Source organism: Pteronotus mesoamericanus, unplaced genomic scaffold (assembly GCF_021234165.1).
Source record: "Pteronotus mesoamericanus isolate MK-2021 breed Mesoamerican mustached bat unplaced genomic scaffold, CSHL_Meso_final contig_269, whole genome shotgun sequence".
Taxonomy (NCBI): Eukaryota; Metazoa; Chordata; class Mammalia; order Chiroptera; family Mormoopidae; genus Pteronotus; species Pteronotus mesoamericanus.
The window spans coordinates 93406-338463 of NW_026555114.1; the positions used below are offsets into that span (position 1 = coordinate 93406).

The 245058-nt window shown below is 41.3% G+C and overlaps 4 protein-coding genes, 2 non-coding genes and 2 pseudogenes across 12 annotated transcripts; 5 read left to right on the forward strand and 3 right to left on the reverse strand.

Annotated features, from left to right (window-relative positions):
- Nucleotides 1-22712: 22712 nt before the first annotated feature.
- On the forward strand, nucleotides 22713-74190 carry HNF1B (HNF1 homeobox B). 5 transcript variants are annotated; one of them, XM_054574801.1, is made up of 9 exons: nucleotides 22713-23097; nucleotides 27670-27869; nucleotides 32594-32858; nucleotides 34250-34485; nucleotides 53154-53314; nucleotides 58103-58238; nucleotides 62088-62282; nucleotides 64714-64832; nucleotides 73247-74190. In XM_054574801.1, exons 1-9 carry the CDS (start codon nucleotides 22754-22756, stop codon nucleotides 73265-73267), a joined length of 1677 nt encoding a protein of 558 aa, XP_054430776.1. In that variant the 5' UTR covers nucleotides 22713-22753; the 3' UTR covers nucleotides 73268-74190. The 5 variants fall into 5 exon arrangements, with proteins under 5 accessions (XP_054430776.1, XP_054430777.1, XP_054430778.1 ...); XM_054574802.1 differs by having other exon boundaries at nucleotides 58106-58238; XM_054574803.1 differs by having other exon boundaries at nucleotides 32672-32858.
- Nucleotides 74191-93405: 19215 nt separating this feature from the next.
- LOC129071592 (40S ribosomal protein S3a-like) lies at nucleotides 93406-94215 on the forward strand (annotated as a pseudogene).
- Nucleotides 94216-106710: 12495 nt separating this feature from the next.
- Nucleotides 106711-106874, reverse strand: LOC129071604 (U1 spliceosomal RNA). The gene has a single exon (XR_008529284.1). It is a non-coding gene; the product is annotated as a U1 spliceosomal RNA (small nuclear RNA).
- A 2695-nt stretch (nucleotides 106875-109569) lies between these two features.
- Nucleotides 109570-130072, forward strand: DDX52 (DExD-box helicase 52). 2 transcript variants are annotated; one of them, XM_054574829.1, is made up of 16 exons: nucleotides 109570-109678; nucleotides 110690-110888; nucleotides 115271-115401; nucleotides 116651-116836; nucleotides 118246-118389; nucleotides 119074-119185; nucleotides 120012-120084; nucleotides 120588-120791; nucleotides 122191-122281; nucleotides 124294-124416; nucleotides 124539-124689; nucleotides 124852-124927; nucleotides 126231-126302; nucleotides 126868-126960; nucleotides 128152-128253; nucleotides 129599-130072. In XM_054574829.1, the coding sequence occupies exons 1-16, from the start codon at nucleotides 109592-109594 to the stop codon at nucleotides 129654-129656; spliced, it is 1902 nt and encodes a 633-aa protein (XP_054430804.1). In that variant the 5' UTR covers nucleotides 109570-109591; the 3' UTR covers nucleotides 129657-130072. The 2 variants fall into 2 exon arrangements, with proteins under 2 accessions (XP_054430804.1, XP_054430805.1); XM_054574830.1 differs by lacking the exon at nucleotides 128152-128253.
- A 3925-nt stretch (nucleotides 130073-133997) lies between these two features.
- On the forward strand, nucleotides 133998-208292 carry SYNRG (synergin gamma). The gene is made up of 23 exons (XM_054574831.1): nucleotides 133998-134112; nucleotides 139825-139865; nucleotides 145302-145423; nucleotides 152718-152848; nucleotides 153713-153818; nucleotides 154610-154721; nucleotides 157568-157774; nucleotides 158740-158973; nucleotides 159896-159973; nucleotides 161832-162028; nucleotides 162883-163131; nucleotides 164552-164685; nucleotides 169427-169545; nucleotides 169737-169799; nucleotides 173579-174526; nucleotides 184002-184595; nucleotides 185694-185857; nucleotides 186646-186699; nucleotides 187208-187304; nucleotides 189353-189501; nucleotides 205319-205429; nucleotides 205742-205777; nucleotides 206796-208292. The coding sequence occupies exons 1-23, from the start codon at nucleotides 134021-134023 to the stop codon at nucleotides 206925-206927; spliced, it is 4170 nt and encodes a 1389-aa protein (XP_054430806.1). The 5' UTR covers nucleotides 133998-134020; the 3' UTR covers nucleotides 206928-208292.
- LOC129071600 (U6 spliceosomal RNA) lies at nucleotides 200567-200673 on the reverse strand. Its single transcript, XR_008529280.1, has one exon. It is a non-coding gene; the product is annotated as a U6 spliceosomal RNA (small nuclear RNA).
- A 2577-nt stretch (nucleotides 208293-210869) lies between the features above and the next one.
- On the reverse strand, nucleotides 210870-237227 carry DUSP14 (dual specificity phosphatase 14). Of its 2 annotated transcripts, XM_054574833.1 has the most exons (5): nucleotides 237107-237227; nucleotides 218144-218276; nucleotides 216266-216427; nucleotides 213949-214025; nucleotides 210870-212173 (listed from the first exon to the last, which is right to left on the reverse strand). In XM_054574833.1, exon 5 carries the CDS (start codon nucleotides 212079-212081, stop codon nucleotides 211485-211487), a length of 597 nt encoding a protein of 198 aa, XP_054430808.1. In that variant the 5' UTR covers nucleotides 212082-212173; nucleotides 213949-214025; nucleotides 216266-216427; nucleotides 218144-218276; nucleotides 237107-237227; the 3' UTR covers nucleotides 210870-211484. The 2 variants fall into 2 exon arrangements, with proteins under 2 accessions (XP_054430808.1, XP_054430807.1); XM_054574832.1 differs by lacking the exons at nucleotides 216266-216427; nucleotides 218144-218276.
- On the forward strand, nucleotides 233105-233583 carry LOC129071539 (transcription and mRNA export factor ENY2-like; annotated as a pseudogene).
- Nucleotides 237228-245058: the final 7831 nt, after the last annotated feature.

The window sequence follows — 245058 nt, forward strand, 5'->3', positions numbered from 1 at the left end:
TCCTTTAGTTTATAGGACCCGCTACGTCAGAGCTCCACCCCTGCGTGAGCAGATCTAAGTAAAAGTTCATTGGGCTTCCAGCTTTTTCAGTAAAAGAAAGAGGCAACGTGGCCTGTGGTGGAAAAGAATGTGGCCTTTGGAATGAAATGGATCCAGGTTGCATCCTGACATCCGCATTCAGTAACTTGAGGGAGTCACCGAACATCTCTGAGGCTCAATGTTCTCATCTGTGAAATGGGGCCCCTGTGCCGGTGGTGAGGACAGGAGTCTGCACAGCGCCCGGCATCACCTGGGAGTATTTTCACTTGGTTAACAATCTGTCCGTTACTGATTCTAGGGGGACCTCCACTATCCAGGTCTCCTCCTCCTCAGTGAAGCTGCTGTGAAAGAATGGTTTGTTGGTGCCCTCAATGCTAAGACACCGATTACCTGGGATGCACCTCTAGGCTGCTCCCTTTGACCACTACCTTTGCCTTCACATTGATGCTACCGAGCTTTGCCCGATTCATCCACCAATGGGATTTCTCTGTCCGGTGATGGGCTCTCCCTCTCTTTTGGCTACCCATTTCCCCAACCTCTTAAAATATTTATCTGAATCTTCATTGTGTCTGGTCACTTACCTCCTTGATCTACCTCTCCTTCCAAGCTTATTAGATGCTACATGCTTCGCCTGTCTACACTGTGCTATGCATACACTGTCGGCACCCGGAGAATTCCAGCAGCGACCGTATCTGCTTTCTCACCTTTTTTATCCCCTGTGGCCTGAGCACTGTACCTGGCATACAGCGGGTGCTCAATAATTGTGTGATAAATGGGTGAGCAAACGGAAAAACAAACAAATGATTAACCAGGAGCTCGCAAGGCCTGAGCGGGAGTGAGTCATCCTTCAAGCGTTTGCAGAGGGCCTATTGTTAGCTGCAGGAGGAGAGACCCAGACAGGTCTGTTAGGCTGTGGGGGTCAGTAGATTACGTGCAGCTTCTCTGTTACGTGCTTTATATACATCTTCTCGTGGAATCTTCAAAAGAACCATACACATGCAAGTGGGAGCCCCATTTTACAGATAAGACTAACTTGCCTTGTTACCCAGCTTGGTGAGGAGCCTAACCTACAGCTCCCTGACTCCAAAGCCAATGGCACCTCCTTACACTGGGAGACCACTTAACCCAATGGTTAAGTGCATGGGCTCTGATGTTCGTAGTCTGACTCATCTGTTACTAGATGTGAGAATTCTGACAGGTCATGGAACTGTCCAAGGCTCAGTTATCTGATCTGTAAAACAGGGATGTTTCCTACTTCAGAGGTTGATGTGAGAATTAGATGAGACACTGTAAGTAAAATACCATGAGCCAAACACACAGCAAGCCTTGATAGCAGCAGTAGAATCAACAGCAATAGTAGCTGTAATTATAGCAACAGTGGTGGTATCAACAGCGGTAGAAGTAGCAGTTGTAGCAATAGTGGTAGTGGTGTTGCCAGTGGCAGTAGCTGCCGCGGTGATAGCGGTAGTGGCAGTAGCAGTAGAGGTGGTGACACTGGCAATAGAGGTAGTAACAGTAGCAGTAGCAGCAAGGCGATTTGAAGTGTAATGTACCCAGAAGCCAAGGTAGTAATTTGAGGTCAAATTTGAGGTAGTAATTTGAGGGCTTGTCAGCTTGATGTTAAACTGAGAGGCTGTCTGAATGAGTATAGGAGTGGAAGAAGGGTGTCATTGAAACACAGCGCTGACGCGCTGGGGGCCCAGTTGCCCTTCGGCCCCATCACAGACCAGGAGCACTGCAATTCTAAGACATAACCACAAGGTGGAGCAGTGATTCAGCACCTATCGTGTCTTCCCCTGAGCCAGGGAAAAATAACTGGGCCAGGAATGGGGAGTACCCTGAGGAATCCTGGAGCCTCCTAGTAAATCAAGGAGAGCTGGCTCCTCGAGCTTTAGAGATGATTTTCGTCCTAGCATTTAAGACAGGCTTCAGGAGAGCAAGGTTAAACACAGGAGAGCAGGAAGGACCCCGCCAAAGTGGGAACAGAACAACAGGGGGTGACCGGGAACAGTGGTTCTCAACCTGTTCCACTTGACTGGTAATCTTGGGACAAGGTTCACTCACGCCCCTACTCCCTGCTGGGGTGAAAGTAAATGTGCCTCAGGTTATAAGCAGTTCCCCTTTCTTTCTCACTCACTTAGACCCTATTATGTGAGTTTGAGAACCGCTGGTCTAGACCAGACATGGGGGCCAGAGGATGCTGAGAGGGTTTGAATGAGGAGAGGGTTTAAAGAGTATTGAAGTTGTATCTAAAGAAACCACATACACATAGAGGCCTAGAGTGGGGCAGAAAGCTGGGTATGGACTGTAGTTCTCCACACTAAGAACTTGGCTTTGGAGATGAACCTGGGTTCAAATTCTGGCTCTATACTAAAGCTATGTGACCTTGGGTGAGGGGATAATATTAGTACCAAACTGGTAGGATTGTTTTCCAGATTAAGTGAAACAGTATCTGTAAAGTGCTTAGCACGTACCTAGTGGTAACTACAGTAACTGCTCAAAGATGTGTAACTATTTTTACTACTTTCATTACCGTTAGTTGGCATAATGATTAAATACACTCCCACAGTCTTATCAATGTCATATTGTCTTACATAGGAACTCTCTTGTATTTTGCTCAGGTGGTGTCATGTGTGGTAGAACTGACTTCCCAGTGGGATTTTACAGTCCCCAAAGGTAAGACTAGAAACACCCATATGTCTCTTGACTATTGCACAAGTCCAAGTACAAATCTGGACATAGGGTAGTTGGGTGATCAGTAAACTCATCCATTGGTCAATTGTGAAATTGATAACTTACAAGTTTTGCAGTGTGGCAGCTAATCTGTTATTCCAATGATCGTTTGTTAAACACCTGCTCTCTGCCAAGAACACCTGGATAATCTACTTTGGGGAGACTGTCCCAGGTGTCCCTCCTTTCTCATTGCTAAGCTATGGCTCTGGGTGAGTCCAGGGTACCTCTTCCCCCAACCTTGACCACATTGACCCCAGTGCTGGACAGAAACACTGGCATGGAACAGAATGGACAGTACAAGAAACTAACTTGGTTCAGTGAATTTAGGCATTTGTTTTTCAAGTTCACAAGGTCATTTCCTTGGGGACTAGGTAAATTGATGTATAAGGTACTGTGACACTGAAGGAAAGGGAGACAGAAAGAACAGAAAGTTCTGCTTAAGTTCTGCAGAACCTGAAGGAATGAAGGTCCTTTTTAAATACCTCCTCTGGCCTCCTAGGGTCTCCTCCGTCTCAGTGCACTTTTGGCCTTACTGGTCTCTGTGTCCTCATCTGGAAAACGAGAGTGTGAGGCGAGCGGGTCCCAGAGGACCCTGCACGTAGCTCCATGGAGACTACATCAGGGTAGAGACATTCCCCTGGCCAGGCACAGAGTCACATGTCCTTTCTGCACCTCAGCTTCCCTGTGTACCATTGACCTCTCAGTTTACACTGGGGGCCTCTAAGGACCAGCTCTGCCTGCTCTTCTCTCAGCCCTGATCCAACACTGGTGGGGGCTTGAGTAAGTAGATGATTTTCACTTCTTTTTCTTCCTCTCTGTGGTGGGTCACTTTCATGATGACATACCCCATCCAGAGACAGTGTGGGGCTGCTTCAGGTAGATAAAGGCAGACATGACTGTCCCTTGATATGAGGGTAGAATTGACTGGGTTGCTGTTGTCCTTGGCAAACGGTGACCCCTCTCCATGTGGCTATTTCCTCTGTTGCAAAATGAGAACGCACGTTTTGTTTTTAATCAGCAACATTACCCCTAAAGAAATTTCAAATGACAATTCTATCACTAACTACCTCAAACAGTAACTTTGATAAATGACTCCTTTTTTTTTTTTTTTTTTTTTTTTTTTTTTTTTTGGCAAATTACAAAATGAATAGCCTTGCCTCTCCTCTGGTACCCCTTCCCTCTCATCACCCCAGAAACACAGGGGCTTATTCGAGAGCATCCACCCCGTTAGAGAAGAGAGAAAAAGAAGGGCACTCATGCGGGCTCCTTCCCTTGCCCGGATTCACCCTTATTTCATTGCTGGCTGAGCATTTCCCTTATGACCAGACACATTTGAATAATTAATATTCAATAAGCTGAAAGGTTGACCTTCAGTGGCTAGATGACTCTTAAAGATCACAGTGTTGTACATGAAAGCAGTGTCTTATAGAGCAGTCTAGGATGGTCCCAAAGTAAATGTCCCTCGTTAACTTCACGAAATGTGGGATTAGCAACCATCACAACAGCAGCGCATCACCCAAGCCTCCGTGGAGAGCTTCTTCGGTGTGGGAGCGTGGCTCAGGTGAAGAGGCAGTGATAATTGGACCGTACCTCGGAAGAATGGCCAGGTGACCGAGATAAAAATGATCTGCTCTGCAGATTAGGAAAAGATGAGGCCTAGCAGAACTGAAATTCAAATACCTCTTAGGGGCCAGGGAAGTTTCATTCATTTACTCATTCAAAAAACATGTATTGAGACCTGCTAAGCACCAGGCATTGTTCTAGACACTGGTATTATAGCTGTGAATGAACCAGACCTTCCCCCCACAAAAAAAGAATCCCTGCCTTCTCAGGGCTTACATCTAGTTTAGGAGGCAAACAATAAACAGGATTAATTCAGTGCCTCACCTGTTAGGTGATAATAAATGCTTTGAAGAAGAAGCAAGCCAAGGTGTGGGGCCAGAGAATATTGAGTAGGAGATGAGTTATAATTTTACATAAAGGTAGGCAGGAAAAGTCCCACAGAAGAGCGAGCAGTGCAGATACCCGGATAAGGTCTCCCATCGCAGGTAAACAGCAAGTGCAAAGGCCCTGAGGCAAGAGTGCATCAGAAACAACAAAGAGGACCTGTGGCTGAACACAAGTACCTCACGAAGGGCTTTTGCTCTGAGTGAGATGGGGTGCTGTTGGGGTATTATCAGCAGAGAAGAATATGATCTGACTTTGACTTAACAAAATCCCCTTGGCTGCTGTGTAGAGAATAAACCGTAGAGCAAGGGCAGAAGCAGAGGGGCCGGGTCAGACAATGGGGAAGGTGACTGGTGTGTCCTAGAGGTACCAACAAATGGTCAGCTTGTGGGTTGGTCTTGAAGGGAGATACCGCAGGAGTTGCTGAAGGATTCGATAAGGTATACGAGAAAAGGATGAGTTCTTGTTCGGGGCTATGAGCAGGTAGAGACATGGATTGCCATTTTATGGAATTGTTAGATTGCAGGAAGAGCCGCTCTAAGGACAGAAATAGGAAGCTGTGTATAAACAATAGGAAAGGAGGGCTACACGTGGAGTGCTTGCCTCACCCGGTATCAGGGCTGGGGTTTCAAAAAAATCTTACAAAACCAAGCCAGCCAGGCATGCTGCACAGGCACTGTTGCAAGGTGGGGAAAGCCCTGGTTTTTTGAGTCAGAACATCTGGTTTCGAGTCCCACATTTGATACTCTCTAGCCAAGGGATTTTGTGTGCTTCAATCTACTCATCTTTAAAATTGGGAGGGATACATGTGCTTTGTAAAGTGCAAAACTTTATACCCAGAGGCAGAGTTATAGTGCAAGAAGACCAGACTCTGGAACCAAAAAAGCTGGATTTGGAGCCTCTTACTATAACTAGGGTGTTGGGCAAGTTTCTTAACCTCTTAGAGTCTTTGTTTTCCTGTGTGTAAAATAGAGATAACGCTGCCTACCTTATAAGATCATCATGAAGATTCCCGAGATAAAATTTTTAAAGCTTCTATCAGAGAGCTTGGTACATAGTAGGTGTTCGATATATTATGGTTATTATTACACATAAAAGGAACAGTTACTGTAGGCATATTTATTTGTATGTTGGTCTTTTGAGTGTGCGGTCACCAGTACAAAAATTCAAGGTGGCCACAAAGTCTGGAAACATAGACCATATTATTTCATCATGCATTATTCTATAACAGCAATAAATGATTTACTATGTGCTTGTGGCCACCCTGTGTATACTTTAAGATTATGTGCCTCCTAGAGACTGCTAGAAGCTGAGGAATAATAAAAGAGGTTAAATATCCATTCAAATTTTCTGGAGCTGAGAGATCTTACCTTATTTTTCTTTCTATCTTCTACTGCTAGCCTTGTCCGATGACTACACTCAAGAGGTACTTAATAGGTGGGATCAGAGAAAAGGGTATTAAAGATCATCTTCTCCTTTTAAAACCAAGGAAACCAGAGCCCAGAGAGGGCCAGTGACTTGCCAAAGTCATCCAGCAGGTGGCTAGCAGCAGGTCTAAGGCAGGTATTTGTTGTTTTTGACAGTTAGGTCCCTGACTTTCCACAGTCCCCCTCCTGCCCGTGGAAGGAATAAAACTGGCTTGTGTCAGAATCTGGATCCTTTCACTGACTTAGACCCACAGAAGTCTCTTCAGTGGGGTCATCCAGCCTGGCAGAGGTTCAGAGGGTTTCCTCGTAGTGACGATAGGACAGAGGAGGGGATCTTGAGTGGCCCTTTGAGCCTCTTGGATTTCTCTGGGGCCTGCAGTGTTTGCACTGGTCTAGACATTTTCCACCAAACCTCCCGACAAATATTTGAAAGCCTTGACACAACGCCACACCAATAAACGTATCTAAAGCCCTCCCGTGTCAACAGCCCGAAGTCCTCAGTCAGCCAGCAGTGATCAGAGAACAAAAACAAAACCAAAACTTGGCTCTTCAAAACAGTTTTTAGAAAGTAAACCTCAAACACCATCTAAAAGTTGACACATTTTTGTTGTGGTTAAAGTCACAATTGTTATTGATGCCATTCCTTGAAAGCTGGGAGGGGGGCTGTGTGTGTGCGTACGGTTTTTAACAGCTTTTCCATGATACAGAAGAAATTCCCTGTGGTAGCAAATGTTGCTTTAAAAAGCAACTTTTAAACTTCAAAAAACTATACGCCTCTTGCTTTGTTTCAAGAGTTGCATGTTCCACATTAGAATTACCCCTTTATGTGATAGGTGTAGGGGAAAGACTTTAGAATTAGATTAAACGGGGAAAAAATTGTTCTGGAATTATGAGATGGTTCATATATCCAGCTTCCCATCACTGGCAAAGGGGGAAAAACAGTACTATTTCCTCTCACATTAGCAAATCTGGCAGAGGCACTAAAGATTTGGATGGGGAGATGGAGAGAAAGTCACATGAAGCATCAGTAATAGTAGTTGCAATTTAGACCAAAGGAGCCAGAGTAAGTAGCCACTGATTAGAAATCCCAGGACTGTCACATGGCCCGACTGCCTACCCATCATCTTCCCTCAGCCCCAGGCGTCAGGGCCCTTGTATAATCACCCTTACTTCTGCTCTACCTTCTGGCCTCGCACACTGGGCATCCTAGTTCCTAAACCGTCTACTCTATTTACCTCCGGTAGGCGTAGGCTAATCAAGTCAACTACCCACTGGTTATCAGTCAATGAGTCCTCTGACCAAAGCAGGGAACAAAATAACTTTAATGTATTATCATTATCATTACAAAAATAGCAACTAACATTTATTGAAGGCTCACTCTGTGACATCACTGTACATTATTTAATTTAATCTTCACTAAAACTTTGAATGTATACTATATTATCTCCATTTTTACCCATGCAGAACCCAAGTCCTAACTAGTACACTATTCTAGTTTAAATACAAGAAGGCCCTTTAAAAATAATTGATAGAATTTCAGGATTATAAAAGCCATAAAAGATTATATGATCTGAATGTATTATCTGGTATGTTCATTCTCACTAATATTTGATTGGCAGTAATTCATATGTGATAAGTAGGAACACACTATAAAAATGTTTGAAATCTTTTTCCACTTAATATATTGATATACCTCTAAATAAATAAATAACGGTTAAAAAGTGTCAACCGCAGTTGAGATGAAGAAAACTTGCTTTCTCATTTTGCTTTAATTTTCTACAATGATTACATGGTACCAAGAACAACAAAAAGAAAGTAATTTCCATTCTTAAAAGATTAAAAAGATTCCAGTACTGCATAGGCCTGTGTAACATGACACTGTGTGAATCCATCACACCGGTAGTAGTAATCAGGCACACCTGCCTAGAACTTTGCGGTTGGCAAAGCACTTTTGCATACCACTTCAGTTTAATCCTCACAGTAGTCCTATGTAATATGTAATATAATGCCCACTTTCTGGGCAAGGAAACTGCAAAGAATGTACAGCATGCATGACTCAAGGTTACATATATATCTATAAGGTAGAACTGGAACTCTGGTCTCTAATCTCCAAGTGCTGCCCATATTCCACTAACTGAGGATCTTTCTATAATTACTTACCCATGTGCCCTGAGTCCTAAATATTTTCGGGATTCTGCTCTGCCACCTCGTCCTGTAAGTTTATATTGAAGTTTTCACTCTTGGAACTTGTTGTTTTGAAAAGGATATCTGCATTGTAACAGTTGTTCTTGATTGCTGAAAAGATAAAGATAACGCCTGCTTAATGCCTTGTTCTTAGCCAGCCCCTCTGTGTGAAGGTGACACTGCACATTGCAAGCCTGAATATAGCACCTCCTACAAGGTTCTCCCTCCCCTGTCTCTGGCTGCAGACTTCCTTGCGCCCTCACAGCTTGTGGACCCAGGTCCTGGGAGAAACTTCCAGAGGAGAACCACCACAGCCTTACCGTAGGTTTTCTATGTGAGAGGCATCTGCCACTCTTTTTTTTTTTTTTTTTTTTAATTAAGTCCCAACAATAATAGTGTACCCATTTTCAGGGGAGGAAACTGAGGTTTAGAGAGGTTAAGTCACTAGCCCATGGTCACAGTCATTAAGGGTTGGGATGGAGATTCATCCCCAGCAATCAGTCCTCATTGCCTGCATGCTTAAGTGCTCCTCTAGGCTGCCCTTGAGGAGTAGAAAAAGATTAAGAAGGAATCATGGGTCAGGGGTCCTGATTTGGTTTTTAAAAGGCTAGACAGCCCCCCTCCCCATGTAAGCATACAGGGAGGAAACGGACAAACTGAATAGCAATTGCTTGGAGAAAGAGAGGAAGCTAGGGACTGGGAATCAGGTAGTAAATAGATGAGAAAAGAGACTGGTTTTACTTCAAACTTCATATAATTGTTTGAACTTTTAATGTCTATGAAATTTGTAAAATTGTGGTAAAACAAATATAAAATTTAGCACCTTAACCATTTTTAAGTGTGCCCTTCAGCAGTATTAAATATGTCCACACAGTTGTGTGACCACCGCCATCTTTCTTCAGAACTTTTTCATCTTGCAAAACTGAAACTCTGCATCTATTAAACAATAACTCCCACTTCCCCTCTCCACCTCTCCCCTGGCCACCATCATTCTAATATTTTCAGTCTCTGTGAAGCTGACTGTTCTCAGTAAACTCATATGAACGGAATCACATAGTATTTGTCTTTGGATGACTGGCTTATTTCACTTACTTAGCATAATGTCCTCAAGTTTCGCCCATATTATAACACGTGTCAGAACTTCCTTCCTTTTTAAGGCTGAATAATATTCCATTGTACGTATGTATCATAATTGTGCTTATCCATCCTTTCATCGATCGACACTTGGGTTGGGTCCCCCTTTCGGCTGTGGTGGATAACGCTGCTGTGAACATGGGTATACAAATGTCACTTTGAGACTCTGCTTTCGATTCTTTTGGGCGTATACCCAGAAGTGGAGCTGATGGATCATTTGGTGATATTTATTAGTTTTCTAATTTAAAAAATAAAAGTCTTTTGTAAGTAAATGTTCAGATAGATTAGAAAAGCATTTAGTAATGAGGCATAGAAGACAATAGTGAATACAATGGGCTGAAGGGTCGGCGTGGGTGTCATAGGCTCCAGGAGCGCTTGTCAGGCTCTGTGACTTCTGAGGGGAGGGGAAGGCTCTGTGGCCTTACACTCTACCCCACCCTGTGCCCCTCATCATGCCTGTCTTCTTGTAGGGATTTAATACACATGAATTGAAGGAATGGCTTCACCAGAGTGTGTAGGTAAGGGACAAGTTTTCCTGAAGGTAATAAAAGGGCCCCATGGAAGCAGTACCCCAGTGACAGTGGAGCTCAGGACTTTGCCACCTGCTTACTGCATGACCTTGGACACCTAACTTCTTAAGCCTTAGTCTCCTCAGTTACATGAAGACACTACCCACCTGTGAAAAACTGTGAAAATTCACCATTCAATTATTCATTCATTCAACAAACATTGCACACCTCTTGGCCCAGGGCTAGATCAAATTTGAAATACGAACATTTCACTTAATAAACATTGCTTGAATTTTCATGTTGTGTCGTTTTCTAGAGTATTTTTGTATTCTTTGATTAGTTCTGCATTGAGCACCTTGTTTCATTCCTTTATTTTTAAAACAAGTCTTTAAAAAGGAAAAAAAGTGTTCAGGGTTCTCCGAGAGCTTCCAACACGACTTTCTTCTTTGGGCTGTATAAACCAGAAGGTTGTCTCCCATGTCCTGCAGGAGAAAACTCCTGGGCCAGAAACTTCTGGGAAACTGTGTATTCCTCGGCTCTCTGAAGAGCTTGGCCGCTTTTCTAATCCATAATGGTCATCTCCAGCTGCAAGGGGAAGTTAATGAGGTGTGCGGGACAGTGCTGGGAAAATGTCAGCCTTTACATCCCTCCTGACACCACTGCTGAGCGAGCGCCACAGAGGGGAACTAGCCACAGGGTGAGAGACATGGACCAGAAAACAATATCCACTTCATTAGCCACTGATTCTGAGTGTGTGCAAAGAGGCCAAGGTCCAGCCTACAGACTGTGACAGACATTCTTACAACACTGCGAGGTCTGGGCAAAGGGGACAGAGAGAATCCTCACTGCCTCTATCCAGTGGCATCTTGGGGACATTTTTCTTTTATTCTTTTTTTTCTCTCTCTCTCCCTTTCCTTCCTTCCTTTCTTCCTCCCTCCCTCCCTCCCTCTCTTTCTTTCTTTCTTTCTTTCTTTCTTTCTTTCTTTCTTTCTTTCTTTCTATTTTCCTTTCTTTTTCTTGACTTCTTTCCCTCACTTAATTTTTTTCCTTCAAAAATTATATTAATCTTATCTTTTTTTCTCATTATCCCCTTTTTCTTTTCTTCCTTTTTTCTTCTCTCTCATTCTATATTTCAATCACTTTCCCCTTTATTCTAAATTTTTAAAAATTCCTGAGAGGCAGATATCTAGTGACCTCTAGCCAGGTCTTTGCTTGTCATAAAATGAAACACAGTAGTGCTTTTATGCCTTCAAACAGGGGTCCCAGGTTGAAGTGCACAGGGTGACACGTTCTAGGTACAGGCTGAAAATATTAGCTCTTATTTTTATATTTCTATTAACTTCATGGTCTTTTGTTTTATGTTTGCTTTATAACAAGCATAAAATATTAGTACCGTAGCATATATAGTAAGTTAAGTAATTAATACAAATAATGGGATCAAGTGGCCCAAACTTTTTTTTTAACTGAGAGGAGCCATCAGGAAACACATTTACTAATTTCTGCTTTAAAGAAAAGCCCCTTAAACACAGAATAACACTTTGTTAAACTCATTGCTATTTACAGCTAGTGTCTTTGACTGCACTCCCCAGGGGGCCTTGGGGTGCACCATAGGCCCTAAACAGTGAGGGGGGCCGAAGCTGGACACCCCAAGAAGTGCTGTCCCTATAGAGAAACTACACCAAGTGTGACTTTTGGCTCTCTCTCACTCATTCGAGAAGTCTTCCCTGGGAAGACCCCTCACTCACAATAGTGTCTCCCACACTCCCTTTCTGTGTCCCCTGCCCTTGATTTTTCTCCGTAGCGTGTGTCACCTGACCTACCACCTATGTGCTCATGCCTTGGTTTTGTTGTCATCGCCGCCCCCTCACTGGAGTGATAGCTCTGTGAGGACAGGGCTTTCTGCTTTATTCCTGCTCTTTCTTCAGTATCGAGAACAGTGCCTGACACAGAAAGGTACTTGATAAGCAAACAAACTAAGTGTTGCCAATGACTAAGTGACACCAAACATGGTTTAAGGGGAGTTTGTTAGAAATGGGTTCACGGGATCATTTCTCCTCTTTTTTATTCTTAATCTCCTGAAGGCTAATTTCACAGCAACTGTGGTGCTTGATTATGCTGCACTCAAACAGGTGGAACTCCTTCAGGAGTTCAGGGTAAACGTTTTACTCCTTCAGGGTAAAAACTGTCTTTAAATCCCTGTCGTTTCACATTTAATAAATGCTTAAATAGATGTTTGTTGAATGAATATGCATGTATTCTGTGCCTTGGACACCCAGGAAGCTGAATCAGCACGGAGCCAAAGTTAGCAGGCAGGTAGGCAGGTGCTTACCAAGTGCCTGCTGCAGGCGTTGCGCCGCTCCAAACACCGCTGGTGACACACAGGACCTGGGAAGTTCATTCCTGCGCCTTTTTTTTTTTTTTTGAAGTCTCCAGTATATTTATTTGTATAAAGAGTAAACAAAGTGCATATAGAATGGCCACAGGTTTGACACAGGCAGACACATTAGTGATGTAGGGTTATTGAACAAATTTAAATGGCAAGCTTATTGTTGCCATTGAATCAATCCAGATCCCCTTTTCAGGCTCAAAAGGTGAAAAATAATGATGTCAAACAAATGCTAGACAGCATTAACTGGTTTTCAGACTCTTGGTCATAAAGATCGTATGGTTCACATTGAATCACAGAGTAGACATCTTCGATCACCCAGCATTTCAAGCAAAACTCTAGTGGATCCAGAACTCCATAGTGCTTCTAGCGGGATCTTTCAAGTTTTATACCATGGGGCAGCAATTTCCAACCAGTGTGTTGCAAGAATTTTTAAAGCATGCAAGCCCTGACCGTTCAGTCAGGGGCACTGACCTCTTTTCCCTTAGATTGTCAAATACAAAAATGACAAGAGCCAACACAACAATAGTTGTTCAGTGTGAATGAATCAAAATTATAATTTTTTTAGTCAGATACGCAAAAAATGTATTTTTTTTATATGCCATAGAATTTCAGAAATAAGCTTGTGTGCCATGAGATGAAACAGGTTGAAAATCACTGCCATAGGGTGATGGCCAAAATAGTGATCGACTCTTACAGATGGTCTCTAAGTACTGAATCTCTATGAAACAGTGCAAGGTATACGGTATGTATTCTGACTGGTTCACAGTCCTCTTAAAGAAGATAAAACATAGAGTCATGCCGTGTCTTAGAATAGCTGAGTGGCATCATGCATCCAACACGTAGTACAAAACAACAGGTTAATGTTTGATAAGGTAAGTTCATAGGCTCTGCTGGTCAGTCCAGTCAAGGAATATTGAGGACCTAGCATGTGCCTTAGGTCCCAGAGATGCAAAGATTAATAAAAATGCACACTTGCCATTGAGGAGCTTCCAGAATAGATAGGTGGGGAGGCCATTTAGACAACATGGACAAAGAACTAGAAGAGAGAGAAGCACAGAGGATACTGGAAGCAAAAAGAAGGAGCCAATAACCCCTGGTTTTTCAATACTGGCACTGTGGACATTTTCGACCAGATTCCTCATTGTTTTGAAGCCTGTCCTGTGCATTATAGGCTACTAAGCAGCATCTCTGGCCTCAGCCTACTGGGTGCCGCAGCAACCCCTTAGCCGTGACAGTAGGAAGACTCTTAGACATTAAGACTAACTCTGTAAATGTGGATCCCACCACAAGATGAAAATGTGTGACCTCTCGTTCAAAAAGCAGGGGGAAAGTGTCATGAAAGAAACTAAAATATAAAGACTTCATTTTCTCGGTGTTCTATTTTCTCCTTCTTTCCCCTACCCTCCGCTTTGCCTTGCTCTTGTTCTTGCTCTCACTGTCCCTGTTTTTTTGTGTTTTGGTTTTTTTTTTTTTTTTGGTTTACTAGTTAATGTCATATTCCCTGGGAAATGGGGACACTAGCAGTACAGACCCTCGCGGGTGTCTGAGGACGCCGCCCTGTGACTTGGTGTGCACGCGTGCGCTCAGCCTGTGAGCTGCCAGTTCCCCGCTCTGACGAGCCATTGGACCTGCGCGTTGTGCCGCAGCTGAGGACAAGGAAGTCAGGCCAGGCATCGACCCTTCCCTCGGCTGCTGCTCCAACCCATAGCAGATAGGCAACCCCCAAGGGTATTGCAAAGATGCGGATGGGTGAAAGGCTTGTGTAGAGGCTTGTCTAATGCCCCATGGCGCTGCCAGCCTGGGTCAGATGACCAATGTCATGCCCCACCCTGAGATACAAGAGAGCAAAACACCTGACCCCAGTCTCCCCATGCCCACAGCCAGGCCTCTGAAGGCACAGAGGGCAGCAATGGTTGTCAGGTGGGAATGGGCGGGGGAGAGGCCTGGCAGGGCCAGGGACACCAAGCTGCGAAGGCTCTAAAGCCAAAACTCCATCCCAGAAAGTCAGGGAGGTAGCGAGCTGAGGTTCCAAGCCCCTGGGCTGTGCTCCATGGTCCCATCAGACTTCACTTACACAGCAGAAGTTCAAAGGTAAATGTATTAAGAATTTCAGGACGGACTAAGAGCATTAAATCCCAAGAACTCCCATGAAGCTAGCCCTGCCACATATGGCCGAGTCTCCCCTAGGGGCCAAAATTACCCTCCGTTGAGAACCACTGAACACAACCTGGGGTTAGGTGGGGACTTCCTGAAGGAGTGAGCCCTCAGCTGATTCCAGAAGGTTACAGGGATGGGGGTGGGGTGGGGTGAAGATTATTAGAAGGGACAGAACTCATCAGTAAAGCTTCCTGCGGCTTGTGAATGTTAAATCAAGTTTTCAGGGAAGTTGTGGAAACTGGTTTAACCTTTAAGCTTTGCTCAGCTCATCTTTCTGCCTGAAATACTCTCTGGCGTTTTGTTGTCAAAATCCTACTTGTCCTTCAAGGGCTCTGAGCCCCCACAGAACTTTGTTGTTGCTTGCATTATTATTATTAACATTTGTTTCTATTTATTAATTGTGCCAGTTGTTTACATATACTGTCTTTCCTTCCAAATTCTACACTGTTTTTCTTTTTACAGTTGAAGGAACTGAGGCTCCAAGTGGCACCCTGCCCAAGGTCACACCTAGCAGACAGATTTCAAACCCACATGAGTCTGATTCCGAGCCACACACTGATCCCTGTATTGCAACTGCCTCCTTGGCTGGTACAGAAATGGGGCAGCCATTACTGTTTGGAGCCAGACAGAGCTGCTTTTGAATCTCAACTCAGTATGAGCGACAATAGGCTTTCTGCCACTCAAGCTCTCTGAGCATCAGTTGAGAACACAAAAAGTAGAAAGAATGATCTTGTCTCATGGGGCTGTTATGAAGAGTAAATGAGTTGCTTACTGTAGAGCAATCAGCACAGTGCTTCTTATAAAGCTTGTTCCAGTCTATCTAGCAGTAGAAGTTACATGTAAACATATCTATCTCCCCCACCCTATAACCAACTCCTTTAGAGCAGAAATTGAAGCTGTATACCTCCTACAATGCCCAGCGCATAGTGGGTGCTCAGTAAGTGTTTGCTGCGCTGACTCAGCACCTCTGATGGCTTTCCACCCCCAGGCCTGGAAGCAGGGTCTTTGTCTAGCTGCCAGAGCATAAAAGGGTCCTATCCCTTAGCATGAACCCAGTGGTCACCTTCATGACTAAGGTACATGTCACGGACAGCATTTCTGAGAAGACACAGACAGGCAGAGCTGGGGCAGGGTCCACGCTGGTCCTGCTCCACAACCAAGAAGTAGGATGGGAGGAGAGGAGACTTATTACACGGGGTAATACCAAGTAGGTAGCATTCCCTGACTCATAGATTGGACCTAGTGCCTTTGCTGACACCCTTTCAGCTTTTCCATCACAGAAACATGGCATTGGGAGTAGAAACCGGGGCCTCTTAGCTTGCCTTATTCCTAGGTCTTGTATCTGCTCCTGGGCTACACCTTGTGCTACTCTTGTCATTATACAAACACAGCATTGTAGAGAAAACAGTGGGGTCCAAATTCAGATGACTTGGGTAAACAGATGATGTTCTGGCACCTTCAGGGAGGGCATTTTTCTTCTCTGAGCCTCAGTTTCTTCATCCATGAAATGTAAGAAACGCCTGCCTTGCCTTCTTTGTGGGACTATTTTGAGGATCAAACAAAAGGAGAAAGATCTTTGCACACCATAAAACTTTGAGCAAACATTATAGGTCTTTGTGTGGCAGGTATCTCTTTAGACAGGAAAGACTTTGGTCTCCCTCTCACGCACACAAAATCACAAGACTTCTGTCTGCGCTGAGACTGTTCGGGGTGTTTCTATGTGCTCCCCTTTGTTTAAGTGGGTTGGGGGCTCAGAAGATGGGGAAGAGCCGGAAGGGAGACACTTAGCATAGGATTATGTAATCCATAGTTCAAGTCCAAGGTTCCACTTCTTAACTGTTTTGGCCTCCCTGGGCCAATTCTTATCTCCTTGGAGCCTCCAGTTCCTCATCATTAAAGTGGGGATGATATTGTCTATCTCATAGATTTGCGAGGAGAAAAAAAAAAAAAGACAGTGTAACAAGGGCATCTCCTTAACACTTACTTGAATATTAACCCGAAAACAGATTCCAAGAAATGTTAGTAAAAGGCATTCCTTTTATTTTTTTTTCTAAACACCGTAGCCTAGCTCATATTATTTATTCGATAAACATTTATGATGCACCTGCTGTGTGCTGGGCCCACTGCCAACCTCATTTTTTATGGGAGTAGTAGAAGAAAGAGGAATAGATTATTGCTCTGGAGTGAAGGCTCTCTCTGCTAGGTGTAGTAGTTATTAGTTTAATATCATACTGGGTCACTAGTTTTTAATTTAATCTGTTACAAACTACTGGGAACACCATATTTCTAAAAATGGCCCAGCAGAAGGATGTAAATTGTTCAATCAAAATCAGGGAAATTTCCTTTACCCTTAAGAGTTTCTCTGGCAAGTACAAAAATGTTATATCCAGAGCTAGAACTTTAGGCTCCTAATGTTATAGACTAGAATGTTCTCTGACAGGGAAATAAAAGCACAGAGCTGGAAGGGATTCCCAGAAAGGAAGCTGAATGATGGGGCTGATGGGATTTGAGATCTTCCCATATCTTTTGTCACTGCCTCGCAGCTTCTCCGCAAAAGGCTTCACACACAGTCGATCCTTGGTAGTGTGTGTTCGTGAACTTACTCCAGAAGCTGTGCATCTAGAAGGAAGGGGAGGAGGGAGGGAGGCAGAGAGCTCCTGAACCGCATGCTATGTTTGAAAAAGCAGTTGTGCCACCAAGTCCTGCTTGTGCCGGCCTCCCTACAAGGTGCTTTTCTGTGTTATCTAATTTAATTCTTCCATAGCCCCATGTGCTGTAAATTCCATTATGATCACCATTTACATATGGTGATCATATAAAGACTCAAAGAAATTAAGTAACTTGCCCAAAGCCACGCCCTCCTTTGGCCCCCTACCTCTCCCCCTCCCCCCAGCACCACACACACACACCCCCCTTCCAGAAAATAGCTGGTCTATCTGACTCCAAAGCCAGGATTTTCTGAGCGCACTTGGCTATATCTCTTAGGAAAGTCATTTCTCCTCCCTGAATCTGCTTCCTCATCCCAAAGATGAAGGACTGAAGTGAGATGCCCCTCAGATCTCTTTCAGATTTATTTCAACTGACATCGGTGCTTTAGCCAACCTTTATTCAACAGTTGACCAACTGGGGCCTGTGGGCCAAATCCGACCAGACAATCGTTTTTATGGCGTTTTATTGAAATAGAGCCACACGTTTTCATTTATGTATTGTCTATAACAGCAGAGTTAAGTACTTGTGAAAAAGACTGTATGGCACATAAAGCCTAAAATATATTACTACCTGGCACTTTATAGAAAAAGTTTGCCAACCCCTGGAATATGTCAGCCTATAGGTTTTCATGGTGATAAACTATACATGCTAAATGGAAAAGATCTGGTGGGTCACATATCAACAGTAAACGGTTGGGAGGGAGTAAAAACGTGACTCCCATTCATTCTTTACGTTTTACACTTTGGAATTACTTATTCAGCTTACTCTTTACTAAGTTATAACTTAGTAAACATGCACAAATCCTAAATGTGCAGCCCGATGACATATCCAGCATCCCAATCAAGGTATAGGGCTTTCCCGGCACACCACAAGGCTCCCTCATGACCCAGCCCTATGACTACCCAAAAGGAATGTTGATTTTAACTTCTGTCACAATGGATTAATTTTTCCTGCTTGTAACTTCATATAAATGAAATCACATAACATATACCCTTTTGTGTCTGGGGAAGATATTTTATAATTTCATTGCTGACAACTTGGAAAATTGAGAAGTACAAATAAGGAAGCAAAAGCCATCCAGAAGTAATCACTTATGCATTTATTCAGGTATTTTATTGAGCAACTGCTACGTATCCGTCTTCTCTCCAGGCATTGCAGAGGAAGATATGAAACGGTCCCGCTTTTGTGGAGCTTACTGTCCCTGGTGTATTTTTTTCATGTCAAAGTCCCTTGTGCAGCACTACACAGAGATCTGGACTGAGCTTCTTGGACCAAAGGCCTAGAAATGGACATGCTGGTAATTTAGGACCATTTAGGGATTTCGAGTCATAGAAAAGTTAGGGAAGTGAGGTTTATCAGGATGATCACTTAGTAAATTATATGTCTAATCACTGGGATGTACACCTGAAACTAATATGATAATGTATGTCAATTATAATTTTTAAAAAAACATAAATTTCTAAAGAAAAAGAAAAGCTAGGGAACTTAGGTAGTCATCCAGACCAACTGGCCATTTTTCAAAAGCAGGATTATAGACCCAGGGAAAAGTGCTCACAAAAACCTTTGGGAAAGTGAAGAGTCACGCCCCCAAAATGTTATATCCAGAGCTAGAACTTTAGGCTACTAATGTTCCAGTCTAGAATGTTCTCCAGGCCGTGACACTGCTCTCTAACAATAAGGCCCCCAATCTCCTTCAGGCTAGGATAGGACAGCACTTATGTTTTACTCTAGAGATGATTTATTTTGGGGCCTTCTAGGGACTGTAGTCAATGAGAAATTCTCGGCAACCGGAGCCGCAGTGTGTGGAGATGGCCAGGCTCTCCCTGCTGTAAGAAAAGCAGGGTTACCACGGAAAGTAGGAGAAAGGCTGTGGGTACAAGAGCAAAAAAGGAATAACCCTTATCCTGCAAAGTTATAGGAGAGGTGAGTCCCCAGGAACCACATTTGCCATTCTGTGAAAATTCCAAGATGGTGCTTGGAAAACCTTCATAGAGTGATAAGCCAGCTAATTTTAAATTATCCTACACCAGGGACTGCATCTCCCATAGAAAACCTTGAGACTTGAACTGCAGATTCACTATTTGAGCAGAAGAAACTAATATGATCTCTTTAAATTCAGTAACAAACAAACAAAAAAAAGCTGGGAATCAAAGAGCCCAAATATATCAGCTGCGTCACTTCCATGTGGGTTTTCATGATGTGCTGCTTCTTTCTAAACATGTGAGCCTGTCATAACTCCAGGAACCTGCAGTTACTAATTCACTTAATCTTCACAAAAAACACAGATGAATATTATCATTTCCCACATAAGGAAACTGAGGGTCAGAAAGATTGTGCAACATGCCAAAGTCACAAAGCTGTTTAAGCATCTAGATGTGAGGTCCAGATTTAGGTCTGTTTCATTCAACATCTACCCTCTCTTCTCTGCTGTGACTCCTCCACTTGTCCCTCATAGACTCCTCCCTCTCAACTTCCCGTCTCCCAAAGCAGTAAAAGCTGGAGACCTTTCTCTTTCATCCTAAAGCCCTGGTCAAAAATCCTGAGCCCCAATCTCTGCCTTTCTATTTCCTTGCTCCAAGCCACCTCCTTAAAATGTTGTATGCCTTATTTCCCCATCTTTAAAATGGGGCTACTATTTCAGTCCATCGCTGCCTTATCCTATGTGAAGCATAAATAAAAAGTATTTTCACTGTACTCTTCTCTGTTTTAGGGAAGTTTAACCAAAGGGTCTTATGAGATAATTCATTTAGTTAGCATTTTTGACTCACATCCCGAAGGACTATCTGCTGGGGTGCTTACACTTTTCTTTTTAAATTTCCATACGAAGGTGTGGGTATTGGATCTGTTCACAGATCTATAGTTGCAGTTACTTGGTGAGCACTTGGTGAGCACTTGGTGAGCACATATACTAGGCAAATCTGGGCAGGGGGGTTACAAGAAGTTGCCAGATACAAATAGACCCCCTGCAAGACTATCTGGACATTCATAGGAAGTTTCCCTAAACTTTGTTAAACTTCCTGTATGTTCACATAGTTTGCTTGGGATAGGGGGAAAAATGGGGTAGCTGCCAACTGAATTTTGAGAGAGAAGGAAGCCTGAGAGTCAGACTAGGCACACAGCAATTTAGAACTACAATCAAAGCTCTGTTGTTAAAAGGAAAGTGATTGCTGGTTTTTTAATGGGGTTTCCCAGCTAAACAGAAACTGATCTTCATTATACTTAACTGCTTCTACCATGATAGCAAGTGAGAGACAGAAGAAAAGAGATTGCTGTCCAGGGACATTTACTCCCCACACTTTATTTTCCTGGTTGAGGGGAGCTGGGTAGGCAGAGAATGTTCTGCCAGCAGGTTGAACTGTGAGGCACAAGGACCTGCCATATGTCACAACAAACTAGAAGACAATAAGGTGAAATGAAGGAACCTCATCTCCATGAAATCATTACCCTTTTTTTAGAGAGAGACTGAGATAGTGCAACCGCCCCCCCCCCCTCCCGCCCCAGGCTCCATGCACACAACCACCCGCCTTGTTTTTGGCTCCCAGCTCCTGTGGACCAGGCATCCGTAGCAGGTTCTGTATTTAAGAGGCAGCCTCCCTCCTGGGCAGCCTGAGCTGGGTCAGGCACACCTGGAGGATCAGCCCTCATACACCTGGATTTGACTCTGAACCAAGCAGATTGAAAGCTGTCGACCCTTCCTTCTGCACGTTGCAAATCCTCTTCCTGAAACTAACCCCAACTTCCTCCCAATTATCTGTTAAAGGTTGGGAAAGGTAGGAGAATTTGCTTAGAAGCACCTTTGCAAGTTTCCTGCGGTTTCTGAATTTTTGTTCCTAATCTCCCAGTCCCTCTAACCCCAGCGCTGGACCTGCCTGATTCTGAGAATCTAAACCACCAGAGGGGTTAGATTTTACTACTGGAAACTGGCTTTCTGCCTCCCCGGACTGTGAAGCGTGAACGGCATTATTAAACTAAGGGGTTTCACAGATGGTCTCATTCAAGGCATACAATCCCCCTCCTTCTGCACTGTAGTATCAATATTTTACAGGTGAAACTGAGGCTTAGAGAGGGGAAAGGGGTGTCCTCCGCCCCCGGAGCTATGGGCTCTGTGACCGGTGGATTTAAAAAAAAAAAAGAAAAGAAAAGCCCGTGTCCCTTTCTTCTGCAGGCCAGGATGGCGTGCCCTCGGGCCTCCCTCCTGCCCTTTCCACCCCTCAGGGAAATGCAGGTGAAACTCCAAAAGGGCCGAAAGGTTCCCGGCCTCCTTCCCGGCCCGGGCCGGGCTGGAAAAAAACGCTTCTCCCTCAGCGGCTTCGCGGATGCCTTCTCAGCTTGCGCCTTCCCCCGCCGCTGCCGCCGTGACCTCGCGTCTGCCGAGCGCGGCCCCCGACTCCGGGGGCAGCTTGCGTCCTGGAGCTGCGAACGAACCAGAAGTCAGGGGGTCAGGGTGGGACACGCGGCTGCAACCGTCCATCCAGCTGTATGCAGGCCAAGCCTCGCTTTCACTCCTAGAAAGGAGGTACCGAAATCCTTGTTTTGCCCCGAAAGCGGAGGCGCTTTGATATTCCCGGTTTAAACTGGAGAGCACGGCTCAGGAGTCCGGCTCGGCCAGGCCCGGTGCTGGGGCGGCCGGGGAGCCGGGGGAGCTCAACTTTGGCAACTCCCCCGGCCATATATTAGCCTGCGCCTCCTCGCTCGCCTACGCTCAGACGCGACATTTCTGCCACTCCAAACCTCCAGAGCCGGCTGGCAGGGCCTGGGGTCTGCAGAGCGGTAACAACCCAAAGGGGAACTAAACGGGGCCTCTGCAATCCGCGCCCACCTGGCCTAACCCCCTGGTTCCCCAGGTTTCGGCGTCCCTTCCCAAGCGGCCAGGATCTCCGCCCGCCACCGGCGTCGGGCCCGCCACCTGCGTCGTTGGGAAGCCGCTTGGAGGGCCTCTCTCCCCTCCTCCTCCATCTCCGAGTTCCAAGAACACCCCGACTTCCTCCGACTCTCACCTGAACCCCGAAGCGCAGTTTCGCCTTTTCTCCAGACTACGGCCGAGCCTGTGGCCGGTGGAAAAGCCCCGGGGCCTTCCACACTAGGCTGTAAGCTACTTGCTTAGTAAGTCCAAAGGTCAGCTAAAGTTTGGCTGATAAACAGAACCAGTACAAGAAGGCCTTCAGCCCCCAGCGTGAGTACAATGGACCCTGGCAAGCCCCGCTCTGGCCCAGGTCTCCAGCTCGCCACCTCTGTCCCTCAAACGCTCCCTCTCTCGATTTTCCCCCCTCCCCATGATCATTTGCATCTTGCCGAAAGCCGGGCCCTTCCCACTGATTTGCATATCTTATATGGCCTAATGGTGGCGATCATGGCCAGTTAGAAGTTTTCTGACTTCTCGGAGGAGACTCCGGGACCCCAGGGAGTAACAGGTGTCTGGAGGCTGAAGGGTGGGGGGCTTCCCGGACTTGGGGTCCGCTTGTGAAACTCCCCACCACCCTCTTCTCTGGCACCCACACACCCTCTTATTTTTCTGTCCTTGGAAAATGGTGTCCAAGCTAACGTCGCTCCAGCAAGAACTTCTGAGCGCCCTGCTGAGCTCCGGAGTCACCAAGGAGGTGTTGGTCCAGGCCTTGGAAGAGTTGCTGCCGTCCCCGAGTTTCGGGGTGAAGCTAGAGACACTGCCCTTGTCCCCCGGGAGCGGGGCCGAACCCGACACCAAGCCGGTCTTCCACACTCTCACGAACGGTCACGCCAAGGGCCGCTTGTCCGGGGACGAGGGCTCCGAAGACGGGGACGACTATGACACCCCTCCCATCCTCAAGGAGCTGCAATCGCTCAACACCGAGGAGGCGGTGGAGCAGCGGGCGGAGGTGGACCGGATGCTCAGGTAGGTGCGGACCGAGGTGGGGAGTACGCGCCCGACCCCTGGAGCCCCGGGCCTTGAGCCTGAGCGACTCTGCGCCCGACCACTCTCGCCGTGCCTGGTTCCCACCAGAGCAGTCCCCCGGGGGGCGCTCGCTTCTTTCCCCGACACCTGGACCCCTCCCAATCTCTCCGCGGCGCGGCTCAGAGTCCTGAGGCTTCATCTTCCGCTGCCCAGAATAGTGTTTCGGGGGCCCGAGGGGCCCTCCCGGCGGAGCTGGAGCCCGGCCTGGAAGAACCCGAGCTGGGGAGCCCTTTGCCTGGAGGTTTGCCCACGCGACCGAAGTTGCGAGTGGGTGCAGTGACACAGCGGCGGTTTTTCTGCTCGCTTGGGTCGCCCAAGTCTCAGGCCAGGCATTCCTCCAGCCCGGGAAAACGCAGGCGGTCCTGCGGCACAGCGTCCTGCTGTTCCTTGCAGAGGGATAGGCGGCACCTGGGCCGGGATCTGGGGCGCGAGCTCTCAGGTGGGCACTCCCATCTGCAGCGCCCGTGCAAGGCCCTAGGATTATCCAGAATCTCCCAAACCGGTTTAGATTTGCAAAGGAAAGTGTTTGATTATTGTAGAGTCAGGGTGGACCCGCACGGGGCAAAAGAAACCACATCTCTAAGCCAGCGAGGGGCAAATGCAGCTCAAACCCCAGTGTGCCGCGATCTGGCCGCCACCTGAGAAAGGAGGGCGTTTCCGGATTTCGCCGCTGACACCCCGGCGTAACCGGGGTGGCCTGCGGTCTAGCTCCCGGTTCGGGATCGTTGGCTGGGCCTAGCAGACCGGCTTAGGGCTTTGACAGCTGATTACTAATTATTAAAGGAGCCGAGAGGTTCCCTTAGGCTGCGCGTCGCTCCCGATAACTTTGCTTTAGGACCGAGCCCTTCGCGCGGCCTCGGATACTTCAGTGCCGCGGTTTCAAGGCAGGGCCTGGACCAAAGTGGCGTCCCGAACCCGGGCAGCCTCAGTTGCAAGCTCGCAGCGGCGGTTTGGAATGGTGTATGACCTTGCATTTGAATCTGCTGTCTGGGGACCCGGCGGCTTACTCTCTAGCAAAGGCAATCAGGGGACTTAAAGATTTTTCTCCCAAAAGTACGTCGCTACAATTCGTTGGTATAAGGTTCTTCCCTCGTTGCTCCCCAGCGTCGTTGGCGGTCTTTCCAGCTCCGGGGTTCGTGTGCAGGAAGGTGAGAGGGGTGGGAAGGAGCGGAAGGAGCCGCCGGGGCGCCAGGGTGGCCCGCAGGTTGACCAGGGCCTGGCGAACTAACCGAGCTCCCGCCACCTGCCATCGGGGTCCACGGGGCCTAGGCCTATCCGCTCAGCCCCAGGCGCCCACTTTCTAGCCCATCTCTTGGGGGATCTGGGAAACCCGGGGTGACCGACGGTGCCCCTCCGCATCCAGCCCCGCGCCGGGCTGGACGCAGCACAGATGTAACACAAACTGCAGCACGTGGAGTTAGGGTGTTATTAATTTATTCCTATAAATCATCAACAGAAAGATACACAAAGAGTCGTGATTAGGTTGAAAAGAGAGGCGGGTTATTCATTGGTGAAGTTGTAAACGCGGCTTAGAGGGGACAGGAAATCAACACGCAGACGCGGGGTTGTTCGCCGCTTCCAGCGCGCACGCAGGTGCTTCGGGGCGCCCTGGCCAAGACCCCCGGCTCAGCGCCCAGGCGGCTCGCACTTGCAGGCCCGGCGGGTGGACAGCCCGGCCCAGATCCCGGAGCTCAGCCTTCGGCCCTCAGCAAAGCCCCAGCTCCAGCCGGGCGGAGAGCAAGGAGAGGGGCTCGAGACCCTCGCCGGGGTGAAGAAACAGGACAGACCCCAAGGTTTTTGTCCCCTTTCCAAGCTGGTGCTGCCTTCCCTCCCCCACCCTTGGGAGTGATTGGACTTTATTAAAGTAATTTTTCAAGAAATTGCTAACGGTTCCCAGGTCGCTGCACAGTCGGCTCCTGAGCGCCAGGCACAAGCACTGCACTTTTGCCCACTCAGTTCCCCTAAGGCAGAAAGAAAAGAACAGGAAAAGTCACTTTTTGGAGCGCTTGAACGCACCTTCTAGAAGAGAAAGGAAGGTCGAGGACTGCGTGCTGCCGGCCCCCGGCTCCGGGCAAAGCTGGCCTCCCTCGCCCGCCTCCAGGCGGGCGCACCGGTGGTGTTGGAGAGTTGGCTCTTTTCTAAGAAGCCGGAATGGAGGCTGTGCCGGGGCTCAGGGCGTCTCTGCTCGTGGGCTGCGAAGGTATTGTTTGAAAAAGAGTGCGCCGGGCCGACGGTGCCTGCCGCGCCGACGGTGCCTGCCGCGCCCAGGTCGAGCATTTGACACCTGCGCTCGGAGCACAATGGCCGCGCGTGCGCTTCTCCTGGTCCGTGTACGTCCCGGGGTTGGGAAGACTAAACGTGAGGTAGATTTTCGAATTTTAAACAGTAACCAGTTCTTCGGGCTCTTCCTGGTGAATATATGTAAACTCTGGGGTCAGAGAGCTGTAAAGGTATAACTACGCCATCTTATCCCCAACCCCAGTCCTTGAATGCGGATTGAAAAGTTTGCTGTAGTGAATGAGGGTTTCCTGCCTGCCCCCCCTTTTTAAACCTTCTCAGTTGTTGAGCTCACTCACTCTTTCCACAGAACCCTTAGCTCTTAGAATTTTATAATATTTTGCTAGGTTTATTAGAACACAGGTAAAAAAAAATTAAGCAAAACAAATATAGCCGAAGAATCTGTTAATGCAGTATTAACTTTTAAAATGCAAATACTTTTTCTAACTTTAGACGTTTCTATCTGTTGAAAGTGTTTTTCTACCCTAAAAATATCTGTGGAAATATTCTCCATAAATAAGCTTTCAAATGATCTCTGGTGTTTACACAGATATGTCCAAAATGTTACATTATTTTTCTCTTACTAGAGGTGACTTCTCTGTGTTTGAAACTGTACCACATTCTCTCGCTCCCCTTTTTTGTTGGTCTTGTGACTTGATTTTCTTGCATTACTTGGAAGTACCTTTTTAAATTCTTGAGAAATTCGTTAACTTATAAGTTAATCTTAAAAACTTGCATTTCTCAAAATATCTCTTCTCACAAATTTAATATCAAAGAACTGCTGAAATTATCAGATATTCAAATACTTACAAAATATCTGTTTAATTACAGATATCAGTTAATCTGTAATTAACTAATTACAGAGTTTTCATTCACTAAACAAAATTTATTCTATTTGACATGTTATAGGCACAGTTTAGAAATAAACTGGTTGTTTAATCTGCAACACTCTGTTTTCACCTCTGTTTTACACCGTTTTTTATTGTTTTATCTGAAACTAATTTTTCCCTTCATTTTTTTTTCATGTTCTCTTGGGCTATTTACTGTATGTATCAATGTACAGTAAAGAGATGCTGAGGGTTTTTTTAAAGTTAAATATGTAGCTACATTAAACAAATAGTATAGGTGGGTGTATTGCTTCTTAACGCTTTTTTCTATATGGTATATTATTTAATTTTTTCTTCTAAATGGTACCCCTGATATTAAGTCACCTATTCAACAAGCAAGAAAAGATATCAACAAAGTTGGAAACATTTTAAATAAATACAATTCAAAGGCATCAACATGTTCTAAAGGATCTGTTTTTTTTTTTTTTTTTTTTGCACAGCCGTGTTTATGAGAAATGAAAAATATAAGCAAATTCTTATCTCAAGCTTAAAACTTAGGAGAAAACTTGCCTTTCAGATACTCTTACCCTATCAGAGCAGAAATGGAGTAACACAGGAAAACAAGGCATTGGGGATCATTAGTACCTATTTAGAAATTGAAAGTATTTGTCCCCATTAGGTTTTATTTTGGAGCTGTGGCTGTCGTGAATTCTTTCTTTCTTTTCTTTTTTCTTTTTTTAAATTTACCTGCTTGCCTCAATGGAATGATTTTTCAGGCTCAGGAAAGAATGTTATTGTACTTCTTAAAACTTTCCTAAAATTCTGAAAAACATTTAACATTTGTCTAAGAATCCTCTTTGCATCTCAGGAGGTAGACATGTGTGTTTTACTCCTATTTAATAAGACAAGAAACTGAGACACCAATTCAGAAGGAAAATAATGTGGGTGAGATCATCATAAATTTAGAAACTGATGCTGCCCCCATTCGTGTAGGATCAGCCAACCCAGCCCCAAGCTAATGGTGTCTCCACGTTCCAATGGGACTCCTGCCTTTTCAATCTCTCACATCTTAGGAAAATGAAGGAAAACAAATAAAATGGACTGTTTTCTTTCTGCTTAACAAGAGAGTGCTGTTAGTGTTTTCCTAAACCCAAAGGCAGGAAGTCATCTTCATTTTTCCTCTTCTAATTTCAGAAGAAAGGGAGGGAGTATAGTATATAGAAACTTTCATATAGCACTATCTAGGTTCTATTTTGGCTTCCCATCTCTCCCAAGGTTTTAGTTTAGACAGGTGAAGAAATAGGTGAAAATCAGAGCTTTGCACAGAGTTTATGTAAAACCCATAGAAAGAGACTATTTCTCCCCATGCATCTTCTACCAGAACCCTAACATCTGTTTATCTGTCTAGCGAGGACCCTTGGAGAGCCGCCAAAATGATCAAGGGCTACATGCAGCAACACAACATCCCCCAGAGGGAGGTGGTCGATGTCACGGGTCTGAACCAGTCACACCTCTCACAGCATCTCAACAAGGGCACTCCTATGAAGACCCAGAAGCGTGCTGCCCTGTACACCTGGTACGTCCGAAAGCAACGGGAGATCCTCCGACGTAAGTGTTTTAATCCCGCCTCTGCCTCAACCTGGAGTGACCTTTGCCCTAACTCTGACCCCTGTGGGATACCTCAGTTTTCCCTTCATCAGGAAAGCCTGAGCAGCACTTGGTAAATATAGGGAAGCTGGCAGGTGGATCTGGCCCTAATAGTTGCTGTATGATGGATTAGTTTATATCATTTTCTTCTTCTATGGTCCCTTACTACCCAGCCAGTTGTTTTGACAAGTCCATCAGGATGTGCAATGTACCTTGAATTTTTTGGTTCCTGCTTCCAACATCTTTCTCTTTGAAACTAAGTGTGTAACAGTGGAATATCATCCTTAAAGTAAGCAAAGCAGCTCCCCCGACACATGATCACGGATTAGAGGTCCCAAAGAAGACATTTCATAGTGATCAATAATATTGATCATTATTACTCTTACTTTTCTCGCCTCTGGAAAAAAATTATTTAAAACATAGAGAAAATTTATATATATACATATATTCACAACCTGACCCTGTTATTTGTGGAGGTGGGGGGATGTGTGTGTGTGGGGCGGGGGTGACTGAATTCTGAAACAATTTAAGGTGCTATTCACATTTAACAAAATTTGTAGAGTTCGGGGGCCTCAGCTGGTGACCCTGTCTAATGAAGAAGGTGCTTCTGGCTAAGGCAGGACACAGTGAAAGTGTCTGCCTTTGGAACTCTGACCAAGCAATTCTTGTCATTCTCATTCTCACCCCCCAATCTCCTTTCTGTCCCAGGATTTCTTTCACTCAGGAATACCAAAAGATTTTTCTTTGAACTCTAGGAAAGTTTGGACTTCATTTGAATGAACAGAGTATGAATGACATACTGTTTTTAATTCTGGGAAAGTAGACTTTTAACATTATACTTTAATTATTTTGATCCCACCCTTTTCTTAGGAAAATTTTGTGGGTTTCTTTGTCGTTGTCAAGATAAGAGTTTTCATCCCTTTCTGGGTTGGGTTTTTTTTCCCCTGTCACTGGTTAGCCACTTTTTAAAATCACTCTTAATTTCTGTCATACAATTTCTGTCTCCAAAGTGATTGTTTCAGTATTTATTGTCTCAATGTCTGGGGGCTGGAAAGGCCTTCATAATGGAAGGAAAGGTTTTTTTAGGCATTCGTTTCGTATCGTGCTTGTTTAGTCTTTTGTTAGAAGCATTAAATGGATAGATTAGAAGCAGCAAAGTAAGAACTCTTTGCTGTGTTGGGGAAGGGGCTCTGGGTTGATCCACCGTCTGTGGTGAGTAGGTCTGTAAGAATTTGGGTTTCTGACACGAAGCAACTCTCTGTAATTCCTGAAAAGTCCATTATCGGCATCCAATTTCCATGTGACATTTTTAGTTTGAGCTCTGTGTTCAATGGGAGTTCCTTCAGAAAGTAGAAGGCGGCAAGAAAGGCCAGCTTGAAAGCTTCTAAGAAGACAAGATGTCCCAGAAAATTTCTCAAGATTGTTGAGAAGGCACATTTCACAAAAACTTATGATAACCTCTGCAAGGGATTTTTAAAAAAATTATTATGATTCAAAATCAAATGATACATAAAGCTTAAGAGCTTAAGAAACATTGGTTCATTCTGTAAATATTATATGAGCTCTTGTTAGGTGCCAAGCACTGTGCTGGGCTATGGGATACACAGGTCCTTTTCTCTAGAGACTTACAACCTAATGAAGGGATGAAATATTTGAATAAATAATGACAACTGATTTCTAAAGGCCATTATAAAGGTATGTACAAGGGACATCAGAGGAATTGCTAAGTTGCCCGGAGACATCATGGAGGGCTTCCTAGAGGAGGTGACATTTGAGCCAAAGTCTGATGGATGAATATAACACACAATCATGGGATAAAAATCAGGACATGAGATAAATAAGAGAGAGACACAGTTAATGGGATAGGAGGAAGGAGAAAGAGAGGGGAGAATTTTAAAAAGGTATTACTTGATAACAAATTTTCTTGAAGTAATATTCACGGGCCCTTCTATGCACATAGAATCTCCTTGTCCAAGCCAGCTTCTGAGCCTGTAAAGAGGCTACTGAACCCAACTTCTCCAAGTTAATCTTTATCAGCAGTGAATATCTTCTTTCTCTTCTTAACCCCTCCCTCACCCGCCACCACCCAATTAATCTAGAAGGATGTAATCTAGAAGGTGGTGGCTAGAGCACATGGGGAAGCCTAATTCCTCAAAAATGGAGAGGCTAGGGCCAAGTTCCTGAGGTAGACAGAGCCTAGATGTTTCTGGGCACCTACAGGCAAGTCATCCTGGCTGGTCCCGGCACACCCTGGGTTCTGAACAGCACGCAGACTCCTGCGTCCTCAAGGGCAGCTGACAGACAGGCAGCCCCCACACAGTGGGTGCTTATGAGTGTGTTTCTTACCCACCACAGATGAAACTTCAGCATTCAGTTTTGTTACCTTCACATAAGTCAGATTTGAAGGTTTTGTAGGTGTATCATTTGTGTTTTGTTTTCAGCGAGAAGTCCAAGGCTGCTGGTTAGGAGCCATACAGTCTACAGGCTGAGTTTGCATCCTGGCTTCTTGCCCCATGTCCAGGTGACTTTGAGAAGGTCACTTAACCAGCCTGAACCTCAGTTTGTGGTGTGTGTTTTTTTTATCTGTAAGATGGAGATAGCAATACTTGTTGAATGAAGAGGTTGTGAGAATTACATGATGGAACACGTTTAGGTAACTTTGCTCCATACCTCACCATAGAAATGGTTCAATACATGTTAACTTTTATTACATCCTTTCACATCAAGTGAAGAACCTCAGATTGATCCTGGGTCCTTGGACTTACCCATATTGGCTTTGGCTATTATTCATGGTGATTCCAGAGAGCCACAGGGAGGAGAGAAGACACTCCTCTGAGACAGACCCCCTCTGAGCAGGGAACTTCTCTCTGCCCCTCTGATTAATTGTCCCTAAAGTAGCTGCACTTAGATTGCTCCTGTGAGACCAAATGGTATAGGAGGAGTGAAAGCCTTTGAAAAGTATAACTTCCATAGGAATTTGGATCATCATCATCATCCTGACTAGAGGTACATGTTCTAAAGATATTTAGGGCTCCTTCGGTTTTTACCCAGTCCCATTGCTCAGATGGGGAAGCTGAGAGACCAGGGATTTTACTTTGCTGGGGATCTACATTATCCCATTGAGTCACTGACCTTCTACCAATAAATTTGGCAGAAACTCTCCTAAGGTATCTAAAGGAATTGTTGGGAGCCAGTGGAAACAGAGCCCTAAGTGGCCTGAGAATCATCCAAAGTGGATGGGACCCAAATAAAAAGCCCCAGTGACATGTTCAGTTCATCAGCCAGGGAGATTGCTTATTGACTTGGCCAGTCAACAACTGGCTAAACAGAGCCAAATATCACCTGAAGCTGGGGTCCTACGTCCAGGAGCATCAGGGGCCCACTGCTCCTTGTGATGGACCAAAATGGAAATTAATCCCTAGATTGGTAGTACGTTTCCCGCTGTTGGGTGTGTATAGAATGGAGGACTAGGTGGTAGGGTGTGGTTGAGGGGATTCAAGCATTAAATAGTGGCCTGACTTTGAACCTTGAAGATTTTGGATCCAGTTGTCTCTGAGACCTGTGGGAGTGACTTCAGGAACCAAGACAGAAAAACATCAAGATCCAGAACATGGGGACCAGGAGTTAGGAAATGAATTTGTTACGTGTCCTTGCTGAGCAGGGTGTTTGGCCTCTGCTTATTCATTTGTGAAATGGAATCAATCACCCCAACAAATCCTGCGTCATGTAGATGTAAGGAAGAGAACAAGAAAGCTCTCTTCTTCCATAAGTAAATATCAAATCTGACTTAAACCTTGTAGGCTAGAGTATCACCACAGAGCAAGATGTCACCTTTTCTTTTCTTTTCTTTTCTTTTTTTTTTCATTCTTTCAACCACAATGTATTAAGAATCATGATATGCTTGGATCCTGGGAATTGGACAGACAGGAAGCATAATTCCATCTGCATTTATTTTTTCTCTAACCTATTATATGTCGTTCCTCGAAGAGTCCCACGTTTGCCATGTTCTGCATTTGCCATCTTTCAAATGCGTAGATGGGTCTGTAAGACCTTTTCCTCATAAATGGACCCCTGGCCACACACCCACCATTGCCTTTGAAATTATGCCTGATATTTAAAGAACTTTTTCTCTTTCCAATACAAAGCTCAGGTTGTATTTATTTCAAAGCTCTGGTCAAAGCCTTGGATTTCGGGTTTTTCTAAGAGCATAACATTATAATGTAGATACATAGGATATGTGAGGAGAGAGAAGGGGTGGGGAGAGCTATGTTCAGCCTTTGAATATTTTGTCTAGCTGCAAATTGTACCTCTGAGCGGTTTCTCCCGAGGCCTGAGACTTGGTTGAGTTCATTCCCTTAACATCAAAATATAAGGTTTCAAGATACAGAGTGTTGCTTCATGTCTGAGGCCAGTGAGCCAATGGAAAAAAGTAATAATAAATTGCTCTTAAAACAATGCTTGGCCACCTTTGGGCTCCTTCAGAGAAAGGAACGGGGTGGTTTTGGTGGCGTAAACTGAAGTGGGCAGCGAGGGGCCTGTCGTGAGCCTCCCCTCTGTGTCCTCTCGTACAGTATCAGTAGGTCACAAGGCTCAGGGGAGAGGAATACAAATGTTTTTGTTTGTCTGTCTGTCTGCCAAGTGAAGGCTATAGACCCTATCAAATCTACTCCTTTCTCTTTTTTCAGAATTCAACCAGACAGTCCAGAGTTCTGGAAATATGACAGACAAAAGCAGTCAGGATCAGCTGCTGTTTCTCTTTCCAGAGTTCAGCCAACAGAGCCAGGGGCCTGGGCAGTCCGATGATGCCTGCTCTGAGCCCCCCAACAAGAAGATGCGTCGCAACCGGTTCAAATGGGGGCCCGCATCCCAGCAAATCTTGTACCAGGCCTACGACCGGCAAAAGAACCCCAGCAAGGAAGAGAGGGAGGCCTTAGTGGAGGAGTGCAACAGGTAACACCACCAGAAGCCCACTCGAGCAGGCGGGCAAGCTCGTGGACCCAAGATCCACTCCTCAGTCCTGGGACACTGAGACACTCCGTACCCAGATAAGCGTGGCTCAGTTAGGGTTTCCCAAAGTATGTTCCACAGAACTATAATTTCAAGTCATTAATAAATAAATTTGAGGAACATCATGTACATGCTTCTCCTTAGGGAGTCATAAAGGCTCTGAGAAGTCTTGCAGTTAAGCAACCCACTTAGCTTTGTTGAATTGCTTGTTAACCATGGAATCTTTTATCCTGGGACTACCCCTGTGAACTCTTAATCCAGGTAAGATACTCTGGAGAGTCCTGGTCTGATATATGATGCTAGTGAGGTGGGAATCATGTGTTTTACCTTCATATAGACCAGGGAAAAACTGTCCATCAGCCACGGACTGGCTCTGTCCTCAACCAATTGTACATGCATGCACTGATCCAAAAGGAAACTTGGCAGGAGAGCTAGAATTCACTGGATCTATTCAGTCCACTCTACCCATACATGTAATTTTAAAGAAAACTATTATAAATCCTTGAAATATCTTTTTGCTTCATTTCTGCCCCATCTTCCCTGACTCCAACAGTGGCTTTCTTAGAATTCTGCTCTTGGCACTGGCCAAGGCCTATGGCTCTCTCGCTCTCTCTGTGGCTGGACTGGCTCTGGCAAGGGAAGGATGGGGTGAGGGAGGTCAAGCCAGAAAGTAGGAACGCAAAGCAATCAGCTATGCGTGTCATAGAGTCCTCAGGCTGTGCTCTGTCCCCCTGACAGCATCCCGTGGCATCTAAGAATCTCTCTCATACCTGGAATTGGGGGTTCATCAGCAAAGATAAGACTAGAGCCCAGCCCTCTCTGCATGCACTCCTGTATATAACCCAGCCTGCCCTTTGGTGGGACTCCTGCGGTGAAAATAAGGGATCTGGCTTCCCTGGTACCCTTTGGGTACAAACCCCAAAAGACCAGCATTTCTTAAGAGTGCTAGGAAGGGACTCAACCAGCCAACCAAGGACTTTGCTTTTTGTAGGGTAGGAAGAATCGCAATGTCAGGAAGCCCAGCCTGGACCTTCCCCCTGCATTGCCATTCCCCAGCTTGCCCTTCTCTCCCTGGAGCCACATCAGAGGCTAAGCCCCTGGCTTCCAGGCAACAGACCTTGCTTGGTACCTGTGCTCAGCCCCATTCCAGCCTTCCTATCAGAGAGCTACACAAGCGACTTTTTCTCTGGACAGGCTTTTTCCCAGGCTCCCACTCTCTCCTAGGTCCCTTCACACTCCTAACCAAAACCACTGTGATTATGTGTTTGGGGCCAAGCACAGCCAGCCGCCCCCTAGCTACCCTCGCTCACCATCTCCCCTTTATCCATTCTCAGGGCAGAATGTTTGCAGCGAGGCGTCTCTCCCTCCAAAGCCCATGGCCTGGGCTCCAACCTGGTCACTGAGGTCCGTGTCTACAACTGGTTTGCAAACCGCAGGAAAGAGGAGGCCTTCCGGCAGAAGCTGGCCATGGACGCCTACAGCTCCAACCAGACGCACAGCCTGAACCCCCTGCTCTCTCACGGCTCCCCCCACCACCAGCCCAGCGCCTCTCCTCCCAACAAGCTGTCAGGTAAGCAGGCCCTGGACCCCGCTCCTTGACCACGTGACCAGCCTGCTTCTCCCAGGGGTCTCAGCTGGCTCAAAATTTTTCAGAGGACAGACTGCTTTGGGGTAACCCAAGGCCTGGCCCCCTCCTGTTACTAGAATGTTCTCATGAAAACAATGTGTGCCTGTGGTCAGGTTTCCTCCAGGTCCTTGCTCAGCCCCCAGGGAGCCCTTCGCCCTGTTCTTCTTTGGGCCCCTTCCTTCTCCCACCATGGCTGCTGACTCAGCAGGTCAGTGCTGCCATCTGATTGGACTGAGAAGGCTACCTGGTTGGTGTGCCAGGTCCAAATGACAGATGGAGCGGTCGCCTGTCCGTATCTCACATCAAGGCTCTGTTCAGCTCCAGCAGGAGGAGCCCAGGGACTTCTGGGGAAGGGCCACACTGTGGGTGGCCTCTGCTCGTTGGCATCTGTGCTCTGCCAGAGTTAGGGTGGAGTCAGTCACTTTGCAGTGATGAGTTGGCCAAAACCGACTGAGTACTGTGTGTGACTCTGTTTCTGTGTGCCAGGCCCCAGCCTGGATTAGGATGCCTACGCTGTGGGGCGTGAGCTTGTCAGGATGGAATCCCACGTCTTCATTGTGGAAAAGCACCCCTAAATGCTGGGAGCTGTGTCAGGCATATGCTGGGGTGAGCACTTCTCCCCTGGGGTTCAGTTCTTCCAGGAAAGCTGCCTTCCCAGAAAGAGTGTGCTAACTAAGGCCCTTTTGGTGGCTGTATAGACAAAGTGTGTTGTGGTCCCCTGCCTGCTCTGGGATAGGTCTTGTGAAAGGAGAGCCCAGCACTGTTTCTAACCTGGAGGTGGTTCTGAAACCTATTTCTCCCCTTGCCTGCTGGTTGCCCTTCTGCTGGGAGACGCCCAAGATCTGGGGCTGACCAAAGTGTTGTGTGGCGTGGGAGATGCAGGCTCAGAGCTACCAGCTGGGTGGTATCCAAGCATTTGTTCCACACTGCATCCTCACATAGCATGACCTCTTCAAGGGTCTCTGGGAGCCTGCAACTGTCCGGGCCAGGCTTGGAGCTTCTCTGGACCCAGCTCCCACTGAAGGGAAGAGCTCAGCCGCATGGGGAGAAAGTTTGGGTTATTCTTGAGAGGCAGCGAAGCCCCCAGACAAGCACTGGCTTGATTGGAATAACATAGCCCCTTCATGGAAATTCAAAGCAGGTTCAGAGGACAGCGGCAAATGGCTGGTGGCCGGCACCGAGCAGCGCTGGAGCACTTGCTGCCCGCAGTGATCCTTGGAGCTGGATCTGGGAGCTGCAGGGGGCGTGGCTGGGGCAAGGGGCATTATTGAGAAGACAATGGCTATTGTGCAGGGACTTGTGATCTCCACACCAAAGTCAGGGAGCCTGCAAGCCAAACAAAGGCCCAGCAGCTTTCTGACAAGCTGGGGTTGCGGTGAGGTCACCACGGAGCCGCCGTTCGCTTAGGCATTCCGTGCACTGACAGGAGGCGCAGAGAGCTGGGGCTGCAGGGGCGGCAGCGGGGCCCGGAGACCCCCGGATCCGTCTGAGAAGGCACGTCCCCCTGGAAGTAGGTTCTGTGCGGTCCGCAGGAGTCTTGGCCCTCTTAGAAATCATAGGATGTTAGATTGGGAGGGATTTTGAGGAAGGAAACTGAGGCCTGCTGATTCGCACGCCGTATATACCGAGTCCCGACACCATGCTAGTGATGAGAAGACACATGTCCCCGCCCTTGTGAACTTATTTTCTAGTTGGAAGACATCATGCCACCGTGGAGTCCCCCCAACCAGCTGGGGATTGAGGTCATCTTTGGGGGCTTCATGCATCTTTCTAGGGGCAGACTGTTATTTATAGAGCCATAATTTTTGGACACTGGGCTTTTTGTTTGTTTGTTTGTTTGTTTTGTTTTTTCTATTGGCTGCCTTTCTATCTGCGTCAGTTTTCACTCAGGGTTGATCAAGTTAGTCCCTGTCCGCACCCAGGAACTGGATTCTCTGGACTTAGTTTTGAATCCTGGTTCTAAACAACCAGGTTAATTCCTCTAACTATAATGAGGCCAATTCACATAACTTCTCTGAGTCTGACGTTCCTGTCTGTAAAATGGAGAAATAGTACCTACCTCTTAGGGTCCATGTGAAGGTTAAATGAGAAAATGTGTAAACACCATCTTTCCCAATAATCCATAACTACTGTCATTATCATTATTCTTATTATTACAGAGGACTATACAAGTGGCAGTGGAAAAAATGACAGGCAACAGAGCTATTGCCTTTTAAATTTCACACACCGGGGTCGTATTCCTAAGAGGCAGTGAGATGTGTCCTGGCCCTGGGCCTGGAGGCGTAGGCGGCCGTTGGGCTGTGCCTGGGGCGCAGGATGTGAGGCTCGATCCCTGCTCGGGCTGCCAGGGCCCGCAGCCCAGGCGCTGTGACGAGGCTCCTAGGGAAAGCACCTGGGGCTTCACAGGCAGCAGGCTGGAGCCCAGGGATCCTCATGGTGCACTTCCCATCATGGTTTCCATGACAAAGGTAGGGTCCCTTGGTCTCTAACCAGGCCCAAAATGTGACTGGATGCTGAACACAAAAACAGCTCCGTGGCGGCAGAGGAGAAACCAACATCCGGAGTCAGCACTGACGACCTGTGTGGCTGAGCCAGGGAGATAGGGCCCCAATCCGCCCCCCCACGCTCCCTTCTCTCCCTCCCTTCCAAACACCAGCGGCTGAGCCAGGAGGACGGAAGGCACCTAAGCAACAAATCTTCCTCTTAAAGCCTCTTCCTGGAGAGGAGAGCATCCCTTTGCTAGCTGAGTCCCTTCCCTCCCAGCCACGCTTAGCACGTTGTGGCCCACTTGCCCACGATGACCACAGTGTGACCCTGGTCCTGGAATGTCCCGCACAATAGGAGTGGCAGGAGGAGCACTTTGCCTCTGTCAGCGGCTGATTGGTTACAAGGTGCCCTACAAACACACTGTCAGCAGAATCAGCTGTTTTCAGCGTTGCCCCTCCCGGCTTTACAATCACACATCAGCATGCAGCCCAGGGTTGTCATGGCTTTGTGTCCCTTATGCATGCTTAATTGACAATTAAGTTGGGGCTTTGAACCAGCCTGGCTGCCGCTGATGGGCCTTCATCTTTCCAGGGAGTGTCACAGGGGCACCCTTTGTTTGCTCTTCGGGGCTTGGAGTTACTGTAGCAGGCTGTAGGCAGCCATTTATCTTCAGCCGGGAAAGCCTTTATCTGCATCCCCCCTCATTCCAACTCTTGCCAGCAGGAGCTGTCCCTGGTTATATGCCCCATGACAGCCCATTCTGAAGCCATTGAGCAGGCCCGGAGTGATAGCCCCTACCTCCATTCTCGAGCGGAATCAAGAGAAAGGCCCCCAAAAGGTCAGAGAGCAGGGCTGTGGCAAGGAAAAGGACTGGTTGGAGACTGGTGCTTGTATTGATCGGCTCCAGGAGGAGGAGGAAGTTGGCATGGGATGGAAGCTGGGCTAGTCTTGGCCCACGCCGTGGGACCTGGCTGCATGATCTGTGGTGGCCTTGCTCACTGCACCCTTTGCTCGAGTCTGCAGCAAACTCTCCCAGCCACCTCCAGCAAATCGCCCAGCCTCCTTGCGACAGCAAGGGGGGAGCAGAAGGTCTTCATCAGCCTTCATTCCCCCCACACATCAGCTCCTCACTTTTGTATCGTCTTGCCAGATAGAGATCAGGGCTCGTTTCCCTGGAAAGAAAGGGAAGCACAGAGGTGAGCAAAAGCCCTTCCAGGGTGACTTTCAGCTGCCCTGAACCATGCTGCTTTACCTAAGAGGAGTTGTTCATTTCTGTGGCTGCTTACTCCTCCCTCCCTCTGAAATCTAGTCCCCTCTCCAAGCCCAGGGGACTTGGTTGCCCTGATGGTCAGCTCAGAGCTTGAAAACCAGGACATCCTGCCCCCTCCCCATCCCCTTTCACATCTCCCAAGTCACCCACAGGAATCTAACCCTGGGTCTCAGACAAACCAAACCCTGGGCTGGGATATCTGTGTGGTTGTATTGTGTTTCTTGATGCTGAAATCCACAGGACCCAAGGAAATCTCAAAAGTGGCAGGGGTTGTAATGAAGGGGGGTCATCGTAACAGCTAGTGTTGGTTGAGCACTTTCTGGGTACCAGGCCCTGGGCTGAACACCTATATGCATCATCTTTAATCCTGACAACAACCTTGACAGGTAGAAGCCATCTGTATCCTTATCCCCATTTTACAATCAAGGAAGGTAAAATGTTTAGAATCTAAGTAACTTGACCAAGCTCATATAGTTAGTAAGTGGCAGAGACAGGTTTTAAGCCATTTTACACTGTCCATCTCTCTTTGCTTTATATAGATGGTAAGATTTTTTCAGTCATGGAAACCAACTCTCTCTCTCTCTCTCTCTCTCCCCCCCTCTCTCCCCCTCCCTCCTAGTGCCTCTTCTCCCACATTTTTACTGCTCCCCTCTGAATGACAAAGAGGCTTTGGGAGAGCCTGGCCAAGGAGGTGGGGTACAGGTGGGGGTCTCTCAGTCTGGTTATTTTACTGCTTCCCCCTGCCCAACTGTTGCCCCTGACCGAGGTGGATTCCGTGCCCTGTCCAGGAAAGAAATCAAAGCCCCCTCTTTCATGACCCCATCCCCATATGGATGGGGATTTGAACTGCCCTTGCAGTCAGCACTGTCTGGGGCACTAAATGTCTTAACAGCTTAATGAGGCTTCTTAGACAGTGCAGGCACCTCGGCTCACCTCTGGAGCTCCACCCCCTCCCTGTGCAGCAGACAGGGGAGGGGGTTTATGAGGGCTATTGTAAAAATATTCATCTCAGGCAGCAAATGTCACCATAGTAAATAAGCCCCATCGTCCCTAAGTAGCAGATTATTTCAGTTCAGAAGAGAAACAAATCCTGCCTTGAAACTCCTTCTGTTTGAGGAAACACCCCTTTATACTGACTTGGAATTCAGTGGTGGACGTGGCCCCAATGTTCTCCTTCGTAGGGACTTTATCTGACTGCCATTTGATCTGTTAAATTTGAAGGTCATTTTATCTTGCGGTATCACCCCCATGGGCTGCCACGAGATTGGGGAAGACAATCAGGATATTAATGAGATTAAGAGGCCTGGCCTTCAGAGCGTTCTACTGGCAACCTCCCCCTGATAGGGAACCAACCCTGCCCTGCATACAAAGAAACTGGCTGCTGGGCTGGCGGGCTCCCAGTCTCTGCACAAAGCGGGCAGGAGATACTGGAGTCCTATCACTGGAAGCAGCCTGTCGGCTATGCTTAATCCCCCTGAAGGACCCTTGGATGATTCAAGGACTCCTTGTTGCCTCCAGTTAGCTCTGAGGAGGAAGGAAGCTGCTTGCAAGCACAGAGCCCTGGCCTGCAGGTAATGGGAGAAGTGCCCTTGGAATCTATTTGTTGAAGGTTTGATGGGAACTGACAGGAACTTGGAGAGAATTAAACACTGAAGGTGCAGAGAGAGGCAGAAATTGGTGCAAGGGTCTTTGAAGCTAATTGCTTGATGAGAAGGCACAAGATCTGGCCTTATGCCTCTGCCCACTTGTCAAAGAAGTACAAGCACAAATGGGAAAAAGGGAAATACATATATATTAAATATAGCTCCCCAGTAAAATCAAATGAAGCATTCAGTTGTGGCTATCACTCTAGCTGTTCACAAGAGCTCTACTATAGAGGTTTACAAAGTTTTTCTGGTAGTAAATATTTTAGGTGTTTCAGGCCATACTGTCTCTTCTCAACTCTGGCTTTATAAAAAAGTAAAAGTAGCCAGGGGCTATTTGTAAATGAATGCACATGGCTATTTGCCAGAAAAAAACACATTATTTCTGGGGACTGAAAGGTGAATTTTTTATAATTTTCACAGAAAACAAAATATTCTTCTCTTGATTTTTCCCAAACATTCTGAGTTCATGGATCATATAAAAACAGGCTGCTGTGGCCTGTGGACCCCAGTTTGCTGACCCACGCTCCAGGACAATGGTTCCCAAACCTTCTTGCACTTGAAAATCTACTGGGGATCTTCTAAAAATCCCAGTGTGCAGGCTGTGTCATAGATGCCCAAACACCAGCATCCCCGATGCTTAACATACACTGAAAATACTTTCTGGAAATCCTTTTATAAATCTAGTAGGCATAGCAACAAAATCATGGGCAAGAGAAGCAGGTCTGAATTCCAACCTCCACTTGACTGCTGATTAGCTGGTGAACCTGGGCAAGTGTCTGGAGTCTCTGAGCCTCAGTTCCTCCATGCGTAAAGTGGGGACACCCACTCATGCAGGTACTGGAAAGGTTCAATGAGGATATAGGTAAAATACCCTGGAGGTAACAGACTCCCATAAATGGTAGCTCTTACCATTCCTTGCAGAGCCTTGTTTGCTTTTAGTTTCTCCCTCTTTTCCTCTTGGAGGTTTCTTTTAATCCTGCTTTTTAGAGAATTTGAGCATTGTTTAACCAGATTCTCACCCTGATGTTTGCAGCAGACTCAGACTGGCTTCATTCTTCCAGTAAGGACTGCTCTGTGCCATCCATAGGCATTTCCAGTGTCATGGGAATTTAGTACAAATACACCAAACAGTGAGAGGAAGCTGGGAAGCACCAAGGTTTGTGTTGGGGGCAGGGGCGGGGGCGGGAGGGCAGTGTGCAGCAGGCTCATGAACATGTAGCAGGAGGTCACGTTCATAAGACGACACTGAATTTTCTATACCTAATAGGGCATTTTTGTCCTGTAATTAAAGGAGGTGTGAATACTCTGCTTGTTAGTAATTGGCCCTGGTAACCTGCAAAGTGGGGGTGGAGTGGGGTTTGGTACTTTCCTGGGGGAGGCCAAATCTGAAAAACTTAATGTTCTTTGTTCTTAGGGAAGCTCCCTCAAACTTCAGGCAATGAGCGGTAAGAAGGGGAGGGCGGGCGCAATCCCTGCAGTGAGCGCGGGTGGCCTCATTCCTGAGGGCTGATTTTCTGGAAGCTGCTTCCCTCAACCTGTGAACATGCATCTGCTTAAGATGCCTTTCCATTGCCTCTGCTCTGGCTTCAGCAGCCCCCACAAAAGTGTACCCACGTGAGTTCGGCCCTGAGGAGTCCGCAGTGAGGCTCGTCTCTCTAACGCTTTCAGGAGGTCCAGAGCCAAGTTTCTCAGGACAAGTACTGGGCAGGTCCTTCCCAAGTTGGAGGAACACCATGCAGACAATCTTTAGTAATTAATGACTTTCCCAAAGGGTGTCTTCATCCCCCAAGTCAAGGTGATATCTGGCAGTCCCACGTCAGGACCACATTCAGACTCAGAGTATGTCTGGGTAGCAAGGGGTAGCACACAAAACAAACTTGGGCTTGAATTGTGTTTCTGTCGCTATCCGGTGATGTGGTCTCCGACAAGTGACTCAGCCTTTTTGAGCCTCAGTTTCTTTATCTGTAAAACAGGGATCATGATACCTATCTCCTTAGGGCTGTTGTTAGGCTTAAATATGATAAAACGTGCCCGGTGCCAAACGCAGTGCCTGGCAAGGAAGGTGCTATTGGGCTGACTCAGGACCCCTCAGGGCACTGAGAGGAGAGAGAGCTTTGGATTTCCCTGGGTTCTTGACCAGCGGGTGGTTTGCAGTTTCTCCCTGGAAGTGGCCTCCTTTTCATGAACCTGCTTGTCATTTGAGATATCATAATGAAACCCAAGTATTGGCAAGATCTTGGGTTCTCAAATCTCCTTCCTAGGCTACATAAAAGGTATAGGGGGAGCTCATTGAAAATACCCATGGTGTCCCCACTCACACCTTTTAGAATCACGGGTAGAGTCAGGCATGTGAAGTTTCAAGAGATCTAGATGTATAGTCACAGCTGGCCATCACCAGGCTGGATGGAGCAAGGGGCCTTTGAAGGGCTGACGATCATCCCGATGGCCCTTTACTGCACTGGGCAGCTGGGATGAGGGACCCTGGACTAGGATTCAGGAGACATGAGCCACCAAGAAGCAGGGGGTGACCTTGAGCAAATCATTTAACTTCTCAGAGATTCTGGCAAATGCGGGTGTTAGACCTTTCAGCTCCGACAGGTTCTTATTTGTGTGGAGCATGAAGTCTTGGGGCCCAGGACTCTGCTGCTTGAATGAACAGAGGGAGGTTTGCCGTTGTGATTTTTATAGTTAGCTCCTCATCTGTCTCTCTCCCTCCTGCTCTCCCTCGCTCCTTCCCCATTTCAGGAATTGTGTGCTGTGAGAGGCCTTCCACCTTTATTAGGGACCATTAGAGCTTTACAGCACCAGCAGATTGGGTGGGGCCAGTCACAATAAACAGATTTACAATGGGTATAAACGAGACACCTATAACTGGTGGATGTTAACACTTTCGGGGCCTTTGAGTGGCAGCTTGCCTGCCCTTGCCTTCTGGCCCTGCCCGCTGCAGGGTGCCTCTTCCTGTCAGACAGAGTGGGCCGTGGAGTCCAGTGAGTTCTTGCTCAATGAGGATGGAAAAGGTCTGAACATCTCCTATTGGTGTAACAGCAGTTTGCACAATGGGCATAAAATAGGTGCTTAATTTGTCTCAAGATGTTTTACAAATGGAGCCTTCTTCCCCTCCTTCTTGAGAATCCTACTGCAAGGTGAGGTATAGGGTTTGCATCCCTATCCATCAAAGAAAAAGAAACAAACCAATTAAGTCTTATTCTTACTGTGAACAAGGTAGTCCCTGAAGTCTCTGAAAACCCAGCTCACTACGTAAGTATTCCAAGGGGTCAAGTTGCATGCTGTACCAACATGTAAGTCTGAGTCGGCTTTCTTGACCACTGTGTCTCCAGTCTACAACCCTGTGCCTGGAACGTGGTAGACATTCCATATATTCGTGGAGTGGAGATATATATTAGAGAGGAATTTCTGTCCAGAAGCTTAATGCGTAAATCCCAGTTTATTATCTGTTATTCAGTTTTAGAGTTAAGCTGAGCATGAAATTAGTTTTATTTTACATAACATGCATATATTATTATTTCAAGCATATTTTTCCCTTTTTTAGGAACAATGTCATCAGCTCTACCACCCTTAATGCTGCTTAACCAAAAGATACAGTTCTCAAAAAAACAAAAACAAAAACAAAAAAAAACTCTCAACATTAAATGCTACCAAGAAGTTTTTGAAGAAAACTTATTATCCTTTCTCCCTAATGTTCTAAATACTAGTTTAGGTTCTTCTAGTTTAGTTTACAAGTTTAGTTGGTCTACTAGTTTAGTGTAGTTCTTCTAGTTAGTTTTATGTTCCTTGTATAATCTTTTGGGCAAGAAAAGAGCTAGAGCAACTCTTCCTGAGTGTCTAATGACTGATCGGAGGTTTAGAAAAGGGACAGAACTTTTTGCAAACCAGAGTCATTTAGAGAGACGGAAAGGAAACTACCCAGCTCAAGGCAGCCGCCAGTTCTCAGGGGATGCTCCCTGAGCACGTCCTTGGTGCTCCGGTTCAAGGGAGGTCAGTAATCATCCACCTTCCAAAGTCTTAGTGCCCAACACCTGGGCCCGGCATCCCTGAGCTGGTGATCAGTGGCTCCTTGTCATGATGATGGTGATGATGATGGTGATAATGATGCTGATGGCTCTGCTCTCACCGACGGTGATGAAGAGGCTGGGTCTGGCCAGGCAAACCCCTCCTAACAAAGCAGCTCTGACACTTGCCAGGCCTCAAAGGATCTTCTCCCTTGCTGTCACTTCTCAGTAGGGTCCTGCTTATGAATAGGTCGCAGTGGAAAACCTCTCTTTTCTAGGGCAATTTTATTAGCCCTTTAGTCACAATACAGATGTCTGTTTATAGGACCTAACTTTTGTGTGGACACCCAGTGGCTCAGTCTGCTGATGGCTTTATAGCCTTCCCCCAGTTGCCGAGACCCACAAGAAGAATCATCATTCTCCTCATCAGCCAGGACTAGGGGCCTTTGTCACAGCCACATTGTCCCTGCCTGCAAAGGCAGGGCTCTGTCTGTCCCGACAGCCTTTAGGCCTAATGATGTCCACTGTTAACCCTTCCTAGTTTTAGTCTGGGTTCCTTGGAGAAAAAGGCATTTAAGTCACTCTTGTTGCCTCCTTAATTGGTCCTCCTTACCCCAGAATCAAACCAATAGGACTAAAACTGGATTCTAAAATGGTGACTCTAAATTTGGGGTCCCCACCTGCAGCCCACAGCCTTTAGAAAAGGTAAGCCTCTGCTAAAGGAAACACCCACTCCCATGCCCCTTACAGCATCCTAGGTAATGGGTGCTCTGCTTAGGCCTCAAGAAGTAGAGAATAGGTGGAGGTGGGGTCCTCACAGGCTCCCATTGGCCCTTTCTAAAAAAAAAAAGTTTTTTTTTTAATCCTCACTCAAGGACATGTTTATTATCTTTAGAGGGAGAGGAAGGGAGAGAGAGAGAGAGAAACATCAATCAGTTGCCTCTCATACACACACTGATGGGGATCAAACCCACAACCTAGCTATGTGCCCTGACCAGGAAACGAACCTGCAACCTTTTGGTGTATTGGATGATGCTCCATCCAACTGAATCACCTGGCCAGGGCACCACAGGCCCTTTTTTGCACTAGATAAAGTACTGTCCAAAACCTCAGGTGTAAAAACTAAGTCCTGTTGTATCACACTTGCTTCCCTACACACCCACCTGGCATTTTCAAACATGAAATTGCCAAATACGTCCATACTATTTCTTCATTGTGATTATAGTTTAATCTCTGTCTCCTCTCTCTTCCTTTCCTCCCTTCCTCCTTAAAAACATATGCCTCTCGCTAGCCTCAGAAAAACCAGGAGATTTAGAGGATAAATGTATACCACCATCAGTTCTCCACTGCTCAACTCAAAAGACTGAAGGTGAAGCCCTCCATCAGAGCTGCAGTGTAGGTCATTCATCCGTCAGTTACTCATCCAGCAAATTCGAGAGCCTATCATGGGCTGGGCTCTGTACAAGGTGCTGAGGGACAGTGAAGAAGACAGACCAGGCTCTGCCCTCATCAGGCTTATATTCCAATGAGAGATACACAGCCAGGAAACAAGTAAACAAAGTCATTTCAAACTATTGGTGGGTCATGATGGAAGTCTCAGCATATCTGGAGTAAGTTTGGGGCTTAAGAGGAAGAGGGAGAAGGGTCAGCTTCAGAATACCACCGGTTTGCTGGGAGACCCTAGCAAGAGGTAGTGCAAATGCCTCCTCCTCTTTGAATCTCAGCTCTCCACACTGTTGAATGGGCTTCTGCAACACCAGGAGATGCAAACTGTGTAAGACTTTCACATGTGTGAGGGCCTCTCATGTTCTCGAATATCAGCCAGGCTTCTCTCCCCTGCAGCCTCGGTCTCTAGGTCAAAGTGTTCATTGCAAACCATGTGACGTTTGCCTGCAGAAACCGGCTCTCTGGTAAGAACCAGGCGTGGCAGCTGGCGGGCCTGGTGGGGAGGACAGGCAGACTTGGTGTCCCTTCTAACCCCCCACACATGCAGTTTTAAATTCTCAAGTGCGCCAGGCACATTAGCTTCTGTTCTCAGCCGAGATGCTTTAATGAAAGACTTTTTCTTTCTTTTCTTGGTTACATTTGCTTTGGTTTTCATAAGAAAACCAGTTTGTGGGCTTCCCTTAAGGATCACTCAACTTCTCCTTGAGTTCAAGAATGTTTACCATCCCCGCAATTCTGTCTGTGTTTCTCCTCTTATGACTGGGCTCCTAACTAAGCCACCTCAGGGAGAAAGGGACCTGGAATTGAAGCCAGCCCAGTGTTTAAATTGCTTTCATCTTGCACCAGCTTTTTCCTCCCTGGCTTTCAGATTTTTCATCTCCTAAACTGTTTGCAAATGTTCATCTTTATCCCGGCGGAGGTGGTAATATTGGGAAGAACTGGCCATAGTCCTAGGTTACCAAAGAGGAAACTGAGGCAGCAATGCTAACTCATTTGAGAGCCTTCATTTCTGGAGTTCCCAAATTCAAGCTGTGGAATGGTTCCCATTCTTCTTATCCCAAATGTGTGTCTCAGAAGTTCACCAGACTGAATCATTTGTGTCTCTGCCTCTCTCCTCCAGAAAAGATTCCTCTTCGGGAAAAGAGGGAGTAGGTTTCTAAGGAACCCAACATGTCTCTCCATCAAGAGCGGCCCAATTCCTCCAGGTCCCCTCCCTAGACCTTTTAAAAAAGACAGCTCTGTGCCCTTGTAACCGATGGACACTGTGGTCTCCTTTTGGAGGAGCTTTCTCCTTTGCGTGGTCCCTCCTGCTTGAGTTTGAATTCCCAGTTTCTAGACCCAGCAGGGTTGGGCTGCGCTCTGCATGAGGTTAGGAACACAGGGGAAGAATGTGTGTGACAGAGCCCTGGCCAGTTGAGTAATGTTTACTTTGTTGGTGGCTGGGACGCTCACTCTTGCTGGCAGAGGTCCACCAACCAGAGGAACATTCCTGCATTATCAGGGATGGGAGACTGGCTTTGAGATGTCAAGGGTGAAAGGCATCCCACCAGATTCGGGGTGCAGCTCACCCCCATGAAAGGGATGCCAGGCTTCAGTGCCAAAGACCACGTGGGGGCAAGCTGAGCCTGTCATGGCCCAGGAGGCCCCACCTCCCTCTTGTCTTCTTACTAAAAGAGCAGTTCTGGCCATGCTTTCCAGGCTGACCGTTACTCTTCTGTTTGCCTAGCATTTTTTTCTCCCAGGAAAACACAGTGCTTTTCTAACCTTATGTTATTCATTCATTATGGCTTCTGAGGAAGGGAGATCTGTATGCCCACTTTATAGACAAGAGTGCCAAGGCCCAAAAGCAGACAGGCCCAGAATCCTCAGAGTCGAGGCAAAGAGATAGAAAGAGTATTAGTTTAAAGTGTCTAGATGCAGGTGCCCTGCTGATGTCTGGAGTCATGAAATTGGGGTCTCAGTTGTTTTCTGGAGCGCTTAGAGAGCTTGATTAGATACCCAGGGCTCTAGGAGCTGTGGGTCTAAGCCCCGAAGGGCAGATTTCTGAAAAAACCCTATGGTTAATTACACACTGAGCAGCTCCTCTCTGGGATCCTCCTGTAAGGCAGTTAGTTGGTGTGTGTCTTTGAACACAGATGCACAGTCAGTTCTGTAGAACCCAACATATGCATCATGCAAACCACCATGCTCTGCAAAGTCACACCATAAAAACCACAGGGCCTATGGGGAAAAAATGGGATTAAGGTCACAATATTCAAAAACTCCACCGGTGGCACCTTTTAAAAAGATAAGAATCTAATAAAAACAGCAGAATTTTACACCTGTTAAGTGATTAATACATAAATCCTGTAAAACAATGTATATGGCACTTTGCTTTGAAAAAACCCTGAATCTTGCCTATGGATGAGGGTTGCAACTTGTGAGTTATTGTGAAGTGGTAGACAGAGGGTGATCGGAAGTCATAAGGGAAGTTGTAACTCCAGATGTGGACAAATGCAGCTTATAGCACATGCAGGGCATGGACAGTCGACAGCAGATGTTCGATGGTGTGTCTGTGCATGCCTCTGCTCATGGGGTGTTCGGTGTAATCCTGTGTGGCTCCATTCAGATTTATGAATTCTCTTTTTTATTGTCGTTGGGTGCAGATTTATGGTGCAGATTTATGAATTCTTTTCTTTTATTGGTGTTCAGGTACAGTTGTCCTGCCTTTTTCCCCATTGCTCTCCCCACCCCGCCCCCAATCCCAGTCAATCCCCCCATTTTCCACGCCCATGAGTCCTCTACTCGTGTTCCTCTGCTGGCCCCTTCCCCTCCTTTCCCCCGTTATCCACCTCCCCACACCCCTCTGGTCACTGTCAGTTTGTTCTTTATTTCCAAGTCTCTGGTTCTATTTTGTGCATTTGTTTGTTTTGTTGATTAGGTTCTACTTATAAGTGAGATCATATGGTATTTGTCTGTCACCCTCTGGCTTATTTCACTTAGCAAATTCTTCAAATGCATAATTCATATTGCATTCAAATTATTCCCTAATATATCAGCAGACTTGGAAGAAATCCACACTTCCAGTACAAACATCACTGTATAACTAACTGTATTTTCTCCTTCGGCCAGAAGGGTGCTTCCTTGTTGTGGGGCATGGATGCTCAAATCATCTGAGGGCTCATTTTTTCACTTGATAAATATTCATAATTTCAGGCCTTCTACTAGGCTCTGAAGATGCAACAATGAGTAAAAAGCCAACTCTTCCTTGAAGTAGGGGAGAGAGGTAAAGATATCATCAGAGCTTTATGGTGCAGTGTAACATGCTCCGGCTGTAAGAATCTCTACTGCATGTAAATGACAAAGGACAGAACAGATAACTACCAGGATGAATCAAGGAAAGCTTCACAGAGGAGGTGACATTTAGCCCTCTTAAAGGACATGACTTGGAGAAGAAGGGAACAGCTTTCCAGGCAGAGGGAACAGCATAAGCAAAGGCCCAGAGGCAGGAAATGGCAGGTACTCTGACATGGTGTATGGGATGTGGTGAGAGATGCTGCAGATGAGACAGACTGCAGCCACAAAGGCCAAATCCTGCCTGTCTTAGGTGTTAGGGTTTTTCCAGAAGGTAGTGAGGAGCCATCAGAGGTTTCCAAATAGGGCAGTGACATGGTGCCATTTTGAGAGAGAAATCCCAAGCTGTAGCAGCGTGAAGAGTGCCCTGCAGATGGGTGCTGGTGCGGGAAGGCAGGGCCTGGAGAGGCTGGCTTCTTAGTACCATAAGCTTCTTTCATGTCTGACACTTCTGACCAGTCACATTGGATAGAAGCCAAATGATTAGTCTCTGCCCCTCATGCTGTCAGGAATTCAGGAATAACATCATCACCCATGATGCTGAGGACTAGGAACATATGAAATTGCATAATCTCACTGGGACCTCTGGGATGTCTCCAGATTCCAGCTGAGATGACTTTTGCTGCTGGACACACTTGCTGTGGCTCATAGGGCCAATGATGGAGATGTGGCCAATTAGCGACTTGAGCCAGGAAGTGAATGGAGGGTATATGGCCACCTTCTGGCATTGTCATTTCTCCTATGGGGCCTCTGTAGCTATTAACCTGGCATCTTTGGCCAGTGAATGTTAAACCAGAGCCCTCATTGGATATTTGTTTTCAGAGCTTACAACAGTGAAGGAAGAGGGAAGATGCCATTTCACTTCTTAACACAGGCTCCCTAGCATGGTACCTGGCATGTGATGGGTGTTCAGTAAGGTTTTGGGGACCCAGCCTTCTAAAAATATCTTTCAGAGAAAAATAGTTCCAAAGTTGGAGGAACCAATGTGTCTTGAGCAACTGTTATGTGCCAAGCACAGTCTGGATACTTTGATACCCATTAATTCATCCGACTTCTTCCCAATAAGCTAAGGGGTGGATATTGTTAACAACAAAGAAACCCAAAGTTCAGGGAGGTTAAGTAACTTCCCCAGAGTCACACAGCTATTACATGAGAGCCAAGATTTAAAACCAGGTTGCCTGGCTCCAGAGACTGCTCTTTCATTCTCGCCTCAAGCCCTCTTCTGAGTTTGTGAAATACACAAGGACCTGGCCTCTCCTTCCTCTAATGAGAGCTCCAGCAGATACCTTGTGATACACCCTCCACCTCCACGCCCCCCTTTAAGTCACTTGGCTGATTACAGTCACCCTCTCAGGGTCCAGAGTGATTACCAAATTCCTGGTGAGAAAAGCATCAGTGGGAAAGGTTCCAGGTGACTGTGGAGCTGATGAGCGGCCTCAGGCCTGGTTCCCACCACACTCCGCAGTGATACTAGCCCCCTCCCCGCAGCGGGCAGTCCTCTGGCTTAGAGATGAGGAAGCTGGAGTTCACCCAATACACTGATAGCAGAATGGAGATCAAAACAGGGATCCCTAATTCCCAGGCAGACATTATGCCTTAGGCAGAGGTCTTCAAAGGACTATACCGAGGTCTAGGCCCATCTGTGTTTAAACAGAGGAGGTCCACCGTTTTATTTCTCATAGAATGAAGTTTGCTATGGGAGAAAACAAAGTTTGAAAACCAGAGCAACCTTGGGCTACGCTGCCTGGATTCTAACATATGGTTCTTGACTCTTTCCTGCCAGACTCCCTTGTAAAGAAGGCTTTTGTTTCCTGTGCATATTTTTGGTTAATTATTTTTAAATAAATAATTATGTAGCCTGTGGTAGGGGAAAAGCCTCCCAGTGACCCATATTTGATCATCCGAGGGCTGGCCCTCTTCCTTCAGCCAAACTAAATAGGCTAAAACCAGAGTCTGTTTGACTTGAGACTGAATCGATGATGGGGACAGGCTAGGGGTGAAAACACACCTGACTCCCAGCGTTATCACCACTCTCTCAGGAGCAGAGCATCTTGGGGAGGTAAATAGCTAGTCGGGGAGTCAGAGAAAGCAGGGGCAAAGCAGGGTGAAGTCCAGGGCCTCCTAAAGGAGGTGGCAAGAGGGCCGGGCCAGGCCCCCTTCCCAAATTGCTTCCAGGGCAAAGCATCTGTGGTCCACTAGGTTTGGGTGTTTTTGAAACTACTCTGCATGGAAAGATCATTCCTTTCAGTACTAAGAAGCTGCCTTAAGTTGGCTAGAGTTCTAGAGTCTGAGGGCATATATCTTGAGGTATATTCCTATATCCTCAGCATCCCCCCTCATAGTTGCCATTTAATTAGCATTGTGCTGGGAGCTCTATGTTATCTCTAATATAAAAATAAGGAAGCATTCTCTCCATTTTATGAGAAGAAACTAAGGCAGAGAGAGGAAATTTCCCCCAAAGCACACATCTGTTAGAGCAAAGTCAAGATTGGAACCTGAGTTTGTCTAGCTTCATGGCCCACAGCCTTCCCCCCTGTCCCTCCTTGTTAGAAAATTCTTTTTTACTGATTTGAAATATGCTTCCCTCTTTCCCACTGAACCTGGCTCTGCTTTCTGAGCTCAAGTTTCAGGTCTTTCTTCTTCCATATTACAATACTGTGAGCTAATGTGAGTGGAGAAAAAGGATCGAATTTAATCCAATGGGATGGAGTAGACGGTGATGAACAGGAAAGTAGGGAGTTGCAGATGGGTGCAAGGAAGACAGACAGGACTGGCCAGGGGGTGGTGGTTTGGATACCTGGAAGCTTTCCTTCTTTTTAACTTCATGGCTCCTATTTACCCCAAAATATAATGCCCCACATCAATAGCCATGGAATTGTAGTGCTGCCCCACTACCAGCGCGTCCCCCACTAGCAGCCCCTTGAATCAAAGGATGGGGAAAACAACCAATAGAAGATGCCTGTAGGGCAAGCATTAAGCCACTTCATAGTCAAACAAGTTGCTCTTGAAGATTAGAACCCTGCTTTAGCACTTAATTTGTCTTCTCCCCAGCCCTCATAAACTCTAGGTCATATCAGCTTCGGATACTGTCTTTCAGAGGATCCAAGGAAAACTGGCTGGGGTTTCCCCTTGGCAAGCTTCACCTTAGTGAATTGGAGGCTGCAGGTCATTACAGCTTGCTTGGGGGTACTTCACAGCCTCCTTGGGAAGGAGCAGGGGGGAAGCAGACCAGTCGAAGCAATCTACTCTATAAAGTGATGGTTCATCTTGGGAAACTGGGCAACAGGAGAAGTACAGCCAAATAGCTGGCCCACCTCTCCCAATGATTTCGTGCCTAGAACGTTTGGTCTCCCTCCCTTGCAGAACAGGGCCTCCAATCCTTTTTTGTCAAATCCAAAGTGGAAAATAAAACACTCTCTTTCTAAACTTGAGCTTAGTATGAAACACCCAGCTATGCCAACTTCGTCTTTGGCTGTTTTGTGGGCACATCAAACAGGACTTTGACTCTGGAAACTTACCCAGGTTCTTTGTCCACCTCTTGCTTCCTTTGGTTGCCTGGTTCCTATCCAGCCTCTTCCCTTTCCTGAGCACAGACCTTTGTTTTGGTTCCTGAGCAAGAGGGCAGGTCAGAGCAGTGAGGTTAGGAACAGGCTTGGTTCTCCCCTCTCTTGCAGACCAAACTACAGTGCTTTACTAAACATTTACATCCTGCCTGTATGTGCTGCCTGTCCCACCTCCCGGCAGACACATCTTCCCTTGTGCCGTTGGGAGTCAGCCAAATGAGACCCCATCAAAGGAACATGAATCCCAGAGACAGACTCCTAGCTGCAGCCCCATTCCTGTCCTGCTCTGCCTGTGTGCCCCAGGCCTTTTGGGCTCAGCCAAAACAGTGGTGCACAGAGACTGGTGCATTTTGCTATGGTTCTTACAAGGGTCACTGCGCAAGTGCCTCTTTGTAAAATGCGTCAGCTTATACTTTGCAGCCACACATAGCCAAGAGATGCCAGGGAAATATTTCTAGAAGGCATTTTAAAGAGTCAAAGAAATACTCCCGCCAGGAAAAGACCCTAAATCCTTAATGAACTGTGCTGAAGCAGCAACAAGCAGAATCCATTCATTCATTCATTGGACAAGTATTTATTGAGTGGCTACCAAGGGCCAAGGCACTGGGGATACAGCAATGAACAATAGAGAACAGATAAAAATGCACTGCCCTCATGGAGCTTACATTCCAGAACTCAATAGAGGCCTATCCCCTAGAAAAAAGAAGGGTTGATATTTCTTGAGGGTAGACAGGGGAGGAGATGGCAACTTTCTGTTCTTGTCGTCCACCCTTAGAAATGCGGGGTGGGGGCAGAGTCAGTGTTCCAGAGCCCTGGCGGCACTAAAGTTCACTGTTGGGTCTGCCTTGTTTTGCAGGAGTGCGCTACAGCCAGCAGGGAAACAATGAGGTCACTTCCTCCTCAACAATCAGTCACCACGGCAACAGCGCCATGGTGACCAGCCAGTCTGTTTTACAGCAAGTCTCTCCAGCCAGCTTGGACCCAGGCCACAATCTCCTCTCACCTGATGGTAAAATGGTGAGTACACCTGGGCCATTGTAGCTCTGGAGCTGATAAGATAAGAGGCAAAACAAACACAACTTCTCACAAGGCCTGCCTCACACAATGAACCATTGTAGCCCTACCGCGGAAGATGGGGGCTGTCCAGAGTTGGAATGGAAGGGTAGAACGGGTGACCCAGCCTGTGGCGGGTGGAAGAGGTGTTCGGTTTGAACCCAGCCAATAAATCTGACAGAGCTCTGCTCTCATTTTATTGATTGAATGCCTCATAAAGGAGCAAGCCGGGTGGGACACTGTTTGTTTAGGGGCTGCCAATGACATTTGTGTTGATAAAATGTTCATTCACCACCACCCCCAGCCAAGGCCTCCAAAGCCAGTTTTTTTAACCCAGAGAGGGCCTCACTTTGAAACAAGTTCCCCTTTTCTCTTCACCACCCCCTGGTGCTGGCAAGGAGAGTAATTAAGTGAGGATTTAGTGGGTGGCAGGTGGGGAGAGGCATCCTGAACTGGGATTTTTGAAGGACATCAGATGGCATGCTAGTGAAGATCAGAGCACAGCATGGCAGGTGGGGTGGGGTGGTGCTTACGGGGTGAGTGAGAAGCACCGACTTTGAAGTTTCAATGACCCAGGTTCAAATCCCAGTTCCAGTACTTAATAGCTGTGTAGCCTTGGGCAGGTTACTGAGCTCCTCCAGGTCGTTTCTTCTCCTCTATAAAAAATGGAGGTAATAACAATAGGGTTATTGAGGAGACAAAGGTGGTAATATGGGAAATACTCAGCACACTGTTTAGTAAGGTAAATATTCAATGAGTGACAGTATTGTTGTTATGGTAATGTCAATGTTGTTCTCTTTAAATGAAGTTTTCTGTATCCCTGACCACAGTCTACACCCAGGTGTAAGTTTAGCACACTTGGTGAGGAATAGGCTCTTTGCATTTGAACTTTCAAGGTTCTAGTCCTCTAGCAACACAAGTGCAAGGGAGAACAGCCTATGAGAGAACACAAGCCTTCCGACAGCAGGAAGGGGAGGAAATGGAAAACTTTAGTCTTTGGTCCTGCTCTGTGTTTCGGCAGGGGGAGGAGCCTCAGGACTTCTACGCTCCAGGTGGAGCTGCACACATTCCCTCAAGGTGTCTGACCCAGAGGCAGGTTGGGGCGGTGTAGGGGGAAGGCACAGGGAGCAGATGCTGTTTTAGACCTTGACGTGTGTGCTGTGTAGGCAACACAGGAATGGTGAGTCACAGGTGATTGAGTCCCCAGCTCCCCGGAGGGAAAAACAAAGTGCAGTTTCTGAGGAAAGAGCTGGCCTGGTCAACTCTAGTTTCAGGGGACCTGGGCTGAGCTCCCTGCTAGAGATCTCTGTAAAATAAATGAAAGGGTGCTCCTGGGGGAGGTACTTTGCAGCCTCCTTGCTCTCCCCTCTTCTCTTAAGCTTCTTCATGAAGAACGGTTTGTCTGGGCTACCTTGTGAGAGGCACAGATAAGTCTCTATGGGTTCTCAACGGTCACTTTGAGACCTGAACAAGTAGGGATAAGAAATACCCGGGCTTCCCCAGAGAAGGGGCCTTGTGAAAGAGGTCTTGACTTCTCCGTGGATGGAACCTTCCAAGTCTCCGCTCCTTTGCTTAAAGGCCCTTGGGGTTTCCCTTTGAGCCTCCCCACTCGTTCCCCTGAGAGGCAAACTGCCTCACGGGGGGCCAGGGCTGCTCCAAGGGCAGCCTGTGGACACACTTTCTTCTTTTTCCTGTTCTGCTTGGCAGTGCCCTAATGGGCAGTATATTCTTGGATTGATGATTGACCAAGACAGCACACCTCAACATGAGCAAACACCTGGACGTTTGTTTGCATGGACCAGCTTTTCACTAGCCTCCAACACCCTGGCTCATATATTATGTCACTGTTACTGGGAGCCCAAATTCAAGAGTCTGTTTTCTGTTAATATCTAACAGATCTTGGCCCACCGATGCAAGAGGGGAATATGGTTAAAAATAGTGCAGGCAGGGGGACCAGTGTGTCCAAATCCTGAGCTCTGTTATTTGTCACCAATAGGATGGGTGTTGCTTAACGTGAGTTTTCTTTTCTGTAAAATAAAGGGTCATGGTTTTGAGAACTGCCTGTAGCTCTTCTGTTCTTTGAGTAACCTCTGTACAAGGAATGGCAATTTCTGTGTCCTGACTTTCAGTAGGACATGCAAAGAGCTGGCCAGGTTTAGGGTTGCAGCCTGTGCATGTTGAGACTTGTTTTTTTTTAAGCATGTACTGGATATTTTCACAGCATCAAAGCACTGTGACCTAGTGGTGGAAAGCTCAGGCCTTGGAACCAGGTGGCTGCTTTGAACACCAACACTACCACTTGGGCACATTTCCTTAACTTCTTGAACTTCAGTTTCCCTGTAGAGTAATAGGTTGTTGGCAGATAAAGCACTTAACATAGTGAAAGGACTGCAAATGGCAGCATGAAGTTAATTCAAGCTCAGTGAATTATCCTCTAAGAATCATGACAGATCCTTGGCAACTCCCTGGCTTCCATCCGTCCTGGAGGCAAACAGAAAATAATGGCTGCATTTCTGAGTGGGAAGGGACTTGACCAAGATTACCCAAACGTAGTAAGTGGGCGGGATTTAAACTCCAGCAAAACTGGGTTTGGACTCTGGCTTCCTCGCTTCCAGTCAAATGACATAGAGCTGGTCTCTCAACTCTTCTGAAGATCTATTTCTTAATCTATAACATAGGGGCAGTCATCATAATGCCTTCTCCATTTGTGTCATTATCTATTGAGGACAGTCAGGGAAAGCGCTTCACAAACCCTAAAGCCATACACATTTGCATTGTTTTTACCACTGGGCATCCATACTTCTCTTTCACCATTAAAATCTAGCACTGAAATGATAGAAATTACTGTCATTTCTTTGACTTTTCCTAAAGGACTACATCACCCATGGGAAGTCTGAAGCCATGTTACTGTTTCTTCCTTTTTTTTTTTTAATGACTCTGACATTTTGAAAAACAAGTCCAGCAAACAGGCTGGTTCTCTCTTGTTTAATGTGGCTGGAATTCCTTCTTGGTCACCTGACCCCTAACTCACTTCTTGATGCTCATTTTAAAAACACAAACAAACCTGTTTGGTTTTTTTCTTTCTTTCTTTTTCAAATTAACCTTGGAAGCTATGGGGTTGATCAGAAGGGTGGGGCAGGAGGGAGATAGTGTCTCACCTGGGTGCCGGTGCAAGACCTATAATCTAAGCAGCCCTGGGTAATGAGCGATACAGGAAGAGAAACTGGACTACTCAGACCTCTGATGTACGTCTGCATCCTGCCTCGAAAGCTCTTCTCAGGGTCCCTGATGGTAACAAGATGCTCTGGGTTAGTTCAGAATAAGAGGGGATGTCCTTTATTAATAATATTTTTAAAAATTATTTTAAAACTATAAATAGTAAACAGCTTTGTCATGAAAAAAGTATAGTGTGTGTGTGTGTGTGTGTGTGTGTGTAAAACTGATATTTCCTTATAACTAATGGGGAAACATGGGAAGCATTTGTGATAACATCAGCATCAATGCAAGCACAACTATGACAGCTGTTATTATTTAATACTATTCAGAAAGTTCCAACCAATGCAATATAACATGTACACATAGGAAGAGACCCTAACAGCATTATATGCTTTTATAATATGATGCTTTTATATGCTTGGAAAAATAAAGAAAATCAAAACCGAAAAGACATTAGGAATAAGTAAAAGGATTCAATCATCAATAAAAAGATTCAGAGTGGCCGTGTATGTAGTACATACATAAAAATCAGTAGCTTTTTCTTACTAAACTCTCATTAATATAATGGTAAAACAGAATGGGGATACCTGGAACCCAAGGCTTATTTTAGTAGCTTTATCATTACAATATCAGCTCCAAGGAAGGAAGGAAGGAAGGAAGGAAGGGAGGGAGGGAGGGAGGGAGGGAGGGAGGGAGGGAGGGAGGGAGGGGAGGGGAGGGGAGGGAGGGAGGGAGGGAGGGAGGGAGAAAGGAGGGAAATAAATTCTCATGTATAGTGGAAATTTGGGAAAAATAGAGAAGTTCAATAATGGCTGATCTCCCTCAACCCTTAGCAATAATTGTAGAAGTGGGGGAAAGTCCTCTATTAAGGTAAGAACTTGAGTTCTGGAGTCAGACAGACCTAAGCTTAAATACCAGATGTACCATTTACTACTTGTTGAATCTTAGGCAATACACACATCTACTCCGAGCCCCAGTTTTTTCATCAGTGTAATGAGAATGGCAGAAGTATCTTCCTCATGGGACTATTGTGAGGTTTGTGACTTAATGTCTGAACAGTGCTTGGGTAGAGCCTGTAGCCAGTGAGAGCTTCCCTGCTCTCACTGCAGAGTCCAGGACATTTCTTCCGTTATTATTTTTAGCAATCACTTGTCTTTAACACGTATAACATAGAAGGCATAGAGCAGAACAGAGGGTACTTCCAAAGTGAGCACAGGATGCTCCTATAATACCCAAGGGCAGAAGAATCTCTAAGACAGGCTAGTAACTCAAAGGTAGTCAGCAAATAGAAACACCATAAAGGAAGGATTATTGTCTATTTTACTTAGTGCTCTATCTTCAGCACCTAGAACAGTTCCTACTCAGAAGTAGGTGCTTAATAATTGTTATTGAGTGAATAAGTGAATGAACAAACGAATGAGTGAATGAATTCACCCATTAATTAGTTGTGCCAAGGAATTGCTAAGTGATGTCATTCTAGGCACTGCTCTCTGCAGTTCTAGTTCCACTCATGGTGCTCTTGTTTTTTCTCTCCAGCAGATCTCGGTCTCAGGAGGTGGTTTGCCCCCCGTCAGCACCTTGACAAATATCCACAGTCTGTCCCACCATAACCCCCAGCAATCTCAAAACCTCATCATGACACCCCTCTCTGGAGTCATGGCCATTGCACAAAGTAAGTTCCGTTCTTAGTCAGAAAACTTGGGGGCACAGAGAAGCAGCGTGGGAAGTGAGTCAACCTGATAAGAAGGGACTAAAGAAGACCCCCTTCAAACTCACCCACCGCTTGTAGGTTTGACTCACTTTGTTTAGTTCCTTATATCTCTCTTCAATGTTTAATGTAATGAAATGGAGTAGAATCTTGGTCATAGTTTACCAGCTGTGCATCCTGTTTCCAATCGTTGAACCTTTATGAGGTATAGTTTTCCTCATCTGTAAAATGGGTTGCTGATCAATGACAGTGTGCCCAGGCATACTTGTAAATCTGTAAAGCATGAGTATGTGTAATACTGTGGCTTATGCTTTTATCTAGTGTTCATTCCTATCGCTAAGTATATGGTAGATCCTACACCGGTCCCCAATCATTTTGGCACCAGGGGCTAGTTTTATGGGAGACAGTTTTTCCACGAATGTGTTGGGGGCTGCTGGAGACAGGACCTCCTGGGTGAGCTCAGGTGGTAATTCGACGGACGCTTTGCTCCCCTGCCCGCCACTCACCCCCTGCTGTGCAGCATGGTTCCTGACGGGCCACAGACCAGTACCGGGCCACAGCTGGGGGGTTGCGGACCCCTGCTCCAGGAGGAGGCTGTGCTGATGCTTCTTTGTATTGGTGAAGATGGAGTGAGACCTGATGGGCTTCCTTCTAAACAGGGGAGTTTTGTGTGATCGGATGAGACCTCTTTGGCTAGTGGTAAAAATGCAGTGAGAGGGAACTCTGAGGGAAATGGTCATAATATCCCTGGGTCTTTAAGGAGAAATAGGTTGTTGAGCCCATGCCTTGAAGATGGGGAGATGGGTCAGGTTCTTCCAGCTCCAGGAGGCTCATATGACACGGTGACCCCACCTCAGATGGACCATTTCAGGCCCAGGAAAGGTGACGCGGGCTGTGTCTTTGGATGCCCCTCTCAGACTTTTAACCTTAATGAGTATCCAGTGTGTTTTCAGCTTCCTCATGACAGTTTAGGCCAAGCTGTACCAGTCCGGGACTCCGGGAAGTATTCCTCAGACGGCTCAGACACATTGGTCATCTTTCTTTCAACCTGGGGCTGCCCTCTTGTCCTCATGGTCTCCTTTGTGTCAAGTGCCCATGTTGGCTACCTCTTTGTTTTAGTCCTGCCTTTTCCTCTCCTTCCCTACTGTCTCCCTAAAGAAGCTTTAGCCAGGAGAGCAACTTGGGGCACTTCCGAAGAGAATGACTTACATGCTCTTTAAGGATAAAACAGGACTGGGCCCATCGGAGGGACACAGATTTACGGAATGAGTATGTGGGGCTCTCACCCTACCCTTAGCTGCTTGGAGGTTGATAGACTCCACATTAATTGCAGAGGGAAGTGGAAGTGGAAAAAACCCTTAGAGGACTTACAGAATAATAAATTACTTTAAATTTACTGCCTTTTCACTGGGTCCTCTCCAGAAATATGCTAACCATACTAATAGCACTGAGAATGAAATAGGCTACCCCAAACCAGCTTACATGCCATCTGGAAGGTTTGAGTCAGTGTCCTGTGGGTAACATCTCCCACCTCTTTATTTCTACAACCATAATTATGCACAAACTGTCCTACTTATCTTCTTTCTTCCCATGTCAAGCTTTGGCTGACACACACAGTTACATGTTAACACAGAGAGCAGTTACATGTTTTCTTAGGCACTACCTGAACTGAAATTTTCCCTGAGGCTATTCCATATTTTTCAGTTTAGTTCCTTCTCATTTTCTTCACCCATGCTTCTCTGCCTTCTCATAACCATCTTGATCTCCCACTGCAACCCCAGAGTGTACCTTGAGCTGTCTCCATGTGTGTGTACCTGGGGCGGGAGGGAGCATGACGGATGGTGAGGATCACCGGAAAACGTGGCTCATCCTGGTGGTGCCCTGCCTGTGGGGTGCCAGGAAGAGGAATTAGTAGCAGGCACCCTCTTTTAGCCAACTCATGTCCCGTTGATACGTGGGCCACAGAGGCCGGGACGAATGTGATGACAAATTACTTGGCAGTGCCAATTCCTCGTTCTCCACTCATCTACTGGCCTGGTTCTTAAGCAGGAACCAGGGCCCAGAAAATAGAAGAAAAGGCCAAGAGTCACACTCCATGGGAGCTAGCATGACATCAGTGGCTCTCAGTCCTGGGATTGAGGCACATCAGGGTCACAGACTGTGTTGAAAATAAGATTCCTGGGCCTCACCTCTAAAGGTTCTGACTCATGAAGTCTTGGGTGGGGCCCGGGAATGTCTATTTCTTAAAGAGCTCGCCTAGATGGTTCTAAAACACAGGCAGGTTTCAGAACTGTGCGCTCAAATGGCATCCACTCTAGACAGGATAATTTGCTTTTCTGGGCAGAGATTCCCCAACGGGCAGTAACAACGGGCTCTGGGGAAACAGCAAACCTGTTTCCTAGGGGCTTCCTAGGAGACTGAGACCATCAGTAGAAGGGGGAGAGGGAGACTGCGTATCAGGGTATCAGGTGAGACAGTGGCTTGGGGAGAAGCTGAGCCCCTGTGGGGAACTGGAGATAGTGCTATTCTGAGGGAGATCCTAGGACCCCGCCTCCCAGCCCCACCCAGGGGAGCCAGGAAGCGGCTTATTCCTCTCACCTTTTAGGTTTCCGATAACAATATCAGCTAAAGCCCTGAGTAGGCGATTGTTGAGGCCTTTGTGCTATCTCCAGGGAGGACTCCCCACAGACCTGCTTGTGAAACCCTCTTCATTTCAGGAAAGGCTCTCTGGGTGTCCCTCCCACATGTGCTTAAAAGAGACCTTTCTCTGGATTTCCTTCTCCATTTCATTCTCCCCTCGCCTTCCCACCCTCACCCCCGAGAAAGCGAGGTCAAAGGATCATTGGCAGCTCCAGGAGAGAGCTGGGGGTATCTGCCCCCGATCCTCTCATCCCCACTCCCACCTGCCCCAGCTGGCTTCCCCAGAGTTCCGCCCAGGGAACAGATGGAAGGTGGGTACCAGGGACCCAATCTTCGCAGTGCCGGCCCCAGCTCTAGAAAGGCCTCAGGATATAGACAGTACAGAACCACAGAAGTCCTCATGCCCCCAGATCAGAAAGATGGCAAGACCCACTCTCACTGCCAACCTTTAACTTACTACTTCCCCCTCCCAGTACCTGCTCTTTGGATGCCACAAGCCCAGGTGTTGCCAGCTAAGATATGCCACTATGGAGCCTGGCTGAGTTCCAGGGTTTTTTCCCCTTATTGCTGCAGTCAGGAGAGTGAGCACCTAGCCTCCCGCAGGGTCTTTGCACAAACTGCCAAATGAGTGCCTTCAGGCTTCATACTCCCAGGACTGTGTAGGTTGCTTTGTTTTGTCTTTTAATCAAAATTTGGGTCTCTGCACACTCCTGCCCTCTGCTGGAAAGACAGATCTGGGCAATAATCCGTTCCTCACAGTGGCCTCCCTTAACTCTGCCCGCAGGGCTCTGCCAGCACGAGCCTCTCTCAGAGGCAGGCGGGGATGGAGTGAGCAAGTAGGGTTTGCTTTCCCAGGGCCCTGGCAGCCTCAAGGAGTGAATTTTGGGAGGTCACATGATTTTGGGAGACTCTCTGGCCTCAGTCAGATCTGCTTAAAGCCCATTTCCAATGACAGCTCACTGTGGAATTTGAGCAAGTCCCTTAATCTCTTCAAGCCTCAGTTTCACTGTCTGTAAAAATGGGCCTATAAAATCACTTCTGATGCAGTCTCCCGTGGAACCAGCTCAGCCCAATGCCGGCCACGGAGTAGGGCTTCCGTCGATGGCCATTGCCATACATTCAACTCTCCTCACCGCTGAAGCCGCCACTGATCTTTCCCTCTTGCCCCCACAGGCCTCAACACCTCCCAAGCGCAGAGCGTCCCCGTCATCAACAGTGTGGCCGGCAGCCTGGCAGCCCTGCAGCCAGTGCAGTTTTCCCAGCAGCTGCACAGCCCTCACCAGCAACCCCTCATGCAGCAGAGCCCGGGCAGCCACATGGCCCAGCAGCCCTTCATGGCCACTGTGACTCAGCTGCAAAACTCACACAGTAAGGACATGGGCGTGCCCGGAAGGAACGCAGAGGGCCCTCAACCGCCAACCTCTTCCCTCGCTGGGTCTGAACTTTCTCTGAAGTTGATCGGTTTGGTCCCTTCTTCCTACCTATGCTCAACCAAGACAGCTTTTCAAGCATAACTCTTGGGTGGTGCTCTGCCTTTCCTATTCCTCTCCTCTACCCTCAAGATTCCAGGGAATGTCTGAACAATTGAGATCTCCCTATAAGAGGAGTTGAAGGGAGAGAGCAGGGGCAGTGAGTATGTGGGACATGTGCCACAGTTCCCCACTCTGGCACCTGGGGATGGTATCACCAGTCAACTACAGCACATTTCCCAATGAGCCTTAATTTAGCGTTTTCAATCCAAAAGTCCAAGAAGCCATCACCAAGTGATTATAGGTGGCATACAATTTTCATCCTATTTACCCATGGATGGGGTACCCATGGATGGGGGACCATTCTAGAGTCCCCATGTTCTCTGATTTACACACTCCAAGCATCATGAATCATGAATATAGAAGGAAAATACCAGCTGTATGCCTTCCCGGACAAGGAATATTAGCATCTCTGCCCCCCACACAGAGGCTACTTCCCATCTCCTGTGTCTACACCTACCTTCAGTCTACCTTTCAACCACTCATTTCCCACCCACCCCCAGCCCCTGTAGCTCTCCCCACCCCCAACCTGAGCCCCAGGGCCATAGTCCTCTGGCCATAGTAGGGTAGAGCCCCTGTCCTACTAAACTGGGGAGAAATCATGGAAAGGATGGCTTCCCTGTGTCAGGCATGATCCCACAGGAACATCAGAGAAGTCTCTGGAATACAGTGGTAGTCATGGAGTTAGACAGACCTAGATTTAAATCCTGGCTCTGAGACTTACCAGCTATGCAGCCATTGGTACATTTCTTGTACATTGGTCCACTCTGAGCCTCAATTTCTTCATCCATAAAATGGAAATACCGTGCATGTAGAGTGATTACAGAGGTAAAAATAGTTGTGAACTGTTTGGTAAACATCAAGAGTTATAGAAGTCCACGTGACTGTTTATGAAGGGACTCCTTACCAAGAGGAGGCAGCAATGAGGAAGAGGATTTCATTTCTCCACTCACTGCCCCAGGCAGAGCTGCCAAGTGGAGGGAGACAGTCAGGTTCAGCTGCCTTCTATCCTCTGGGCGCTATCCCCCCTCAGGCCTGTGGAGCTGGTTTCTAAGCACCATCTCACATTCCAATCACATTTTCGTGGCTTGTAAAACATCTGCCACAGCGTGTCGCAGAATCTGGGAGCTCCTGTGCCCTAGTTCCCTTCTTCTCGGGGCTTGACAGTATGCTCCCCATGTGCCCCTGGCGCCTCACCTGGGCAGGCTTTCTCTGTGGCTTTCTGGGTGGGTGGGACAGTCAGAGAGAGATCAGCAGAGATCCACGAACTGCCGAACTGCCGAGGCCCAGCTGGCCCGGCTGGCTACAAAGAGATAGCCCCCGGGGCCCCAGACCAGGAACTGACCAGCCTCCCTCCACAGGAAGGGCAGGCTGAGGCAGCAGGCAGCGACCTTCACCCCTGTTCCCTACTTCGAGGACTCCTTGGTAGAACAGGCTGGTCCCTCCCTTAAGGCCAAGCGTCCACATGTTTTCATTAGTTGGTCATGTGGCCTGGAATTTACATAAATCTTATGGATAACTGGTTTGAGTCAAAAGGTTCCAGGCTTGGTGGGCAAGTACTAAGAAAAACTAAAAAAGGAGTCACATGTTCCTGGAGGTTTTATTTGATTCTAGTCTCCTTTTATCTACCTTCATATTTCTGGGGTGTCATAAGGCTATGATGTCAGAAGGCATTTAGTGCCAACTGGAAAGCCCAGAATTATTTCAATTAATTATACCCATGTCTAATTACAATTATTAATTAATCTATAATTGCTAGCATGAGCCCTGGCACTTGAGTCCTGGCTGGAATAGTAAGCATGCGCCTGTCAGCTCCTTCGCGTTTGCCAGCTACTTAGGGTGCTTTCGACTTAAAATCTCAGATGTCCCACATGTGCCTGAGGGTCACGTGGTGGTACCCAGGCACCTAACACTTTATTGAAAATCAGGGGAACAGAACTGCTGCCCACCACTACATACTAGGCACTGTGCAAGGCTGTCTATCTGGTACAAAGTGTTTTAAACATGATCTCTTCTAATCCTATAGCAGACATCACTCCCATTCTTCTGGCAGGAAACGGAAGCTAAGTAACTTGGTTAAGGAGCCAGGATTTAAACACATGCCCATTCTTTTTACCGTATCACACTGCCTTCCCAAACATCACCATTGTCAGGACCCCCTGCCCCTTTCATCTGCCCATGGACACAGGAGCTGTGGGGTGGGGTGGAGTGGGAAGTGCATGCGCCTGTGTGACCTGCACCTTGATTCTGTCTTCCCTCCGTCTCTCCAGTGTACACACACAAGCAGGAGCCCCCTCAGTATTCGCACACCTCCCGGTTTCCATCTGCGATGGTGGTCACAGATACCAGCAGCATCAGTACGCTTACTAACATGTCTTCCAGTAAACAGGTAATGCCACCGGGAAAGGGCGGTGGGGTAATGGTTAAGGCTATTGATGTGTAGAGAATGTGGCAGGTTTGAACTCAGCCACAAGTCTGGTCCTTCTGCGGCTCCCTGTTACTTGCTAAAGGAATCTCTGAGGTCATGGGCAAGGAAGGTGGGCCACAGGCTAAAAGGGCTTATTGGTCCCCTGGTGCCCCCAACAAGAGCAGCAAATGAGGACTGAAGTGTGATAAGTCACTGGAGCCTGGATTACACCGTGGATTGCCAATGATCTGTGGAAAAGGTATTTCCAAAGAGAGCTCAGGAAGCCAGATCCTCTATGGAGTTTCATGCTTTGTAGGAGGGGCCTTAAGGATTTTCCACAAGTTAGTCAATGGAGAAAGTGAGTAGTAAGTCAGGGATCCTGCAGCTGATTTCCCCATTCCAGAGCCCATTCTGGACCTAGAATGCTCTAAGCTCTAAAGAATGCCCCAATGCCACCATCTCATGGGGACTCCCCAGGAGACAGCCTGTCCTGTCCAGGGGCCCACATCACTTGGTGTTTTACCAAAAAAAAACTTAGAATTGACTTCCTGGTGCACTGAAAGTGGGGAATCCAGAGGCTTAGTCACCATTTCAGTTGGTGACTAATTCCCCTGTCCACACAGAGGTGATGGGGTAGGAAAGACAACCAATAGCAAGGCTCATTGCTGAGCTTGGACAGCTGGATGGTAATGGGGCACTGAGAGTTAGAAAACAGGACAAGATGTTTGAACACAGATGACAATTCCAGAATAACACAATAGGCCTTTTAGTGGCTGGGCTCTCTGCTGTGTGGGAACTGTTTAGCCGTTATTGATTACTAGATAAGTAGGTGACAAACCTTGAACTTCATGTCAGATGCTCTCAGCAGGGTTTGGTCTTGTTGACGGTCTTTTTTCCATCTGAGCTCTGTGAATCACACCTCATCCACTGCCACGTGCTTCCAGCAGGTTCTTTCATGGGCTCGGGGTTCTCAGCTCTTCCCTTTGCCCCAGTCTTCTCCTGAGTCTGCAGTGTTGTGAAGCAGGAGGGTTCTATTCCTGGTGGTACCACTTGCTTGGTGACCTTAACTTCCCTGAGCCTTTGTTTTTTTCCTCTTTAAAACAAGAGTTATAACATCTTCTTGTTCTGCGGATTCGATGAGGTCACCCAGATTAAGGACTGGGTGGGTGCATGCACACAGCCTACGCAGCTGGGCTCTGGAGTTAGGAGGTGAGGGAGAGGCGTGTGGGACCTGCTTTGCTACTCTCCTCTCACCCTATGGAAGATGAAAGGACACCCCCCCCGCCGCCATTGCCTTGCCCTTCGACTCTGTGATTTCCCACTCTTTGTAGTGTGCAGGGAAAACATTTATCTGCGCTCACAAATCTCAATCAGGGGGCAGCCAGGCGCGGCAGGACTGCTTGGGAATACCTTCCCCTTTGAAAGGTTTATCAATCCATCTGCCACTTGGTCAGCCCTAGACAGGACTGTGATTAATTATTTCTGTCTTTCCCAAGTTGACTTTGATGCTTGCTTGTTGAAACAAGTCCTCTGAATTCAGGAAATGGTCTCTTAATCAAAATACTTCAAGATGCTCTCTGAGACACTGCACCAACCCCTGAATGACTTCTCCCCTCCACTGGACAGAGAGGCCAGCCGGCCTTGAAACTGCATGCACTTCCTTCTAAAACTACTGGGACGTTCTCTCCAAGTCCCCAGACATTTCAGAAGTCTGGTGGCAGACTCACTTCCAGGATGATGATTGTATTTAGTAAGGATAAAGCTATTAATTTAACATTTTACAGTTTGTACTTCTCACGAACATCATCTCATCATTTTCTCTTTACTGAAACCTCCTAAGAAGTACAAAGAAATGAACTAAGGCTCAGAGATGGAAAACGTTCTGCCCAGGGTCACACAGATGATAAATGCTAGAGCTGAACCTCCAGATTTTGGTCTTTGACTAAATCCTGGACTCTTTCCACTTAAGCAACACTTGCCTTCCAATACCCATCTTTAAAATGCCTATGGTAATTGTGGCTCTTGAGGTCTTTAACAATCAGAAATGAAAGTAAAAATTAGCCCCACACATATTATATTTTGATCAGGACAAGAGAGAATGAGAAAGGTGGAATGAAGTAGAATGAGTATAAAGGAACCCAAGGTAAAGAAAATTTGTACAAACTGTTCCAAAGACAAAGAATCAAAAGTGATTTCCAAAAGATACCTGATGGTAAATATGCTTTTTTGGTTTGTTTTAAAATATTATTTTCTGAAAGGAGTTTCAAGACCATTGCTAGGAATCAGGGGCACAGAGAATGAGAGGAGGGTCCTTGGTCAAATATGTTGGGAGAATTTTTGGCCTAAACAGCACAAGTTAAACAGCACAAGGCAGGGCTTCCAGAATCTTTCAGGTGCTGATGGGTGCACTGAACAGGGGCATTCGTGTGCACCTTGCTCTTCAATGATTGAGTCAAAGTGACACAGCCGGGGCAATGCTACTACAGAGGCAGCCTAGAGCGCTAGGAAAAGCCAGCAGATCCAAGCTGACCCCAGCCCCTTCACCCCTTGCTACATGACCATAAGCAGTAGATTCACTGCTGTGAGACAGTTTCTTCATCTCATAGGAGAAAACCCCACCCCAATCTCACAGAGTATTCAAAGTGCCTAAGAGAGTGGCTGGTACGTAGACCAGTACTCAAAGCGGTAACCCTCTCCCTGTTCGTTTTCCTTTTTGTGATCCTTTAGGAGACACCTTCCATCCCCTCTTTCAATATTTAACTCATTGCTTGGTCTACATGTGGTGAAAGTGGTTCTGACAATAAAATTTCTCAGCATAGGACCAGCTCTCAAGCACACCCTATGCCTTGGGCCTGGGCTCCAGATCCCTGCTTCCTATTCTTCTGCTGACACACAGATGCCTTCTCATCCACCTCCCAGGAAAAACGCAAATAGTTCAGGAGTTTCTCAAAGCATCCAGGCCCTTTCTGCTTTGCTAAATGCTTGGGCTATCATAGATGTTCAGTAAACAATGAATGAATGAATGAATGAATGAATGAATGAATTCAGAACTAGCATTTCTGAGTGCCTCCCATATGCTGAGCAGCACTCCAGGTGCTTTTGCATCTTACCTTTCCGGGCTAACCCTCCCGCCCATCCTGCAAAGTAGATATTTGTATACCTGATTTACAAAGCAAAAAAAATTGAGGTTCAAAGATGGGAAGGGATCTGGTCAAGTTCACACAGATGATAAATCTGGAGCTGGACTTCATCCAAATCCAAATGGTTTTGGAATGAGAGACATTGGTCCACTCACTCTAAATCCAGTCAACAACACTCACCTTCTAATGTCCATTTCTAAGCACCCATAAAAATGACCCAAGGTGATGCAGGTATATAAGGCTAAAGCCAGCATTTGAACTTATATCTGTCTGTTCCCAGTATTTCCACTTGTCAAGATAGACGTGCCCCGGGGCCTTGTGCAGCATGTCTCAGGAACTTCAGCTAGGATTTTCTCATTGGGACTCCTGCAGCTTCTGCCAGCTGTCCTTTCCAGAGTTTATGCCTCCCCCTCCCCCTCAATCTTTGGGTGCTGGCGAGTTACTATCGGAGTGGGTCTGTGCTTGAGCTCCTTCAAAACAATGCTTTGCTAGTCTGGAAACAAGACCACAGCAAGCAGTGACCTCGGTTAGAACAAGTGTGGGCAAGCTGTGGGGCGACTCCTGTTTCCACAGCTTCTCTGCCCACTGCTCCACTTCCTAGTTTATAGAGCGGTCAGGAGAGTGTTCTCAGAGCAGTCCCTGGTCAGGGGTGCTGACAGGGAAGACGCGGGAAGCCTCACCATAAACCCCCTGCAGCTGTTTCCCAGCCAACCAGCCTTCTCCGCGGGCTGTGTGGCAGTACGGTCTGATGTTTTAGAGTACCTCCTTGGGAGTTAGGCAGACCCAGGCTCAAGATTCTTCCATTTTCTAGCTGTGTGACCTCAGGGAAAAGTCTTAGCCTCTCTGAGCTTTAGTTTCCTTACCTGTAACATAAAGATAATGGTCCCTTTTTCATGGGATCATTGAAAGGACTAAGTGCAGTAAGTCTTGTAAAACACTTAGCTCAGTGCTTGCCATGAAACATTCAGTCCCTGGCAGCTGGGTCAAACTGGCTTCCCATGATGGCAACCCTGAGAGCCTCTCAGGCTTAGAAAGGAGTATTCTAAGTGGGAGAGAGCATTCGTTCCTCAGTTGCCATACTTGGAAGGCAGCACAGAGTGATCTTCCTTGTAGTTAAGAGCACAAGGTTTTCTGTTGTTAGGCTGGGCGAGTTACTTAGAATCTCTGTAGAGATTAGTCTCTTCATCTGTAAAATTGGAATTGTAATCATTTATTTTGCTTAATAGAGCTATAACTAATCTAACTTAATAATAATAGAAGTGAGTTATTTATACTCACTGCCTCACTTCCTTACCCCCAATTCTCTCTTGAGAAGACTCCAGACTGGCTTTTGTCCTAACGTTCCACCAAAACCTCTCCTGTCTACTTCACTTATACCTCCACGTTGCCAAATCCAATGGTCACTTTTCTTATTTATTTATTTATGTATTTGTTAAAATTACCATTGATGTTCAGTGTTATTTTGCATTAGTTTCAGGTGTACAATACAGTGTTTAGGCATTTATATAATTTACAAAGTGATCCCCTGATAAATCTAGTACCCACCTAGTCCCATACATAGTTATCGCAGTACTATTGACTATATTCTCTATGCTGTACTTTGTATCCCCATGACTATTTTCTAATTACCAATTTGTACTTCTTAATCCCTTCACCATTTTCATCTAGTGCCCCAACCCCCGTCCCCTCTGACAACAACCATCAGTTTGTTCTTTGTATCTATGTGTTTGTTTCTGTTTTGTTCATTTACTTTGTTCCTTAGATTCTATGACCTCACATGTAAGTGAAATTATGTGGTATTTGTCTTTCTCTGACTTATTTCACTTAGCATAAAACCATGTTGTCACAAATGGTAAGGTTTCATCCTTTTTATGCCTGAGTAATACTCCATTACATATATATAGCTTCATCAATGGTCACTTTTCAATCTCTGTGTCTATCTCTGACACAGCTAATCACCCCTTTCTTTTTTCACTTTGATTCTGGAACATTACGTCCTACAGCACTCTGCATGTCCATGGAAGGCAGCACGTCTTCCCCATATTTACTTGTTGGAGGGTCACTCTCTTCTTGGTTCTTTCCTGGGTAACCTCTACAAATCCCATGGCTTTAGCTCAAGTGTACACACTGAGGGATTCTACAGTTCTGTCTCCTGTGCAGATCTCTCCGCTGAACGCCCATTCACATACCCCGGGCAACTCTGGCCTGTACGTATGCAAGCCTGATACATCTGACAAGCCTGTCCAACTGAACCTGCGTATTTTTCTCCCTATTCCTATTTCTCCCTACTCCAATCGCTTCTTCCTTGGGCTTCTCCATTTCCAAAAATGGTACCAATTGTTCAGGTGAGATCCCTGAGGGTCTCCTTGTTTCTTCTATCCATATCCCACATTCACTCCATCAATTCGTTCTGCTGGGGACCCTCCAAAATTCACCCTAAATCTGACTGCTTCTCACCGCCCATCCGTTCTCTCACTGACGTCCTACAGTGGCTTCTGGCTTCTCACTCCCACTTCCATCTTGCCCCACTATCGTGGGTACAGTCTGTTCACCACACAGCAGCCAAACTTCTCTCTTAAAAAAGGAAATCAATCATGTTAGTCCCCTGTCAATTCTTGCCAATGGCTTCCCATTGCAACCAAACTAACATGGAGACTTCCAAGGCCCTTTGTGCTCAGGCCACTGCCAGCCCTGCTGTTCTCCCCTCCTCCCCCTCCTCCCCCTCCTCCCCCTCCTCCCCCTGTCCCTTGGCTTCAGCTGAGTGGGATCCAACGGGATCCTGCTGCAGAACTCTGCATTTCTGGTATCTTCGTCCGGGAACACTCCTTAACGTGCATCTTTCCACACTTGCTCCCTCATTTCATTCTGCTAAATGAATGAAATGTCACCACCTCAGAGAGGCCCCTCTTCAGCCTCCTCCACAAAGTATTCTCTTTTCCCTCAAGTCCCCCTAGCCTCTCACCATGCTTACTTTTCTACAGACTATTCATCCCCATCTAAAGTTTTATACATATACATGTATATTTGCTTGTTGTCCAAAGCCCTTCCTGAAAGGGTGTGAGGATGTGAACAGGCTCTTGTTCACAGCTGCATCCCCAGTGCCTGAAAAAGTGCTAAGCACGTAGAAGGCACTCACATGTGCCAAATGAATGAATGATAATTACCTGCTCTAAAGGGTTGATGTAAAACTCAGTGCAATGGTGCAAGTAAAGCCCTTACTTAGCATGATGCCGGCACACAGTAGGACCTCAATAAATGTTAGGTCCTTTATATAACAAATCCTCTTAGAATGAGGACATCCTTAACAATCGCCACAGACACCACGCCTTTCAGAGGGGGGCTGTAGTCACTCAGAGACCCTGCGGGCAAGGCCCCCCATGGGGCTGCGTGTGCTGGGTCTCAGTTCTAAGGGACCACAGGGTCCTTCTTATCAGATGTTTGTGTTTAGACTCTGAAGGGGGCAAATAACTCTAGTTCCTTTGACAACATTTAGGGCCCTGCCACCATTTTATTATGTGAGCAAACATTTGATAGCTGGGAAGCCCATCCCTAATGACAGGTCATAGAATCTCGCTGGCGTCTCCTTATCTGCGCTCTTGTTTGCTCTTCTATTGAAACCTGCAAGGTCACAAGCCATTTTCTCTCTCCTCCACCTGAAATCTGAAAATTGGAAAGAAGGCTGATAGTGGCAAGTAAAGAGACGTGAGAATGGGGGTGGGCGGAGGGAGGAAGAGGAGGCAAAGGGTATCAGAGGACCCTGATCAGGGCCTCAAGAATTTAAAAGGGGCAGAAACCCACCTCTGCACATGAATATACAGCTCCCTCCCCCTGTGAAGGGCGCTCCTGGACTGAGGCTTCCAGTACAGCAGCCTCAGTGAGAGCGGTCATGCTGGGCACCGTTCTCAGTGCTTCCTGTGTGTGGGCTCATCCAACCCCTCAGCAACCCCCGTTTTATAGGTGAAGAAACTGAGCTGCAGAGGAAGTAACTAAGAGCTCAAAGCTAGGAGAAGCCTCCTAGCCTCAGAGCATGATAGGAAGAACACGTGCTGGGAGGGCACCCAGAACAGGTTCGAATCTGGCTCCACAGCCTCATAATCCGGAAGCCTCGGACAATCCACAGCGCCCCCTCAAGCCGTTTTCCTAACCGGTGAAATAAACACAATGGCAACCTCGCACAGGGTTACAGTTGGAAGGACTGAGTAAGGAAACGATAACAGGTTCGCAGGCCTGTACTAGCAGTGGTCGGTGCGTGTGTATGTATGTGAGTGTGTTTGAGGGGGTGTCTTCAGAGAAGGAGCCACTAAACCAAAAGGCAGAAACTTTCTCTGAGATGCCAGCATAAGTAAACATGGAGGAGGGGACGGAGGAAACACAAAAGGGACTCTTTGGAAGGAAAAGAAGGGTGATGTCCCATGACAGTTGAAATGAATGAGGCCCGGGGCTCTGGAAGGGACTCTGCCCCGTGATGGGGGTGTGGCCCCTCTCAGGGGCTTTTCCCATGCCTGCTGGGGTCTCTCCCCTCCTCCCCAGCCCACCAGAAAGGTCTGGCATCAGAGACCTTCGGCCTTTGGATTTTCTTTCCCACTCCTCCCAGTTTCTTGTCCTAATAGTAACAAACCTTAGAAAGCACTTTGCAATTTCCCACGCCCCTTCCCTGATGCATCATTGGAACAGGTGCTGCTTTTCTCCTGTGCCTTATGGCCTTGATGCTCCAAGTAGGGCAGCAGCGTCAGCACATCCTGGGAGCTGATTAGAAATGCAGATGCTCAGGCCACCCCAGGCCCACTGACTCAGAATCTCCATTTTCACAGGATCTCTGGTACTCATAGGTCCGTTAAAGTTTGGGAACCAGTGGTCTCGGAAACCCTGCTCTTAGAGGTCCCACTTCCACGAGAGGCAAGAGCTGACCATCCAGCTGCTGTTGCAACCACACTGAGCACTTTAAAAACACCACTCTCACAGAAAGAGGAGCCCAAGTTCAGGATAAAGGTCAGCGAGTAAATGACTATTTCAAGGTCTGCGGCAGTTCCCTCCTCTCTTCTGAAGTGGCTGGAAAAGCTGGCTAGCAGGTTTTGCTAGAGAAAGTGTGCTTCAGAGGCAAGACCGCAGACCTGAGCAGGCTCTTGGACCCCAGCCATCCACTCCCAGCTTTTTGCTGGCCGTCTTGGGTCTCAGCTCTCCTAGAGAAGCCAAACCTAATGGCCCATGTCCCTGCCAATGGCACACAGCTGAGCTCTCTCTCCTTTCTCTCTGCAGTGTCCTCTGCAAGCGTGGTGATACCCACACATCACTCACTTTGTGCACAGCAACAAGGATCCTATTTTCCACACCATCACTCTCTGGGCAGCTGTCACGGAAAAGCCCAGTGACCTGACAAGCACCTGCAAGAGGTCCCTGCTTACCTGACGTCCTGCTGGTACCTCGGACAATCTGTTCTCAGGAGATGCAGCCCGAAGCCCAGCTTCCCTTCTATGCAGTATTGTCACGATGCCTCTCCCAAGATGCCATGTCCTCCCGTCCGTCCCAGAGGTGGGAGACAAGAAACCACGGAAGAGGAAGAGAGAAAGCCGTAGTGTCTACATTATGCTCCTTCACTGAACAAACTGATGTGAAAACTTGAATCTGTTACTCAAAGAGGAGAGGAGAACATGTGCTATTGAACTGAGCCAAACATTGTAAATATCAGCTCTCCCTCCCCCAGCCCCCACCCCAACTGATCTTGAGATTTCTTTTAAAGAAGTAAATTTGTCCAATGGGTGTAAACTGTAAACTACTGTAATTAAGTGCAATTTCCCCTCCACTTCCTCGCCCCTCTGTTGTGTATGTAATACTAAAGTGTCTATTAGTTTTCTTTGTAAAGGTCAGAGTTGAGTTTTCAAAGTGATTTGCCCCTTTTCCCTTCCCCTATGGAGAAATATCTGAAGTTGGAAGTAAAGCCCTTGCGTCCTGCCTTATACCTGGACACACACAAGGACACTGTATATTTTGGACTAACTGCCAGCTGACTCCAATCTCCTGACGTTGTCACACCTCGGAATCCCTGAAGGGGCTGAACATAGTGTCAGAGAAACATTCTAGCTTCTGGTGGGGCTGGTGGGTTCAGCTAATGCACCCCCAAGAAACCACAAGGCAGGGAAAGTGACCATTTGATAGCATAAGAAAAAGTTGTCCTTTCAGAAAGCCTCCCATTAAAACTATTTCATCACTGCCCAGAGTCTCGTATTTCTGTCTCTGACACTTTCGCTGCCACCGTTCTACCAAGGACCCTGTGCCCCTGCCTCCTTGGAATTTTCCACTTGCTCTGCGGGGCTCCCTGCCGCATTCCCATGTCTTCCTGCTGCCTTTACTGCTGAGGTATGGAGAGTTGGTTCTCCCGGCCAGGCTCCCCAAGTCCATCACCAGGAATCTGGCCAGAGTGGGAGCGAAAACCTTTTTCTTCTTTGCAACTCACAGGAGTCAAATGATAGAGCCAATTCTCAGTGACTGGTTATAGGAACAGAAAGAAAGCAGGAAGAATGGAAACACTGTGGGTCACCTTTTCAACCTTCTGGAGGGCTGTCGGTCACTAGGAGAGTGGGCTCTTGTGGGTGTCGCCTACTGCTTGGGTTTCCCCTTTAGTAGCGATGCTAATGGATACAAATAGTCCAAAAGGGGAACAGCTAAAGGCCTGCACACTGCACCAGCAGGGACTTTGCTGTAAGTTATCCAGTGCTGACTCAGGAAGAAGGAAAATGGACTTGTTCTCTTGGCTGTCTCTCTTGCATGGCATAGTCTACCAGTATTTCTCACTTCTAATGGTTTCTTGCTTCAAGACAGAGCATTTCCCAGTCAACGTGTGAGCAAGGGAATTGTGCTGCTCAGGCTCTTAAGCAACAGGTTTTCAAAATCCTAGTTTAGTGGAAGGTGCAATTCTCAGTGAGCCAAAGAAATTTACTGAGTACCGACTATGTGCCCAGGACAGGGATGGATGAATATGGAAATACTGACCTCCTTTGGTGTCTGGCTCCCCTGGACAATGTACTTTGGGCTGAAGTAGTCAAGAGCAAATTCATGGTTGGGTTGAGATGGCTGAGGCCAAGGCGAAGCACCATGTGTTGAGAGAGGCCAAGATCCCTGTCGCTAAGCGAGATGGCCTGTGGGTTCCAGGGAGAGGGAGGGGATACGGGGGTCTCATTCTAGGACTCATATTGTGTCTGGAGCAGCAGGTATCTGTGTTGGATAGATTTAAGATTTGGCGTTGTGGTGCTAACCCCGAGAATCCAGAAAGTTTTACTCATCCAAAGGTCATCTAGGCAGAGGCGGAAGGGTGGGTAGGCCGGCGAAGTCTTTAGGGATTTTTCCTAACCAACACCTATGTGGACAAAGACATGTAGAAAGTAGCCCTGTCAACTGAAAGCCCCCAAGAAAGTCAGCACCTCCCTTCTACATCAAACTGGGACCCATTGGTGCAGCCACTATGAAAAACAGTATGGAGGTTCCTCAAAAAATTAAACACAGAACTACCTTATGACCCACCAGTTCCATTTCTGGGTATTTATCTGAAGAAATCCAAAACACTGATTCAGAAAGATATATGCATCTCTGTATTCATTGCAGAATTATTTACAATAGTAAAGATATGGAAGCAACCTAAGTGTCCATCAACAGACGATTAGATAATGAAGATGTGGTACTTATATACAGTGGAATATTATTTGGCCATGAAAAGAATGAAATTTTACTATTTGTGATAACATGGCTAGACCTAGAGAGTATTAGGCTAAGTGAAATCAGTTAGAAAAAGACAAGTACCGCATGATTTCACTTGCATGTGGATGGAATCTAAAGAAGAAAATCACCAAACAACAAAACAGAAACAGACCCATAGAAACAAAAAAACAAACATGGTTCCCAGATGGAAGGTAGGTTGGGGTGATGGGCGAAAAAGGTGAAGGGATTAAGAAGTACAAATTGCCCTGGCTGGTGTGTCTCAGTGGATGGAGTGGCAGCCTGCGAACCAAAGGATCACTGGTTTGATTCCCAGCCAGGGCATGTGCCTTGGTTGCTGACCAGGTTCCCAGTAGGGGGGTGCATGCGAGGCAACCACACATTGATGTTTCTATCTCTCTCTTTCTCCTTCCCTTCACCTCTCTCTAAAAATAAATAATTTTTTTTAAGTGCAAATTTTACACTTTACAGAATAGTCACAGAAATGTAAAGTACAGCATAGAGAATATAGTCAATAATATTGTAATAACTATGTGTGGGGCCAGGTGGGTACTGGACTTACCAGGGGAGTCACTTTGCACGTTTTTCATCTAACCACTATGCTGTACACCAGGAACTAATATATTGAGTTTCAACTGTTATCAAAAAATAGATAAAACATGGACCTCCCTCCATTGGCTCTAAGAGGGGCAAGGAGGCCTGCTGTGGGTGGGTCCCAGTGGGAATTACCCACTCTGAAGATTTCATTTTCAACTAAAACTCCATACCTTCCTCTAGCACCTGATGGAACAACATCTCCAAGGGTCTCTCTTCACACCCTCAGCCCAGGTTAAGAGACAGATGGTTCCATTTATACCATGACCAGCTGTCATTATCTACGGTGAGCTCTAGGGAAGGTACATTTTAACATCCATGGATAAGAAATAAAACTAGGAATGAAAACCTGCCTTAAAATGTATTAAACTTTTCTATGCCAAAGTGTGGATTATTCCCCTGCAAGGCAGAGATAACTAGAGTATTAGCTGCTGAATTCAGGTGGATAAAAACACAACACAGACAGCCAGGAAATGTGAGCTCTTGGCCCCCAGTTGGGGGCAGGTCTTTGATATTCATTTTGAGCCAGAATGCCTTGATTAGAATCTCCACCCCCACCACCTAACCCCATCCTCATTGTCCTCCTACATAAAGTCGGGTGATAATAATAGCACCTACTGTATAAGGTTGTTTGAGGAGTGAGTTAATACATGTTAAAGGCTCAGCAGTCTGCCTGGTATGTTGTTGAGTGCTGGTGTTCATATTCTTTCATCCCAAATGCCTTCTCATGTAGTCTTCTAGATCTGGTTGATATTTCCAGGCAACCGCATCACAAATTTGATGCTTGGTCAAGAAAACTGCCAATAATTGGTTAAATGATTTTATTGATTTCTGTGGTGTATGACAAATCCATCACCAAATCAAAAATGAGTCAGGAAGAGGAGGTCTGAGGACAGAGAAAAGCTTTGTCTCCTTAGGGAAAGAAGAATGTAGAATGTGGTGACCTTGCAATGAGTGTGAGGGCCGCAGAGTGCCAGGAGGCCGGGACTAAAGCTGGCTGTGTGCTCCTAAATGTGGGTGGAAGGGGGGTCATGGAGGAGCGGTGCAGGGAGCAAAGAAGGGGGTCAGGAGGAGAGGGGCAAGAGCGAACTTCTTCCCAAGGGAAATCTGGCCTAGTATGTCCCCTTTGAATGACAAATTAATTCAAACAAACAAACACGATGGAAATCTGCTCTGGAAAATAAGAGATTGCCAATAATCAGCCCCACAATGGCATATGTCATGTCCATGCCTTAACACGTCAGACATGTCCCAATTACATCGAACAGGCTAAATATTCATATCTCTCTCTCTTTCCCCCTTCTCTCGCTCTCTGCCCCGCTTCTCTCTTTCTCTCTCTCTCTCTCAGAGGTCACTCTGGTTAGACAAATACTAGATTGTCAGCCAAGATTTGTAACGTGACTGTATATTTTATAAATGAATCTTTGGTGTGTGCAGGACTTCACACGCACCTGGGTGACCTTTTTTTCCAGGGTGCATGTCAAATGCTATGTGCTGGAACACAGAGCAAATGCTGAGGGAGAAAGAGCAGAGCAAACATGAGGGGGACACATCAAAAGCAGGAATCACCAAAGCAGGTTTTCTGCATACGTATGTTTATGCCAGCACATCATGCAATATAAATAAATACAAGATATTCGTTGGCCGTTTCCACATTTTTTTTTTACCAGGTATATACTGTTATGTCCCCAAGGGGTAGTTTCCTTTCCTGTGCCCTATTGTCCAGACATGTTTAAAAAGCCAATTATATTAAATTACTCCCAATTAATTATGAAAAGGATAAAAAGATAAAGCTAATTTCTTAAAAGACAAAAAAAAAAAAATCCCAATCTATGAAAAGCAGGCCTGATTTCCTGAGTTATTGTAAGAAATTCTGTGTCTTTTTTTAAATTGTATTTTATTGACTATGCTATTACAGTTGCCCTGATTTTCCCCCTTTGCCCCCTCTCCACCCAGCACCCCCCACTCCCTCAGGCAATCCCCATACTTTTGTTCATGTCCATGGTTCATAAGTATAAGTTCTTTGGCTGCTCCATTTCCTATACTGTGTTGTACACCCCCATGGCTGTTTTGTAACTACCTATTTGTACTTCTTAATCCCCTCACCTCTTCACCCATTCCCTCACACTCCCCTCCTATCTGGCAACCATCAAAATACTCTCTGTTTCCATGATTCTCTCTCTGTTCTTCTTGTTTGTTTAGTTTGTTTTTTAGATTCAATTGTTGACAGATTTGTTTGTTGTGTTTGTTTTTTTTTTTTTGTCATTTTATTGTTCATTGTTTTGATCTCCTTTTTCTTAAATAAGTCCCTTTAACATTTCATATAATGGTTTGGTGATAATGAACTCCTTTAGTTTTTTCCTTGTCTGGGAAGCTCTTTATCTGACTTTTGATTCTAAATGATAGCTTTGCTGGGTAGAGCAATCTTGGCTGTAGGTCCCTGCTTTTCATGGCTTTGAATATTTCTTGCCAATCCCTTCTAGTCTGCAAAGTTTCTTTGGAGAAATCCGCTGACAGTCTTATGGGGACTCCCCTGTAGGTAACTAACTCCTTTTCTCTTTCTGCTTTTAAGATTCTCTCTTTGTCTTTAACCTTTGGCATTTTAATTATGTTGTGTCTTGGAGTGGGCCTCTTTGCATCCATCTTGTTTGGGATTCTCTGTGCTTCTTGGACTTACATGTCTATTTCCTTCAGCAAATTAGGGAAGTTTTCTTTCATTATTTTTTTCCAAATAGATTTACAATTTCTTGCTCTTTCTCTTCTCCTTTTGGCACCCCTGTGATGTGAATGTTGGACCTCTTACTGTCCTAGAGGTTGCTCACGCTACCCTCATTTTTTTTGGATTCTTTTTTCTTCTCCTTCTGATTGGTTGTTTTTTGCTTTCTTACGTTCCATATCATTGACTTGATTCTCAGTTTCATCCACTCTACTTTTGTTTCCCTGTAAATTGTTCTTTATTTCAACTAATGTATCTTTCATTTCTGACTGGATCTTTTTTATGCTATTAAATGAGTGTTTTGAACTCTGCATCTGATAGATTGCTTATCTCCATTTTGTTTGGCTTTTTTTTTTTCTGAAGTTTTGATCTGTTCTTTCATTTGGACCATGTTTCTTTGTCTCCTCATTTTGGCAGCCTCCCTGTGTTTGTTTCTATGAATTAGGTAAGAGCTACTTTGACTCTGTGTCTTGGTAGTGTGGCCTAATGTAGTAGGTGTCCTGTAGGGCCCAGTGGCACAGCTTCCCCTATCACCCAAGCTGGGTATTCAAGTGTGCCTTCTGTGTGGGCTGAGTACACCCTCCTCTTGTACTTGAGCCTTGGTTGCCGTTAGCAGATCCATGGGAGAGATATACCCGGGCCAGACAGCTGCAAGGATTGGCTGTGAGGGAGAAAGACAATAAGTTAAGTGTGTATACATATGTGCATGTGTGTGGAAAGGGGATGCTGATGGTGGGGTTAATCATTTGAAATAGGATGGCCAAGGAAGACTTCTGAGAACCCTGAGGTTGCCAAAGGAGTGAGCCATGGGGACACCTGGGAGGAGACCCTCTTAGGCAGAAGAAGCGGCCAGGGCAGAGGCCCTGTGACAGGAACAGGAACAGAAAAGCAGGGAGGCAAGAGCAGCTAGAGCTGAGTGAGAAGGAGCATGGTAGGTCAGGGAGGTGTGCAGAATGCTGGGGCAGGAGGACGAATAACACAGGGCCTTGTCACCACTTGTAAGGACTACTGAAAGCTGGGTTTTATTCTGAGGGAGCTGGGGGAGCCATCAGAGAGTTTTGGGCAGAGCAGGGATACAGTCTGACTTATGTTTCGAAAGGATCCCTCTGGCTGCTGAGTTGTCAGGGGAACCAAGCGTGGCGGCCAAGAGACCATCAGGAAGCCCATTGTCATCATCCAAACCTGGGTAGGGAGGGCAATGGAGGTGATGAGAGGGTGTCTGATTCTGGATGTTATTTTGAAGGTAGAGGATTTAAAGGTGCCAGGGTTTCCTGGTGGTTTAGATGTGGAATGTAAGAAAGCAAAGCATCAAGGATGATTCTAAGGTTTTGGGAATGAACAAAGTAAGAAGCAGAAGTAGATGTTGTAGAAAATGAAAAACAGTATTGCCTGAACATAGATTCTATCCCAGTTGTTCTTTAAAGTGGTAATTTAGGGAAGCACCTTGGTAGTACATGAAGCTGTGAGGTCTGCTATTATCATACCTCTGATATGATATCTCTGATATTATCTCTGATTGTTCTTTATTTCAACAATAAATACATGTATTTATTGTTGAATAAATATGTTATCAGGGCTCTCCAGGTAGCAAAAACATGACATTTAATCACTCCTCCAACAATTGTTTAGTGAATGCTTATTATATGCTACATACTTGTCTTGGCCTGGGGAGAAAAGCCGTTTTTAAAATGTCACTTTGTCCACGGAGCTGACGTTCAACAGGGAAGGAACCAACACTAACTAAACAAATACACACTGTGCCAGATATTAATAGGTACTAGAAAGAAAAACAAAACAGAGAAAGGGCACAGGGGCAGAAGGAGGTAGAATCATTTTTGGTAAGGGGATCTCTACACCCTTGCTTTCTAAACCTGGATTTCTCTGGGGCATCCTGACTACAAAGAACAAGAGTGCATACTTCGGAGTCACCCACACTAGTGGTTGAAGACCTGTTCCCTGTGCTGCCTCCTTTTCTAGGACGGTGTATTTGTTTCCCGTGGCCACTGTAACAACTTACCGCAAACTTGGAGGTCCAAAATCAGTACCACTGGGCCAAAACCAAGGTGTTGGCGGGGCTGCACTCCCGAGAGACTATGGAGGAGGATCTGTTCCTGGCCTCCCTCAGCTTCTGCTGGTGGCCAGGTTCCCGGGCTCCTCGTCATTCCAGTCCCCGCCTCCACAGTCACATGGCCTTCTCCTCTCTGAAAAATCTCCCTCTTCTTCCTCCTCATAAGGATACAGGTGATTACATTTAGGGCCCACCTGGATTATCTAGGATAATCTTCCTTAATCACGCCTACAAAGACTTTTTTCCTCTTAAGATGACAGTTACAGCTTCTAAGGATTAGGGTCATCACACAGCCCAATACAGGACTCACCACACACCATGAAAACAGAATTTAAGGTGATCATTTCTTTTATACCACCTTTGCAATTATAATTCATTATTACATTTGTAAAATAAGTTGCCTTGCCTTGTACAAGAAACATGGATGGTCAAGAGAAAGATGTTTGTTTCTTAATCTCTGTGAAATCCACTTTCAACAGAAGCCACACTTTGAAGAAGCTTGACTCAATACTTGAAAAACTTAAACATGTTGTTTATGTTTGAATCATGGAAACAAAACAACAGTCTGCCACTGTCATTAGGGTTAACTATTCATCCACCCCTTTGTTCACCTAGTAAACATTTACTGCTGCCATATAGAATTGTGAGTAAGAGCTCAGGCTGAGGGAGGCAGGCAAATATGGGTTCAAATCTTGAGTCTTCCATTTATTAGCTATGTGATCTTGGGAGAGCTACTTAACATTTCTGAGTGTTTCCTAAATGGGATTAAATGAGAAACAAAGTACATAAAGCCCTTTGCCTGGTACATAAGAAAGTGCTCAATAAATGTTAGTGATTAGCACCCAGTTCTCCTGGGACTATACCGTGAGAGAACATGGTGACCCACTCCTACTGTCACTGAATGTCTTCCCCTAGCTAGATATAAGTTCTGAGAGAGCAGGGGCTTGATGTTGTGTTTACTATTTTGTCCCCAGCATATAGTATCTGGCACATATTAGGCACTCAGTTAATATTTTTTTAAATGAATGTATGTATGTGTGTCATGGAGTTTACTAGTTTCAGCTCTGGAAATGCACACCTAACACCACCGCCACTCTCTGGGGCCTCCCAAGCTTCAAAGGAAGGAACAAGTCATTGTTTATTACGTATTCCCCTTTTACAAATGGGGATAAGGGGATAGGAAAGAGTTGAAAATGGAGGGCCTACACAATGCTTTATGATTAGTGTAGTACAAGGATTAATTAGACCAACTTGAAACCTATTCTGGCTTCTGAGCTGCCACTCAATAAAGAATACCAACAACTACAAAAAAACCCCAGTTCTATATAGCTGTGGGTTTGGTCTCTATACACCACCTGCATATATTCCTACCATCCACAGAAATATGACCAGATTGCAAACTTCTCAAGCACAAGAAACCCTAGGTTATGCTTCTCTTTACCAGCCTGACCCAGGTCTTCATTCCTTTGTATTTTTTGTACATTTTCAAAATGTAAAGCATCTAAGACACATAATAGGTGCCTATTTACTCATTCATTCAACAAGCCTGTTTTGCACACTGACTTTGAGGGACACATTGTAGTGGGTGCTGGGGATTTCAGGTGCCCTGAAGAAGTTCCCAGATTGGTTGGGGAGACAGATAAATTAATAAGTGATTGATTGCATTGCAGCCATGACCAGCAGGGGTCAGCTGGCTGAGCATCATCTCACAAGGTGAAAGATTGCCAGTTCAATTCCCAGTCAGGGCACATGCCTGTGCCCTGGGTTGTAGGCCTGGTCCCCAGCTGGGGCGTGTGCGAGAGACAACCAATCGATGTTCCTTGCACACATCAATGTTTCTCTCTCTCTTTCTCCCTCCCACCCCATCTCTCTAAAAATAAATAAATGAAATCTTTTTTTTTAAAAAGTGATTACAATGCAGTGTGTAGGTGTCAGAAGGTAAAGTAGTAGAATAATGGAGGAAACTCTATTTGGGTAGAAATCAGAGAAATTTTCTTGGAAGCCACTTGAACTCCATCATGAAGAATGAGTGACAGTTTGCCAAGCAGATGAGGAGACATTTTAGGCTGAAGGACCACAAGATGCAAAGTGAGCATCCAAATAAATGAGTTCCTGGTAGTGTTTCAGCCCGTGTCTTCTGTCTTCTGCATGCCCTAAGAGCCTGCCTGACCTTCCCTTTTCCTGGCTCTGCAAAGCATGACCTGACAGTGAAATATGTTCTCCCGGCTACAGAGTCCTCGGGTCAAGGTAATGGGTCACTAGCCAGCCAATGCCTCCAAGGAGGGAACCAGGGCCTGAGAATCAAGTATGTGGGTCCCACACTTCAGATGAGCAAAAGTAAGGCATGAGGTAAGGCATGTGATGTTTACATTCACAACCTGCAAAGCCACTAGCTTGCAAAGTGTCAGGTAATTTTCCTGTTATTCAAGAACTCCTGATCGGGTGCTGATTGGTCTCTGGAGAATTGTTTTACGACCTAGAGCCAGGCAGCACTGGATAGGAGATGTGGTTTGCTGGGCAGAAGTTTACAGGGCAGGAAATTGCTTCACTGAGCACAACCATTCATAAGAAACACCTCTGGGAAAAGGAGACGAGGCTCCTGGCAGGTCTGGCCTTGGCCACTTGTTTACATCAGCAACAACCCATGTTCCTGGTTACACAATGTGGCAACGTCACTTTGAATGGGGAATCTTTGCTCCTTGGAGGAATAAACACATTCCTCACTTGCAATGGAATTAGCAGACCTCACAGACTAGTCAGTGACCCTCCTGGAGGCATTAATGTCATAGGAAGGTGACTGTAAACATAATGAGCTGTATAACATTCCAAATTCAGCTGAATTTTCCTTTAGTTTGCAGTACAGCCTTAGATGAAGATACTCCAAAGGTGCAGGGTGGAAAAGGGTGACAATCCTTTGTCAGGCAGTTGCCAAAGCCATGCTGAGATTTCTTAGGAACAATCCAGTCCGTGGTTTAGGGGTCATTGGTCAGTCTTTGAGGAGGAGGGGACAGGGCTGTGGGTTGTTTGGACACATTCCAAAGCCCACATTTCCATTGTCCCACCAGCTCTTAGCTGAGTTCTAGAGTCCAGATTTTTTAACAGTAGGGCCATCAGATCTGCACGTCATGAGGAGAGAAGATAAGGGGCAGTGGCCAGAGTCTCCAGAACCATGGGGGTCTGTCTGGCGAGTTCCTGGAGGCCTCCAGCCCAGCACTACTCAGTAGAATTCCTTCCCCACCTCCTTGGTAAACCCCACCTCTGTCCCTTCCTGGCTACGAGAGATTCAATGAGCTGCTTCACCTGTCTCAAGTCTTACGTTCTGTATCTGTAAAGTGAGGGAGAATCAGGCTGATTAATGTCACAGCTCAAAGGTGAGGATTCAATGAAACCATGAATTTCCTCACTCTCATGTGTTTGCACACATAGGATTTGATGCATTGTCTCTGGGGGCAGTTGGGCGGGTAGGTGAAACTTGGAGGGGAATCTTATTCTATGTTTTGTTTTGGTTTGTTTTTACCTTTCTGTGAAGACTTGCAGGCAATTCACCATGGCCCTCAAATTTAGTTCAGGACTAACTAACTGTAGTCAGGCTTTTGGGCAGAAGATCCAAGGGCAGGAGCAGCCAGTGGCAGAGGCCCTGGGCTTGCCTGCTCTGAACTTGTGCTATTGGCTTCCCTGGAGACGATTGGCAAGGACAGAACTTAACTAAGGACCCTTTAGATAACTAGTTCAGTAAGTACCCACTTTAATAGTGGTTTTCAGCCCCCCGCAGGATCTCGGGCTCACTGCTGCTCCTTCCCAGGCCCTTCCTCTGGCCCCTTCCCTGTGAAGGAGACTACAAAAAGTTTAGAGCCACTGCCCTGGGTATTTGGGAAATGTGTTATTGGCCACCTGCTATCCAAATCCTGTTGGAGGGGCCAGGATCAGCCCAGAACATGAAGCGATGATCCCATGGGGTCAGACGAGAGCAGTGTGTGGCCAGGGCAGCACAGGACAGAACCAAGGGAGTGTTTTGAGATTAAGGATGTTTTCCATGCAAACATGTTAGAGGCCTCCATTAAGGTGATATCCCTGAATGTGGTATGATATATGGGTCTGATGTCCTAAAAGTCATGCTTCTCAAACTGGGGTAATAAGTAGGACAGTGAGCAAGGAGTACAAGAAGCCACAGGAAAAATGTTACTTCCGGGGCATCAATTTTATTCAGATACAAGTAATTTTAATTGCCTTTTTATATAAAAGCAAATCAATATATCATGGTAGAGAATACAGAATTTACATGCATTTTTAAGATACAATATGGGGCTTCAAAGAAATGTCCTGTTGGCAGTGATCTAAAATCCTAGGCCCCTTGAGAACTGTGAATGGTACTTCAGTAGAAAAGTTTCAGAGGTCCTGGCTTAAAAGAGCCATGCAGAAAAATGTCACCCATTGACAGTGCCCCCATGGGCCATGCACGCTGTTAGACCTCCGCTCCAGGCAGTGAAGTTCCCCTCGAAGAGACCATGGCATTGCCGAAGCAGCAGCCCCTCCTAGTGTCTGGGCAGACCCTTGGACCCCAAGAGACGAACTTGCTGTCCTTCTTCCAGGTTCTCTGAGATACAAGTCCCCCATCCTAGAGAAGGAACTGTATCCCTGCTATTATTTTCTCCATTCCTGATGGTCAGCACAACACTCAGCGCAGATGAGGCACTTCGTGAAGGTGTGTTGGGTTGAACTGAGCTCCAGGCAGATGCCTCTGTCTCTGTTGAGGGCAGTGGCAGCTGTGGTCTCAAATCTACAGGCAACGCAACCAAACAGCATGGTCACTGGTAAGAAGTGCAGCTCCACCTGAGACCCAGTGAGGTGAAGTTTCACTTCCTTTGTTTCCAGGGCTGAAGGGTTGAGAAATTCTTTCCAAGTAGAGGCAGTTTGTTGTTGTTTTTTTTTTTTTACTTTTATTCACACTTTTGAGAGCAGTACACTGAGTCACATAGGGCAAGTTAGCAGCTCTACTTTGGAATATATGGAGATGAGCAGTGAATGACCATCTGGTCAGTAGCATATCTGTAATAGGCCTTCCTCTGACATCCTACTAAGTGCAGCTTCTCTGGGTCTCCCCAACTCCAGTGTTAGGCCCTGAGAGTGGGAGCAACATTTAATACATCTTTGTGCCTCCTGCCACTTAGTGGAGTCACTGTACAGAGGATATCCCCCAGAAATATTTGCTGTGGATGAGTATGATGGCATTCACCTAAATCATTTGCTAAGTATTTATGTCCTGTGCTGTCTGCTAGGCATAGGGATAAAATGAGGAATAAGAGACAACCTTTTCCTGCAAGGGGCTCATGCTTAGTAGAGAAAGCTCATATGGAAAATACCCATTGCATGACAGAGAAAAACTCAGAGGCAGCACCATGGCCCTCCCAGACAATGCAGTGACGCCTGCCCACTAGCCAGTGGACTCAGCCGATAAAGCGAGGCCTTCTAAAGCCATTGAGGTGGGCTCAGCCTCCCACAGTCGAAGTCATAGGGGACCAAAGGGAGGATCACCGTCAACGGGGGGGGGGCTTTTACAATCACAGGAATGTCCAGAGTGGGTGGGCCGAAGGGTGACCTCCCCATTACCCTGTAGGAAAGTGAGGCCAGGCTAGCACCTGTTGAGACAGGTAACTCCATTCGCCCATTGTCCCATGTTTGCAGAGGAGGAGCAGTGAACTCCAAGGAGTAAGAGGGGATGGGTCACAACCAGGTGAGCCTCCTTTCGGTGGCACCGCAATCATTAGCACTGAGATAGAGCGGCTGTCCTGGAAGGATTTATAACTCCCTATTTCAAGGTCTTATCATAAATAGGCTCTTTCTCAATCACAACATGTCAGGGGTAGGGGGAGTAGGCAGGTAGGGACAAACTAGAGAATAGTGCTGGGAGTGGGGGGTGAGAACCTAGTAGAAATGTGCACATTTGGTTGTAGCAGATAAAGGAATTTAGGGGAGATCGTTGGGGAGAGGCATGTGGAGTTGTTCATGACTAATATTGTATGGGATATTGAACTGGTTAATTATAATGCTTTATTTTTTTACCTAATTCCCTATGGCCAGGCCCAAAAGGTCACAAACATGCTTTGAAACCTAGTGATATCCTGAGGCAAGCCCAGAGAGCCAGCCAGTGGGAGCATTGTCTTACCCAGGCTTCTGCTCTCTAGAAGTTTCTCCTGCACCCTTGGAGTTCCTCACCCAGTACATTTTATTGCTTGGGGGAAGGGGGCAGTGTCTCTGGTCTACCTGTAGCTTCCAAGTGAGACACACAGCAGAGCTGTCCCTGGAGAAAAGCAAACTGCTTTAGTGATGGGGGTGGGGGGCCGGAGGCAGGGAGCCAGAGAGGCATTGGTGGAGGGGGAGGAGGGAAGGAGGAACTCTGCAAGTGGGAACCTCAAGCCTGTGGCTGCTAAACGCACCAGTGCCGCCTTTGGTTGCCTCTCTCCCGCTTCAAGTCTTCCCTTGACATCTGTTCTTACCTGGTGTCACCTGAATAAAAACAGGAACCCAGGGGAAACAGCACACCAGCAGTTTGCCCTGGACCACACCCCAGGAGGCTGCCTTGAAGGGAGGGCACTAAGTGTTTCCTTCCACTGCATCCCTGTCCCATGCTTCTCTGGACTCACTGGTCGGCATTCTGCTCCTAGGTGGGACTGCAGGCTCGGCAGGAGCTGAAGGATGCCCCTAAAAGGCCCCCACAGCATGCCTCCCCCCTCCCACTTCTCTGGAGACATCAAACACCCCAGGCCCGGGGCGACTGGCCCAGTTAACAAACATGGCCAGGCTTGGGGGAGGCTTGTGGGCCTCTCCTCAGTCTCCCAACTCCAGCCTGAGCAAATCCCCCTGGGACTTCAAAGCCAGCTGCTTGTTTGCCTGGCCACAGGGCAGCAACAATGCTTTCCCTTTGACCTAAGAAAGCATCCCTGACAGAGGACTGCTGGCCGGGGGCCCAAACAGAGCACAGGACTCAGCACAGGGGCTGTGAGGTAGGCATTCCTGCCAGCCTCCCTTGCCAGTCCAAGACCAGGCAATGTGTTGGGCAGACCTGTTAGAACTATATGTCCCCAGGGCCCTGGGTACACCTCTGGAAAGAATGCCCACTGGGACTCAGTTCAAATAGGGCAGGCTCCACCCCGCCCACACAGGGTGTAAGTGGCCCACGCACTTGCTGCTCCCCTGAAGGCACCCTTGTTTCCAGGGACTGCTTGCTCATCACAAAATGTGGCAGTGTGGTGTGTCTGCTTGTCCATGCCAGGTATATGTATGTGTGGCCATACATGTGTGTGTGCACATCTCAGTGATCCCAGATTGTGTAGGAACTATGCCCTTGGCTTATATTCTGAAAGCACATTTTTATGTTTGATCTGGTGTATGAATGCTGGATGAGAAGCAGTAAATGAAATCAGCCAGTCTGCTCATGAGATGAAGAAACCTGTCTTAAGACTTACCCTTTGGCTAACTTCCACCAGGTCAATGATGATTTCCTCCTACTTTCAGGGACCCTCACTTTGAGGCTTGAAAATCGATTCCAATTATAGCGTCCAGCACCCATTTAGACCTTGAACAAGTTTTCTGGTAGTAATTATGGAGATGATGATTTTTCCCTGATGAGTGGCCCTGGCACATCCTCTGTCCCATGCAGAAGAGCATTTCAAGAGTGTCCAGCCCAGCTCTGTGAAGATAGAGCCCCACGATAGATACAATAGGATGGGGGAGGTATGTGGACACCGAAGTCACCCAGAGCTGGATTCACCCTCTAATTCTGCCTCTTACTTTCTACATCAACTTGAGAACAGTATTTAACACTCTGATCCTACATTTCTTCATCTGTAAAGGGACTAAACCCTACTGGAAGATTCTACCCTAAGAAAGTAACATTCTTAGTGATTCTAATAAGAGGAATTCGCCCAGGCCAGGTGGCTCAGTTGATTGGAGCGTCATCCAATACACACACACACACACACACACACACACACACACACACACACAAAGATTACATATTTGATTCCCAGTCAGGGCACATACCTAGGTTGTGGGTTCCATCCCCGGTTGAGGTGTGTATGGGAGGCAACCAATCAATGTTTCTTTCTTACATCAATATTTCTCTCTCTCTCTTTCCCCCGTCATCTCTCTCTAAAATCAATAAACATATCCTCGAGTGATTTTTTTTTAATTACAAAAAAAGACAAAGAGAATAAAAGCATAGGAGAGAAAATAAGCGTACCAATCCAGGAGGTCCAACATCTAAATACAGGAGTTTCAGAAAGAGAGAGAAGAGGAAACAGAAGAGAGGAAATTCTCAGATAAATAATCCATGAAAACTTTGTCAAAAGTAAGACATACCGTTTCAGATCAAAAGGGCCCACCAAGTGTTCAGCATATTACATGAAAACATATATGTATACATATACATATTATTAAACATGTAAAAATATAGAATGGATCCAAGCCAATTTCAGCAAAGTAATTATTTCTGAAGTACAAGAAAGGAATAGGAGTAGGGAGAAATACAGTGTGGTTTTCAACTAAATCTGTAACTTTTCTTTAAAAAAACTGAATATGGTAAAATGTTAGCTTTTATTAAATATGGATAGTGGTACATGAATATCTGTAATATTCTCTGAACTGTTCTATCTATACTTTATAATTAAAATGTAAATGCAACGGGGCTCAGAAAAATATATAAGAATAATCATAATAGCCAAAACCTGAAAATAAATCAAATATCCATCACAGGAAAATGTATAAGTTTTAGTACATTTATACAATGGAGTAGTATTCAATAAAACATATTCAATAAAAAGGAAGTAGTATTCTACTGTCACATAAATCCAAATCCAAAAAAAACACCATATTTAACAAGAGGAGCCAGATACAACAATGTGTGACATCTAAAACAAATCTAGAGTGATAGAAGTCAGAATTGCATAGGGGAAGAGAAGAGGAGGATTCAGGGCCTGAGTGAAAAGGAACAAGAGGGAACTTTCTAGGGTAACAAACTGTTCTATATCTTGTCTTAAGTAGATGTTACATGGGTGTATACAATTACCAAAGCTCACTGCATTGAACACTTAAGATGTGTCATTTGGTTGTTTGTAAATTAAACTTCAATAATGAATGAATGAATGAAGTGGGAAGAATAGATGATGTAAAGGAGATTCAGAATTAAATTTGGGGTAAAAGTGTATAGTCTTCACCCTGTGACTCTGTGGGGTTCATAATGCAAAGCCCTGTTGTGGGAAAGGAGAGCCAATGTTCATAAATAAGCCATGTCTCTTTTGAATTTTTATCTTTTTATCTGCTCCAGAGTCCACATAAAACAGTACCAGAATGATGGTCTGTTTCAGAACTCTGGGAGGAGCAAGGCAAACTAGGTCTATTCAACCACACAAAAATTAAAAAGAAAATTCACAGAACTCAGACCTCATCTTGGCCGACCCCCATCTGATCCATGAATCTCTTTTACAACAGGTAAGCCAGTCTTATGCTCGAACCTCTACAATAACAAAGAGTTCCTTCCTCCCCAGAAATAATAGCAAACAACAACAACTAACCTTTCTGAGTGCTAATGCTGCACCTGTCACTGTTCAAGCCCTTTGCTCATTCTAAACGTGGACAGCCACGTCTGTAGAAAGTTCAGACAGGACTCCATTTCCCTCCTGTCCTCACAGATCTCTTACCTGAGGGGGAAAGAGGGTTTTGATGTCAGAATGGGTTGCCCATGGAGATTATAGGGGAGGACAGAGTTGATATTCATCTTTACATTTTTATCATCATAAACATAGTCTGCACTGGGCTCTAAAGTAATAGCAGTACTAACAGCAGTAGTTAAAATTTATTGAAGCACATGCTCAATTTCCAAGCATTTACCTCATTTCATCCACGTAACGACCCTATTTTTCCTACAGATAAGCAAAATGTCTCTTTGAAAGATTAAGCAACTATCTTCACGCCCAGAGCTAGTAGGCCACATTCTAGCCCAGGCTGTCTGACCCCGAGGCTGACCGGTCTGCACACATTTTCAAAGTTAGTATGTTTCAGAAAAGAGTGTAATGGAAAAATTTCTGAACTGGGGGTGAGAAGACCTAAGTTCTCTTCCCTTTTCTGCTACTTTCTCTGTGAGTTTGAGCAAATTGTTTTCTTCATGTCCTTTACTATGAAACAAGAGAGGTGGACTAGAAAATCCCGAAAGCCCAGGCCTAACTCTGAGAATCTGTATGTTTCAATCTAAAGGTGCCTGTAATGCATTCTTATCTGGAATGTGCCTTGCATAACATTTTCTAGGGCATCCAATGAACATACAGAGATGGTGATGATGATAATGGGAATGGTGATGATGATGATATGCATGAGTGAATGAATGAAGTGGAATCTTTAGCATTTTCCTTTGCAGAAGGCTATCCCTGGTTAGCTGTTTCAGGAGAAGGAAAGCGAGTTCTTGTCTCACTTTTCAGTTCCAGTCGCCTTCCACCACTGGCCTCAGATCTCAGGGAATAAGTAAATAAAGCCAGCTTCAACCTCAGAGCTTTCTCTCAAGGCCCAGCTGTAGGCTGGAAGCAGAAAGTGAATATGCACAGAGTGGCCAATTAGTTCACAGAGTGCCCTCATGACCTCTGACCCCTGCTGGGCCACCCCATCCATTAGCTGTCCTCTTCCCCCTCCACCCTCCTCTCTCTCAGTTTGTGTCGTTGTCCCGCCATTCTCTTTCAGCAAAGAAACATGCTCAGGCATTCAGCCAGCCGCTTCCACTTTCTGTTCTTTTGTCTGCTCCCTCTGTTGCCCTTGTTGCTAACCTGGTCACCACTCCTTGACCCTATGGCTGGTCTCTTCCCTCCTGGGGATGGGGAGGGGCAATATTCCAAGGCAAGTCTTGCTGGGAGGAAGAAGGCAAGCTCTTACCTTTCCTTTTCACTTGGGTTTCACTCTATAAACTTGAGTGTTAATCCTACTCCTCATTGCAAGGAAGTCTGTAATGCTTTCTCTGGGATGATGATTTTTTTCTAAGGCACGTGTTTTGAAAAGCCCACGTGGGTGAAGGCAGCAGTGTGTTCCTTTGAAATGCTGGCTGTTTCTCTATGAAATTGGAGGGGAGAGTATATTTTGATTGAGAGGGGAAAGGCTAGTTCAAGATAATGGGTATGTGAGTAGATATTTGTGAAAAACTATAAAGCCATCATCAAAAGGCAACTATAAATTAATTTTAATGAGCTTGGAAAAAAGCCTTCCAATTATTGATTGCTTCTGCTAATTCTTTAGAATTCCAGCTCAGAGAGCAAGGGAATTGGTGGTGAATTTATTAGAAAGGGGCAAGCATTCGGGAGTCAGACCACTGCATTTCAATCCAGGTCCTGCCTCTTGTGGACTGAGAGAGTTTGGGCAACTGTAGCGGCTTCCAGCATTCTGGGTGCATTCCAAGAACCAAGTGCTTTACACACAGCATCTCATTTAATGCTCATAATAAGCAGTGAGATAGATATTATCAGCAATTATCATATCCATATTACAAATAAAAAAATGAAGACTAAGAGAAATTAAATTATTTGTTCAGGGTGTGTAAAAAATAAAGGGCAGAAAAGGAACATGCATGAGGTGTACATGACTCTAGAGTTCTTAAATGCAGTACCATACTTCATCCAAGTTATAATGTTAACGAAGTTAGTCTTTATGAGCTTCAGTTTCCTCACCTGTAAAATGCTCATCTGTAAAGTGTCTAAAGGGAATGACTAAGTAGTGTTGCATGCTTACTGTATTTCAGGCATTTTTCAAAATACTGACGTATCATCTCATTTAAGCCTCACAAGTTTCTAATAAATTGGAACTATTTTTATCCCTACTTTACAGAGGAGGAAACTGAGGCTTAGAGAAGTTAAGGAACTAACCCAGATTGCACACAGCTAGTAAATAGTGAAGACAGATTCTAATTTGAGCCTGTTTGACTCTAGAGCCCATGATTTTTCACATTTCATTCTATGACAGTTGCCTCAAAAAAGGCCTACTGAGGAAGTTACGGTATGCATGCATGTGCATGCGTGCGCGCGCGCACACACACACACAGTATATACAAAAAGAGTGCTACAGGAAAGAGGAAACTAATTCCAACCCAGAGTAACAAGGATGGCTTTCTGAGAATGTAGAGGAGAGTCACTTGATGGAAATTCACTTTAATGCCAGAAAGGCTCAGAAATACATCTGTTCCATAAAATGAGGAACATCCTAATCATGCACCAGTATTTATGCTGAAGCAGCGGCAGAGTCCTTGTCATAAACATGTCTAATCAATAGTAAGGCAGGCCTTTTAACTCTCTAAGCAGCACCATGGTTGTTGGCAAGAACAAGTGCCTTATAAAAGGTGGCAAAGAAAGAGTCAAGAAGAAAGTGGTTGGTCCATTTTCTAAGAAAGATTGGTATGATGTGAAAGCACCATCAATGCTCAATATAAGAAATACTGAGAAAACACTAGTCACGATAACTCAAGGAACCAAATCACATCTGATGGTCTCAAGGGTCGTGTTTTTGAAGTGAGCATAGCTGATCTGCAGAATGATGAAGTTGCATTTACAAAATTTAAGCTAATTACTGAGGATGTGCCAGGCAAAAACTGCCTGACTAATTTCCATGACGTGGATCTTACCCATGACAAAATGTGCTCCATAGTCAATAAATGGTAGACCATGATCGAAGCTCATGCTGATGTGAAGACTGCTGACGATTACTTGCTTCATCTACTCTGTCTTGGTTTTACTAAAAAACATACCAATCAGATTTGGAAGACTTCTTATGCTCAGTATCAACGGGTCCGCCAAATCCAGAAAAGATGATGGAAAACATGACCCAAGGGGTGCAGACAAATGATTTGAAAGAAGTGGTCAATGAATTGATTCTAGATAGTGTTGGAAAAGACATAGAAAAAGCTTGACAATCTATTTATTCACTCCATGATGTCTTTGTTAGAAAAGTCAAAATGCTGAGGAAGCTCAAGTTTGAATTGGGAAAACTCATGGAGCTTAACAGCAGTTTTGAAAAGCTAGTAGGGATGAAACAGGTGCTGAAATTGAACAAGCTGATGGATATAATCCCCAGTCCAAGAATCTGCTTAAATTCAGACTTTTAATGGTGACAAATTAAAATCCTATTTGTGGGAAAAAATAGTAAGGCAGGTACTGTATCTTACTCATCCTGGTACTACTTCCCCCTTCCTTTTCTCTTCCCTCCCTAAAGTAGTGTCTGGCACATAATTGGCACTCACTTGATAGGCTTTTCCTAAATGAATAAGTGAATGTTACCTCAGGAAGGATTTGGTTGGGAGTAAATGGCTTTCAGCTATAGCCCTGCAGCTGAAAGACCCTATTCCCTCCCCTCTTCCTCCCGGCAGCTCCTCTGACAAGCCCACAGGCTGAGTGATAGGGAGCCCACTGCACCAGAGATGATTTATGGTTCTTTGTTATACAAACCCTTTCTCATTCCTCCCCATCCTCTTTTTGCCAATTCATCATGACACTTAAATGAAACTTTAAATAGTGAACTATGACTCACTGTCTTGAAGACAATTGCTCAGGACACCTGAACAACAATAGAGCTAGTATTCAGATCTATAAAAAGACCACTTCTCCATTGGGATAATCTTAGACGTCTCTGCGTTTCTCAAAGACCTAAAGAAAGAATGCCTTTATTCCTACCTTAAAAAATCCTAAGTACCAGCCTGAGCAGTGAAAAGAAGAAGACCTGCACCTAACTGACTCTGGAAGGTGATGCTCTATAATCTCTCTCTTCATAATTAAAATAACAGAGGCCCCAAGGAAAATATGATCACAGTATTTCAGTCTGGGTTACAGAATAACTTTGCAAAGATACCTCAGAGGTGTTTTACTCAATGCTCTGGGACCCATAGCTTTGTTTTGTCCATCTGCCATCAAAATGATGATGGCAAAGTGAGGTGAAACTCTCTTGGTTTTTCCTGCTTTTAATATAAGCTGAAGTTACACTAATCAAAGTAAACCCTATATCATGGCTATAGGAGTCAAACTAGTAAGCATTTCCCTCCATCTGCCTGTCATTAGGCCTATTTCAGTCACATCACTCAGGGATACTATATACTGGCATTATCTTGACTATGTCAATAGGGCTGAGACTTTAATTCTTGGCAAATTAACATACACTAACTCAAATACAAAATCATGTAAAATAGGCAGTTTTGATTTTATTTATTGGTTGTTACATATCATCATCTTATTGTGAAAAGATCTATAGCTGTTAGATACCAGCATGCTATACATGATTTGTTACAGGAATTTTTGTAACCCAGATGAGTAAGTGATGCCTTCTAATTTCTTACAGTGCAATGCTAAATAAACTCACTGCTTCTCTCTCTCTCTTTTTCCCTTTGTATACAATTAGGAGATGAATGTTTTGCTTCCTATCCTCCTAAAAGACAGAAAACTCAAAATGCAATGTAAACAATGAGATATTGTATAAAATAGTTGTTCAAAAAAGTTAGACATGCATCTTAATTTCAGTGAACCACATCATACTTTAATGTACCATGGAATATCAAACAATACTCTTTTGTAAAACAATCAAGTTCCTTGTATACTGGTTTAGAATATCTTAAGTGCCCATCAGTAAATAAATGGACCAAAAAACTATGGTACATTTACACAATGGAATACTACGCAGCAGAAATAGAGAAGGAGCTCCTACCCTTCACGACAGCACGGATGGAACTGGAGAGCATTATGCTAAGTGAAATAAGCCAGGTGGTGAAAGACAAATACCGTATGATCTCATCTGTAAATGGAACTTAATCAGCAAAACAAACAAGAAAAATATAACCAGAGACATTGAAATAAAGAACAAACCGACAGTAACCAGAGGGGAGGAGGAAAGGGGACAATGGGAGAAAGAAGGGGAAGGGTCATCAAGGAATGTGTATAAAGGACCCATGGACAAGCCAAAGAGGGGGAAGGATTGAGGGTGGGGCAGGGGAAAGTGGTGGCAGGAAAATGGAGACAACTGTACTTGAACAACAATAAAAAATAAAATAAAAGCAAAACCATAAAAGTGCTAGTGGAAAAAATTAAAATAAAAAGTTTTTATTGAATTAGAAATCCATATTATCACAAGACATTTAAGTGTTGCTTTTATCAATAAAACATATGAATCATTAGTAGAGTCCTTAAACTTTCAAGTAATAAATTTGCTTAAAAGAGAGGTTCAATTAAACTTGCAAAGTTCCTTGAGTTCACCCTATGCTATTGGTGTTATAAAATATTTTTATTATACATATTATCAGCTGAAACATTTATCACATACTGTCCTTGCTTCTCATTCCTTCAATGCAAGCATTTACTTTTGACCTACATGATGTTAATATTTTTATTGTTCATGCCAGGTGATTATGTTTCTGTTTTGTTATCTGTAAAATAGAAGTCTGTCCCAAAGTAATTATACAAAACAGGATAAAAGACATGTGTTTACTTTCTATCCAGCTTGGGCCCTGCATAATGGCTTCCACAAAGAAGAGTGGCAAGAAGAAAGCCGTTCCGCTGTGAGTGAGGTAGTGGCCAGAGAATACACCATCAACATTCACAAGGGCATCCACTGAGCGGGGCTCAGGAAGCGTGCCCCTCGGGCATTCAAAGAGGTCCCAAAAGTTGTTGTGAAGGAGATGGGAACTCCAGATGAGCACACTGACACCAGGCTCAACAATGCTGCCTGGGCCAAAGGAATAAGGAATGTCTCATACCGTATCCAGGTGCGGTTGTCCAGAAAGTGTAATGAGGACAAAGATTCACCAAACAAGCTCTATACGTTGGTCACCTATGTACCTATCACCACTTTCAAAAATCCACAAACAGTTAATGTGGATGAGAACTAACTGCTGATTGTCTAATAAAGTTATAAAACTGTTACCAAAAAAAGAATTGCATTTAAAAGATACACGGAGAGCAAGATTTTAAAAATATTAACTCATTATACAATTTTAACATTCATACTAATTATTAAATATCAAATATGACAATCTGATCTTGACTTCTCCAAAAATTTTGTCCTCAAAACTAAATATTAACTCTGTGTTAGATCTACAGTTCTCAATCTGGTGCCCCAAGGTGCCGCAGGGCGCCACAGCAGCAAGCCCATGGGGAGACATAGGATATTTTGAATTTTCAAGGGCAACACCTCTGTTGAAATTATGTGAGATCATGGTTTCAACATTAAACTGTTATCCTTTTGGTTATATCATATCTTTGCAAAGCTGGATTTTCTGCAGTTGCTGTGATAAAAAGCAAGTACTGTATGAACATGAGTGTGGAACAGGAAATGAGTATGGCATTGTCTGATCCAAGTTCAAGGTCTAAGATGTATGCAGCCCAACAGGCTCATACATCCCATTAGAAAGTAATGGTGATTATTTAAAAACCAAATAGGAATACTATTTTCTTTTTCAATTTTTCAATGGCTACTAAATTGTGAAATCATAAATACGTATTAAGATATTTGATTCTAACAACTTGATAAATTAAATTATTAGGTATTTCTTTTGGCCTGAATTGCCATAAAAATTACTGGGACACTAAGAGCATGATTAATGGAGAAAGTTTGAGAACCTTGGTTTTTCTCAATTATAAACTGAGCCTAATAATAGTATCTACTACACAGGGTTGTAGTGAGATGAAATGGATTAATATATAAATATTTAGAATAGTATCTTTCAAGTCATCACAGTACTAGTATTATTACTTTATTACCTAGGACGGTTCTTTCAATGATCATATACTTATCTCTACGTGATAGAGGGAAAAAACCAGTTTTGGAGTATGCCTCTGCATCAGTAACATTAAAGTTTTATAACTGCCAAAAATAATTAGACATTTCTATTTAAATTTACTATCTGGGAAGAGAACAGAAATTATCCCATTTCTTTATTTCTTTGATTTTTAGATCTCCTAAGATTGAAATCCTCCTCCAATCATTTTTTTTTTAATGACTAGACACATAGAATTTATCTCTGGTACATGACAGACTTTTTCAAAATTGCTATCAAAAACTCCTTTCCAACATAATTACAGCTTTTCAGAAACATAAAATATGTATTTTTTATTTTCTTGAAGGAAACATCAATAAGGTTTCTGCCCTGCTGCCACCCCCTGCTCCCCAGTGGTGGCTCTCCATAGCTGTTCTGCTAAGGAGGCAGGCGGAAGTAACTTGCTGTGTGTTGATTACAGCCTTTGTCCTGCTGTAGCTTAACACACATCTAGGAAATGCTTTAATTACTTTTATTCTTGATATTTGATTTTGATATAATTTCAATCTTACAGAAAATCAGTGAAAAATAGTACAAAAAATTCCTGTAAACCCCTCACCAAGATTCCCCAAGTATTGGTATTTAAGACATTTGCTTTATCATTTACTTAGGTCATTTTGTTACATGGTGTCTGCCAAATTTCTCCACCATAGATATACTACTTTTCTCTTTGTAATTAAGAAATAGCTTGTGAGAGCATATTTTGTTATAATATGATACTGTTTCTTATCCAAATTTCACCTATTAGTTTAACCATCCATTGATGATTCAGTGATTACTCTGATGTTTGCCAAATAGTGATTTTCTAATTCTATCATCCCTTCTACCTTTATTAGTTGTCACAATTGGCAAGATTTCACATTTATTTTTTTTTTTGGATAAATAATATTCCATTGTATATTTGTAGCACATCTTCTTTATCCATTCATCTATCAATGGATACCTAGGTTGCTTCCATATCTTGGCTACTGTAAATGATGCTGCAATGAACATAGAGATGCATATATCTTTTTGAATTAGTGTTTTTGATATCCTCAGATAAATACTTAGAAGTAGAATTGCTGGGTCTTATGGTAGTTCTAGTTTAATTTTTTGAAAAACCTCCATACTGTTTTTCATAGTGGCTACACCAATTTACAATCCCATCAGCAGTGTGTAGGGGTTCCTTTTCCTTCACATCTTTGCCAACACTTTTATTTTATTTTATTGATTTGAGATAGAAACACTGATTCATTGTGCTACTTCTTTATGCATTTATTGGTTGATTCTTATATATGCCCATACTGGAGATTGAACCCACAAACTTGGTGCATCGGGATAATGCTCTAACCAACTGAGCTACCCAGACAGGGTCCTGGCCAACACTTGTTTGCAGATTTACTGAAAATAACCATTCTGACAGGTGCAAGGTGATATCTCATTGTGGTATGGATTTGCATCTTCCTTATGATTAGTGATGTTGAACATCTTTTCATGGTTATGTTGGCCATTTGCATGTCCTCTTTGGAAAAAAGTCTATTTATGTCCTCTGCCCACTTTTTCACCAGATTGTATTTTTTGTTACTTGTATGAGTTATTTATAAATTTTTATATTAACCTCTTATCACATATGTCATTCAAAAATATCTTTTCGCATTCAGCAGGTTGCCTTCTTGTTTTGTTGATGATTTACTCTCTGTCATTTTGACATTTCACCATTCTTTGAGCGTTTTCTAACTTACTAGCTTAATACAATGTTCAAGATTCATTTTATTCTTTCCCAGCTCTGTCTCTAGAGTCAGCCAATCCTGCAAGCATCTCGGGTTCCTTTTAGTAGCAAACAGAATTTAGAACCTAGTTCTGTGTGCTAGGTGGGTTCTTTGCTTCTGGGCTTTCTCAGTGATCAGAGCTGGGCTATATATGTACACACACATCTGTAATTATGTATATTAAAAACCAGGAGTTCATACTGTCATGTACAATTCTAATCCAATGCTGTGGGATTAATTCTACTCTTCTCTCTTTTCATATTTGTAAATCTCTCTTCTCTCAGTGCAAATCTTGAATCCCATCATCCACAATATGTTTACTACTTATCTACCCAATTTAGAATATACAAAGACTAATTTTAGAATTGTTACCTGCAAATGGCCCCAACCATTGCAAAAAAAAACCAATTAGAGTTTAATATTCATTTGCAGTTTTTTCCCTTCAGTCTGAGTGTATACAGTAAAATAAATGGTATTCTGAAGTTACTTGGGTTATTTCCCCCTCCTTCCCAAATGCACCTGCTTTTCAGTCATTATATTTTTCATTTGAAACTGTTAGGTTGGTTGATATGTTTGTATCCCAATTTTAGGATTTCTCTATTTTTGTGTGTTTTATTTTATTTTGTTAGAGGATATGAATAATTAACATGGCTCCAAAAAATAGAGCCACCCACAAAGGAATATTCAAGAGAAATGTCACTCTCTATCCTCTACTCAGTGCCCACCTTCCTCAAACTTTCACCTCATTCCCACCTACCTCCCGTAAGTAACCAATCTCATTAGTTTCTTACTTTTCCTTCCTGTTCCCCTTCTGGTCAAAAAAACAGCCACATATGTATTTTCTCACTTCCCTTTTTTTGTTACTTGAAAAGCAGCATATTTAGATACTCTTTTGTACTTACTAAAAATCTTTTCATATCAATTTGCAGAAATCTTCCTCATTCTTTTTAATAGACGTATAGTGCTCTATTACGTGCTCCTACCACAGTTTATCCAACTGCTCCCCTCTACATGCACATTTAGGTTGTCTCTAATATTTTGCAAATACAAGCAATGCTGCAGTAATTAACCTTATGCATATGTAGTTTCATATTGCTGGAGCTCCATATTTAGGGCAAATTTCTAGAAGTAGGGTCACTGGGCCAAAAGTAGACACTGAAGCTTTTTACAGACCTAATAAGTTTTAATATAGAGATTTAAAGTATTTTTTGTGATAATGTGTATTACCTACTTGTCTACATAGATGTTTTGTTTTATATTTTGAGTTATCAGACTTTGTATGTCTTTTATGCAACACGATTATACCTTAACAAATGTGTCCTAGTGATTATAAGCAACCAAATAACAAAATTCTTCCTAAGTAGTATTAGCTTTTACATGTATTGATTTAATTAGATTTTAGCTTCACGAGTAATGATGTACAAAAATAAGGGGGGAAACCCCTTATATCTGAAAAACAATGGGTATACAAGAATGGATCACATTCTGCTTGTGGGAATGGTCAGGGATATAGTATTTTTACATCTCTAGGGAGAAGGTATTTCTTCCCAGCAGAGTTCATGATCTGAAGTCACTAGAAACATGATGCATAGTGAAGGGAGCTGGTCTACTGGTGCAACAGGGCTGGTTAATTATACTGTAAATCATGCAAACACCGACATGTTGAAGAAAAAACTTCTCCAGACATCTTCTCCTTCTCGCTAAAAGAACAGTTCTTTTAAAAATAGAGAGATTGGTAATTATCTTGGGCTGAGAATATACAAAATGCTAACACTAACCCCCACAAATGCCAAGAAGCTTTATGGCTTTGAAGTGTGTAAGGCATTTTAAAAATGCTTTATAAATATGATTTGACACTCTTGATTAAACATTGCAGAGGTAAGGATAACTAACTCCCACCTCTGCAGTCTATGCTCAGTATAATAACATTATTCTGGAGTTTTATTATTGGTGTCCTTTTTTTAGGAGTCTTCCTTTATTTAGGGTCTAAGATTCACCAACAGTTCTCTGCCCCTTCAAAAGGTAAATGTTTTATTTGGAAACCTTTGTGGGATTTGGGCTTTCACAGATGGAGATCAAAGATAGGCTCCATTGCTGACCAACAATGTCAACAAATCCTCCCTCATCCCTTTGGTTTTTCTCCTCTGAAAGGAAAAGAACCTCTCTAGGGCACAAATTTACCATATTTGCTTTATCATTTATACTTTGCTCATTTAGTTAACATAATGTCTGCAAGATTTCTTCACTATAAATGTATTATTTTTCTCTTTGTAATTAAGAACTACCTTGTGAAACACTTTGTGACTATGTAAATATCCTGTTTCTCATATATGGCTAAGTGTTTCATTAAGATGCCTCAAATTCACAATGGGGTCCGCACTAGATTCCCTAAATACAAACTTATTTAAACCATGTCATGCCAAACAGTCTAGACCCAAAGAAAACCACATTTCATTTGTTACTGCTTTAATCTTGGCATCAATAATGAGGCAATGCAGCCTTGTTTAAAGAGCTCAAGTTTTGGAATCATATAGATTGGATTAAAAATGCAGCATAGCTACTTACTATCCATACAATTTGAGAGATAAACTACTTAAGGTCTTTGAGTCTCAGTTTTCCCCTCAGAAAAACGAGATTGTCAATCTCATAGGGTTGTGGTGAGGGTTTAATACGCTCATGTAATATAAAAAGTACCCAGAACTATATTTGGCATACCGTAGGTACCAATAACTTGTATCTATTAATAAACAATATTGTTTTGGTTAGTTTTGAACCCTGATGAATTCTTTTTGGATGGAGATATTCTGCTCCATTATACACCTATACCGTTGATCCAGCTTTAGGGCAGAGCTGATTTAAAAAGAGAAAAACATATTCTCCCCTGTAAATTCTCCACAGGAAATTTAACTGTAGGGTCTATCTGTGGACCTAGAGTTCATACCAGCTCTTCACTTCAGGGCGGACTGTTCCTTAGAGAGCCCTTCGTTCTGCCAGTACTGCAGCGCCACCATGAGGTCAGTTTGGGTTCTGGCAACAGCTACTTGAATCCGTCCTGATTATACGAATATTTGAGCAGTTAAGTTTACATTGCATTATACTTACATTAAAGCCTGAAAACTGCATTCTGTTGACTCTTGGTGGAAACAAAGTGTACAAAAAGTATAAGAATTTGTCTTTTTAAATTTTATTTTTCAACTGCAGTTTACATTCTATATCATTTGTATTAGTTTCATGGGTTTAGATAATCATATGCTTTACAGTGTTCTCCCTTATATTTCTAGTACCCACCTGGCACCGTACATAGTCATTACATTATTGCCGACTGTATTCCCTATGCTGTACTCTACATCCCTGTGGCTGTTTTGCAACTCCCAATTTGTACTTCTTAATCCCTCCACCTTTTTACCCAGCCCCCCAACCCTTCTCCCCTCGGGCAGCCATCAGTCTGTTCACTGTTTCTGTAAGTCTTTCTAGTTTGTTTATTTTTCTCTTTAGATTCCACATATAAATGAAATCACATGGTATTTGTTTTTCTCTGTCTGACTTATTTCACATAGCATAATACCCTTTAGGTCCATCCATTCTGTGGCAAATGGTTAAGATTTCAATGATTTTTAGGACTGAATAATATTCCATCGTATATATGTACTTCAACTTTTTTATCCACTTGTCTAGTGATGGATACCTGAGTTGCTTCCATATCTTGGCTATTGTAAATAATGCTACAATAAACAAAAATATAATAATTTGGATGTCTTAAGTCCTTGATTTGGATTCTAAAGTAGTAGAGTATTGGTGAATGTTGAGAATTTTAAATTGAAAACTTAGCCCCCGGGAAAGTAAGATTTTTGTCAAAGTGTGAATGGCTGCTGGGTTTTTAAAAAATCTATAACCAATCACTCTCTCCTTGACTTATATTTTATTTAAGGCCCTAGGAGTTTTTACCTCCCTTTGCAAAGAAAAAAATAATTCCTAATTTCAAATGACCATTAGAAATTCCACTCAGGTGGCCTAAAGATAATCTCAAACTCAATTTAGTCAAAATTAAACTTATTATATTGTCCTTATACAAGATTAGCTCTCCAATATTCCCCATCTCCATGAGGAAAGCTACCCTCACCTAGTCACTCAAGTTTGAGGCCTGGGAATTATTTTAGGTTTCTCATTCTCCCCATCTTCCTACATTCAATCACTAAAGGAGTCCTATCAACTTTATCACCTCAATGTCTTTTAGATCTGCTCCCTTCTCCTCTTCCCTTTTACCACTGCCTTCTCTCCTCACTAGACTACTACTGCAATATTCTTCTGGTCTAACCCAGATTTGCCTCTCTTCTATGTTGTTGCTAGAGTGATCTTTTAAAATGGAAAACTATTTATATCAGTGGTTTAACACCCTTAAATGGCTCTTAGTGCCTATAAGATCAAGTCCAAACTCGTTGGTATACCGTAAGTTGTATGGGAATAGTCCTTACCCGCTTGTCCAGCTCCATCTCTTGCTGTACCATCCGCTTTCGGCTTTGCTGAATCCCTAGCAGACCCCCAAACACAACAGGATTTTTTCATGCCCTCCTTACATTTGTCGCTACTGTTCTCTTTGCTTAGAATAGCCTTACTGGTCTTGTCTAATTTGTCAACATCTTATTTTTTAAGGGTATTCTAGCTTTCTCTCCTCTATAAACCTTTTTTAACTTTACACAAAGCCCAGCCCATCCTTCCAGCATGGAATGACTGCTCCCTTATGTCCTATAACTTACACCACAATGCCTAGAGAATTTTCTTGCTCTGTTTGAAAAGAGCTTTTTATCCTTGGTAAATTTTAAGATACTTGAGCGCAAGGGCTATGTCTAATCTCCCATGCCAAGAACACTGTAAAAACAGTGACAGAGTTCGTTAAATGATAAGCAGGGAGTGGAGAAGAAAAGATTCTCAAAAACATTCTTTGAGGGTATGGAGTGATCACTCTGTTCATAACAGCAAGACATCCCAACCAGCTCCCACTGCAGTGTTGGAGAGACCTTGTGTTCTCACTTGCTACGGCTGAGAAACCATGTGTGTCTGCCAGTCAGACCATACTGGTTTTTGGAGAAATTCCAGTTATACAAACCCATGATTCAATTCCTTGCCACTTTTATTGACAATGGTTTTTATTATTTTGTTTTGTGTTGCTCCGAAAAGGAAATGGTCCCTTAATGAGTCAGCTGGACATTGTCAAGGTAAGAAATGATAGCCCTGGCCAGGTAGCTCCGTTGGTTAGAGAGAGCCATCCAGACACATTGTGGGTTCAATCCCTGTTCAGGGCACATACAAGAATCAACCAATGAATGCATAAATAAGTGGAACAACAAATCAACATTTCTCTCTCTCTCTCTCTGTCTCTCTCTCTGTCTCTCCTTCCTCTCTCTCTAAAAAGCAATTAAACAATAAAAAAGAGAAATGATATAAGTCTGACAGTTTCCATGAGACTTCATTCATTCAGCGAAATTTATTACAGAGTACTAAGCAAAGGACATAGGTCCTTTCCTAAACCCACAAGGTTGGCCATTTCAGAGATCTTTGTTTATTTTATTTCACTTCATTAATTCAACAAGATTTATTGACCTCTTACTATGAAACTGACTTTGTGCTGGGAAAACATACTACACAGATAGATGAGATACAGGCCCATCTCTCGAAAAGTTCCAAGTCTGGTGTAAAACAGATAATTACAATGCAATAGGAAAAGAGCTAAAATAGATGTATTTACAAAGTGGCATGAGAAATCATGGAAAAAAGATGGACTATGCCAGGGAGAGGACATTCAGGGTAAGCTCCACAGAGGAGAGGACAAATAAACTGAGTTTTGGAGGATATAAGGATTTTGCCAGGGAGGAAAATAAGAGAGAACATTCCAAGAAGAAAGCAAAATATGTACAAAGTCCATATCTAGAAGAAGCAAAGCTGGAATGAGATGATAAAATTAAAGCTTAGAGAAAGTAAGTTAACTTACCCAAGGTCACATAGCTGGGAAGTAAAAGGGCTAGAGGGAGTTAACCCAAGCAGAAGTGATTTATGGGAGCGTGCCATATTCCTTGAGTGTTGAGAATCACTGCTCAGGGCGTGGCACGCAAGTGCTAGGAGCTCGGACTACATTCAGTAGACAATGGGGAGTCGTGAGAGGTTTTTACACAGAGAAGCAACATGGTCTCATTTGGGCTTTAGGGAGATAGTTCTAGCAGTGACTTTTAATTCTGACTGCAATTAGAATTACTTGAGAAGCTTTCAAAAATTATAGGCCAGGTTGCTATTCCAGAACACTTAAACCAGACTTTCTGGGAGTGAGACTCAGTTTTCTTTTTCTTTTTCTGTTTTTTAAGTTCCTCAAGGGATTCTAATGTGCACGTGGGGTCATGAAGTACTGCACCAGGAGAATGCACTGAAAGATGGAAAAGAACCAATATTTATTAAGCACCTACTATACTTGCGATTTTGTTGTAAATGCTTTATACAATAACTACATATATATTAGGATTATAGATAGATAGATATCAATGAAGAGATAGACAAATAGTACCCTGAAGCATTTCAACTATTTTGATCCATGTAAAGAGAGGTATTATATTACTATTAGCTGTCAAAGTAGATATTATAATCCTGTAATCCTTATTTTACCAGTGAGGAAGTTGAGGCATAGACCAGTAAAATAACCCACCCAAGATGATCAAATTATTCATGGTAAAAATTGGATTCCACATAAATCTTTCTGATGTTCAAAACTATGTTCTTTCCACTATACACCACTACCTACAAACTTAATCCTCAGAACAATCCTGAAGTAGGTATCATGATCCTCATTTTACAAATGAAAAAATTCATCCTATAGAGTTTAATCTGACCAAGTCACAACTAATAGATGGAAAGGCTGGGATGGATTTAAACTCAGACTTTTTTAACTCCAACTACATGCTTATGAAAGTAAAGTATATAAGCATATATTCAACACTCAATACAATTTTTTTCCTCTGAGAGAAAGGAAGCAAATTGGATTATTAATACAATCCAGAGTATTCTTTTTTTTTTTTTTTTTTTTTTTTGCAGGGGAGAGCGCGAACGCAGTCCCCCACTACCACAAATTATGCAGTCGAGTTTCCCACATTTGGGGAAATCGCAGGGGTCAGCACATCCGGAGTGCAATGGATAAGCCTCGCCCTGGGAAAACCACCTTCGTGATCATGGTATCTCCCCTGCCAGGTAAGTATCAGAGTATTATTCTTGATGAGGAGAGTCATCCCTATTTCTGGGGTCTCAGGAAGCTAAACCTCTGTTCAACTATCAATCCCAGGAGCTTTATTTGGGTGGGGGAGCCGGGCTGGGGCATGAGAAATTCTGCCATAGCCTCTATCATATTTACCTGGAAAAACTTTAATCTTGGCTAAGTCCAGCATTACAACTTCTTCACACCCTTACCCAAGCAGCTGAATCATGCTGGTTAGTTTCTTTTTTAATTTATTGTTGCTATGCATTTTGCCCAGCAATGTCATGCCTTCTCTTAGTAAGTTCATTTTCCCACTCTTAGAGAATATTTTATATTATTTCTTCCCTCCTCAACTCTCTAACACTCCCACCCCCATCCCATTATTCTCTATTATCTGTCGCATAAACAATTTCTATCTTTTCTCTGGAGCATTCCTTATATTTTACAAACACCCCCAGGTGTCCATTTTTAGAAACATCAAAAACAAAAACAAAAAACCTCCTTTGAACCCAAAGGAGTTGTTTTTTCCTCAGACTTTTTATAGGTGTATCTTCCCCTACCTGATCTCTGAATGTTGGAGTACACTAAGGGTCAATCTTGGGCTTCCTTCTCTTCCCTATTTATACAACCTCTCTAAGTGACCACTTAGAGATTCAGATTTTTATATATGGGGTCGTCACCACTTACCCAGGGATTGGGTTCTAAAGTCAGCTCATAAAGAACAAAGAACTCATGAAGTAGGATTGTTCTTGGACATTCCTTAAATCATCTATAAAGTATGATAGTTGAGGTTTCACATGTGTTGATTTTATACATGATTGTGGTCATGTTTATGTGCCAAATTAAAGACCAACACTCCATTTCCTAATAAGTTCAAACAGTCAACTTGTTCCCTTTCATTCTGAGATAAACTTTTTTTTTTTATTAAGCAATAGATAAAGTACTTGGGGGCTTTCACTTAGAAGCCATGTTTCATAAAAAGTACTTATTTTAAAAAAGTAGATACAATTGCAACAGCAAGATGCTCCCACTATAAGAGGGAATCAGGGCTGAATACACCTGAGGGTACAGCCGATTCATGTCCTCCATCTCATGCTCACTCCACACTTGCTTTCTTTGGGTATACTATAGTATGCACTATACTATTTATTTAGTTGAATATGCTTAACTCAGTTTTAGTTAAGTTAAATCCTTGTTTGATATGACTCCATTGTACCATTTATATGTTGATGACTCCTAAATTTATTTCTTCAATGCTGACCTTTTTCCTTGCACTTCGGGCTCAGGGAAACAACTATCTGCTTACTTGGACGTCTCCATTTACAGTGCACTAGGCATCTTAACATAGCCAAACATAGCAATTGATTCCAGACATACCCCCATGCTTCATTTTCCCCAAAAAGCTATTCTTCCCTTAGTTTTCCCTAGCTCAGTAAATGGCATGCCATCTGCCCAGAGTTTCAAGCCGCGGAGTGCTCTTTGATTCCTCCCTTTACCTCATCTCCCCACGAAATGCATGGGATGCATTTAAGTCTACCTCCAAAATATATCCCAAAACTATCCATTTAACTCCACCAGCACAGATACCACCCTAGTCCAAAACCACCATCACTATTTCTATTTTGACCAGCCTCCTCGTTCCCATTCTTACCCTTTCTACGGTCCGTTCTCCAAAGAGCCAGAGCCATCTTTTATAAAACATTCACTCATCCATTCAGCAAATATTTATTGAGAGCACACAGGAAATGGGGATACAGCAATGAAGCATATCAGATCCCTGTGCACATGGTCTTTCATTCTAGAACGGGAGAGGCAATGCACAGGAAAATACTTTTGTACAGTACCCATGCAATAAAAAAAAATTAGAAGGATTGAGGGAGGGAGGGTGGGTGGGGCAGGGGGAAGTGGTGGTGGGAAAATGTAGACAAATGTATTTGAACAATAAAAAAATTTTAATAAAGACGAAAATAAATGCAGTTGCTCTCAATACATTTTGAAAGCTTCTCAGATTGTTTAGATTAAAATCCAAATTCCTTGCTATGACCTTGTTATAAGATTCTATGAGATCTATTTGATCTCTGAGATCTATGGTTTCTATTTGTCCCTCTAACTTTATCTGTAACACACTGACTGCTTCACTGCAACTTGTTTCCAGTCACCCTGCCTTTCCTTCTATATCCCAATGTTCCAAACCTTTTTCCTTTCTGCAGAGATGTGTTTCCTCCATCTCCAATGCTGTTTCCCAGACCTGTGAATGCCTGCCTCCTCTTTGCTCAAATATTACTCCATTATTATGAACCTGGATAATATAACTAAACGTAGGTACCTTTCCCTTTCTCTATCAGTTACACAGTGCACTTTCCACTTTCGGTAATTATCTTCCTTATTTTATTAACAGTATCTTCTGTTCCCACCAAAATGTTAAGTTTCCTGAATTGAGGATCTTGATGTGGTTCACCAAAGTATTCCTGAAAGTCTAAAACAGTGTTCTGCATAAGAGACTCGATAATTTTTTTTAAACGAACCAAATAAATACTACGGACTATACAACAAATAAAGATGCAAAGGGACTACCAGACACAACGAACTAGTCGCTCACAGCCGCCAGGCTCCGCCCCACCCCGCCCCCGAGAGCCACTTCCGCCCACGGCCCAGTTGGAGACCTCGTGGGAGAAGTACTCTGCGCAAGCTCCGTGGGACCGCGGAGCTTTCTGGGTAAAGATGGATACGCACGATCTCTTTCGCCGGCTCGGCGCGGGAGCCAAATTCGATGTGAGACGCTTCTCCGCGGACGCAGCCCGATTCCAGGTACTATGCACTGGCGGACAGAAGCCGGAGTAACTGAGAAGGAGCAGGAGGCGGGGAATGAACTGGTTGCTGGGGAAGCCTGCCCTAGGGGACCCCGTGGCCAGGCTGGGGGACATTTCCCCCTCCTTTGGCGTTTAGTGTACCCGCAAACCTACCTGGTCAATTTCGGCATTCTGAATTAACTCGCTTCCCATCCTTTTGTTGACTTACTAGGGCCTGGTCAGGAGACGCTCCCCCCTGCTCCCACCTTCTTAGTTTATTTAAAGTACAGTTGGAATCCTTCTTTCAAAAGTAACCTTTTTTCCCGAAACTAGTGGAAAAGAGTTTTGAAAACAGAAAAAAACTCAAAATGGAGAGAACAGATTGTTTAGTCTACCCGGGTTTGTCTCAGCATGCATCTAATTTGGCATGGCTCATTTTAATCCCGCAATCCCGTGGCGTATTAATTAACCAATGAAAAGAGAGCTTTTTAAATGAGCGGTTTTACATAGGGAAGTAGTGGGGTGGGAAATTGGGAGTAGTTGGAGCCCATTTATGGAAAATCTTCAATGTCAACCTCGGCATTGGGACTAGGGACGTTGGGTGAGTGTGTGAGACACGTATGTTTCTTTGACTGGCGGTGTAGTGTAATTGTTAAAGAGTTTGAACTCTGGAGCTAAATTATTTGGGTCCAGATCAAGTTGCTTAACCTCCTTCATGCCTCGATTTTCTCATTTGTAATATTGCTGTTTACCTCATAGTGTTGTTGAAGGATGAAATAATATAGACACATGTTTAGAAGTATGCCGATAAACATATGTGTTTGTGGCTATTGATTATTATTACTGTTACAAAGTCAGAAAAGGTATCATCTTGGATTCATTTGCCCAAACACAGTTGTTAGTGCAACACATATTTGGTGAAAGCATAAAAAAGATAGGGAGTCAATGAACCTATTTCTTTACTGCCAGTATTGCTTGGGTGAAAGCAATGCCAGTCCGTAGATTTCACTTTTCATTTTTGGGGTTTTAGATAGGAAAAAGGAAATATGACTTCGATTCTTCGGACGTGCTGCAGAGACTGGACTTTTTTGGAAACAAGAAGTCTGTTACAGGTGAGTGTGGAGAATCAAGAACTCACCAGGAGCTCCAAGATGAAGAAAAGAAAGAAGAGAACCCAACTGAAAGGAAGAGGGAGCAGAACAAGAAAAAGAGGAAGAGAATGACTTTAGGTTAGTACTTAATTTCTGTCTTTTCTCTTTATTTAACTTTTTTCAGTTACAAAAATAACACAAGCTTATGGTTACAAGTCAAACAGTACAGTTATTTGTCAGTTGATAGCATTCAGGTTGCTTCCAGGTATTTATTATAAATATGACCACAATAAAGATACATATATATTTTCTGTCCTGAAGGTAGCCAGCCATGTAATATGAAAAATAAGACATTTATTGAAGAAGATACAAGAAACATTGTACATAAGACAGTGACCTATCAGTACTCTTTAAAGTAGGCGCCCTGGGACCTCACACAGTTCTCCCAGGCGCCATCAGCTGCCTTGTCTTTTTTTCCTGAATCTCATTGAGAGTCTGAAATCTGTTCCCTTTCAAAAGTAATTTTAATTTTTGGAAAAGCCAAAAGTTACAGGATGCCAAATCTGGGCGTAGGGGGCTGAGTCACCTGGGTGATTTGATATTTCGCTAAAAAACTGCATAACATGATGCACGAGTGGCTGCATTGTTGTGATGAAGCTGCCAATCACCAGTTGCCCATAGCTGTGGCCTTCTGAATCATCCAAATAGTTTCTGCAGAGGAATATTAAAGCTTAATGCTGAGTCATTTTGAATGTGATGACCATATAGTACACGTGTTTACTCAATAGCGTCTGCCACCCTGGCTGCCTAGTACAGTGAAGTCGTCATTGTTCAAGCATGTGCCTTCCAGTCTACTCTCCTTGGCTGCCAGGTTACATCGATGTTGTGCAAACCATTCTTGTTAATGTTAACAATGGCTGGACTTTTTCCGGACAGACTGTTTTTTACACACACACACACACACACACACAGACACACACACAATTTTGTACAGGTGCTGTTATTTCTGTCATTAGCATCCCAGAGGTGGAGGCACTGGGTGAAGGGTATGAACACTTATTTCTTTGAGCAGGTACTGCAGAATGACTTCTCACACCATGTCAATGCTGGATACTGTTGGTCTTAAGTTTTTTGCAGTCTAATGAGTGAAACTTTTTTATTTATATTTTCTTGATGACTGATGAGGTTGAGCATCTTTTCATGTGCTTTACTGCATATTTATATTTCAACTTCTGTGAATTTGTTCTTACTGTGCATATTTTTCACAGGGTTTTTTTTTCCTGTACTCTAGGATATTTATCTTTGTCTTTATGTCTATTAATTTTTCTTGCCATTTATCTTTTTTAATAAATATTTATACATGGTTTTAAAATGTTATACTATGGTGAAAACTAAATTTTCTTCCCATTCTTTTAGGTCTAGTCCCCTATTTCTCCAGAGGCAACCATTGTTAATCAGTTTCTTATGTATTTTTGTAGACATAATCCTAGTCTCGTGTATTTATGCCTCCCTTTAAATACATGAATGATAGCATACTCTATATGCTGTTCCGTTCTGAACCTTCCTGCCGCCCCCCACCCCACCATTAAAGAACAGTGTATCTTGGAGATTGTTTGGAATCAGTAGGAAGTTAATTGTTTTAACACAGTGTAGTGTCCCATTTTACATTCCATAATTGATTTAACAAGTTCTTTTGTGATGGACATGTAGTTTGTTTTCTCTCTTCTGCTCTTAACGGTGTTGTAATAAATGTCATTTTACTTCCCTGGAAGTGCAGAAGTTTAATAAAGCTTTCTACCAAGATTAGTTGAAAAAAATAGACCTGCCACAAGCTTAGGAAAAGGATTCAAATGTTAGGTAATCAAAAACACCCAGATATGTACTACAACCATATAGCAACAACTATCTATAGACATCTAGTTTTAATTGGAAAATTAAGTATCTTGTGGATTAGTAGTGATTTGGGTCTGTTAATGCTAGCTGTCTCATAAAAGAGAGCATAATTTTAATTTTTGTAAAAAAGTTATTCTAGCCCTGGCCAGTGTGGCTCAGTTTCTTGGAGCATCGTCTCGTAATGGAAAGTTCTTGGGTTGGATTCCTGGTCAGGGCACGTATCTGGATTGCGGGTCTGATCCCAGGTCTGGGTGCATAGGATCCCTGGTCCAGGTGCATATGAGAAGGTAACCGATCCATGCTTCTTTCTCGCATCGATGTTTCTCTCTCTCCCTTCCTTCCTTTTTAAAAGCAATGAAAAAAAATGTCCTCAGGTGAGAATTAATAAAAAAAAAGTTATTCTATTTTGTGATGTCCACCACCAGTATATGAGTTTCCTATTTTGGAAAATTTGTCTCCTTAAGTTTTTGCACCTTTTTTCTATTAGATTGTTCATTTGTTTCTTCTTAATTTACTATGCTGTGTTTAGCATATTATATTTACAAGTGATGTTTTCTAGTTTGCCATGTGTCACATTTTCTTTATCTCTTTTCCATTTTATGTATTAAATTTATCTTTTCCTTTATGGTAAATTTATTTTTTCAAAATTCACCTGTGTTTTCTTATGTATAGTTTGATTTTGTTGTATTGAAATCTTTGACCCTCTGGGATTTTATGTGTTATAAGTAGTGAACAGGGAACTGACTTAATTTTTTCCAGATGGCTAGCTAGTTCTAATATATTGATAATCCATCTTTTCCCTATTGGATTCAAATGCAACTTTTATTTTAAAATTATTTTCCATATATAATAGTCTCCCTTATTTGTGGTTTTGCTTTCCACTCTTTCAGTTACCTGCTGTCAACTGCGGTCCAAAGATATTATATTAAGTAGAAAATTCCAGATATTTTGAGTGAGGAAGAAACCACATTCATGTAACTTTTATTACAGTATAGTGTTGTGATTGTTCTATTTTATTATTAGCTATTGTTGTTAATCTCTTACTGTCCCTAATTTATAAATTAAATTTTATTATAGGTATGTATGTATAGGAAAAAACAGTATATGTGGTATTTGGTACTATCTATCATTTCAGACATCCACAGGGGGCCTTCAAACATATCCTCTTTGGGTTTGGGGGGACTGTTGTATATTTGAGTCTGTCTCTGGGCTCTCTTCTATTTCATTGATTTATATTTCTGTATCTATACACCAATTCCAGCTTATTTTAGTTACTGTGGCCTTATAACATCTTACAAAATTCAGTGGGGTGGTGTAGCATACTATGTTTATTGATTGGGAAGACCCCTAAAGTGATCTGTAGAATCAGTGCAAACCTAATTAAAATTCCAGTAGTCTTTGTTGGTATAAATTGACAAAGAACTGTTTGTTTGTTTTTTAATTAAACATATACCCACCTATTCAACTCCTAGAATTTACTCAAGAGAAAGGAAAACCTGAGTCCTCACAAAGACGTGTATACAGGTGTTCATATAGGTTTTATTTTCAGTAGCCAAAAATTGGAAACGATGCAAATGTTCAACAGGCGAAAGATAAACAAATTGTGTATTCCTATGGTGGAATTCTACCTCTAAATTAAAAGTTTATTAATACTTTAATTATTTTATATTTATTATATAATTTAATTTAATTATATAAGTTATTTAATTATATAATTTATTATGTAATTAATTAAATTATTAAAAGAATTATTAATGCATGGTCCAACATGGATCTAAAATTAACCAGTTTGAGTGAAAGAAGCCAGACTAAATTTAGTATATACTACATGATTTCATTTTTATAAAATTCCAGACAAAGCAGTCAAATCTACAGTGACAAAAAGCAGATAGGTTGTTGCTTAGCAGTGGAGCAATGCATTACAAGGGGCCACAGGATATTTGGGGGGGGGGGGTGATGGAAATAACCCTTAATGTGGTGATGGTTTAACAGGTGTATACATGTGTCAAAACTCCTCAAATTGTGTACTTTAAATATGTTGTATGTCTTTTGAACTTCAGTCAAGTTGAAAAAAGTTAAAAAGAAATTCCAAAAGCTCATTACTTTTCTTAGAGATTTTTAGGTTATTTTACATACTTACTTTCCCATATAAACTTTAAAGTTAGCTAGTCCAGTTACCAAAACAATTCTGTCATTACTTCTCATTACACTAATGTTATTTATAGATTTAGTGAGAGTTGCTATCTTTATTATATTGACTAGCTATTAATATTGTGTTCATTGTTATTATAAGTGATACCTCTTACGTCATATTTATTTTCTAGCTGATTGCATCATTGAAACCCCTATTTAAGTTTTTTAATTAATCTCTTGTTTTCAAGTATACAGTCATCTACATATTACACAGCTGAAACAACTAACAAAAGGAAGAGAATGAGCTTCAAAGCTCTGATTTTACCAATATAGAACCTGGTCTACTTTTCCAATTTTTATTCTTTCTGTCACTTTCTTTTATCTAGTTGCAATAGCTAGCGCTCTTCTTTTGTTGAATATTAAGGGATGACCTTTTTGCTATACCCTAGAATGTTGCACTTAAAATCTTTTAATTTAAAAAATATATATTTTAGAGATTACTTCAGAAGAAGAAGATTCTACTATACAGTGGATATCATCTGTGGAAGCAAAGATTGAAGATAACAAAATTAAAAGAGAAAATAAACTAACTTCAGGGAAGTTGGAGAATATCAGAAAAGAAAAGGTTAGAGAAATACCTTAGCCCCAATTTCTGACCTACTAAATTTTTCACTGTCCTTGGGTTATTCTGTTGGTAAAAGTGCATATGGTTTTGTTAAGATAGAAGATGAATTAGTTTGTATTTTACTTTAATGAAAACTTAAATTATGCTGTGGTTGAACATTTTTTTAAGTTTAAAGTTTTGAAACTTGAACAAGTCAGTAAATATATAATTCTTGACCTATTTAGGTTTTAAGATTGATAATGTATATAGAATTACATTTTTAAAATTTCTTAATCTCTTTTGATGAATATAAAATTGGCCCCCTCTTCTCCTCTATGTTAAGCTCACTGGTTTAGGAGGATGTCCTTTGACAGGGATTTGAGAGTTAGAATTCTCAAGAAACTGATTTTATTTTATTTTATTTTATTTTATTTTATTTTACTTTGTTTTACTTTATTTTACTTTATTTTACTTTTTATTCATTTTTGTAATCCTCACCTGAGAACATACTTAGAAAGAGGAAGAAAGGGGGAGAAACATTGCTATGAGAGAGAAACATTGATCAGTTGCTTCTCATCTGCGCACCAACCAACTGGGGACTAATCCCACAAACTACGGCATGTGCCCTGGCCTGAAATTGGACCTGCAACCTTTGAGTTTATAGGATGAAGCTCCAACCAACTGAGCCACACCAGCAGGGCAAGAAACCTATTTTATAACTTGGAACTAGGGGGAGTAGAACGCAGAAGAAACAACAAATAAGCTGTTGTCATGTCTCTTGCACACGGAGAATACTGTTCAGCTTACTTCAGTAACCCAGAATGCAGAATTTGGCTGTCTCTTAATCAGAGAATGGGAATTTCACAGACCAAATCAATACCACTTTTGGGACTCAGTTTAATAAGTAGAGTTTAGGGTAAATCTTCAGAAAGCACTGGCACTTGTATGCTAAGTGCCATATAAAGAAAACAGATGGATGCAAAGCCTACTTTCTAAAAGTTTATATAAGATAAGTTATGACAGTAGCACACTAACATGAATAACGCATAACATTGACATTCACGTGACGAAAGCATGGGTGGACAGGTTTCATTCTTATGAAGGCCTTTCGTCTATGAAAGGACATCAAGTGTACCCAATGTTTGTCTCTTTAGGGGCTTGGAATTTAACCAAAAAATGTCATATACTGTTAAAGTTTATCTTAGACTTTTATAACAACTGACAGTATTTTTGACCATATCCATGGTGACCCCTTTATTTTGCTTTTCAGATAAACTTCTTGAGGAATAAACACAAAATTCACATCCAAGGCACTGATCTTCCTGACCCAATTGCTACATTTCAGCAACTTGAACAGGAATACAAAATCAGTTCTCGACTGCTTCAGAACATTCTAGATGCAGGCTTCCAGACACCTACGCCAATCCAAATGCAAGCTATTCCAGTTATGCTGCATGTGAGTAAGAGCTCTAGAATGCCTCTAACCTTCTTCCCTGTGTTTGCTTATCCTTTTCTCTGTGTTTGAACTCTTTCTTTCTACCCTATCTCTTGCCCCTGTTGAAATCCTTACCTTGCTTTTAAAGTCCATCTCCAGTGCCTGTGCCTTTATAAAACCGGCCTTGATCACTACAGCTAGATGTGATCTTTCTCTTCTACCACCCAAGTCTCTATGGTATTTAATGTGTTCTTTTTCTTGCCACATTTATCTTACACTTTGCTCTGTATTTGCACTAATTATCTTTTCCTTTTACAAGAGTGTAAACACTCTGAGGATAGGGACTATGTCATGTTTATTCATCCATGATTCAGTTTATAATTCCCAGGAACTATTTCAGGAATACAGAATTTTTGTACTAACCTGACTTTTTTCCCCAATACTTTTTATTATTGATGTATACTTTATATACAATGAAATACATAGATTTTAAGTGCACAGTTTAATGAGTTTGAATGATGCATACCCTATGTGACCATCACCCCAATGAAGATGTATAACATTTCTGTTATCCCAGAAAATCCTCCTGTGCCCTCTCCATTCTGTCCTCACCCCACCCCTGCCTGGAAGTAACTACTGTTCTGATTTCTATTCCCATTTATTACATCTGCCTCTTCTAGAATGTCAGATAAGTGGAATAGTTCATTATTTATTCTTTCATTGCTGGTTTCTTTCACTGTGTTCAGTGTATCATGATTTGCATATCCACCTATTGGTAGATGTGTGGGTTAACCTAGATTTTTGGAAATAACGTTTTCTAAGGTTTCTTTTTGTGGTGGTGCAAAGTGACTTTTTTCCTTCCACAGTCGGGGTGGCCTTTAGTTCTGGTGGTCATAGGACACCGTGCTGGTCCTTTCCATGCTCTTTGGGGACTGAAGTGAAAGCACATTTGAATGATGCCGTTGACTCAAAGTAAATCTGCTTCCATTCTGTCACCACTTCTTTTTTCCCCCAGCCATTTTGTTACTTATTAAAATCTTCCCCAGGGACTGAGCAGTACACGTATCAGGACAAAAAGTCGCTTTTGTAATTTTGCTTTGATAAAGAGTTTAGTGGCAAAGAACAATTGAAATAATGGAAATAATCGAGGTTGTGAGTTATCTTTGGATTTTAGTTATCCACATTCTTTCCCCAGTTCAAATGGGTGTTGGCAGCAGTGCTCATTCAGAAGCTCCATTGGGGTGGTAGTGTCAGGGGTGGCAAAGGTTAGAGAAGCAAGTATGGGAGAAGGTAGAAGGGTGATGAGAACAGGAATGATTGGATTTATCACGTGTAGTTTTATTTGTTATTTATATGGCCGGTAGCATCATTTGACCAGGCTCTGAAAAATTTATGTACTTCTCCTTGTATTTAATATGCTCTGTTTTTAGGGTCGAGAACTTCTGGCTTCTGCTCCTACTGGCTCTGGAAAGACCTTGGCTTTTAGCATTCCCATTTTAATGCACCTGAAACAACCTGCAAACAAAGGCTTCAGAGCCCTGATTATATCACCAACACGAGAGCTTGCCAGCCAGGTATGACTTGCAGCTTCTAAAGAGGATGTGGCTGGTGTTTGCTTCAGTCATCTTGCTTATTTGGGGGTAAAAAAATGGTCTCGAAAGAGTAAGGCCTGTGTCTTTTGTCACGGTCAAGTATTCTGTGCAGAGCACATTTCTAGTATGTTAATGCATATGGGCAAATCTTTCGAAAGATTTTCTAAAAAAATTAACATTTGTATCTTTTTGGTGAATCCTCTGATAAGAGCCTTGAAGTTAAAGGGCTACTATAATACATAGTTGCTCTTAAATTTATTTTTCTCACCTAGAAAAATGAAAACTCATCTAACTCATCTAAGTTTTTGAGAAAACTGTACAATCATTTACTCCACTGTCCAATGTACTTAATGTAAACTACATGCCAAGTATGAAATAGTTTTATAATATTATAATAGTATTGTATTCTAAAAACAATACATAACAGATTGAAGAGTTTGGTTTTATCTCTCAGAACTGGTTTACTAGATCCAAAGAAACTACTGAATCTTACAAGGCATTGGAGTTCCAAACTGCTGAGATTCCAGGTTAATCTACACATTTTTCAGGTTTAACCTCAGATATTTATGGAGTGGTAAAGGATTTATTTTGTTAATAATGTAAAAGACTATATATCATATCCAACTATTTTAGCAGCTAATGTTTTTTTATCATTTTCTGTTTTAGATTCACCGAGAGTTAGTAAAAATATCTGAGGGAACAGGATTCAGGATACACATGATCCACAAAGCAGCAGTTGCAGCCAAGAAATTTGGACCAAAATCATCTAAGAAATTTGGTAAGGGATTCATGCTTGAGATGTAGAGCATGAAGAGGATTTAGAAATTACAAATATCCCAATTGACACCTAAGTGTTCTTAAAGTGTAGTCATGCATATCCTTAGTTTGATTTTTAGAGAAGCTGAAAGAGATCTCCCCACTCCAAGCCAGCAGCTATATAAATGTATACTGGTGGTTCTCCACCAAAGGCAATTTTGCCCTCTACCCACCTCACCCTCCAGGGACATTTGGTAATATTTGGAGATGGTGCTACTAATCTATAGTGGGCACAAGCCAGGGATGCTCTTTAACATCCAACAGTGTACAGGACAGACCTCTACATTGAAAGAGTTGTCTGGCCCAAAAATGTCAATGTAATGAGATTAAGAAACCTCCTTTATACTAAATGCCATGGAAATAAATACTCTTCAGACCAGAATAGCTTACATCTCTTCCCTATCAGCCAGAGAATCTGCTTTTACCTGTCTTTTATCTTGAGCTTCTGAATAAAATTTCATTTTAAAAAGGATTTTCTTTGGAAAAAAAAGTTTGAAAATCAAACTGCTGGATTATGGTGTCCTTGCCTCTTAGAAGCTGAAAAAAACAGATCAAATGTAATAATAAATAAAGGGTATACTAGTTTGTGCTATGATGATTAAAAAAACAAATTCAGTATGTAGGGTAGCTTACTGACAGGGAAGAACTTTTGTGTTGTTGGTGTAGTGAGTATAATCACTCCCTCTTCTCCCCACTTCAGGTTATTGACTGAAACTCAGGAGGCTTAATTCTCTAGTCCAAGAAATGAAACTTGTCTTTGCAGTTTATACCATTTGTTTTTCCTATAGATATTCTTGTGACTACTCCAAATCGACTAATCTATTTATTGAAGCAAGATCCTCCAGGAATAGACTTAACAAGGTACAGATGATATTTTAATGTCTTTTATGTGTGTTTTTCATTTAGTTGATTATATATTGTCCTCAGTTGCTTATATTGTTGCCCTTTGGAGCTTGCTGCCTGCCAGCTTTTAGTAAGTGTTGGTGCTGAGAATGACCGTTTTAATTAAACTCATAGAAAAATAACTCTCTGGTCTGGAAGAAAATTACAGATTCTGATAAGCATTTAGCACAGAATCCCCTTGGACTTTTTCATGTCTTTCAGCAATGGTGGTGGAGCTTATAAGGTTTATGTGAAGCTTTGGTGTTGTTAATGGAACCTTATATCTTTAAGGCTCATGGAATAGGTATATTAACTTATCTTATTTTTACTTTTTTCCTCCTTATTTTTCTTGTACCTTTTTGTCATATGGTATGTTGGTATGAGAAGCAGCATTATGGTTTGACTTCTTCATGTGTCTTCATATTTTAGTGAAATGTCTGTTTTCCCGTTTAATACCCACAAGTTGTTTTGTTATTGCTTAGTGTTGAATGGCTGATAGTAGATGAATCAGATAAACTGTTTGAAGATGGCAAAACTGGGTTCAGAGACCAGCTGGCTTCTATTTTCCTGGCCTGCACATCCCACAAGGTCAGAAGAGCTATGTTCAGTGCAACTTTTGCATATGATGTTGAGCAGTGGTGCAAACTCAACCTGGACAATGTCATTACTGTGTCCATTGGAGCAAGGTAATTGTTCTGCATTATCCCACTGTTTCTTAGACTCAAGTCATTTTTTTAGACTCAAGAAGATAGGTTGTTTGGCCTAAGATTCATAATAGACAATTTTACTGAAAGAAATGTATTCTTTAAAGTCAAAATTAAGGGTTTTCTATTTTAGAATAATCCAGGGGGACGTTGTCATGTTACTATTCCCATCATCATGCTTTTAGTTGATTTTCCCATCCACAGAGTATAGCATGAGTTCTGTTGCCACCCAGAAGATTTAATTTCTTTGCTGACTTAACTAAGTAGGACCAGAGAGAAGGAAGCTGATGTTAGTGGGCAGCTTGATTTATAATTCCTTTTAAAAATATTTTGGGGAGCATTTTATGCTAAATGAATGTTCAATGGTAGAAAAAAGTTTTTGGAAGTTTGGTTATTGCCACTTTATAGAATATTATACAACCCATGGAATGATAAGTATGAAGACTGTAGCTATTTGAAAAAGTACTTATAATACCATATTAAGTAAAAACGAAGCCAAATGGAAGAATAAAAAATACCCTGTCTACTTTAAACATAATTCTTTTGTAGAAAAAGGAAATAGAACCAACTCACCATAACTAATTATGAGAGCAGACAACAAAAATGGAAAAATATATATGACATAGTATAATGTATTGCGGCAGCTTATGGAGCATTAATAAAGACTCAGTCCCAATGTCTGTCTGTAAATAAACCCTGCTAATCAGTAAGAAAAAAATTAATAAAAAAGAAAAAATCTAGCTACCTGTGATAACAACCTTGAAAACGTTCTAATTATTTTAACAAATAATTTTACTTTTGGAAAGATTTTTTAAGTAAATTAGACGTGAAAGTTTATGACTAGAGCACAAAAAAATGTCAAAGTATATTATAAAATGGGAGAATTTTGGCAATTTATTTTATTGTTTACCTTTTCTATATTTTTCAAACTTTAAAAAAAAAGTTTTTTTAAATCTTCTCCTGAGGATATGTTTATTGATTTTAGAGAAAGAGGAAGGGAAGGGGGTGGGGAGGAGAGAGAGAGAGAGACAAAGAAACATCATTGTGAGAAAGGAAACATCAATTGGTTGCCTCCGGTACACACCCAGATCAGGGATAGAATCCACAGCCTTTTGGTATACAAGATGACACTCCAACCAAGTGAGCCACTTTGCCAGGGCTATGTTTTTCAAATTTTCTTGATAATATTTTTATAACTACAATAAAACTTTTAAAAAATAACTTTAGGTTAAGTATATATAATTAAGTACTCATATTGACAATGGAAAAGTTCGTTCTTTTGGAGTCTTGTGTCAATTTTTTTCATTTATTTAGAATTTTGGAGGGGGGCGGGGAAGCAAAAATTGGCTCTTGCAAACTATAAGATATCTTTTCTTCTCAGGAATTCTGCAGTAGAGACTGTAGAACAAGAGCTTCTGTTTGTTGGGTCTGAGACTGGAAAACTTCTAGCCATGAGAGAACTTATTAAAAAGGTATGTTTGGAAAACAGTCTTGAATATTGATAAAGTTCACTAAGGCTTAATGTTTTGGTGAGAGGCTGAGCTCTATTCCTGCATCATGTTTAAGAATCCAGTGGTACATAGTTAAGGACAGTGGGCCAGCTCTTGTCCCAAGGTGGCGAGGCTCAACTATTAGGATATAGTAAGCTTTCTATCCACAGCTCAGGGTAGGCTAGGAGAAGACCTGCCCGATGCCCTGAAAGCCTTTTTCCACATCTACATGTATATGTGCTCCCTGCGTCCCCCCATCCTTCTGCTGGTTCCTTACTGAACTGGGGCATTGTAGAATGAGTAGGACAATGACTAGGTTTTTCTGTTTGTACCCCTTGAGTAAATACTGAGTAGAAGCCATAGTTAAAAGGTTAAGTACTGAAGAGGTGGGGGGAGGGGGAGAGTAATAAAAGAAATATAAATCCTAAGCGCTGCCCCTAGAACTTAGTCTTTTTTAGGGGCTAAAATAAATACACTTGTGTAAGATAGTTTGTGGTAAAGTGCCATAAAAGGCTTTAGAGTGTTTTTCTTAAACATTCATATAGTCATAAGGGGCCATCAGGGTAAGTTGAATTGGTTGGAGAAAGTCTTGTAGAGGAAACGCTACTAATCTGGGCCATGAAGGATTTGGGGGATTAAAAAGTGAGTGGGGGGCAGTGTTGGTGGCAGGATGCGCAGCTGTAGTAAAGTCTCAGAGGTGGAGGCGAACACAGTGAATGTGTTTGGAGACTGCGGAGAGAGTTTATGGTAGGAATTAAAGACAGTCAGTTTGGACAGGATAGTTGGGGTCAAGTTAAAAGAAACCACGGAACATTGTTGAAGAATGTGACCGCATAATTTTTAAGGAAAATTAAACAATGGTATATAGGATGGATTGTATTGGAAAGAGACTGAAAGTAAAGAAACCAAATTAATAGGCTATTAGATTAGGCTGGTCAGACATAAGGAGGAGATAAATGAAGGTAACAGCCTTAGTGGTGGAGTGTTACCAGTAGTTGGAGGATGAAAAGAAAAGGTGTTTGCAAGTACCTGGTGATGGCAGAAGTGGTTAAGAGCATGCTCTGGGGCCAGACTACCTGGATTGGAATCCTGGCTCTAGTCAAATTAACCTCTCTTCCACAGTTTCCTCATCTGTAAAATGGGGATAATAATATCTACCTCTTAGAGTTGTTTTAGCATTAGTGAGTTAAAACAAATGTAGTACTTATAATAGTGGTTGGCACATAATAAATACTATGTGTTTTAAAAATATTCTTAAGGATATCATTTGACAATAGGAAATTAAAGTTTTTCACAGATACATAGGGTTGTACACCAGGTATTTTTTTGTCATGTGTGAACTTCAGGAGGTTTGTGAACCCTCTAAAATTATGTTAGGTTTTTTTGTAAACGTGTGGCTGCTTATTAGAAAGCTTCATAGCTTTCATTAGATTTTGAAAAGGGTGTGTGACCCAAAATAAAGAGGTTAAGCCATAACATGGACAGTTGAAAATATACAGAGCTGGTTTAGAAAGAGGCCTGGTATGATATGAATGTAAAAATCATTTGCTTAGAGGTGGTAGTTTATAACTGAGATTTTAACTTAATAAGATAAATATTACATTGAGAGAACAGAGAACCAAGAACTAAGCTTTGGGGGAATACCTACAGTTAGGGTAGACAGTGAATTAAATACACAGTCATTACATTTTAAACAGACTTCAGGGAGTGTGTATCCATCACTGTAGAAGGGTGAAGGGGGTAAATTAGACAAGACAAATTCACACATGGAGAATTTACAAGATGGAGAGTACAGTTCAAGTTGGTTGGAAAGAACCCATTGTAGAGAAGAGATGATATGGAAGACAGGCAGTTTAGACTGCTGGTCCTAGAAATGTTAGCAATGGAAGTACACTAAATTCAATTGAGTTCTTCTATGAATTAAAATCATATGAAATACTGAGTTTATATTCTTAATTATGGGTTATGTGTGTTGATTTTTGCCTTTCTTTTAGGGTTTCAGTCCACCAGTTCTTGTTTTTGTTCAGTCTATTGAAAGGGCTAAAGAACTTTTTCATGAGCTCATATATGAAGGTATTAATGTGGATGTTATTCATGCTGACAGAACGCAGGAACAGGTAAAATCAAATGTATACTTTCAAAATGATAAAGTTTTAAAATATTGGCATAAACTAATAAAGTTCTTCTTTTCCATTCCTAGAGTAGTACTAAAAACATTTAATACATATTTTATTAACAGAGAGATAACACAGTCCACAGCTTCAGAGCAGGAAAAATCTGGGTCCTTATTTGTACAGCCTTGCTAGCCAGAGGAATTGATTTCAAAGGTGTGAACTTGGTGATCAACTATGACTTCCCGACGAGCTCGGTGGAGTACATCCACAGGATAGGTGAGCTGTCCTCTGACCCCGTGCTCCTCCGTTCTAGCCCCTCTGCTGTTCCCTGCAGCCGTGCTCATTTTTAGTGCTGTGAAAAACCCACTGACTTTTATATGTGGATCTTAAAGGTCCCTTTCCTCCAAAAAAGATTTTTAATGGTCTGGTTTCTCTTAGGTCGAACTGGAAGAGCAGGGCATAAAGGAAAAGCTGTTACATTTTTCACTGAAGATGATAAACCATTATTAAGAAGGTAAATTAGGGAAAGTAACTTAGTGTTAAGCTTGCAATGTTGATTCATTAGTCTTACACATATACACAATTAACAGATAAACTACAAAAGAGCTTTTTCCAAAATTCTGTTACAGTAATAGTCAATGAAATTTTAGCAATGAGAAAAGGAAGAATGATCAAAAGGCCTTGTTTTTGCCCTTCCATTATTATTTTTAATAATAACAAATATCGTCAGATTTTAATAACTCATGGAATTCTCCCAATAGCCACCAGTTGATATTACTCACAATGTAATATTAAGGTTTTTGAATGAGTGAATAGTTTAAAATTAACCCTCGAGTCTCTATAGCCCCATCAAAAGTATCTCTTATTGTAGTGCATCCTTCTCACTACTCTTAGGGGAAGATGGAGTTCTATATTTAGTCCCAGGAAAAATTATTTCAGTGACACACTCTAATATTATTCAGTTGTAGTCCCTTGAGGCCTGGGTAACATAGGATATACTTTTAGAATCATGGGTCTTAACTTAGCCATCAGCATAGATACTACTATAGAAGCTGAGTTTCCTACATTTTGGCTGCCTACAGAAAATTTAGGCCGACAGTTGGTAACATGTCACATTTCTAACAATTGTAATTGATTTATGGCCAAAGGCACCTTGTAATTTGAATTTATCCATTTTGGTGAAGATTTTGATTTGTACTTCAGAACTTTTGGCTCCGTCAGCCTTGGTTTTGCTTTGAGCAGACTTTCACATGTGCATGTGTAGGAGAATATGTATTCTAACAGCCTAGATTCACCTGAAGTTTCCTCAGTAAGTCCAAACGTGTGAATCTCATAACCCCCCCCCCCCGTATCAGTGTAACTATGCACCTCAGTTTTCCCTCTGAGGAATGGGGGTAATGATAGTACTTACTACAAAGGGTTGTTGTGAAGATTGAGTAAGTTACTCTACAGGAAAAACTTAAGACAATGCCAAACCCATAGTGAGCACTATCATTTAATAGATGTAAGCTTGCCTCTGGCTTCAGTCAATGTTTAATCCAAGCTTGACCTTAGTAGCTTTTTAGGCTTGATGAAATAAATGTTGAGCAGAAATAGCTGCTATCTAAAATTATTCATCAACATTGATTTTAGTCCAGCAGACATTGAGTAATCCAGTGTGATTATAGCTGGTGATAATTGATATTATATCAAAACACTTTACTGGATTACTTTCTTGTTTGTATAGCTTTAGTTCCTCTTGTACAGAGGGTTTAAGTTCACAAACATTAGCACAATAAGATACACATTTATCTTATTCATATGGGAACCTCTTTCAGCGTTGCCAATGTCATACAGCAGGCGGGATGTCCTGTTCCAGAATACATAAAAGGGTTCCAGAAACTACTCAGGTACAACTTTAAATTTACCAGACCTTCTCTCATTCTCTCTCTCTCTTTGCCTGTACATTCTTGCTTTCATACTCTTACACATTATAGTTCCAACAATACTACTACTTTTAAAACATCTTAAGATAAAAATTTTCCTTTTAAATATTTGTTAATATTGTATATTCTTCCCTTGCTAGTTTTTTCATCCTTGAAATTTTAAGTATTTATAGTTTTTTTAAAGAAATTATTCAATGTGAGTGAAATATAATTAGATTTTGTTTTAGTTCCTAAAAATGGTAAAAGTGGTAAATTGGCCAAAATCAAACTCCGATGTGTATTGGCACAGGATACAAGGTTGACAAAGGACATATTTTAATCACAATCAGTGCCTTCTTAAAAATTGAATTTCTCATACGTTTGTGTTACAAATGCTATTAGGTAATCTAGTACAGAAAGTGGGTACAGTGTGGATAAACCAGTAAGTGGATTAAAAAAATGAATTTTGTTGTCAAGAATCACAACTAGTGTTAGATTTAGTTTTTAAATTAAGATTCACTTAACTCTTTTCTCTCTTTGTAACTTGCAGCAAACAAAAGAAAAAAATGATTAAGAAGCCTTTGCAAAGAGAAAGCATTAGTACAACTCCAAAATACTTCTTAGAAAAAGCTAAGGATAAACGGTAAGTATGGGGTGAGAAAGTTAACTGTTTTACTCCATTATATCGTTATAGTAGGCATTTTTCCCTTAGAACAAGTTTTTTAGAAATAGAATTAATAGGTTTACAGTGTGTTGTAGAATATAATAAAAGTAATATATCTTAGGTTGGCTGTGATTTGGAAGCTTGGATGATTCAATCTTGGAATTTTTCTGTATCTCTCTATTAACAGTCTGCTTTTCTTCCACCTCTGAAAATAGGATTTCAGTTCACTCTGAATTAGAATTGCACTGCCCACCGTCTCCACACAGCTGGCCTCAGAACGTACTGAGGCCAAAAGTTAGGGCACACACTGATGAAGCTTTCCTTGAAGCTCTCTGTTTCTGGGCAGGGTTTCAATATAATCTTAGACTTATGTGGAAAAATCTCTAAAAAATATGTCTTGGTTAAATTTGTAGTAGTTTTGTTGAAGTGAATGAGGGTTTTAAGTCACAGATTTTTTTAGCATACATACAGGACTCCTTTTTTTTTGCTCAGTATTGCTAGGAAGCTACATGTTTTGATAGGAGTAGGCTAATATATTCTGAACAGCAGTACTGTTTTTACTATTTATGGAAACTGACACTCTTCAAATTCTACTAGTACCACTTAATGTATAATATATATGAAATGTAGGCATTTACTGAGTGTCCGTTGTTCTGCCAGGTACTTGATGGTGGTAGGTTATACAAATGACGATAAAATGAGACCTGTTTCTTGAAGTTAATATGCAAAAGAAAAAGAGAGAATAATTTATTAAATAAAATAGAAGTCTAGAGACGGGAAAAATCATTATGGATTAGTATAGTCACAAAGTTTCGAGGAAGGAGAACAATCTTTAAGGATAGGTAAAATTTAGGCATGTAGAAGGAACAAGGTAAACAAAGACATGATAACTGGAATGCACTTCCCTTCTAAGTGGGCAAGAGTCTTACCTGACATTTTGTATTAACTATGGGAAATAATGTTCAGTTCAAGTATACAGAGAGTACACAGTGTCCCAAAGTTTCAGTTCAATTTTAAGCTCTAATAACCTGGGAAGAGTAAATGCTACAAATTTATAAAAATGTAATTTGAAAGAGTAATCCTTTTAATTTTGTTTGTACTTAGTTTTGTGAGTTCTTAATAGGTTTTTTCCTTAAATCCTCACCTGAGGATATGTTTTTTGATTTTTAGAGAGAGAGGAAGGGAGAATGAGAGAGAGAGATATCGATGTGAGAAACATCGATTGGTTGCCTTCCATATGCGCCCCAACCAAGGGTCGAACTCACAACCTAGGTATGTGCCCTGACCAGGGATCAAACCCACAATCTTTTGATGTGTGGGTGACACACCAACCACCTGAGCCATCTAGTAAATAGGTTTTTAAATTTTTTGTGGCAGCAGTTTCTGGGTGACACTTTAGACTGGTGGATTGGTAGAGAAAGTCACTGCGCTTGGCTAACCTAATGTGTCAAATTTTTTTTCTTTTTGGTGAGCTGTATCAGAACTGTTGTACATGCATTAGAACCTTGTTCTTTGGGTGATCTTACAGCTAGGATTGCAAATGCAATCATACACTTTCAATGTTATTTTTTGTCTTTTTGTAGCATTTATACTTAATGAGGTTATTAAAACTTAAAGCTGTGGCTAGTGAACACATACAATACAGTGTACAGATGATGTGCTGTGGAATTTGGGCACCTGAAACCTGTATAGTTTTGTTAACCAGTGTCACCCCAATAAATTCAATAAAAAGGAAACAACCTTAAAGCTGCACTAAAACTTTGAGGACACTTGGTGTAAATTTTGTCACTTTAGACCCTTAAGACACTCCCTTCATTTTCTTCATATTTAAAGGCCATACTTCTCAACACAGCCTACAAACAAGAACTGATCTGACCCTAGCTTAGTTTTCCAAGATGGATATTCCTTTAAGGATGCTGTCCACCCCTGTAGCCTCAGTTTATACCTCTATGTTGATAACTCTTATGTCCATATGTTCAGGCCCAGGTTCTCAACCTGAAAGGAAATAATACCCACTCTGCCACTCAGGGTTGGCTGAGGATTAAATGAGTTAATATACACTTGAGAACTTTGCATTGCTGTACTGTGGTAGGCAAACATTGATTATTTTCTCAAAACTTGTTTCTTTTTCCTGTGTTAAGATTTAGTTGATGGCACCCACCTAAAATCAGACTGTTGGGATTCATGTCTAACATTCGTTACCAATGTGTGATGATCAGCAAGTTGTCCGGCCACTCTGCTTCATTTTCCTCATCTGTAAAATGAGGATAACAGTAGAACCTTCTTCATAGGTTAGGAAGATTACCCAAGGTGATAACATAAAAGGCACTCATAACAGTATTAACACTTAATCAGTATTAACTCTTACTTTTAGGTCAGGATCAGAATCTGTCTTGTATACCATGGTGTAATGTGCAGTTTATTGTGACCTTTCTGTCTCACTTAGATGATTGTGGGTTTCTAAAGGGCAGAGACCTAAATGCATCTTCGTGCTCCTCTTGCCTCATATATTTGATTATACAGTAGGTTTCAGTCAATGTTGATTAAACTAGTAGATTTTTGGAAAGTACATACAACAGAATTTCTGATTCAGCTTTCCTTACTCTCCTTGTCATAGGAAAAAGGTCACTGGTGAGAACAGCAAGAAGAAAGTAGCCCCTGAAGACAAAAGTTAAAATTTTTTTTTAAAACTGTATCAAAAATGTAATTTTATAATCTAAACATGAATGTTGTTTTCATGGAATACTTCATCTTAAAATCACCTGTGCCAGAAGTTGAAATCAACTACGAGAACATGGGACTAGTGAAAAATGATCATAAACTTTCAGTGCATGATGTGAAATTTCAATTTATAAGTGACTTTTAAGTGGTTACACAATGAAAATAACATTCATCAACATTTCTGTGTTTTGAATCCAGAGAGATGCTTCTTATAGAAGAACAAAAACTTACACTAAAAATGACAGCACCCAAATGTGGTGAACTGTTAAGGATTTTTCCCTTCAGGTGTGAAGGAAGTGTGAAAATACCTTATGGAGAGATATCTGGAACTAAATTTTCAAAATAAAGACTTGAGATTGAATGTCCCTCCCCTGACCTTGTGTTTTGTTTTGTTTTGTTTTTGTCGTTTGAGTGGACAAGAAGCAGAAGCTGTCTACCAAGAAGAAACCTCCTGTTCTTTACTTTACTATTTAATTTCTTGATGGCCTTTTGTGGTGTAAGCCACAACAAAGAGATGCCTCTTCTGTGGCTGGTTATTCAAGTTCTCTCGTGTTTTAGGTTTTATTTTTTCTTTTAGATAGAAAGGGAGGTAGAAAAGAGAGGGAAAGAAACTTCAACGTGCATGAGGAACACTGATCTCTCTCACACCCCTGGTCCTCAACCTAGGCATGTGCTCTGACCAGGAATTAAATTGGTGACTCTTCGTCTGCAGGACGACATTCAACCCACTGAGCCACACCATTTAGGGCAGGTTCTCTATGATTTTAAATTCTTTGGTCTGTTAAATATCCTTATATCTCGTTGGTAAGGTAGCTCATACTTTACCTGTTATAATGTTGCAATTACAAGCTTATGGTCAGCCTCTCTCTTTTCATTTTTCATCATTTAACCATGCTCTTTCCTGTCCTTCCATTCAAGATGGTTTTGCTTGAAAACTGATAAATGTTTTATCCTGATAAGGAAGAATGTTCCTGTTACTTGATACACCTCTGGCTGCATTCTCTTACAGCTTATTTTTCCTGAGGCGTTATGGCCTTTCATCCACTTTGTAAGCAGGTCTCAGTCAAAGGTAAAGGATTATGATTATACAGTGATAAAGACTATTTAGGACTAGCAGATTCTTCTCCATTGATAGAGTTGTACAGTAGAGTAAAAAATCATCTTTAGTCCTCTCTGGGTTCCAATTTAGTTTGAAGTGACATGGCTAAACACACATAGGGTCAGAATTGCCAGTAAACATGGGACCCATAATGGCACCTCCCTCAGGAAAATGGTGAAGTAAATCAAAATCAGCCAGCATGCCAAGTACCCTTGCTCCTCCTGTGGCGAAACCAACATGAAGAGGTGAGCCGTGGGGAGCTGGCACTGGTTCCTGCATGAAAACAGTAGCTTGGACCTACAACAGCACTTCTGCCATCGCAGTCAAGTCTGCCATCAGAAGACTGAACGAACTGAAAGACCAGTAGAAGCTCTGCAATTTGAAACATCGCTAGCCTTTAATAAATGAGTTAATTTATGTAATAAAATAAGTAATCCTTTAGTAAATGGTTAATTTATGTAACAAAAAAAATCAGATGTGTAACATATTTAGAATGACACCCGACATTCATGTTAAAGTTTACTATTCTCAACACTGCTACAATACTATAAGAACATTTTTTTAGCAGCATTTGAATTAAACATTTCCTTTATTCATAGCTTATTACTCTAGAGAGTCAGGACAAGATCCCAACTAGGATATTTTAGATAAGACAAAAATTGTTCATCTTTAAAATTTATGTAAATGGAGTTTCATTACGACAAGGTGCCAAAAATACAAGCATGTGATTTTTTTTTTTGTTCTAACTATATATGTACAAATAGAATGTATAGATCCTTGGCTCTATAGGCTCTATATATTCTGAAGGTAAATGTGTTGCTGCCACCCAGTTGCCAGCTGTATGACTTTAAAAAAGTAATTTATCAGAGCTTTGGTTTTTTCATTTGTGAAATTGGGGGAAGTACTATCTCAAGGTTATACGTACCTAGCGCTGTGCCAAATATGTTGTAAATTCACAACAAACATTTCGTTTGGAATACAAGGCTTGATAACAGTCCTTGCCCTTCCAGTATATGGGTTTAGGGATAAAGAAATAATGTGGCAATGGCTATGTTAGACGTAGGCCACGAGGCTCAAGTATCACAGGAGAGCATCTAACCCACACTGGAAATGTCATGGAAAGCTGACATCCTGAGCTGAGTCTTGCCGATTGATAACAAAGTATTCCAGGCAGATATCGCATATTCTGTGATCCTTGATATACTCCTTTCATTTGGCTTGACTTCCTCTTCTTCATTACTTTCTCCTGGATAACCACCCATCCTTAAATAAAAGTGGTTACATAAACCTAAAATCACCTTAGTTTGTCAATGGATTAATACTGAATTTAACACCTTTATATCGGCTGGAAGTAATCTGCTACACAAATCAGTTTCACCTAAAGAAGGGGAGGAAGGAAATTAGTAGATGATTATGAAGAAAGAATGTTACGTTCCCCGCTGTTCGAATTACTCCGGGACACAGGACTTCTCGCAAGCGCTTTATTAGTTGGCCAAATGAACCTGCACAGGGGCAGACCCTCCTCCTACGAAGGGCCGCGCCGCTGCTAAGGCACTAGGGTTTTTATACATAAGCGGAGCAAGCAAGCAGGATACAAGGGCGAGAAGTGGCAGTTAGCGATAGGCTACTTTAGGCAGCTTCTTTTCTGCTGATTGGGTTCAAGGCTGTTACTGGGCCCCCCTTTTCTGTCTTTCTCTGGTCAGGATGTTTATCTGAGGCAAGGCTCAACCGTTGCCCCATGCCGCCGCCTCATTCTTGTCGACTCTGGCCCAGCTGCATGGGGCCACACCCTGATATGTTTTTCTTGGTATTAGTTCCTCCCTTATCCTCAGCCTTGACCCTGCTCTCACGGCTCCCTCAAAGAATGCGTGATAATTGAAGTGGCTCTAGTGAAATGAGCAAGGACTTTTAAGTCAAATAACAGGTTTTCAATGGTGGTCCTGCTGCTTTGCAGCTGTATGACCTAAGCAAATGACAGCTTCTTTTAACCTTGGTGTTTTCATCTGTAAAATGCCAATACTAACTCTCAGGGGTACTAAGGATTTGGACAAATACACTAAAAGTTCCTGATTAGTGGTTTGTGCCCAATAAATGATAACATTACAAACTATGTCCCTGTAAAAACCCTGAGGCAAGAGTGACAGATAAAGCTAATAGTAATTAATAGTAAATACTTGCTAGTAAGCAAACTCTATTTGAGGACTTGGAAAAGTTTACACTCGACTTTTATATTTTACTACACTCGACTTTTATATTTTACTGAACAGTAGTTTCATTAGGAGAAAACAATAAAAATATGCTCATATAGATTCATAGTATTATAGTTATAAACTTTTCCAAACACAACCGTTTTGGCCCTGCTGGCAAGTTACAGGTATACCTGGTTTTATTGTGCTTCGCTTTATTGCTCTTCACAGTTGTTGCGGGGTGGGTTGGTTTATTTGTTTTTCCTCCAAACTGAAGGCCACACCCTGCACTAGAAGAAAAGATTAGGACTCTTTTTTTGGCACCCTCTTTATTGCGGTAGCCTGGAACCAAACTGCAGTATCTCCGAGGCATAACTGTGGAAAAAACGGATTACTGGGTGGCACGATGGCAGAACCAAACACAGGAGGTTTTATATGTGGATAGGGTTTATTGTTTTTACTAAAATACAATTTAAATACCTTCAGCTTTTGGGGTGGATACCAAAAGAAAGCCGCCGAGGTCCAGAGGGAAAGTGGAGGGCGCTGATCATTAATCGGCTCTGTGAAGGTATCCAAGGGGCATTAAGGGATCCATCTATTCTTTATGTGCAAAGACGATTAACAATAAAAGAATACCTGTCCCACCATCCAGTTTAAAAAAACAGGACTCAATCTGCTCTTTCCACAAAGATTATCGCTTTTCAAACGAGGACCAACGACGCCTCGCAGCTCGACCGCCAGCTGGGTTCTCCACAGAGCCTTGCTAGAGAATGAATCAGCTTCCCAAGAGCCGAGCGGAAGACCGCTCCAACCATCCCTAGACCTAGTATTGCACCTGTAGGACCCCAAAGCGGCGGCCTTGTCACGTGACGAGGGAGCACCGCCCCTCCCCGGGGCTCGGGGTCACGTGGGCTCACGGCCCCGCCCCGTCACCCAGTCTGCGGCGAGGTGGGGTCTGTCGTTTGCCCCGGAAGTAGCTGTCTTCAGCTGACAGCTGTTGGTAAGGTGGCGGCGGCGGCAGGCCCGGAGCAAGATGGCGCTGCGGCCGGGGACGGGAGCTGGCGGCGGCGGCGGCGGTGGCGGCGGGGCCGCGGGAGCCGGCGCCGGGGCAACTGGGGGAGGCAGGTGGGTGTGAAGAGCTAGGACAGGGCCGGCCCCGCAGCCGTCAGCGAGGAGTGCTTGACGGTTACGGCGGTTTTCGCCCGCTCCGACCCCTTTTGCCTTGGAATTGGGGTACGGGAGAAGGGGCGTCTGGGCACCTAGGCCAAAGAGGGAGGTGGAGCCCGGGCCTCCGCCTCTTATTTTCCAGGCTCTGGAGCACTGGCTGCTGGGGCCGAGAGGGGAGCGAGCGGGCGCCCCAGGGCGGCGAGAAGAGGAGGAGGAGGTGAGGGTCCGCTCGGCCGTGGTGGCACCGGCCTGGGCTGAGTACAGGAGGAACCCCAACGCCTCGCTTCTCGCCCTGGCTGGCTCTGTAGCGACGAGAGACTTCCTCTCCAGGGGTTTGACCGTGACATTGTAGGGAAGGCTCTGAAAAATCTGGTCACAAAGACGAAAAATTGTTTTTAAGGTGTGTGTGACTATTCTTTTCCCTTTTAGATTGTTCTTTTTCATTTCCTTAACATACCAGAAACCGCAGGAAAATCTGAAGACCTTTCAATGAGTAAACAGAGCTCTTGTAGATGTAACTCTTTAAAGCTTGTTTCCTTATTTAAAACACACACACGCACGCACGCTCCCCCCGCCCCGCCCCCCAGTTTTGTGGTTATTAGAACAAAGCTTCCAGACTAAAAATTAGCCCTTAGCCAAATCTGCCCTTGGTCTCTTTCAGCTAATAATTGCTTGTGGTTCTCATACCCAGAACGATGAGGAAAATGAACATTTGCAACTTGACAAGGTCATCATTTAAGGAAAAATTTTACTCTGCAAAGTTTTACACCACTTCTATAATGACCTAGTCTGATTCTGTTTTGTTAGCCAACACGTACAGCATACACATTTGGCAATTAAATTAGCGTTTCATCTAAAGCTTTCTAAATTGTCTTTGGGAAACAAAGTGTTAATTTTTTGATATGCAATGATTTAATTTTGGAGTCATGAACACTACAAAATTGTAGTCGTTAAGTCCTCACCTCTTGCAGGTGCCTAATATATGTGCTAGGAAAAGAAGAGCTGCCGCAGTTCGGTAAACCATCTGCGTGAGCCCCGTTTTTCATTTCCTCTACACATCTTTCACTTAGATTTAAAACTTTCCTTTTGTTTTGTAATTTTCACTGTTTCACTAGCTTTTCATGGATACTTGATATGTCAGTTTCTGACTGGAGAAGACAAATATGGAATAATTTCTTTTGTATATGTGATGACAGTTTCTGAAATGTTCTTTAGTGGCATTAATTTGATCAAATATTTGATTAATCATGGCTTCAAGTTCCGGGAAAATATAAACTTAAAATAATTTGGTATTCTAAGCCCAAGTTTTTTATTTGTTGTTTTTGAGGGAGGGGGCTGTTATTTTTATTTTTTACTTTTTTGAGTGGGAGGATCTCAGGTGCAGAAGGCTGAGTGGATCATTCACCTTAGTTAATAGTATTTAACATCATTGATTCATGAGCTTAGATTCTTTAAAAATGAATATGGCCTGAGTTGTGATAGAAATAAGGATGCTTGATTTTAAAATTTCTTTCTTATGTAAAATTTGGTTGTAGTAACATCTGCATTTTAAAACTCTAGAGGATATATGGGAGAGAAAGTGGTTAAAGTAACTCTTACCTTGAATGATGTATAGGAAATGTTACATATATTAGAAACTTTTGAGCCTGAGAAGCTGTATGAAGAATACTATGGTTTTTAGAGAGTAGTGGTGAGGGCGGAGGATGTTTTATGAGGTAGCTAATACTGTGGTAGCCTGAGAGAGAGAGAGAGTGAGAGAGAGAGAGAGAGAGAGAGAGAGAAGAAGAAGAAACAGGTAGCTTCTCTCAGCTTTTAATAGAGAAAATCTATGAACTATAATTTACCATGTTTCTTAGATACTTGTCTGTGTTCTCAGAGACTAAGCAAAGGCAGTGGCATTTTTTAACTTTATTAGTATTAGCCTACTTTTGATTAGTATCCTGAATGAGCTACTTGAAAATAAATGGTAGAGTTGTATAAAGAGCAGAATTTACCAAAGAGATGAGAAGTATACTATTTTTTGTTTTAAGTCAAGTACTACATAAAATGAGTTGGAAGATCTTGAGTAGTCTGTATCCTTCTAGGGATGTCATTTATAAGCTTGTCAGTATTTTTTCTGCTCTTTTATAAGCTCCTTAAGGGCTTCCTCATCTTTTCATTGTTCACTGTTTCTAGCATATTCTAGCACATAGAAAAGTCATTCTGTAAGTATTTGTAGATTCAACCCATATTGAAAACAAAGAATAAGCAGTATTTCAGCTGAGCCGCATTTGGAGGAAGAGGTCAAGAGACTGTCATAAAGGTGGGAATGCCTAGTGAACACTCGGGAAAAGCAGGTAGGCCAGATGTAGCACTGAATCGGGGTGAAGAATCCTGTGAGATAAAGCTGAAAAAGAAAAGTTGTGCTGACCTGGAGCTGTCCTTGAATATATGAACTAAGGAAATTCAGTTTAAGGGGGAATCCTTGCATCGCTTTACCCTTAGGAGTAGTTATCAAATGGTCCTTTAGAAAGTTGTATCTCACCTGTGCTGTATGAGCTCTATTAGGAAGTCGCATAGGAGTCCAGGCCTGAGAAGTGAAGGCTGATCTAGGTTAGTAGCAAAGGTAACTGAAAATGAAGAATCAAATAGGCAAGAAGAATGAATGTGACAGATAGAGCCCACAGTTCTGCTTTCACACTACACATCAGTAACAAATAGTTGAAATCAAATTGTTGGTCATCTTGGTGCCCAGTTTTTTTGCCAAACTTTTCTGCCTTATCTTGTCTAACCAGTCTTTTAGCATGTTGATGTTAGTTGTCTAAACATTTCACAAAGTCATATGAGTGATACATAGGTCACTAAGTAGGTCGCTAAATAATTACTGGAGTAAGTCATGTTTATCAGTGATGTTTTTAACTTAATTTTTATTTGTTTGTTTTTGAAGTAACCTTTACACACCCCTTCCTGCCTATTTGGTTGTCTAATTTGAGGCCTTGGGAAACTTGCAGTTCTGGGTCCTCATTTGACAGAGGGAAAGAGGACAGTTTGGTGAAAGGGATTGCATACAGTGTCACAGTCACTTTATGGCAGAGCTGGAGTTTCCATCTTTTACTTAGCCACTGAACCATACTGGTAATTGTAATCTTTAAGACTGATTTTGAAAAATCTCTGCAGGTTGATTACTTAACTATATTGGTCCTAAATTTATGAATATTAGTATGGGAGTAACTTTCTAAAAAATTGAGAACTACCGAATTTCAACTTGAAGTTTAAACGTTTTATCCAGTTAACACATTATTTACCATATTTCCTTCTTCTTGAAATGTGATCGTTCTTCAGTTATAACAGTTATAACCAACTCCCTTAGTTCCCAGTGACCATTCCCTACTCAGCTGTCACTGTAAGAATTCTCCAGAGTTGTCCACTGTTGCCTTCTTACTATATATGCACATTCCTTTCTCTATTTCATCTACAACCAGAGCTTTTTTTTTTTTTTAACCTTTATTGAAAAGAGCCTAGCTAGATTGACCTAGACCCTTCTCCTGGGCTTGAGTTACTTTTCTCATTGCTTACTAGATTGCTCCTCATGGAAGCACTACTACCACCTTTCTCCTAGGACCCGCTCACATTGGGTTCCTGTTGCAGGTAAACAGTATCCGCACTTTGCAGTTGCAAATCTTAGCATCGTGTTCTGTTCTTTCTGCTTTTTCACTACAGTTTCCCATGCTGGCAGCTGTCAAGTCCTGTTGACTCATCCTTTTAAATCACTTTCATTCACCTCTTCCTTGTCATTGCCACTGCTATGGTTATGGCCATTTACGTCCCTTTTAAGATTATTGGAATAGTCTTCTCTGCCATACCTTGTTACCAGAGAAACCTAAAACACATTTATGATTATTAGGGAAATGCAGAAGCAGATCACAATGAGATACCACTTCACGCCTGTTAGGATAACTATCATCAAAAAAGCGCAAAATAACAACTTAATGAGGATGTGAAAAAATTGGAACCTCTATGCGTTGCTGGTAGGAGAATGTAAAATGGTGCAGCTGCTATGGAAAACAGTTTGGTATTTTCTCAAAAATAAACAAAATTACTATATGACCCAGCACTTCCACCACTAGGTATGTACCAAAAAAGAATTGAAAGAGGCAACTCAAACAGATACTTATATACCAACGCTCAGAGCAGCATTATTCACAATAGCCAAAAGATGGAAACGGCCCAAGTGTCCATCCACAGATGAATGGATAAACAAATGTGGTATGTACATATATGGAGTATTATTCAGCCATAAAAAGGAATGCAATTCTTATACATGCTATAACATGGATAAACCTTAAAAACATTATGGTTTTTTTGTATCTGGCTTAAGTGAAATAAGCCAGATACAAAAGGACAAGTGTTGTACGATTCCACTTAATATAAAATAGCTAGAGTAGGTGAATTCATAGAGGAAAAAAAGTAAAATAGTGACTTCTAGGAGTTGGGGGGAGAATTATTTAATGGGTACAGAGTTTCTATTTGGGACGATAAAAATGTTCTGGAAATGGATCTTGGTGATATTGTACAACATTGTGAATGTACTTAATGCCACTGACATTATGTATATACTTTACATAAGTATATATAAATGGTAAAATTTTATGTATACTTTACCACAGTTTTAAAAATCTCTGACTTTATAGAATATTCAAAATAAAATTGAACATTTTAAAGGCCTTCTACAATCTGTTTACTTTTCTAATTCTGTATTTTATACCTTATTTTGCCGTGTATGGTGTGCTCTCATGTATAATGTGCACCACATTTTTGGCCCAAACTTTCAAGAAAATAATCTTTCATTTTAATTTTTTAATTCAATTTTTTATTTATTTACAAACAAAACCGATTAGCATGTTCCAGGATATTATTTTGCATATAGATATCGGTATTGCAGTCTAGAGTTACACTTTTATTTATGCATAAGCATAAGTAAAGGAATTAAAAACATTTATATAGATACAGAATTAGTACTACCCATGTATAGTGCACATCCTTATTTTTCTCTCAAAAATTTGGGCAAAAAAAGTGCGCATAATACATGGCAAAAATGGTATTTAACCTTAAATCATATCTCTGAACACATAGCTCTGTCCTCAGAGCTTTTTTTGCTCAAGCTATATGGTATGCCTCTCTAAAATTCAGGTCAAAAGATACCTCCCCAAAACTTCCCAAGATATAACCCATGAAATTAGTCTTTTTCTTCTCATCTGTATTAGTATTTTGGACCTTTCACAGCACTCAGCACATTCTGTCTTATGATAAAGTTATCCGCCTGCATCTGTGTCTTCAACAAGACTGTGAGCTAATTCACTACTTTTAAGTGGTAGGCACTCAGTGTTCACTAGTCCTCATATTTTAGGGATAGGGAACCTGGAATCCAGGAAAGTCACAGTAGCTGAACCAGGACTAGTTTCAAGGCCTTCTGTCTTCTAGTTCAAAAAATTTCCACCTACATTAACAGCCTGATAGTCATGATGCCTATGGATTTTCAGTCTCTATTGATAGTGGATAATTCAGTTATGTACTGCAGAATAAATACCAGGGCCCTATCTACATTTTTTCCACTTACATAAAAAAATTGCATGTTTTATTTGAAACCTTTGTACATATGATGATCCCAATGTATTTTTGTTCTGCTTTCAGCTTCATGTTCCCAGTTGCAGGTGGAATAAGACCCCCTCAAGGTAAGTAAAAGGTTAAGTTTGGAACTTTATTTTTCACCATTATATTTCTGATTTGGGGATTAAGTGGGTAAAGAAGTTTTATTGTGCCAAACAGAGTAAAATTTTCCTGTAGTCTAGATATCTATGACAGCTATTCTTAAAATTTCTAAAAAGTTATATAATTTGAGGAATAATAATAATTTCTCATTTCTCCCAGACTTATTAAACACTCTGTTTACAGCCCTGACTAGTGTGGCTCAGTGGGTTGGGCATTGTCCCTCAAACTGAAAGGTCACTGGTTCAATTTCTAGTCAGAGCACATGCCTGGGTTGTGGGCCAGGTCCTCAGTTAGGAGCATGGGAGGGACAATGATTAATGTTTCTCTTGCATATCGATGTTTCCCTCTCTCTGTAAAAATACAATCTTTTTTTTTTTTTCATTTTTTAAGATTGGCCCAATTATTGTTTAAATGAGTAATTATTCAATAACTTTGCAAGGTAACAAGATATTTAAAAACCTTTTTCGGTTTTTTAAATTTTATGAACATGTATTTTCCTTTTTTTAGTAATTTTTATTGTGTTTTTCCATTACAATTTAACCCTCTTATATTCTCCTCCCCCCGTCAATCATCACACTGTTGTCCATGTCTATGAGTCCTTTTTCCTTGATCCTTCCAGCCTCTAGCCTTCCCCCCAACCCTGATGGCCGTCATCCTGCTCTCGATAAGTCTGCATCTATTTCACTTGTTCAGTTTGTTCATTAGACCCCATGTATGAATGAAACCATATGGTATTTGTCTTTCTCTGAGTGGTTTATTTCACTTAGCATAATGTTCTCCAGGTCCATCCATGCTGTCAGCAAAGGGTTAAGTTTTCTTCTTTTTTACAGCTGAGTAATATTCCATTGTGTAAATGTCCCATAGTTGTTTTATCCACTCATCTACTGATGGACACTTGGGTGGCTTCCATATCTTGGCAATTGTAAATAATGCTTCGATGAACATAGGTGTGCTTATGTTCTTTTGAATTTTTGAATAGTGTTTTGGGTTTCTTTGGATATATTCCCAGAAGTAAGATCGCTAGCTAGGTCAAAAGACAGATCCATTTTTAATTTTTGGAGGTATCTCCATACTGCTTTCCACAGTGGTTCCATAGTCTTCATTCCCGCCAACAGTGATTGAAGGTTCCCTGTTTCTGCACATCCTCGCCAGCACTTGTTGTTTGTTGATTTATTGATGATAGACATTCTGACAGGTGTGAGGTGATATCTCGCAGGGGTTTTAATTTACATTTCTCTGATGATTAGTAACGTTGAGCATCTTTTCATATGTCTATTGCCCATCTGTATGTCCTCTCAGATCCTTTGCCCATTTTTTAATTGTATTGTTTGGGTTTTCTTGGTGTTGAGTTTTGCATGTTCTTTATAAATTTTGGATATTTTTCCCCTTATCAGATATTTTGGTGAATATATTTGCCCATTTTGTGGGTTGTCTTTTTATTATGTTGATGGTCTCCTTTGCTGTGCAAAAATTTTTAGTTTGATATTGTCCCATCTGTTTCTTTTTTGTTTTTGTTTCCCTTGCCTGGGGAGATAGATCAGATAAAATATTGCTACTAGCAGTGTTTGAGATTTTACTGCGTGTTTTCTTTAAAAAAACATGTTATTGATACATGGTTATTTAACTTCAGAGATGGAAATGTTGAGAACAAGAATATTAAAGAACTCTCTGACACCTTTTTCCTCTGTCTAGTCCTCTCCTAGATCAGCAATTTTCAAACTTCTTCATCTCATGGCATACATAAACTAATTAGTAAAATTCTGCAGCACACCAAAAAATATAATTTTTGCTACTCTAACAAAAAATGGTTATAATTTTGACTTATTCGCACTGGACAGATATTGTTGTGTTGGCTGTTGTCATTTTTTTATTTGACAGTCTAAGGGAAAAGAGGTCAGTGCCCCAGACTAAATAGTCAGGTATTGCATATTTTAAAAATTCTTGCGGCACCAGTTGAAAATTGCTGCCCTAGATGATTAGCTCCATTGGGCAGGGTGTGTTTCTGTCTTGTGCTCATTAGCATATTCAGCATTTTATACTACCATATTTTCTCTATATAAATTTGGTCTTATTATTATACATGATTAGAAATCACAGCTTCTGATTCAATTTTAACTTTTTTTTAGTCTCAGTTTTATTCCTAACTATTTCTTTCTCTTCTTTCATGGTTTCAGACAAGGGACCACCAATATCAATTCTAGCTTTCACTTCAAGGAAACAGTGAAGGAATACAATCTTGACTCATGCTGCTGTGCCACTGGGACACAACATGGGAGCAAGGATATGTCTGCCCTTCTCTTCTTTCTTCTCACTTTTCCCATTCCACTGTACCGTCTTTCTCTCCACCCACCAAGCCACTTCTGAAAACTGGCCCTTTGCGCAATACCAGTGTTGATTGGTTATGGTAGGCTTGCTAGAGGAACAGACTCCTAGGTCACTGTTAGAGATGAATGATAAAGAGCTGCTCAATAGCAAGTGCTCAATGGCTTATACTGGTTTCCATTAATAATCAGTGATGGAGATTGAGTTTCAGGTAAATTTTTCCAAGGGTGAGTTGTATTCTTTGCATTGTGCTCACATTTATGCATTATTTAAACTATCTGTAATCCGATGTGTCCCAGATTTAGATCAGATGGTTTGAGATCTTCTTTTTTTTTAAAGATTTAATTATCTGTTTTTAGAGAGAGAGGAAGGGAGGGAGAACAAGAGGAAGAGAAACATCGATTGGTTGCCTCTCACGTGCTCCCAGCTGAGGACCTGGCCCACAACCTGGGCCTGTGCCCTGACTGGGAATCAAACTGGCGACCTCTCAGTTTGTGGGACAGTGTACAACCCACTGAGCCACACCAGTCAGAGCAAGATCTTTTGTTCTTTAAGAAGACATTGCAATTATGTATTCATTATCATAGCTCATATTTCATTTTTATAAACTTTCAACTAAAAATTTATATATGGAGCAAAGGAACAGGACAAGAGGAGGTCCCAAAAGATTCCCTGATGTTTTTTTTCTCCTGGAATTTGGAACTGTTTGAGAATTTTTTTCTTTTTCAGACTGTTAGAGTGGACTTCTTGATTATTTGAAGACTAAATTATGCATGGATTATTCTGAAAGCATATACAAGAAACTGACCGCAAGTGTAGCCATAAGATCTGTGCATTAAACAGGAGTAGGTAAACAGGAGACAGGAGAGGAATGAGACTTATTTTTCACTTTGTATACCTTTATACCTTTATTTTTTTAAATTTTTTTATTTATAAAACATGTTTATTCTATTACAGTTGTCTCAATTTTTCCCCCTTTACCCCCTCCACCCATCCCACCCCCACCCCCACCCCCACTCCCACAGTCAATTCCCACTCTGTTGTCCATGTCCGTGGGTCATTCATACATGTTCTTGGTCTAGTCCCTTCCCCTTCTTTCCACCATTGTGCTCTTTCCCCCTCCCCTCTGGTCACTTGCAGTCCGCTCCATGTTTCTGTGCACCTTTATACCTTTAAATGTACCAAATACCTGAGTTAACCATTCAGTAATTAAATAAAATTAATTAAAACAAATAAAACTTTACGTCCAAAGGGATAAGAGGAAAAACATCTTACTATGGTTGTATTCAATCTGTGAATTCTAGTTTTCCATGACACATTAAGGCCTTTGCATTTGATATTTCTTTGTCTGGAATACTCTCTTTCCAAATATCCATGTGGCTTGCTCCCTTACTTTTTTCAAGTCCTTGTTTAAATGCCAACTTATTGGCAAAACTTTTTCTGACTATGAAACAGCAACCACCCTTTTCCCTAATGCTCCCTTTCCCCCTTGCCCTACTTTGTTTGTTGCCCTGCCTCTTAATACCACCTGATATGTGCTTATTTTTTACTATCTATGTCCTCCAGTTACAGTGTATGTTCCATGAGGGTAAAGACCTGGTTTTGTTCATTGCTATGTCCTTAGAATGGTGCCAGACATGGAGTAGGCCCTCAAACACTTGAATAAATAATTGAATGAATAAATGAATAGCTTGCCACTAAAAATGTTACCTACAAATGTGGATGTTCGTGCTCCTGATAGTTATACATATTAAACTATATATAAATAATCCTGAAGGTTCTCAGAATGCACAAGATAAACATGGTATGCTTTATTAGACCCTTAATTTTTTAAATCAAAATTTGATTAAAAGCTTCTTACAGTAGAACCAACATGGATGTAATATGTGATAAAATGCAAAATTAGATTGAAATTTGTGTTCAGGGTATGTAGGGATTTTGTTCACTGTTGTATACCACATATCTAGAACTGTGGCTAAAATATGGTATGCATTTAGTATTTATTAAATCCCCAGAGGGATAAATCTTTATTCTCCACTGCTCTTGGGAGTACTTCATTGGAAAAGCTTGGGAGATACTATACTCTAAGTCATACCTTCATTATAGTTTTTCTTGCCATTGCATTATATATTTTACATCCTTGTGGTGAAAGAGAAGAGGGATATCATTTCTTCACGCATCTTAGGTATTAAATAGTTTTACAAATGAGAAACCAAGGCACAAAAGTTGAACAGGTTGCTCAAGGTCCCAGAGCTAGTAAGTGACAGTTCAGTTGGCATCCCTAGTTCATGCTTTTAACCACTATTGCATTAGTTATATGCTGCTACATAAAAAAATTAACCCAAAACTTTAAACATTTTGTTATTTTATACTGTGTTTATGGGTCAGATATATGGGAGTGGCTTTACTGGGTGGTTTTGGTATAGGACTAAAGTGTGCAGCAAAGATGTGAGCTAAGGCTATAGTCAGCTAAAGGTTTAATGGGGCTGGAAGATATGTTTCCAAGATGGCTCGCTCACACAGATGGCAAATCTGTGCTGCCTTTTGGCAAGAAGTTTCCGTTCCTTGCCACATGGATTCTCTATGGGACTTGCTTGAGTATTCTCATGATGTAGCAGTGGCTTTCCCAAGAGGAGGTGATCCAAGAGACCAAGGAGGAAGCTGCAGTGGTTTTTATGAACAAACCTGACATTTCTCCAATATCCTTTTTGTCATTGTTGGCAGCCCTATTTAGTGTGGGAGAGAATGACAAGGGTATGAACACCAAGAGGCAGAGATCACTGGGGCCACCATGAAAGCCAATGAGGTCAAACTATTACTTTTTTAAATATGCACAAAAATTCTGTAAAACAAGTATTATTATCTTCCTTTCACAGATGAAGTTCTATAACTTCTCCAGGATCATATAGCTAAGCATGATGGAGTTGGAATTCACCCTTAAGTTTATCTCACTCCAGAGCCTGGGCTTTTTCCACTAACTCTATCACCTCCAAGTGAAAAATCCTTTGGGTACTTAGGGTTTTAAGAAAATAAACTCTAGAGCACATTGACTTTAATACTACCTTTATGTTTTTCAGCAGGTCTGATGCCAATGCAGCAGCAAGGATTTCCTATGGTCTCTGTCATGCAGCCTAATATGCAAAGCATGATAGGAATGAATTACAGCTCTCAAATGTCCCAAGGACCTATTGCTATGCAGGTACCTGCCTCTTTTGCTGTTGTTTACAAAGTTATTGATTATTGTTACATGAGTATACTAAGAGCTACATACTAGTAGTTTAATGTTATATTTAGAAATAAGTATAGTCTACATGTTAGGTGGCTTCCTTCAAAATAAAATGAAGATATGTTCATAAGAGAGAAAAAATAAAAGATAAATGATTTGAGGAAAATCTGGTGACTTCTCTATGACTGTCGGCTTAGAAGAATTTTAGGTCGATATCTTGGAAAACCCAGGGACCTAGTGGCATGAAGTAGCATTGTTAGAAGTAGTAGCACTGCTCTCATTAGAAGGAACAAGGTCATTGTTTGGTAGACTCAGAGCCTTTTTTATATTAAATTACCTAAACTCCATAACAACTTTTTAAAAAGATGATATCTCCATTTTTCTGATGAAGAAACTGAGGACTTGGTAGGGTGCTCACGGAGCATAGTCAGCCAGAAGTTGAACCTAAGTCTTCACTATGCTTTCATTTAACCGTATTATACATTGACTTCTGTCTTAAAGTCATTAGGGAGCCAATAGGCTAAAGCAGTGGAATGACACAATTACATTTGTATTTCAAAAAGATCATTCTAACTGCTGACTGGAGAATGACTGGAGACAGGAGCAAAAGTGGATGTAAGGAGGATCATTAAAAGGCTGATGTAGTGAGAGCAGGTGAGATGTTGGCTTCAATTAAGGTAGAAACAGAGGGATGGAGACATGGATGTTTCGAGAACCATTTAGAAAATAAAATCAACAGGGCTTGCTGAGTGTTTGGATGTTGAAAATAAAGAAGGAGACGGTATCAAATTGATTCCTCATTTTCCACATGAGCATCTAACTGGGGTATCATTTACTGGTAAAAGAAACAATGGAGAACATGGTTTGCTGGTACATATTGTTGACTTTGGAGGACACATGAAACTTCAAGTGGGGTTGTCCAAAGACAACTTAATAAGCTGAACTCTGGCCATTTTTTCCTCTGCGTTGAAAATTATAGATTTGAGAGTCATATACACATAGAAGGTAACTGATGCTATAGAATGAATTAGAACATTAAGAATACTATAGATGGAAAAAATAGTTTAAGATAGAGCCTTCAGCATCTCAACCTTTAAATATGAGAGTGGAACAAATGACACATGATTTTACTTTATGTGAAATTTAAAGAACAAAATAAATGAAAAAGGTAAAGGGATTGAGAAGTACAGATTGATAGTTACAAAATAGTCATGAGTGTGTAAAGTACAGCATAGACAATATAGTCATTATTGTAATAACTATATATGGTGCCAAATGTGTCCTGGAAATATCAGGGGGAACATTTTGTAGAGTATGTGCTTGTCTAACCACTATGCTATATACCTGAAACTAATACTAAATAATACTGAATATAAACTGTAATTGAAAAATAAAATTTAAAAATAATTAAAATCAATTAATCAGTCATTCTAAGTGAATGAGTTGCCTGCACAGGAGATTGAAGAGAAGCAGCCACAGAACTGGGGAGGTAAATTAAAGAAAAAAGATGGGTTTTTGGTGACAGAAACCCATCCCAGCTTTGCCACTTACCTGTAAAACAGGGAAGTAATACTATCCAAGGCAGTATTAAGTATTAAGACAAAGACTTAAGACCAACTGAACCACCCAACCAGGGCAGATTTTCTTCCTTTTTAAGACTGAATAATAGTCTATCATATGTATATACCCACATTTTGCTTATCCATTCGTAGATTGATAGACACTTGGGTTACTTTTATGTTTTCGCTACTGTAAACAATGCTGCTATGAACATGGCTATACAGATATCTTTTTGAGACTTGGCTTTCAATTCTTTTGGATATATACCCAGAAGTGGAATTGCTGGGTTGTATGGTAATATTTTTAATTTTTTGAGGAACTTCTGTTCTTTTTTTTTCACAGTAGCTGTACCATTTTTCATTCCCACCAGTGGTACAAAAAAGTTCCAGTTTCTCCATATACTTTTCAACCTTGTTAATTTCTGGGTGGTTTTTGTTTGTTTGTTTGTTTGTTTTTTTAATATAGTAGCTGTCCTAATGGGTGTGAGGTGGTATCTCGGAGTGGGAATACAGTGGGAGTAAACCTGTTCTCACATGGACTTGAAGTTGACTTCCTACCATTTGATGGCCTGGGGAAACTCAGGTCTTGAATTTGGATCAAAGTTTTCAAACTTTGGTAAAAGTTTTGTGAGGTATCTAACAAAATCCTTTCCAGAGAATATACTATTCCTTTAGCATGAATATATTCCTACAAATAAAATTTTAAACACAGTGTTCAGTGCACAAAAACACAAACAGAACAGCATGAATGAGGACCAGTAGACATAGACAACAGACACAACAATCACAGAGTCACATTAGTTATGGAAATAGCAGACATGACTGTGGCATAGCTCATTTTCTGTGGTCTAAGAAATACATACTGAATTGTAAAATTTTGGCAGGTAACATGAAATTATATAAAATGACAGAAGGTCTGAGGGGGAAAAAATAGAAATTTCAGAATTAAATTCCGAACAAAAGGTGTGGAACAAAAGAACTCTATGGACGGATTTAACAGATTAGAAAAGGCTAAAGAAAGAATTAGTGCACTGAAGATAGGTTATCTATAAAATATTATGACAACATTAAAAGGTAGAAAATGTCTTAAAAGATTTTAAAGCTACAGTGAGAAAGTTTAACTAACAGGTGTGTCCAACCTTTTGACATCTCTGGGCTACACTGGAAGAAAAAAAGTTGTCTTGGGCCATAAAATAAATACATTGTGATACATAATCACAAAAAAATCTCATAATGTTTTAAGTAAATTTACAATTTTGTGTTGGGCCGCATTCATAGCCACCTTGAGCTGCATGCGGCCCATGGGCCACAGGTTGGACAGCCCTGGTTTGACACACATTTAGTTGGAGTCCTTGAAAGCAAGAAAGGAGAGAATAAGTTAACAGGGGTAATGGCTGAGAAGTTTCCAGAACTATTGAAAGACACTGATATACGGATTCAGGTAGCCTAATACAGGCGGGATTGTATTAGTTATCTAATGTTGCATAACAAATTGCCCTAAAATTTAGTGCTTAAAAGAACAATAAACACCTCTCAGTTCCTGTGGGTCAGAAATTGGAGAGTAGCTTTAGCTGAGTGGTTCTGGCTTGGAATCTCTCAAGAGGTTGTAGTCAAGATACTGGCTGGGACTGCATTCCTCTAAAGGCTTTATTGGAGCTAGAGGATGTGCTTCCAAGGCCCACTCAGTGGCTGACAGTTCAGTGTGGGCTGTTGGTAGGAGGCCTAGATGGACTTCTAGTGCCCCGCGGACCTCTCCAGAGTGAGTGATTCAAGAGAGGAAGGTGGAAGCTATAATGTCTTTTATAACCTAGCCACCCTTGATCATTTCCCCCAATGTCAGGACTATATTGGGACTATGACACAAGGATATGAGTGCCAGGCAGTGAGAGTGAGTAAATATAAATCCTCATATCCAGACACACAGAGAACCTGCAGAAACCAAAGACAGAGAAAATCTCAAATGCAGCCAAAGGGGGGGAAAAAAATGGAAGCCAAAAGACATTGGGATGATGTCTTCAATGTATTAAATGAAAATAACTGCAACCTTTAAGAATGAAGGTAAAGCCATTTTTTTCCAGAAAAAGAAACTGAATGACTTTCAATAAATGAAATTCTAAATGAAGTAAAAACAGAAGGACCTTAGGCAAAAGCAAAAATGATCTCAGATGGAAAATCAGATGCAGAAAAAATATGAAGAACAAAGGAAGAGATACAGATGTGGTGAATCTATTTGTATATAGTCTCTATAAAACAATAATGTCTAGGAATTTTTAAAATATTCAGAGAATTAAAATACATGTAATAATAGTATGTAACTTGGGGGAGGCTAGTAAATGGAATTAATATTTTAAGATCATTGGATTCTGTGAAAGAGATATTAACATTAGACTTTGGTAAGTTTAGAATATATGCTGTAATTTTAAGGGTAACCTTAATAGGTTATATAAACACTTTATAACCAAGTAAAGGTGAAAAAAGTAGAAATGGAAAAAAATAGCCATTCCAAAAAAAAAAAAAAAGACAAGAAGAAAAAGAAACAGAAAAAGTGAGACAAATCATAAAATAAGGTAGCTTTAAACCCAAATATATCAGTAATTTTATTAATGTTAATGGTCTAAAGGATTCATTTAAAAAGACAAAATTCTAGCCCTGGCCAGGTAGCTCAAGTTGGTTAGAGCATTTCCTGATGTGCCAAGGTTGCGGGTTCAATCCCTGGCCAGGGCACATATAAGAATCGGCCAGTGAATCCATAAATAAGCGGGACAACAAATCAATGTTTCTCTCCCCATCCCCTTTCAAATCAATAAACTAAAAAGAAGTTAAAAAACTAAAAAGACAATATTCTAGATACTTGATGCTTGGAAGGGACACATTTAAAACATAAGGATACAGTAAAGTTTAAAGGAATGAAAAAGTACATAAATAAAAGCAACCCCCAAAAGTGATGAAGCTAAAGAAAAATCTGATAAAAATAAACTTTAAGGCAACAATTCTTAAAAGCCTGGCAGTAAAGAGCTCTTTCATTATGATAAGAGGTTAAATTCACCAGAAAGATATAACAATTTCACATTTGTATGCACCTAAAAACTTGGCCTTAAAATGTATAAGATAGAAACTGACAGAATGACAGGAAAAAAGACAACTCCACAATCTGTAAAGTCATAGGTTTAAACAGACTTCTTTAAAAGGTTGATGAATGGATAATATAGTACATGATCTGCCCCCCACCCCAATTGCGAAATACACTTTCTTTTTAAGAAAACAGAATATTTTTAAAAAATTGACCGTATACTGGCCCATAGCAATTCTTAAGAAACTTCAAAGGATTGATGTTCTATATAGTAGTCCTCATAAGACATGCCTGGATTTGGGATCTATTTGGGATTTGGGCTCAAGAATTTAAAGTGACTCCTCAAGGTCATTCTCTCCAGCGAGGTTCAGTGTCTTGGGTGGAAGGATAAGAGAAGGAGATTGGTTGACTAACCAACAGTGAGGTTTCCCAGGAGACCATACCAAAGGAGCAAGAGGTAAAGGAGTTAAGAAGTTTACAAGGGCATTTACTATTGAACTCTGGAATTGAAGCTGGACAGGAAGAGAAGTGAGCACATGATGAAGATGATGGGTAATGGGAAGGTTGGTAAGATTAATGGATGGGAGGTGTTAATAAGAGGATTGCTGGAGTACATGAGCTGGAAGGACAGGAGGTGGTGATCAAGTGTCAGGGTGCCTATCAGGATGATACATGTCTACGTAAATAAAAAGTCACATTTACTTAACATACACAAGATTAACACTAGATGTTTCTCTTCAAACAGCATTTTAAATATTTGCATTTTTAAATTATACGTTAAATACATCAAGAATATGTGCAACACTATATAAGTCATTATCGTCATCACCTATTTTCCTTATAGGTGGGAAAAGGATGAGATTTTCAGTTTTTGTAATTCCCAAATAGTTGCTTAATTTAGAGTGATTTATTTTAACACCTTAAAGAAAAAAGCAAATCTGGTTTATCACTTTGTTGTCATTAAATCTGTGTACTCATATGTCTTCTATCACATCAAAAACAATATTTTATGAACATTTCAAATTTGGCTCTATAACTTACCTTGTTTAGCATAATGATGGGCTTATCCTAGAATATACATCTCTTGACAGTTATTTGAGAATTTAGCTGGAGGGCAGTACATAACTTATAAGCCAATGTATTGATACTTAAGAACATTTTACATACATCAGTGAAGTCAACTGCCATCTTTGAGCATTACTACATTTTAAAATAAAGCTGCATATTTTTTAATGAAGTGTTTAACAAGGATCTGTGTTTTTCTTTTAAATTAAAAGTATATTTCCAAAAAAAAAAAAATAGTGTTGGGATGTTTAAAAGGAAGACTTTGGAAATGATGAAATTATTGGGGCTGATAATGAAGCTGGAATGGTTTGTTGGACATGGTGGTTGTGAGGAGGTCAAAGACCTGAAAGGCCACAGTGTTAGAAGAGTCATCCATGTGATTATTAATATCATGATGTCACCAAGTGCAGTTTAGGAGTAAATGGAAGATAGCAAGGTTCTGAAGGCTTCAGTTGAAGAATGAGGTAGTTGAGGATCAATAGATGACATAAATAAGGCAGGACAGTAAATGATGAAGTCTGATAGCAAGCAATGAAAATATATTCAGACTTTTGAAGGAGGACAGAAGAGAAGAGGTTTATAAGAAAAGGAGGAATATTCCCCATCTGTAGGAAAGGTGGGAGAGAAGCAGCAATCTCCAAACGAGAGAGCTTCCAGGGACAGCCAGGCCTTCAGTTAGGGAATAGGAGGGGGAAGCCTTTTAAGGAGAAGGTTAAGGAGCAGAAGAACTTGCACTCAGTAAAAATGAACCTTCCATTATCATTGATATATCATTTTTTTAAAGGTTAGTAACTTTTTTCAAAGGATTCTATTTATTTTTGGAGAGAGGGGAAGAAAGGGAGAGAGGGAGAGAAATATCGATGTGAGAGAAACATCAGTTGGTTGCCTCTCGCACGCCCCATGCTGAAGACCTGGCAATCCAGGCACATGCCCTGACCAGGAGCTGAACTGGTGACCTTTTGGTTTGCAGGATGATACTCAACCCACTGAGACATACCAGGCAGGGCTGATGTATCATTTATTACTAGCTAAATTTATTTTCAGACTATAATATATTACTGAGTATAATATATTTTATTAAATTTTATTTAAAAATTGGCATATTAGGCCTGTGATAAAGAATATCAAAATATTCATTATTCATATATAGTGGAAAAACATGTTTAATTTCCTTTTTGGAATAACTACCATGTAGCAGGCTCGTATCTACTACTGGAAATAAAGACTTGTAAAATATGATACCCCTTCTCAAAGAGTATGTATTAGTGAGCTCACCAGAATATAACTTGTGTATGTGCATGTTTCCTTACACACCCAGCTTGAGAGATTTTACACATACACACCCTCAGACTATTAACACTGGTCTCCTTTAGGACAGTGAAGGAAATGAAGAGGGTGAGATATTAAGGAGAGCATTCAATTTTTAGTCTGTTTTTTTAATCTTTTATTAAAATGCACTTGGATAGTTCACTAATAAAAAATATTAAGAAAGAATTTATGGAAATTCCAGTTTTTCTTTGTAGCAGTTAAAAGGAGAAATTGTGTTTTTTAAGCCTTTGTCCTTTCCTTCTAGGCAGGGATACCAGTGGGACCAATGCCAACAGCGGGAATGCCTTACCTGGGACAAGCGCCATTCCTGGGGATGCGTCCTCCAGGCCCACAATACACTCCAGACATGCAGAAACAGTTTGCCGAAGAGCAGCAGTAAGAGACCTCAGGATTTGAGGATAAAAATACATGATAGTAGTTATTTTAAACATTTCAGATGTTCTCTAATGGAAATTTGAAGCCCTGTCACGTTGCCTTTAAAAGTCCTTAAAATACTTTTACTGTAAGTTTAAAGCTAGAAGGGACTTTAGTGGTTCTCTAATTCAACCCTTTAATTTTACATCTGATTTTACGTTGGGGAAGTGGGGTCCAGAGAAATGAAGCCGCTTGTGGTTACACAGTTACTAGCAAAGCCTGGATCCAAATGCAGGTCTCTTGACTCCCAGACAATTGCTTTTTCTCCCTCATGACATGCCTTCCCAAGTGGAAGTTTCTTTTTTATATGCAGAACAAAAAGTGTTTTTATTTTGTCTACCTTGTCTGTTTTTTGAGATTGCTTTTGAATGCAAAAGATTGTCTCCTCCCCTTGCAAATTAGATAAGAAATAAACTCATGTCTGTAGTTTAAGTAAATCATTTTTTAGACTCGTATTGAAGGTCCAGCACAAAAAATGCCACTTTTTTATTACAAAATCGTAAGGATGTAATTCTGTAACATAACTATCACACTCAAGCACACCATATGACATTTTAGGTGAAATGTTCAAATTAAAGCTGTAAATTATTACACCCATATTATTACCCTAACAACCATACTCAAGCAGGTGTTACTTCTGCCAGACCCTGTATTTTGAAATTAATATAGTGGGAAAATAGGATTGTCATAAGAAAACTAAATATAATTAGCAGAGAAGTTTTTAGCTCTAGAAATGTAAGATAATATTGCTGAAATTGATGGTAGAAATATGAATGTAGCACACTCGATAATCCCTGAAGCTTTATTAGAATGTTTTTCCTCCAGAAAACGATTTGAACAGCAGCAAAAGCTCTTAGAAGAAGAAAGAAAAAGGCGTCAGTTTGAAGAACAGAAGCAAAAGCTCAGACTTCTGAGTAGCGTGAAACCCAAGGTAATATATTCTGCCACCCCTCCACCACAGCACGCACACACACACACCTGCATGTGCCTCTCCTCACTCATTCAGTGGATTTTGTCACATAGCAGCCCAGCCGGGCCTGTGGTTGATTCATTTCAGTTTATCAGAATCCAAAAGTGAAGGCTTTTTCTTCTCCTATAAAGACACTTATTGAGGGAATGAGGTATCAGCCAGTCTTCTCAACTATTTTTTACTGGAATGTTTGTAGTCTTTTCTAGGGAAGCATTAATATAGAATATGAATGTATTAATATAATGTAACAGCTGTATCCTGAGATATTTATAAATGGGCCTTTAATATTTTTATATTCTATAAAAATATTCTATCAACTCTAGAGTATAGAATGTCATATTATGTCTTTGTTTTATATACTTAAGTGTTTTTCTTATTTGGAGAATTCACTATCAGAAGTATGTGGTAAAAATATTGTGAACAGACTAGTATCTGTAGGGTTTTGGGTTTTTTTTAAGATTTTATTTGTTTATGTTTAGAGAGAGGGGAAGGGAGGGAGAAAAGAGAGAGAAAGAAACATCAGTGTGCAAGAGATACAGTGATTGGTTGCCTCTTGCTTGCCCCAAACTAGGGGCCGAGCCCACAACCCAAACATGTGACCTGACTGGGAATTGAGCCAGTGACCTTTCAGTTTGCAGGCTAGCACGCGGTCCACTGAGCCACACCAAACAGGGCTAATATTTTAATTTGGGAGTATTTAGGATGAAGTGAGAGATAAAGAAGAAATATGCATACGTTTTGTTGTCTCTTAGACTGGAGAGAGGAGCAGAGATGATGCTTTGGAAGCCATAAAAGGAAACTTAGATGGGTTTTCCAGAGATGCTAAGATGCACCCTCCTCCTGCATCGCACCCTAAGAAACCAGGTATTTTAAGTTAAAGGTTTTCTTTTGTTGGAAGGTGATTTATAGTCCCTTATGTGTAATTAACCATTATATGTGTGAAGAACCAATGCTGACCTCTTCCTTCAAGCTAAGTACAGATTTGGATGTCTTAAAATTTACAGTGGGTTAAGGGTTCTGATCTGGATAACTATCTTGGGAGGAGAAAAACCTCTGTCTTCTAGTAAAGATCAGTATGACAACTTCATTTGTAAATCTTCTGTATATATGAGTATGTTAACATTAGTAAAATCCATTCACTCAAAGCAAATGGAATAAAGGAGTTTATAATTTCATTCTCATTGTTTTAAAAGAATTTTGCTTTTTATGAGCTAGTTTGAATTTTATTCAATGTACTTATACTTGGAAATTTTTTAAATGTCCCCTTTAAAAAACTCATGGGTTTAATAACGCTCCTCATGAAATTTTAGTTTCTATAATACATTTCTTTGTAGTTTTTATTATCATTTATCATAAGATAAGCAAAAAAAGTGCCCATTTAAAGCAGGGTAAAGGGATAGAGTTTTTTTGCATGTGTTTTGAACATTTAGCAGTTGAAATGAGTCTTGTCTTTATGTAACTGTTACCATACCCTTTTTTAATTTGATATTTAATATTTTATTCCCAATTGATTTCAAGAATAACATACTATTAATAAGTGAACAGCTTTCATAAATCATTCAGCCAATCAAGTACTATTTTCTGCTGGCATATGTTATATTGGTAAATTTTATCTTAAATCCTTGTATTATGTAGTACCTTTTATAGGTGATGTCAGGAGGGAATAATCTAATATTATCACAGTAACCAATTTTCAACTTTCTGGGACAGCTTTGATTCTGTTCTGTTAATATCACTTCTTAGCTTATATAGTCAGGTTATCATTTCAAAAATATGCCCCAAAATAAAGTATACAGATACTGAAAAGAGAGTGAATGTTAGCAATCAGATTGAGGTCAGAAAACATATCTAAAAATGAAAATTATAAGCTGAATAAGCTTGTCAAGAAGGAATTTAAGAATAGACATTAGAGTGCTAAAACTGGACCCAACATGGAGCAAAGGAGAAGGCGGCAGAGAGGAGTGGTCATTTTTAGGCCTAACACTGTTCTACCCATATTGAATGCTGTTCTTGGGCAACCTGGTGTCATTTAACAGGCTCATTGTGAAATAATAAATTAGTGGTTTAATACTCAAATAATATTGTGAGTTCAATAAACATGCATGCAGTTAGCTGTCTCTAGTTAATTGCTTCATGCTTAGCGAGAAAATTTTTCTGCAGTGAGCCCAAGGAATTTTCAGAGCTTCTCCAGTTAGAGTCTTAAGCTTAGGCCTTAAGAATATAGAAAGAGTTTCCAGTCTTTTTACCACCAAAGCCATCTTTATGTTTGCCCCCATAGACTGTTTATCTTAAATTATTGAATATACAAACTGTATTGACCATACAACTTTTCTTTTTATTAATCATATATAGAGCTGCAAGAATTTATAAGCCAAAATACATATCACATAAAATTCGCATAATTCCCATCAAATGCAAAGAAACATTGGTTTAGCCTTTTGCAGCCTTATTGCTAATAAATAGTCAGGTCCATTTAAAAACACATAGTCACTCTCAGTTTTACATTACTACTCTTTTCCACCTAAATTGAGAACTTAAATCCATGTTCTCACTTACCATTATTGAGAAGGTTGGAATTCATTACGGCATGGCTTTTTTTCTTTTTATTTTCCAACAAAAAATAATGAAGACAGTAATTTCGCATACCCATTTGGCATCTTTCATAGAACTTTCAATCCTTCCAGGTTCTGTTTCACAGATCCAAAAGAGAAATGTCCAAAAGAAAAACATGTCATGTCCCCATTTTTCAGATGAGTCTTTTTTTAAAAAGATTGCCCCTTGTGACATTAGACTTCAGTAAATGTTAAAGCAATTCAAAGTAGTTAAAAATATGGCAATAATAGTATTGTTAATGAGCCTTATAGTAAATGTACTTCCTGTTAGGGAAGGTTTATCACAAAAGTGAATCTCACATATAACAGTAAAAAGCCATAGTGATGTTTACATTCTTTAGAACTAAAGTAAAGATAGCCCTCAGTCGGTTTAGGTTTCCTTCTTAAATTGACTGTTGAGTTGTTTAACTCAGCAATTTATGGTGACCCAATTTTTATGCTTTTCACAAGACAATATCACCTTGGCAATGTGTTTAATGTTCTTGTTGACTTGGAATTTTCAGTCCTCACATGGTAACTTTACTGAAATGTGAACTATGCAAAGCGTATGGATTAGACATAATATATCAAAAATTATAAGTATGTATCATACCTTGTTTCTTACTGGCATAATGAAATTTAATCGTTAGAGACTAATTCTGTTCAAAATGTCTTCAGCAGCATTTGGTACGTTTTCTTATTTCTGGTGTACGTTAGTTTGAAAGAATATTATCCAGATAAACAGATCACTTGAATTTCAAAAGTAATCACCACTTCGATGTAAATTATTGGTGGTCTCAGGGAGAAAAAAATTAGTACTGACTTAGTAAAAGAAGGAAAGAAATTTTGAATTTTATATTTTTCTGTTTTTGAACCAAATGCAAAATAGCTATAAAACCTCTTTTAAAAAACAAAAACAAAAAAAAGATGTGTATAAATAGACATCAAAGTGTGTTGCAGTCATTGTGTAATCCATTTGACTGTTGTCACATGTTATTTCTTGTTCACCTGGACTATTCGTGTTTTGGTATATTCTTTTGGAATTGTACTACATCTTAATTTCTTTCTCCCTATTGGTTTTCATTTCTGTGTATTTCATTACCATTTTCCATTTTGCAGATTTTCCCACATCATCTCATTCTAAAACTGTCTCCCCATCACCTGCCTTTCTTGATGAAGAAGAATTCAGTGACTTTATGCAGGGGCCTGTTGAAGTTCCCACATGTGGGCCTTCTTCTACTTCCCAGCCTTTTCAGTCTTTCCATCCCACCACCCCACTTGGCCAGTTGCATACACAGAAGGCTGGAGCACAGCCTCTCCCTCCAGGTCAGATTCTAGTGTCTTTCTCCTTACATGGTGTCCCTGGACAAATTCTTTATTTCTCTACGCTTCAGCCTTATACAGTATACAGAGAACAGGTAACTCCTAGAATAATGAGAGTAGTCTTAAGATAATCTAGGCTTATTTATTTCTCTTATTTAAGTAAATAATACAGTGATGTTGGCAAAGAAACATGTACCTGAATATATGAGTGCTATTGAAATTCACCAAAATAAGAATCTAGATTTTTAAATTTTAGGGGCCTCACTTTTCAGAAAAGTGATTGAAGACTTTTGCTCCTAAATTAGATACTTTAAACCACCTTAGAATTTTAAAAACAAACAGATTTCTTCAGAAGATTACTCTTGTTTGGGGAAAATCACTAATACCATTTTCTTAAGAGAAATGAGCTAGGAAAAGTTGCTTTAGAAAGTGCTCTCTCTAGTTTGGGTTCTTCATTTACTATCAGTTTGTCCTCAGACACATCTTAAACACTTCTGTACCTTAGTTTTACCCCTTGTGAAGTAGTAGGGGTTTGGGGCAGTTAACATAGCATATCATGAGACATAGCGCAGTGCTGAGAGGGGTCTTAGCCGATACATACTTAGTCCGAGCTTTTTCAGTTGACAGAAGTAGAAGCAGACCCAGAGATGGTGGTGCTGGCCAAGGGTCTCACCAGTCATGAGTGTGAGTGTCCGTATCAGATTTCTAAGGTGGTGCTCCTTCCACTATACCATTCCACCTGCTGTCTCATAGCATTCTTGAGGATCAAAGTAGATAACGATGTTTAAGTTCTTTAAAAACTCTTGAATCTCTGAAGTCCTATACAAATGTGTAATGATTGAATTATTTTAAAACTTACATTAGATGTGGCAGGGTCTTCCCTTTAGAATCTGGGGGTGGAAATGGATCATTGAAAAAATTAGAAATTTGCAGTTATATATAAATAATCCTTCATGCTGTTTGTTTAGGCCCTTCTTTGGAGGAGAAGCTCCTAGTATCTTGTGATATAAGTACATCTGGGCAGGAACAAATTAAATTAAATACTCCTGAAGTTGGGCACAGAACCCAAGGCCCAGATTCCAGTAAGAACCATCCCAGTTTAACGGCCACTATCAGGGGTGCTGTAGATGGACGTGTAAGTGGTACCACTACTGCAGAGTCAGAAAAGACTTCAGAACAAAACCTGCCTGTTGAAGAGAGTGGTGAGCTCATGAAATATTCAGCAAAAAGTTTATTTAACCAAATGCCGCTCAAATGCTAACATCTTAAGCATTAATCTTAAAATGAATGCTGCTTGATTTTGCTAATCAAAATTTTGCTTAAAATATATTTAATGCATTCCTTTCTCCAATTAACCCCTATGATTTTGCTCTGAATTCTTTCAATAAACTGTTAATTCCTTTAAAATTTTTTTGATAGTTTTAAAAATCAGAATCGTTCCTGAAATTTACATTATAAAAACTCTTTTTTCCCCTTCTTGCACTTTGTCTTCCATAAAGGTTGAAAAGTTAAAATTTAACTGGAAAAGTCACCAATGAGAATATAGTTTTGCTTCTCTGAAGTAAATCTGACACACTGCTCTCTAAAAGTTTGAGTTTTCTGAACTCAGTTTGCCAAGATGAATTAGAATGTGGGCAGCCTAGGAGGTAAACTTTTGCAGGATATTTTACTGGACAAAATAAAAATCAAAAATCCTATATATCTAGGGCAGCAGTGTCATAATCAGGTAAAAAAAAATCAGACTTGTAAAGAAACATTAAAAGCTGCAAGTAAAGCTTGGGCAACTATATCTTTTTACTATATAATTTTTAAACCACTGATTATTGTGTTTCTTCCTTTACTTTGTAATACTTGTATACATGTGAAATGGTGCAAGCCTCATATGATTCAAAATATTGATTAGGGTTTTTTGTTGTTGTTGTTGTTGTTGTTTTAGTAGACTCTTTAGGACACAGTAATGTATAGGAGTTCTTTAGAAACTAAATACTTTAGTTGTATTGGTGACTTTTTTTTTAGTGCCTCCAGCCTGTGCTCTTTTTATAAAAAACCATGACTTGGTGGGATTCCCCCATCTTCTACATGGCCCATTATACACGTGAGATAATGTTCCTTATCTTCCTCTAGGTGTGGGTGTATTTCCCCCACAGGATCCTGTTCAACCCAGAATGCCTCCTTGGATTTACAATGAGAGTTTGGTTCCAGGTAATAAAAGCTTTGACAGGATTCCCATCTGGACATTTTGCTTTAAATGTTGTAAATGTAGTTGTAACTACTGTTAGGGTTACAAAATATTCGGAAGGAATTGTAACTTCTCTTGTTTATTTTTTTTCTGAAAGGATACAGTAAATTAAATTGACTTAGTGTTTCTTAAGGCTGCCTCATACTTTAATGTTTTATTGATCATCATATACTTCTATTTCTAAAAATTTTTCTTAGATTAATCATGCCTTAAAAGACATCAAATATTTTTATAGATTATTAACTTATCAAGAATATCACTAATATATGTGATGCAATTTTCTGAACCCTTGGTGATTAGTTTATATTTTAAAAATATTCTTATGACTTTTTTGTCATGTGGTAGCATATGAAGTAAAGGACCAGGTAGCAAATCTACACTAGCAGATGATGTTTACTTTTTTCTTTGTTATTGCTGCTGAGCCAAAAAAAACTTACTAAGGTGCACACTTTGTGATAGTATTCAGCTGATACAAAGAAAAAGTCTGTTTAAGCTATGGTTGATGGGCATAGAATAATGACTATTATAGCAGAATATGTTCATCACTCTTAATAACTTGTAACATTAAATTTGCTCTACTTTGCCAACCCCTTGTAAACTAAAGGTAACTTTCATCAGATCTTCAGTTTTCTAGATTGGTTATTAGAGTAAAGTTATTCTACACTCGATTAAATAAAACTCATGCAAGATCCCTATAGTTGAACTTCTTTTTGGAAGAAGCCAGTAATGTCTCCTTTACATCATAATCGCCTAATCACAAATTGAAAGGCTAATTTCCCAAACCAAAATGGAACTTCAGTTGTCCGTAAAAATAGTAGGTTTTCTTCCACCTGCCTATTAGATAGTTTGCGTCTTTTCTTCTTCCTCTCTGTCTTCAAGTCAAACAAACAAAATTTGGATCTTGTTTATTTTGGAGTTCTATCCATTTTCTCCCAGCTTGTTTTCTTTCTTTCTCTTTCTTCCAAACATCCATGCACATAGACTTTCCTAGCCTAAATATGTGTTGTCATGACCAGGCTATTAACCTGCAATCCATATTTAAATCACAGATGTAAAATTTTTGCTTTAGACATTTTCCTCTACCTTTCCCCTACCCACTTTCAGCCCCCAAACTCCTCTAACTAGGGTTGTCAGATTTAGCAAATAAATGTACAGAACATCCAGCTAATTTGAATTTTCAAATTAGCAACAAAAAATTGTTTAGTGTAAGTATGTCCTATGCAGTATTGGCATCCTGTATGTTTTATGGCAGCTTTATTTCTAACAGCCTTTCTCACTTTGTCCTTTGGAAACCCCATTTTATTATGAAAACTCCCCCCTCCTTTTTTCTACTTCCTCGCCTTAACTGAAACTGTATTTTTCTTTGAAGGCTCTGTTTTCACAGCACCTTACCCAGTTATGTTTCTTCTCACAGCCTCTAATTCATCGGGACAGGAAAAAGGTGGTACTTGTATAATTCTTTTTTCCAACTGCTGTTTTCAAGCTATTAGCACCATCATTACTCTGCAAACTTCTCTTTTAAAGTCCAAAGTATCTGCCTGTACCACCTGCATCTTACTGTTTTTGCTATCTTCCACTAATTAAGACTTTTTCTTACTGTTAGTCCTGACCCAGTTCCAATCCCTCTTCTAAGTACCAGACCCCAATCGTCTGCTGGTATTTGCACTTGAATATCTTTACAGCAGTTCAAACTCTGACATGGTTTTAGTTCCATTAAAGCTATTTGACCTAAGATTATTCTCATATAAGCAACAAAGACAACAAAAAAGATCACTCAGTTGTAATATATTTATATTTGTAACCTGGTCTTTCCTTTAATAGATGCCTATAAGAAAATCTTAGAAACCACAATAACTCCAACTGGAATAGACACTGCAAAACTTTATCCCATTCTGATGTCGTCTGGACTTCCCAGGGAAACTCTTGGACAGATATGGGCCTTAGCTAATCGAACCACACCTGGCAAACTTACTAAAGAAGAACTTTATACTGTTCTCGCCATGATAGCAGTAACACAGGTAGACATAATTTCTTAAGTTAGATAAATAACTTTTCAATATAAATTGGAGGAATATCAGTCCTTTGTGATTACAACCTCATAGAAGTCCTTATACATGGAAATTTAGATTATTTTCAAGATACAATACTTCAAAAATGTATAGTTTATATGAAGCATATATTAGCAAAATGTTCCTTTGTTTAAGATTACTTAATATACTAAAATCCTCTGGCCTGACTATATATCCCTTTTGAACTTGAAAGTTAGTCAGTAATAGGTGAAATTACTCTCTGTCCTTTGAATTCCTTATTTAAAGTTCCTTAGAGTCCTGGCCAAGTGTCTCAGTTGGAGTGTTGTCCCATCCACCAAAAGGTTGCAGGTTCGATTCCCAGTCAGGGCACATACCTAGGCTATGGGTTTGATTCCCCAGTTGGGGCATGTACGGGAGGCAATCAGTTGATGTTTCTCCTCCTCTCTCCCCCCACCCTCTAAAATCAATAGACATATACTGGGTGAGGCTAAAAAATAATAATAAAATTCCTTAGATATAAAATAGTCTCCATTTGATAGTAATTTCTCTCATAATACAAAACCATTTGTAGTATATGTAATCATGATTTGAATATAGTAAATCACCCAAACTTGTCAGAGAGTGAAAATACCAGAATTGATATGTAGTGGCCATTTCTTTGCCAAGTATTAGGTTTGCATTAACTATGTAACTTATTTTCTTGTATCAAATTAATGAGTTTTGGGAGAGTTAAGAGTGGAATTATACCAAGGCTACAGATTTTACAGATTTTGGTCTTTGCCAGATTTAAATTGTATGTGGTTTGCAATCCTCTAAAATGTTTTCATTTTCCTCCTGTATAGAGGGGTGTTCCTGCCATAAGTCCTGATGCTTTAAACCAGTTTCCAGCAGCCCCTGTTCCAACTTTAAGTGGTTTTCCTATGACTTTGCCTACTGCAGTGAGTCAGCCAACTGGGATGCCTTCAGGCCCTGCAGGCTCCATGCCCCTCAACCTCGGACAGGCAGTCATGGGCATTAACCTTGTTGGACCAGTGGGGGGAGCTGCAGCCCAGGCTTCCAGTGGCTTCATGCCAACTTACCCTGCAAATCAGGTAAATGGGGAAACTGCACATTCCAGATAATCCCTAAAAGTGAATCTGGGCAACTTTTTTCCCAGAGATATAGAGAGGACTGCTGGATTATGATGAACTTTGGAGGTGAAAATTAAACAATATTAAAACAATACAATTAAATTTTCATTATTTAAAAAACAGGAAACAGGTCTGGTTGGTGTGATTCAGTGGTTGAGTGCCAGCCTGTGAACCAAAGGGTCACTGGTTTGATTCCCAGTCAGGGCACCTGCCTGGGTTGCAGGCCAGGCCCCCAGTGGGGGAAGCTCAAGAGACAACCACACACTGATGTTTCTCCCCTTCTCTTTCTCCATCCCTTCCCCTCTCTAATAATAAATAAATAAAATCTTTTTAAAAAATTAAAATAAAAAACATGAAATAATTTGTTAAGCCCTAAGATACTTGAATTTTGGTTATAAGTTCATAGTTCTTTATAGTATATAGATTTTAAATATCAAGCCCAATAAAGTTAATTAAATTCTTAGGCTGTAACTCTTGAGGAAGCTGTTGAATCTGAAATTAAAATGCTTCGGTTTATTTTTCATTTCTCAGATTAGCAAAAGTTTTTTAAAAACATAGTATTTAGTGTCAATGAAAATGTAGGAAAAAGTTTATTGGCACAGCCTATTGGAATGCAGGTTTGGCAATAGTTATCAAAACTCTAAATGTATCTTCTGACCTAGCAGTCATGCTATTAGGAACCTGACCCACAGAAATAGTAACTCGAATTAGCAGATACAAAAGGACATTTGTTATAGCATTGTTTGTTAGCATACAAAAAATAGAAATAGCTAAATGTCCATCAGGAAAAGAAAGGTTATATAAATTTTGGTTCACTCCCACAGTGGTAAACTATTTGATCATTAAAAGGAATAAGATAGATCTATATATACTGCATTGCATTGAAAAGATGTCCATATCATTTAATTACATTTTTAAAGTGCAGAATGATATAAGCTCATTTTTCTATAAAACAAATCAACTGTTAGCAGTACTCCCAGAGCATGGAATTTGGAGTCAGTTTTCACTGTTAACTTTATACAGTAATGGATTATAACAAGCTTATATCACTTTTTAAATTTGCAAACATAATATAAAATGTTTTTTAAAGGTGACAGTTTCTCAGTAATCTATTAAATGTCTTAGCTATTTAAAAATTGTATAGGTTAGCCCTTTAAATCAGTCTTTTACCATGCATACATTTAGGATGTCTAAAAATGTAAGGTAGGATTCCTGCCTTAATTAGTTGAGTTGATTTTATCTAAGAGTATTCTTCTAAAATTAGGTAGTTGTACCTAAATCCAGGATTTAAAAGATAGTCTTTGAGATTGATAATTGGGGATTTGTTATTTACTAGTTTACCAATTTCATGCTTTCTATTTAATTGTCTTTTTAAACCTAGGTGGTAAAACCAGAAGAAGATGACTTCCAGGATTTTCAAGATGCTTCTAAGCCAGGATCCCTTGATGATTCATTCAGTGACTTCCAAGAGTTGCCTGCTTCTTCAAAAACAAATAATCCGCAGCAGGGAAACAGGTACAAAAGGGTTGAATATAGTTAACATTGTGTTTAATAATTGAGGAAGAGATATCCACCATCAGACTTTCTTCTGCCTCATCCACATTAAACTTCAGCTCCTACCAGTTCTTCCTGGTACACGCCTGCTTGCCAGTATTTTATCTGCCTGTGCTAAACCTGACGTATTACAGCAGAGTCCACCTGTGCAACAATGACTTCAAAAGTTCTTGTATTAGATCCAGGTCTTCAACTGTTGAAAAGTGTTTTAGGCTAGAGCACAAAATTTGATATTTTTGCTATAAATATACTATTGATTTTCCACAGAAATCATAATTCAGAAGACCAAATGTGATTATTCACACTTCTCCTATATTTGAAATCAGTGACTTGTAGGCCTTCATATTTCTGTTTGTTTGCATAGACAGTGGCACAAATGTTCCTCTAATGTTTTATCTGCTAGTTTAACTTTCAGGTACAGTGACTGATTTTGTACGTTCTCAACACCATTTCAACATTTAAAAAAATACTTAACATACTTCTTTTGCAGAGTAGAACATACCAGAATTTGATTAAGCAATATGAGTTACCTCAGGTTTTTTAGAACTTGTTTTTGTCAGGATATATATTCCATTCTCTTATATTCCTATTTGTGCAACTCTATTCATCTTTTCCATTTTAACTAATTGATTATCTCTTAGTCAATACTTCTCACATATACACTGGTACCAAGAACTGAGGGATAGGCATTATAGAGAATTAAAAATCAGGGAAAAAATTATTCTGATTTTAAGAATATATCAAACACATGTAAATGACACATAGATAAAAAACATATGAGAGGGTGTAACTTTCAAGTACTGGGATTTCCAAACCCACTATGCCAGCATTCATAGCATTTACCTGACAGGCACAGAATAATATTTCTTTCTCATATTGCTTCCTTTGAACAAAATGTTCTACTATCTAGAACATAGCTGAATGACCCACGGCATCTCATATCACCTGCATTAAATTAAATTCATTGTTTTCCTACTTAGAGTTAAATAAAAATTTATCAATTCATCATTTTCTTAGTGAATCATGTCACCATATCCAGTCACCAAATCAGACACATGTTATTTTTTTTTTGGTTCCCTCCCCTCTTCTTTACCACCGTCAACTCTGTCAGCTCTGCTTAGCATGGAAGAAGGCCATTGTGATATTGCTCCTGCCTACTCTCTCAGCTGTTGCCATTGCCCACAGCTCGTGCTCCAGTCATGCCAAAAGGCTGTTTCAGCCTTTTACATTATGTTTTCTTTAGTCTAAAATTCTTCTATAGTTAATTCTAGTTCAATTTCAAAAATCGGTTTAATATAGGAAGTTTTTACTAGCCCCTCTGAATCAATCCCCACCTCCAAGATGAGTTAAGGGCCCCTCCCTCTCTCCTGTTAAGGTACATTATGAATATCTGTACCCTAAATATAATTACTGGGTTACCTGTTTTCCTCACTAGGCTCTAAGTACCCAAATACAGTTTTTCATGTCTACACATGTAGTACTTAGCCCATAATACTTTCTCAATAAAGGTTTGTTGGATGATTGTATTATAATATGAAAGTTATAAACTGAAGTAATCAAACTGGTGATTCATGCCTCTGGGGAAAAAACTCTCAGTACCTGAAATTAAAATTGGGGTATAAAAAGTTTTAAGATGGTGGCTAGATCTGAGATATGTGGGATGTTAGCGATTTTGTGTGGCGTTATCTCCCCATCATAGTTAACTTTCATACACAGCCAGTCTTTGCAGATTTTTCTTATTCAGTTCTGATTTGACTACTTCCATGCTTTCCTTGCATGAAGACATTTTGCTCATGTCTTAAGAATCCACCATCATTGTTTACTTACTCATTCAGCAGCATGTATTTAGTATCTGCTATATGCCAGATATTGAGGTAGGCACTAGAAATACAGAAACAAAAAACAGTCCTTGCTCTCAAGAAGCTTAGTATTGTTTGTTTTTTAATTCTCACCCAAGGACATGTTTATTGAATTTTTTTTTTTTGAGAGAGAGAGAGGAAGAGGGCAGGGGGGCCTGCCATGTGCACCCCAACCAGGGATTGAACCGGCAATGTGCCCTGACTGGGAATTGAACCCGGAGGCTTTTGGTTTACAGGACAATGCTCCAACCAGCTGAGCCACCCAGCCAGGGTGAAGCTGGGTATTTATATTATATGATAAAACTCTCTGAGAATTGGTCCTTAAATGTGTGTGTGTGCTTATATAATGAATTCCCTAGTTTGATATTCTGTATTCCATATTGTGAGTTTATTTTAAAAGAATATTTGTTAAATCATAATGTGAATAGCTAAGCCTAGGTGAGACCACTTTGGGTGGTATTTTTAAGCAAAAAAATGGGCATTATTTGTCAGAGAACATGAAAAGGAAGATAAATTGTTAGAAGTAGGCTTGATTGGAGAGTATTTTCAGTCTGGGGAAAAATGACATTAGTTAAGGGCAGCTCCAGCTGAGGGATGTCTTAGATTTGTGACCTAATCTGTAAAGCATTTTAGAACTAAGACATGGCATGATGAAAGTGATTCTTGCTACTGTGTGGGATACATTCAGCTGCCATGATAATCCTGTTGTGAGATGGTGGGAGGTACTCTGGGTTTATAAATACTGAGAAAGGTGTATCTGAGAAATTGGTTGGACCCAGTGTCGAACCAGATGTCAGAGTCAGAGGAGAATTTGCGCCAGCATGAAAGGGGATCTGGAAGACAGCAACGCCATTCATTTATCCATTCAGAAAATGTTTAGAGCATGTCAGGCACTGGGGAGCCTAGTATGATAAACAAGACAGACATGGGGTACTAAAGACAAAATAGGATTAAGGTGCAGGAGTTTTGAGTTCCGTAGTTTTATTTTGCTTTTTAAATAGGTGTATTTAGCAGGAGTGACTGTAAAGCACAAATGGATTCACGAGAAAAAGCAAAATCCTTTTTTCATAGCCAAATTATTTACAGTCTTATCTTTCAGTATAAAGAAGTTTTGTGGGGTTTTTTTTAAAACTTTTATTTATTTATTTTTAGAGGGGAAGGGAGAGAAACATCAATATATGGTTGCCTCTTGCACGCCCCATATTGCAACCCAGGCATGTGCCCAGCTGGGAATCGAACTGGCAAGCCTTTGGTTCGTAGGCTGGTACTCCATCCACTGAACCACACCAGCCAGGGCGATAACTATTTTTTGTAACTGGCATAAACATATTCATGGTGATTACAGTTTTTTAAAAATAATTCATAAAATGAACTGGAATGAATTATTTATTTGTAATATGTGTAAGATTACAGTCTGAGTCATAGTTTTTTTTTTAAATGGAACTGTATTTGTTGAGTTCAGTCAACAAAATCCCCTTTTTTCCCTCCAATTCCAAAAATAATTTTCAAATTAATAATAGTCAATTAAATGTCACATTTAGTAGAAGATTTGTCAAAGGACTTTAAAAGACTCTAGCTAAAGTTGGCAGGTCATGTAAAACAAATAGATCACTCACCTTTGTGTTTTTTTCCCCTAAAACATTAATTACCTTTACTCCTACGTAACATTCTGTTCAATGACTTGTGGTTTGATTACTTAGGGGACTTTTAAAAATTCATGTATAATAAGTGAGACCTGTTTGTCAAGATCAAATATGTAGCAGCTGTTTGGTAGTGATGCAAAATTATAATGTTTGATAGCATAAGTCCTAAAGCACTATGGACCCTCACTGACGTGTCTGTGCAAGAACTGGGCTTCATACCTTACTTGGAACCTACTGATAAGAAGATTTAAATGATTGTGGAAAGATTTTTGCTCCAGGGCAAAGCACTCAATAGAAATCCATTTATATAACTTGCAGTGTGTGGTATTGAGTGACACAAACTAGCGGTGGAATATAATCATTCATATGTAAAGGTGGTTCTTCCTGGGAGCTGCTTGTGTCTGATAAGAGGAGGAAGAAAGAAAAGCAGTGCTTTTGTAGTGTGGTAAGCTGTCCAAGAATTACCCACAGAGACACTACTCATTACACTGTTGTTTTCATCTTAGGAGAAATATGTCCACAGGCAAAAGTATCTTCATCTAATTTTGAAATGATTGTTATTTTGCTAAAAATACAGCTTCTGGAACCGCTGTTATGATCCTTGCAAAAATGCAAACTATAGTAACTCTACTGCTGCTACCAGATGTGTGAACTTTTGCCATTAAAGCAATGCAATATGATCAAAGGAGGAACAATTTACATTTTAACTTGAACAACATTTCATAAATAAATTTTCTCTCAACCATTCCACCTCTTCATTATGACCTTTATTAAAGAATAATTTATATTAAGGATCACATAATTTACTTTAAAATATTGGGAACACCTATTTGGAGCAATTCACTTTTAGGGACCTGAAGTTAAAATTGCAGTAGGTCTTCATTCTATGATAATTCATTTACAATGCCTTAAAGAGATTGCCTTCCTCATTTCAATGGCTTAAAGAGATTAGATGGTCAACCTGGATCTGACCCGTCTTCAAACAATCAAGAGAATTATTGGTTGGGTGTTGTTTTAATATATTTTTTCAAGAAAAAGGATGTTGTTTTTAGTCATTTGTGGTATATGTATTCTAACTTTTAAAGCAGGGAGTCATGAATTTTGACTAGGTACCTATTTGCCACTTCAGTTCTAAGCTCCTACTTGTAAGGAAAGGATTCAAGGTTCTAGTCATTAAGAAATATTTTTTTCCACTTTCAGTGCCCCTTCTTTGTTGATGCCACTTTCTGGAACTAAAACATCAGCTTCAGTGGATAAATATGCTGTGTTTAAAGGAATTGCAACTGACAAGTCCTCTGAAAATACTGTTCCATTTGGAGGTAAAAGTAGTTCGCGAATTCATAAACCTGGGAATGTAAATCTTTGTTGTTAGTGATGGCCTTTTATGGTAAATGTGTAAAATACTTATACCACATGTTAAGTATGTTTGGATAACCCAGTCTGCCTGACTTTCTTGAATTGGGGTCTCAAGGTTCCTAACCTGACTTGAGCTTCTGTGTTTTCTTAATAGAGCCTGGTGATAAATATAGTGCTTTCAGAGAACTCGAACAGACAGCACAGAGTAAATCTTCAGGTAAGTTTTTGGTTCCTTAACAAATTATTTCAATTTCATATAAAAGAGATTTTTGAAGGTTCTTTCAGTAACACTCCTGAAGGTACCTCTATTTTATTGTGTGTGGGGTTTTTTTCCTTTTTTTTTTTTTCTGTGTCTTTGGAAATTACAAGGAAGTAAAATGTGGTTCAGTTATTAGAAATTATTTTCTAAAATTTATGGCAAATCCCAAAGCAATGCACTCCCCTCTAAAGATAGTGTGTTCCCTTTCACCTGAAGCCTTCAAGCCACACTAGACTCCTGTAATGAATGGAGGGCTTTGAATACTTCAGCTATTTTAATGTTCCCCAAGACTTGAACTGTTGGCATGCGGCAATCTATGGGCCCTACAAAAGGCAGCAACCACTCTTTTACTTTTCAAGATTTTCAAAATTGCTTATAATTTAATAAGGTGAAGGAAAGGGGTTTTCTGTGCATATGTGGTTTCCCCCTCTGATAGAAGGGCTTAAATAGAATAGAAAGGGTTGTAGAATGATAATGGGAGAGCCATATATGTAAAGTATAAAAGTTAGGCTTATGGTTAAATGCTACTATAAACCTAATGTGTAGGGTTTAAATAATCCATATGCCAAACTATGCCTTCAAAGCCTAACTGTGAATGCTATGAAATTTGTGTACTTTGAGGATTTCTTCCTGGGAGCAGTACCCCATTCTTCTTTTGTGTACTGTGCTCAAATTTGGAATATCCTTCATCTATCATTTGTTCTAACCTTTCTGCCTAGGAGATTAGGGTGAGAATGGAGGATGGGAGGAGAATATAGGAAAGGTAAGTATATGTGAAAGTTAAAGTAGAAAGAGTACTGCTTAAATCTCTCTAGAAAAGGCAAACTCACCTCTTCTAGAAGTACTCAGTCCCTTACAGTTCTTATAATCTAAGAAATGTTTTCTTGTGTTTCATTCAAGCCTTTAGGATGTAATAACTATTTCTTCTTCCGTGCCTGTATTAGGTACTAGGCGTACAAAGATAAACCCGAGAACCTTTTGGCTTGTTAATTTGGGCCAGTGCAAGTTTGAATTAAACTCTTGGACCAACTCTTGGGCCAACACAAGTTTGGAGTAAAAAGCATGGTTTAATATCAGGGTTCTTTGTGTAGAATGGTATTAATGCTCACGTGATATGCATGTTATTTCTGGGAAAGACAGTGGTGCCACCAAAATGTAAGCAGCACCTTAGTCCTGCTTTATGGTGCTTTATTACCAGAATCCCAGATTGTTGTTGCCACTTTTGTGTGCTTGCTTTCATTCTTATCTTAACTTTAACTCTGTGGCCTTCCAAGCAGAAATGCCAGCTTTGTTGATTTTAGGAGAACATATTTTATTCCTCTTGGCATTAAGAATACACTGGCCCTGGCTGGCAGCTCAATTGGTTAGCACACCATCCCAGTACACCAAGGTTGTGGGTTTGATCCTGGGTCAGGGCACACACAAGAAGCAACCAATGAATGCATAAATAAGTGGAACAACAAATGAGTGTTTCTCTCTCTAAAATCAATAAATAAGAAATTTAAAAAACAAACACATTGGCCTAACAAAATATCTCAGTATCTTAGATTTTATGAAGAATTTTGTGGTATTATAGTCAGAGCTGAGGATTTGTTAGGTCACAAATATTAGTTTAATAGTATTTCCTTTTTTCTACCCTATAGTTTAAACCATTTGATGAGGAAAATGTTTTATATAGATAAGTGACAGTTACTGAAGTTTTAGCAAAAAGCGATCTCTCTTGAAATGTTTTTAGGGCCTAAAAAGTATCAATTAGATAAACTTAATGAGGATTCAGAGGTTAGCTGAAAAGCTACCCATGAAATAATATGCTTACTGGACCTGCTGATATGCAAACTTCAAATGACTGTAACTAAATTATTTGCCCCCACATCTCCTTTGTATTTGAACTTGTAAACCCATCCATTTTTATTTCTTTTTAACCCTTTCACCCAGCTTACATTTCCAATGGAAAAGTTTACAATTCATCAGTAAGTTTAGTTTGCTGTGGTGATTTCTTTTTAAAAATAATAAGGCAAAACTTGTCAATTTCACAGATATTTCAAAGCAGCACATCAAAAATCTTGGCTGTGACAAAAATTGGCTGCTTGTTACCTTTTCATATACAGAAATAATACAAATATCAGTGATATATTTGCCTAAACTACTAGGGTAATTTTTTAAAAAAATTTTACATCTGCTTCTCCTCTCAGTTTGTGAAATTGACTATAGTTTTATTGGTGGTACATCTTACAAACATAAAATAAAAGAATTCTGAAAGCCTTCCCTCTCTTTCTAAAGTTTCCCTAATGATATTAAGTGGATTTCTCTGTGTTGATGAATTATGCCGGTGAATTGCTTAAGTATCTCAGATCAGGAAGAGAAATCAGCTTCCATTATTTTCCATGCTTTTCCATATGATATATCAACATATATATCACTTTACACGCATGATATGTTTAAAACCTGTATTGTTTTAAAGACAATTTTAAGAATTGGATTTTGGTTTCAAATACATTTTTATAGTTCATATACTTCTGTATCTCATTTTTTAGGGAAAAATAGAATTTAAAAGTGGATGAGGACATTAAAGCTTGTATTTTAATTTATAACTCTTTAGAAATGGCACCCGTATCTTTAATAAATGATATTGGTATAACTATATTTATATTTGGTTTATCTCTGGTTTTCATTAGCTGGTATTACCTAGTGGATTTTATGGAAGACCTTCAGACACCATTGGAAAACTAAGATCATTCGCATCCCAGCCTCATACTGATGAGTGATAATAAAGAATAGAAAACCCAATAAGAATCATGGCTCCAGATTTTTATCAGTATCTTAACTGAGTCTATTTCAATATTTATGAGAAATGCATTAATACCTATTTTCTCTAAAAAATTAATATAAAATCCTGTTAGCATCCCATTCTTGGAGTAGCATAGTATAAGCTAAAGTTTAAATCATATTCTTTTAAAGTTTTAAAAATAGAGTTGTTGTGTATTCAGATCCTTTTGAATTTTAATAAGTGCTCAGTGAGGTGGCTGATTTCAAGAAAAACCCAAGTTCTGACAGATTTTTTTGGTGATATTAACTTCTGTGTTGGAGAGTATAGGGAGAAGCTGCTTTACAGTGCAGCCTTGACCAAAATGATTTGTAAATAAGTAGATAGCTTTTCAAATATTTCCATCAAAGTTTCCTTTAAAGTAACACCTCCATATACTTGAACAAGACCACCAGCATCTAACAATATGCTTAACATGCCGAATTAAACAAAGTGTTGTACATACTAGATACAAGATGCAGGATTTTTCATGATATTTTATTGGTACTGGTGATATATTTTTCCTGATCAATCACCATGTAACACATTTTATCTTTAAAGGGCCACTCTCAATATGATTTTCTTCGACACCAACTTTTTATTCTATTGTGGCCAGCCATAGTGAGAAAGGTTCTGCAAGCAGTGCTTTTGGCCAGCGGAGGGATCTGGCACCAGGAGACTTATCACACCATAGGGAGCAAATGAAAATGGTAGTGTTAGGTGCTCTCGGTTTGCTTTTTATTCTCATATCACTAGTCTTCAGTGTGGAAACAAGTATGTAGCTTGTAAGGGGATATTTGGTAGGGTTTAAACTAATTAAATTATGTCAAGGCAGTGAGGGAAAAGTCTATAAAAGAATGCTTGTCATTTACTCTGCTGTTGTTTTCAGCTCAGCATTCTGACTTATTTGGCTCTGGGGTTTTTTTTGTTTCAGGAGAAAACTTTGCAGAATTCAGACCTACAGGGACTGATGATGGTTTCACCGATTTTAAAACTGCCGACAGTGTATCACCACTAGAGCCCCCAACAAAAGACAAAACTTTTCCAGCCGCCTTCCCCTCAGGAGCTATACAACAGAAACCACAAACACAAGTGAAAACTCCTCTGAACTTAGCAGATTTAGATATGTTTTCCTCAGTTAATTGCAGCAGTGAGAAACCGTTGTCTTTTTCAGCGGCATTTAGTGCATCAAAATCTGTTTCTACACGAGCACAGTCAACAGGATCTGCTGCAGCCCCACCAACACTGGCAGCAACGAAATCTTCTAGTTTGGCTGATGATTTTGGAGAATTCAACCTTTTTGGGGAATATTCTAGTCCTGCATCTGTTGGGGAGCAGGATGACTTTGCAGATTTTATTGCTTTCAGTAATAGCTCTGTTTCATCTGAGCAAAAGGCAGATGACAAATATGATGCCCTCAAAGAGGAAGCCAGTCCTGTTGCTCTAACCAGCAGCTCGAGCAACATAGTGAAGACTGGACAAAACTCAGCTGCTGCGTCTACCAAATATGATGTCTTCAAACAGCTTTCTCTGGAAGGATCTGGACTAGGTGCTGAAGAACTGAAAGATAACACTCCGTCAGGAAAAAGTGATGATGATTTTGCCGACTTCCACTCCAGTAAATTTTCTTCCATGAACTCAGACAAATCGCTGGGAGAGAAAGCAGTGGCTTTCAGACACACCAAAGAAGACTCTGCTTCGGTGAAGTCCTTAGATCTCCCTTCCATTGGTGGCAGCAGTGTTGGCAAGGAGGACTCTGAAGATGCACTCTCTGTTCAGTTTGACATGAAACTGGCTGATGTGGGAGGAGATCTTAAGCATGTGATGTCTGATAGCTCTTTGGATTTACCAACAGTTAGTGGCCAGCACCCTCCTGCTGCAGGTGAGGAATTGGTGAGATTGCTCTGGTGATGGTGACACAGATTTCAAAGATGTTTCTGTGGGTGTTGATTGACAGCCAAGTAAGGCTCTGGCTCTTAACCTTTATGAATTTCTAATAATTAACATCTTTGTTACCAGACCCCTTAAAGCAGTGTTAAATTCCACTCTATGGATACTTGGATATATGGCTTCCATGAATACTATGGAACTTAGATTTGAATAACTAAAATATCCTTATTTTTGAAATCTAACACCAACATGGTATTAGAGGCACATAAAAATCCACTGCTAGATGAACTGCACATTGCCAGAAATTTTTACAAAGATTTTTGCAGTGTCAGTAATGTTCCTCCATTTCTGTGAGTGAGGTCAGTGTTTCCCTCTCCATTTTATTTCCCTTGGGTATATTTGACAGCTGTCAACGTAGTATTTTGTTTGGTTTACAGAAACTGATTCTTGTTAGGTCAATAACGTAACAGTGTCTAGCAAGTTGTGTTGCAGTTTGCCATGTCCCTACAAGAAAAGGAGAGGGAAAGTGCTTGTGTATGGATGTGCTGTGTTCCAGGGTCGGGCAAAGAGGAGGGCATGAGTGTTAGTGGAATTCAGGTACAGTTTCCAGTGTTAACTCTCTTATTGGAAGTATTAAAGTGTAACAGATCTGTAGATGGTAGGATAGAGTACTCACTTTCTCATAAAAATGTTTGAAAATATAAGGGAGCCGTCTTAAAATTCTGTGTGAATTTTCATGTATTGTAGCAGTTTATTCTCTAGTTTACCTTCTTGTCATAAACACTAGATACCCAAGTGTCCTAGTTTTTATTTTGTTCTGTTATTTGATATATATAGAAAGATAAACCTATTTTGTGGCCTTTAATAATGAGAAATATCTCAGTATTACTGTATTAGTCTAGAAACTTTATTATGCATATAAAGGGTTTCTTGTTGCTGTTTTTTAACTAGAGAGGAACACATAACACACGTCCAAGTTTACAGATTCAGGCAGAAATTGTAAAGTATTTTGACTTTTGCAGTCAAAAATCAAAATTGCATCTATCCTTTGGTCATTGAAATGTAGGATGTATCCTTAAACAGGGTGCTGAGTCAGGAGCAAGTTACCGTAGACATTGTGTTTCGCGTTGCTACATGCTAAGGTATTTTCCAAATGCAGTGGGCTGTCTGCAGAGCTCCTTGTGCCCCTGTCTCCTTCCTTTTTTTTGTACTTTTCCTCAGACGGTTTCCTATATATTTTGTTTTGCTGCTGTTTATTTCTCTTTTTTGTATGAGCTGCTTGAGCCACTATAGTTGGTTGCAAAGTGCTCCATTTTCTGAACAAGATTTGATTTTATTTATAAATCTCATAACAAGTAAACTAGCCTTCTGGACTCTGAAATTATTAATTAGAAGCTATTTTTCTGAAAGTGAATCTATATTCTTTCACAGTGCCAAGCTAGATGTCTTTATGGGATGAGTCTAATCTAGGTTTGGATGTCTTTTTTTTTTTTCCATTTTATTTGGGGAGGGGAGATTGATTTTTTTGACTGAGTTTGTTCTGACTGACCTGTTAAAATAATTTCCTGTGTTCATGTTCTTTTATGTATGTTTGGAACATTCCCAGCTTGAAACCTGTAATGTTCAAGCCAAGTATTTTCAGTTTGAGGATATTCTTAAAAGCAGATTGTTTCCACCTTTTGATCTGTAAACCTGTTGGAAAGGAGCAGTATCCCTTTAGAGCGGTTGTTAAAGGGGTTGATGTCTGAGCAATGCGCTGTACTGTTGTTGAGCAAAACTGCTGCATAAATGTATTGTAGAGGGAAAAATGGCAGGGACTTCTTCAGGGAATTTGGTTTTTCTTTATCCTCATGTTGACCACAGTATCTCTTGCTCTCTTAGTTTGAGGGTTAAAGGTACTTCTTGTTAGAGAAATTAGAAGTGGGCTCATGAAGAGAAAATAAAACATGGTAGACTGCTATCTCTGGACCTTAATCCTACTTAGAAACCCTAACTTAACTCTGAAGGGGATACTGTCTCTTTTAACTCTTGCTATAATTCTTTGTATGGAAGGTAGATATTGCTAGTAACATTGCCTGATTTCTCTGCATAGTATTACATTTAACCCTTTGAGCCCTTGCTGCATATAATTTCAACTAGACTGCTTTTGTCGCCCTACTAAATTTAATCTCTCTGGCACTGAAGCATCTTCCTGTGCAGTCATTAAGATCATCCGGTTTTGTTGGCAGCAAGAGCTTGCCTTCATTTGTGACACTCAAAGGGTTAGCAAGACTTCTGTAGCTTCCTACCTACCTACCTGTAAAGTAGCTCTTCTTTGACATTGAAAACCTTTGTATTTTAATCAGCGCCCTTTTTTTTTTTTTGCCTGCTTTTCTGATGTCTTTTTTTTTTTTTTTCAAGTTAGACATATTCTGTGTGAATGTGCCTTTTCAAACTTGCTTTGGTATATTCCACTGCAAATACTGATGATCTGCATGCTTATTCTGATGACTTCTTTTCCAGCTTTTCTGTATAACTCTTTTGTGATCTGTAAGTCCTATGTTAATAAATAATTCTTTGGCATATTTTGAAAGTGTGGGGATGTGTGTAATTTTTACTTTTTCAGGGTTAGAGCAAAATAATCCTTGGTCCATATCAAGTTTAAAGCAGTAGCATCTCCTGTGATTAGAGGGTTTCTTTCCCCTTTTGCTTGTTTTGTTTCCTCAAACATCTTTCTCCTAAGAAAAGTACTAGTGCATTTTAGCCTTTCCCCTTATAATTCCATTGATAAAGGTTTTTACATGGCACTGGATTAAAATATAACTTTAAACTTTTTAAAAGTGAAAACTGTACACTATTTTACATATTATAAAATTTACTCCTTTTTTTTTAATGAAGAAACTGAGATTTTATTGGTTAGTAAAGATCACAGAACCTGTCTCCAGTAGGAGTCCCATAGTGAGGAGAAAGGGAATGTGAGGGGACAGACCTAAGAGCTGAAAAGAGGGACACATCTGCTAATAATTAGATGTCTATACATTTAATTCAAAATAAATCATCAAATGGTATTAAGATGGACTTCTGAGCACAGTAAATGGAAGCTGAATTTAAATCGATAATCTCTGTAATGGGAAGTGTTCAGGGTTAACACCAGGAAGTCTCTAGGACCGAATTTGGTTTGAGCTTGGAATCGGGCACTCCACCTCTAATGCAGGGCCCATTACCTTTCCAGCTTCAAAGTGTGCTGTGGGGCCGCTCTCAGTCGTTTTTTACTGAGTCCATAAAGCAAGTTCTCAGAAGGAGTAGATTTGAAACACTTCTGTTTTTTAAGAAAAGAATTCTAGGAAGACCCACAAAAATTAACAAAATTAGGCCAAATTTGGGGAAAAAATTTTTTTTCCATTTTGGAGTATAATAATAGCAAAATATCTTGGGGATATTATTGTTTTCACACCAGTAACCCAAGACCAATAAAAACCTTGGGAAAAAGGGGTTGTTTCTGTGGTTTAAAATTTTTTTTCTTATAATATAAGGCTTTAGGTCTTTGTTCTTTTTTAAAATTTGAGACAGAAAGAAAATTAAACCTTTGAAGATGAGGATTTTTAATGGCATTCCTGAGAGATCACTTATGCTATCTGAAATACGCCATTTGAGAAAGAAAAAAGCTGCATATTTGGGTTTAGATTAACTCTAAGAAAAGCTGGTTCTGCCACTTAAAAAATGTTGTATTCCAGAGCATAATGGTTTAGAAAGTTGAATAATACTTGGGAAACCTTGTGTACTAACTGATTTGGCCAGAAGAGATTTCAGCGTAGTCTCCATCTAGAGTTACAATACGAGGTGCCTTTTATTAAGGATTTTCTGGCACCATATATAAGACCAGTCTTATGGTGGCTTTGGCTAAGACAGTCCTTTGTCAGTGGAATTATCTAGTGCTAGATTAGTCTATCTGGGACTGTTTAGCTACTTTCTGCAGTTACCAGAGTAGGCTGCAGAAAATGACTGAATATAGCTGTGTATAAAACAGTCACATTCACAAATTGAACAATTAATGTTTCCAGAGTAACATTTACTTCTAGGGAGGAAGTTTTAATAATGTAGGAATATAAACTTGCAATGAAAACCTAACTATATGGTATAGGTTTAAACAAATAAAAAATACTCTTTTGTTTACCGAATACCAAGTTAAGGAAGATATGGTTAGTGCTTGACTTCGTACATCAGTGCCTGAGAAATTATACAGATGTACAGTATTTATATTCTATAATCACTCTATTGTTCACATTAAAATTCCTGCTGATTTTTAAATGTAGCAAATGCACATGTAAAAGACACTGGCAATATCAAAGAAATTGGGCTAAATTCTAAAATAACTCAAAGAATCAAATTATTTTATTTTTAATTTCTTTTATCCTCAACCAAGGGCATTTTTTCATTGCTTTTTAGAGGGAGAGGAAGGGAGAAAGAGAAACATCAATGGGAGAGAGAGAAACATAGATGCAAAGAGAGAAATGTTGATTGGTTGCCTCCCAAGTACTCCAAGATCAGGGATTGCGTAAGCCCTGACTGGGAATCAAACCCGCAATCTTCCAGTTACGGGACAATGCCTCAACCAACTGAGCCACACTGGCCAAGGCAAATTACATTATTTTTAAAGAGCTGCTTCTAGCTTTTCCATCAGCTGGATACTTTTGATAAGTTGTTTTGGAAAATGCTGGCGTAATAGCTTTGAGAGTACAATGGGGTCATATGCATGGGAGGGTCTCCTGGGTGCCCCCTTTTCCCTTTCCAGGGCCAAAGGGCCCCAATTGTAATTGCCATCTTCTGTGTTCATTTAGTGGTGGGGTGGTTTTTTTTTATGATTTTTTAAAAAATTTTTAAATCTTCACTGAATGACATTCTATTTATTTATTTACTTACTTACTTACTTATTTTCATTGCTTTTAAAGAGAGAGAAAAGGAGAGAGGGAAACATTGATGTGAGAGAAACATTGATTCGTTGCCTCCCGTATGCACCCAGACCAGGAATTGAACCCACAACCCAAGTATGTGCCCTGACTGGGAATCAAACCCGCAACCTTTTGGTTACGGGAGACACTCCAACCAACTGGACCACACTGGCCAGGGCTTTTTGATGAGATTTTTAATGATGACCATGAGCAGTCTCACTGTATGTCCTGACATCATTTTTTGGCCTTCTGACTTAACATATCCACAGGATTACCACTTTTCTTTATTGAATTTAAAGCACTGACATGGAAAACTGAAGATGCTTACAGATAGTGGGGATAGCATGGCATAGATATATATGAGTCAGTACAAAAGAAGAATGGGAGGTTTCTGTTCCAATTAGAAAACACTGGAAAGCGATTATACAACAGCATTTTCCTGTTTTCCTCAACACCACCTATGTGGGTGTTAGAGACTTATAGGACACAGACCAGGTTTTATAATTAATAGAGAATATGAATATGACTAATCTCAGAGGGTAGAATAGGGCCAGGGTAGAAAGAAGTTGAAGTGTATAAATATTTCACGGTTTGCTTTGGTAATGAAATTTGGATTAAATCAGCATTGGAAATTAAAAGATACTTAATTTTTTCAAAGACCCTGGGTCCATTGACCATTTTTACTCTTATATAAAATAATTAGGGAATAGTGGAATTTGCACGTGTATCTCCTTTCTTCTTTTCCAAATCCCTTTCTCAAAAGCCTGTAACTCTTCATCACCTGGGCATATGCTTTACAGCTTTAGAAAATGTCCATGGGAATTGGCATAGCCTTCTGTGTCCTGTAGTGGCAGTTCACATTCTTTGTTCCAAGAAATGCCTTGTTTTCATGTACAACATCGGTTCAGAAGGGATTTTAATGGAGGTTATGGAACAGACTGATAGGATTACTTACTAGCATAAGTAAGAAATCCACGTTGTGATTTGAGATACAGGATGAAAAGCAGATTGTATAGTTTATTCCTTTGGCCTTTGTAATAGGACATTCCTGGTAGCAAACAAACACATGTATTAAAGCACATATTTTGGGCTATTATCTGTGCAATTGCAGTTCAACCTAGCACAGCCTCAGAGTTCTCCTGTAGAATTGGAAATACAGTAGTGATTCTCTGTTCATTTTATTACTTCCGTTCTGTTTCCTTTTTCTCTTGCAATTCTCAGAATTCAGCTATCAAACTGAAAACCCATCTGAAGCATCTTCAGTGATTACAAAATAAACTGTGGGTTATTTTATATTATTTTTCCAGATAGGGCTTCCATCACTTATGTTGTAGGTCTTACAGAATCTTTAATATTTTTAAGACCATCATACAGATAGATATAATTTGACTGCCTAGAAAATATAGAACTGTTAACATGGGAAATAGGAATTTTCTTGGTTTAACCTACCCTCAGTGAACTGATTTATCTCATTTTCTTAGAATACAGCTTACGAATATTCACCAGGTTGGGAAATACTACTCTGTTTTTATATTTATAAATACTAAGGTTTAGGAATACATACAAGCGTTTTCATATTCCTATGTATTAGGTTGGCCAAAAGTCCTTATGGTTTTTTCCATGAAATAAAAGGCACATTTTTTTTTCATTTTCATCAATAGCTATTCATTTGGATATTTTGAGTATGTTGGCTATCTTCTGCTATTGGCTTCTAGTGGGCAGAGGCCAGGGGTGCTACTAATACCTTCCAATGCATAAAACAGCCCCAGAGCAAAGAATTATTTGGCCAGAATGTCAGTAGTACCAAAACACTCCACAAACCACTTTTCACATGTTCAGTCAGTCACAGCACCCTCTCCATGTTCTGCACAAATCTTTTTTTGTGTTTCAGTTGCCCTTTTACCTTTCTTGAAGTAAAAAAGCATAATATGCCAAAAATGTTGTGTCTTCTTCCATCTTCAATATTAAAATGGCTGCACAAAAATTCACTAATTTTGATAAGTTTTTTTTTAATGCACACTGATATGACAGCTGTCACAATACATTCTAACAAAATTGTTTCAAGTGAAGTTAAAAGACAACTAAGCACTATTAGAGCCATTTACAGGAAAAAGCTAAACAAACTTTTTGGCCAACCCAATAATAATATCAGTTTTAATACTCCCTTATGTGTTCAAATGAATTGCACTCCAGTAAATTTTTTTTTTTTTTTCCACGCTATAGTGGCCAATAAGTAAGTGAAGTAAAATTTAAAAATCAACTTCAAGGCTTGATTTTAGTATATCCTATATATTTACTTTCCATTATTTTTTTTTTAAAGTATAAAATATAAGATTTGTTAAAGACCAGTAGTATTATAAAAATACTTCTTCAGCTAAGGTAATCCTTTATTTCTGTTAATACCTTTTAATCGATTATACTACAGTCATTTCTATTTTTTTCTTATTGCATAATTGAGCAGAAGGATCTTTTTTTTTTGCAATCACCATCTGTTTTTGATGTTTAAACTAGCCTTAACTTTTCATTAAATTTATTTTGGTCTTTAGAAAAATTGCTACTCTTCTTAATAGATGAGATTCTGGGAGCAGTTCATAATATAACTTCCCCAGAGAGCTTTCTGGTAGGGTTTAATAATAAAAATATGTGTTTTGTGAAACATTCTTCTAAATATAGCCCTGGGAGACTGGTCTTGTGTTTAACTGCAACTGCCTATTAATTGAATTTCACCTTATCTGAATCAGGGTACTTGCTTATCCCTTTTAAGTAGTAGGGAAAACAAAACGCTACAGCCAGAGACTAAGAAAGAGTTTTGCTTAAAGTATTTTCCATTCATTTGAAATTATACATTTTTCACCTGAATCTTTTTTCCTCCTGTTTAATAAACCAGATTTGAAGGGCACCATTTGTACTACAGAATTTTAAAATATCCTGTTTTTTGAAAGTTACTTGCTTTTCACTGGTTGGCCTTTTTGTACATCGGGGGTGTTCCATATTTTATTATTAACGTAGTACCCTTTTCTTAATAGGGTTTAAAAAGAGAGACAGATGTATGCTACACTGTTAGAAGAGCTGTGGAAATGCCAGGAGTCCCTTAACTCTCACAACTGTGCAATATTGCTGTGTAAAATGACCCAGTGTGGGTTCACCTATTGACTTAATTATGAAAATCTGGATCACCAAACTTTTGAGCATTTTCTTGGTAAACTGTGTCTCGTTGTCCAAGAGGGAGTCCTGCATGTGGCCTTCTTCCCTTGTATACAACAGTGACTAAAATGAAACTAGACGTGTGCTAGCATGACTGAATGGACAGTGCTGCTGGAAAGGTGGCTTCTCCACATGCTGGTTTTGATTTTTTAACATGGACAAGAAAGTCTTCCTAGTAAGACCACTAAAATGATGAGTTGACATTTCATTTTTACCTTGAAATTATTTCATTTGAAGCCCTAAAGTAGCACCTAAATGTCAAATTGAGGCTAATGGCCACTGTGCTCTACAAATACAGCTGGTATGTATTACTTACCAGGCCCTGGGTCCTTCACAGACATTATCGTTTATTGTCACAACACAGACCTTCCAAGTACGTGGGCTTTTCATCTTACAGATAACAAACAAAGGTTAAAGTGTTAAATAGCTTGCCTAGTGTCATACAAGTGGCAGGGCTGGGCTCTGAATCCAGGTCTGTCTGAATCAAAAACTTACATTCTTTCTGCTGTTTTATGCTACCTCTTAAATTATTTAAACATGTATTAAGAATGTAAAATGAGTCTTTTGCCCCAGCATTTCTTTCTTTTCTCTTTGTCTTCTTTCTTTCTTTTTGAAACGAGGGGCTGACACATAGTTGAAGGAGAAACAAGAGCCCAACAGGACCCAGACCTTTGATTCTATCTTTTAGAGGTTAACATAGGTTAGATTAATTTCTCTTTCCTCATACTCCATCACAGCAATATGATGGCCATATTGACCAAAGAAACAACTAGGTAAGTAACTGCTTAATTAAAATCTCATATTTGGCCTGGCTTGAGAGAGAAACTCAATAACTGATTTAAAGTTAGGTAACATTATTTTCACTTTAGTTTTGAGAAAGTGTTAATTTTTAATTAGCTTATTGTGTACATTTCATATATCCAAGTTTTAAAGGAGCATTTTCCAGCAAAGGCAAGGCAAAAGAGACACATTTCAGCCAGGGAGTATTGTAAATACCTTTTAAAGTTTATAAGTGAACACTTTATTAAGTGACCCTATTCTCATGTCAAAAAGTATATACATTGGTAGATGAACTTTTTTCCACTAGTTTTTATATCCAAAGAAAATGACTCTTTGTAACTAAATATAAATGACAAGTCAAGGCTAATGTGGGTTTTTAAAGATCAGATTTTACAGCTCAACTCCTTTAATTTTAGCACAAGTTCTAAATTTAGTTAACTCTAACATAACATAAAACTAATCAAAGATGCTAGACATTTTGCTTCTGCAGAATTTAAGGCATTCTGCCTAAATCGTGAGTTTGCCTCTAATTGTGGGGTCTTATTTCCCTTTCAGATATAGAGGACTTAAAATATGCTGCTTTTGGAACCTACAGTAGCAATTTTGCAGTGAGCACACTTACAAGCTATGACTGGTCAGACAGGGATGATGCATCTCAGGGCAGAAAACTCTCTCCATTTGTCCTCTCAGCAGGAAGCAGATCCTCCTCAGCTGCCTCAGTTCTTCAGAAGAAAGAGACTTCGTTTGGCAGTTCTGAAAACATCACCATGACATCTTTGTCCAAAGGTACGACCTTCACAAGTGAAGATGCTCTTCCAGAGACTGCTTTCCCAGCTTTTGCCAATTTCAAAAATGTGGTTCCTCAGAGCAGTGAGCAGAAGGAATGTGAAAGCAAGGACTATAAAGATCTCTCAAGACAGGACCTGCCTTCTGCTGAATGGAGCCAAGAGGCTGCGTGTCCAAGCCCAGCATCCAGCGGCACTTCTCATGACACTTCCAAAGAATGTTCAGATGACTTTGGAGAGTTTCAAAGTGAAAAGCCCAAAATCAGCAAATTTGACTTCTTAGTGGCCAATTCACAGAGCAAAATGAAATCCAGTGAAGAAATGATCAAAAGTGAGCTGGCAACCTTTGACCTTTCTGTTCAGGGTGAGTAGCTCTCAGCATAGATTTTTACTGTCATGGTTTTTTTCCACTGAGGTGTTAGATATTCTTTCTTAGGATAAAAAGTTGGTCCCTGGTTTAGCAGGAAATAGATTTTCCAGTGTTTGAAATCCATCTGTTACAGAGAGCTATTAAAAAAAACAAACAAACAAAAACAAGAAAAGGTTCTCCTGAGACTGAACTGAAGTCAAACCAGTATTCCCCAGATGTCTACTCTTTGGGCTAAGCACACAGTCTGTTGTTCTTTAGCTTGTTTGGTTAGAGGTGGGCTGGGTTAAAAGTACCAGAGAAATGGATTTGATCCACTTGTGGATCTGCTCTTGTTCCCTGGCTACAGACTGTATCTTCTAATCCAGGGGCTGCAGTGTGTTAGCCGTAGATCTGAATCCAGCCTGTGGACTTATTTTATTGACCCACAAAAAAGGTTTTTTAATGTGTGAAGCAGTTACCATACATAAAAATCATGGATTTCACAGTCTGGATTTCTGGCTTTTCTTAAAAAGTAGTATCTGGTAATACTAAGCCTGCATTCCCACCTCTTGACAATCAGCTGGAGCTGAATAGCAACGCCCCCTCTAATCAGTGGGGTGCACTCTCCCCAGTGTCACAGTCCCCTGCACTTCCTATCCCTTTCCTTGCCTGCTCTCTGAAAGCAGTGGCGTTTGCCCCTTCTGCTCTAAGCCCATCTTGACAGAGGGGGATCATTGATTTCCATTAGATTGAGAAAGTATGTAGGAGATTGGTGCAAATCCATAAATAAGACTGAAAAAGCAACACAGCTCTGACTCACTGATATTTAGAAAGACACATTAGTCCTCCCAACTGCAGTGATTCTACAACTAGAATTATGCAGGAATTATGATAGATCAGAGAAGAGTAGTAGAGAAAATTAAAGGCAGGAAACCAAGCAAGAGAGTTCAATGGGAAGGATTCGACACATCGTTTGTCAGACGTAACGAATGAGGATGGTGTTTCTGAATGCCTTGTGACATCATCTACAGAAGAGGGCTACATTAGCAAGAGCCTCTCCTTGAACTAAACTGAGTAATCCAAACCTTTAACTATGTCATCCACTTCTCCCAGGATCACACAAGAGAAGTTTGAGCCTTGGTGATAAAGAAATAAGCCGTTCTTCTCCTTCTCCGGCTTTGGAGCAGCCTTTCAGAGACCGTTCCAATACGCTGAGTGAGAAGCCTGCTCTGCCTGTCATCCGTGACAAGTACAAAGATCTGACAGGGGAGGTAGAGGTGAGTGGGGTAGTTTTCCACAGGGCCAGGTCAAAGACCAGCTGAGCACGGAGGCCCCAGGAAAAAATGCTTGCAGCTTTCACATATGACATGCAAGGACCCAGACATAGAAGATGTAATTAAAGCGAGAGAATGGCGACATTAGCCCTGGATAAAAATATTTCCCAGATTTGACGTCCACTAAAGGTAGTTAGGGACCTTAACACCTAAATTATTCATGGGACTTCACCAGGGGGAGATGTGTTTAAGGGAATTCTTTTTGAGCACTTCGACTTTATCATTTTAGTGAATGTTAAAACATCAAAAATGGAGGTGAAAGGGAAAATGTTATGAGTCTTCTGTTTATAGTTGCTATCTCTTCATCCCATGCTGTCTTCCTTGTACAGCCAACACTTAACCATTCTCCCCCACCCATCGTCATACACATGCATGTATGCACACACACACAGAACTGTAACTGGAAAGTCAGTGGTCTGATATGGGATCTTGTACTAGACACCTATGTGATGAGTACCTTTGAAGAAATTTATGCTATCACTAGGACAAATGAAGCAACATTTGCAGATGGAAGCTGATACAAAACATTTCCCTCAGATCTACAAGTCATGCGCTTGGAAGTTACATTTATTAGTAATTTTAAATAGTCATTAGTGGGTTCTTAAGATAAATTGTGCTTGAACTACAGTGATTTTAGTAAAAAGGAAAATATTCTAGTGCCCTCTGAATTGACACAAACAGAGGATTCCAGACTTGACCTTTTAACCCAGTTCTTTTTATAAAATTCACAGGAGAATGAGAGATATGCATATGAATGGCAGAGATGCCTGCGGAGTGCCCTAGAAGTGAGTATGTCACTTTTGTGTAGCACTTCTATGTAGGTGCTGTCTCGTGTCATTTTGCCTTCCCCTTAGATCACGTGCGTAGACAAGCAGAACTGACGAGAGCTCTACCTCAACGGCCTTGTGCAAAGTGAAGCTCTATGGAAGGGCCTGCATCTTGAGTGAGGCCTCTTTCATACTTGTAATAGCAGGCACTGGCTCATTTATCAGTTATGCCCTCATCTGTCAGTGTGTTTGAGAAATAGCAAAAGAATATCATTAACTCTGCCTAAATTAAAATAATACTTAAGCTAAAGAACCTCTATCTTTTCTCTTCCAAAGAAATGGAGGGTTGTTTCTTCAAGGTTAAAATTAAATTTTAAGAGTTGTTTCGGCATAGTCATATGCATACATCAGTTAGTCATGCTCCTTCACACCTCCTGGCTTTTCCTTTGGGTTTTCTACTAATAGTAAATTGATTTGCAATGTCTTTTCTTAATTATGTCAGGTGATGTGTTTTCATTTCTTGTAGGTCATTAAGAAAGCAAATGATACCTTAAATGGAATCAGTAGTAGCTCTGTATGCACAGAAGTTATTCAGTCAGCTCAAGGCATGGAATATTTATTAGGTATGTTCTTTTATATTTTACTTATTCAAAATCACAACACTTTGAAATATTTTCAGTTTTCCATTATGTTAAGTAGTTTAATCTAGGTCTTTCAAGTTTCATATGACTTTATTAAGTAGCACCTGCATTTTTAAATAAGACACTTAAGTCATAGGCAAAAACAATTATTTGACTACTTGACTTAAGGTCTCTATGGCAAAGTTTCCCAGTCCTAGTTAAAACGTAATAGCAACAATATAAAATTACTTTTGCGTTACTGGTTTATCGAAGTCTGAACTAGGTGAGGCATTAAAATGAAAACGCTGGCTCTCCAGTCGGTCCCTTACCGTGCTCTGTCAGTTCGTCCTCCTTACCCCATAATAACATCACAGATCCCTTAACTTCCTGGCCACCTTCAGCTATTAAACATCCCGATCCAACTGGAAACTGCAGTCTCTGTTGTCCTCACCTCCAGCTCAGGTGTGGCCTGTGACTGGAGCCACAGGTACCGGACCTTAATCTTTTTCAGATCTTTACTCAAATGTCACATTCTAAGTGAGGTCTTCCTTACCCACCCCCCTCACCAAACTGTATCTCCTTTCCACACCCTGGCACTTCAGTCCTTTTCCCTGCTCGATTCTCTCTCTAGCCTGTCACCTTTAATACCTTACACACAGAGTCCGGCAGAAGTGACGCCTGCTTGAGTGTGGCTGGTAGGGTAATAATACAGGTGTAATAATTTCTAGTTTTAATTTGAACGTTTCACCTAAAATGTCATATGGTGGGCTTGAGTGTGATATTGTTATGTTACAGAATTACATGCTTATGATTTTGTAATAAGAGATTTTGTAATAAAAAAAGTGCCATTTGTGCTGGACCCTGTATTTTACTTATTGTTCTTGTTTATACTAGAATGAACCTCTAAGAGGGGAGGGATTTTGGCCTGTTTTGTTCACTGTTGTGTCTCCAGCAACTAGATTAATGCCTGGCATATAGCAGTCACTGAAAACTGTCTGTTGAGTGAGTGGAGAGTGAAGGGATGTGGTCTCTCCCTTGCTCCTTCCACCTCACTGTAGCTCCTCTTTCCTACCTGGGCTGGCGCAGTGTGACTGCATACACAGGTGTTTACCAGGTAATGGGCTGCCCGCCTTTCACTCTAGGAGGTCTCCTTGTATCTGAATGATTGTCGGAGAAGCCCCTTCATTTGGTGTAGGTTGGGCAACAATTCCTGCCCTTTCCCTGGGAAAGGAAGTGGAAAAGCCATAGTGCATACACAGGGCCGATGATGTTCCTCTGCGAAGACCCCCTGGAGTTCTCCAGTCCTCTCTTAGAGAGGCTGGGGAGAGGGCTGGGGATTTACCTGGTGGCTGTCCTTAGAGTGCAGGGACCCTTGCCACCTATCATCCTTGCTTGCAGAGTTCCGCCACCATTCAGAAACCACAGGAAAAGAATTGTTCTGGGTCCTGTTGAGTGTATAAAAGATGCATGAAACCACAGAGTGTAAATCATTGGGCATTTGTAGGAGTGAGATATTTCTTAATTATTTTGTGATGATATTGACATCCAGATTCTTTTAAACTTTTAATATTCCCATTTTAAGCAAGTTTAATGATATTTCCCAAATTTAAACAGATGGACTCATTAAAAAGAGAGAGAAAATGGCTAAGACTTGCATAATGCCTACTGTTTGACAAATACTGTTCTAAGCCTTTTACGGTGTTAACACATTTAATCCCCTTAACCATCCTTTGTACTATTATTAACTCAGTTTTACAGATGAGGAAATTGAGGCACAAAGAGGTTATGTGATTTGCCCAAGGTTATACAGCTAATAAGTAACAGAGCAGGGATTAGAACCCAAGCCATGTGGCTCTAGAGTGTATGCTCTTACCATTGAGTTATAGTGAAGCATTGAGAGGTGGTTGGTCCCAAGGAAAAGGACATTCACCTCTGTCCAGATACAGTCTTTCTTTCCCACTAAGGAATCAACAAGCAGTAATGCTGCCTTGTCTGCTCGTCTCTTTCTCTACACTTCCAACAGCTAACTTTCTACTCTGTCACTCTATCAGGTGTGGTTGAAGTGTACAGGGTGACCAAACGTGTGGAGTTGGGGATCAAAGCCACTGCAGTGTGCAGTGAGAAGCTGCAGCAGTTGCTTAAGGACATCGATAAAGTATGGAATAACCTAATCGGCTTCATGTCACTTGCCACACTCACGGTAAGCCTATTAGCAATTCAGCAGTTGCTCTCCTTTTCAGAAACCTAAGTTATGAATCAGAGTGAATGTTCCTGTTATGGCACTTATTGGAGGATGAAGGTGCCTACTGCATCATATTGTGTTAAAGGAAGGAGAGAACATTTGTGCAATTAGTTGAAGAGTATCAGGTTAGCTTCTGGATAGTTCCCAGGAAAACATTCACTCTTAACTACATCCGTCTTAATCAACATATATGTATGCATGTTTTGCAAGCATTGGTTTGAGTTCTTTTCTTTGCACTTGTAGTTACGTATGTTCATGTACCTGTGGCCTTACAAAAAACCTGTATGATACATCCTACTGCTATCCTACGGTTCTTTTGGCCTTTTTACTTTTTCAGGTTCTTGGATTATTGTCATGTTTCCTGTTATGAATAGTTCTCTGAATATCTTTAAACAGATGACTATACTTCCCTTTTGGGGATATAGCTCTTCCAAGAGGACTTAGGAGGTCAGACTGTGATTGCACATGGACGTGCCTGCGTGCATATGTAGCTGCTGTTGCATTTACTACATGGCTTTCCAAAGAGCCTGGGCTAACTGACAGTGCTGCCAGCAGTGTATAGCTCCTCCTCTCTTTACATTGTGCTCTATTTTCTTTGTCAGTCTCTTAATTTAACACGTGTGTGATTCCCTAAAGGTGTTTTTTACATTTCTTTCATTTCCCAAGAGGCTATCCAGTGTTCCAAGTGATAATTTACTGTTTTCATTTCCTTTATGTGTGAACCGGTCATCTGTTTCTTTTCACCATTTATTCAGTGGAATATGGTTGACCAGACATACTTCATATTCGTAATAGATTTGTATACACACATACATACACACATGTTAGTAAGGTTCTATCAGTATTTTTTCCCTTCTGTTCCCCTCTTTTACATTTAATAGGTAAAATTATATTATTTCTTATATAGTCATACCTATTCAGTTTTTCTCTTGTAATGTCCTTTATTTCACAATAGTCCAAAATTTATCTTTCTTTCACAGCTGGAATAAATATGCTGTTCTGTTTTCTTTTCTCTTACATCTAACCGTGTGACCTCTCTGAAGGCAGTGTGGTAGTCAGCAGTTCTTATTGCGCTGTACTGATAGTCAGGTGGATTCCTGGCCATCTCAACAGCGTATCTTAAACAGCAAATCCTCTCCACATTGTTATGTTGCTTCTGGTTTGTAATATTAAGTACTAAAGAGTTTAAAGCATTTCCAAAATCTCTGTTTTGTTCTGTTGCACCATTTTTCAATTTCTAACCTAAAATCATACAGTTTGGGTAATTATTTTTTTAAATTACTGTCCTGACCAATACAATAAGGAATGAAATATAAATATTTGAAAAGATAAATTATATTTATTTGGTGATACACTTTAAAAAATCTTAATTCAAGAGGTTAAATTTAATGAGTTTAGCAAAAACTCATAGCATTCTTACATATTAACAATAGAAAATATAGAAATGGAGAGCTCTTTTTTTTTAATATATTAAATCATTCAGGCCTTTATCACTTCTGACTGCATAGCTAGAGTTACTGGTTAAATTTTTTTTTTTATCTCTTATCAATCTCTTCTGTACACCACTATTAGATATTTCTTTCTGAAATTCAAATCTAATTGTGTCATTTAAGTCCTATTTAAAATCCCGCAGTGGACTCTCTGTGACCCTCAGGGTCAAGTTTAAGCTCTGTAGCTCAGTATATAAGGTCTTTTCCATCTTTTGGACTGCCCAGGTCTCTCCTTCTCTGTTACACTGCTTTTCCCTCTGGCCTCTGCATCCTTTCCCCCAGAAACCATTCCAAAGACCCCTTCGGTCTGAATTAGAGGCCCTTCCTGTGTGTGTCCATAGCACCTTCCTTTCTGCCTCAGGACTTGCCACACTTGGCGACAGTTGTGTGTCTACTTGCCTCTTGCCCACTAGCTTATCGGCTCCTTAAAATCCAGACTGTGTACTCTTATTTCTTTGTGTGCCAACACAGTGTTTGATGGGACTTTCTATACTTTTTTGAATCGTCCAATTTTTTCAAACTAGGTATGCATTTTTGTATGTCATAATTTTAGGAACTGGAGTAAAATTTTTAAATATACGGATAGGGAAAATGAAAGTAGGTAAGGAAGATACAGCTAGGAATGAAGATAAGTGTACAAAAATACGTGCTTTAAAAGTGCTTAAATTTGCTAGTAGTGAGCTGTACAGTTGACCTGAATTGATATAAAGGAAACATAATGATTTCCATGATGCACTGTGTTCATAACATAAAAATAAACCCACTACTCACAGAAGCATAATTATCCCTGGTACTAATATCAGAAATGTCTTTTGTGGGCTCTTATACAGAGGAAACTAATATAACCTATGTTATCTTTAAATATCCTTTCAGTAAATAAAGCAACAGATTTCACTGAGTAGTTTCTTACGAAATCTCTGAATATAAGCCAAATGGCATAGCTCCAGTTACAAATTAGTGAAAGTCATTCTAAGTGTGGAAAAAATAGACTGGTAAACTAGGTAAAGGTGTGGCAGTGCGCACAGATGGTGGACTCATGTAGTTGGTTTGTAAAGAGAACACGCAAATCAATGAGAAATACACCAGCATCCCGGTAAAATCAGCAAAAATATGAAGTGATTCATAAAAGGGGAGGCACATTTAATAGTAAACATACAAATTAAAACAAGATTTCATTTTTAACTTGCAAATAATCATAGTTTTTTGTTTGGTTTATTCAGATCCTAATAGTGTTGAAGTGGTAAAATGTGGACTATTCCTTAGGGACTTTATTAGGAAATATAAATTGGTACCACCCTGTGGAAAAGATGTTTGGCAATATGCTTCCCCCCTGCCTGTGAACTCCTTGAGGACAAAGACCAAGATCACATTTTGTTTATCTTTTGTTCTCAATCTGGGCACAGGGCCAGGCACTGCATAAATACCCAGCAAAAGTGGAGTGAGTTAAAGGCCATACCACCATTCAGAGTGGCTGACTCGGTAATTCCACTTGGAAAACTTCCCAAGTCAACATTTCTAAATACAAACTCTGAAAAAGAAGCAAGTTAAATGCACAAGTTGTTCTCTCTAAAAGTGAAAAATTGGAAATAACCTAGAAGTCCAAAGCTAGAGGATTAGTCAAGTGAATTGTATGGCCCTTCATACCAGGATGTTATGCAACTATTCTTTAAAAAAGTACAAACTTTGAAATAACACAGAACTGTCAGTACAGAGCTGGAAGGAAATTTGCCAAAATGGTAATAGGGTTGTGTTTGGGTGATGGAACCCTGGTTTTTTAAAAAATATTTCTAAGCTCCAGCTGTGAAGGAAGTTGGTTGGCTAGTGATGTATGTGAGGGTGCCTGCGAGGCTGTGGGATAAAGGAAGAAGTGTTACCAGTTGTTTATCATGGAGTTCAGAGTGTTATCTTTGCATCATTAAAACTGTAGTTCATCTCTTCTGTAGCCTCTCTTCTCAGTCTTGCCAAGGTCTCATTTCAAAACCCACCTGTTCCATGTTTTTATAGCAAAAAGATAGCAAAGATGAAGTATTAGGAATCTTGAGGTCGGTATGTGTCTGGCTGTCTCCTAATTCACCCACGTTCTCCTTCCTAACCTTGGGCTAACACAAGCTAGATTAAGCCTGAATATCATGACCATTGGCCAGCTTTTACTGAGTGCTTATCATGTGCTAGACCCTATTCTTCACTCTTTATATAGATGTAATTTACTTAATACTCACAAAAGTCTTGAGGGTAGATACTCTTATTCTACCCCATTTACAGATGAAGAAACTGAGGCACAGAGATATTGGTGAGACCTGGATTCAGTCTGAAAGTCAGAACTCTGCTTTTTCAACCACTACACTCTGTTGCCTCCTTAAAATCGGCAAGCTAGGCGGGTAAAACCAGACATGGGGCAAAAGCCTTTTGGGGAAGAGTGAGTTGTTACTTAGCATCAAGGTTAATGAGAGACACACCAAGTGTCTGTCTGGCAGCAACTTGATAATAAACAGTCAAGTTCTTTTCCCCTATTTCTATCCCAGTACTATGAAGTAACTTAAAGGCCTTTTACTTTCCATGTAGATATTTTTTATTTTTAAATCATGTTTATTCTATTACAGTTGTCTCAATTTTTCCCCCTTTGCCCTCCTCCACCCATCCCACCCCCACCCTCCACTCCCACAGTCAGTTCTCACTCTGTTGTCCATGTCCGTGGGTCACTAATACATGTTCTTGGTCTAGTCCCTTCCCCTTCTTTCCACCATTGTCCTCTTTCCCCATCCCCTCTGGTCACTTTCAGTCTGCTCCATGTTTCCTTGCCTGTGGTTTATTTTGTTCGTTACTTTATTTTGTTGAATAGATTCCACTTATAGGTGAGATCATATGGTATTTGTCTTTCACCAACTGGCTTATTTCACTTAGCATAATATTCTCCAGTTCCATCCATGTTGTCACAAAAGGTAGGAGTTTTTTCTTTTTCTTTCCTCCTTTCTCTCTTTCACTCTCTCTCTCTCTCTCTCTCTCTTTCCTTCCTCCCTCCCTCGCTTCCTTCCTAATGCAGATTGATTTCATTTATTTTCTTAAATGTCAAAATCCATTATAAAATATTAAAAAATTTAAATTCATTATAAAGTCTCAGCAATTAAAACAACATGCCAGCACAGAAATAATCCAGTAGATAAGTGAAATAAAATGAGCATTCTAGAAACAAACATATATATCTGTGTAACAATGTAATGTATGATTAAATTGATATTTCAAATCAATGGGTAAAGTAAGGCTTATTCAACAAATAAGGTTCATGGACCACTGTACTTGAAATAAAACAAATATAGAGCCCTATTTCACACATTATACAGAAACTATTCAGGTGAGTTAAAAATCAATATGTAAAATCTAAGGAGTTTTAGGATAAAATGCAAAATAATATAGTTCTTACCCTGAAGTAAAATATTCAAACCCAATAGTATAAAGTGAAATATTGACAATATGACTCTATTAAACATTTAAGACTATACAGTAATATACATATAAAAAATGTTAAAGGGCAAGTAATAGAATAGGAAACTACTTGCAACACATCTAAAAAAGGATTAATAGTTGGAGTATTTTTAGGGAAAAAATTGTACAAACAGTCAAAAAATAGGTAAAGAATACCAAAAAGTCATTTAAAGCTTTTTAAAAATGATAGAAATAGGTAAGAAATATACAGAAACAGGTTTAGTTTCAACAAATAATAAAGTAACAAAATAACACATCATTGTCACAATCAGACTAATAAGTATGAAAAATACTGGTAATATCAAGTATTAGTGACTGTGAAAGGAACTGGGTATTCATGAACTCTTTTTCTTCATTTTCTTAAAGCAGTCCCTTTAGCAAATCTTGCAATGCTGATTTGGTGGAGGTGTATTCTTTTAGCCTTCTTTTGTCAGGGAAACCCCTCATTTCACCTTCTATTTTAATTGAGAGCCTCGCTGGGTAGAGCAGTCTTGGTTGTAGTCCTTTGCTTTTTACGACTTGGAATATTTCTTGCCATTCCCTTCTGGCTTGTAGTGTTTCTGTTGAGAAGTAGTGTTTCTGTTAAGAAGTCAGCTACTAGCCATACTGGGGCTCCCTTATATGTTACTACCTGTTTCTCCTTTGCTTCCTTTAGGATTCTCTCTTTGTCTTTGATATTTGACATATTAATGATGATGTGTCTTGGAGTGGGCCTCCTTGGGTTCCTCTTGAATGGGACCCTCTGTGCTTCCTGGACGTGTGTGACTTTTTCTCTCCTCCATTTAGGGAAGTTTTCCATCACTACTTTTTCAAACAGGTTCTCTATTCCTTTCTTCTCTTCTCCTCCTTCTGGTATCCCTATTATACAGATAATACTATGTTTCAGGTTGTCCTGCATTTTCCTAAATGCCTCTTCATTCTTTTTGAGTCTTTTTTCATTTTCTTGCTCTTTCTGGGAGCTTTTTTCTCCTAGCAGATCGAATCAGCAGGCTTCATGTAGCCTGCTTTTGATTCTTTCTACTGTGTTCTTCAATTCAGAAATTGTATTCTTCATTTTCTCTTGCCTCTCATTGATAGTTTCTATGTCCTTTTTCATGCTGGTATAGTTTGCAGTAAGTTCTCCATAGTTTCCCTGTAGTTTTTTGTAATTCTCTCTGAGCTCAGTGAGTCATTGAGCTTCCTTAGAACTGTTGTTCTGAACTCAATATCTGATAGTTTACTTGCCTCTATTTCATTTAGTTCTCTTTCTGGGGATTCCTCTTTTCCCTTCAGCTGGGGGGTGTTTCTTTGTCTTCCCATTATTTGTGAGACTCTTCTTTTTTGTTTCTGCTTCTTAAATAGATCTGTCTTGATTTCCTGACTTCGTGGTATGAACTTCTGTGGTAGGAGAGACCCCTGTTTTTTCTTTCTAGATCTGCCTCTGGCGACGTCAGATGTGACCCTGTCTGGCTTTAGGCAGTCTGCGATTTCCAGAAATGTACTGTCTGTGGCTGTCTCCTTCAGCTATTAATCTAGTCATTCTGCACTCAGCAGGCCAGCTTAGACACCACAGGGCGGGGCAGAGTCCCTCCTGGGTTATTGTGTCCTCTTATGTTGTTGCTGCTCAGGGGAGTGGTCTGCCTGAGCCAGATGGCTGCCGCCATACTGGGAATGAATCAGCACCAGGATCTGGCTGACTACTCTCTCTATTCTCTCCCCAAAGCCTCCTTCCCCAGTATCTCCTCAGCCATCTCTAGACCACTCTATCCCCGCCTTTGCCGGAGACCAAGGTAAGTGGCTGCAAATGAAAATTTATGCATTGGCCCTTTAAAAGGCTCTTTGTGTCTCCCGCCGCCTGTCTCTAGCAAAGAGCAACCCTGCCGCTTTTTGCAGATGGATGTTATCTGTGTACTTTTTGGGCTCTGGTGTTGTAGGCTGGAGATCCCCACTTATGGTGTAGACCCTGCTCATCTCAGGGGGATCCAACTGGCCTTTTCAATATCCTTCAGGTGCTGCTGCCCATGGGTGCCCTGCCTGCCTTCTCGAGTCTCTACTGCACTCCTTACCAGTTAGGTTGTGCTAAAGCTGATTCTTCTTTCTGTCCGAGGTTATAAGACTCCTCTCTCGCTGTTCTTTAGTTGTTTGATCCAGGTGATTTCTCCACAATTTAGTTGTAATTCCAGAATGGTCCTGGGATTCCACTCACTCCTCCACCATTTTGATTTTCCTCCATTTAGATTTTAAGGTTCTTTGTTTTGGTGGCAATCCATTTCTCATTGTAATTAACACTTTGAAAACTAGATTTCTGTACAAACCTTCGGATCCACTGCCCCATTCTTCTCTTTGGTGCTGTTAGAAAAAGATGGCTGTGATTGCGAAACATTCCTGTTTGCCATGAGCTCTTTGAAGAAATAGCATCACAAAGACCAACCACATTAACCAAGCTTAGCATGGATGAGTCCTTTTCAGTTTGGGACAAAGGGTAACGAGCAAGAGTCCCGGCCTGGGTTGCTGTCATGTGTTTATTTCTCAAGGTAGCTGCTCTCACGGTGAGGTGACAGCCAGTTTTGTCCTTGAACATCCTCCCAAACTTCTAAGCTCCCATGATGCACAGCTGCTCATGAGAAAGTTTTGCCTTCTAGACTCTGGCGGCCCCTCCAGGCCTGCCTTTCCCGCCTGCCTTTCTTCATTTTTCTTTCTTTCCTTCTCTTTTCTCCTTCTTTCCTTCTTTCTTTGTTAAAAAAATACATATAGTAAAATGCAAAAACCTTAGCTATACCATTCAATAAGTTTTGACAAACACTGACCCAATATAACCCATGCCCCTGTGAAGATAGGGAATATTTCATCGTTCCAGAAAGTTTCTTCCTGCTCCTCCTTTGTCATGACTCCACTCAGAGATAATCCCCGTTGTGATTTTTTTACACCAATAATTAATTTTGTTCAGACCTTTTTAAAGAAGTCATAAAATTTGATTTTGTGATTTCAAAGAAAGCCCGTAGGGCTTGGACACCCATCTAACCTGGGAAGTGTTGCCCTGTTAACATAGAGTGGTTCTAAATCCCCCAGTGTGACAAAAGGTCAGGAAAATGAGATGAGTGGCCAGGCATTTGTGCCCTCTCCTCCACACTCCCATTAGGAACATCAATTTTTGGCATCCATGTCTAGAGAGTGAGTTTACCTGACATGTCTTTAGACACCAGGTAGCTCATAGACATTAATTAGTCTGCAGCTAGACAACACAGGAATGCACTGCAGGTTGTACACAAGCACCACTGAGTATTCATTTCTCTACCCTTGATTTCCTGTGACTGCTTTCTTCACCAGGTTAGCTCTAACAGCAAAGTAGTCATTCTCTGCTCAGATATTTTTCTTAACTATACCATGTCATTTCCTCTTGATAGCTGGTAGGTCCTTGGTCTATAAAACTTATCCGAGTTGCCCACTGCGTGGAGAATAGTATATGTTCTACAGGGGAAGTATAAGGTATGAATTGTTGGGAAGAAGCTACTGCTCTAAAAATAGATGCATAAATATTAATGACACAAACCAACATCTTGTAGGTCCCTTCAGATGGAAGAAAACTGCACACTGCAGGGACTCTGAATTTGAGGCTCAAAGCGGGAAATCATTACTAGAATTAGGGGCATGATTGAAGTTGTATAGGAATCTTTCAACTCTTTACATCATTATTTCATTTTAGGTAGAATTTAAAGTTCCTTAATGAACCAAATTGCCACAGTCACCACTTTGAATTTGGTAATACTAATAAAATAATCACTATATGCTTTACCTTTGTTCTCATTTAATCCTAATAACAGTCCCATGAGGTCAGTAGTATAATCCCTACATTTACAGGTGAAGAAATAGGGGCTCAGAGATGATACTTCCCTAACACTGACAAATCTGGGATTTGAGTGCACACCATCCTTTAAAAATCCTTTCTTCTTCCTATAGCATTAGTCACAAATTCAAGAACACTAAAAAAAAGACTTGTTTCCTCATGAAGACTTAATGAAATTATTCACATCAAAAGAGCTATTACTTTTCTCCAGTGAAGAAGTCCCAGAATGTTAGCGCTACATTGTCGTTGTGGTGTTTGGGCTAAGGAAAGTAGAGTGCACAGTCTCAAACTCCAAATCGTGGCTCCTTAATATTTACTTAAGCTGGAAGGTATACCAGCAGTTTTATATTCCCCTTTCCTTTTATGCCCTTTATCCATGGGCTCCAACTCCCTCTTGTGGTAGAAGCACATCTCTTCTAGGCACAGGCTGCGTGGAAACACAGAAGCCAAAACCATCTATTTTAGTCAGACAAGTGAATCGTTATCTAAGGCTTTATCTGGTGGATGTGGGTTGAAGTTTGGTAGGTTTGGAACAAAGAAAGTCTCAATTGTGGAAAACAAAACTAATCCATCTCTGCCATATAAAATCAATGAAAAAAGACATTCTCCTGGCCTCTGGTCAATTGAAAATCACACAAGCTCTTTAATTCCATTATTATCCTCAGTATAATACGAATTCTTTTGTGCTTGTTTTCCATGTGACATAAGCAGTGAGTTTCAAAGTACTCCCTATTGCTGTGGCATATCAGGAAAACAGTTTATTTTTTTAATAATGACAGTGTTTTTATCATCTTGCCAGTGTGCACAGTGTTTTAGAGACAGAACCTTCCTCCTATCTTGCTTGGCTGTCTTCAGTTGACAGAAGGTGGGTGTGGTTAGTAGAAGAATGCCCTCCCCCCGCCCCCCCAAGTGTGAACGTCCTAATCCTTGGGAGTGGATAATGTGTTACCTTATATGGTAAAAAGGGATTTAACACCTGGGATTAAGTTTAAAGTCTTCAGGTGGGGAATTTATCCCGGATAATCCGAAAGGCCTGTGTCCTCACATGGATCCTTATAAGAGGCAGGCAGGAGAGTGAGAGTGAGAAAAAGTGTAAGACAACTGAAGCCGAGAAAGAAGGATCAGCAGATGATACGCTGTTGGCTTTGAAGATGGAAAATGGGACCATAATCCAGGGAGTATGCAGGTGGGCTCTAGGCAAAGGAGTAGAGTCTACCCTAGGATTTCCAGAGGGAATGCAGAATTCTGACCTCCAGAACTGTTAGACAATAAATTTATGTTGTTTTAAGTGACTAAATTTGTGCAGTTTTGTTATAGCAGCAATAGGAGAAATTACCCAAAACATTGTAGCCAAGAATGGTTACATTGTAACCCAAACCAAAAGTCGGGAATTGCTTGTGGAACTTGTGTCTAGATCACATTTTGTATCTGTCAAATAGGCTAGGCTAGGCTGCAGTTACAAACCAGCACCTCCCCCACACTGAGCAGTGTAAAACAACAAGGCTTTACTTCTTGCTCCTACTACGTAGGCATGCATCCCAAGTGGAAGGGGTCTCTGTGCCTTGTTCTTCTCACTCAGGGACCTAGGCAGGCAAAACCTCCACCATGTGGAATGTAGCTGGGCATAGTGGGGGGCGGGGGCGGTCAAGGGAACATCACATGGAGCATATTAGTCTTAAATGCTCCCTTCCAGAAGTGACACCCATGACTTGCTCACAGACTGCTGTCATACTTAATTTCAGGGAAGGAAAATGAGAATATTGGTGAAGAACAGTAATGACTACCGAAGTCATCATCTTTAATAACGATTTTCTTGGACATCATTTTAGCAGCTTGTTATTAGCTGAAGATTCAGGATTATATATCCCAGTCTGGCTCTGGAACTTGTTAGTGTATAGTATAATATTTTTTATCTTACTAAATGCATAAAATGCTTCACAATTAAGGTAAATGATGTCTGACTTAAGGTGGCCTGTAGAGGGCATACCTTCTTGCAGAATCACGGCCATTCTCACTGTGCTGCGTGCTACAACAGTCCCTCTGCTTATGGAATGTATTTATAAAGGCCAGTTTTACCATTTGAAAGATTAATTTAACCACCAGGCGATTGATGCAGAGCATTATAATTTTCACTGGAGATTACAATATGGTCTTTTCATTTTTTGCTCCCCTTATCCCTTTGGTAAACAGATATTAAAAGGCTTTTTGTTTTGTTTTGTTTTGTTTTATTAAAAATATGGAACGCTTCACGAATTTGTCTGTCATCCTTGCGCAGGGGCCATGCTAATCTTCTCTGTATCGTTCCAATTTTAGTGTATGTGCTGCCAAAGTGAGCAAAAGCCTTGTTAATTTTATTAATTTTAAGATTCAGAGTTTTCTCAGATTCTTCTTTTCAAATAGTCCTTATTCAGTAACATGACAAATATTTTTAATGTAGATTACAGATATGCTACTATGTTAACCTCTTCAAAAAAACTTTTAATTTCACTTGTCAAAGTGGATAATTGTGATACTCTGAGTATTTTACCCTTTCCAGAGCACTTTGAAATATCTCTGAGGGCCCCACACCGACTAGGGGAGGGAAAGAGGGCAAATGAAATTGTTCCATTTTACAGATGACAGAACTGGACAGCAAACAAATAATACCACCTACTTCTAGATTAGATGAAAGTAGCCATGATTGTACTAAAAAAGAAAAGAAAAATCCTCCTCTGGCTCGGTTAAGGCCATGGAAGTTTCTGGCAGTCACCGAGGTCAGCGCACTCAGGCGCACAGTTGAAACACCCCACCCCCACCCCCCTTTCTTCGAGGACAGCCCTCCTTTCCTCAGGTGTGATTTGAATGGATTCAGCTCAGGTTAGTTTAAGAAAGGTTTGTAGATGTAGTGCATGTTTTATTGTTTCACATTAGAACTGGATGGGGAAGCATCTTATATACTGTACACATTTTTTTAGGAAGGAGCCTTTTTTTCCCTGGGGAAGAATAACACAATTTTGCAAATACAAAAACAGTGTAGTAACTCCTCAGTGATTCAGTCTTAAATAACTATAGAAAATGTAGCTATTATTTTGGCAGGAATTTTCGGTTCTTCTGAGTCACCTCAGTGTCCATAAGGACAGCCCAGCCAACACGCCAGGCTCCCGGACCCGTGACCGCCGCACTGCAGCACCCCGGTCCCCACTTCACGCCTGCCTCTGTTCGCACAGGCGCAGCACAGTACCTGTGCAGGCTTCAGTTCGGGCATCTTTCTGGACCCAACTGGGTCACCCTCCAATTTTTTCACACTTGACTTACACTGCTCTTATTTTTGGTTCTCAGGACAGGACAGTTGTTTAGACCCTTTTACTTGGTTCCTATCAACTCCTTTCCATCTTGACTTTCTCTTCCACCTGCTTAGTCCTTGGCTTTTGAGGTCATTTATGTCTGTCGTAGGACAAACCACCATCTTGGTTTGCTCAGGACTGAGGAATTTCCTCAGAGCTAAAACTAGAACATTCTTGCACAAATCAGCGTATTGGTCACTTCAGTCTGTTATAGCCACATGTGCAGGTTTCGTAGGGTTGTGTCTCAGCCATCTCGTCTCAGCTCCATGTTCAGTGACATCACTTTGGTAGCTTGAAATCAACCGTGGTGGGAGTATTTATACCATGGAAAGCAGCAAATGCTACAGATGCTTGATTTGTTGTTTTGTTGATTGTCTAGACTTAGGAAGGTTATAGAGAAATGTTAGTAATGCAGATGAAACTTAAAAGTGTGCTGTGTCTGGAGCCATCATATTGTGAATAGAACAAAGCATTGAGGAAGCAATCTCCAGTATTTGAGAACTATTGGGTTGGCCAAAAAGTCTGTTTAGTTGTTTCCGTAAAATAAAGGATACATTTTTTCATTTTCATCAATAACTTTATTGTTTTGGTATTTTGAGTGTGTTGGCTATCTCCCACTATTGGCTTCTAGCGGGTAGAGGCCAGGGGTGCTGCTAAACATCTTCCAATGCATCAGACAGCCCCACAGCAAAGAATTATTTGGCCAAAATGTCAGTAGTACCAAGAAACTTCACAAACCATTTTGACACATTAAATCAGTCACAGCATCTTCTCCATACATTGCACAAATCTTTTTTTGTGTTTCAGTTGCATTTTTACTTTTCTTGAAATAATAAAGCATAATACACCAGAAATGTGTATGTTTTTACATCTTCAATATTAAAATGGCTGCACAAATTTCACCACTTTTTTTTAATCACGCTGATATGACAGCTGTCACAGTAAAATCAAGCTAAATTGTTTTGAATGAAGTTAAAGACAGCTAAGCACTACCAGAGCCATTTTATGGAAAAAACTAAACTTTTTGGCCAACCCATAATTATCTGATTCAGCAAAGAACACGAATTTGACTGATGAGTCAGATTCTGAAATACGTCTTTGCTGTTTCATTTTAGTCCTAGTCCTTTACATGAAAACATCAACATTCATGTCAGAACTATATACTCTTTTGTGAAAGTGAGCATAGGTTGACCATGGATCCAGGAGCTGGGCAAAAATTCTCAAAGAAAGCCTTCCATTTGAATCAAGCAACAATATTTGCAATAAAGTTGATTATATATTTTATTATTATTTATAAATTGGGTACTACACATCGTTTATATCAGTGAAATTTATAATAAATGAATGTGTGTGCATGTGTACTTTTTCACTTTGGAAGATCAGGGTTTTTTCTTTATTCTTACTTGAGCACATTGTTTTCTTCTTTGCTGAGAGAAACACTGGTTGCCTTCTCATACATGCCGTGACCAGGGCTTGAACCTGCAAACTTTTTGGTCTACCGGATGATGGTCCAACCAACTGAGCCACACTGGCCAGGGCCAAAAAGTCAGTTCTTAATGGTGGGAGAGATGGTGTTATTTTCCCCCTAAATTGGCCAGGATCCTGCTGTACATCCTACAATACAGAGGACAGGCCCCACAACAATTACCTGAGTTAAAATGTCAGCATTGGCAAGTTTGAGACTCTGCTCTAGATCATGTATAAGCAAAATAAACTGGTTTAGGTATATTTAAAACTTCTTCACATTGAGAATCCAACACTTCTGAATTTTTTTTTTCCTTTGATGGTTTTTTTCATTTGTTTTGTTACTCAAGTGTTTTTCTTAATTAAGGAATAACTTACAATGAAATGCACAGGTATTAAATGCATAGTTAGATGAGTTCTGACAAATGCGTACAGTCATGTAGTCCACACCCCATCAACATATGGAGTATTTTCATCATCCCCTAAAGTTTCATGTTGTCGCTTCCCACTCAGTCTCCTGATCTGATTCCAAAACATCCAGTGATCTGTTTTCCCTAGATTTCCATCACCATAGATGAGCCTGTTCTAGAACTTTGTGTAAATGAAATTATGTAATCTATATAATGTTCTGTGTCTGTCTGGCTTCTTTTGCATAGTATGCAAAAGTTACCCTTAAAACAACAATTCATCTGTGTTGTTTTATGTGTCAGTTATCTTTTACCACTGAGTAATATTCTGTAGTATTAATATACTGTGGTTTTTTAAAAATCTATTCTATTGTTTATAGACACATGCTATTTCCAGTTTGGCTAATAAGAATAGAGCTGCTATGATCACCTCTTGTGCAAGACCTTTGTTAACATATGTTTTCATTTCTCTTGGATAAATATCTAGGAGTGGAATTGCAACTTTGTGTAGTAGATGTATATTTTAACTTTCAAGAAATTAACAGCTTCCCAAAATTGGGGCCTGCCCTTTTACTCACTGGGCTAGACTCCCCATATTTCATAGATTTGCTGTAAAAAAAAAAAATTAAATAATGCATGTAAAGGGCTTAGTGTGGTACTCAGCACAAGTAAGGGTTCGGCTTATTAGTCGTTAGAACTACTGTCTGTAGCTGGTAACATCCAGATCTCTCCGTCTTGAGCACTAGGACTGTATCTCCATCTGCCTACTTATGTAACATCAGAACTTGGCTGTCTCGTAGGGAGCTCCATCAGCCTGTACCAAACTGAGCTCCTCCCCCACCCTCCATCCCCAAACCTGGCTCTGCTCTCCCCTGCCTAATTATGGCAAATCCCCTCAGTGGCCCAAGCCTCTCCCTGCACACTAATAGATCACCCAGGCCCTTTGACTCTACTGCCGTACTAGCTCTCATGTGTCCGTTTCTCTCTCTCCCACACTGTTGCTACCTTAGTTCACACCTTCAGTATCTGTATCTGGACTACAACGGCCTCGTAACAGAGGCCCGTACCTTGAAAATTACCTCCCCCAATTCACTGCCTATACTACAGTTAGAGGGATCTGTCCATAATACACACCTGATTGTGTCATGATCCAATTAGAACCTTTAATGGCTTCCCAGGATAAAGCCTCAACCCCTTAGTTCCTTTTAAGTCTCATGCTCCAGTTCCATCACTTACCTCTTTTGTAAGCTTGGCTCCCACTCTCGGGATTGTTCCCCATACCCAATCTTTTGTTTAGATCCTTTGCCTGGGCTGCTTGTTCTACATAGAAGAAGTGTCTTTCCCTCCCCTAGCTTATTCTCCACATCCCCTTCACCTCACATACACCCATCAGGGCTCAGCTAAGTTTTATCTAAGTTCTAGGAAGCGTTCTCCGCCATCAGGTGCCTTTCCCCTTGGGTTGAGGTAAGCCCCCCACCCTGGGTGCCCTGGCACTCGGTACTTACCGCTGGTATGGCTCCTGTCACACTGTGCTGCCTGAGACCCACCTGGCTTCTACTCTAGACTGAGTTCTCAGAGGACAGGGACGGTTTTTTGCTCATGCTAGCATCCCTAGTACCTGAAACATGCAAATGCTCAGTAAACGTTCGGGAAATTGAATAATTGTATTGATGGTATAAGAGAGTTTACTTAACTTGCTGTTGGACCTATTGGGGATGAGGGATCAGGGATTGAAGCCATCAGCATTTGTAATTACCAGGTTCTTACCTTTTTATCCTGTTTTCACAGCCCGATGAGAATTCACTGGATTTTTCCTCTTGTATGCTGCGGCCTGGTATTAAAAATGCTCAGGAACTTGCTTGTGGGGTGTGCCTGTTAAACGTGGACTCCAGGAGCCGGGTAAGTCATGCCTTTCCCCTGCAGATCCTTTCCAGACGTGACCTGGGGGACAATCACTTCATTTAGATCACTTCACTACAAGGTCTGTGCCCAGAGGTGGTGGGGATTTTATGAAGCCCTGAAATATGACCACAGAAATAGACATGCTGTTTCAAAAGATCAGTGGGGAAAGCTGTTGAGGGGAAACGGGGGTTTGCATTGTGCCTGCCGCTCCCTGCGCACAGTGGGGTGGTAAAGAGAAGAGGATTCGTTTGCAGGAAGAGGCTACGTTCTGGAAATTTTGTTGACCTTATGGTTTCAACGTTATTTCAGAAAGAAGAGAAGCCTGCAGAGGAACATCCTAAAAAAGTATGAACCAGTTACACGTTATATTAGTGTCTCCATCTTAATTTCAAGTGCGGAAGGCAAATCAAATGATTCTGCTGCCATCCCGAACTGTTCCAATCATGAATCCTTCACTGAGTCACCTTTGCTCCCACGTTTGATTTAGTCAGCTGTCTGTGTGGATCCACTTCTGTCTTGTTTGCATGCTTATTTCTCATAATTGGCTTCTGGTGTTGTGGTTATTTTTCTCTGTGATGAGCAGGGTAACAGAATGAGCACCTTCTGGAAGACTGGAAATTACAGTGACATACAGTGAGATCAAAGAGCTTCAGGATTTGGCCATTATCAGACAAAAAGCAAATCATTAGGGTTTTAGAGTTTTATTTATTTGAAGTGCTTTAAAAAGCACCCCCGGATGTGGTTAGGAGTGGCTGGCTGTAACTCACCTATAAGCATTACTCATCTGGAAATAATTCTCCTGTGTTTAATTTCTTCTTCTTCTTCCTCTTCTTTTTTTTTTTTTTACAAACCGGTACCTATTTGGACTTTTTAATTATGTTGATTCAGTTATCAGCTCCCAATGGCATTGGACTCTAAGAGTTTATAGTCTTATGTTTTCTTTCATGATAAGACTGTAATTAACCACCAAAACTTAAGGGATTACATGTTATAGTCAAATGACAGGCTTTGGGAAGGGGCTTCCTTCAGCACAATGAGGGATAAAAATTAGCCACAGCCTTTGGCTGTTTCAGTTCCCCATATCATGACACTCTCTTACCCACCCCCATAGACTCTGCCTTTCCTATAAAAGATTTGGCCCTCTTTTGCTGAAATTGGGTTTAATGATAAAGATTTTTTTTATACCTTTAGTTAGCAGTGAAACACTTTCTGACCTGAATTTCTATAGCCACCTGCTCAGCTTTTGTATGTGTGCCAGTTTGGCCTTGACCTCTTTGACCTGCAGAAGTGAACATGCTGGTTGCTGATCAGCTCTTAAGTGCAGAAGCCTCACTTGCTCCACGTGTCTGTTTCTACCCGGCAGGCGTTCAACTCAGAAACAGACAGTTTCAAGCTGGCTTATGGAGGACACCAGTATCACGCCAGCTGTGCCAACTTCTGGATCAACTGTGTTGAACCAAAACCTCCTGGCCTCATCCTGCCGGATTTGCTCTAAAAAGCTCCTCTATGAAGTACCAGCTGGGTTATGTTGTTGTTTTTTTGTTTTTGTTTTTTGTCACACCCATGGGTGACAGGGACCAATGAACAGAATACAAGTACTGCTGAGTTCACCTGTATGACTTTATATGAAGAATTCCCCAAGAGGTGGGCATGAAAAAAGCTGCAGAAGTTTTTAGTTGTTCCTACAGATGACCTTTGTCCCCTGGTTACTACTGCCGGTCTATGGAATTTGTGTTAACATTGCCCTACCCAAACTGCATGTGGCACCAGAAGGTTGCTAACTTACCTCTGTTCTCTTAAGGTGTTTTAAACTATGGACCACAGTTTTCTTTAAGGAATAATTCGCTGCTGCAGTATTGAAACTGTGAAGAACTGACATTTGAAGAAATTTTCTTCAAATTTCATCGAAGAAAATTAAATTATTGTTGTAGGATTGGAATTGGGAAGAATGTTTTGAGCCAGTGCTTATTTATATGTAGAACACTTATTGTCCTGTGAAGTAGAGTGCTTATCCCCATTTAGTGTGTAAATATCTGAAATGAATAAAGAGGGGAAATTGTGATTAAACTAAATGTTCTTTTTACAGAAAAAATTCTGTCCATCTCCATTGAACAGTGAAAGGTAGGTAAGGGCAGATTTACTAACTTCGCTGATGCAAGCGAACCAGTTCTCTACTCTTCATTCATTTCAAAAACTGTCAACTTTCAAGACTTTTCCTCTTAACAGACCTGGGCACTTAGCAGTGCAGAATTTTCATTTGGACAGAGGCCCAAATCCTTGAGTGTCAAGATGAATATTCTTCCCCTTCGGATTCCTCACTGAAAACCTTCTGCTTTACCTCACACACAGACTGTGAACATAGTACTTTTTTCAGACAAGATTCGGAAAGGCAGCTGAATGAAATCTTTTTGCAGTGGCCTCTGTCCAAACTTCCAAAAATTACTGCATAGGTACCAATACTGCGTGACTTAGCAGCATCTACATGAGACCTAAAAATTTAGGATTAGGAGGTGGAACTCCTGGCCTAGTGAGGCGAATAATAGGATGTGTATTTTCGGTAAAGGTAACAGAACTTAGAAGTAGTGGAAGGAAATTGTTCAAAAAGAGCACTAAAGTTTAAAAAGAAAAGGCTCATGCTATTGTAGAGAATTTTGCCACTTAAACTAAATGCATAAAATCAAGGGAGAAAGCCACAAGGGTAAAAACTGTGTTATTCCTAGGAAGAACATTCCAGTCTAGGACACATTTCTCCCAATTGTAAATTATGTGCTTTTGAACATGTTTTGCTTTGTATGACTTACGCTCTCTGACCTAGACTTAGTTTTTACTTGTGAACTGAAAAATTTGGTTTTGCCTATATAATTGCTGCTTTACATAATTGATTACTTTCCCTTCTCAGGACAAAACTTCAGGGAAATGTTTTGTTCCATCTTACATCTTTTACCTCCATCTTCTTCAAAAAAGGTACAGAATGTATTTCATTAAACAGAGATGGATGAGGCTTCTGCTTTACTTTGCTGTGCGCTGGAATGTAGAGAAGTGCTGATGCATCTGTTTTTCTCATTTGCTCCAGCTGATAACCATCTCCATCCACTAAGGACCGAGACAGCTGTTGCTGAATTACCTTCAGAGCCTCTGCCTTCCACAGGTGTAGTGGAGTGTTAGTAACCACATACGTGGGCCAATTTCTAGCAGGCTGTTCCTGCACAGGCTGTCCCTGTGCTCCAGTTCAGCCTGTGCAGCACCCAGGGGTTCAAATGACACCCAAATTCAAGCAGGCTTCTAATTGGTTTTGTTTATGCCATAACAGACCATAACAAAGTCTACTTTTGCTGTAAGAATGTCACCCAGTTTGACAGAATGTGCACTGTTGACTATTTTGGGGAAATGCTATATGGATTATTACTCTATCACAGTGGTCTGTATCAGTAACATTTTTAAAAGTATGCTCACCTGCTAACTACATTGCTTTCCATTCCTAGATGTATTCCAGAATGCCTTAGATAAAATTTCTAAGTATTACTGCTGACCTTAACAAGCGTGGTAGGTTTAGTCACTCCACGGGAGGTGCAAGAGGGAAATACAGCAAACATCAACAAATGGCCTTCGTTATGAAAAGCAGTCATTAGTTTCAATATCTGTTTAATAGAAATGTTTTATTAGATACACCACCTGTAAGGACTTGGGGAGTATGGAATACCATTGCATTGATTTTATTTATGCAAGTTTATTAAAATGACTCAGCACTGCATTCAGCTTCACCTCAGCTCTTGTTAGCCAAGAGTCCAGTGTCCTTGGAAACAGTAACCAAGGTTACTTATTTCCATACTGTGTATTGTGCTGGCAGCTTCACCCCAGTGCTTGAGTGGCAATTAGTAAGCCCTTCTTTAAAAACTGTGTTTTGCCTTTAAAATTTTTATGGCATAGTGTGTAATTTTTGTCTGGACATCCTTCGAGTAGAAGTAGCACAGGGGTTATTAGGCTATTACCTGTGTTTTATTTTTCCTGTGACACTCTATAGAGGTTGCATGTTTTAAATTGAGCATTTCTGAGGTTGCATGTTTGTTTGAAGATGGCTTCTCATTTTTATTTAAAGACAGGTGTGTTCTTAAGCTTTGAAAAGATTATAGGCCTTTGTGTTACAGAAATCTGAAATGTCCTGCCTGGGATCACCCCAAAATCCCCCTAACACCTTCTAGGTCATCCACCTTCCTTTGTGATCAGCAAATAAACTGACATGTAGATTAGAAAGGTGCTAGGCTTCCCTGGTGCTAAGAATGCTCTTAGTTATTACATCCCAGTAGTGGTGTTTGCCAGGATTTCTGCAGGAAATTTTCCTTAATTACCAAGAACATCTGTCACTAGGTATTTTCTTACTGTGGTACAATGATTTTTTTGGACTTTCATCCAGAAACTGTGAGACTTACAGTTTGTCCTCATGCTAAAGAAGCCATAGACTCTATAGTCGGAGGATTGGTTTGTTCTTTTGATTTTTGATCATGTGCTGATGTAGCATTTATGGTTCCTCTCATTTCCCATAGAAACTTTATTTGAATTTTTCTATTTAGACAGTAAGGTGCATGTTTATAAAAAGTGGGCAAATGGTATGAAATAAGAAAAGGTAGAAATTGGATGGAAACCACCTGCCACAGACCAGGTAAAATCTGGAAGATATAATTTATATAAATACACAGCCACTGGCATTACGTTCATGGCTTCTTGCCAAAATAGACCAAAAATCTAGAAACTTATTCCACAAATAACTAGCTACAACCTACCTGGCAAATGAGGTTAAAAAAAAAATGAGGTTAAAAAAAATGCAGTGCTGTGCCAAGTGGCTGCCGTCACTAACAGGAAGGGGCCGCCTGGCAGTGCCCAGTGACTTCTCAGGAGGTGGGAGAGGAGAGCTAATTAAACCACCAGGTCCCTGACGAGTTGTATTGTCACACTTATTAGGAGCAGTTGAAACTTTGTCCTGGTTTCAACAGGGGAAGCTACTGTTATTTGCTTATCTTCTGCATTAAAGTTTGGTTTAGGGCATTTGTGTGTCTTAATAGTCAAGCAAAAAAAGGCACAACCTTTATGAAAAACCAGTTTCTTTGATGGAGGATTCACTGCTTTGGTGCACTCCAGTTACCAAGAGACAACTGAAAACTACCTTTTATCAGTGTACACTCTATGCTCTTTTCCACCGTTCCAGCACTGTAAATAATATTTGCCCATCTGCAAGGATGTGAAATGTTGACATGATTCAGCTGGGATGTCTATTTTAAGTAGTGTTCATCATTGTCACAGGAGCCGCATTTTAACCTAATTATGGGAGAGCATCATTCTTACACACACAGCATCATTCTTACACACACACCCCTCCCCGCCACCACCGCCGCCCCACCTCCACCCCTCTGAAATCCTTAGTAAAAATTCTAATGTTAAGCAGATAGGTTTATTAAAAATAATGTTGATATAGTCCTGGAGCATATTAATTTCAAGAGGGTATTTGCAGCAGATTTCATTATAGTTACTTAACAGCTAAATAATCATTTTGTTTTGACTTACAAAGTTACTAAATAATAAAGGGGGAAGGAAAGAATAGGGCTAATCCAATAGAGACGGAAGCTGGTATCAATCTTCCCTAAGCACTTGGGTGGTCAGCAGCCTTAGGCAGAGCTTGTCTCTAGAGGGTTAACCAGGACCCAAAGTGATTTTTGCACTGAGCTCCTCCTGCACCTCTCATGATGCCAAGAGGCATGGGATTCAAAATAGAGCAGAACCAGTTTATTAAACTGTTCAAATTATTAAAAATTAAAAGTGAAAGATTTTCATAAACACTATTCCAAAATGTTGGTTTTAAAAATGTTACTAGCAATGTATGCATTCCCCTTATGTCCCCTGCCCCCATACCAATTAAAATAAACTTGAACACCCAGTGTAAAAAACACTTCAGGGAGAATCAAAAGTCAATCCTTTGAAAAGAAAGGTGAAGAGGGGAGCAAACGGTGTGTAGCAGATGCTGGTCCTGCCCAAGGGGCTGCTGATGCAAACTTTGGTGGCATTAAATCCCCCAGTAAGGCATCAGGTGTCGGGACTCTTTCTCATAAACGTCTGGAACTATGCCGTAAGGTGTCTGTACCATTTTAACTGTTGACTTCCCAAAAAGCTGGCGCTCGTAGTCTATGAGCTGCCTCCAGAAGCCCACGTTGGGCCTGATGACAGGCCTCCGGGCTTTCACCCAGTTGTACGCCTCCAGCAGGCACACACTGTGGAATTTCATCAGGTAAGCAATGCAGAGGGTGGCCGAGCGGCTCACCCCTGCCGCACAGTGCACCAAGGTGGCCCCATGCTTCCTGCTCACACTGTGGATCTTGTCAGCCACGGTGTCAAAGTACAGTCCAATGGGGGCATGAGGCATGTCAGCCAGAGGCACTTTAACATATTCAAATTGCGGCCAGTTGAAATTGGGGATCTCGATGGTAGCATTAACAATGCAGGTGATGCCACGAGCCTGGAGGAGATGCCGGTTGGAGGCCACGCTGCCTCTGCCCAGGAAGAGAGAGGAGGTGATTTGAGCAATGCCTCCTATGTCTCCCTCAGAAATCATCCGAGGGGCCATAAGAGTCCGTGGTAGTGTGCTGTGACCTCGGGAGCCCATGGAGATGCCGACAATCACACTTGCATCATTGGAAGCAAGACCAGAGTGTTCTGTTTTCCTCTCCCAGGGAATCCGAAGTTATAATCTCCTTCCTGCAAAATACAGGTATCTGTCAGTACTTTATATGCTATTGATTCTGCAGTACTGTGGAATGGGAACATAAAAGGATTAGAAATCATTATTTTCTATATTAGAGTATGTTCTTTCAAAAACGTAGACAAATCATCTATGGATCATCAGTTAGAAAAAGCAGCCTAAGACACCAGTATGTAAAATCAATGCAAAACAGCAAGCTCAGCCCCCAGCTAGGTAGCTTAGTTGGTTAGAATGTCATCCCAATACACCTAGGTTGTGGGTTCAATTCCTGGTCAGGGCACATAAAAGAATCAACCAAAGAATTCATAAATAAGTAGAACAAATCGATGTTCCTCTTTCCCTCCCTCTCTCCCTCTCTAAAATCAATTGGAAAAAAAAAAAAAACGACAGAAAAATACTCAGCAGTCTGGTGATCTGTTTTTTTTAATAAAGGGCATTTGCTTGCCTTCCTTTTTCTATCTTGAAGCCTGCAGAGGCCTGCTGGGAACAGGACTCCTGTAACGACAAATACTTCTGGAAGGCTGTGGGCCAAGGCCATTTTTGCTGGCTATAAGCAGGGTCTCTGGAACCAGAGGGAGCACACAGCTTGTCTTAACATTGAAGGTGTATTATGCTTGAGATGAAACTGAATTCTACAGGCAAGAGATGTGCTTATGTATAGCACAAAGCACAGAATAACACACTAACTCCTGGGGAAAAACAGAACAAAACCAGAGTTGCCTGCGGAAAGGTAGGCTCATGCTCACAGAAACAGTGGATGGTTCATGCTAAATCCCAAAGGAACCTTCCTGCTGAGGCCGTTGGACACAGAATCCATGTAATACAATACCTCTCAAGGATTTAAACTTACTGAAATGTAAATAAATAAAATGGGGAAATAAAAAATTAAAAAGCCATTAAATGGAAATAGTCATCCTATTTTAGGAAAAGTGGAAGACACTTTTCAGCTAGTTCCTGTACAACAACCTTGCAGGGTCTTGCTCCTATTGAAGAGAGTGGTATTCCTTGGTAATTTGGGAAAAAATCAGAAATGCTGATTCCCTCCTATGGCCATGTTCTTTTATACACTGTTGCCTACCACCATGTCTAATTCTAGACAGAGAGATCTTAAGATATTACATTGTAATGTAGTCAGTGAACTGCCTTTATAAACTGAAAAGATAGTGAATTGGATCAGTTACAGAAAAGCCAGGACATAGGGTCACTTTAGCCTATTATTTCTTTTAAAAAAAGAACAGCTCTTCCTATCATATTTGTGACATCTGAACACTTTGGAAATTCAACTAAAATTTGAGTAACTTGTGCTGTGGCATTTCCATGGAAATGATCCTGGGCACTTTGAAGACCATGGTCTCAAAAATTCATTTGTACAAGTTAAAGAGCATTTTAGCTGACCTGACCCTGGGTTTGGTTAAATAACTTCATCTTCCTCAGCCAGTTTTAAGCTCCAAGGTGAATCCAGATGTGTTGGATTGAAATGAATTTAGTTTAATATTTAAAAACCTATATTCTCTCATTAATACAGTGTTTACTGTAAGACAGTCAATATTATCTAAGTTCTACATAGCATATATTAATAACAAAACAAAAATAACTGGTTTCCTTAGATTTTAGACATCAATTTCTCACTGCAAATTCGCACTGCTTTATAGTCTGTTCCCCTGGAAAGCGTGCTTATCCCCCCCAGGATGATGTAAGGGTGATGCCTAAAGTGGTTTCAGTGAGACAGCATCCCTGGTTCCGCAGACAGAGGTGGTGCTAGGCTACTCACTTGGGAGGGTCTGGAGCCCTGGGTCTGGATCCGGAAAGTCCTGAGGGAGTGCTGACCACAGTGGATATAGAGCCAATCTGCAGAAACAAAAGAAGGCAAGCATGTGGCCAATCAGGAAGTTGAAAAGAATTCCTCCTGGTTTTTTACTAAACTGGGTTTGACTGGAATAAATCTGGGAAGTAGAAAGCATGTTAACTATATCTAGATGTGCCTTTAAAGAATGTGCTGGTCAGAAATACCAACCTAAGTATCAGCTTTCGTTAATGACACATAACCCACTGTGTAACAAATATAAATATGGTTTTGACCATAACAAAGACAAATTTTGAAGAGGAGGAGATTCAGAGACCACAATGTATTGATGGATGTCAAAGACTTAATGGGCCAGCAAGGGATGCAAAACAAGCTAAAAGTCTCTTCCATGTGCCCTCGGTCAACCCAGCTGTGGAGACTGGTGTGCTGGTGCCACAGCTAAGCCAGGTGCCGGAAGATGCCTCAGGAAGAGCCGTGCTGCAGGGGCGGCTGCAGCCACGAACGCCGACAACAGGAAGTGGTGTTGGAGAGGGCAATCTGAAATTTCTCTTCCATGTTGGCTCTTATTTATTCATTTATGTAACGATTTCATGCTCACTCATGAGCATCATTAAAAATGTGTTCCTTTCCCACCTTCCCTCTGCCTTTCCCAGTACCATCAGATTTAAATTTTAATTGCTTTGTACAGTTCTCCTGAGGCATTACTGATACAGAACTTGACCAAGCATGCAACTTGATGAGTTTTGACATATGTATGCCTTTGAGACGTCATGACCTTGGAAATAACATTCATCATCCCCCAAAATATCCTCATGCCTCTATAACTCATCCCCCCCCACAGCCCTATTCCCTAGCAACCACTGATCTGTTTACTGTCCCTATGATCTGTATTTTCTAGGTTTTTATATAATCATACAACATAGGGTGGTTATTTTGACCAAAAGGTGTTAGACCTTTAATTATTTTGCCATTCATCCATATTGTTGAATATATCAATAGTTCATTCCTTTTCATTGCTGAGTAGCATTCCATTGTATAGATACATAATATCATGGTTTATTCATCTACTGAAGGAAATTGAGTTATTTTAGGCTATCACAAGTAAAGTTCATGCAAACATTCATTTGTATGGACATATGCCTTCCTTTCCCTTGGTTTAAATACCTAGGAGTGGAACAGCAATGATACGTGTGTATTTAACATTTTAAAGTACAGTCAAACCTTGGTTCCTAAATGCCTTGGTTCTTGAACGATTCAGTTCTCAACCAAGTTGTTCATGAAAAAATGTCTCAGCAAATAAACTTCGGGTCTCAGTTCTCTATGCAACAACCCTTTCAAGCTGATACCTGTAAAATCACTCATGCTTCTCTCAGGAGACAAAGCAGGTTCAGTTTTTTAACAAATCACTTCTCAAACAGTTTTCGAGAACAATTTATTGTTTGAGAACTGAGGCTCCACTGTAGTTTTTTTCAAAAAGCTTTAAAAATAGCCACAGCTTGCAGCCCGTGGGGCAGGCTGATAATTACACACACGTAAGGGCCCACCGTCGTCCTCTTCAGAGACCTCTGAGGGCGAGCACCGGCTCCACACTCTCCCTCTGCTGCACCCCAGAGCGCCACTGTTTCCTGGAGATGGGCTTCTGTATGTGCCTGGTGCCCTGGTTTCTGTGGCTACCGAACAGGGCACGCCCCCTGATTGCCTAGCTCTGGCAGGCAGCAGGACGTGGGTTCCTCGGTCCCATGGGACTGTAACAAACAGAATTCTTGGCCAGCTCCCACCCCCAGGGCACCACACAGACACACCCTGCCTTTCTGTGAAAGGCGTATTTGCTAGTCCTGGAGCTCTGGCCTGCGCTGGCCTCAGCTCTGGCACACATCTAGCCCAGCTCTAGCGGCCTGCAGGACTTACGTTTGTGGTCCCACAAGACTGCACATATTTATATACTTTCCCCCCAATTACAGTTGGCTTACAGTTTTATATTAGTTCGGGTGTATAACAGTGATTAGATGCTTATATAACATATGAAGCGATCAACCTACTAAGTCCAGTACCCATCTGACACCACACATAGTTATTACGATATTACTGACTATATTCCCTATGCTGTACTTTACATCTTGACTTTTTAGAGCTAGCAACTTGTACTACTTAATCCAACTTCACCTTTCATCTCCTCAGCTCATCTGGCAACCATCAATTTAACCTCTGTATCTCTGAGTTTGTGCTTTGTTCATTTATTTTGTTTTTTAGATTTCACTTGTAAGTGAAATCATACGGTATTTACCTTTCTGACTTATTTCACTCAGCATAATACCTTCTAGGTCCATCCACGTTGCTGCAAACGGCAAACTTTCTTCTTACGGCTTAGTAACATTCCATTGTCTATATTTACCACATCTTCTTGCACACTTAGGTTGTTTCCATATCTTGGCTATTGTAAATAATACTGCAATGAACACACGGGCGCATAGATCTTTTCAAATTAGAGTTTTAAATTTTGCCTGCTGAGTCCACCCTGTGGGCGTGTCATGAGGGCCGCTGTTTGGGTGGGGTGCTCGGGTGTGGCCTGAAACCGGCCAGAGTGTGTTGGTCCTGGAGGCTCCTGGATGCCCCTGAGAGGGGCTGTGGTGTGGGCCAAGGTCAGCCACCGTTCGTGCAGGGGTTGCGGTGGGAGCTAAAAGTGACCGCTGGTTAGTTGCCACTAGTGCCGGGCTGGGGGCCCTTTGATGGCCATCACAGTGTGAGCTGACGCCAACCGCCTCTTGTGCTGGGTGTGTGGCTGCTCAGCGGAAGCTACCGTTTCAGGTCAATACTGGGCACAGCTTATGCCAGGCTTGGTGCCACCTGATGGGAGTTGCAGCAAACTGGTCTCAGCTTGTGGAGTTTGTGCCAGGCTTGGAACCGCTTACCAAGAGGTACAGGGAATGCTGAGGCCAGCTGCTGCTTGCTTGAGAGATTTTAGGAAAGTTCAAAGTGCAAGTCAAGACAGGCCACTTCTGTGGAAAAGCTGCTGGAGGTGGCTTGGGCCAGGCATGTGAGTTGGGTGGGGCGAGGTCTCAGGGAATCGCCAGGACTGGGCAAATGGTGTTAACCAGGTTAATGGAGAGCTCAGATTGGCACCTGTCTGCACTTGCCGGTTGTATGGGGGGCGGGCACCTGACAGGGCCTCCAACCCTGGAGAAGGCTACTTGACCTCGCCCCTCAGCCCTTGCCCAGAAGCCAATCAATTCAGTTCCTCCCTGTATGTCCCTGGTGCTCTTTGAGCTGCCGCCTCCACACCGGAACCCAAAGCGAGTGAGTCTGTGCACAAGTGATCTCTGTGCAACTCTCAAAAAGAACACGTATGACTGGCGTTCAAAGAGAATGCAATCTCTGCTGGTTTTCACAACTGTACGTTCCAGGGACTCCTCTTCCTGGCACTGGAACCACGGACGGGGGAGCCAGTGTGGGGCTGGGACCCCTCTCTCCTCAGAGGGGCGTCCAAAGCCAAGGTGTCCCTCACAGTTCTTAATCACCACACAGTGGGGGTGGGACCTGCCCACTCCACATCTCCGCCCCTGCCAGTCTCGTGGCTTCTTTTTATGTCCCTGGAACGTACTTTTGTTCATCTAGTCTTGGTGGTTCTCAAGGATGGCTGTTCTATACTTCAGTTGAAATTCTGATGTGATTGTGGGAGGGGGCAAGCACAGCATTTACCTACTCTGCCATCTTGACCAGATGATTGGATATATTAAAAGCTGCTGACTGAGATCCTCTCCTTCAGAACACTCACAGGTATTGGCACACCCACATCTATTGGGAGCCACTAAGAATAAAATATGCTGTTTGGACAATCACAAGGGTTTGAGAGACAACCAAGACTAACACAGGGTTGAATGGTAAGGTTCACTTACTACACAAGGGCACTGTTTCTGCACTGGAAGATGTGACTGTTCTTTCTAATGCACAGAAACCAACAGACAGTCATCGGAAATCAACAAAGGATTATGTTCCAAATGAAAGAACAAAATAAAACCTCACAAAGTCTTTAATAAAATGGAGATAAGTGATTTACCTGAGAAAAGTATGCAAGATAATGGTCTTAAAGATATTCACTGATCTCAGGAAAAGAATGAATGAACACAGTGAGGACATCAAAGAAATAGAAAATAAAAGAAATTACCAAGTAGAAGTCACAGGGCTGAAGAATAATTGAACTGAAAAATATACTACAAGGATTCAATAACAGACTAGGCGACTCAGAAGAAAGGGTCCATGAATTTGAAGTCGGAGCAGTGGAATTCAAACAATGACAGCTGCAAAAGAAAAATGAAAAATGGTGATGATAGCTTCAGGGACTTATGGGACAACATCTAGCAGAACAACATTTGCATTATAGGTGTCCCAGGTGAAGAGGAGAGGGAGTAAGGGGCAAAAACTTACTTGAAGAAATAATGGCTTGAGCCCTGGGGGGTGTGGCTCAGTGGACTGAGTGTTGGCCCGGTCAGGGCACACACCTGGGGTGCCGGCCAGGTCCCCGGTAGGGGGTGTGCGAGAAGCAACCACACACTCATATTTCTCTCCCTCTTTCTCCTTCCCTTCCCCTCAAAAAAAAATTTTTTTTTAAATGGCTTGAAAACTTCCAAACTGGAGGTAGCTCAAAAGACTTATGAGACAACATCAAGCAGAACAACATTTGCATTATAGGGTTCCCAGATAGAGAAGACAGAGAGAAAGAGGCAGAAAATTTATTTGAAGAAATAATGGCTTGAAAACTTCCATAACCTCTGAAAAGAAACAAACGTCCACATCCAGGAAGTCCAAAGAGACACACACCAAAACAGACTGTAATTAAATTGTTAAAAGTTAAAAAACAAGGAGAGAATCTTAAAAGCAACAAGACAAACACAACTTGTTATATACAAAGGAGCTCCTATAAGTAGATTTTTTTGACAGAAACTTTACAGACCGGAGTATAGTGGTATGATATATTCAACGTGTTGAGAGAACAAAAAAATCCCAATCAAGAATACCCAACAAAGTTGTCACTGAAAATTAAAGGGGAGAGAAAGTTTTCCAGACAAACAAAGACTACAGGAGTTCATCACCACTAAATCACCCTTACAAGAAATATTAAAGGGACTTTTTTAAAAAAACGTTTTTCTAGGTTCTTATTTAAATATTTTATTTATTTCTTTTTAGTGACAGGGCAAGGGAGGAAGAAAGAGAGGGAGAGAAACTGGGATCCGTCACCTCCCACATATGCCCCAACTGGGGACCAGGCTTGTAACCCAGGCACGTGCCCCAACTGGCAACTGAACCAGTGACCCTTTGCTCTGTGAGACAATGCCCAACCGATGGAGCAACACAGGTCAGGGCAAAGGGACTTCTTTCGGCTGACAAGAAACAGTGTTAATGAGTACCAGGAAAATATATCAAAGTATAGATCTCACTAGTAAAGATAAACATATTAAAATTTAGAATAATATAATGTAAACATAGTAGATTTAACCTTCATACCAGCTGTAAGTGGTTAAAGACAAAACAACTATAACTACACTAGTTAAGGGATATAAAAGATAAAAGGACATAAAATGTGGCTTCAAAAACAAAGGTGAGTAAAAATGTACAGCTTTAAAATGTGTCCAAACTTAAGTTACCAACTTGAAAAAGACCATTTTAAGTTTTTATATTTAAGCCTCATGGTAACCACAAAGCAAAAACTGATAGTAGATACACAAAAAGTAGAGAGAAATCTAGGCATCCATAGATTTAGATGTTATATCTAATTAAAATTCTACTACACAGCAAAGGGAACCGCCAACAAAATGGAAAGACAACCTAGAGAATAAAAGAAAATATTTGCAAATCACATATTCGACAAGGGGTTAACATCTGAACTATATACAGAACTAACACAACTCAATAGCAAAAAAAAAAAAAAAAAAAAAAAAAAAAAAAAGGCACAGGATCCGAATAAACATTTTTCCAAAGACATTCACATGACCAACAGGTACACAAAAAGGAGCTCAACATCATTACTTATCAAGGATATATAAATCAAAACCACTATCACCTGACATCTGTTAGAATGTCTATTATCAAAAAGGCAATAACAAATGATGGTGAGAAAAGGAAAGGAACCCTGTTGGTAGGAATGTAACTTGGTGCAGCCACAATGGAAAACAGTATGAAAGTTCCTCAAAAAATTAAAAATAGAATTACCATATGAGTTAGCAATTCTATTTCTGGGTATTTATCCAAAGAAAATGAAAACACTAACTCAAAAAGATACATGCACCCTCATGTTCACTGCAGTATTATTTACAATAGCTTAGGCATAGAAACAACTTTAAGTGTCCCTCAATGGATGAATGGAAAAAGAAAATGTAATATACACACAGTTGGATATTATTCAGCCATAAAAAGGAAATCCTGCCATTTGCAACAGAGATTGACTGATCTTGAGGGCATTATGCTAAGTGAAGTAAGTCAGAGAAAGACACTGTATGGTATCAGTTATACATCAAATCTAAAAAAAAAACAAAACCAAAAAACATCAACAAACAAAAACAACCCAAGCCTCTAAATACAGAGAATGGCTTAGTGGTTGCCAGAGGAGAGGCTAAATGAGTGAAGGGGGTTAAAAGATACACACTTTCAGTTACAAAATAAATAAGTCATAAGGATGTAATGTAGAGCACGGTGACTATAGTTAGTACTATATTGCAGGTATTTGAAAGTTTCTAAGAGTAAATCTTAAAAGTTCTCATCACAAGAAAAAAAATAACTACGTATGGTGGCACACTTCTCATGGTGTTCATTTTGCAATATATTTGCAAATATCAAATCATTATGCTGTACACCTGAAACTAATATGTTGCATGTCAATTACACCTCAAATAAAAAAGACCCTGAAAAATAAAAAGTTACAGCTTTATAATGCAGTGATTCTAAAACTTGGGTGTGCAGCAGAATCACTGGAGGACTTGTCAAAAGACTGCCCAGTCCCACCCTGCCTCTGACTCAGCAGTTCTGGAGTGGAACTGGAGAACTGCCATTTCCCAAGTGATGCTGATGCTGCTGGTCAGAGGACACACTTTGAGGCCACTGCAGAGGTGGATGCTGTGGTGTGCCACTTAGATTCCCCCTTCAGAACTGAGGCACTCAGGGTTCTGGTGCTGAGAGATCACAAGTCCCTCCCCAGAAACTGCCCTTGCCCAAAGGGAGCCGCCTTACCCAAGGTTACACCCCTCTTCGGGGGCCCACATCTGATGATTTACAATACAGGGGTACCTGGAGAAGTACACAGACGCAATCGCGTTATGAGGAGGAACGAGGAAGTAGTCACATAAGGTGTGCGGACGTGGAGATTAGATGGACGTGGACATGGACAGAACTTTTACATGAGAACATCCTGTCCTGAAGCTGAGCACTGTGACTTGCCACTTCCAAGTCCTTCCCGGGCATAATCCTGATAGTTTAAAAAGCAAAGTCACCATGTAATAAACACAAAATTAGGCTCCCAAATTGCTGGTGATAACTCCCTCCTCAATGTGGAAAATCTGGAAAATGCTAACCAAATTTCCAACCAGGTTATCTAGTTACTGCCTGATTAAGAGGGACTAAGTCTTGTGGTCTCCCAACTAATCATTCTGCTTAGGAGGCCAGCTGCCCTCCTGAGGCAGGGGTCTCAGGCTCACTGGCCTTCTCAGCAGACGAGTCTTTGTCAAAGGCCAAGGTAACTAATGGGCAGGCCAGCAGCCTAGCATTCTGTAACTCTCACTTGTTGGGCGGTGATTGGGTACTAGGTGCTACGGGGAAAAGAAAATGGACTGTGAGTTCTCAGAGCAGAATCCACGTGAGACAGACATGATCCCCTCTCCCTGCTGCTGCAAGTCAGTCTTGTGCCAACAAACCTGCTCAAAATGCCAATGCTGGCTCCAAGGGTTAGAAAAACATCTGCCAGAGAGCACTCAGAGGACACAGACACCACGGTACTCCTCTAACACACACTCCTGACCCCTTTTTACAGGTCAGCAAATACGAGGTTCAGAAAGGGTGAGACGATTTCCACTTGAGGTACACAAGTCCCTGAACAAGGAAAATCCGAGGCGTCTGGGCTCCTCGCTCAAGCCCACGAACGGCTTCTCCGTGTGACCGCTGGGGGTGGCTGTGCTCCATCACCTGCCTTACAGCACTTGGACATCACCAACCAGTGCCTTCAATGCATGAAAGGAGCCTTGGATCTGCCTAAGCACATGTTTAAATGTCACTTAGAGAAAATACTGCCCAGATCAGCCGAGCTGTTCAGTTTCTCTTTTTGCCCCAAATAGGAAAATACTGCCACAAGCAAGTACACAACTCACGACAGAGAAAGCCCTCCTGATAGCAGAGGAATCTCAGCAAGAAGTTGTCCCAGACTAGGCACAGTAAGAAGCCTCAGTCTGCTCAGTTCTAAGATTAGTAGATTCTGATCAAGAATGAAAGAAAATATGGGTATTATACCACAGATGTGTCAAAAATCAACTGAGTAAATGTGCACTTGAAGACAGAAAAAGGATAATGAGAGTAAGAGACTGACCCACAAAGACTCCAAGGTGCTGTGAGTGAACACACCACTCCCACTGCAGCACACTGGTTTCGGGGACAAGGTTGACCAGAAGGAAAGCCAAGGAACATCCACGTCGCTGTCCATGGTGTTCAACTCAGCCCTCCCAGGTTGTTCTGACAGTTCCATTTACCTCTTCAGGGGAAAAAAATGCTGTTTTTGGCCCGGAGAAGGGAGTGGGTGGGGTAAAAGACAAAAAGGAGGAGCTGTCCTAAACCAACCCCAGGGAGGTATTTCTTCTACAAGTTATAAGCAATGTCTCATCAGAGATGATGCTGGTTTCTTTGAATAATAAGCATCAAAGCACCAAGTGCTAAACAAAATGAAGAATTACTGTCTGCCCAATGGGCCTGTAATCTCAATAATGCACAAGCTATTAACAACTGACTACGCCCTGTATTGGAGAGCTCCAGGGATGTGGGCCCCAGCCTCCTGTTCACACTGGCATCCATTCTTAGAACAGACGGGGAATCGCAGCCAGGAGTCACAGTCTACAGGGTCCGGCAGAAGTGCAGCCTGCTTGAGTGTGGTTCCTAGGGCAATAATATGGGTGTAATAATCTATAGTTTTAATTTGAACACTTCACCTAAAATGCCATGTGGTGTGCTTGAGTGTGATATTGTTATGTTAGAGGATTACATGCTTATGATTTTGTAATTAAAAAAAGGGGGAGTTATTTGTGCCGGACCCTGTATTTGGAGCATCCATCCCAGTGCCACAGAGGCTACTTCCCATTTTCAAAAGAATCATGACACCCACTAGAATCACCAGTTAAAGAACTGAAATTCTATCCACTCCTTTTTCACCCCATGTTGAATAAACAGAAAATGGCCACGATTGTACTAGAGATGACTGTGTAAAACAATCCGAATACAATATTTTTAGCTTTAGGAATTTCAGAGGGTCCCAGTATATAATGGAGGCCTACACTGTTTATTTTGTATACCTGAAAAGCCTATATCATCACATTTTTTCCATAAAAATGTTTAGTTCTTTAAAAATCTTAAAAGTCACCCTTTTTAACATAGAAGCATTTTAGCCTACATTGCCATAAATAAATATTAGTTTCCTCATTATTTTCATTATTATATCAGAAATGTATTCTATTGGGGAAAAAAGTTAATATACTCTTACAAATAAAAATCACAGTGTGGCAATCTTTCATTAAGGGAAAAATAATTTTCTGATAGAACATTAAAAATGAAACTCAAGCCCTGGCTGGTGTGGCTCAGTGGACTGAGCGCCAGCCTGTAAACCAAAGGGTCGCTGGTTGGATTCCCAGTCAGGGCACATGCCTGGGTTGCGGGCCAGGTCCCCGGTGGGGCAACTGAATAGTGCGAGAGGCAACCACATGCTGGTGTTTCTCTCCCTTCCCCTCTCTAAAAATAAATAAAATCTTAAAAAAAAAACAAAAAACAAAAACTCATGTTGAGTTACTATGGTTACGGGAGGACCAGGGCAGGGAGGTGCATTTTTAAAAAATTTTTATTGAACTTATTGGGGTGACACTGGTTAATAAAGGTATATAGGTTTCAAGTGTATGATTCTATAATATGTCATCTTTATATTATACCATATGTGTTCACCATGCAAAGTCAAGTCTCTTTCTGTCACCATTTATCCCCACTTTACCCTCATCTACCTCCCCCCACCCGCCTTTCCCTTTGGTAATCACCATACTGTTATCTGTGTCTACGAGGTTTTACATTTTTTTCTTTTGCTTAATGCCAAAATTCAACTTTTTTCACCAAGCCCCCCAAACCTCCTCACCTCTGACAGCAGTCAGTTTTCTGTATCTGAGTCTGTTTCTATTTTATTTTGTTCATTAGATTCCACATATAAGTGAAATCACATGGATTTGTCTTTCACTTACTGACACTTCACTTAGCATAAGTGAAATCCACCCATGTTGTTGCAAAAGGTAAGATTTCCTTCTTTTTTAGAGCCGAGTCGTATATGAATGAGTAAATACACCACAGCTTTTTTATCTACTTACCAACACTTGGTCTGCTTCCAAATCTTAGTCATTATTAATAATGCTACAATGAACATAGGGGTGCATATATTCTTTTGAATTAGTATTTCAGTTTTCTTCCAATATACACCCAGGAGCAGAAACAATGGGTCATAAGGTAATTCCATTTTTAATTTTTTGAGGAAACTCCATACTGTTTTCCACAGTAGCTACACCAACCTGCATTTCCATCGACAGTGCATGAGGGTTTCCCTTTTGTCCACATCCTCACCAACCCTTGTTCTTGATTTATTGATAATAGCCATTGTGATAGGTGTGAGGCGATATTGTGGTTTTAATTTGCATCTCTCATGATTAGTGACGTTGAGCATATTTTCATATGTCTATTGACTATTTTCTCTTGGAGAAGTGTCTATTCAAATCTTTTGCCCATTTTTTAATTGGATTGTTTTGGGTTTATTTTGGTGTTAAACTGTACAAGCTCTTTGTAAATGTTGGATATTAATTCCTTATCAGATGTATCATTGGTGAATATGTCCTCCCAGTCAATGGGTTTTTTCATTTTGTTGATGCCTTTGCTGTGCAAAAACTTTTTAGTTTTGATGTAGTCTCATTTGTTTATTTTTTCCTTTGTTTCCCTTGCCCAAGGAGATATATCAGAAAAAATACTGCAAAATGTCTGACATTTTACTGCCTATGTTTTCTTCTAGGATTTTTATGGTTTTGAGTCTTGCATTTAAGTCTTTAATCCATTTTGAGTTTACTCTTGTGCATGGTGTGACTAAGATAGTGTGACTAATTTTTCTTTCTTTCTTTTTTGCTTGCACACATCTGTGCAATTTTCTCAACACCATTTATTGAATAGACTGCCATTACTTGGGAAGGTGTCTTATAGGTACAATTATACTATCATGTTTTTTCACCAATCCATTTAAAACATGCTGCCATTCTTCCCTTTCAAGAGTCTCTTGATTTTTAGGTTCCAGATGGAGAAGGCAAGCCTTTTTCTACTACTATTACTACTCAAAAAGTGTGATCCAAGACCCAGCAGCATCAACCTGGAGGTTGGCAGAAATGCAGAATCTCAGGCCCCACCCCGGACCTGTGGCATCAAATTCCACAGGTGATCAGTATACACATTAAAGTGTGAGAGGCAGTGCTCTCATTAATCTGCCTCAGTCTGTCCCACTGGACTTGCTGAAGCAAACTCAAGCCCCTGTTTTATTTAAACCGCACGAGCATGCCCAGCCTCTCACGGGTCAGTATCATTCTGCTGTCATGGTTCCCAGGTGAGGAATCAGAGGTAAACGTAGGATAAGAGGCTTTCCCAGACTCTACAAAGAAAACAGTAACCCCACTGGGACCAGAACCCCTTTCCAGGAGTTGTCTGATAATTAGTCATACAATCTGACCATGACAGATCAAGTGACCTGAAGACTACCAAAATGTACACTTCACTGGGGAAGAATATAAAAACTGCAAAGAGAAAGGACTTAAGGAACATAAGGTCAGCCTGATTGTGTTTTAGCTATAATCTGAATATTAATTTGAAAACTCTTAAGTGGTATGAGATGGTCTTTAGGTGTGAAAAATCTGATAAACCTCAACTAAGAAAATGCTTACAAAATTCCACAACCACACTTAAAGTTGTTTGGTGATAACTAGAAACCAGTTTGTGCCACAGCCTATATAAATGATACTTTAAAATTGTCAAGAAGCAAGCGCTAAAAACTAAATAAAATCATAGATTTTTGGTTAAGTGATGAATTATAATAAATACAGGTCAGTACACCTAGATGCAGAGTACTTAAAAAAAAAGGCAGCAATTATATCCAAGGTAGGTATAAGCGTGCCTCAAAATTGCCAGTCACTACTGTCCTCTGAGAAGCAAGACCATGAAATCTCAGAAAATGCAGATCTTTTCATAAATAAGATCTCAGTCCTTCAATGATCATTATTACTTTAAGAAAGACAAGAAATAATTTATAAACTAGAATAAAGTTCATAAGACTTAGGGTTCATCAATGAAAAGTTGATGGCCATCTGATCACCTTACCCTTTAATGTCTTATTGGATGAATCAATATCCTTAAAACTCTAGCAGTGAGGCTCAACTTTCTCCTTACAAGAACTTTAGCATACCCCTGACCCAATTTAACATGTTTGGTGATTTTATACCAATTACCTTATAAAGTACTGAAAATTTCCTATTTTTCTTTATTAATCATAGGCATCTATAATTATCTACAAGAGTTTCTAAGCAGAATAAGATAACCTGGTAAGTCTCTTGCATTAGTTGGACAGAAGGAACCTCATGAAACTGTATACTCTTTCCATGCTGAGGGACAGTAAGCCTGTTGCATTTTGAGGGCAACTGAATGTGTCTGAGGCCCCTACAGCAAAGGGAAGAATCTAGTTCTTAGCTAAATAAGAGATGGTGCAGCCTACTACACACCGAGGCTACATGATATAGCCTAGGCTATAATCCTGTACAGCATGTTACTGTACTGAGTATTGTAGGCAATTATAACACAATGGCGTGTGTGTAGCTAAACATACCTAAACATAGAAAAGTAAAGATATAGAACGAAAGATTTAAAAATAGCCCTGGCTGGTATGACTCAGTGGATTGAGTGCTAACCTGCGATCTAAAAGGTTGCTGGCTCAGTTCCGAGTAAGGGCACATGCGTGAGCTGCGTACCAGGTCTCCAGTTTGTGGTGTGCAAAAGGCAACCGTACCTCTTACACATCGATGTTTCTCTCCTTTTCTCCCTCCCTTCCTCTCTCTAAAAATAAATGAATAAAATATTTACAAAAACTATTTTTTAAAAAAATGGTGCACTTATTTAGGGCACTTACCATGAAAGTCTACACTACTGAAAACTTTCTAACTACTGCACACGTAGGCTTACACCAAACTTATTAAAATACATTTTAACTTCAATAATAAATTTTTAGCTTACTGTAACTTTTTTACTTTCTAAACTTTTTTATTCTTAGTACTAACACCTAGCTTAAAACACAAATACACTGTACAGCTATACAAAAATATTATTTCTTTATATCCTTATTCTGTAAGATTTTTTCTATTTTCAAATGTTTTTTATATATATATATATTTTTTACTTTTTAAAGTTCTTCATTAAAAGCTAACACACAAACACACGCATTAGCCTAGTCTACACAGGGTCAGGATAATCAGTGTCACTGTCTTCCACTTCCACATCTCATGCCACTGGAAGGTCTCCAGGGAGAAAAGCATGCATGGAACTGTCATCTTCTATGATAAAAGTGCCTTCTTTTGTAATAACTCCTGAGGGACCTGCCTGAGGGACTTCTTGAAGAGGTGTCACTCTTTTCAGTACTATGTCCATGGTGGTTTGATCATACATTTGCTTCTAAGTAGATAAGCCATGAACATTCCTCTCTATTAATAAAAATGTTTTGGCGTTGGGGGTCCACGTTTTCAAACTTTTTAAGGATTTACTGAAGTCTGAAAAAGCTTTGGTCAAACTGTTTACTGTGAATTTTCTTACGGATTATTCTCCTTCTCTTGCCTCATCTTCAGCTATACATTCCTGTTCCAGTTCCAACAACTTGTCCTTAGTCGGTCCTTCAGGAACCACCTCTAAGAACTCCTCAATGTCATCCTCATCCACACCCAGGTTAAAGTTGTTTGTTATTTCCACTACAGTCTTGTTGATTTTTGTAACTTCCTCATCCTTGGCAAATCCTTTGAAGTCATGGATAAATGAACCCTTGAGTGTCTTCTTCCAGAGGCCATTCACATACTCTTTGGTGACGTCAACCCAAGCCCAAACAAGGTTCTTGATGCAGTCACTGATGTTGTAATTATTCCAAAATTGCATCAGTTTCTTCTGTGTTTTCCTCAGTGGCAACAATAGCCTGGGCAAAGCTCCTCCTCACACAGCAGACCTTAAAAGCTGCTATAACTCCTTGTTCCACTGGTTGGATCAAAGAGGTGGTGTTTGGAAGAGCAAACACCACTTTCATACTGGGATGAAAATCACCAATAAAAGGAAGATGTCAACATTAAGGGACCATAATCAACGATTAGCAAAATCTTGAAGGGTACTGTTATTCTCAGAGTGATTCTCTGTTTTTCTAGAAGAGCAATTCTGGAGAGCATGTTGGAAGAGGAGCTGAGTCACCCACGACTTCTTGCTCCTGCAGTGCACTGGCAGTGTGTGCTCACTGATAAGCCCGAAGGCCCTGAGGTTTTCCCTGGGCCAGATCGCAAAGGGTTTCAATTTGTAGCCTAAAACACTGCACCCAAGGAAGACTGTTATTCTGTCCTTAAAAGCCTTGAAAACTGGCATTGACCTGGCCTTTTTATGGAGGAAACTCCTTTCAAGTATCTGTTTCCAGAATAGGGAGGTTTAATCCATGATGAATATTTACTCTGGCAAGTAGTTTTCCTCCACAATCAGCTTATCTAGAGTTTCCAAAAATTCTTCAGCTGTCTTCATATCAGCACTCATAGACTTCATCCTTACTTTCATGTTAAGTAATGAATAACAGTCCTTTAATTGTTTAAGCCACCCAAAGCTAGAAGTTAATTCAACATTATCATCCTATCGTCGGGTCCAGCTTTTTCTTTCAATAGTGAAGAAAAAATAAAAAACAAACAAAAAACCCTCCTTTCTTTGGCAGTTACCATTATGGTGCTGAAAGGAATGTGCTTCTGTGTCTGATCCTCAATCCAGGTCATTAGGTTTCTCTATGTCTAACATAGGCCCTTTTTGAATACTCGTTAGTTTCATTGTCTTCAATGAAGCAGATCCTTTAGCTGTTTCCATCACTTTGCTCTTGTTCTTCAAGATGGCAGCTACGGTGGAATGAGACACACCTGACTGGCGAGCTATAACCAGCTATAACCATCACGGGTTTTCCACCTTCATACCCCTTAAGCACTTTTAGTTTTGCTTCCCGGTAAATCGCTCAACATAACCTCGTATTGGCAAAATTAGCAGTAGATTTTTTATACTTAGAGTCCATGATGAGCAAAACAACACAAGATTAAGTCAAGCACAAGAGAAAATAATGCAATCAAGAGACCTAATAAACATGAAATATATAAGGCTGCTGCCTGCATAACGGGGCACATCGTTTTAAAGCAAACTTTTTTTTTTTATAAGTAGAAAGAGTGTACTCTAAAAATAACTATAAAATGTACAGTATACTAAATACATAAACAACATAGTCATTTATTATCAGGTATTATATACTGCACATAACTGTATGTGCTTTTAGGACAAGCAGTACAGGTTTGTTTACAGCAACACTGCCACCAACACATGAGTAGTGCATTGCACTATGACTTTAGAATGGCTGTGACATCGCTAGTGGACAGGAATTTCTCGGCTCTATACAAACATATGGGACCACCCTCCCAGAGTAAGCATGTGGTCCATCACTGACTAAAAATGTTGTTACACAGCGCACGGCTGTATTTAAGTAAAGTGGGTTGGAAGGAAACCTATCACATTTGTGGGATGGTTGTCTCGGTGGAGAAGAAAGAGAATGAGCTCAAGGAAGTCTCAACTTAATAATGCTTTTTTTTTTTAATAAAAGTGATAAAGTAAGTATGACCAACCTTGAGTTGTAACAGTGTTGGTTAATTTATTGTTGGTAATTTTCTATGCCATTGCAATTTCTAAAAATAAAAAATTATTTGGAATAGAAGAAAATTAACTATAATAAATGGCTATCGATCCAAGCCCCCTCTCCCGGCTTTGGCCTGTGCCTGGCATGGGATCCAGACCATCAGGTGATTTGCTGAGATGACTTGGGAACTATACCAGCGTGACACAACGGCTAAATTAGGAAAATTCTTAGTCATAAATCTAGATTTCAAATTTGTATATGACTTGCACGCTGACAGCACTCTCTGGACTTTACTTCTGCCAGTACTTCCTCAAAGTGTTAAGTGAGCTCACCTCATGGTCTTTCTCTTCCAGGTAAGGGTGGGGCTTCACATGCCCTGTCTGCCACACAAATGTTTAGCAGTCAACAGAAGCAACATGCTCTCACTTTAGAGTTTTTTCGTGTGTATCTACAAACTTAAAGAACTTAGGAGTCAAAAAGACCTACAATAGGCAAATGATGCTAAAACCATTCTGAGCTCTGACTGGCATGGCTCAGTTAACTGGGCATCGTTCTGCAAAGTGAAAGGTCCACTGATCAGGACACGTGCCTGGGTTGTGGGTTTGGTCCCCTATTGAGGCAACCAATTGCTGTTTCTCTCTGATATCTATGTTTCTCTCCCTGTCTTTTTCCCTCCCTTCCCCCCACTCTAAAAGTAAAAAAAAATAAAATCTTAAAAAAAAACATATTCTAGGACAAAAGCAGTTGCACATGAATTTCAAAAGGGCCTTTTGTCCTCTGAGACTCCAAGATGGCGGGGGAAGGCTGACCAAAGTGAATGGCGGTCAGTGTAAAAGAAAGAATGGGAAGTAGCGAGGTAGGCTGGGATGGCTGCGGACACATGTGACAGGACACGGCCCTGATTTCCACACCAAGGGGCCCCCTCTTCTCTGCAACGGGTGGGAACAGCACTTCCGTAAGTTACAGCCCACCAGAAGGGCGTCACAGGACACAAACAGGACTTTTCCCCCATCGCTCAGATTAAGAGGTCTGACACTTTTTAATCCTCCCCCTTGGGTATCGTTTTATAAAACTGAAATTAATTTAAAGAAGCTGGGAAAAATGTTTAATATATAAGTTAAAAATTCATGATTTATGTAAAGACTGAAAATAAAACAATTTAGTCATTTTCTGAGATGCATTACAGAAGAAATAAAAAGAAATTTTAAAATCTCACATTCTTTGGGCTACTGTTCTACCATCACCCCTCCAGCTAAGAAAAAGTATCTCTCTCTGAGGGTATTTTATAAACCTACAAAATTGTAAAACTTTTCTGTTCTAAGGATAGAACAAACTGTTAGCAGATACTAGGCACAGTAGATACTCAACAAATATCTGAATTTAATAATTTAATAACTGTCCTAACACGACCTCTCCACACCTCCATACCCTCACTTTCTTCCACTTCCCCTCCCCTCATATCCCTCTCTTTAAATCTAGCTAGCAACACCAAGCACAGGCAACTATCTACTCAGAAAGCAGAAATTTTCTACATCAAAAGAGGTAGTTCTAAACTACCTCTTCTGTCTCATACAAAGAAAGATTTGTGGGAAAGTGCACTTTAAAGATTGTAAGAGTCATTTATTTGGGTAGTAAAGAAGCTGTGGTTCCTTTGGAATTGCCAAGGAAAAACACACCACGGTCTGTGCTTGGTGCCCCTTAGTGTATCTGCCCATGTACACAAGCATGTAAGTACCTGTCCTCAAGGGCACTTTCACAGGAATTGTCCTGGATTCCTACACACGTCACACACTAAAGCCAGCAATGCTGGCTTGCACATTCAGGGCTGGGCACAGGTCAAGCTGTCTGGAGCCCTAGAGATAGGATTGACCCAAAATCTTTTAAAAGATTTCTAGGTACTGGGCGTTTTTATTTTTAATACTTCATTTTGCATATTTAAATTTCTCTATACGTCTGTTTTTTTTAAAAAAAAAGATCACTGGAAAGGTTCTATTGGCTATTTGTCAACTAAACAGTGGAAAAACCATCTCTGGCCTTTGGGTGGCATGTTTCCAAACGATACAATTAAACATATGTAAATGTAAATACAATGGTACATGAAGGGCCAGGGATCAGTCCACATAGGTGACATGTATTCATTCATTTCAAGAAATACCCAGGCCCTGGCCAGGTAGCTCAGTTGGCTGGTGTGTCATCTTAATATGCCAAGGCTGTGGGTTCAATCCCTGGTCAGGGTACATGCAAGAAAACCAATAATGTACAAGTGGAACAACAAATTGATTCTCTCTCTCCCTCTCTCTACCCCTCCCTCAAATTAAGAAATGCCAAAAACAAAAACAAAAAAAACAAAAAACGAAAAAAAAACCCAACCCTGGCTGGTGTTGCTCAGTGGGTTGAGCACCAGTCTGCAAACCAAAAGGTCACTGGTTGATTCCCAGTCAGGGCACACTCCTGGGGTTGCGAGCCAAGTCCCCATTTGAGGGCAGGAGAGAGGCAACCAATTGATATTTCTCTTACACATCAATGTTTCTCTTCCTCTCTTTCTCCCTCCCTTCCTCTCTCTAAAAAAGAAATAAAATCTTTTTAAAAATAAATAAAATCCATTTAAAAATAAAATAAAATCTCCTTAAAAAATCAGTAAAATGCAAAAAAAAAGAGAAATATGTAAAAATATTGTCGTTAAACAGCAAATACAGTGAATTATAAATTCAATGCTGACACCACTGGAGGAATGTAAATTGGTACAACCACTTCAGAAAATAGGCATCAGCTAGTAAAGCTGGATATACACAGACTTATGACCCGGCACCAGACCAGAAACAACCCAGAGTCCATCCATGACAAATAGATAACTTGCAGTATGTTCATACAAAAATTAACTAATTATAGCCACAGGTAACAACATGAATGAATATTAAAAATATGTAACACTGGTGTGCTTAGGCACCCGAGCTACTGCGCGTCCAAGTCTGGGCAGCCCAGGGTGTGGTAGGTAATGGCCGTCAGCGCAAGGGCCATTCCGTCGCTGGGAAGGGACAGCCGTCACCTGTGGTGATGGTGGTTAGCAAGATGAACAAAGATGCGCAGACCAGAGCAGCAATTAACCAAAGGTGATAGAAACTGGAGAAAGAGAACACCTCAAAGAGTTGCTGAGAGCTAAATTAATTGAATGTGCCTGGAAGGATCAACTGAAGACACATTATAAAGAGATAATTAAAGAAAAAGGACTAGAACACGTTACTGTTGATGACTTGGTGGCTGAAATCACACCAAAAGGTAGAGCCCTAGTACCTGACAGTATAAAGGAGGAGCTTCTAGAAAGAATAAGAACATTCCTTGCTCAGCATGCCAGCCTTTAAGACTCAATTAGATTGTGTTGTTTTGTGGTCTTATTTCTGAAAGTAAAACTTGCCATACATTTTATATATATTTATAGCTATAGATATTTATAGCTATATTTTTATATATCTATATCTATATATCTGCAAGAATTTAAAAACAAAAACATGTGTGCATATGTGTATATATAGCTGTATATACATACACACACATAGGGTATTAAACTAATTATAGTCACAGGTAACATGGGTGAACTTTAAAAAATATAATGCTACAAAAATTTAAACAAAAAATTATGTGTGTGTAGATACACACACACCAATATTGCTTTTAAAAAAGGATTTAAAAGAATGCTATAGTTCATTGGGCTCCATATTTTCCTTACCCTTTCCAAGTCTAGCTAGATTGCAAAATTAAGTTTATGATTATAAAATAAAAACTAAACAACAACAAAAAGAATTCCTACTTTGATCCTATTTGCATAAAGGTAAAAAAACAGGCAAAGTGAAACTGCACTGTTCAGAGAAATATTTAGGGTATAAAACTACAGAAAAGAAAGGAAATGATTTCCACAAAATGAGGCTAGTTACTGGCTTGGTTACCTCTGGAGCAAGGAACAGGTTGTCATTGGGAAAGAGTGTGATGAGGATACTTCTTGACCTGCAAGATGGTTATATCACGTTTTCTTTAAAATAAGTAAGTTACGCATTTATGTTTCATACCCTTTTCTGTGTGTTACAATTCAGATTTTTTTTAAAAAAAAAGGTTAAATAACTACAATGTTGATTTCCAGGAATTCAGAACCATTACAATTCTAGCTAATCTTGGGAAAGAGCACTTCCTCTCCGAATGCCACTGTCAGTCCGTCAGCTACACGAGGTCAGGGACCTTATTCGCCTTCTACCTCAGCATTTAGCACGGTACCTTCAGCATTGCAAAAGTCCTCAATAAATATCTAACATTTAAACCCATAAACTCTTGGTGTGAATTTTGTTTTAACTCACCCATCTCCTGAAATTCCTGATTTAAATTGTGCCCAATTAACACTCTCCCTTCTTTGTCTTCACCCCAGTGAAGCTTTCATAAATAACTAAAGCTACCACCTTAAATGTTCTCTCTGTAAGTTTATACCCAGGCACTGTTGCTTTAGTGACTCGCCCTGCCTTCCACTGCCTTTTATGCCTCCTTATAAGCAAAGAAAAGATGAATACACAGTAGTCCTAGATTGATTTCTTTCTTTCTAAAGGTAAAGTTTCATCTGCAACTGAGAGGAATGCCTAGGATCTTAATGATTTAACTGCTTTGAAGTTAGTTAAGAAGAGGTTGTTTGCTGTTGTCCAGAGAAATATTACCATGAGATCAAAATTAATGAAACTTTACAACCAAGGTCTAATTTAAATACATGCTACCTGTTCCAGACAGAAATCAAATCACTATGAACAGGACCAGTTAAGCTTATAATAATTCATTTTGATTAAAAAAATCACTTTGTGCAAAGACATTTATGAAAATGCTTACAGAAATCTAAAAGGATACACACAACCCAACAAACATGCACACAGCAGCTGCTCTGGGGAAAGATGCTCAAAAAAGGCTTTAACCTCACCTGTAAAGTTTTAATGTTTTCACAACAGATGATTAAGGTATTTCTTGTGATATTTAGAAAAAGAATTTTAATCCATTTTGCCTTAAAATAAAATTCCGATTACAAAGGACGTCCACCAAACACAGACACCTTCCTAAAGACCATCATCTAAAAATGCTAGTTTTTATGCTAAAGTTTTAAAGGATTTCCCAGAGTTACACACCTGGCCAGTTTTTATGATATAAATACTAAAGAATATTATTAAAGGATATTATAGAAATCATACTTGCATTCTATGAAAGGATATTATAGAAATCATACCTGCATTCAACCACTATGAAAGATTTCAGATGAGAACGCAGCACAGACACATTTGACACTGACGTTAAAAAGACTTGGAATGAAGGAAACCATCTCCCCTTTTATGGGGGAAAGCCAAAAATATCAAGCAACTATCTCTCCTCCCCCAAGCGTCAGAAGATGAGTCAGAGCTGGAGGCAGGAATAGTGCCCATGTGTCAAGCCGCCTGTGCAAGGCTTCTTCCTACCTCTCCACCAGGCAACCCTCTTCCCTCACCCAGGTTGGGGTCCCTGCCATGAGTTCTCAGGTATCTCTGGTGAAGAGAGGCGGTTATTCATTCTGGGGGTGCCTGAGCTCCTGCGTTTTTAAAAGTAACTCAAGAAGGAGGGCTTTTATGAGCCCACAACAACAATCACCAAATGCAGCTCAAGTCTGTGGAGCTTCCAAACACACTCAGACAACTTCGCAAGGGAAATAGCACCTTTGTTCCCCTCATTTTAAACAGCAGGAAACACCCAGAGCAGCTGTGACTTGTCCAGTATCACTTCACTTGGTGAAAGAGCTGAGTCCCTAGCATGAAGTTGCTGAAGCCTGGCCCCAGCCTCTGATTTTTAATTGATCTGCACAACCTCAGGGAGGATGTTCCAACGCTGCACTATACTTCTGAGTGGACTTATGATCTAGAAATTCCAAGAAACTCTGGGTTAACTCCCTTGGTCCATATTCCTTTAAGGTTAGTAAAGAATCGGGACTTGGCTCTTCTCCTTCGTTTTTAGGTCTGTAAAGCGGGATGGTAATGCTCTCTACCTACCCCGCTCATAAAATTACAATGAACAGAAAATAGTTAATATATGCGAAATACCTTGAGGTCCTGCTGGATAAAAAGTACAAGGTAGTTTTTGTTTTTTGTTTGTTTGTTTTAAATAAATCCCTACTCAGTAGAACTACATTTGTAAGTCACTTCCCTCGCCTCTGGGATGCTCAGTTACCATAACACTGGCTGGAACCATTAGCAACATCCACCTAAATAAAATACTGTAGTTATACAATCCACTTAAGGCAGGCACAGCACGCAATTCGCCTCACACACAAACAACTCAACTTCGCTTTGAAACAAGGGTACTTAGGAAAAAATTAGACACGTTAGCACTGTGCACACCAATCTACCACCGCAGAGAAAAATACTCAAGTTGAATACTTGGCATTGCTGAAAGTCAAGTTGCTTCTATCAATGCACCAGAAACCTTTGGCAGATGCAAAGGCCGCCGTTGGCTTCTGGGGCTCAGAGCGGGCGAATGCCGACGGCAGGGTGAGGAGATAGAGGCCGTGGTGGGGCCGCAGAGGAGAGGGGTGGGGTGGGGGGGAGCAGACAAGGATGCTCCGCAGAAGCTGGAGGGTCGGCATCGGAGCCGGGGTGTCCGCCGAAGAGGGGGAACAGCAGGACGTGCGCGCTGAGAGCCAGCGAAGCAGGAGCTGCGCACTGAGGAGGGGGCGTCGCGGAGGGCCCCGGGCTTCTCCTCTCCCTGCCACCCTGAGGATGCGAGAACCCCTGGGAGCAGGTGGGGGCGCCGGCACAAAGTTTCCAAAGAGGAGGGTCGTGCGGGGCCCTGGCCGTTCCGTACCACCAGCGCTCCAGAGCCTCATCGGCGCCAAGTCTCGTCCGCCCGCCCTCCGCCCTCCACCCGGGCCGAGGGCCACGGGCCACGTACCGGTTCCGCTGAGATCAAGACTGATGCTCCTTCCTCCAGCGCAGCTCCCGGCTTCTGCGGACTGGCCGCCGCGCTCAACCCCCCTTCTCACCTCCGCCCGCGCCCGGGGCGGGCGGCGCGCACGCTCCCTGAGCTCCACCGCCCTCTCCTGGGGTGGGGGGGGCTGGTGCTCGGGGCGGAGGGCGGAGCCTCAGCGGGGGAAGTGCGCGCGGTGGGGGGGGGGGGCGGGGGCAGCCAGCAAGGGACGCAGGGAGCCGCGGGCGGCGCGCGTGCGCTCTGCGCCCTCAATCGCCGAGCGGCTGGGCCCGGGCGCGCCCCCAGCTCCTGTGACACTCGCTTCCCCTAGCAGATCTTGTTTAGGGGTTCTCTGTTGTCTTATTATCTGTCTCCCTCCCTTTCCCACTTCAACGTTTACAAGCTAGATTTGAGACCCCGGTGCAGGGGCCGGTGTACTAGAGTTCTTTCTGGATTTGAGAGGGTTAAAGGCAAGAAAATGACTATTATAAAAGGGGTGAAGACTGCAGTTGGTGACCAATCACCGACTCTCACCCCACCCCCACCTTCAATCCTGCCCGGAGTGCCCGGGATTTGGGATCGAAGAGTGAAGGGAAAATAAAGCTCATGGTAATTGTTGGATCACTTTTGCTTGGCCAGGTGTGGGTGGTTTCCAGAAACTGTGGGAGGCTATATTGTCCGAGACAGAAAAGTAGCTGTAGATACGGCCATCCTTCGCCTGCCCGTGACCGCCAACCCACCACCACCACCAACGCGGATGCCATCTGAGTCTCCAAACCCCCATCCCTAGCCCGTGCCTCTGAGGTAGGGATGCAGGGTTTACTGAGCCCAGGCTGAACATACGGATTCGTTGAGGGTTTATATGTTGTCACTCTGAGGGTCGTTTTTTTTTAATTTAGGTTGGCCCATCTGTAAATGAGTAGATGCAAAACGGACTTTGTCAACACAGTCCTGCCCTGGCAGGTGAGGGGAGGTATAAACGACTTCCTCGGGGCTCTGTGGTGAGTCAGACACCTAAAAGTCCTGACTCCACGCCCAGCCCTTTACTCACCACCAGATCCATCTCCTCACCGTTGTAAATCGTTGGCATCGGAACAGCTGAGCAATCAAACGAGCAGTCATAGGTTTAGGGGGAGGGGTTGATGAGGGGAGTAAAGGCCGCATTTTGGGTTTACATCTCTCGGCATCTGGCATCTTCAACTAAAAAGCTATGAGGCTTTTTCACAGTTTCTAGTTCCCAGACTCACTCTGTGTCATCCCACGGGTGCAGGAATATCTAAAAGTTCTGTTAGCTTCCCAGACAAAAACATAACATCAAAGGCATTTTCGTGATCATCTTAGGAGAGCTAAAAAGGCCTAGGATGGAGAGATTTATTTTGCCTTCATAAATAGAGAATCAAAGCTTTAAAATTAGGCAAAATTAATCTTTCTGCAGGAGAATATTGCCTGCGAAAGGCATCTTCCCAGCACTAGATTGCTCCACCATCAATTCATGTAGTGACTTATTTTTGACATGCCAGTACTAAAATAGCAAAATCTCTAATAGGAACTATTGTATGTCACTTTTATTCCTTTCTCCCCCTACAGTCTTTCCTTCAGTCAATTCAGTGACTCAGCAGCACAAATAGATACATCCCTCTTCAGATTCAAGCTTGTTTGTTACCCACAAGGCAGGTTTCCAGAACAGCTCTAGTTAGTAACAAGGAGCAGGGCGTTTTCATGGATTATAGGAACTAAAACTACCATGAAGAATCATATCCTCATCTGTGAAGAGGAGGGAGGAGAGCTAACATAGACTTTGTGTTGAGTGTGATGCATCTGTAAAGATCTAGAGATTAAGGAAAGCAGAAAGAAGTGCTATATTCAGCAAGATCACTTAGTGACTGTACACACAGGCCTGTGGGTAGGGAGGTGCTTCATGCCTTTATAGTGCAAGTGTAGGCTTCTATATGCCTGTACAAAAAAAAAAAAAAAAAAAAAAAGGAACTTGAACGTATTATCTTCAAGACCAGCACTGTCCAATAGAACTATGATGAAAATGTTCTATATCTGCACTGTCCAGTACAGTAGCCCCTAGCTTCATGTGGCTTTTGAGCACTTGAAATGTGGCTAGCATGACTGAGGAACTATATTTTTAATTTTAATACATTTAAATTTCAATAGCCACATGAGACTGGCTAGTGGCCACCTTTCTGGACAGCACATGACTAGACTAGAAATAAGTATCTTTATAGGTGCCTATAAGTATCTAAATATTAACACATCTTAGATATCATCTGCTACAAAGCATGACTTGTCTATGCCTAGGGCAGTGTGGGGACTCCTGACTACATCTAAATAAGCATTGTTTTAGAGTGGTGCAGCTTCTGTCCAGAATGAGAGCTGATCTGAGTAGATACAGTAAGTGGAGGATGGAAACTTCTACTCTGCTTGGCTTCTGGTGTCTGCCTTTTCAAAAATACTCTCCTTAACTGCTTGTACTCCTTAGATTAATCAGACCTATATAGGTCCATCAGAAAGCATAGCTGCATCTTCCTTTTGTATCATTGCCTCTGGTCAACAAATGGACAACAGCTTTGATGTATCTGTCAGCATTGGGGAACGCAGTGGTCAGTGCTCCTTGGTCTACAGAAGTTTGCCATCAGGTGCTGTCGGTCACAGATGTCTCAAATCCCCTCTTGCTAATGCCTGTAATTCCAGATTATATGCCATCCATTGGTAGTTAAAATGCAATACCGCTCTCCCCCTGAGAAGTAAATCTTCAAGCTTTTGTCCTTTGGCACATTTCAAAGGGACAGAGGACACCAGGAATCTGGGAGGAAACTCTATAAATGTGGAAGAGATAAAAGACCTAGGAGACAGAAGTCCCGAAACACATTTCATCGACTACAGAAATTGCCTAAGGCTTGTGCTATTTTATAAGATGTAACATAGTACTTCGTATGGTTATCATAAGGATTAACTACATTTTATTAATATAAAATACTTTCGACTTCTATTTTTAGAATATTTATAGTTCTCATAAAATTTATTTTTCCATTAATAAACAAATGTCACATTACCAAAGAGAGAGTGCAAATGCATACCTGTAATTTTACTACTTAACAAACAACAGTTGGCATCTTTTCTTTCTGGTCTTTTTACTATACATAATTTTTCAGTGATAATCATAGTGTGCACAGATTTGTAATCTGACTACAGGCTTCTTGAGCTAGGCATTATATAAGGGAATATTACAACATGTCTAGGATAACTAGGTCATTTAATATGTATCTGTCTCCGAAATTTTCTGCCCTTAATTCATCCCTGGGGCTGTGGCAATGATGCACAGTGATGAGAATTCCAATATAAACAATGTCCTTGGGAAATGTGCATCTGCCTGTTTTAACATTTGCTCTGTGTCTTTCAGATCTTAGTACCTCTCTCTGAGACTTTCTCTCTAAGAGTATTTTCTCTCTTACCCTGGTGTGAATTGTGTGGTATGGGAAAATCAAGTGTTTGCTTATAACCGGCCAAAGTTAAACAAAAATATCAAAGGCTCCACGGGTAGGGAAAGGGAGGTGCCAAGTGGTTAGTATGCCTTATTCCACTTAATCTTCATCAGACTCAGTCAGGGAGGTATTATCAAGCACACTTTAGACACAAGGGGTTGAGAAACTTGCCCAAGGCTGTGTTATTATTAAGGAGCAGAAGAAGCATTAGCACTCAGATCTTTCCAATACACCAGGCAGGTAAACAAGAAAGCATATAAACTCTTAATGTAAACAGGAAAAGAGAGGGGTTTAAAAAAAATTATAACTAGAATGTATTCACGTATTCTGCAAAAACTGTCCTTAAAGAAACGTTTAAAGAAAGGAGAAATGAAGAAATATTTCCCCTCGAGTCACCTCTGGTAGTAACAATACCAGAAATTGTAAGAGACACGCAAACTTTTAGGGACATCCTAGGTAATTAACGCCACTTTGCATAATCTGCTACACCAAAGGAAAAAAAACCTGGTCCTACTGGGAGGGAGTAAATGTCCATGTCAGCCCAAGAGCCTGAACACTTCCCCTCTGCTTACACCTGGCTACTCCTCATGTCAAGTCTCTGACCATGCAAATGAAAGAGAGGGATGGGAATGGGGGTAGGTAGTGGAGGTTCCCAGATTGTTTAGAAGGCAACATCTAACCTACTGTAGCTCATCTGCTCTTTGCTTTGCCAAATAGTAGCAAACCTGTTACAGCAAAATTGGAACCTCAAATTATTCTTCTCCCCAACCCCAACCCAAGATGTACACATTGTTGCTGCAAACATACCTTGGCTGCAGCATCTCCAGAGCCCAGGAACAATGTCTAGCTACATCCTGGATGCTAATCAGGTGTATCTCCTTTCACCAGAGGGCCTCTAAGCTCCCAGGCCCTATATCCACCCCACCTTGCCACATCTGCCGCAAATCCATGGCTTGCCTTTTTCTTTCTCCTAGTTTCCATGGAGACGCAACAGTTTACTTTTTTCCCCCAACTCTAAGCCATGGTTATTTTTAACTATAAAATCCTGAGCCAGGTCACAGCTGGGATCTGGATGGAAGATGCAATGACGTCTATAGCCGCCCTTCTCCCCAGCAGACACCTTCTTTTGTGTAGTTGCTGGGGGTGGAAGGCACTCCTGGGAGATTTTGCTCTCAAAAGCGTTTTTGCTTTGCATCATAAAGTTAAAACTATGCTGACTTAAATTTGATGGCTGTCTTCCATCTGAAATCGTGCGTGCCTGAAACAAGGCAGAGATTTTCATGTGTGGGGGAGGGGGTAGGATGCCAGGTAAGGTTGACCTTTCTGTCACCTACCTGTGGCTATCACTGAAATGCCCTTTAAAATATATCAAAGTACTCTCCTTTGGGCAAAAAATAAGGGCTCTGGCTCCTGTCTCCAGTAGAGTGGCTTTTTCTGCTGAGCTTGATCTTGATTAGTAAGAGGCTAACACGATACTGTATGGAAAAGCTGTTCTCCTCTCCAAAGCAGACAACAAATTCCCATGGAATTCCCATGGTATCAGGGTTCGAACACTGCTGCCCCCTCCTCCTCTACCAAAGTTCAAAGTCCAAATCAGCACCTTCCACCCTCCCTAGGATAGGTAGCCCTGGTTGGGGAGCTGTCTTCATGGCATTTCTGAACTTTTCACTCCCTTTAAATAATTTGTTTTGGAAAACCTATTAAATTACCCTGAAAATTGTCCTTTTCATCTTAGCCATCCTACCATTAGAAACTGAAATAAATATCAGTTAGCCCAAATTCAAAATGAATTTTCTTGTATAGGATGTTGATTGGGAACATTAAAATCAAGCTCCATAGTACAGATTTCATTAATTTTTTAAAATTTATTTATTTTTAGAGAGAGGGACAGGGAAGGAGAAAGAGAGCAAGAAACATTGATGGGTTACTTCTTGCACGTACCCCAACTAGGGACCAGGCCTGCAACTCAGGCATGTGCCCTGACCAGGAATTGAACCGGTGACCTTTTGCTTCGCAGTGAAATGCCCAACCAACTGAGCCACACTGGGCAGGGCTCCATTACATTTTTAAAAAATTTCTTTAAAGAATATATGTTTTATGTTTTAAAGGAATCCTCTACATGAAGGATGATAAGGAAAAAATCCAAATCAGTTATTATTGTTCAATGGGAGAAAAGAGAAGGTTAGGTCATTACAAGCAACTTCAGAAACAGGGAGTACGCTTGGCAGACAGCTCTTCAAGGAGGAGAGAGATGCATTAGAAGTGTCATGAGCTGGCACTTAGCTGTCAGTTCACTATTGAATAAGGGTGATAAGATGACAGCATTTCAACGTTGTGCTTCGATTAAGAAAAAAATGTTGGTTCCTTAACACTACGAGGCCTTCTTCTTTTCTCACTTCCAAAGATGCTGCTTCTGTTCAACATAAACTTTGGATCAAGGTAGATTAATTAGCAAGCCGCCTGGAAGCTTTCTGTCACAGAAGGCCCTAGGCTGAAAAAAAACCAAAAACCTGTGTTGCTTGGTTAAGAAGGAAAGATTAATTCTACCAAGTTAGTTTGATGCTATCCCCTGTGCTGCAAAGTAGAAAATAAGTGCATCAGACTTAATTATCCAGTCCTCAAAGACACAAAACAAGTTTGGACCGGCAAAGATTAACTATAGGACTTTCAAAACAATGATGGTGATATTAGAATTTTTTGTATCCTTCAGTTTGGGGTTTTAAACCACTTAAGAGTCACTTTCTGTATTCTTATCTCAACTTCCTTATTCCTACTCTTAACAGGGAAGGGGCCCCAGTATACAATGCATACCAAGCCAGTAACTCATAGTGACAAAGGCATTTTAATGTCAGATGCAAGACATTCATCCTTTCCTCAAATATCCAGGTTTCTTGACTAGAAGGCCAGTCAAATCAAAGGGCAGTTAATGCTTTCATCCCAGCACATCTCAACTCACAGAAGCCAAGGCACCAAGTAAACATTCAACAAAAAAACTCTGTCCCATTAGATCTAGAAACATGCTTTCCAGACTTCTCAGAAAGTATTCACCTCAACCCCTCAAAAGCAGTACCCTAATACTCAGCTCTGATGCATATTTCCTCTATTAGGCTTAGGTTCCAAAATACTCCCTAGTTAAATGCTCTCCATTATTGTTCTCACTCCCAAATTAAATGCCTGTCAGCATGACCATTACTATCCTAACCAGGGTGCTCTGGCCTTGCTTGCCCTGAGATCCTGCTCAATCTCACTCAGAAGGGGTGGTTGTTATGTCTGACTGAAGAGAAATCCTATGTCTTAGCCAAGCTACCTCTTCTACACAAGGCCATAGATATGGTAGAGTCCCCACTATACGAGAGACAGCCCCTTCTGGCAGATGAGGAAGAGGTTAAACATATCTGGTCTAAGCCCATGGGAAAGGAAAGCAAAGCTTGCAGATCAGTACCTCTTGAATCAAACTTCAGAAATTTAAACAAATAAAAAGACAGGTATATATAAGTTGTGGAAAAGCTTTTTGTGCTAACAATAATACAGTGTATATTTAGAAGACATCCATGAAGATCCTTAAAAATGGATGAACCACATTCTAGAATGCTGTTTAGAACATAACACTACTCTCCTGAGTGAAGACCAGAGGAGAATGTTTTGGAGTAAATGTGAACAAGTTTTTTCCAAGCTTCTCTTCGTAATTTGGATCTCCGCTTCTTCACACTAGATATTTTAGTTCTTTTATTACGTATCTACATATTTCCTAAAGCTAGAATGACTTACTAACTGGAATTTTGTTGTTTTTGATGTCATTGGTTTTCTTCTTCCAGCTAACCACAATCTGGTGATTTCATTACAAAAAATGGGCATCTTGTTCTTCTCGCTCAGCAAGGACTGTTAAATTAGCTACTGAGTTCAGATTTTAAATGGGTGGAAGTTGTAAACAGTAAAAGGATGAACACGAGAGAATCCAAGGAAGGATAAACCACAAATAATTGGTCTCAGGAGAGACAGTCTAGGTCTTTAGGCACAGGAAAGGATCATTACAGGGACAGACATTTGTTCTCCATTTCCCAGCACTGGAAGAGAAGGATACGCTTAAAATGTCAGCAAAACCTTTAATGCTAAATCCCAATAAAAATTCCTAACAGTAAGAAGTCTTTATTCAGCCCTGGCTGGTCGTGGCTCTGTAGATTGAGTACTGGCCTGCGAACTGTAAGGCCGCCGATTCAATTCCACATGCCTCTTTCCCCCTCCGTTCTCCTCTCAAAGTAAATAAATAAAATCTTAAAAAAAAAAAAAAAAGAAAAGAAAAGAAAGTCATCTTTCATGTTGTCGAGTTTCAGAGTACAGTGTTTCTCTTCTGAGATGATCTGGACTGAGACCTTTATTAATGTAGCTGGAATGCTCTCTGAAATGCCCTTGCTAGCTCTAGATTTTTAGTAAAAAGGGCCTTCCTTT

What these genes read in the sequence shown, in the direction of transcription:
- DDX52 (XM_054574829.1), top strand. Translation starts at nt 109,592, where the DNA reads ATGGATACGCACGATCTCTTTCGCCGGCTCGGCGCGGGAGCCAAATTC. An exon ending in GGAGTACATCCACAGGATAG is followed by an intron (nt 124,690 to 124,851) that starts GTGAGCTGTCCT and finishes GGTTTCTCTTAG; the next exon opens with GTCGAACTGGAAGAGCAGGG. An exon ending in GGGTTCCAGAAACTACTCAG is followed by an intron (nt 126,303 to 126,867) that starts GTACAACTTTAA and finishes TGTAACTTGCAG; the next exon opens with CAAACAAAAGAAAAAAATGA.
- HNF1B (XM_054574801.1), top strand. Translation starts at nt 22,754, where the DNA reads ATGGTGTCCAAGCTAACGTCGCTCCAGCAAGAACTTCTGAGCGCCCTG. An exon ending in GAGGTGGACCGGATGCTCAG is followed by an intron (nt 23,098 to 27,669) that starts GTAGGTGCGGAC and finishes TTATCTGTCTAG; the next exon opens with CGAGGACCCTTGGAGAGCCG. An exon ending in ACATGTCTTCCAGTAAACAG is followed by an intron (nt 64,833 to 73,246) that starts GTAATGCCACCG and finishes TTCTCTCTGCAG; the next exon opens with TGTCCTCTGCAAGCGTGGTG.
- DUSP14 (XM_054574832.1), bottom strand. Translation starts at nt 212,081, where the DNA reads ATGGGCTCCCGAGGTCACAGCACACTACCACGGACTCTTATGGCCCCT.
- SYNRG (XM_054574831.1), top strand. Translation starts at nt 134,021, where the DNA reads ATGGCGCTGCGGCCGGGGACGGGAGCTGGCGGCGGCGGCGGCGGTGGC. An exon ending in AAGGACCTATTGCTATGCAG is followed by an intron (nt 145,424 to 152,717) that starts GTACCTGCCTCT and finishes CTTTCCTTCTAG; the next exon opens with GCAGGGATACCAGTGGGACC. An exon ending in GCCTGCGGAGTGCCCTAGAA is followed by an intron (nt 186,700 to 187,207) that starts GTGAGTATGTCA and finishes CATTTCTTGTAG; the next exon opens with GTCATTAAGAAAGCAAATGA.